Source organism: Strix aluco, chromosome 2, assembly GCF_031877795.1.
Source record: "Strix aluco isolate bStrAlu1 chromosome 2, bStrAlu1.hap1, whole genome shotgun sequence".
Taxonomy (NCBI): Eukaryota; Metazoa; Chordata; class Aves; order Strigiformes; family Strigidae; genus Strix; species Strix aluco.
In genome coordinates this window covers 106,395,735-106,684,092 of record NC_133932.1, presented here as the reverse complement: position 1 = coordinate 106,684,092, position 288,358 = coordinate 106,395,735, and the positions used below count along the sequence as shown (strand labels likewise).

The window sequence follows — 288,358 nt, the reverse complement described above, 5'->3', positions numbered from 1 at the left end:
ACAGAGCAGAAAGGTGTGACAAGACACAGCTTCTTATAAGCAAATAGCTGATCCTGTTGGATGAGATGAAACCTCTGCAATCTGGTCTCATTATTTTGGGTTTTCTCATGCAAAATTAAAATCTATTCTAAATTGTACACATTTGGTATCAAGAAAAAAATCTAGAAATTTGGCTTTCCTACTCCTTCCCTGAACTGCTGAGTGATTAGCTTTTCCTGTGGTGGTGAAAATAATGTGTGAAAACCTGCTAAACTTTCTCAGGGAAATCCCTGAGCTGTTGAAAGAATCAGAGGGTTGGACCCTCCACAATCAAAACAGCAAGCCATGAGCTCTCCAACCAGGGAGAGCTCTTTCCAAAGGTAAAAAGAAAGCACCACAATGCTTACCAGAGAGGGGAAAGTGCTGTGAGGGTGCTTACGGTAACTTTGATCAATTTAAATTGTAGTCAGTGAATAAATCACACTGAAACCTTCTGCTGTGGCTGACAGCAAAAACAAGGACTGAGGAATGATTATCTAGGATCAATCCTGTCAAACAGCACAGCTGTCCCAGAGGGTCTCCATCCCATCTCTCATCTGAGAAAATGAAATGCATTATCTCTGGGCACCCTTAGCAGGTAGAGTCCCTCCACTCACAATCATGTGAAGCTTTCTGCAAAACAAGTGAAAGATAACACAGCTGGAAACTAAGGAAAATGCAACAGAACATGCTGTAAAAACATCAGTTATATCCTGATCCTTTGAGAAGGCTTAGCAGAAGTCCATCTCATGCCTTTTTCCTCTAGCCTAAGGATGTCTATGAGATAGTTGCCCATGAGCCATTTTGTGTTATCCCTTCACTCGTGGCTTGGATCAATAGTAGCAGCTGCCCACATCCCTCTGAAGAGCGGAGATAGGCTTTAAGGATCCTTTTCGCTTGTCCAGCATGGAAACACCACCTTTAAAACACTTCAGTGATTCACATTTTTTAATGTAAAGTTTTTCTAGCTCTTCTCCAGTGAGCTGCATCCTCCTCAACACCTCTCAGAGAACAGAGAAGGTCTGAAACTGCTAATCTTTGTCACAGAATAAAAAAATCTTCTCTCAGTCCTTCTGGACATCTGTTATGCCTCTGAAATATAATGGTGACCACACAGATTGTGAGTACAGAGCCTGAGCTGAAAAAACTCTGTATAATAGTTCTCCTCCCTTTTGATCATGTGGGAATGTACCACAGTGCTTGTAAAGCAAACATTCAATTTGCATTGTCATCCACAATGTCAGTAATTAACTCACTGGCTAATTTGTTATAAGCTTATCTGCAACTAATGGATGCATGATGAAACTTGTCCCTGTTAAATAATCAGCTAGTTTTTGATATACGTCCTTCTTGCACAGAATCTGAATCATTTTACACAAATGCCTATGTATATAAACACCTTAAAGGACAGAAATGAAATGTTGCACACACAGATATTCCCATTTTTCATAAGCTCTGACATACTTCTACTGCAGCCCAATTTTCAACTTATATTTAATATTGAATGTTATGGATCCTCTTTTCCTTTTGAAGTGGAAAATTCTGAATGGCTTTGAAACACAGAAAACACAGAAAAGCAATTCAATTGCCATGGACATCCCAGAGTTTGGCTCCTCTTATTAAACAGCACAATGATAGCAATATGATTTTTAGAGGTGAAAGTAGGTTGGTAATATTCAGGGACAGGAAGGGGCAAGAATTTCTAAACTTACTGAAAGAGGCTCTTGATCCCACTTTTCACAGTATGACATTTCTTGGAGTATTTACTTTCTCCTTTTTTCCATCCCATGTCCCATCCCGTGTCCCGTCCCGTGTGTCCTGTCCCATCCCCCCCACCCCTCCCCGATATATTTTACAATCAACTAAATAATTTGAGTCATAGCAGCAATCTCTCTTCCGCCCGAGGCTAGTGGGGATCTAAGGGAGGGCTGAGTGGGTTCTACCAGCATTATTCCTGACAGTGGTTCTTTCAGATATGCTCAGGAAACTCAAAGAACAATTACACTAGTTGTCAAAATCTTGCATCCCATTGCAACAGACAGCCATAAGAAGTTTTCCCTTTAAATGCCACTTTGCGTGCCTTACAAATTAATTAACAGAGGAGCTTGCTTGCACTTCAGTTGTTCACTTCTTTATGTAAGTGACCTTAGAGAATTGCATAACCCAATACAACACTGTGATTCACTGTAATGCTCTACCATATTTAGTCTTATTAGCAGCTATTTGAGAAATGCTGCTGCTCACTCTGGAGAGACATCATTTATAGTGCTATATAAAGGTCTCTATATTTTTCCCTCATGAAAAAGATTACTGCAGCATTCTTATCTGTAATGCAATCCAGAATAGGAAACACTCATTGATTTTTGAGGAGGCGTTTTCAATATGGTGACCTGTTCTATGCTTTCATTTGAAGTGTAATTATAGCACAAAATACTAGGATGGGAGTTGTGTGTTGTAGGAGAAAAGTCAAATACATGCTTTTTCTTGGCATTTGCTGAGAAAAAGACTTGCCCATTTTCTAAATGTTAACGAACAGCATACACAAAAAGAACCAGTGTATTTCTTCACAGACTTTAAATACCCACCATGCTTACACTAATTGCAATGACAGTATTCTGAAAAACAGAGTGAGGGCTGAATTTTCACTCCTAACATTAGCTCTTTTAGTAGAGATGAACAAGAAGACAGATCTGCACTGCATGAGCATTTTTAAATTAAAATCAAGGAATAGATCCCTTGTGTCCTGTCCTCCTGCACTGTGGTATGACTGTCATTTCCTGGATTTTGACAGAGCTATCCCCAGTCTTGTCAGTGCAAGTGGCAGAGAAAAAGTAAGCTTGGTGCTAGTGTTAGACTATTTGCCAGAAAAGCCATAATTTTTGCTGATTTAATCTGTGTATTTTATAATTCCTTCTGCCTCCTAAAACATGAGAGAATTAAATTTACTGGTCTTGGAACATTAGCAGTTTTAATAGGAAATTATTTTTGTTGGAAAAAGTAAACTTTTTATTCTAGTCAGTCAGGATTTTTTTACCCCTACCTTCTCCCTGGGGCTGGGGAATGCCCATTTTCTAGTTCTGCAAAGCAAGCCTCTACCAGGCTCTACAGACTTCACCAGAAACAATATCTTTTTCAATCTGGTAAATATTAGGAAAGTCCTAAGAAGTGAAAAGTAAATTTCACATCAGGTAGAAAGCTCCCATGAATACCTACTGCCAAAATTCATATTTGAGGGCAATACACACTTCCCAAGAAGAAGTCAGCACCTTTGAATATTTGGGTCTATTTTCTTTATAACATTTTCTTTCTCTTGGAGAAAATGAAAAGAGGTATGTATATTTCATACGTATCTATATTGGATGCTTTAAAAATGGATTTTTTTTTTTTATTCTGTATGATCAAGTTATACCTTTCTTTTGCTATACATGAAGTACATAAAACCTAAAAGCCACAGGAATTGCTTGGTAGTTTTATGAAACTATTTATAATTATTTTATATATATATAATTATCATGAAACTATATTTATAAATGCAATATTTATATTTTACAGCTATTATCATACCTTTGGAGTGAATTATTCATATTATTTCCAGTGTCACTGTTGTTTTTCTCAGCCTTGCGGAAGAAAACCAAAGAAGTTAAATGAAAGGGGCTGATTTTTTTTGTTTGTTTTTGGTGATAAAAGAGGCTGATTAATTGCTAACCATTTAATGTCAGGATGAAGTTGCAGTAAAAGGTTATGGGAATTCTAGAGTAAAGACCTCAACAGTATTGTCAATACCATGGAGACCAATAATGCCACTGTATGATATGATAGAGAAATGTCAAATACTGTTGGAGGGCACATGTACAGATATGTCTTGGCTTTTAAGCCCCTCTGTCTTTAAGGAGAATTTTGCTTCTGGAAAACTGATATGCTCAAATCATTAGGGCAACAGGGTTGTCACTGTCCTGAGCACAACATTATGGCCACCTTCATTGCAGCTATCACTCATAAGATGTTGCCATATGTTTCCACCCATTGTACAACTACCAGATCTCATCTTCATAGTGTCATGAGCTTCCTGAAGTCAAAGATAACAGTGTGATATCAGGTCTAGATGAATCAGCTCAGGAGCTACAGAGATGACAGATAGGATCGAGCTGTGCTCAATCACCACCTTTCATCACAGAGTCCTATGAAGCAACTTGCCTTTGTTGTAACAGCTGCTGTTACATCTTTGACCCTGCAAGCTTTTATCATCTGTGAATATTCTGGTTTTGTTCAGAGACACCAACACCCACTTCCATCATGTTTTCCTTATGCTGTCTATCTGAAGTGGAGAGATCAACATCATGGACCAAGCAAATATGACTGGACATTAGGAAGTACCCTATTACTAGGTAGATGTCACAGCACTGGAACAGATCCCTGAAACAATTGTGCAATCTTCACCCTTGGAATTTTTTGGGATTTGGCTGGATGAAGTCAAAAGTGCTAATTCGGCATTGGTGTAGGTTCTGTTTTGAGTGGGATACAGGGCTATATGGCTTCCTGAGGTCCCTTCCAATATTTCTGTGATTCTGTGAAATGTACCTTAAGCATCCTGTAAGTAGCCAACACCTTTTTTCACCCTCTTATTTGTAATGGAATTGTAGCTACTCAAGTACTGATCACACGTTGCTCATCCAAAACTCACAACGCTGGGCTAATGCTTTCAAGCAATGAACAGTGCTCTCATCGGACAGCTGTGTCCTTTTAGATTTCTGTGATGATCTTTTCTTTGCCCAGTGTTGTGATGACTTTACTTCAGTGAGGATGTACAACTGCTTTCTTGCTTCAGATCTGCTTGTTTAGCAAAAACATCTGTTGAACTGTTAATTCAGTACCATTCCCGTTGTTCCTTAGACCTGCATATGAGACAGAGCAATCTATAAAGAGAATGGAAAATAAAACGACTGTGAGGGTTGTAAAAAGAAGGTAGCTGCAAGAGCAAGCTGGAAGAATAGACATTTAAACTGAGTTGAAAGAGTAGTTATCAGTGTCTTTTTGTCACACTGAAAAGGATACAGTGCTGCAGAAACGTGCCTTGACCCCACTGATTATGTATTTTTTATGGACTGTTAATGAACTGAAAGTACATATAAATTTGCAGGTGACATGAAGCAGAAAAGTGTGTAAGCACTCTGGAGGACAGGTTCAAAATTAAAATTAATCTTGATAAACTGAAAATATAGTATGAAATCTGAAAGGTAGAATTTTGTGAAGAGGAGAGCAAAGTGGCCCATTAAGGGAGACATTAAAGGAATGAGTCCAAAATGTGAAATGATGTTGCAGGTAGCAGTACTACAGGGTATAATGGATCAGTAAGAAAATAAAAGTCAGCTATGTGAACCTTCAGGGTAAAAAAGACAATTCTAGATCCTTATTAACAGGGGAGTTACACATAAGACACAGGAAGTAATTATTCTGCTCTATTTGGTATGGAGGGAGCCACAGCTGGAATAGTGGGTCCAGTTGTGATCCTTATACACTGAAGAAATGTAAAATTATTGGAGCTTACAAGAGGGATAAGAGATTTAGAAAACATGATTTAGGAAGAAAGAACTGCATTTGTTATAGGAATCTTTGATTATGCTAAAGATTACTGTAGGGATGATGATGATTCACTGTACTGTTTGCTATGTCTCCACCAAACAGCTTCTGAAGATTTAAGAAGATCTGTTTCCTTTCCAATGCAGATGGATGGACTGCATGATATCTTTAGAGATCCCTCCTCTACCCTTCCATAGTACTATGAGTCGTACACAAACACAATATGTTCTAAGGAGTTATCTTGCTAATCCTCTCTGAAATCCCTTAGCCAGTTTTGTGGATAATTGTGTGAGAGCAGTGTGAATGAAGCAATTAAAAATGGGCCAGAGGGCAAAGAAATATTGCCAGAAAGCCCTGCTCAGATCAGTTCTACGGGCTCTATTTAAATCCTTCTTCATTTGACACCTCGCACCAACATCCTGCATCAGCCCCAGGACACATGATGTATTTCTGGGAATTGCTTAATTCAGACTGTTTAACCTCCTTCCCCTCACACAAGCAACACTTGACATGCACTCTCTAATATCCCTCCTGCAGAATTCTTCTGCAGATCCTAAAGTGGCCTCAGAAAAATGGCATGTTCTCATCAAAAGGTTTCCACTCTGTTGAATAAGACTTTATTGATGGTAGCCTTGGGAACATGGCTTCCATCAACTCTGAGACTGTATAAATGTACATCTCGTTGTTCTAGTTCATCAGCAATGAGTTATAATTTTGAAGGTAGCACAGAAAGTGAGGAACCTCTGGGAAAAAAAAGCTTTTTACCTCAAGGATGTAATCTAAATACTTTCACAGACCTCATTGCTGTGGTATTTCAGCAACTCAGAGCTTTTACTATATTCTATACTTTAGTACCTGTCTTTAAATTGCCCCACCCCATAAGGGAGAAAAGCATTATATCTTTTTGCAGATGGCAATTTGGGCTGGAAAACTGAGCAATGTACATAACTCAGAAAATGACTGCCAGTCTCCCCAGCTGCAATGTTCTGCTAGCGTGCACTACTCTGCCAGTGCCTACTGGTGGTGAATATTCCTTCCATTGTGTTGTGCAGTTCTGACTCCATGTAAAATTTCTTTCTTGACCTATTCTATACTTACAGGGGGCGTTCTCTGGGGGTGCTGACGGCTGCACATAGTATCTGAATGATGTTAATATGTACCAGATAATGAAGCCAAAAATGTTCTCAAGCTTTTTTTTTTTTTTTGATTGATATGACTACATTTTAAGTACCAAAAGGCAACTGTCCAATTTCAGAACCCTTCTGCTCACTGTTTATATGTTCATTTTCTCACTGAAAAGCCAGTATTCCTGAATGCAAGCTGAAGATTCCAAGAGACATACTCTCAGCAGAAAAAGACAAATCCAAATGCATTTCTTCCTTCTTCAGGTGAATTTTAGGGATCACAGTTTTAGTGATTCCCTGGCAAGTTTGCACCCTGCTGATCAGTAATGTTCTTTATTTTGGCTACTTCCTCTGGATTGTCCATCAGTTCACAGATATTCCAAAAGCACCAGTGACTAGGGTCCTCAGCAGTTACTTTTGCTTGTCATAAGGGCTGATCTTGTCTGGCATATGAAGGGAGATAAACTTTAGGACATCTTTTCTACCTCTTCTTCTTCAGGTGATCATTAACGCACCCCAGAAGACTACTGAGTGGTGTTGCCTTTCTAGATCAGAGAGCTTGGGTTGCTGATGGGAACACCCATAAAGGCATCCTGGTTATATGGGGGAAAATATTGACAGAGAAAATGCTTGCCAGCCTGGAAACTGCTAGGCTGCAAACTAGGCCTGTGCAAGCATCCTTGAGAAGCACACCTGGCATCTTTGAAGTGCAGCTGGGTACCTAAAAACCAGAGATATCCTGAGATACTACTGAAAAGTGCAAAATCAAGAAACTATAACTGCAGTTTATCATCTGGAAAGGTGAAAAATAGTCTGGAAAAGAGGGAAATATCATGAAAGTAGGAATCAGCAACTGCTATTGGCTGTTCTAGCTGAAATAACATACAGTCTGCAAAAATAAAAATTGGTCTGTGAGAATAGAAAACATCATTGTCTATTGGCTGTCCCAGGTGAAAAATAGAAATTAACATCTATTGACCGCTTCAGGTGGTGGTGTCCTACACTCCCTTACATCCCTGCGATATAAATTTGAATTGTTTTCTACCCAAAATGGGTAGAAACTGAGAACTCCACCTGCATGAACTTTTCTACAAGATCTCCTGGACAACTTGGACCATTGCTGGGGACACCTGACTGACTCCAGACTCTGTGACGTGGATTATTTTTGAAATGAGACATTGTCTGTCATCAATTTTGAGGTTCACTCCTGGGAGCAGTTTGGTGAGTGCCGTACTTGTACTATTTTGAATAATATATATAGGTGTGCATATAAATAATGTATCATAACTGTAGTTGCTGCTTTATTAGCTATAATTTCCTAGTAACTTGCAATATTTAAATATATACTAGCTGCTACTATTGATTACTGTTGCTAGTGATATATATATACACTTGTTTTTCTGATACTACTTTTGTAATAACTTAATATATATCTATTTGCCTTATTAATCATATACTTGCTTTACTAATAATAATTTGCAGTAATCTGTAATAAAGATATTTAGAAAATAAAGCTTCCTTATCCTTGGATATTACAAAATCATGCAAACTCAGTGTCATAGTAACCCTTTAAGTAGAGATAGTTGCCTGAATGCAGGTCTACAGCATTTACTACCTGTACCAGCAGGCTTATAATTTTGACTTTTCTTACTTTATTGTCTAATGTGCATCCAAAAACTATGACTGCCAGCAGTGGAAAACGAAAACCACCATGAGATTACAGAGCATGGCTTGGGTACTGTACCTCCCAGTGGCTACAACTCTCATGAGTGTGATCATTTGATGTGCTGTAGCTGTTACAGAACTGGATACCAAGGTGGGATTTGAGGTGAAAAAAGTAGAAGAAATGTAAGTTGAGGGAAGGAAGGTCTTTGTGTGAAAAGGCAATCAGCTCTGGGAAAAAGCAGACAAATACTGTAGCTAAATACCAATATCTTCAAAACAGGCATTGGCAACAGAGGAGAGGAAACTGAGGTAAACATGAGAGACGGGAGAAGGCAGGTATGAAGTGACAGCCATTCAAAGACATGTCAGTGGGCAGAAGAAGATGCTTCAGACTGAAGTACCAGAAAGTAGTGTGGGCTGTTGCAGCCAAAGGCAGGAAGAGCATCGTTGGGAGGGGGACTGGGAAAATGGCCTCCTTCAGTCCTCCCCTTATTCCATCCTTATTCTAGCCTGGGAACACAGTGGAAAAGCCTGATCCACTAGACCAGTGACTCATTTCATTGCACACAGCAATGCTGTTCATTTATTGGAAAGACCTGTCCACCTGGATCTCCACATCTAGCTCAAGCGGAGACTTGTATCAGCATTACGGGTCATGACACACTGAAAGCTTGTACATCTCTAGACCTGATGTCAACTAGCTGATTTCGTTACTGTTAAGTACCCACTGAAACTAGCTGTTCCATCAATAGAGAGCAGATTTTCTTTCTCCCCACTTCGGCTTCTTTCCCTGGCTGTAGTGACATACCTGCAGATGCTGTAGTTCATTATATTGCATGGGGGGTTTAATATAGTTGGGCAAATAGACTATTAGAGTTGAGTATTTGTGCCTGTTTGTTCAGAATTGCTGTCTCACCAACAATGCAAATAAGGGCTTGTAAAAATAGAGGAAATTGTCAAAACAGTCTTTGATTCCTAAGGTCTTCTGTCTGGATGAGAGGAGTCTAAGTATACATGACTCTTTAATATGGGCACAGTTTTTGATTTACTCATTCATGCATTCTGGTCCCAACAGCACTATAACCCTGTCTGTCAGGACATTATCCTGGGCTTTCCTCTTTTCCAGTGTAGTGTGGCTAGTCCTAGTGCACCATCAAGGTGAATCAGAAACATCATGATCTCAGCATGCAGAAGCCCACTCTTCTTGCCATCAGACAGGTAGTGATACACTTCTCAATCAAACAAATCTTCTTTCACCGGTAAGTGCTCATCTTCCTTCCTACTGGTCTCATGCATAAGCTAATCACTTTCTACAGTCCAGGCTAGTCCAGACAGAATGATATTTCCCCATGCTTTAAATGAGTTCACCTGGCAGGGCTTATAATAAGGAAGAATACACTGAGTTGCATTCACTGAAAGTCTTCAGCTGTTCTTTCTTCAAATTATATCACCAAAACTAATGAAAAGTTGACCTGATTTCCCCTAGCTTCAGCTGACTTCACTTCATCCCCAAATAGTGCTAAATCATGGGCAGAAATTGGTTTAACTATTAGTATCTCTGGAGGGAAAAACTGTTTTGAAGTGTTGTCACATGGCATTTGGGGGAGGGGGGGGTGTATGTCTATCACAGGACAGCACTCATGGCTCCTGATCTAGGTCTGTAAGTTCCTGTCCCCTCATCCTCTTTCATGTGGCACAGAACTTTACAGACACCTCATACTCCAGCATGTTAATCCAGGAAAAAAGCTTCAGAGCTCTTTCCAGAATCTGGTCTCCTCACACAGTTGGTGAGAGATGTCTATTGGGGCACCAAAGCAAGGCACACAAAACAAAGATCTCAGCATAACACCACTAGGTTCTCTCCAGTCCTGTGTTGTCAGAGGCCACAGTTCTGCAGCCCTGGGAAAAAATGGCTTAATAGGTCTCTTAGGTTTAGATTTGGAAGTAGGCAGCTATGTCCAGTATTGTCACTACAGCCATGGTTCTCAATGCAGACACAAAATGGTTGTTTCTAAAAGATGAATAAAATTGTTCTTAGGTAAACCTTTTAATATGAAATTGTCTGGTCAAGGTTTTTTCTATGCACAGGGGAAGCTGATGAGGGAGACCAGCAGAAAATTGTTTTAAGGAGCCCATATTGAAATGATAGCAGCACATAGATTTGCAAAAACCTCAGGTGCGTAACTTGATTTTGTGGACAAATTATGTAACTGTCTGCATTCTTACTTTAAAGTATTTGTATTTAGAGGTAGCCATACCACTGTGATAGGGAATATAAACGATGTTTTCAATTCTTATGAATTCCAGTTTCATTCAAATTGGACTTAGCTGCCTGCTCACATCTCAAAGGATATAAATTTTGCTGGCAGGAATACACACAGCTTAAAATTGTGTGATCTGAATTTGGCTTTTGTTTTTGTTTACTCCTTGACTTTTAAAAAACAACTCACAGAGTGATCATTAGACATGTATCTACACTGATTATTGGGGTCAGCTTTGAAGTTATCTGCAAGGAGTCTCAGGTATATCTCAAACCTTTTACCCACATTACAGCTATCTACTCAGTACTCCTTATCAAAATAGAGCTGTAATATAGCTTTATCACAGATGCATTTTCGCTCCTTCTGGACAGGAGAGAAACCATGAGGGGATTGGAAACATGGTGCTGGCAGTCTCCCTGTGCTAAATCTTACCACAGGGAGGTAAGTTCAACACACCTGCCAGAGGATGGCATGGAAGTCAAGGAAGGCCTACGGTCTGGTCCTCAGTACATGGAGTATCTGAGACCAGTCTGGATGGCTGACAATTACTATGAGCCCACCTATAGGTTTCTGAGCCTGATACTATTCTCACCCCAGGAAGAAAGAGGGAGTCTCCTTCCCTGGTCAGAATAGGATTGCTGGTAAGGAGAGGTCATCTAAATTGACTTTGTGGGCACACAAGAGACAGAGGCTTCTGTCCAAGCAAGGAGTTCCCCTTTCAACCCTTGTGAAGGCTGAATGCCCAATAATAGGGGAAAAAAATGATGGGAGGAGAGTAGGGAGAAGATCCAATCCTTAATGTGACTCTTGTTTTTCCTTCCCTGGATGGCTCAGGCAGCTCTTACAACTGGGACATTGGGCATATACTGCACTACTGTTTACAATGTAGTGACTTTTCTAAGGATGCTTTGCATTACTACTGTTCTGTAGCAGAACCTTAATCTCTGTGTTAAACCCAAGCATTTCTAGTTTATAAGTAAGATTTCTACAAGCCGAAGAACTGACAATTACTAAGATGACTAGACCCTAAAATAGGGTTTTGAAAATAGGTTTACCCCTCAGCTCTGGCTATATTAGCTCAAGGAACTATTAAGATTTATTTATTCCTGCTGTATCTTCCTGAGAAAATTAGGTTATCACTTCATACAGATTAATTGATTACTTTACTTCAACCTACACACGTCAGATTGTATTACATTCTCATATAATTCACATCAGTGAATATTTGAAGGAGGAAAGTACCAAAGATAACACAGAAAGAAGTTTATGTTCAACACAGCATATGTCAGTAGTGCCGTGCCCCATAAATAGCCTGTTCATCACAACTGAGCACTCAGACAAGCTGAGCAGCACTTGGGCTGCAGTCTAGTGCACAAACAGAAAACCAAATAAGAAACCTATTCTCTGCCAGTGTGATAATTGCTCACCTTAATATTAGACCCAAATTCCTTGTACTTGCCTCATTAGGTAAAAAAAAAATTAAAAACTGTTTGTAATATGACAGCAAGAATAATGAATCAAATTCTATATTATTTTAATTCAAATGACTGTTCTTGTGTTTTGAAAAAATAGGAAGTAAAGATTTAAAGAAAGTACCACAATGCTGAATCACACCAGTCTGGGACATGATCATAGAAATTAAACTGCAATTTGGTAAAAGATCTTCCCATATTTGTCTTCATAGAATTTTAATTGCAAACAAGTGTTTTACATGGCCAGTAGTGTCGTTCTCAAGGTGGAGAAACCAAGTCACAGACAAGCGAGATCTGAGTTTTCAGTGGGTAATTACTGGAGATGCCAAGGGAACCAGGGCCTAACTTTCTAAAGGTACAGATAGGACACCAGCTTGTGGAGCCAGCACAGACACAGAGGTGGACCAGTGGTACTGTTTGGAGCTCAGACCCACTTGCTGTCTCTGGGACAGTTAGCAAATGTGTCTGGCCCTTGAACAGGATGTGCAAGTTCATGTATGAGCAATCTTCTGAGGTTCCCTAGAGCCTCCTAGAAATTTTACACAGACATCAGAAAGGATCAGCTGCAAACCCTTAACTATCAAGTTGTGTGTGCCTTTTTGGTATCTCTGCAACTACACATCAACATACAGAGTGAAAGCCTCAACCATGCACACAGAATACTGAGTGTGACTAGGTTTACCAAAGATTATCACAGCTCTGAAATGGAGATTACTTGGAAAATGCTCTCCCAGATTCTCTACAAATAATTAGACAAAGGAATTGACAATTTTCAGAGAGCTTGTTCTGTTAATTTCTTTCCAAGGGTGATAAACAATATTAGTATGATTAGATAAAATCTAAGAAAAAGAAAAATTCAAGTATCGCAGAATCACAGAACAGCTCAGGTTAGAAGGCATCTCTGGAGATTGTTGAGTGCAACCCTCTGGTCAAAGCAGGGTGCACTAGAGCAGGTTGTTCATGACTGTGTCCAGTTCTGTTTTGAATATCTCCAAGGATGGAGACTTCACAGCCTCTCTGGGCAGCTGTGCCAGTGTTCAACCACTCTCATGATTGAAAAGTTTTTCATATGTTTAAATTGAATTTTCTGTATTTCAGTTTGTGCCCATTGCCTCATGCTCAGTGGTTACTACTGAGAAGAGCCTGACTCTGTCTTCTTCACTCCCTCCCATCAGGTATTTATCCACATGGATAAGATTCCCTTAATCAAATCTGTGGCCCTCCACTGAACTCAAACTGTTATGTTCAAGCCTTTCTTGCACTGGGGAGCCCAGGACCAGACCCAGCACTCCAGACATGTCTCACCAGTGCTGAGTAGAGGGGATCACCTACGCAGTAAAGTAGCAGAACCATCTTAAAAGTCAGGTTCATCAAAACATCTCTGCAGTTCACAAAAATAGGAGACATTTTAATAAACATCTAAACTCCATATTTGTAATTATACATGATTAAATTTATTTTTGCAACACTATATGTTCAGAATAAATACTTTGAAGTTATTTATGTCAGAAAGAAATCTTATACCGAATACCATGATATTATTATCATGAAACTGAAAGGTCAATATTGCATTGCCTTCCCTTTTGCGTAAAAAGGAATATAAATATAAATTCACTTAAAATTTAGGACAGAAGGTGACCACTGGGGAAGGAAAGCAGAGAAAAAAGAAAGCAAAACTTTTACATGATTTCCTAAATGTTGCTAAAGCTCTAAGTGATATTTGTCTGAATCATGGTCAATCAATTTCACAGCAGATGGTCCCTGACAATTTACATCTTGTTACCGCAGTATTTCCAAAAACATTCAATGTTCTGTATTCTACAATCTAGCACACAGAGATAGTTGGTCCCAAATCCTTAGATATTGTTTCTCTTTTGGTGTGTGTGCTGGTTTTAGCCAGGATAGAATTAATTTTCTTCATAGTAGCTGGTATGTGGTTATGTTTTGGATTTGTGCTGGAAACAGTGTTGGTGATTCAGGGATGGTTTAGTTATTGCCAGGCAGTGCTTACACAGCGTCAAAGTCTTTTCTGCTTCTCACACCACCCCACAAGCGAGTAGGTTGGGGGCACCCAAGAAGTTAGGAGAGGACACAGCTGGGACAGCTGACCCCAAGTGACCAAAGGGATATTCCATACCATATGGTGTCATGCTCCACATGTAAATCTGGGGAAGAAGGAGGAAGGGGGTGAAGTTTGGAGTGATGGCACTTGTCTTCCCAAGTCTCCGTTATGCATGATGGAGCCCTGCTTTCCTGGAGATGGTGAACACCTGCCTGCTGGTGGGAAGTGGTGAATGAACTCCTTACTTTGCTTTGCTTGAGTGCATGGCTTTTTCTTTACCTATTAAACTGTCTTTATCTCAACCCACGAGTTTTCTCACTTTTACCCTTCCAATTCCTTCCCCCATCCCACCACCAGGAGAGTGAGCAAGCAACAGTTGCCGGCTGGGGTTAAACCACAACAGCATGTATAATATTTTTGAGACCACAGGGCATGATTTTACAATGAAAGTTCATGATCTTTCTGTACTATGGAAAAAAATGTGTTTGTCTACAGTAAAGGACCATGATGTACTGAAAGCAACACCATAAATATCAGAAATCTGGGAAACTACTGTCAAGAGGGTTTCATTTTAGCCAGGAGTAGATCAATGCATTTAGCACTTTAATCTTGATCAAAAGACAAGAGACATCAGATTTCAATGGTTTTCACCAGGTCAGAAGAGTAAAGGGTTCAGATTATTGGCCAGATAAAGGAGGTACACTTTGTAACACTGTAAACCACAGGAAGATAGATACTAATCACATTAGCACTGAATGCAGTTTTCCTGAGCCACTATATAGTAGCAGGCAGCTCACATCTTCAAGCAATGCAGTCTACTGGTGTAGCTGAGGAAGACTCAGTCATATTCCTAGTTAGCTTCCTGCTAATGAGAGGTTATGAAGATCCCTCCAACATTATATGCCACTGTGGAGCTTAAAACAGAAGGTAGATAGGTAGGAACTGATAACTTAATTGAGAGATTCCTGACCAGTGTCTGGATTTCTCTAGGAGGGAGCCTCGGCTTACAAGTATAAAATCCTGTCACTCATTTTTGTCCTAAGATAAAAGAGCAGCCAGATGAAATGACTGTGTAGAATGGACATAATTATGCTGAATTAAGTAACTACAGTGTCCCACAAAGAAGCTACTAACCGTATCTTTGAAATATCATGAGACATGAGACATTATAATACATTCTTAATACTGCAAATCCTTTCATACACACTTGTTCAGAAAAGGGCATTCAAAGGTAAATGAAGGTTATCATCTTAGAAAAGCCTATTCATTGTTGGAGATCTAATGTCATGAATATCCTCTAAGTAAACAAAATGAGAAATTATTAAACCTTCAATTAAGCACTGTCAGATACATTATAATTATGTGAAAGAAATACCATGCAAGATGAATTGTTAAACTGCTACTAGAAACAGTAGCTAAAGAAAAATTATTTAATAGAGAGTATTATGAAATTACAGATGGTAATAATATGTAATGTATGACAAAGCAGAGATGGTCACATGCTTCATAAAAGGACAAGCTGCTCTTGTCTTCCCCAAGGAAAGAGATCAGGCATAGGTCATAAATGTCTACATGCACTTTGAATTGTTATCTTCCAACTCCTGTCTATGTGTGGCATGTTTAATTCACTGTACAAGAATTTTAGTTCTATAAAAATAAGATACTAATATAAATCCCCAACTGTATACTCTGAAATCAAACTGCTCTGGCTTGGAGTAATAGTGATATGATTTTGCCAATATTTTATTGTCAGTGAGACACAGACAGATGTGCATTCAGCAAACAGCTGTGTCAGTGGCGTGTAAGACTGCTCAGGATCTTTTCTCCAGCTGTTCACAATTCTCCTTCTGCTGCATCACATCTGCCAGCAGAGCTGCTCCAACTCATTCTACTGGATTTAACAGAGGTTTATAATTCTGTTATTTGCATATCAGACTCTTTTGATTTATCCATGCCAGCAATGCTGCTACCATGTATAAGATAGCAACAGGACAGGGAAAAGGTGAGAGGCAGATGAGGCACATGCTTCAGACTTTTGTAGACACAACTGCAACATAAGGAGATATCTATCCTGCATGCCTTACTTGCCCTTTCTTGGCAAGTCCTGAGCTTCGTCCTTGTACAAGTGTGACAGCCCTTTGCCTGAGAGCAAGGAAAGACAATTAAATGTGTCACTTTATTGACAACTGAGCCCAACAATCAGGGTAGTTATCAAGCCTTCTCTTCTCCATAAAAATAATATACTTAACAGAGACAGCCACCAGCTAGGATTTCTGTTCTGCAGAATACCCTGGGACTTTAGATGAGTCTCTTGAAGAAAAATCACATAACTGAATTTTTTAAATATCCCCAAAAAACACACACCCTGAAATGTTTAAGTTTTGTCAGGGTTTCTGTCTTTACAAAATATTTCCCAGGCCCCCAGTCAGCCTTGCAGCAGGTAGCAGATGGGCAGTCCAAAGAAGCCCTGAAGAAGTTTCAACAGGGAGGGGAGGAAGATGGGTCACAGGCCTTCACGTTGCCAAGGATCTGGGGAAACTGGAAACCCTCAGGTTTCCCATCTTCATGGGAGTCAGACAGATTTCCTGCCTCCAGGCCTTGGGCTTCATAAGCCATATTGACTAAAGCAGAGGGTCATCCCCAGCAACCTCACCTTAATTGATGGAGGTTCACACACTGGGGGAAATTCTATGACCTAATGTTGATGTTTAATTTGTACATTACCACCTCAAAACAGCTTTCTTCTTCATAATTAAAGAGAGAAACATCATTCTTGTGGTGTGATTCATCTCATTGTAGTGTATGCAGATGCATTGTAAGAGATACTGTCTCTAAAAGTGCCTACTTCTCTCCATTGACTGGAAGGAGAACCTGGAGTGTTCAGACATATTAATCATGTGAGATGACTCACCTTACACACCTAGTAGAACCTAAAATCTAGACAGGACAAATCTATTGTGGCATTAACACTTGATGAAGTGAAGATGATTTTTTTTTTCCTAAAATGAGGCAAAAATCCCACCTCACCTCTCTCCCCAACCACCAGGCTCCAGAAAAACATCTCTTTTCTTTCTCTGTGGCCCAAAAAGCTGATATCCTTTTCTGGTGTGGCACACAACTTCTGGGAGGTGAATACAGAGGCTGGGAACACAGGTTTTCCTGTCACTGGTAAGTGCTCTTTTTACTTTGGTAATCTATATATGAGGTTGCATAGGGCCATAGACCACAGAAGATCCTTAAAATTACCACAGGTCCCTTTGCGAGGGAGTTGGTAGTGACTCCCATAAGAGATCCATCCCATTCTAGCTATACTCTTGTTGCTTTTTAAAGCTGCTCTAATTCACCCCTGCAGTTTGCAGAAAAACCTGCAAAATTCAGCAGGGAGAAAGCTTTCAGGCTAAAGAAATACTTTGTCCCATCAAATTCCATTTAACTTTGGCTGAGTTATAAACTGTTAAAAACCACAAGCTCCCCACTAAAGCTTGAAATCCTCAAGAAAAAAATATTTCTGGCAAAGTGCCAAAGCAAGTTAAAAAAAGAGGGAAGAGAATTTATGCATTGGTTTATTGTACTGCCAAGCAGCACCAGGGAGTTCTGGAAGATCCTAGAGAATGGGAGACTGAGACAGGTCTGGTTGAACTGGCCATACTTTTCCTTACACCTATACATAGTCCCATCAGATCCTGGCACACAAAGCAAAATCTGCTTAGTCCAACAGGATCAGGCACCTTTAACCAGCCTCTAAAGATATAGCATCAGACACCAGCCATCCATCTCCTGTCCGGGATGACAGTCTTTGGCCAACAGCTAATACAACAACTGGAGCACTGGACCACTGGGCCAGCAAGGCTGTAAATCCCACATTATAACCTGCTCCTAAGGAGGAGATTATTAAAGTTATAGAGACAAAGATTTCTTTCAAGCTTTTTCTTTAAAAGAAAAAAGTTAAATTTATAACTGCCTGAATAATCCTGGTTCTCTGATTAATTCTCCATATCCATCATGATACAGTCTACTTCTATTCCTCTGTGCTATTTTTTCCCCCGTTGTGATCCGATTCATCCCACACAGTGTAATGATATTCCTTGCAGAGGGGAGAGAATAGTGATTGCACATGCAACAATGATATGATTTTGCCTTCATTTTTGTGGCCTTGTAATGCTGAACAGGTTTTTTCCCACATACAACATATATGAAATATTGGTAACTGATGTGGATTTGAACATTCTTTTTTACTTTCTGACCTTTTTTTCTAACTTCCTGTTTGTGATGGTGCCACAGAGTTATTTAATTTTTTCTACAAACTTCATTACAGTCAGAAAACCTATTGTGTCATTTAATCAATGCCCCCATCACCATAAAAATGTTATTTTTGCTACATTTTTCTCTCTACTAGCAGATGTAGAATTGTTGCAGCTATCTTAAGTGATGACCTAACAGAATTTATGTTGTGAGATTACTCCCCTCTCTCAGATTTTACTGATAGAAATTTTTGCCTCACAAAAATAGTTTCTTTTAAAAAAAATATTCACCCATCACATTTCTAGCTTATAATTTCATGCCTTTGTTACTAGGTATGTCTTTTTTAAACGCCTTCACCAGTTTTACTGCTTATAATAGTCAAATATTTGCAGGCAGTAAAGTTTGCAGTGAGTCAGCACATAGACAAGTTAAAAATGTTTAGCTCCCCTACTATTTTGTCCCAAGTATCAGGCATTCTGACAGTGATGTTGCAGGGTCTCAGACACTGCTGAGTTCGAATTAACAATTAATCTGTGTATAATTTAGCTTCAGAGAATGCAAAAATCTGAATTCATCTGCAGCTGAGTACTACTACAACCTGCTACAACTGTTAAAAATGTAAATGCAGGTAGAAGATTATTACAGGCAATTGTAAAACGACTAGTGAGCCCTCATTTTGTGAGATTTTTTTCCCCTTTCATTTCTTGTGTGAGTGAAAGGAAGATTGAATGAATCATCAATGAAACCTGGCCAGACCAACACAGAGTCATGTAACTATTGATTAAATACTGGATTCAGTGTCATAAAATGTGGCTTTTTAATGAAAATAGCCACAGAGCCTCCAAAATGGAAATCTGTGTTTTTCTAATACTGCTCTGAAATGTCCACTTGCAATGAAAAAATCATAGACGAGACTTCATGTTTGAGAATCTTTAGAACATTGTATGGCATTTACATATATAACATCCCTTCACCTACAGCTCAGATACATAGCATGCAAGTTAGAAACTTCTAGAAAGGTCAATGAATGCTTATATAAAGAGCAACACTTCCTCTATGTAGATTCTAGCATATTTTATTGCAATAGATTTAGTATGTAGTGTGTGCAAGGTAGAGCTTTGAACCTGGGAATAAGCCCTCTTACTTGTAGAAGCTAGAGGTACTTGGCAGAAGTCTTACCAGAAATCTCCGAATATTTTCATCCAATTTGTTCAGCTTATGAGGAGAGAAGGACTCCAGCCCTCTTGGGTTCTGTATGCTGAGTGTCAGCCTGTACTTGCCTGATGAGGATCTTGGAGCTAGGAAAAGAAATGGGCTCCCTTCATATTCAACCTCAGGTCAAAGCCTTTCAGAGACAACCGGGGTGGAAGGTGCCATGAAGAAGAAGAAAGTTGGAAATTGTCTCAGAATCTTGCTGGCAAATCAAGAAACCCATCAAAGAGTTGTGAATAGCTGAGGGAAGTATTGCACCACAGGGACTTTGTATAACCTGCGTGGAACTATTATTTGCTGAAGACAGCTCTTATTCCCCCAAGCCACACTGTAGTGTCTGAGGTGAGGGCCTATGGACAGGATTTCAGGCACGAGTTTATATCTACAGAGCACACTTAAAGGATGTAAAATTTCCTTAGGAATTGTTTACAAAAATTATTCTTCCTGCAATAGCAATGCAAAACGGAAAGAACTGCAGCTGGGATTATACTACACATGGCACATTTTCATATCTGAAGAGGACTTTATCCAAAATGTTTATCAAAAGCAGAGCTAACTACTGGCTGTTATCACGAAAAGTGTTTATCAGCCCAACACTTTGTGGGCTGGAGTGACTGATTATATCCAAGTGGGAATCTGTGCATTATTGATTTAGAAGTAGCTGATGACAATATTTCTTCATGTGGCTGATGATATAGTAGACATCGTGATAATAGCATTTTATCAACAAATCAAGACACAGTCCTTAAGATGAAAGAGAGGAATGAGCATTCCTAGAATGAGTACAGAAATGACTTTTCATGGTTCAGCAGAGAAAGCAATAGTTCCCATAAGACTTACTGTATTTTACAGAGACATATTTTCTCAATTGCTTGTAAGCAATGATCATCATAATTTCTAACATGAGACAAAAGAAAGCCTTTGAAACGTTTCTTTCTAAGAAAATAAAATGGCTACTACAACACTCTACCTTATATTACACACAATTTTTTAATGCAGATCACTCTAATTTGACAGCAAAATGAATAGTGTTGTTCCGAGATTTCCAATAGCTAAAATGTTTTCTTAAGACAACAGCTTCAGGCATCATTCACAACATATTAACTTGCCTTTCAATTGAGAAAGACTTTAAAGCCAATGTAGAAAACTACAAACTTTTTTCTGTGGCCACTGATGATTCAATCCATGGAAATACAAAACCATTATTGATAAACAGTTTGTTACTGCATGGTCAAAAGGGGAATAATCCATTATTTTGAAGACTAATAAAACTGTAAGAAATGGCAAATGTAAAGTATGTACTGCAGTCAACTAGCTTGAATTTGGCAATGCATCATTTGTGACAATATATCACTGTAATGCTAATGATGACTTTGGGATACACCTTTCTGCCCACAGAAAAATGGAGAAGGATAATGAATAGCTGCTTCTTGCTAACTGTCTTTGTCTATACAATACAGCAAATTATTCAAAAGAGAAATCAAGAGATAAACCTGGGGCCTGTATAGCAATAATCTGGACAATTTTTCTGTATATTCCAGGTTTCAAAACTCCTGAAGATCCTAAATTCTGTCAATCTGAAGCAGTGGGGTTGGGTAGCCTGCACCATGGCTTTTTTCGTTTCTTGTGATTGAAAGAGTCTTAAAATGGTTTTCTGTTATGAGAAGTTCCTACAGAATAGTTGAGAATTTCTACATAAGGGTTGAGAATTCCCCAGAGAACTGAAACTTTAAAGTTATTTAAAAATGATACATTTTGGGAAGATGGAGACATACTTCTGGTGACTTTTATTTCTCTTAAAAGCTGGAGACATTTTACAACCCTCTCAAAGTAGAATACTCATGATGTGCTGAAGTTTATGATCTCACTGAAAAGTAAAATACAATAGAAGCGACAATAGTTTTTTTGGTCAAGAATGTCATTCTTACTTAAAAGCATGACATGACAAAACAGGTAAAAGTGGAAGTGGGACATTATTCAGAGACATAAAATTCATATGATTTTCTGTTTGAATCGAGAAACAAAAATATTTTAACTTGAACTAGCTCCCTTTAAAAAAAAAAAAAAAGTTTATGAAATCGTAAGCATTACTGAAAGGTTGAAACCTGACAAAAGGCTAGATGACAAAAAAATACATATGTATAAAAATTTTGTGTAGTAAGCAATTCAATAAGCTATACATACTTCAGGAGTTTTATATTAAGAAATAGGTAATATTCTACCGGAAAATCTTGGTTATTGCAGTTTATTAAACCATATGGATTAAGAATAACTTTATTATGTCCTGTCTTGACTCACATGCAAGCCTGGAAATAGTATTCTCTTTATGAAAAAAGGCTGGGTAGATTGCAGAATCCTGCTAAATATTGATAATCTTCTGACAGAGCTTCAAATTAAAGTTAATTTCTATTGTTCATATGAAGACCTTAATAAGCTTATCTCAGAAAGCAAAGAAATATTGAAACATATTAAACCTGCTAATAAGCACTATTTTAATAATAAATTAAATCTTTAACAATTTATTCAGATATTTCAGAATGGTAGAAATGTGCACTTGAGTGAAAAATACATAACTTGTTAAAGAAAAATGGTATTTCCATAAAGTTACTTTAAATGATAAATTGCCCTTGTTTTTCATGCCATTTCTCCTTACTTCCCTGAAAGATGGTAGCTGGCATATACTGGTGCCCTGCATAATTGTTACTGAAAGGACAGAGAGTAGAGAAATGGTGTTTATCTATCGCACCTGCCCTCAAACCCCCAGGGCTAAGTAGATAATACTCAAGAGCAGTCTGGTTGACTTGAAGCTTTCTACAAGAGCACCAAAGATGGTAACCAAATAAAAGTGTTCTACTCTGTCCCCATCTGTGCCATCCTGTATAATTTCTTAACCTCCAAACCCCATTATTCAGGTTTGTTTGTATCTGATTATATCTGTTTGTATCTGTTTACTGAGAGCCTCAAATTCTATTTCATTTGTTTAACCTTCTGATAAAATTTCTATATTCATAATATCAAACAGAACTTGACACTGTTGCTTATTTTTTTCCTTAAAGGTTCATGAACCACCCATTGTCTTATCATCCAGGTTTCTCTGTATCCCTGCCAGTTCTACTTATTCTTTTCTCTCTTTTCCAAAGCTGAAGTGTTAATCTAAGTTTTGCAAGCAAGAGCAATTTCCTTGCTTGATTTAAGGATTTAAGTGTCTGCAGTCAAATTGAATAAAGATATCTACCAAAGATATATTCCTGCTAAGTACAAGAGATAGTGATGTATGTGCAGGGTCCTAAACATGTAGAATTTAAGTAGACAGGGACTGTATATATGATATGGAGTGTGGAGATTAAGGAGCAGGATCATCAAGGTCATCAAACGGTGGAGATGCTGGCTTTTTGTACTGAAACATCTCAGCCACTGCCTCCATGAGACCAAACTATCAGTTTGAACTTCTCAATGTGCCTCTTCCTGTATGGCTTTCACAGCCCTGATCAGATGAATCATATACAAATAAATTAAACAAGGGTGAAAGACAGAAAAAAAGAGCAAAAACAATGGTTTAGTAGAGCAGAATAGCAAACTGGTAACAGGACACCAAAGTGATGGATAGCAATGTGGCAGATCTGTGTTGCTGTATATACAACCAGCTTTATTTGTTATAGAGAGAATATTTTTGTTGTGCAAGACTACTCATGTACATAACATTCCCTTTCTCTCCAGTATGTTCTAAGGGAACATTTGTTTGCAGACAATTACTGCTGCTTTTTTATTAGATGTACTAAAAAGGAGGACTGAGGGTGATGTGGTAGTAGTGGTACCCTGCCAAGATGGTATTACTTGGTATCATCAGGCCTTGATAAATATGCAGTGGAGGACCTGCCACCCTAGTGCTTGACAGTCCTGTTCCTGAGGCAGAAAAGAAGGAACTGCTGGTGTAACCATGTGTGAGCTGCATTTGCTGTCTAGCTCAGTGCTTTGCACTTGTTCACAGGGCTGAAGATTCATACACTTCCAGAACCAATTCAAAAGAAGAGTAGGTTTTTCCACCTTAGTTGTGGAAACATCCACTAGGTGGGATGGAAGTAGGAACAGATGCAGTCCTTAAATATGAATCTGATAGCACAGACCTGTCAAAGGCTTTAGCACTCACCATAAGTCTCTCTCATCTGGCAAGCGCTCTGACCACTAGGTATGTACATCTGCTCCCTTTGAGAAAGAATGTCATCTGTGGGTGCATGTCCAAAGCAACACCTGCTGGGCCACGCATTTTCCAAATTAGGCACAGTTTGAGGGAATCTAAAGTTTAAACATAACTGTCTTCAGACCCATTTCTCTTTTTGGTGATGTTTGTTGTTTCCTTGCTCCCATTCCCAAGTTCCTGGCTCAATGTAAAGGAAACAGGCCCAGTCAGCATGGGTTTATGAAAGGCAGGTCCTGCTTGACAAACCTGATCTCCTTCTACGACAGGGCGACCCACTTATTGGATGAGGGAAAGGCTGTGGATGTAGTTTACCTTGACTTCAGTAAGGCCTTTGACACCATTTCCCACAGCATTCTCCTGGCAAAACTGGCTGCTCGAGGCTTGGATGATCACACGCTTTGCTGGGTAAAAAACTGGCTGGATGGCCGGGCCCAAAGAGTTGTGGTGAACGGAGTTAAATCTGGTTGGCGGCCGGTCACGAGTGGTGTCCCCCAGGGCTCGGTTTTGGGGCCACTCCTGTTTAACATCTTTATTGATGACCTAGACGAGGGGATCGAGTGCACCCTCAGTAAGTTTGCAGATGACACCAAGTTGGGTGGGAGTGTTGATCTGCTCGAGGGTAGGGAGGCTCTGCAGAGAGACCTGGACAGGCTGGAGCGATGGGCTAAGGCCGACTGTAGGAGTTTCAATAAGGCCAAATGCCGGGTGCTGCACTTGGGCCACAACAACCCCCAGCAGCGCTACAGGCTTGGGGAAGAGTGGCTGGAGAGCTGCCAGTCAGAGAGGGACCTGGGGGTGTTGATTGACAGCCGGCTGAACATGAGCGAGCAGTGTGCCCAGATGGCCAAGAAGGCCAATGGCATCCTGGCTTGTATCAGAAATAGCGTGGCCAGCAGGGACAGGGAAGTGATCTTACCCCTGTACTCGGCACTGGTGAGGCCGCACCTCGATTACTGTGTTCAGTTTTGGGCCCCTCACTACAAAAAGGACATTGAATTACTCGAGCGTGTCCAGAGAAGGGCAACGAAGCTGGTGAAGGATCTGGAGCACATGTCGTACGAGGAGCGGCTGAGGGAACTGGGGTTGTTTAGTCTGGAGAAGAGGAGGCTGAGGGGAGACCTTATTGCCCTCTACAACTCCCTGAAAGGAGGTTGCAGAGAGCTGGGGATGAGTCTCTTTAACCAAGTAATGAGTGATAAGACAAGAGGGAATGGCCTCAAGTTGCACCAGGGAAGGTTTAGACTGGATATTAGGAAGTATTTCTTTACAGAACTGGTTGTTAGGCGTTGGAATGGGCTGCCCAGGGAGGTGGTGGAGTCCCCATCCCTGGAGGTGTTTAAGAGTCGGGTTGACATAGCACTTAGGGATATGGTGTAGTTGGGAACTGTCAGTGCTAGGTTAACGGTTGGACTAGATGATCTTCAAGGTCCTTTCTAACCTAGATGATTCTGTGATTTTGTGATTCTGTGACCTAGGTGCAATTCATCTAAGTGAGTCGTCATGCTGTACCAGTATACTCCAACAGGGAAGTTCCAAATGCAGCTCTCAAGAGCTGGTGAACTGAGCAGAGAAAACTTTCCCTGCCTCAAAAGGATCCAAAAATATTTATGCTAAAGTTCATGAGGCACTAAAAAAAATGAGGACAACATGAAAATCTTGTATGGGCAGAAGTAAATGACACAGAACTGCTGTTGTTGCCACTAGGACTTCAATTAATTGCCTCAATGCAACCATTTATTGTCACTTAAAATAATCTAGTATATCCAGGGTATCCACATCGGACTGGCAGATATGACACTAGATCTTCAGTTGGAGATAAGCCAAGATATCCTAGGGCATCCTTACTGGCAGTTGACCTATGTGTCAACTATTTCAAGTCCCTGGTCGCTATAGTCAATGGAGTCTACAGGGAAATTCAGCCGACCAAATATTGGTGTCTCTTAGGGAGACATGACTAGCTTTTCAGATCATATCAACTACAAGGATGGAACACAAAAGTAGCTTAGGACCAGGCTCACATTATGCATCCAAACATAGGTACCTATGTTCTCGAGCTGCATGCAACACCAGCAGGTCCTGCCAAGCATCTCATCGCTAGCACAGCTGCTGTCATTTTTGTTGTGCTCTGACAGATCCTGTTCTTGAGAAACCATGAGTTTTGCACCTTCTGACCACCTACCGCTTGCTCATGATCACACCCAGCTTAAGCTGTACCTAGACTAGCTCTTCCAATTTTGAGGGGGTTGTTTCAGTGAGCTAGTTTCTTTCTTAGAAACTCATTTCATAAAACTGTCTATCATGCTCTGTTTTTCATTATTACCATCAGTAACTTTTTCACTAAGATGCCAGTTTCTCAATTAGAATTTTTTTAAGTCAACATTTTTTTTAAGAAAACCTATTTATTTATTTCTCTCTGTAACGCATCCTCATTAGCTTTGCATTGCATACAGGGAAAAAGGGGAGCTTTAACGTTGACAGATTCCATACAAGGTACTGACAGTTAATGGAGTGTGAAATGCGCAGGCATAAAATCACACTAATGTTAATTGAAAATGGCTCCTAAACATGAGTGCTTATTTTGCTAGCACATGGTCGGGAAAAATGTACATTCATTTCAACTAGCTGTGCACAAAATCACCTGTTTCTGTGCAACAATATTTTAATCGCTGTTTACAGCACTTGAGCTTTACATTTGCCAGTAACCCTATCATATTATTACTGTAGACACTGTAATGGTCACACAGCTCCAGCAAGGAGACAAGAAAGGAGCAGCTTCTGTTGTAGGAAATAGAATAAAAACAACAAATAGGATAATTTTCACTGTCTCCCCTTCCCCTCCTTCCTCTCATACATGTTAGCACACTCCTTCTATATATACATAAAGACACATATATGTATTTCTCAGCAATAAAAATGAATAAAAGAAAGGACATGACCTTGGGCTTCAAATTTTAGTTCCTCTGCAGGTGTTCGCAAACTCCTTTCATCTAACAGCAATACTCCAGCTCTGACTGCTCAAGACAGTGCTGTGTGTCAGGGCCCGGGCAGCATGCTCAAAATGGTGTGGGGAAGCTTTTCTGCCTACTTTTCTGCAGATGTCACAGGTTTCTAGCAAAAGTGGCAAGAAAAGAATGTAGCACCCAGTAATCATCCTTTATGAGAGGCTTAACTTGATGACAGCCTCACGGCAATAGATTTTCCATCATGCTTACCAGAACAGCTCCAATACCACCCCTCTTCTTTTAGCTGGGCTTTACTTTGTGAGACCTCTGACATTCAGCAACATTGTCCTCCAACTCCTTGACAGAGCAAGTTGCCCAAGGAGCACTCAGGTACATGCATAGAGGAAAGTCATTAAGAACTGAGATTTCAAAGCTCTCTTATTTCATATAAGGAGTGAGGGATTTTCTATTTGCAGTTGTGTGGTTTTTTTCCACAGAAAAACAAGAAAGGAAATGAGAAATACATTTCCCAAATCTGTCCGTAAACATAGCTTGGACTTACTCAGGTACCCAGAGAGGCAGATAGCAGGTCTGTGACTTCACTTCAAACTAAGGCCAGGTTCTGTGTAACACACATTTTCTTGTGCAGCGATGGTTTGGAAAAACATTATCTCCCAGGCCTTGGGATGTATGTCATTCTCTGCGTATGCTTACCGAGATAAATTTGAACTGAAATAGATGTTTCCTTTAAAAGATTCTAGCTAGTTGTACCTGACTTACTTTATGATAACCTAGGAAATGCTGCTTATCTGAATAGCAATTAAGAGGTAAGATGAAGGACACCAAACGGTCAAGAGTGATGGTTTAGGCTAACACCTTGTAGCTGGTGTGAGAAACCCAGTTATTATCCAACAACAGATATATAACTATTCTTGACCTTGTCCTCAAAAGGAAAACAAAGAGTACCTGCCACAGTGTGATTTACCATTCCCTAAACAAGACAGAAGAAGAGAAAAAAAGGAGTATAAAAGTTGGCACATGAAAAGCAGCTGCTGAGGTAAGCATGACCAGCCTCAGAGGAAGAACTGGAAAAATTATAAGAGTGATGAGAATGAAGAACCTGTGACACCTGAACAGACAATTGAATGTACGCACAGCGTGCAGCTCAGTACCAGTGTACCCCTTGACACCCCATGTACCCCAAGTACCCACTGCTCCCTGGACAAAAGAGTGGTCAGGGAATATTAAAAAGGACTACATATCACTTCTTAGTTTTGTTTGTTCCCAGTAAGTTTCTCCATTAGACTTGTACCATCTTTACCTTCACTGTCAACTGTTTGATTGCTTGCTGTGTGGGTCTATCCCTTCAGCTACAGTGGTGGCAGTGAAGCAGAGAAAAAATGGTGAGGGGACGAACAGCTTAGGTGAGGGCAGAGTTTCTTTCTAAAAGGAAAAGTAGGTGAGAAGATAGTAAGACAGTGTTCAGTCAGTGGAGTGTAGTTTTAAGTGCAAATTAAGGCTCAGAGGAAAGTGTAACTCTGAAAGTGGGCTTGATGCTAGGTTTGATGTCAATTAAATAGAAATGCAGCCTGAAACTCTCTGCAGAAGAAACAACAGTTCCACAGCACTGTCACAAAAGTCTGTTTCCTTCATTGGAAGATGCCTTTCTCATTAGAAAAGCCACATTGTCTTGTTCTCGTCTCAAAATAACTCAAAATTTTCTTCCTTTGGTTATGACTGTTCAGTTCCTTGTCATGGCAGGAAACCAAGTTAAACTGATGAGTTGCAGTTGCAATTTTCTGGAGTCAATTTGAGGTTCATGCAAGATCATTAGGAAGAAATATATAGAGTTCCATATAGGAGATGGTGTATTAGTGTTGACTCTGTGTGTGATCTTGACTCTTCTCCACACCTATCCCAAAATCGTGCAGAAACGAACCAAGAATACTGCTGGTACCTACTACTATTGAACGGATGACTTTGATTTCTCAAGTAATTTACAGATGATTGAAATGTTATTAACAGCTCCAAAATCCTGTCTCCAAAATCATCACTGCCACTTTTGACCATATGTGTCTTACATATAACTTGTTTTTTTCTATGAGAAGTATGATTAGGAGACTTGGTGAGCCTTATATTTTTAAAATTGACTCCAGAATTATTTCCCCCTGTTTGCTACTTTGCAGCCTTTAGAGTTTCCTGTGGCATGAATTCCCATTACCAGACTAGGGACTTTGTTAAAGATTTGCCTTTTAAGATCCTGACTTGAGATTACACCAGGATATACAGCCATGTAGACTAGGAAGGAACTTGTAAACAGACCACTTCCACTTGTTGGTACCTCTAGTCTGTATCTCTGCTAGCTGTCACTGTCTCTGCTAACAAAGGAAGGACATTACAGAAGAAGCAAAAAAATATCTGGAGGTTATAGTAGATTAGAAGCTGCATGTAAGTCAAGAACTTGTTGCTACAGCAAGAAATTTAAATGCAGTTGTGGGGTGTACAAACTGAGGTTTCATAAGTGGCAAAGAATATAATTTTTCTGCCCTGCACAGCACTGTTGAGAACATGTCTGGAGTACAAAACCATAAAAATAATGGGAAAATCCCAGAAGAGAGAAACACTATTTCTGAGAGCTTTAGAAAACAGACTAATGAGAAACAGTTGTCAAGAATTTTGTTTCTTCCATCTAGAATAGAGGGACTTGAAGAAGGACATGATAATGCACCTCTCATTAATGAAAATACTATTAAAAGAGAAACAGAGGTCAAATGTTTTCCATGTCCACCAGATGTCTTCCAATATAAACAGAGTTTTCATAGAGGACTGTAATCAGTGGTTTCATTTTGCACCAGGTGTGGAACAGAAAGTTCTTTGCCACAAGAGAGAAATAATCCAAGCATAAGAAAAAACGCTTCTAAAGGTAGTGATATGTGGAAACATGGATCTTAGGAATATTTGGCACTTTTAACAAGGCTCCAAGCAGTGCCAAGGACATACACTTATTCTTCCCCAGAGAAGGAAGGTGGCTAAAAGGACTTCTTCAAGTCCCTTCCAGGATTAATAATTTCTGTAATTCAAAAACTCATAAGTGTGCACAACAGAAATCCTGCACAGTCAACTTTCAGAGTCTCCCACCAAGCTGCCCCAACACAGAAACAGCATGCCAAATGCAAAATAATGTTACTGTCATCACCAGAGGCTCCTAGAGAGATTTCATTCATCAAATATCTGTTGGTATCAGCTGCCAAATAGACAGCTGTCCTAGTAGTGAAGTCCTCCCTTTCATGGTTCCTCTCCTTTTACTGATAATGTTTCCTGCTAGTCTAGTACAGATTGTATATAATCACTGTTCTTTCTCCATTTCTGCTTACAGCAATTTGCTGTCTTCATAGAATTCAAGCACCTTTTGTTTTATTTTATACCGTATATAATATAAAAATATGATCACTATAAACCATATGTTAAGCTGAATTTACAACGGAACAGCTGTCTTGGATTTAGTGGGGTGGTTCAAAGAGCCCTCAAGAGCACTTACTCTAAAATCACTGGAGTTGGTTTGTATTCCTCTGACAGAGTCCCCAGTGAACGCTTAGCAAGCACATGCCTACTCATGATGTGATATGATCCAGGTGTTAAGAGGAAAGCAGGATGGACATTTGAATGGGGAGGTAATGTTTCAGCAGCTGAGACTTTACTGAAAAGGAATGCTTTTTAAGCAGGATTTGTTGATTCAGTCCCAGCCTAGATTTTAACAAAAGGTGGGCCACAAAATTGTGTCATATGCACAATATTATTCCCTGCCTTAGCCTTCTGACTGAAAATAAGATGAAATGGAAGAATAAAGTGTAATGTACTCCTAATGATTTATTCTGTCAAACTGTGGTACCTGAACTCAGCTGAGATCTATAGTCATCATCTGAAACTCCTTATCACCTATAGTGTTCACATACAAATTATTTCCCCTCCAAAGTCTCATAAATCCTAATTAGCTTTAACTCTGATGCCTTAAAGTCTCTGATTAAGGAGATCATAATATCTCACTTTGCTGCAGGATCCCTCAAGAAGAAAAGTACAGCATTTGAAGAACAGTCTGATATAAAGTTAATAACCTACAAGCATCATGTTCAGACCTGATACCTTTAATTAAGAAATGCCAGTTGTCCCATTCGGAAGTTCATAAGAAAGAATAGGTCAGATAAAAGCAAAACATGTACAAGAGGAGAGTGGCCATTTAGCAATGCAGTTCTTGTGACTGTCTTTAAGAAATATTCATATCACAAATGTATTTTATACTAGTGTCATTTACCATAGAGCAATCTGGGAGCTTGCGTCTGAACTATACCCTTACTGATTTGTAACTGAAGAGTGCTGAAGGGCTTACTTCATTGCTGGTATGAAATGTTGCCTGCAACCTGGGGAGACCACTTTCCCTTGGTTTATTGTTTTGTCTTCCTATATCACTTCCTTGGAAGACACAAAAGCCAGTTGCTTCTCACACTCTGCAACTCTTGTCTTTAAAGATAATGGTCTGTCATACTCTGTGCTTTCTTCCCTTCTGTTCTAGGCTTGTCCTTTATACCACCAGCCTTTATGGCATGGCTATCAATTTGCTTCTTATTTCCTGCCTGCAAACCCACACATTTTATTCCTTTTTTCACGTATGCAGACTTACTATGTTGTTCAGACATGGTTTTTGAGCACTACCTTGGAAATGGAATTTGAGCTTCCCTGAGTTAACTTCAGTTTCACTTCACTCATTGACTGTATATTCCCAAATATTTTTTGCGGCATTACAGTGCTCTGCCTATCTGCTTACCTCAAAGAGAGACCTATCTGGTGTCAACAAGAACAGCATCCATTTCCACTAACGTATCTTAAAGCTAGACTTCTTGCCACATCTGCCCGCACTGAGGCAAACACTTCAGAAAGATTTTGTCTTCTTGCAGACGTGTAGAGTGCCATATACACAAATAACGATGTGTAACAAGCAGAGCTGGTTTTAAAAGTATTCTTCCCTTAGGAAATGTTGACCAAAAAATTTAAGAGCAAATGGAGTTGCTTTATTAAAAGCAAAATCTGTAATGTTTGGATTACTTGCCATCACCTTCCTCACTTAGTTGTTTTCCTTCCCTCCCTTTCTCTTTTCTTCTGCTGAAGTAGGGATACAGAGTGAATAGGAAGAATGGGAGAATTCCCCAAATTTTCCTCCTTTTAAAGAGTCTCATTGTCTGTTTTCTTCACCTCCCTTCCTCTCTCTTTCACGAGCACACTTTTTAAATAGAGAGCAAGAAATTAAAAGAAACTCTGAAAACTCATGAATATTTTCTTTTTAATCTTCCCTCTCCCTTCCCACTAGGAAGGAAAATAAACCACCAAGATGCATGTATGAAATTAAGGGGGTTTCCATGTTTTCAAGGCAATCTACTCCAAAGTCTTCCCAAAATAAAGGAGTTTATTAAATTCTGATCATGGATGTCTGTAAGGTGACAAGGTAAAATAAAATAATTTTCCCTTAGGTCACAGTGAGCAACTCAAGATCTTAGGTTATACCTTAAGTTTTCCTTTGACTTTGCTGCTGGTTAAAGCATCTTCCACTTCCAAAGGTGACAGAGAAACAGCAGCTGTGGACATTTTAATTACAGCTGAGTCTGCAGTAATGTCTTCTGCATAAATCCCCCTGCCTTACATATTCATGCAGGTTTTACCCTCTGCCTGTCTCTCTTCTCAAATCCAATTTGCCCTCAGCTCTTTGCAGCATGACACATCTCCCCAAGGAGTTTGCCTCTGTATTTCAGAGAGATATTTGTCTTCCCTACATGCACAGAAATTGCACCTGCTCTGCTGAATCAGAAGATACTCACATCTGTGTGTGAGTCTGGATTTGCTGTGCATTCAGCGGTTGCACTATGAAAACTTCCAAAGCCATGGAAGAGCAAGAGTCAAAAAAGAGTCCATCTTCAGGAGAGCAGGGCAGAAATTTAACCCCACTGATCTCAGGATGGGTGGCTAACACAGCTGCCTGCTTGTGGCCACACCACAAAGCAGGCAATGGCCTGTCAACAGGGCCACATATAGTCCCTGCTGTCCTTTTACCTGTGAAACCTGCACCTCCATCGGCCACTCACAATACCAGACAAGCATACAATGAGGACTGGGAACACAAAACCACTGAACAATGAACTCTTGCTATTTACATTCCCCATTGACTCTAGCATCTCTAGCATTGGGCGATGCAGGTGTTAGGCACAACACATAGCAGGGTGGGTGACAGAGGAAGGTTTGCTCTGACAGGTTGAAGGCAGAAGTACAGTTTGAGGTCACGTCTTCACTTTTCCCCTGGGCTTCCCACAGGATGACATCTGCCATCTCCCTGCCAAAACACAGGCATATGTTCTGTTAGCCAGTGTCAGCAAACTGCATGGTGATGGTTACATTTCTCCTTACACAAGCAGAGGACTTTGTCACAGTAAATGACTACAGTGCTCAACCTAAAGAGTGTCATGAATTGGTTCAAGCTCTCTAAAGAGTTAGATCTTAGTTTCTATTTGTCTTCTTACTTCAGGAAAGAAAATAGAAAACTAATGTTATTTCTTTAACTGTGACAGAAAAGAGAACTGAGAGAAATATTTCGGAAGCTGAGAGGTTTTCCTTTTTTATAATATTGCACCAAGCCTTCTCAAACTAAAAATTTTACAGTGAAAATGTAAGGTAGGTGCTTCTGCTTACCATGTAATAAAGAACAGTAATTCCTCCCAGGAGAAGACAATAACACTCCAAGAACTTTTGCTATCCTAGATACAACAGGATTTCAGCTATCTATCTCCTGGCACCAGAGATATATTCAGAAATATATTCCTTCCTATATTCTGAAATCTTTGCTGTCAGGGAAGGAGAAGAGCAAACACCTACACTTCCCATGAGCTGCTGTTAGCACTTTTTGCGATGAGCTAATAAGAAGCAATTTGGTCCCACAGCTTCTGTGCTCCAGTCGAGTTGGCTGTGGTTTCCAAGAACTGGTGGGACTGAATGTCTGGAGGGTCAGTTTTTGATTTACATTTATTTTCAACTCTATTAGTCTCTTGAGCATTTTTCTAACAACCTACCTTAGACCACTGCCAACAGGAGTATCTTCTGACCAATAAATACTGTCTGTTTCCAGATGTTAGGGTACAAGACTATAGCCAGTATTAGGGATTTGGGGTCTAAGGCTGAGCAGGTCAGAGAGGAACAGCCACCCACTGGACCAGGCACTAGTGTTGCATTTCTTGGGAATGGAGCAGCAGCAGCAGTAGGGAGGCCTGAGGTCCTCTTGGACCTGGTGACAGTCAGTCTGAGAACTGGCTGCAATTAACAGCCAGTTCTTCAAACTGCCTCTAGCACAGCTTTGATTCTCACCTGGACCTGTGACCTGGTGATTCAGTGAGTGGCTTTTCTTTATGAGTCAGAACTGATCAACTGCCTTACAGAAGCAGGTAACAGATGCTGGTATAGTCATCTTTTAGTTGAGCTCTAAAATAAAGACTTCAATCATAGAAATAGAGATTTCATAGCATCTTCCAGAGTGTCCTGGTATTGACCAGTGTCTGCATATTGCATCTCTGGTAATTTTCTTTTGTCTGCATGAATTCTTAAATTAAGTTTCTCATAGAATGTACATTGTGGTCTTATATTTTTAGGGTAATATCTCAAGCCAGAAGACTACCTCAATTCCATAGAAGAAAGAAGAAATCCTTTACAAAGATAAGGTAAAAACTCCCCAGAGCCACTAATTCTAAAGTTAACCACTGAGGAATATTTTGCATATATGTATGGAGTATGCATAAATATGCTATATGTAGTAGATATATAGTACTATACATAGGATGTAGTAATAGTATAAATTGCATACTAATTTGATATGCAACTAGGAAATGTCAAATTAAATTTGCAATACTTCATAAAATTCAATGTTTAAAGATACTTGATTTATGAATTAACTTCTAGTCTAGCCTTTCTGTTGGACTTTAGTTATCTTTAAGCAAAATGTAGATAGTGATTAGATAAGAAAGCATTTATCTTGTTATCACTGTAATTTCCCAGCTTTATCAAAACCCTCTGCTCTCAGATAATATTCTCAGTCATATTCTACATACCTATGCAGGTTATTTTGTAAAACTTACTCAACAAAGAGAGTTTTTGGGGAAAAAAAAATTAAAAAATTAAAAAACCAAACCCAAGTCAACCCAAACTCCCCTCTATTCTTTGAGTTCACTAATAAAACGTCAATACCTTGGTTATGACCTTTTTTCCCACTCTATGATTCAGAAACAGCCCAACTGGTGTGGAAACAACTTTTAAAAGTTAATGCTGCAAACAGTATGGAAAGATTAGATGCGCAGTAAGTGTGCTCTCAACTTTAAGGGGCATTGCGATTGTCCAGCACTACGGAAAGTGTGAATCAGCATAAAGTAGGTAAGAATTATTTTTGTTTTCACCAACACTTGAAGTTCTAAATTGTGGTGGTTGTGGCTGGGGTAGAGTTAATTTTCTTCATAGTAGCTAGTATGGGGCTATGTTTTCAACTTGTGCTGGAAACAGCATTGATAATTCAGGGATGGTTTAATTATTGCTGTGTAGTGTTCATACAGGTTCAAGGACTTTTCTCCTTATCACACCACCCCGCCAGCGAGCAGGCTGGGGGTGTACAAGGAGTTGGGAAGGGACACAGCTGGGACAGCTGACCCCAACAGACTAAAGGGATATCCCATACCATATGGCATCATGCTGGAAGGAGAAGAAGGAAGGGGGGAATGTTCGGAATGGTGGCATTTGTCTTCCCAAGTTACTGTTGCGTGTGATGGAGCCCAGCTTTCCTGGAGATGGCTGAACACCTGCCTGCTGGTGAGAAGTGGTGAAAGAATTCCCTGTTTTGCTTTGTTTGTGCACGCGGCTTTTTCTTTACCTGTTAAACTGTCTTTATCTCAACCTATGAGTTTTTCTCACTTTTACCCTTCCAATTCTCCCCCATCCTGACGTGGGGGCAGTGAGTGAGCAGCTTAGTTGCTGGCTGGGGTTAAACAACAACAATTGTCTTGAGTGCAGCTAATTATAGTATAGTTCTTTGAACAGGGAACAACCTATCAGTGCACAGGAGTGCCTCTATTAATTATCAACTCTTGACAGAGGTTTCAACAGTCTGCTTATAAAATGATTCCTAGTTTCTAGTAGAAGAATATTAAAACTGTAAGAAAGTATCTGTTTTATCCCAGTATGAAATTCTTAAAGTACCTTCCTGTTGATAGACTTCAAAGGACACCTCATGCCTGGGAGCAGGCACCACCATCAGCAAACCCAGAACTCTTCATAATCTCTGAAGAGAAACAGTATACCTTAGTGAAGAGAGATCCAAAAATGGGGTGTCCCCAAGTTTCATAAGAGTGTGCATGGGGAAGAAGATATGTTCTGTGAGTGAGGAAAACATGACACCAACCTAACATTGGCTTTGGCCATCAAGCTGGGAAAGAGCCTAAAGAATTTTACCCTAGGAATATTGCTAGAATAACTGCTGGAATTGCAGGTTTTCACTGAGCATTTGTACAGTGTCAGTGCCCAGATATGGGCAGAGGAGCTGCAGGGCGGCCTCTGTGAGCAGAGGCTGCAGCTGCCCCGAGCTAGACAACAGCCAGTTCCAGCCAGCTCCAACTGCCCCACTGCAGGACACAGCTGAGCCCGCAGTCAAGGTGGTGGTGCCTCAGGAAAAGTGTTTTTAAAAAGGGCAGAAGTGCTGGACACAGATAGGTGGAAAGGGGGAAAAAAAAAAAAAAAGAAAAAAAAAAAGAGAAACAGCAGCTCAAACACCAAGGTCAGAAGAAGGAGGGGAGGAGGCACTCCAGGCGCTGAAGCAGGTATTTCCTTGCAGCCCATGGAGAGAACCATACTGGAGCAGATATCCACAGTGCAGCACATGGAGGACCCCACACCAGAGGAGATATTCACACTGTAGCTCGTGGAGGACCCCATGCTGGAGCAGGTTTACCCTGAAAGACTGCAGCCCCTGGGAAGGACCGATGCTGGAGCAGGGGAAAAGTGTGAGGAAGAAGGAGTGGCAGAGAGGAGCTGTTACAGCCTGACTGTAACCCCCCTGTTCCCCATTTCCCCTGTGCCATCAGGAGCAGGTGGGTAGAGGAGTTGGGAATGGAGGAGTGAAGTTGAGCCTGGGAAGAAGGAGAGGATGCAGGGAAGGTGTTTTCATTCTTCTCTTTGTGTCTTACCATCCTATTCCATTTTTAATTGGCAACAAATTAAATTGATTTTCCCCAAGTTGTGTTTGTTTTGCCTGTGACGGTAACAGGTAAGCAATTCCCCTGTCTTTATCCTGACCCATGAGCTTTTTCACACAATTTTCTCTCCCTATCCTGTTCAGAAGGGAGAGTGAGTGAGCACTTGAGTGGGTATTTGGCCCATAATCACAGTGAACCCACCACAGCACTGCACAGCTGGACTTGGGGGATTTGACATTTGAAAGTCTGCTGGAAAAAGACTGTCTCCTCTCAGAAGTGTGCAAGGTGGTTATCAATGTACATCTGCTCAGAAGCAGTTCATCCCTGTAGGTGATGACTAAGGTAATCATGCAAGTACTTGCAAGTACAGATGAACCTATCAAGGAACTACATGGAAATAGTCAAGTTTACTATTTAATCTGAGCTGAGCACTCAGTTCCCAGTTTACCTCAAAGACAGAAACTCCGTTTCAGTTCATCATTTATTCAATAAAATTTATTTCACTTTTCTGTCAAATGCAGTAAGCTATTTAAGTGTCAACTTTAGTGGAAGTGCAATTTAATTAATTCACAGAGTTATTCTTTTAATTGGATTTGAGTGAATCAACTTTTCTGAAACTCAAGAAAGGGGGAAGGGGGGGTTATTGGCTTGGCTTTGCAGATGCTATTCCTGCTTGCATTTCAGCGAGCACCAGAAACAAGATTATTTCTCTCTGAGGGTGTCAATCTGAGACAGTGGCATCCACTGCAGTTTTATTATTTTAGCAACATAAAAATGTAAGAAAATGGAATGTTAAAATCAAACTGTCCCCTTTTTAACACAGTATTAAATGATGGAAATGTTCATTAGGCTGATGCCAACTTGATCATCAGGCTGTATCTTCAACTGTCAAGAAAAAAAAAAATCAACGAAAGGGGAGATGATTCACATTTTGGTGAGGAAATATTTTTGTCAGCTTTATCATGCAACTGTGGCACTTGATCCACCTGAGCACAGGCTGGTAGATGAGACAGAAGTGATGTCCACAGAAGTGTTGTCAGTTCCCTTTGCTATGTTAAGTAAAACAAATTTAGTAAAACAGTGAAGAACAACCAGACTAGTCTACACTAAAATAACAGGAGGCTCATCCTGTATTTCTGGCAGGACTAGCTGAGGAGACATTATAAAACCACAAATGAAACAAATCAAAAACTTTCAATAAAAACCTTTCACCCTAAAACCACCATGTCTTGAGATGGAATCAGCAATCTATCAACAAGATATGTCAAGGAAAGGACTTTTCTTTACCTTTTTTAGTTGCAGTGAATTCTTGGGTCATTAGGAAGCGCATAGCTGTCATGATCTCAGCTCCAAACTGTAGGAGCTTCTCGATAGTGCCTTAATGCAAAAAATGCTCCCCCTTCCTCTCCCCTTTCCTTCCCAATGCATGGGCAGACAGGAGTGGGCAGTGTGTATTATTAGTGTTTGTGTTTATGTACCATGTATAAGCTCCAGCTGAGTCTGGGGCTAAGCACATGCTCCTCTGGTGGCACCAGGGATGGTATAAAAGCAGAATAGGACACAGTTCTTGCCTCCAGAAGTTTCTAAGTCAAATGAGACAAGACATACTGTAAAAGGAAACAGAACACAAAGAGGTGAAATGATGTGGCCCAAGCTACCCACTGTCAGAGCTGGGAACTGCCATCAACTCTCACATGCTGCCTTTGACACTGTGCTTCTCTTAAAACCATGCAAGTTGTTTTTGCACCTGCTTCTACAGCATCAGCAATAAACAGTGTCAGAGGAAGTCCCTCACAAGTGGGACATTCAGTGCTACCAAAGAGATTATGTATCTGAATTCACTGAAAAAATGGAAAAAAAAAAAGTCCCTCTAACAGCAATATATATAAAATTGGAATTCAGGTAGGGCGATGAATTCGCATTCTATAGCTGCACTTGTAAACACCAAGGTAGATGTTGACATTTAATTTTCTCACATTTATATTCCTAAGAGGAATTATACATTCAGTTTACGTAGATTTATTGCCTTAATTGCTTAGCAGCATTTGGTATAATATTAAAAAGGTCAAAAAAATGTTTTTAATACCTATTGTGAGGTCCTGAGCCCCTGTGAATTATAATTACAAAGCCTTCCCTCTAAAACAAAAAGCAGTCTAGATGTGAATGTGCACAAATGAAAGGGCTTCAGAGGCTGGAAAAAGAAAAAAAGAGGTAAATGCTGGTTTAAGCCACATGCACAAAAGCACATTTATGGAGGTAAATACTGTCTTCTCTGGTGAGTGGAAATATGTGTGCACTGTTGCATCTGAAGTCCTCAGCTGTGATCTTCTCATTGTCTCTTCCGGAGCAAAGACCCTGGAGGGAAGGGAGCTCCTGGTTCTGCTTGTACAGAATTCTGGTAGGACCATCCACTCCCAAGCACTGGGACTTACCTAGAGTTTTCCAGTCACACTGCAGTAATGGCAAAATTAGGGGGTTTATTAACAAAACCTTCCTGCAGAAAGCTTTGCTCTTTCAAACACCTTCAGATTCTGAGGAAAACCTTTTATTTTTCCTAACAAATATATTTTTTTCCAACAAATTTTCAATATTTTTCTAAAGATGTTTTCTTTTCCAAACAGCTCTAGTAGACATGTTGATGACTAATTATGTAACTGATTATCATTTAAGGTCAAGATGTGATCTTACGTAATTCAAGTTAGTTCTGCTGATGTCCGAAGAGTTATGGCCAGGCAGCGAATTTTCCAACATACTGTAAAGGCTGTACCACTGCACCACAACGTCCATGCCAGCAAGTGAACCTGCAATGATTAAGGCATTGAGTCTTATATATCTCCTTCCCCATTCACAGGGCTGCATGCTCCACTGGCAATGTCATTATATGCTGGATGAGGGTATGGTCATCAGAGTATTCCTTTTTCAGTCCTAAATTCTTTTGCATGTTTCTCACGTGCACAGTCCTGAACAGCTTATGAGCTGCCCACTGTGGCTAAATAGGAAATTGTTTCAATCAAACAATTTCCCACTCTGTGATGATAACTCCTACTGCTAATTTAGCTTAATATGAACGTGTAACATCACAAAATCATTTGGCAACAGCAGTGTTAGGATGCCAACCAGAGCTGTTGCTATGAAATGAAGATTAGTTTAATCTTCTAAACCAGGGGATGATATTTCAGCTGGAAATGCTACAAACTGTGAAGAACTTAATCTGAAAATAAGGATATGGAGTTGTACAAAATACAGCTGATTTAGGCATGTACATTATCATACCAGTATGACATTACAATGACCGTACTGTAGTTTTTATATATCATACCTTAATACTGTAATAGGTTCATTTATTTGGAATTCAGCATTTCATCTGATTTTGATAGAAGAAATGTCAGAAATTTATATTCTCTGTGCTTCTTCAGGCCAATATTACTCTGAACAAGTTTCACTGTGACTGTACAAGTAAAAATTACAGCAGGATTTAGGGTTTTGTTACCGTCATCTAGACTGTCACTGTTAGAGCTGGATGCTAGAAATGAGAAAAAAACCTCTTCAGACATTGAGTCTAATTCAATGCAAAACATTTGCTGTCATCTATATATTTTCTAAAATTCTCATTCACAAGGTTCCCTGTGGTGGATTTCTCCAGAAAGGGAAGGAGGTAAGACAGTGAAAGAAAAAATGTCTCTTGACTTCAACCTGTTTCTGTTCCACCCTTTCCCTTGATTAGATTTTGCTACTTACATTTCTTCTGTGTAGAATTCTTCAAATACTTCCTGTCTCTATCATCCCTTCTTGTATACCTACACTAATAATCAACTAAATTGAATTGTTCCTGTTGAGTTAAGCCCCTACACTTGCTTGTTGCTTGTTGCTATTTTGGAGTCCCGATATGTTCTGTTTTCATTGTACAGTGACATCAAAGTAGTAAATGTCTGCAGAGGGATACCCCATCTTCACTCTACACCGCTTCACCAGGTAGGAATGGAAACCAAACACAGAACCCCCAACTATTTCAACCAAACCACGGTGAAAAACTCTACCAGCCCTCAAATCTATATGATTCCTACCCTGCTTTCACTTTCAGTAAGAAAAGGCTTTGGAGGACCAGCCTGTTACACAGATGAAAATTAAAGCAGTCCTGTCTAGGCCCTTCATTCCCAACCTCTCTGTGCTGGATTTGCTTAACAAACATAATGCCTCACTGTGCCTTTGCATCAAATATCCAGCAAGGATAAGCTAGTCAGCACCTCTCTTCTCACGGTAAGTCCTCCTCAGATTGCATCCACTCAACCTGTCCTCTCTCAGGGCATGTTTGGTGCTTTATCACTGTTGTTTGTCTTGTGTCCTCCTCAATGCTTCTCCAACAGTAGCACTGTCATACCTTTATGGCTTCCAGGGTGGGCCACTGCCACCACTATGGGGAGAGGATGAGGTGGTACCTCTCTTTCCAACAGTGCTGCAGCCAAAGCAGGTCACAGCTGAAGGTCTTGCCTCTTCCTAGCCTGGCTTCTGTCTGCTGATCTGCTGTCCTTCAGATCAGGCTATGCTAGAATGAAAAGATGGAATTTTAAAACCTTAAGCAGCCACCACTTAAAGTGATTGCCTCCCAAACCAAATTTAGGCAAAAAAGTGTTTGCTGTTACTATCAGAGCTCTGTAGCTTGATCAGTTGCTGCTGCACACACAAGTTTTACTCCTCATCTTAAGTGAGAAAAGAGATTTTTTTTCAAACCAAGAGGGGATTTTTTAATCTTATTTAAGACAAAACTTAAACTATTAAGCTGTTCCAGTGTGCCCTGTAAAAGTGCCTATATAGTACCAGATCCAATACAGTATTTTGTAAAGAAATCTGGGAAGCAGAGACATGGGACTCCTTGCAATTTCAGATCAGTTTTCAGAAGCAATTTCTCAAGACCCTTCTGTGGCAGGGCGTACATGCAGTCAGAAAAACAGCATGGCGAGTGAATGAACAAAGGAGTCCAAGTTAGGGTGGCCAAATGCATAGATGTCTGCAAGAAAAACACATTCAGTAACTTATAAAACATAGTGATAGGGCTGTGATCAGCAGGTGCATCAAATATAGATAAGAACATGCCACTGGCCAGGCACCCTTTGGGCAAAATCTGCCCTGTAAGTCTGCCCTGCAGACTTCCCACAAGGCAAGAACAATTCAATATTTCTTGAGGCTCTGGGGTATAAACAAGCTGTCAGAATTACACTCAGGAGCAGTCCTGATTTGTTTTGCTCATTTATTTGTATGTACATGACAGAGTAAGTACCTACAAATATTTTCCTGCCCAGAACAGGAAGGGGGATATTTGCTTGTTCACAGCAATCACTCAAAGACCCTCAACTTTGACTGCTGAATTACTTCACATGCAGGAACTGCCCAACCCCTCACTCCTGTGTTCATGCAGGCATGCAGTTAATCCATATGAAAATACCCATCCATATACCGTAGAACCTTCAGCTGGACTGTGAACACAAAGCATCTTGCAAAATGAGACTGCTTGCACTGTCTAAAACCCTGCCCAAGCACATGTAGCTGGAACAAGGGATGGTGACACCACTATGACTAAAGAATGTGAGCCATTAAGTAATCAAAAAAGGAACCTCCTACCTCAAACTCACTTACTGCTTGGGAAATTCTATCATTATGCTTTGGGAAATTATAGTCACTTTTTGCTCTGGACACTTATGGGTGTGGCAGTGCCAAAGGCTTAAAATAGGAAGCGTAAAGCTTGCTTAACACTTAAATATTTGTTTGCTGGAGACTACTTCCAGCAGGAAAATCTGGATTTTACCTTTAAAGAAGAAAAAAGCAGAAATGTGGCTAAAATCTATGAATAAGACCAGCTGAAGAAATGTGTAAAAATTACTCAGAAACAAAACAAAACAAAACAACCATTATTTTTACATGCTAATCTGTTCCAGGGGGTTGCCTGTAAATCCCAGTAGGTTGCTTGATGCTTCTCTGGCTGTCACCCCCTGAGAAATTCCTGTGATCATTAAGCATTGTAGAGCTAAAACCAAAACCAACTGATATACAAGGCTTCCTTATGCTAACCGCAACAGTGACTATTTCTCAGAATACCTGTCATCCTGGAGGAACAGCAGGATCCCTGAAGATGAGGTTGTTTTCACAGCTTTATCCAAATATTGTAGCTGCTATGCATTAGATGCACACCCCTGGGCTTCACATCTGGAGGGATGTTTCTGTAATGGCAGAATGTTCTCCTTCTAGTGCTATAAACTAAAAGAAGAATCCTTGAATAGAGGTTCCCCTTAGAGTTTGGGGTCCTCTTGCTCCCCTGCGGGGAGTTTTATCATTAAAGCTCTTACCTCTGGCAATCTTCTTTGTTACAGTGCTCTATGTCAAGCACATGGTGGTGGAAGACTTTTCCATCTTAATGCCTATTCACTCTGCTCCATCTTACCATGCCACCATCATCCTGTAGCAAGACATACTCTTAGTACAGGAAGTTTTTGCAGAGCATTATCTCTTTTTCAAGGTTACAAATCCAGCTTTCCCATGTTCTCTGCTGCACCATGAAGTCTGCTTTTCTCATCCTAGACATCCAGCAGGCAATAAATTTAGTTGACAGTAGTACTGCACCGCTTCCCTCTCCCCCATTATTCCTCTTTCCCATCAGCCACCACTGACATATCTCTTCCTCCTGCCACCTCCTGCCTGCTTGGCCTCCCCAGCCCAACCTCCCAGTGTAAACCTTGCTATACCCTCTGCATCTATCCTCCTCAAAAGTCCCTTTTTCCCACTGATGCTCACCAGTCCTCCAAATCATTTGCCTTGCTTTATCCCCTTCGCCTGTCACCAGCCTCCCCCCATGCCTGACTTTTCACAAACCTTTTTAGCACTAACAGGATTGATGATAGAAAGAAACAGCTGTGAAATGGGAAGAGCAAAAGCTCCTAATTCACTTTCTCTTACCCTGCGCCCCCTCCCTGTTTTGAAGGGAAAAAGCTGAAAACACAATTTTAAGGACTGAATGGGGCTGAAATTGCACTGGAGGGGACAATCTGTTCCAGCCCAGTGGTGGGAAGAGAGTCTAAGAAAAAGCAAATTGTCTATCTCTGATTGTAAAATGGAAGAACAATAGGATTAATTACCTTCCATTTTGGGTGCAAGGGTTTGGCAAACCTGTCCTGACTGCTGTATTACCATCAAAGCTGAAATGTTAAGACATATGTCCAGTGAGAAATCATAAAAACAAAGCAGCAAAAAGGATGCAGGAGCTGCAGAAAGAAAGATTTAAAAGGCTAAATATGCTTAGAACTGGAATTAAACATATCTGCAAAACGAAAAGGACACTGATTTTCTTATCAATATTTGAAGGGTCTGAACATGAAGGGGAGTTACCTCCTTCAGAAGAAAGGATGCAATTAGGAATGGTGAATGAAATCACAAGGTGAATTTAAACTGCCCATTGTGGAGGGGAAAAAACAAAAAGTCTTTACATAGGAAGATGTTCTAAGAAGTGGGTGTCCCATCGCTTGGGGTGTGGAGAACTAGATTGTTTCAACAGAAACACACTGCTTGCAGCAGTTCTGCACTACCAGGGACATGCAATAGATAACCTAATGTTTTTTTCCATCTGCTGACTCCCTGTTCTGGATTAAGTGACCACAAACTCAAGATATGTATGTGTTTGTTAAAACAGTTTAAGATTGCTTCTTTGCGTTGTGTCCCACAGGCTGGCATCACTTTGTTTTCCTCTGTTGCCAGAACAAGCACCACTTCAATTATTAATGAAGGAGTGTTTTTTTTAAAGCTTTTCTTATCCCAATATGTTAAATCTGTCTTGGACTTGTACTACTGTGTAATTAAGTTTAATGCATTTGAGTTGGAGGCACAGATAAGGTGGATGCTGTAGTAGTAATGTAGTGATGGGATTTTTGTCCAGCTGATGATACACCCCGGAGCATTTCCAATTTTCAAATTTTGAATTTAATGGCTCATTCCTGTTCTTTGCCAGGGAGCATGCGTGAAACAGAGACACAGGGTGCAAGCACTGAGCTGTTTATCTAGTACAAGTCAGTGGCTACACAGTGTACGCGAACCCAGAGTAGTAGCTCATCCCAGAGGCTGGGGGGACACACCGAAAGCAGACTTCAGGTAGTGATTTGCTAGTTGGTTTGGACATTACAGAACTAACTGCTCTCACTTTCAAGCACACATGGATGCCAGGGACATTACAGGAACTCGGAACAACATATCTAAACATCTAAACAGCAGCAGCAGGATGGGGTAATGGGGAGCCCCATCCCAGACAGCTGCAGACAGGAGGGATGCACCATTCTCCAGCTCCATGTTTGCATTTTCCTGGAGCTCAGGGTCTCCTGGAATGGCCTTCCTAAAGCACCAGGCTGATTTCTAGTTTCTATGACTCTATAATAATTGATTTTCCATAGTTTGGACAGTGAGGTGGGTAGCACTGATTTGTCTGTTTTGGAGAACCACCTACAAGTCCTAGTAAGTAATGTGTCCCCATGCCAGAAAGCACTTTGCAGAGTGCAGCCCATAAAATGGGCCTGGATCACTTCTTCTTGTTACTTAGAGTCACTGAGATATTTCATGCATTTTGATGCAGGAACTTCTGCCCCACATTCTCCAGCTTATATTTTGTGGGAGCTTGATTCTCCATTAACTTCACATTAGTGGGAACACTATTGGTTTCAGAGAATTCACTGTTAGGAAAAAGAACTTCTTGCTTTTACAAAATCTTCCTTTATTTGTCTTGGATCATGCTATTTTCTTTGTTTACCTGTCACCAGCACAGGATAATTCAAGCCGGATGCACCAGTTCAGTGGCCTGATATTTAAGCACATATTTACAGGAAAAAGGCATTCACTGAGCAGCCTTTGACTCGGGACACAGACTCTGCCAGGCTGGCAGGGCCCAGGGGTTTCGGCCATTAGAAAACAATACAAGGCTCATCTCCTGTCAGGCGTTTGGGTGGATGCCTGATGTACTTTCAGAGGCAAACTTCTGGCTTGAATCTTGCATTTTAATGCCACGTGTTACATTAAACACTACACAGAGAGTATCAAATCAGTAATTCGGTTCAATGCTTGCAGCTCTCCTGTGTGATGTATTGATTCCATCTAGCATGTGCCAGGTATGTCTTGTAGCCTTGAAATTTTCCAGCACCACAGAACAGTTTGATTTCTGTTCCCCTCCTGGTGTGTTTCTTGGGGTCAAAGTATAAGGCACAAATGGCAGAAGTGACTTCCTTATAGCAGAAGTGTCTCTCCAAAGTCAACACGCTGTAGGCACTTCTGTCCTTTTCACTTCCAAACTGCCCTACGCACAACTCCTGACTGTTATAAACAATATGTTGCTGATAAATGAGTTGTGTTCATAATAGCTTTTCCTACAAGGCAACCAGGAAAGGAGATGCACTTTTCCCACTGCCTTTTCTCCTGTGGATTGTGCAATCCAAAAGCTCCCTATAAATAAAACCAGACACATATAAACACGCAGCCTCTAACCTCTGCCAAGGAGTCCATGGTGGGACTTCCAGTGGCACCAGGAGCCTGTCTCTGCAAACAAAAGATCATGAATCCCTATTCTGAATTTGCTCCCTATTATAACCTGTGCAACTAATTATGACTTCTTGCCTACACAGTTTCTACTGAAAGCTCACCTGTCCGTTCCAAGTCTTCCTTTACAAAGGCAGGTTCTCCACTGTTTCTCTCAGACTCTCACTGGATTTCCAGTGAAAGAGGTATTAAAAGTCAGTCTCAGACAGGAAAGCATATTGGCACAGCACCTTGGGAAATGGCAGTAAGAAGATCCCTATGGACCAGATTCTGCCTCACTGCAGAACCTGGCTCAGATAAGCTGTTTCCCTCCCACACCTGGAAACATGCTGGAGTGAAAACAGGAGATTTTCCATTTACAGTGGTTTGAAAGATACTGTAGTCTCCTGCCAAGCTCTCCTTTTCTTAGTCCAAACAGGGACATGGGTCTAAGTTACTTGGAGTTTTTCTTTCTACAAACACATGACAAACACATGGAGATAAAGTAGTCTAAGAAATGCTGAAGGATAAAAAGGGCATTTAAATAAGGAGTTGACAGTGCATGAAAGCCAAGAAAAGATTAAAACTTTAAAGAGAGCCCTCCAGGACCCTAAAGACTCTTTTGGAAAGAGATATAATCTTTTTTTTTTTTTTTTTTACTTTGTGAGTTTTTCCATTTGAAGCAACAAACTTCAAACCATGGATGTGGGAAAGGGTCATTCCTTGGGCTTACAAAGGAATCTAGCTGGCCATGGGAGATGGAAGGGAGTTTTTGAGAAAGACTCATCTGACTGCATAACTGATACCTGACATTATGAATCTGCATACCATAACATAGATAGATCCTCCTTCCCTCCCATTTCTTCCCTTCACCCATCAAACATCAAATCCTTCTCCATCCTCCTGTACACCCCTCACCTTCTGTTCTGCAGGTCCTGCCGCTTTGCAGCAGCCCTTGCTCCTGATACCGCTCCTTATCACCCTGAACATTTACTTTCACATTTGTATTAAAAGTGCCTTCCTTTTTGCTCATGCCTGTGCTCACCATGTGAGAGCTGTGGTACAGGTCCCAGTTAGTCACTGGGCTGTCAGCCCAGACAGCTCTCCTGGGTGCCTCCCATCCATCCCATGGGCAGCCCAAGGGTGCTCATGTGTCCTCCCTGCCCCCACTGCAGTAGCACTGTCAATCTTCATAAAGTCTTTCCTTGAGGGTATCTCACAAGGACATGTATGGGATAGCTACCAAGGCTATATAATATGCTAGCAGTCATCCTCATAAGGGATATGTATGCTACAGGAGGTACTCTGCTCTGCCCTAGTCCTAGCCCTACACCTAGACACATCTGCCTTGCAGGGGGTCATGCTAGCATGTCTCTCAGGACTTTCTCACAGATGACCAGAGCAGACCAGCAGCTAACTGGGATTTATCGGTATGCAAGAGGATGATCTATGCATTAGTTCAGTGACTCTGCGTGTACCACAGAAAGCTGCAGTGCCCTATATTGTCTTAATAGAAACATTATAAAAGAGAAATATTATAAAACTTGTGGTTGGAAGAAAGGCAATAACTTTCACCATTCAACACTTTAATAGTCTTAATGGTAATGACCGTTCCCTCATTCCTGCCTCTCATCAACAGCTTTTAAGGAAACATCATTACGAAGGCATATACCAGTACAAGAGAGACATCAGGCTCAGTTCATTTAAAAGAGATATTTCAATAAAGTTAATTTAACATTCAGATCAGAGATGCCCTCAGGGATTCCTGTGCCTGCCTTGCATGGCTCTGATGCTCAGCTGTAACCCATGTTCGTACAATACTGATGTGTAAGATATGGAGATGCCCAATGAATGTAGATTTTCCTAAGAGACTATAACATAAGTCAGTCTTTTATTGGACTCCACAATTCAGTGGTGTTCAGCCATATATTAGAGTGTGGGAAGGTATAAATTGTACTACATAAAGTGATCAGGTTCTCCACTTGGACTCCAAGCTACAGTACTTGCATCCCTGGTGGAAATTGATAGAAAACTTGATATTTGGATCCTTGGTGGACTCAAAAATGAGTAGGAAGAAAATGAAAGCCAAATGTTTACAGACATATCAAACCCCGCTGGAAAAGTATTTTAGCTTTCGGTAGTATTCCACTTGTTTCCTTAAGTGATTCAGTGCTCTAAATAAATAGTTTTGATTGCCTTAAGTGTTCTAAAGAAAAACATTTGGATTCCAGTGATATTCAGAAACTAGAGCACAGAAAAAGCAGTGTCCATTAAGCTACGTAAGTATTAACAGCTTCTTTTACAAATCAAGTGGTAAGATTTTGTGATCTCCCCAGGACCTTCACAACATACCGGCTCTGTAGAGAGTACCTGTTCACAAACTGCATCTAAAACAGAAGGTGGGAATTAGTTGCACCACTAAGCTAAAAGGATGCTACATTTCCTCTGGAACTCCTTAAATCATAGTAAAATTATTCTGCAAGAAATACAGCATTTAAAACATTGGAAGTAACAGCAAAGTCTCAGCGCAGTCAGTTGAGCTGAGTCAACTAGTTCAGACAGTGCTGCATCTAGATGTTAAAAACTACTTATGTACCTGGAGATAACACAATTCTTTTAATATATTTTGCAGATCTGTCTCAGCTTTCACTGTTTTAAGAACCAGATGCTACGAAGATAAAATTTGTAGCTTGATATGTGAATCATCTTACATGAAATGATTAGAGGGTGAGATCCAGTCCAGTGAATGAGTGCCCCTAAATTTACTGCCACAGAATCAATGGAAGCTTTTCCGTTGACTCTTAATGGAGACACTCAATTGCCTTTCCATTAAGGCAACTGTTTTTCTATGCACCTACAATTTAGGTGGATATCTATCTTAAACAGGCAGACTGGATCCCAGCCTATAATGCTAACTAACACTGTTGACAAGCCACAGTCACAATACCATGACTAATATTTAAGGACTCAATCAGCCAGTGTGTCTGTGTTACAAGTTTGCACCTTCTTGCCAGTCCACACTGCGCAAGCAACCTTGAGTTAATGCTGGACTATGTTTGCCTAAAGACAACAACTTCACCTAATTTCACACAAAATTAGACCTATTGGGGATTGTCCTTTACAGAACTCTTGCATGCATCTATTAAAGCTGTTCTAATCAGTTAAATATAATTAAACAAAACCTGATAGCAAAAATCTTAGGTTTGCCAAGGAGGAATAACCGCGTATTTCTAGAAGTACAGCACACATTCAATAACAGATATTCATACTGATGCTAATTCATGCACTGCATAATGTTTTCCACTTTGATGGTTATAAATTACATACTGTAACTTAACAAGTTGGAAAATGTGCTATCCCAAGAATGAGAGAGGGAAAACATAACAGCAGTCACCTGCCAGTTTTAATAGAGAGCTGTAACAAATAGCAGCTATATTAATTTTTTTTTAAGATCATCACTTCAGGGCTGCAGCTGTTTGGTTCTGCCATATTTAAAGAGCAAGAAAGGTAGGCAGATAAAAAATATTTGTAGTCTTAACTCCTGCTGGTCTGGCAGGTCCCCACCTATTTCCCAGATCTCTGGTACTGTCTGCCATATGCTGGTGAACCCATGAGCTTCTGGGGAGATGGGAAGTACAAACATATTTGGGTTACTTCTTGCCACTGCATAATGCTGCTAAAGCAGCAGAGGTGACCCACCTCTTTGGATTCAATATTGATTTTTTTTTCTTTTAAATGTTTCTCCATCCATCAACGTCCACATAGAAATGTAGCAAGTCCTCGTGGATTCAGCTTACTCTTGCTTTTCTGCTTATGTGCTACTAGAGAAACAAGAGGGAAAAAAGCCCAGAGAAATACAGGCAAATCAGTGCCTGGAACACAAAAAATTGAAACAGCTTTTGTTTTCCTTTTGTAGTATCATACTGACCTTGAGAGGGAAAAAAGTCTAATTTGAATACTGCAGGATCTAAGTAAGTATCAGCAGTGAATACAGGAAAAAACAAAAAACTTTGTCACATTTTACAAAGCAATGGAAGTTATTGGAGGAGAGGAAAGAAAGGAAGGATGAAGTGCACCCACCTTCTTCTGCAGTGTCTATCACCTGATGAAAGGATAAAACAGCTTTTAACAGGCATGTAAGACTCCCCACAGATGATGCTGTCTTGGCAGAAAGTTCCCACAATGCCACCTTTGCAATATGGTGTATGGTTTTGATCACCCCATTAAAAAGACATTATTTCACTGGATAACAGCTGAGGTGATACAGGCTTTGGATGATGACTAGTGTTAATTGTGGGCAGCAAGTGCATCTTTAGGCAGTAAATTGAAGCAAATCAAGTGGAAAATGCTCACTACTCCTTGGCAGTTTAAATTGAGGAAAAAATTAGTGGAAGAGGTTCTGGTACTAATGCTGGAATATAGAGCTTTATGTCATGAGATTTGCACTGATGTGTGTCTGGATGAAATAAAATTTTACCTACAGAGGAACTGGCCAGTTTGTAACTCAGATGATCAGAACACAGCATAATATTGTCTTAGAACAAGTCAACCTGCCAGCTTCTTCCTAGCGGAGATGAAATGAAGGTATCTAAATCTTAACGTGTTTTAGTAAATTAAATGTCTGCAGAGGCCTCTGGTGATATAAAAGCTATTGTCAGGTATATAAATAGTTAATATTTACAGCTGAGAGAAAGACATGAAGAAGAATCCGTCCCTTCAAGTTTCACTAAAATAAAGCATAGATTTTTAGAGAGGTTTTTTTAAATAAGGCTGCAGAGTTCCTCCTTAAAGCATCAGAGGCCATTCATTGCTTCAGCACAAAAGCTTAACGGGCACTCCTCAGCAGTTTTGCCTCTAGTGGGAAATTAAGTTTCCACAGAATCAACTTTTTATGCAAGAAAAAACTAATTTTGCCCAAAGCATTCAGGTTTCCTTTGGGAAAATCAAAACAAAATATTTCCTTCACTACATGGGCTTGACCCAAATCAAACATTTCAGTTTATGTTTTAACTGAACAAGAATATTTTATTTCAGCTCAGACCAGCTTGAAACTGCCTCCAGGCTTGCTGTTATGGTGGATACAAATTGTCCAGGAGAATAAGGGAATAAGACAATTTGCATCTCAGCCAGTTAGCTGGCTGAAAATATTTTTAATTCAACAATATTAAAATGTTGCATTTAGATCAACAGACTGAAGCAAAATGTTTGGATACTTCCAAATGGAAGTCTTCAGAACTTTTCCTCCCATGAAAAAATTTTGATACAGGAAAAGAAATGTTTAAATAGTCAAAATTGCACATCAGAAAAAAAAAATACAGCTCAAATTTCCAGCTAACTAATCCTTACATCAGTTTTATGCCACAGCAATTCCATTGAGCCCCACTGGAATTACATTCAAATCGCTGGAATCATATCAACCTAAAAGGGGGCACAGATGCAGTGTTACTGATCTCAATGCACAGGTTGAGGTAGATAAAAGATGTGCCTTAAGGTGCTCCAGGTTCTCTCTCACATTTACCTCCTTGTTGGGACCATAAGCATGTAAAGAAACTTCCAGATCCTGAAAGAATAATGTGATTAGAAGGGAGGACACCCTACAAATCACCAGGAATACTGCACATCTTTCCAAAACTCATAGATGAATGAGACAATCAGGCTTTTAAAAGTAAGAGATAAACCACAGCTTCACCTGGGATTGAACAGAGACTGAAGCAAGCATTTGCATGTGGGATAGACATGAAAGTTTAGAGAGTTTCAGGGTTTTTTTATATATATATGAGATAGATATTTGCTTATTACAGATTGCTTAGTATATATTACACTTAGAAGTTATAGTTAAACTGAGTTATTCCAGTTTCCCTTTCAGCCTCAACTTCTAATAGTCATTTCTTATTCAAAAGCAGTCCAGACCAAATCAATACAGCCAGCCAGTTTCAGAGCAGAGACCACACAAAAACACACCAGTTACTTACCACAGGTTTTCAGTCAGCACGTGTGGCCCGTGGGAGGACACAGAGTGCTGGTGCTGCAACATCCAGCTTGCTTGGGATCATCACCTGTGAACAGCAAGGTTGAGGGATGCTGCTCCTGCGTGGATTTCAGAAAGGTCATGTCAACCTGTTCTCACCTCACTGCAATGGCATGGGTCAAGAAGGTCAAGAGATCCAGAATGAGCTCGACTTGCATTGAAAAGAGAGCAGCACTGTTTAGTTATTTGTTCTGGTTTGTAATAACTAGGCTTTGATTCACGTCTTGAGGCGCCACAGTATTAACTGCTCCAACAGCCCCTGATAAATGTAAACAGAGATACCAAATAGTAGTACTCTCGACCACAACACAAATTATTCACATTCCACTTGCCTCACTTCTAGATGTCAGAGTGAGCAATTAACCTCTGCAGTTTATACATTTACTGATTACACAATCCACTCAAAACATCAAGGAGGGCAATGGCAAACTCAGAAATTGGGGATTTTTATACTTGAAATAATCCTGAGAACACCAAATTTGAGTTACGTAAACTATGTTTTTTACTTCTCCTCTTTCAGATTAAATTGTTGAAAAGCAACATTTCTAGGAAGCAGTTATGTGCACCATGCCAAACAAAAGAACCGTGCCCAAGAGGACAGATTAGTGTCCTACAACATTTCCAAGCAGAGCTAGGGAACAGAGGAGGGGCTTTCATGCACATGATATGTTGGTGCCTTCCAGAGATTAAAAAGCAATATGTAGACTGTTCCCATGTCAGCTGTGTTTCTAAAGAATGCTTTATGTCTAATGCAGACCACATTATTGCCATTTTAAGCTAAGATTTCACTTAACTTACATAGACTGGGACATACTGCAGCTGTCTGGTTTTAGTGCAGACACACTGCCTGGGATTGCAGGTCACAGCATGTGAGGCTCTGCTGCTTTTGGAGTGCAAGCTTGTTTGTTTAAAAATGGAAGATCATGGGACCTACGGTTTTCCAGAGCTATTCACCTTTAGGAAAAGCAATGGTCATGGCTGGTTTTAGCATGACTAATCATCTAGGAGTTGTACCTCACTGTTCTCTCAAGTCAGAGTGCATGCTCAGTTCTGCAAGGAGATGAGAGCACCTGTGGAAGCTCTGGTACCCTCCTTTCACTGGGTTCAGCACAGGAAGGTTGGATACTTTTTTGTTGCTTGACCCCTGTAATGATACTGTATGGAAGGGAAGTAATTTTCAGGTTCTTGCGGGGAGGTAGGAGGGGTGGGTTTTACAGTCAAAACGAAATCTTGAGATAAATAATACAATATATTTATGCTCAGTAGCACATCCAACACACTTTGCTGGAAGACATCATAAGATCATGGATTTGTTTCTGACATGCTGGGCTACACAAAAGTGGTTTTTGACTCATTCATGTTTCATGTGCAAACCTAAAAAAGACATTTCATCCACCTGTGCCTCAGTTTCACATATGTCAAATAGTTTTCGGGGGGGACAGAGTAGTGTTCAGAAGGCACTCAGACCTTGCGGTGATGTGGGTGATGTGTCTACAGCTAGACCAAAGGATATGGTGCAGTGCCTATCTGTAGAGCTTATGACTGTACTTGCAAAGATCTTAGACAAAGGCAACATTCAGCCTGTTTGCACTTGCCTTTTATGTTCCTTATGTCCAGAATAGAGCTGCAGTCTTAAATAAGTCACTGGAGCAGAGGAAGGATGAATCTGAGTGAAAGTCACACCACTGCAGTGAAGGGGAGATGAAACTATTCTGTAAGGAATGGTAAAGTCCTTTAGGCATCTGCTTCAGGTCTACAGGGAGCTGCAGATGTGAAATGAGGATTCACAAGCCTTTTACAAGGAGAGAGGGAAAGGCCCTCTTCTGGCTCCTGGACAGGAGTGCCAGGGCTGAAAGACTTCTTGTTAAACTCAGCATTACCAGCCTTTTTTACCAGCTTGTGTTGCCTGAGCCTCACCTATGGGATTGGGAAACTTAATTACTGGGATGACTCATTTCCAGCTCCCACGTGGGTATCAGTAGGAGCTACTGCCTGGCTACTCTGTCCTGCTGTGACGGCTGTTGGTCTGGGCTCAGCTGGGAGCAAAACTGTCTCCAAAGGACCTTTATTGTGAAAGGCTTTCTGTAACAGTGCCTCAATCATCTGGATGGACTTTGGCGGGTGTTCTGAGACTCACTTTGATAAGGTTTTGACGCCTGAAGAGATTAGCACATGTCAACCGGGCTGTAGTAACTCTCCACGTGTTTGCAGCCCCACCCGGGATCTACAGCGGGGCTAGCAGTGCTGCACATAGAGCTGAGCTATGGGAGCACACTGCAGCTCCCACGGGCCTGCTGGATGCACTGGTGACCAGTGACACTTGCACCCCTCTGAGCTGCCTGTATAAAGCTGTTGTCCTCTACATGAGGGAAATCTGCAGTATATTTCAGGATGGGCAGGGGAGCAATGGACCCACTCAGCTGAAATTTTGACAATCGTAACTCTCAGAAAATCTGGGAGTAGGCTTTGTGTTAGGTGGCAAATTGGAGAGTTGGCTACTTCTTCATCCCTGTTCTGGCAGCAGAGGTACAAGTCAGAAACGATGGAAGGCTGTTTTGTTTCCCCCTCTGCTGTATACCATTTTGCTCTACTGAACAGCTTCATTTGGGCCACTTTGCTTGGGACAGGCTGCTGGGGTTAACTGTTACATCCGCCTCCTGACAAATGAGTGTGACATCAGAGTGACTTCAGTTTCTTATAAATATCTTTTGCCAATTTGATTAATATGTCAGCACAGACTTGGAGTTAAAACTGAAGGGGACTGAATATTACTCCTTCCTTTTAAGGCTGGCATAATTTCCCCTCTACATGGAAAGCTTCACACTTACATTTTTCACTAGTATCTACCATCACGAGTCTTAGATTTTGTCTCTTTTAAGCCTGCATCCTTTAAAACACTGTAATTGCATGCAGCTGTTTGCAAGCCATCCTCTGCAAACAGAAAGCGTGCATTGAAAAAGCACCCAAGCAGAGGACCTCTGAAATACACACTGCAAAAGCTGCTAGTTTACCAAAAAGACCCTCCTTGGTCTGCACTCCCCTGCCCTCCTCTGCTGTTGCTACCTTGCAGTTTATGACATCCAGATAGTGGGAGGTCTGACAAACCGAACAAGGCAGTGAGCAAGAAATTCCATTCCTGTTGAAATCAGTAATTCCTCCGTGCAGGCTGCTTTTTCGTGTGTGTGTGTGCTTTCTTTTGTGTGACTTCGAGAAGGGCTCTGATATTATTATTACTTTAAATATAGCTTGCCCTGGGGCGGGGAAATGAACAAGGAAAGAGTCGACAAGCAGCCTATCTCTCAGAAGAAAAGAGCAAGCCTCGCAGCACAGGAACTGGCTTCACTCAAGTGTGCAGTTTAGAAGTCAAAAAACTATTCCAAATACCACCATTTTGGAGGAGGCGGAAGAAAAAGGACACAAAACTGGCTAAACACAGTGAAGAATATGGTAAATCAGGGTACAAAGTGCACCTAATTGCAGTTTGGGAGTGGGCTCTGAAGTACCATGTAAGTCTTCCTTAAATTGTATTTTTTTATCATAGTATCTAGTTGTTTAATTTCCATTCTGAAGCCAGGCTGGGCCAAAAGGTACAATTACCTACAAAATCAGCATGGAGCAGAATGTGTAATCTCTGGTATGAGGCTGAAAATGATATTGAAATACAACAGAAGTCAGAGACTATCAGCCATATTATGGAAGATGAACTATAAATAAGAGCGTATCTAATTATTTCAAGAGAAAAATGCTGGATGGAATCTTCAATCAACTTTCTTAATAGGGAAGCGAGAGCTCTGCTGTTTTGTATGGCAAGCTATTTTAATACTGCTGTGTTTAAAATTGTGTGATTACAGTTACCAATAGCAATAAGATGTAGCTCCAGAGGGGAGTCCTAGTGGTTGCAAAAGTTTTTCTCTTATTTCTCCAACATTTTTGCTCTCTGAAGCCTCAAGTCCACATTCTCTATCCTACAGCTTGGTTTTGCTTTTCAGCTGGATTTTCAATGTATGCCAACACTGGACTTCCTATGGAACGTTTCACCTTTTGGAGTAAATCTGTTATGTTTTCCTACATCACGCTAGTGGCAAAAATACAGTCGACAAAAGATTGTGCTCCTTCAACTTCTGGCATGGACAGCTGAGGAATACAAAGCCTGATGGTGACAAAGGGTGATAATTTCCTATTTTTCACTATTTATCTCACCGGTTTTGGACTTAGCAATGGATATTCTTTGTGATGAGGAGAGCTCTGTGAACCCAACTGCAAACTCCTTAATACAAATAAATCATGAGAGAAGACTCTACAGAAATGTTTATGGAGCTGGAGAGATTAATATATCACATCTCTTTAACTTGACTGTGGACTCTGAAAACCTAACCAATCTTTCATGTGAAAGTAACATGAGTCCACCGTGCTACTCTTCCCTGTTGCAGCTTTCACAGAAAAACTGGCCAGCTTTGCTGACAGTGATAGTGATTGTTTTAACCATTGCTGGAAATATTCTTGTCATCATGGCTGTGTCACTGGAGAAGAAACTACAGAATGCCACTAACTATTTTCTAATGTCACTTGCAATAGCTGATATGCTGCTGGGTTTCCTTGTCATGCCTGTGTCCATGTTAACCATACTGTATGGTGAGTATTAGCTCTGTAACCTACTGCATGTGTTGAGAAGCTTTAAACATTGCATGCACATGGTTTTGTTATTATTATTTCATTCTCTTACCACAAAAAATTGTAATCACTCCATACAAGTTGAAATATATGTAATTGGTTAATGGATGTAAGAATAGGTGAAGTACTTGAACCTTTTCCTACTTTATATTTCTAGTTACAGGCATTTTAAATACAGTGCAGAACATTATTACTCATTTGCTGGATGAATTGTCTCAAAGTGTACATGAAAATGCTTTGTTCTCTCTATTCTTTTAGTTTTTTCCCCTGGCTCATAATTTTCAATAGTCCTAATGAGAATGTAGGCTCCTGCCAGTTACTTTGCTCTGCAAATATGCACAGAAGCACTAATGACTACCTTTAGATTCAAAGTAGGCAACCCCTTTGATTTTTTTTAATGAAGTAATACAATTGTAAATAATTTTCTTAATACCAATAGCCTGCTTAGACATCTACTTAATAGCAAATGCTGGAATAAATATTATGAGAGTTAAAAAATGGATGGGAATTAATTCTGCCTAATTTTTAGTAACATTTACAAATGCAAAGCTATGATTTCTTAAGAGAAGTTATTTAAGATTTAAGTGAATAATGACTCAGTTCATACCCTTGTAGGTGATTAATAGCAGACCTTTCTTCTCATTTTCACCAAAATCACTTGCAGCACAGCTCACGTAGAAAAAAGCAGCAGCCTATGTGTTCAGTACCAATATTGTCAGGCTGTTATAATCCCTAAACTTTGAGAAATTAGTTTTCCAGTGCCACAACTGAATTGCTACAGTTCAAGGAGAAGCCAGACAATGTCAGGAGGAAAGTGAGGTTGCTTGCAAAGATTTCTATTGCTTTGCTATTTTCAGACTAAAGGTCCAAGCATGAGCCTGTGACTTAAGAGAGATTTCATCCAGAAAACTGGAAGTTTATTTCCCACTTTCAGTATTTCTACACAGATCGCCCCTCAGCAGCATTTGCAAACTGTATTTGGAATTAGTGATGGTGTAACGTTGTGATTTATTGTATTAGTAGTGCAACTACCTTTAGTGGGAGAGACAGCATAAAAGAGAGCCGCGGGAGCAAAAACTGTCCAATGCGTGAGACTAGCAAAACATTTTAAATCCTGCGTGATTCCCTGAGACATGCAACAGGGACTCCTGCTGGCCAGGCTCCGCTGCCGAGGAAAGAGGAGTCCGAAATATGCAGCTTGGAAGTAATTTAGAGGTTGGGACGAAGGATTTCCTGCACGCAGTGAAGCCGAAACCCTCGCTGCGGGGGAAAAGGCTGCACTGCCCTTCTTTGCAATCGCTGGCATGGAGGAGCAGCAGGGCACAAAAGCCACAGGGGAGGGAGTGTGCAGGCTTTGCCTCCTTTCTCCCTGCTTTTTCCCTTGCAAGGTCAAGAAAGGGAGGCCTTTACAGGGTAACTTGGGGTGAAAAATCATCTGGTGGTGCACACAGGTACCAGAATAGCTGTCTTGGCATGGTGCACTGTCAACCTCCAGGATGACAAGTGATGGTGAAGAGGGAAACCTCCCTTTACGCAGGAGCATTTGTTCAGCCTCAGCTGCCCAGAAAAAGGGCCAGGATGCAGCCAGCATCAGCCACATCATCTATATTGACAGTCCTGAGCCCAAACTGGGGGCCTTTGTATCCACCTCGCTCTGCCAGCATACCTCCAAAGCTGTGCAACAAGGCTGCTCCACCACCCGCCCCACAAACCCTTGAGGGGGGATTGTGACTGTTTTGCTCAAAAGAGAGATTTCCTTCTCAAGAGCTTTACAGCCACCATGGACAATTGCCATTTGAGTGCTCTGGCCACACCAGCCACATGTCTGGCCAGCCTGCACCCTTTGGGCCAGGCAGGCTCCTCCATCTGCCCAACAGCACAAGTCCCCACTGGAAAAAAAGACACCCACCAAGGTGGACATGCCCACGCAGCTGAGTTCTGACCTTAGACATGGCCTTGACTGATGTGCTTCTGACAAGGCAGGATGGTGTACAGGGCCTCCTCAGCAACCACTTGTGCCTATGGACTCCCCTCTCCCCTCTTCCTGTCTGTCTCCTCTCCCTCTCTTCTCTCTTTCGCTTACAGCATTTCCTTAGCCTTTCACTCAAAACAGTCCTCCTGTTACCAAAAAGCAGCAGCCCAGCCATGCTGGCCCGCTCCACTTGTTTGCCTCCTTGCCTGGAAGGTCTTGTGAGAAAGCATTTCTCATCTCCTGGATACCACAAACTGGCTACATTAGGAAGAAGATCTTATCATCTCATCTACCTGACTTCCCTCTCAGCCTCTCAACCTGAAACTGCACAGATGCACAAGCATCACTTGCCTGTTGCTTGGATGGGGCTCCCTGATACAAGCTCCTGGACGTCATGAACTCTCATGGACCACATGAAGTCCTGGACCTTGTAAAACTTTCTCTGCCTACCCAATCTTTAAATTGAAGCCATGTTTTGTTTTGTTTTATTTCCCCTTGGATATGTGGAGGGGTGAGTTGGACAGTGGCCAGAGCACAGTACAGGGCAAAGCTGCCCTGCGCCATGTGCCACATAAAATGTCCCAAGCCCTGCCTGGAGGTTGTTACCTACACCCTTCCTAACTCTTATTGCCTATACAGTTGGCTCCTCTCATGTACTTTTCCCTTTCTTGGCCCTGTAGCCTCCAAGGTAGCTTATCTGATGGATGCTGTTTTATCCCTGCCCATTCGGGTTTAGAGCAAGGACAAGAAGTCTAGAAGGATATGACAAATGTGTTCCCAAAGGCCACTGAAGCAAGAGAACAGGTGCATGTTGTCAAGTGTAAAAATATTTATCACTTTTCCCTGTGTAAACTGGCCTGGCCTGACAGAGAGATGCTGCTGGGAGGACATGCCCCTGAAAGCCAGTCCTCGTGTAACACACTACAGAGACCAGATTCCCCATGGGAAAAACAGAAAACAAGATAAAACATACCCATAAACACTGTATAGCTTGTCAGGGTCAGCTCATATAACAGCAGCCCAAGAGCAACAAGAAATAGTCTCCTCAGTGCTTACTGAGACTAAATTTAATTAGGCACAGACCTAGCTCCTCTGCCACTCCCTCTGTTCCAGCTGTTGCAAATCTTGTACCTGTGCCTCTAAAGGAGACAGGCACCCCCCCAAATACTGATATGTTCTTACAGTATTAGCTTTGCCATTGCCCCATGCCACACTGTCATGGGCAGCTTTGGTAATATGCTCTAAATTAAATCACCACAAGATAAGGACATGGATAACTGCAAAACTTGCTCCAAGGACAGTTATTAGTGGTTCCCTGCAGTACTAGAAGGGCCTTTGAATGAGGGTCCTGCAGGGCTCTACTTAGCCTGAGCCTGATCAGTACTGCTCCTGACAACTTGGACAGTGTATAGAACGTGAGCTTACACATCTTTCCAGGAGCACCAAGCTGGGAGAGGTTACAAACACTCAGAGGGACAGGATCAGAATGCTCAACAATCACCTGGACCCCTGAAGAGAAAGTCTGAAATGAACAAATAACAGTCAGTGAGGATAAATGCAAAGATATCAACTTAGGAAAAATATAGCAAACCAGCTACTGCTGAAGAAATTTGTCCAGACCAAGAACGCTGAAAAAGATCTGGCTGTCAAAATGGATCATAAGCTAAGCATGCATCAGTAGTATGATATTTTTATACAAAAGGCACTCATTTTTCCAGGTTGCGTAAGTAAGGACATTCCCCGCAAGACCTGTGAAGCAATCTTGTATTTCACTTAGCAGTCAGGAGGCCTTTGCAAGAGTACCATGTCCTGTTCTGGTCACTGAATGATAAGCAAGATGTGGATAAATTAAATAGCTTCCAGGGCAGAGAATCAAGAAGCACAAAAGTTTTAAGAGCTTCATCTGTAAGGAAAAGATAAAGGAATTGGTTTTGCTTAGTCTGGAAGAGAAATAAAAAAAAACCAAACTAGGCAAGACACGATAGCCATCTTTCACTAGTTTCCAGAAAGGAGAGCAATCAATTATTCTTCATGGCTAGTGGAAAGAACAAGGTAAAAGGAAAGGCTTAGTTTGCAGCAAAGAAGATGTAGGTTAGGTATTGGTAAACACTAATGCATTTGCTTTGGATTGCTCTCTCTGAAGGAGCCTATCAATATTAATTGATACAGGGAATATCCTTATTTAAGTATATGGTAGGTACCTAAAGACAGGTGAGATAAATATCACTGGTATGCAACAAAATACATTTCTTTCTCCAGTTGCCACTAAATCTAAAGTTTCAGTTTCAGAATTTAGGCAGCTTTGCATATCAGCAGGTGTTAATAACACAGTAATTATGTGGATAAAAAGTCCTAAAACAAAATTGAGAACTTGCAGGTTTACAATGACAAAATTGTTTCTCTTTCCATAGATCCGTTGCCAGAAATGTTTAATTATAACATCAAGCATTAGTATTATGCAAGTAGAATTAAAAAGAAAAAAACATGCGCTGCTTGTATGTAGCAGCTGTGTAGCCTGGGAAAGGAGCAGTGTTAATCCCTAAAGCTACAGAGTTAGAAGGCTGCAAGAATATAGAAAAGGTTTCTTAAAACAGTGTCAGACAGCTTCTATTGAAGGCATCACTCGCTACCACTTCTATTAGAAGGATGTATACACTAAGACATATGTCAGTAGGAAAGATATGTCACATTCTTAGCTGATGTCAACTTTCTCTTGTGCAGGCTACACATGGCCTCTACCTACAAAGCTATGTGCCATTTGGATCTACTTGGACGTGCTTTTCTCCACTGCCTCTATCATGCACCTCTGTGCCATCTCACTGGATCGCTATATTGCCATTCGAAACCCCATCCATCACAGCCGGTTTAACTCAAGAACTAAGGCTTTTGCAAAAATAATTGCTGTTTGGACCATATCAGTTGGTAAGTGAGGCAATATTTCAGCATGTAATTGCAGATTTCTAGCCTTTGAGAGGATTTGATATATATATTGCAGTCTAAAACTGTATTTTCTGCCTGCAATATTTTGCTTGCCACAGTCTAAGTGCTGTAATGTAGTAATTATGCAGTGGAAATCAACAATGACAATGGGAAATGGAGGAGAACTGAGCAGCACTGTCACTGAAAGAATATACAACAGTGATAGGACTACTGGGTTCAAGTCTGTTTTAAAGATGGGTTTATTTCCTGTATTGATTATCCATCATTACCCTAACATCTGAAAAGAAAAAATTACCTCAACTAAAAAAAAATATTTTCCTATTTCATGTAAGCCAGTTGTTCCCAACTTCTTATTAGGGTAATTTGCTTAGAGATGTTTCTTATGGGCAGATCTTTTCTGCCTTTCTTGTGCATAGGATAGGGTATTTATGCATCCTGTTTAGGAGGCATTAGGTACTCTGTGTACACCATAAATGAGAGAAGTTTCCCCAGAGGACAGTTCAGAGTTGCAGCCAAAACCAGGTGTCCTGAATGACTCCCTAGATGAATCTCGCTTTGCACTGGCAAAATCCAGAGGCTTGAAACCAGGCATGGGAGCACCACTCTTCCATTCCCGTGGTGGCAGCACCCTTAGTCCAAAGCAGTTTCATGGCGAGGAAGGTGGAAAGAGCTTGGTGTCTGAGGCCATCAGGGATTTCCTCACACACCTGGGACGGTGGTTCTCAGACATGTTGAAAGCACAGTTCCCTTTCAGGTCATCTCGTTTTGTAGACCCCCTGAGCATTGGCAGCTCACTCATTCAGAAGCAGAAAAAATTCACTTTCTTGCCCTGGAAGAGATGAGTGTTGCCAGCAATCAAAGGTAATTATCTGCTTCCCTGACTAGTACAAATTATTGCAAGTGGTAACTGTAATCCATTAACATTCTTCCGAGGGGAAGGAAAGGAGATGATGCCTAACACTGCTGCCTGCCTGACACTCTGAATCGTCTCCTGGCCTCCCTCTTGTTCCTGGCCTGAGAAAAAGCAGTCTAGGATTTTTATGACTTAAAATAGCTGTATCTTCTGCTGTGGAGCAAGAAATAGTAGGAGCCCTCTCTCAACAGGAGGACAGTTCTGTATCCTCTGAGACCTGTTGAGGTTCAACAGCATCACGTATGGCTTTGGGGTACATTCAGCTGATGAGATGTAGATGTCTCACACAGGCCAGGTGAACTCCACCCTAAAAATATCTAGCTCTCAACTATAAAAGAAGCCTAGAGCAACTCAGATGTAGATGTCTTCATTTAGATTAGATGAATCATACCTTATATCTCTACAGTCACTTTTTTAATAAATCCACTAGAAAACATATTAGTCTGTCCAGTTGTGCAAGCATTTTCAGTGCATTTTCCATATAACATAAAAAAAGTCAAGCATTCCTTAAATTTGTACATGCTGTGTTTGTCTGCATTTGTGTATGGTGCCTGTGCTTAGTGTGCATGAAATTACCATCCTCTTTAAACACAAATAAATTCACAAAATGATCACAGTGAACATTCGAGGGGCAAACTTAGTGGTCCACGCTGCTCAGCACCTTTCCTTAGACAGTGTCTCACTGTCAGAGCATCTGAATTAGCTCACTATTAAAATGAATCCAGAAAAAAATGTTATTTAAACCCTATTAATTAGTACATGGTTTATGTCCTGTAGCAGGAGGGTTTAGTTCTTTGATATCTCAATATTTAATTTCAAAAGTTAGGACTATTCTTTGCAGTAATACCTGATAACAACTTACCCACTCTAAAAACACCTCTTCTGCTCTCTAGAGAATTTTCTTTTAACTGTGATCAGATGAGCCACAGATGTTATTTGTTATTGCTCTGGCAAGTGATGGCAAGTGATATGGCCCTTATTCATATAACTCTGAAAAATACAACTCCTTATTTTATTGGAAAGCACTCAAGTGTGACATGAGGACATGTGAAGAGGACAGAGTTCTGTTTTACTGCAGCTGGGTAAGGACACATGTAAGGGAATGGTGGGTATTAGGAAAATAAGTGGTTTGATAAGTAAGCTCCATCTCATTCACACATCACATGTCATCAAGACAGCAAGTAGGTTAAATAGATATTAGTGAATTCAGGCAAGGACACTGAGGTGTGCAGGAATGAAGCAATACTGAGCTAGTTTGCTAGTCCTGTGGAAGCAAGGGCCATGGGGAGATGAGCTAAAGGAAAACGGGTCTGTTCCCAGCCTGGCAACTGTGTCATGAATGAGCTCTGACAAATGTGATATGCTCCAGAGGACAGACAGGGAAGGAAACAGACAGCAAGCTATAAAGAAGCTGCTGAGCTAGTCACTGCCAGGCTGGACCGAGTTTGCACCGTGGCATATTACTATACTAATAGAATAAAGAAAAATGCCAGTATTATAAGGAACCTTGACAGATCCCAGATCACCCATGGAACTCGCTGTCAGTCGGTCATTGACCCTGTCCTCCTGATCTGCCATGATCCAACTCAGAATAGATAGGAAATAGTTTCTGACGAACGAGGTGCTTTCTATAGCATTTACTAATAGGAAATGGTTTCTGAACAAAGAAGTGCTTTGTGTATCATTTACCAGTCTCCAGGATCTCAGTGCTACTTAGAGTGGCAGGGCTATAAATTATTTAACTCTTTGCATTTTCACATAGCTACAGCTAGGACTGTGCCAGTGTCAGTCAGAGTGCACTCTGCATAGTGCACAGTGTGGCTGCCATCTCACTGACAAATTTGGAGAGGCAAGAGTTTCTCAAGGTTTTGTCCTCCAGCCTCAGTTGAATATTCTTTGGCTTCCCCTTGCTCCTGCAGTTCGCAGCTGAGCTGGTACCCTGTGAACTTTCATGATGTACCCAACGGAGGGTTAAAAGCAAGAGAAAGAAATGAAAGATGTCATGTTCCCCTGTGTAGAGGCTCGTTTTACCAGGGGAAGAGGGGGGAACCTGCCGATCAGAGACCCTCAACAGCTCCCTCACTGTCAAAATCCCTAGTCCATCCTCTCATATAGCCCCCTTTCAGTGATTGCTTTATCAGGCTGAGTCCCAATCTATGTAGACTCTGTTTGTGTGGCAGTATCCCATGCCCAGGTCATCTTTGTACCCTTCTCTGAATCTTTTCTAGTGCTTCTACATCCTCTTGGAGACATAGGTGGCCAGACCACAATATTCAATACAAGGACACACAATGAGTTCCTGTGGTGCAGTAATGTTTTCTGTCTTGTTCTCAGTTTCCACCTTAATAAGCCCTACCTTTCCTTTAGTCTTTAGGACCATCCCTGCACACTGAACTCAGTGGTTCCAAAATCATGGAATCATAGAATGGTTGGGTTGGAAGGGACCTTTAAAGATCATCTAGTCCAACCCCCCTGCCATGGGCAGGAATATTGATCACTAGATCAGGCTGCTTAAATCCCCATCCAACCTGACCTTGAACACTTCTAGGGATGGGGTATCCGCAACTTCTCTGGGCAACCTGTGCCAGTGTCTCACCACCGTCATCATAAAAAAATTTCTTCCTTATGTCCAACCTAAATCTACCCTCTTTCAGTTTAAAACTGTTGCCCCTTGTCCTGTCACTACTGGCCCTGGGAAAGTCTTTCTCCATCTTTCTTATAAGCCCCCATTATACATTGAAAGGCTGCAATAAGGTCTCCCTGGAGCCTTCTCTCCTTCAGGCTAAATCCCAACTCTTTCTGTCTTTCTTCATAGGAGAGATGTTCCAGCCCTCTGACCATTTTCATGGCCCTCCTCAGTTTCCTGAGTAATAACAAATGGTTTTGCATATTTAGATAGGGTTCCCCCTCAATTAATGTACAACTCCTTGCTTCTTAGCACTGAATTTTGTCTGCTACTTTGCTGTCCATTAGCTGAGATTTACAGGACCTTCTGCAGTTCTCTACAGCCAACAGCTGCATGTCGCCAGCACATTTACTCCGTTCCAGTGTCCATGCAGACAGGTCACACAGATGAGCTGAAGCACTGATGAACACGGAGAGGTGTTGGATGCTACCTTCTACTGCCCTGACTGTGGAAACAAACCATTTAATCCTACCCTTGCTTTCTGTCTTTCAACCCATCCTTCTTCTACAAGAGAATCTTTCTTCTTCTGCCATTAGAGTTTAATTTCTTTAACAGCCTTTGATGAAACAGTGTTGTCAGAGCTCTCTGGAAATCCAGGAACATTTTCTCAGCTGGATCACCTTTATCCACCTGCTCACTGACTCCTGGAAATATATCTAGCTGATTTGTGGGGCATGGCTTCTAGCTGATTTGTGGGTTATGCAGAAGTTCTCCTAGCACTTCCCAGTCTACCCATGTCTCTTTCACTATGACGTGTAATTAACCTAAGTAAAAACACTTTCATTCATTAAATTTGTAATTTTACCTTTATTCTCTAAATTCATAAATTTATAAATTCACTCAGTGAATTTGATCCAAAGACCACTCAATCAGTGGTCTTCCTTCCATTGGCTTCAGTGATATATAAAGTATTTAAAAACAGCATTAAAAAGCTGTTTGAATTACTTGACTTCTGAAATCTCGACTTTCTTAGTTAAAAAAAAAAATTGTACTAACATTTGGGTTTGCATTTAGTGGAAGAAGAGGATTTAGCCAGCAGCCTTTCTTTCACTAGACCATGTAATGCCACAGGCAAGTGGTTTAAAATGGATTCTAATTACTGTAACAGATTCTAATCATGTCTTTAATTCTTAAATCATCCAGTACCTGGAGTGGCTAGATAATTAGATTATTTGTAGCTGTTGAAGGGAAAAGCCCATTAAACCCTGAAAATTATTCCATTTGTTTTAAAGCACAGAGGTCATTACTGAGAACAGGTGTAAAAAGCCCAAGCATTTCCCCTTCCTAGAAAAATTAGTTGAATTTTGAATAGTATTTAACTGGAATCTATAGAACTGTAAACAGAGCCTATTCTGAAAAATACAGGTAAAGCACCTTTGAGTCCTAAGTGGGCCTAAAAAACATATTGCTCTGCAAGAGGCCAACAAGGCATCATTCTCTCCTTTAAAAATCCTTGAAAGGGCCACATAAAAGAATTAGAGTCATAAATATTAAGCCCTTATATATATCATTCCTTGGCCCTTATTTCTCTCTATTCCTCTGTTAATGGTCTAAGTAATGTGAAGTTTGATGAAGCCCAAATCCTCTTAGCCGAGTTTTCTCTTCTTTTATCATTTCTCACTCAGCCTACACATCTGTTCGCTGCCTTCAGGCAGTCTCTGCTCTCCCCAGTCACTAACAACTTAGATTTATTCAATACTTTTCATGCAGAAAAAAAGTCCAAAGTGGAGCTGGATAAAGCTGGTGAAATATCTCCCATCACATAACTTTCTTAAAATCTTGCCACTGCTTTCGAGGCTTCAAAAATACAGAAATACTGTAGCATGTGAAGCAACATTCTCCAAAGTGCAGAGTGCAGAAAGTTACCTCCAGGTGTATGAAACAAGCCCAGTGCAACTGAACTCTGATAATTTGGCAGTGTGAAGCTTTATGCTGACACAGAGGCCTACACCTCCTTCCCAGGCAACCAGCAGTTTCTCTGTGTGACTTCTTGCTGTCCTACAGAGTACAAAGGGCCAGGGAAGCAGCTGGGATTAGGAGAGTGAAATTACCAGTGTCTCTGGATTGTGATTTGTTGACGGTTTTGGCCTCCTCCAGCTCACTCCTCCTTCTGCCAAGGACAGCTTTCGTTTCAAAGTCCCTTTACTGTTTTCAAAAGGCATAAATAGCCAAGGGGCTGCAGGTTGGGAATCCTTGTTCCAGATCCACCACATCCTCCATTTCTTCCAGATGACATAATTTGCTAGTTCATTTAAGTCTAATTTAGGGATGGCTTGGCACAGGAAAGGACCACTTGTTATAACATGGAATATATTGCCAAAATACATAAAATTGCAAGTAATTACATACAGCACTGTACTCCAACAATATAGATTTAAAGTTGAGCACCTAAATTTGGAAGTGCTGGAGCTAAAATTGAAATATGCTACACTACTCTCTTTACCATGTAGTCATTCACTTCACTTCCATTTCTTCTTTTGAAAACTTGGCTTTGCATTCTTAGCAGTATTTATAATCATTACCTTAGTTAACTTTTTTTTATCATGCTCATGAAATCATCTCCCAGAGAGTGAACATACTGTTTGCTCTTTCCAGTTGGAGAATCTCAAGGGCAAACATTGTAGGGTTTGTGTTTTGGCAGTCCCCTGGGACCTTTTCCATTTGTGGACATAGATGGCACCACAAAAATAAAATGCCATAAAGATGTTGTCAAAAATTGTGACACAACATATAGAGAAATTTGCATTAACTGTAATGAAGGGCCATGGCACATAATTTCATAAACAAAGTATTAGACCTTCATCACCATGTCTCAGAAATAGGATCTTCATTGTATTATTTTATAGAGACACAGTGTATGAGGCTTAGTAGCAGCAGCAATTTTGCCAGTTGAAAGTTCATTGCCATACTAATGACTCCACAAGCAGTGACAACTAATGAGTAAACAAGCACTTCATGCGTAGGTTGTCCCAGGGATGTTAACTTTCCATGCTGTGATGCACATTTCTGAGTTGGCAAGCATATGTATTCCAGTTATGAGACATTACTTAAGATGGTTCTGAGAAAGAGACATAAATATCATGTTTACTTCCCTCATTGATGTAAATTATTCCCGTATTTCTCATGTAACAGAATCCTTCTCTTGATTTGTTCTTCCCAGAAGAGTGAACACATCTCACCCACTAGACCAAGAGCTTAGCACACATATCTCCCTCTCATAACTGTGAAGATTAAAGAAACTTGCATTTTGAACTTGTATATGTTTTTTCATTATCTGACAAGGAGGTGTTATTAACCTTATAATTTTCTTTATGAAAAAATGCTCAACAAAATGGTAATGATTGAACTGCTTTCTAAATTCTCCTAATTTGGAAACACAGAGGTAAAAAACCAGCATAAAAATCCATAGGGCTGTATTTCCAAACCAGAGACATTAAGCAATCTGGCATACATCTGGATGGGGAAAAATACATTATACCAGTACATATGTATTGTCAAATGAAGAATAATTATTATGTATACATCTACCATTTTCTGTCTAATTACCTGATAAGCAGGAGGAGAGGAAGGTGTTTGCCTATGAAAAAGACACACACTCATTTTGTGAGCACCTCCTTTGCAAGAAACATTCTGCTTTACGGGTAAGAAAGGAATGAGCAGTGGTCACAACGTTAATGTGTGGCTTTTCTTTCTGCTTTGGTTTTATTTTTAAGGGCAAGTTTTAAATGATAGAGCTGTATTTTTAATAACAGAGCTATATGGAAAGAACCTGGTTAGTCAAGATACTGATGAGACAATTTGTTCATTGTCTTTTTTCTTTTTAAACTTGTCTTTTGCTTTGAAGACCATAAGGACCACGTTGTTCTTCCCCTTGAAGCTACCAGCAAAAAAAGCAATAAATTTAATTGGACCAGGCTGGTCCTATTGTGAGGTTTCTTTGAATGAATAAGTTAACTGTTGGTGGTTGGCAATATGACCTATAATCAGCCAGTCTCTCTTTGTAGGATATGTCAGAGTAAATGGAATGTTTTAAGAAAAAAGGCAGTAACAGTTCAGTGCCTCTTATCAGTTCTTCCTCCTTCTCTGCAAGGTTATATTTTTTAGCCAGTCATGTACCCTGCACAGCATGTAATACATACAAGAATCTGGAATGGATTCCCCATCCAGAGGGGAAGGGATGAGCCTAGGTCCTACCACAGGATATCCTTTTCTCCAGAAAGTGTTATGTGAGGTGTTGCAAAATGCAGAAAGGACGTGTTCACAGGCCTGCTCTGATCTTTTTCCAGTAGGTCTCTACAACAGTACATGCTCAAAAGGGGATCTTATATTGACCAAGAAATTACTTCAGCATCTCTAATCAGAGGAACTGCGATTTCTGCATAGCAGAAGCTACATGCAATATAAATGAGCAGAAAAGAAGTGCACAAGAAATCATGTTGGGATTTATAAACTCTGTCATCTGTACACTGTAATTGCATTTAATCACCTTCTAAATTAAAAATAGTGTTGTTAAAGTAACACTATATTGCATAAAAGAAAATGTCAACAACAAAGAAATTTTCATTAATTTTAAAATTATACAGAGCAATTTCACAGCTTATTTTATGTACTTTAAAGAACTAAATTTTATTTAAGACAGATTTTGCATTTTACAATGTTAAGAAAGATAAACGTATCACAGAATTCTGCTTTAACATGAAATCCTTACATTTACCCCAATTAGCAGGAATAATGCAAACTATCACACACTCAGGCTGCAATTACCTTTCCCCATGTATTTCCTGGCCCATGCCATTTGCATCATTTCTAAGCAGAAGCCCACCTAATAAAAGTCAGGGGTTTTGTCAGAGCTGAGACAACATATTCCTAATTACCTACAACAAATTTAAAAATACCTGTCAGCTGATTTTTCCTATGATGTCCTCCAGAGTCATTGATGGAAAATAGCCTGTCAAACTCCTATGATGTCCTGAAAGCAGGCCGAGGCATCGCGATAAAGGCTCTCTTTTCTGGCTGATAAAAATTGGAGCTGTGTATTTCACAGTATTCAGTCCTGCATTTATGCTGCAAGTACATCACACCTACAGGGAAGACCTGTTTCCTTTTGGTAGAACATAACCCTTGTTATGATTTTGTATTTTGATCTGAGTTCTGAAATGTCAAATTGACCACTATTTCTAGGATTATAGCATGAGCTGAACTGTGAGTATCCTGAGATAAATACTGTGTGGGTTTAGGTCTCAGGTGCACTGAGTGAGCAGGGTAACTTCCTCCTTAAAAGCATAAAAGTGCCCAAAAGTTTTAGGTTGAGTGTTCCCAGGGTAAAACCAGCCCTGCCTTGTATACTACTACAGGACATGAGGATATCCCTCCCACCATGCTTGTTGCAAGGGCAGTTCATGTATTTATTTTTCATTTTCAAGGTGGTTTGTGACATTTAGCAGAAAGGTAAGCCTAGGAATTATGCTATAGCACCTACATGGACACCTGTAGATGGTAAACATGGGCAGATATTATCTATCACTTTTTCACCTCTTCTTCAACCCTGCCATCTTCTAAATGTGACCAGGGCACTGACTGATTTAACAAATGAGCAGTTCAGTCTGGGTGAAGGGTATTATCCACTGGGTGGGCAGTGAAGCATAGAGCACAGGATCTTGTGAATCATGATGTTAAGACCAGTGATGGTTAAGCTGCTTCTCATCCTGTTTTTCCTTCCAAATTACCCATTGCATCAGGACATCTGATATGGACACCAATAATTGTCCAGCCATTGGCGTAGTCTCCTTGTATAACTACTAAGAAGCTGAACATTTGCTTAATCAGCAGCCTCTGCAAGCAACCACAAAAGGAGGCATGGAGAGACAAGACAAAGATCTGGATTAAAGTGGGACCTGGTCTGAGGTCTAGAAAATGTAGAAGAATTATAGTTTTAGTCATCTATGCCTTTCAGACTCAGTGCAAAATTGTTACTAATAAAATAATTAAAAAGCTTATCTTGATAGCTACATCAAATCTCCTTTTAAACTACAAAACGAGGTCAAGCAGCGCTGCTGGAGAAATCTCAGAGACATGCCAACAGAAACCTCTGTTCAGTTCAGTGGAGAATTAAGGCAGAGTTAAGTAAATTATCAGCATTCAACAAATCATACCAAGTAATAATTAAAAGCCCAGAAGTATAAAACCTGGGATAGTAGAGGGTCTTGTCACTTAGACTGCTCCAGGAGCCGTCACATTAATTGCTTATGATAGTGAAATATCTAAGATCTTTCCATTATTTCTAGCTTATTGCTACTATATATTGTTTTTTTAAGCATTACTGTGTATGTAGCATGTATAGCATATAATAATTTAGCCCTGAGGAGCCTTCAGGAGCTTCATAGCTAAAAAGGCAGACTGATAACGTGTGATCTGGGAAGATCCTGTTACAAACATATGGTATTTCTTTCTTTCTCAAAGCACAATTATCCCCAAATCTATTCTCCTAGGGGCCTGAACAGTGAACATCGTGAAGCCATCTGACATGAAATACAAAAAGGTCCTGTGCTAAACCGGAGGGATATCACAAGTGGCTGGAATTGATCCTACTTAGAGGCTTTTTTAATTTTCAGATTAACATATTTACCTAAGCCAGTGACAACCATAAATTTGTAACTTCTTTTGAGCAGAAATTAAACCATTGTCACAGGGAATTTAAAAACACCAATGCAACTTAAACAGCATTAACTGAGTACACAGAAAAGAAAAAAGGTGCTTGACTTGCTCTGCTCCATTTTGAGACCCACAGAAGTAGCAGGTTTGTCCATCCAGAGCTTTAAATAAGAATGAGTAGCACCTCGTCCCTTTGCACTGAGCTAGGCTGGAGACCTGTGGCACCTCTTGCAATTTTTCACACTAAATATTCAGCTCTTTATCATAAAGTCACTTCTAATCACTTCTAATCACCATGGATGAAGTGGGTACACAGCCGTCATCAGCCTACGGCCCCTGGAGGAGAACATTAAGCCCAGCTCCCTCATGACTCCCAGCTGACAGCAGGACTGTAGCTGCTATGTAGCTGCCTCAGACTTTGTCTCTGCTCAGCCAGTATCCCCCAGGCAAGCGGCTTCCCTGCCTCCTGACCATGCCTAGCCTGTTAATGAGAAAGAGGAGCTTCTTGCCAGATGCACATCTAACCTAGCCCAGCTCCCGGCAGAAGAAAGTTATGACATCCATACAGATGGCCTGTATGGAGTGGCATTTGCCCTTCTCTCAGTGCTCCTTCAGCATTGCCACTCTGACACTAGTTGTCCATGTGCTCTCAGCATCATCTGGGAACCATGGGATCGAGCAGGGCAAAGGAGGAGCAATTTCATCTTGGCTGTGATGTGGCAATGTGGTGTCAAAACACTGCTGAAACAGTCCCATAAACATTTTGTTGTCCCATCTCCAAGGATGGGCTAAGTTTTCATATGGCAAACACAGGGATGGTTCTTTCTCAGGTAAACAAGGTTGCTCTACATGGCATGATGGCATGCTCCTTACTGGAGATCAGGTTGAGTGGGTTCCTCTGGAGCAGTAAAGAGGAAAAGGATTTTTAGCTTGTGTCTATTATTGACTTTTAACCTCCTGGACATCCTGGAGCTAAGCAGCTCTGTCTGGCCTTCTGCTGCAAAAGGAGGCCCAGATGCCTTCTTGCCTCCCTCCTTTGTAGATGCATTTATAATGACTTGTATTTGCACAGTAATCTACACAAGGCAAAGAGATTTTCTTTTTATCTAAATGTTGACACACTTACCGAGTCTAGGGCTGGGGTCTTTTGACATCTTTCTTCAGACTTAACATCACTGAAATATTCAGAATCAAACAGATCTAGCCAAGCACAGGAAAAGGGAAATTCATCGAATCCACTGGAGACCTGTGGAAGAATCTGGAATGTGGTACACATTATTTTGTCCTTTAGCCATATTGTGCAAAAATGTATTTACTGGGCAGTTTGGATTTCTTACTTATTTAGGAAAAATTCTGTGTCTCAGTAGATATACATGTTATAGAAAACAACCCAGCTGGAAATATGTGTCATTGTGGTGGTTTAAGCCCAAAGGACAAGAAAGCACCACGCAGCCTCTCGCTCACTCCTTCCCCTTCAGGGATGGGGAGGAGAAAATAAAACAAAAGGCTCGGGAATCAAGATAAGGGTAGGGAGGGATGATTCACCCATTATGGTCACAGGCAAAAGACAGACTCGTTAGGGGAAGAAAAAGAACATCAACTTAATTTGAACACCACCACCACTAATTTACCATTCAAGCAGTAGGACAGTGAGAAATACAACCACATCCTAAAAACACCTTCCCCCCATCTCTCCCATCTTCCCAGGCTCAGCTTTGCTCCCGATTTTTCTACCTCCTCCACCGCAGCAGCACAGGCGGGAAGGGAATGGGGATTGCGGTCAGTTCATCACACATCATCCCTGCTTATGAAAGACCAGACCAGGTAGCACAGCTTTCTCCAACAATTTCTTAGCCCTTGGAGGCCTCCCTTCTGCACACAGTAGGTGTGGGAGGTTCCACTGAAAATTGCTGTGCAAAAGGTTGTGCCTTCCTCAGATACTCAGAAGGACTGGAAAATCCAAGAAGAAAAGAAGACATGGACATAGAACTGCTGTAAACAAGTCCTGCAACACAGCTAAGAAAGGGAATTTGAGGTGTGTATAGGCAGGAATAGCACTTAAAGCTGAGAGCAAAGAAACTGCTTCCTGCTGTGGGATTCTTGCTGCCTCTAGGAAATGGGATTGCATGCACGTTTTGTAAGGGAACGAGATTATACCAAAGCAGTAAGTGACTCCATCAGCACTTTCCTTTCATAACTCAGCCCACCCTGGAGCCTTGGGTTTCTAATCAGTTGGGTCAAAAAGGTGCAACTGTCCTTCATTTCTTGCTCTGTCCTCCCTCTAATGCTCCTTTAATTCTGTTTCTATTTAATTTATTTTCACAGTCTTACAAATTAATTTGCACAGACACATCTCTGTACTTGTAAGAAATTGACTTCAGGACTGAGAACATAAATGAGAAATCTATCAGGAAGACACTGAGACTTCCTTGATTTTGTTTTTCTAAAGTGAAAGAGAACATTTATGGCATTATATTATTATAAATGATCATTTACAATAATTTTCTCACATAAAAAGAATTGAATATATCTCCTGCTAGGCTAAATAATATGTTTCCTTAGAGATTTTCTGAGCTGCCAAGAACAAAGCCATTTCAAAATTTATAGAATAATCCAAGTATTACCTGCCACCCCCTGTGTGAAGTTAAATATAAAGTAGTTTTCCTTTTAGTTGTATTAAATAGAACATGTGTGACCAAATAAAATGTTCCAAGGGAAAGCTACAGAAAACCAGCTCTGTGTGTGCCCTCAAGTAAAAAACTAGATTTTGCCTATAGACAGCAATAAGGAAAATTCCTGGACCCACTCTGACTCCAGTCCTGTGAGGATAGCACCTTGGAATGCAAAAAGGAGACGATTCTCCACTGGCACTGTGACTCATTTAACTCTTGAGGAAATCCATCAAAAAGAAAATATTATGTGGGGATTTGTGAGAGAAAGCTCCTTACCCACTCCTGCTCCCACCAACATGCGCACCTGCTGATAGGGAAGAGAAGAAATTCTATCCCAGACTTTGGGGACACTGCCATGCTGACTAGGAAAGGCAGAAGATTTTTAACATTCATGGTAACTAGATGCAGCCTCAGATGGTGGGTCCCAAACCACCCAGAGCTTTCGACACCCCCTGTCCCCAGGTGGACATTTCTGCTTCTGCACTGCTACCCATCAGCAAACTGCACAACCTTGCTATTGGCAATGTGGCTGGCTCTATTTGAGTAGCAACAAAATTATAACACAAAAGGTTTATCATGACTGGAAATGAGTCAGCTGGGAAATAACATTTTCAGGTGCATGCCGAAATCAGTTAAGTGTTTGCAGGTCTGGGGAAACAATGACTCCTGTAACGGTGAGTGCCACACGCCAAGCAGAGACATGGCACCAGACTGAGCAGCTCTTCTGTGGATGTTTAAGTGAAAGCACACAAGTTGCTGTTGCTAAACTCCGGCTCCTGATATAAACTCCAGACATATTTGCATCCTTGACACCCAGAGGAGGATATGGTCCATGGTCCCCTGACAAGTGGCTCACTGTAGTTTGTGTTCCTAGAGCATGCAGACATCCACACAGGGCACCATGGTAGCCCAAAGGAATAAATATTATTTTGTGTGATTAGTTCATTCCAAAATATTGAAAATAATGTAATGGCTGTGTTGCACCAAGGCAATTTTTATACAAAATGGAACTGAGGGTCTGTGTTGTATGCCTTGGGATGTACCATGTGAGTGTTCAAGGATGGTTGCTTTTTGTTCACTTGTACCAAAGGAGGACATTCTCCAAGAAAAGAAAAGCACCAGATACCAGGCATGGGCTTTTCTAAAGAAATTAGACAATATTGCCACTCTGAGCTGCTTGAAGGACAGACTGGCCTTCTCCAAGGCAGCAATCCTTTCAGAGGTCTCCAGTGTCACAGCACATCTCTGTGCAGTGGCCCATGATCTGGCCCATAATCTGAATATGTCTGAATCAATGTGACTGTTAAAAATTGAGCTGGGGAGGCTTTTTTCTTTTTCTTGCGAAGGTGAACAAAGGTGCTGAATTTCGTTGAGAAACTGTAACGACATCTCTAAAAGGTATTTCCTATCCCTTGGACATTTATTAAGGCACATAGTAATGCTCATTTATATTCAAATTGATTGAAATAGATATATGTGAGGTGAAAGCATATGACTGACATTTTTTGCTTGAAGGAGACTTCATGGAAGGAACTTTGACTTTATCAGTTCACTCCACCCATCTTCTCTTCATTCTAAGTAGCCCAAGTGTGCCACCCTGCAGGGCATATTGTAGATTCTGGCTTTGATTCATTTGATAGTCTCCACAGCTCAAGGCAGCTGCAAACCCAGTTTACCTGTTCAGTTGAAGTGGTTTTATGGCTGCTGTATATCTCTCAATTGCAAGCCAGCAATGTGTACCACTAAATCAAGCTTTGTCAGTTTTACCAGGCTTTTCAAGAGAACAACAAGAAGAATGCTATTGCTTTACTTCTTAACCTTTGGTGTTTTCAAGAGCCTTTTGTCATTCTGAAGTTGTGCCCAAATGGTTGAGGTTTAATGCAGGATTTATTACTCAACTTTATTTTTCGGGTTCTGTTTTGTGGTTTATTAAAGTCCATAGAGTTTGAAGCAGCCACCTGTGTATAAATCAAGCTATATAAATAAACCAGCTTCTACTAGTGGAACATAATATTTAGGGTTTGCCCATAAGGGAAAATGTTCTGATATAAGTAAGTGGGAATGTCAGCTGGAAACGCAGTGGCTCATGTACCTCCAGTGCTTGAATGGATGTTCCCACTCTGTGCGGAGTGCTTCCTTTGTCTCATCTTAATTTGATTTGCAAGTGGAGTAAGATAAACCATAAAAAAGCACTCAGGGGATATCCAGACTTTTTCCAAACTGACCTTGAGCTAGCGGGAGCCAGGGACATGGAATGGGCAGGGTGTGGAATAGCTGTTCTGTTACAGCCCTGCCAGGTCGTTTCCTCCAGTTCTACTCTTTGCACATGGTCCATTTCCCAAATGCCTGCTCATCCCTACCTGGTAGCTCTGCATGATTCTTTCTTCTGAAGCTGATTTTCTTCTCCTGACATTTGAATAAACAGACATAGCCTGTGTCTTCTTAAACATCCAGTCATCACGAGCAGGGAGCTGGAAATCAAGGACCCCCAATAAAACCTGCAAGAAATTATACATCTGAATCCTCAAAGAGAAATAGATTGATTAGCTTCGATCTTTAAAGAATTAATTCAGTCATCTGCAGTAATGCTCATACAGCTTGGATGGGGACTTTTTGTTATGTGACTACAGGACAAACTTGATCTTGAAAAAACCCGAGTGATGTGTGGGTGACATTCCTGGCCATGTGTGATGCTTCCTAAAAATCCCATCAAAATAGTGTACATGGGTTGCACATGGAACTCCTTTATTTACAGTTTAAACATGACTGCCTTTGAATTTGTTCCCTGTGTCCTCACTGGGATTTGCTATCCTCATGCTACAGAAGCTGGAAGCTCTCTGTTGAAGAGGGAAAAACTCTGTTCCTTTGGGCCGGAGAGTAGTAAGCTTAGTCGCTGTAGAGATATGAAAAGAGAGAAATGGGCTGTAGTTAATTTAATCCATGCAGGAATGCCACAATATCATTTGTGGGATCCCCTGCATCAGCTGAACCGGGGTATACACAGAAAGCAGGTTACAGCTGTCAATGTTCTATGCTACCAAACTGTGGTACCTCTGGTATTTTCAAACCATATATAGGCCAGCTGCCCGTGGCTGTAGGGGAAAGATGCCTTGAACGGTCATTCAGAAAAACTTATATGTCTAGCAGGACCTGCTACAGCTCCGCTGTGAACAGCACTTTTTCACTTGTTAAAGGAATGACAAGGAAATGTGGAAACTCCAGATACAAGCTGAAGCTCATTTCCATTTTTTAAAGCCAGAAATCTGGATTTAGATGCCTCTCTCCAGAAGCTGCTAACAGCAAAAGAAAGCAGGTGGGAATTGCTGCCCTTGTATTTTGGCTGAGGAGTTGAAACTGACTTCGGCCTTTTACTTGAAAAAGCTTGCAATTATGCTAGTATTTTCCTCTTTCTAGTGCTGCTGCCTCTCCTCCCATGCCTCCTCATGCAGCTGAACCATAAGGTCTGTAGTAATGAAAGGCATCTTTTTACTCTGTCAATATCATTGTTTATTTTATCTCTGTGGCTCACACTAGGTCTTTGAATGAAATGAAAAAACAGCCTGCTGTTATCAGTACAGGGCAGAACTGGATGGGAAGCTTGTGGTATTGCTCTGACTAGTGCTGTGTCTTCATGCAGCTGAAGCATAATGCTGGGAGGCGCTGGGTGCCTTCAGTATCCCTTCAACTTTCCAAAAAAAGAAGAGGAACTTCAAAGCATTCCCCATTTCCCTGGAGGTGTTTGGCACACCCCAGATTACTCAGCCATGGCTGGGCAATGTGGGTCCTGCAGGTGACCCCTCCCTCCATGCCGTCAGTCGGACTGACTTGGACCTTTTTAGGCAGCAGCTTTCCTGGAGTCACTGGAGGTTTCCATCAGCTTGACCCAGGAGCTGCCACACACTGCATGAGTTTGCACCTCGCCCACTGGCTTCTTACAGCCCAAGTTCAAGCATTTAGGGCTTTTGCAGAGAAACAGAAAGGACAATACCGCAGGCTCTCCACCAGCTTCTGCCCTGGACAGATAAGAACAGCACTTTTGTAAACTGTCCCAAGGCATTGCCATGACTCAGTTCAAAACAATGAAGATAGAATAAGCTACAGTGTTGTTAGAAAAATAAAAAGCAGTGGTAGAAAAAAAAAAGAGCTTCGTAGAAGCACCAAAAGAATGGAACATTTGAAGAGAACAATGGTCTAATATTATTATTACTGTTATTATTATTGTTTTGTACTGTGCCTGGACTCTACAGCCTCCCTCTAGGACTGGAGCTTTTATGCTGGGCACTGGCAATGTGTGAAAAGAAGAGACAGCCTGTTTTAAAGGGCTTCAAGTCTAAGCACCAGAGTGGGAAGAAGGGAAAGGAAGGGAGGTAGAGGGAGGTACCATTGAAACGCTGGTGTTGAGAGGATGAGTTTCAGGACTCATCTGTGAATCAGTAAGGACATTCTTGGGCACACAGGGGACAAGGTAGGGCATGGCATCATAAGAAATTATTCTCTAATTAATTTTTTCTTCCACAGAAGCCAAATACAGCATCTGGGATTTCTCTTCAAAGATGCAAAGGGGACTGGAGCTCCCAGATTATGCTAACTTTCCACATGAGTCAGACTCCTTAGCTGCTTTTATCCAAACAGGGCTGCATTATCACTCCCTTCTTCACAACTCCACTTTTGCTGTCTTCACAGCACATCATCCCTTTCGCTGTCTGAACATTGTTTCTCTTGGACAGACAGCATCCATCTGGGGGGAGGGGAGGAGACAAATATTGAAAAAAAAAACCAAAACCAACCAAAGAAACAGCAGCTGTTTGATTTTGCTTAGACACTAGCAGCATTTGCAGAAGTCCCTGAGGAAATGGCTGAGTGGGCTTGAATCAGACAGAGCAGTCCAAGGAGAATGGACTTCATCACCTGGCCTTGCCATTCATGACAGGGCAAGGACGTAGCACATGCTCCAGGGGAAGACAAAGTTTGCAGGGCTGCTGTTGCCTTCGGGGCTGTGCATTGAGAGCGCAGCCAGTAAAGGTTGGGAATATCATGAAGGAACCTTTGCAGTCCTCCAGGGTGAACCACATCTCAGGCTGCCTCATATCAGTGTCTCTCAGTGCTTAATTTATCCCCATCTTTCCTCTGACTGTTCCCATGGAATTTTTTTTACCATTTAGACTGTGCTGACTGTATGGAGATGACAGGGAAAAAAGAAAAAGACCCAATGAATGATTACTCTCAGACTTATGAGAAAAATTTATCTTTCCTCCTAAACTCAGTATTTCACAGCCTAGTCAGAAACCGGTACCCAGAACACTTTTAATCCTCTTATGAAAAACAGCCCAAGACCACTCTTAAGCCAACACAGAAAAGAAAGACACGGTATCATCTTGATCATAGTTGGTAAAAGCCTTTGCCAAGGTGGCAGAGATCAAGGAGCAAGTCTGGAGATCATTACATTGCTTTTGTTGCTACCAGATGTCATGGGATGTGTTCTACCTGTGGCTGAGGTTTCTTTGAAGGAGAGAGGGAATTCAGATTAGAGCAACTGCAAAATCCTGTGTAACACCAGTGCTGCTTTTCCCCTACCCTTCTTTGCTGGGACCCTGTAAAGGTGGTGGCAGCACAAATGCCAGAGCCTGGCAGACCACAGCTTAGTTCCTGAAATTCAACATCTGCAACGCCAATGTTTCACACAGCATCTTTTCTTAGGGGAGCCCCAGAAGTCACAAGAACAGGACTAGCATTGTGCTGCTGCTGAAACATGAGAGGCAATGTTTTTCCTTCCCCTGTGTAAATTCAGTTTGCTTTGGGGTGTCTATCAATTGTGGCTCTATCTGTTAGTGTTCATTTGTGTCCTATAACCATTTATTCTTTGAAAAATGACCTGTGTATAGATAAGAGTGTTTTGTTTATTTTGTCTTGGAGATGGGAAATGGTGTTTTTATTATTGTGTTTAACCTCTTTTTTCCCTAATCCACCTTCAGGTATTTCCATGCCTATACCTGTCTTTGGACTACAAGACGACTCCAAAGTGTTTAAGAAAGGCAGCTGCTTACTCGTGGATGACAATTTTGTCCTAGTAGGCTCTTTTGTGGCATTCTTCATCCCTCTAACCATCATGGTGGTCACCTACTTTTTAACTATCAAGTCGCTGCAGAAGGAAGCTATGCTATGCGTGAATGACATTGGCCCAAAGACCAAGTTTGCTTCATTTAGCTTCCTCCCTCAGAGTTCCCTGTCCTCAGAGAAACTCTTTCAGCGCTCTTTGAACAGAGATGTGGGGACTTCTGGGAGGAGAACCATGCAATCCATCAGCAATGAGCAGAAGGCTTCCAAGGTTCTTGGCATTGTCTTCTTTCTGTTTGTTGTGATGTGGTGCCCATTTTTCATCACCAATGTGATGGCTGTAATTTGCAAGGAGTCATGCAATCAAGAAGTCATTGGAGGACTACTTAATGTATTTGTTTGGATTGGCTACCTTTCTTCAGCTGTCAACCCACTTGTATATACGTTGTTCAATAAAACCTACCGCTCAGCTTTCTCTCGTTACATTCAGTGTCGCTACAAGGAGGAGAAGAAACCTTTCCAGCTGATTTTAGTGAACACTATCCCAGCACTTGCGTATAATTCCAGCCAGCTCCAGCTAGCGCAAATGAAGAGTCTGAAAAAAGAGGCAAAAATGATGGCTAAGGATTATTCGATGGTCACAATAGGAATACATCATTTGGATGGTACCTCCAAGGGAAGTATCAGCCCAACAAACGAAAACGTTAGCGGTGTGTGATGGTTGGCAGCTGCCATGACAACCGCCGTGCATATGCTGAAAATTTCATGTGGCTGTGAGAAGCTCTGACAGCTTAGGATAATCAGCCCTGTTCAAGAGACCCTCCAATAACATCACATACTCCTCATATTATCCTGTGGATGAAAACCAGGGTTGAAATGGTATCAAATGTGCAATTTTTTTTCATACAGTACTTTGGCTGTTTTAAGCACAGGCTTTATTAAACTTATTTTTTTAATATTCTAAAGGATATATTTCTTAAAGAAAAAAAATGCAATTTCTGGTATTATAACATGGGCTGTGAAGAAACCTACGCATTTCTTTTCTCTTTGCAAATGAAAGCTAAGCTGTCCTTTGATGTTCTTGCAGAGTAGGCTCCAGCTAGTTTGTCTTGCTACAATGGAATTTTATTATCATTAACTGAATGAGCACTTTATGGAATTTTAAATAAAATGATGTTTAATTTGCTAATATATATTTAAAATAAATTTTAAAGTATTAAAGAGAAATCTATTAAAATCTGTATAGATTAATTATACGGACATTTTGGTAAGTGTTTTTATGGCTATTTTTTTCTTCTGAGTGACCATTCTGAACTGTTACTGGGCTTTTCTGCCATTTGTTCTATAGTTCAAATTAGCAGTCTTCAAAGGTAAATTATACTTGAATGATCCTTCAGTTCTACTACCATTTGTAATCTTTATTTCATGTCTTGTACTTCATTTCCATTCAAAAAGTTTCATCTGTTCAGCTTAAAACTTGAAAGTAATTTTTTCAGAAGTAATTATTGGGCTTGACTCCCTGCTCCTTCCCACTGGTGTTGACAGGGAAGCGAAGTCAGAAAAGAGCGGAAAATCAGGCACAACACTGCTAAATGATTCCACGTCCATGCCTCTGATACCAACAGTCTGATCTAAGTAATGTCAGTGGAAGCTTTTCATGAGTGAAGCCTTCAGTAAAAGGTCACAGCAGATCCTCTCTCGTCATTTCTCTTTGGTTAAAAAGGTCATTATAAAGAATGTCCTTCTGGTTTTGTTTTAGGGCTTGTAGAGCCAGAATTATTAGAAAACTGTTGGTTGCTCAACATTGTTTTCCCTGGTTTCGCTGTTTTGCTGTTATGGTAGGTTGCTCAGGAATGGTAGGTAGCTTGCACTATTAGGACTTAGCCTTAATGAAATATGTATGGGCAAATGGGGCCCGACTGAAAAATAACAGGACTTATAAGCAGCACTGTATTTCACCTGCATAGCTCCAAGGGCAGAATGCATTACATGAAGAACATCAAATACATTGCTTGACAGAAATGCCTAGTCATGCTTTCTTTCAAGCATCACAGACAATTTCACTGAAGCCAGTGGGACTCTGCTGGAGAGCAGAAATATAAATGTTGTATCCACCCACAAAACCTAAATCCAAGGATTTGATTCGTTCCATGAGTTTGGCAGTCATAATCATTAGAAGCAGGATGTATTCCAGTTTCAGATCCTGTCCACTCTGAAAAAAACACTACCTACCCAGAAGCCAAACTCCAATGCTTTCATTAGTTCTTCTCTTGAAGTTGTTCAGTTTTCCCAGACCAATTAAATTTCCACTACGAAAGAGAGAGAGAGAGAAGCTGAATCTGATTCTAGCCTACCAGCTGGGGGTCTTTGGAAGAGGAAGACCTTTAGTTTAAAATACTGATCTGTGGTAGAAGAGGACTTAAAACTTGGCTGGGTATCTGGCTGATCTCCAAGAAACTGCTTTTATTGTTTTCTTGGCAGTATGATAACTAAATCTTCCAGTTTTATGAGCCGTATCCTCCAACATGGGATAGGTCAGACCCACTGTGCACAGGTCACATGGGGGCTCTGTGTGCATATGGTGACACTGACTCATTCCACAGCCCTCAGCCTCCACGCCTGGGTCAAAGCATTGTGTTGTAGCCCTGTTGCAGTGATGCCATGCATGTCATCCATGGGCTAATGGCTCTTAATGGTTTTCCCCCAAAAAGTGAGAATTTAGGATCACCTGATAAATCAAGTAGTGTAACTGCTGTGCTCACCAAGGTGGTTTATATGGACTCTCTGGCTCTGGGTACCCTTGATCACCACAATCAAATTGAACATCTTTAGCAGAAGGAAAAATAAACTTGCTGCTCCTGCCTCCCTGTGCACACCCTGCTCCCACATAGCACCATGTGAAGGTTGCCACACAGGCACAGAAGAGATTTCAGGGGGAATCTGCTAAATGCAGCTGAGCATGAGGACCACCATAGTAGTAGGTGGGAGCAGTGACTTTCCACTGTTCCCTGACAAGTTTGACATAGAACCTAAATCAGGGGGTTTGAGCTAAGGACAACATCCAGCTTGTACCACCCAGGCCAGCCAGGCAAGGGATGGAGCACTGATGGAGCAGAAGTGGTCCAGGGCATCCCACAAAACAGGGTATTCAGGTACCTCCTGGTGTCCAGATCACTCCACAACTGGAGTGATGGTTTTGAGAATTCACCCCTAGGAATGGGCACCCCAGAGAAGAAGTAGGCAGTAATAAAACCAAAGGTCTTTCTTGAGTAGATGTCTGAGGCTCAGGATCTGCCACCAAACCAGACTGCCTTCATATGATGAATACTGACACAGGATTGAAGGTCTCTAACTCTGTGTGAGCAGAAAGGAAACACAGATGCTTCTACCAGTGGAGGGAATTGCCAGGTTTTGTGCAATTTGTGCCCATCTTGATGCAAGTGTCTCTGGCCTTGCAAGAGGGAGAAGCAGATGGGATGGACAGCTCGGGTCCTGTTGCCCATTTGTGCCAGGGAGCAGAGCCTGCCTGCATACTGTACGATGTATCTGGCACCCTGCACTTCTCCGAAGCTCAATTCCTCCGAAAACTCCTGAGGGTCTGGTTGCTGGTCTGTGCAGTCTCCTCCACCAGTTGTGCTTGATAAACTGTTACTGAGCATCTAACATTCACTGCTTATGCTCTCCGCTTACTGTCTGCATTTTGCCCACGTGGCAGAGCAAATCAGTCCCCCCTCTTTCTCTTTCATGTCACCTTCTGTTCCGCTTTCACAATGTCAAATTGCTCAGGTTGCAAATACTGACGGTGAATGTCTCACTACAAACAGAGAGGGTTTCAATTACTTGCTTGATGTTCCATTAGAAGATGACTGAACAATATTTTCCAGCTTATTAAAATAAAATCTATGTTTTGGACTTAAGAGACTTGACAGCATTTCTTTAATTGACAGCTGGAGGTAACATAACACATTTTTTGCTTAGAAGCAGGGATATCTGATGCCTGACATTTTAATTCTGCGAGCACTCAGATAGGTGGTTTTATTGAGTGATCAGCAGCTTTTGCCTAAGAAGCCTCTCAAAGCCAGGAATGCACAGCAGATAAAGACCAATATTTCCACTATTCATGGACACCTTTGACAGTTTAGCGAGGCCTGATTCTGCCACCTTGCACCAAAATGTTAACAGATTTTTGTGTGGTTTGCCTTAGTGAGGATGACAGAGTCAGGGTCTGAATTTGTTCTTCCCACCATGCCAGATCTGCGGGAGGTTGTTCATCAGCAGATAGCAATTAACAGAATCATTATACTGCAGACAGATGACAAAGTTCAGCTGTTTTAAACCAGAATTTATAGCACTGGTCCCATGCTTGGGATGAACACTATAGTTTAGTATGACCAGCTTCAGACCAACACTTCCATCTTGCAAAAAAATGTGTTTTCATTACGCATCAGACTGGCATGGAAACTTTTGTAATTTTCCAGGCAAAAAAAGAGAAGACATTCACACAGACTTGCTCAGAGGTTAGGGCCTTCCCCTACCTTACAGGAAAAGCATGCTGAGTCAGTCTGTCATATCTGCATTCAAAAAACCCGCTTTGTCTGAAAAAATGTTTTAATCAAAAATTTTTCAAGTAGATTGACATTTTACTACTGTTAAGGCTGCAGCTGAAAAATGTCCAAAGACATGAAGCTCACCATGTATCTCCTCAGCTGGTGTGCATCCTTTATACACTTCAGGGTAAAAAATCCTATGTATCTATCCCATCCAGCCAACCATGCACTGTACTTATGTAATTATTGCCAGATGGTGAGATGCATTCTATTTTGAATACCTGTATGTTTGCTTATGTAAATACATAGAGAAAAACGTTTGCTGTATTTTGTAATGTTACTGTAAAATGGTGTTCCAATGCTTTATTGTTTTGTCAGATCCCACTGCTAGTAAAGCAGATTAAAATATATAAATGCCATCAGTTGTTTTATAAACTGGAGGTTTGTCTTAAGTAGTTATTTTGGTTTGGTTTAATTTCTCCCATATATATTCACAGTACAATGTCTGCTGAAGGCTAAAGTAATTTTAAATATCTTGCTGGACAAAGAGAAAGAGCATGTTGCAGAATTTAACTATCTCAGTAAACTGGTCCAAAATGAGCCATTGCAATCATTTTCATTTTCTAAGGACAGCTGTTCTTCTGCTGAAAATGTATACTCTTTGGATGAGTACATATAGCTTAAAACATTTCAGCCTCAGAAACAACGTACTTGAAGTAGTAATAAGCCAATTAAATTAATTTTACTAAGAAGTAGCACTATAAGACTAAAATTAATAAGCAGCGTAAATAAATAGCATTACACAGCTGCAGACATCAGTAACACCTGAATCACAGAACCACAGTGCCACCTATTGTTAGTATTTCCTCTCACAGAGTATTAAAATAAGAAACCAAAATGGATTTTGTTACCTTTTTGTTTTCTCCATCTTAAAACCAAAATAAATTTATTCCTCCAACGGATCTTACAGCATACACGCACTTGTTTACAATTGCAATGCATATCCAAATAGTATGGCTGTTAATAAGAAGTCCCCTCAAAATCTTGCTGTAATCTTAAGGTTTCATTAAGCTTTGTAATGTCTAGAGAAAAGCATACAAAGGCATATTTTTCAAAAGTTATCAAATGAAGGGAAATAGATTGTTTTAGCTACAAACCTGTGAGGCACCATAGGGTGAAATGTGTCTGATGAGATCCCTGAATTGAACATCCACTCAGTTTTACCTCTGTAGTACTAGACTACTGTACGTAGGCTGAGGGTATCAGAATTTCTTATGTTCTTTGGAAAATGCCAGGCGAGATTTACCTGTTTTGACATACTTTGCACTAACCGTTGACAAAGGATACGCTTAGCTTATCCACCTGGCACTCCAAGTCATAAAGGCAAAGATATCTGGAAAAAAAGATATTTAGTCTTCAGATTTATAGTATAATCTTCTGAGGACTCTCCTTGAAATATGGCAAAAGGGTCTTTGGAAATTTTACATAACACAGTGAAGTTCTTTGATATACCTGCAGCTTTGACATGTGAGACCTGGCAAATAGGCACAGCAATTCAAAAGCCTCCTTGATTGAATCTTATTATGTTTGATGTAATTTAATCACAGACATACCATGCTATCTGACCCTGAAAATAGTTCTAACATTAGTTCTGCAAACCATAATTAATTATGTCCAAAGTTATTTGACTACACAAAAGATTAACTTTTTTCAGTCTGACTGAAATCTTCATTTTAGGATAAAGAAAAGCTGACAAACTCAATAGTTTTGATTACATTCAATGTGTCAGTTTACAAGTGTAAAGTTACTCATTCTTAGTGTTCGCAGGACATCAGTTGGGTGTAACTGCATCTAAATTGCTTGGGTTATATCACAGTGTAACCAGTACAAAGCCATGCAAAATAGGCAATAGTTACAGTTGTGTTAAAAGATTAACTGCCAAATTTCTATCAGAATGGAAAATTAAAAACTAATGCAGACAAAAAATTTTAGGTAGTTGTGGAGAAAAAGTAGAGTTCATCATGCCCAGGCACTGTAATTTTTCAAGTGCTGGACTTGTTTGGGTTTTGTCTAAAATGTGCAAGGCAATATATTTTAAATATGACTACTTTGCCACCCTGGGTGTGAACAGAGTGTGCAGAGAATCAGATCTGGGATCTTTCCTTAGGAGATCTTAATATATAAGCAGAAAAACTTTCTTTTTTTTTCCTTTATTTTTTTTTTTAAATCTGTGTTCACACTGGGTACGCTTAGGAATGGTTGTATGTCAGCAGACTTCCTTGCAGTCACCTGTCAGAAGATTTGCCTCAAATGAAATTGTCAATAAAAGATAATGAAACAAAAGAGAGAACCATACAGAGATTATGTAAAGGACATAAACCAACCTATGGATGCATTCTCTGAAAGGAGTCAGCATGTGTGTACATCAACATGGTCCCTCATCAAAGGCTGAAGAAAAACTAACCACAAGTGAAGACAGAAGGTTCTTGCATAGTGAAAGAACAGGAAACAGGCAAGAAAGAATAATCAGTCTTCACCATGGAGGCAGAACACCAGTGTGTCCTACGGGGGCCTCTAGAAAAAATACATCAAAAGTGACAGCATGCATAGTGGAGAACTGATTGCGAAGACCACATGATACCCTGTGATGTTTCTTGAAATGGCAGGTGAAATTCAAAGTAGAAAAAGTAAGGTGATGCATTTTTTTGAGAAAAAAAATCAACTTTACCTTTACATACAGAATAATATGCTCTAAACTGACTGTTACTACATGGGAATTCTATATTTGTACTATTGTACTGTGAAAAAAATGATCAGCAGTAGTTAAAAAGGTATTTGAGGATAACTGTAAAGGGTACAGAGAAGGGCAACAAGGTCAATCAAAATTATAGGTTAGCTTCCATACATGTAAACATCTAAATAGATTAGGACTCTTAAAAGATTGGGCAAATTCATGAAGCCAAAGAGAGCTCTTTACCATAGAGATTATAGACATTTCTAGCCCGAGAACTAGAGGGACCTCAGATTGCTAGATGTTAGCGAGTGCTCTCTGGAGCTGCTTGCCAAATGCTTGTGCTTTTCTTTCTACCAGTTTGTGCTACAGCTCATCTTCAAAATGGGCTGAATGGACCTTTGGTCTGCACAACTACGGCTGCTCTTCTGTTAGATTTCAAACACAAAAGTGATCTGTATATGAATTTAATTAAGCAATTCCCCGTTCTTCTGTTCCTGCTCTTCCATAAATATTTCTGTAAGTGCATTTGCAACTGACCTAAAAAATCTCAAGGAGTTAATTTGTAAATTCTTAGGTCACAATTCACTGACAATACAAATATTAGTATTTTGTGAGTTCACTGTTATTCTTCCTGTTATATCATAAGTGTTCTGTAGCAATAGAAAAGATTGCTAGTCTGAAAATCCTTAAACACTTCACTGCTCTCAGGAACCCAGTAATAAAAATTATGTTCATGCAACCACACAACTGTGGCAGGAAATGGAAGCAAAGAAAACAGCAGTTAAAATTATTGTTGCTGTTTCCAAGCAAATTTACAACACACTTGCTCTTAAAGTCTCTGCCGCTGAATAATTTGAAATGACAAAGATGTTTGGGTGATCTCTCTTTGCAGAAAAAGAAAAAGGGGTGTGAGTTGAAAAACCCATTTTTCATTGAGACATTTAGGCTGGGAACTGCTAGGGGTCTGCTAGTTAAGTGTCCATGTCTAAGCCAGTTGACCCAGCTTCTAAAGGTAATAGAGAAAGAGAAGCAGCCTAAAATGAGTATTTAAGGCAAGTGGAATCACCCCTTGGAATTGCCTACCAGAGAAAATCCCAGCCTTCAAATCTCACAAGTATAAAATAGTTTCATTCACAAGTAACAGCAGCTATAATGTAGCCACATAACATTGCTTTTCAAAACTAAATACTTGGGGCTCATGGGGCTACGGCTAAGTCTAGAGATGTGGTATAGGGGATAAATTTCCCACTGTAAGAGGACTACTAACAGTCACATTTGGGGTCCTTGAGGGAGAACACAGACTATTTGCTGAATGGGTCTTTCAACCAACAATCACCTGGCAGAAGGTGAAAAGATTGAACTGTGCCATCTTCTGATCTGACCAAGAAACAGGTGGCTGATGAAAGAGGAGCACACTGTGCCATTTTAAGTGAGTTTTCACCTTACAGACTTACATCTAAGAAAAAAATGGAGAAACATGTTAAACAGATCACTGCAGTCACTGTCAGACTACATTCATAGTTATTTATCCTTACAATTCTTTTGAGGAAAAGGGAACTACTGCTGGGACCTATTTGCTGATGGGTAACTGAGGTACAGTGAAATAAAATCGGCAAAAGAAGCCACTCAGGGAGCCAGGAGCAGAGCCCAGAACTTAAAAGGCATGGGTCAGGGTCTCCTCCCTGTAAGCCTCTACTTCCCAATGCTGAGGGAACAGAGATTTCCAGAGGACATCTGGGAATCTGCAGTTCTTCTTGACACATGAAAAAAAAAAAAAAAATCCCTAGCAATGAAGTTGAGATTTGCATGTTTGAAATGAGTCAGGTCTACTTACTTTAAGTTTGAGGAACCAGCAAAAGTAGGAAGCAAAGCAGTTTAGAAAGGCACTTTGAGCTGAATTACAGCACTCGTGAGACCCTGAATGACCTAAAGAAAGACAGATTATCCCAAAGTTCCTTTTTGATACCTCCCATGAGAAAGAAATGGTAATTATTTAGGAAGCAGCACACAGGGGCCTGAAAATTAATCCAAGGCAGGATATCTTCTTTAGAAATCGTCTTGTGAAAGAGATGCAACTATTCAGGGTCAAATGAAGGTAGAAAATCTCAGGATTTAGAAACAGACTAGTCCAAGAGATACTCCACCAAAGTATTTTGAATTGCTGCATATAACTATGCGTAAAGTCATGGATGAAGTTTCCACATGACCAATACTCATCGTGGCTGGACTAGGGAAATCTGTATCTCTGTTCTCCACATGTGAAGTGTAGAAAATACTTTTTTTCTCCTTTTTGTTTTGTAGACAGTGAACTCTTCAAGTCAGAAGATTAGCTTCAATAGGTTTTCATACAGTGCTTTGCACTGTGGACTTGATCACTGTCAGTGCCAATAAGTTCCTTCCTTTTTTTCCAATGACATATAGTATCAATAGTGCAGAACAGCATCACCCTCCCTTACTGCAACTTAAGATTTTTTTTTAAATTCCAAAAAATATTTTTGGACTGAAGCTTCTTCTTTTCACAAAGATCTATTATCATTCTCTCTTTATCTCTGTTACTGCAGGGAATACAATGATCTGGTTTTTTTCCTTAGCTATGTATCTCAGGTTGCACTCCATCTCATCATCCAGGTCATTAATAGAGACACTAAACAGTCTTGTCCCTCATATCGATCCCTGAGGGGTGCCACTCTGCCAGCTGGACTCTGTACTGCTGATCAACACTCTTTGAGCCCAGCAATCCAGCCAATTTTCTACCCACTTTATTGAGCCCACATTTTGCCCATCCCACTAAAAGGAGACAAGGAGACTAAGAGAAGTTGTTGCAAAGCCCTTGCTAAAGCCAAGGTACACAACTTCCACTGCTCCTGCTTTGCCCATTGAGGCAGACTTCTCATCAGAAGAACATTAGACTGGTCAGGTGTGTTGTGCTCTTGGTAAATCCATCTTGGCTGTTCTCGAACACCTTCTTGTTCTTTGTGTACCTGGAAATGGCTTGCAGGAGGATTTGCTGCATTACTTTCCCAGAAAGAAACCTTTCCTGTTGCCCTTCACATCACTTCCAGTTTCAGTCCCCGCTGATTTTGGCTTTTCTGACTCTATCCTTGCATGCTTTAGAGATGTTTCTTTATTCTCCCCAGGTAGCCCATCCCTGCTTCCACTTTCCATAGGCTTTCTTTTTGCATGTGGCATGCGCAGGAGTCTTTTCTTCATCCATGCTGGCCCATGTTCCATTTTCTGCAAAGTGAATGGACTCTTCTTGTGCTTTAAGGAGGTTGTCCTTGAAGATCTACAAGCTCTCCTGGGCTCTCCTTCACCTGCCAGGGCAGTCTCCCATTGGATCCTGCCAATAACCACTACTTGCTCTCCTGAAGTTCAGGGTTGTGACTGCATTTGTTTTGCTCACTTTTAGACACTAATTATAACTAAATAACCCCACATATTAGTGAGTGAAACTTGTTCCCTTCAAGGTTTATTCTCTTCTGTGAGTTCAGTTACTCAGACTGAATCAAATTAAACAAGGATATTCAGAAGACCACTATCTTTTGTTAAAATTCAGATCAATCAAGTTTTTTGCTATTTCTCTTGGGACAATGTGAGCACCTACTTTTACTTTTTCATCTTAAATGATGTTTGGAATTTTCTGACTCTTTCATTGCCTGTACTTCCCCTAGGAACTACACATATTATTGAAATAAATGTTCTTCCCACTGAGGATCTCATCAGTTGTTCCAGAAGTCATTTAGGCATGTTACCATACTCACACTTTGACAGCAATAAAATACTGCCTTTGCTTCAGCATTTTTAAAAGCCGTGCTCTTTAAAATAATCTTTTAAGTAAAGAACAGAAGCAACCTCATGTATTGTAATTTTGCGTGACTCTTCATCATACATAAGTATAGATAACAGATTTAAATAGTCCTCACAAGAAGAGTTTATGATAGACAACTTAAAGCTTCTGCTGTTTTGATCCTTAATTTGACAAATGACTTCAAGTCTGTGGCCCAATTGCACCCCAAGACTAAGAAAGAAAGTCCACTATACTTGTATTACTTCAATGATCACATAGGAATCAAGAAATCCTAGGAATGCCAGCTGGTGTTGCTGATCTTCACTTATTCCCTCAGACCTAAAGAAACGCCTATCTCCTGGGGAAAGACAACCATAAGCATAAACAAATAGCATTTATGTCTCCACCTCTCCTTGGGGGGCCTCATTAATAAGGCAAGCCCTAATGTTCTACTAAATTATTTATTGGCTGAAATGGAATTCAAACAATTGCAGATACCATGAAAAATGAGATGTGCGTAATGACAGCTGCATATATATATACACCAGAGAAAACAGACTGGCTAAAGTTTAGATCAAATAACTAACTGGGCAGTATCTTGCTAGTGAGAGTAGGACATTAAGAGAGCTACAAAATGCCACAGAGATGGAAGGAACACCTGAAGAGTTCTTGAGAAATACTAGTGAAGAAACACATTTTAATTTGATTAATGGCGAATTAAACCTGGTTTGAAAAGAGAAACTGAGAGAAGAAAGTTTAAACGACTCAGAAACAGACTACTTGTACCAGCTACATCCAAGTAGAAAGACGGGATCGGAATGCTGCTCTGGAAGGCAGGATGGGTGGCCCAGGTCCAGGGTCCAGCAGCTGCAGTCCAAATGGATCTGCTGGGGAAGAGTAGAAAGCAACAAGGGGACAAAGTTGCCAGTACTGCGCCTTGCTAGAATTAGGAATTAAAAATAGAAATGAAATATTGTCACATCGGCAGAGTAACAGATGATCAGACTGCAAAATGTTATGGGCAAAAATAGTTGCTGCTAATGCAGTACATGGTATGAGACTAAAAAGAGGGAGAGTGCTTTGCTGAGGACACTTTTCTGGCAACCGATGGGCATGTTTAACTGTATTTTTTTTTTTTTTTAAAAAAAAGAGACCCTCCCACAGCAGGAAGTGGGAAAAATTTGGGTTATGAGTAAGATGAAAGCACTGACAACTACCTTTCCTTTGTGATCTTCCAAGTGAGCTGTCGTGACAAAAACTACCGGAACTAGAAATTGGTCTTATTAAAAAATCAGGAGTCTGTCAGATGGCAGCTGCTATGAAGAACGCTAAAATAGTGAGGAGAGGTAAAACAGTTAAAATGTGATGATGTGGTAGTCCAAGTTCAGGCTGTTTCAGCAGCTTTTTTTCCCCTTGAGGTCTTGATGGTCGAGGGAGAATAATGTTACAGAAACACTTGCTGTTTGAATAGTTCACTATTATCAGATTCTCCGGATTATCTTTTTGTTTTTATCTTCATTTCAGAGCTCAAGACTTTCTTCTTTAGAGTTGGGAATGCGACCTCTGCAGCAGCGGGGCAGGAAGGCGCCAAGGCCGCACGCAGCCGCTCCCCTCCGAGCCCGGGCGAAGAGCTGGAGAAGCGCCTGAGGCGGAGGAGGAGGAGGAAGAGGAAGAGCGCAGCCCCCGCAGCACTCACAGACACGGCGGACCCCCCCAGCTCTCCCAGGGGACGTGCATTTTTGCTCGGGGAAGCCGCAGCCCAGCAGGCCCCATGGCGGGCGGGAAGCAGCCGGCGGCGGACCGGGGGCGGGCCGGGGCCAGGGCCACGGCCGCGGGCGGGGCGGCGAGAGGCCGCGCCCGCACAGCGACCGCCCGCTCGCCCGCGCCGTCTGCCGCTCGGCCCCGCCGCTCCTCCGCGGTAAGGGAGCGGGGGAACGGGACGCCGAGCCGGCGCCGGGGCGGGCAGCTCCGGGCGGGGAGCCCGCGGGCGGGCCGGGGCCTCCCTGCAGGGAGAGCGGGGCGGCGGCGGCAGGCCCGGGCGGGCCCTCGGGCCCAGCCAGCGGACGGGCGGCCGAGGCCCGGCGATCGCTGCCTGTGGGTGTGCCCGAGGGCGGGAGGGCCCGCGGGAGGGACGGGGGAGCGCTGGAGTGCGGCGGGCACGACTGGTGGGGTGGGAACGGACATGGGGGTGCCCAGCCCAGGCGCGGCCCGGCCCTTCGTGCTGCTCCCGCGGCCTCTGGGTTGGTGCTGCCGTCGGGATGGGTGTAACACGGTAGAGGGCGATGAACAGGCCCCGAGGGCTGGCCGTGGTGCGTGGATTTTCTTGCCCTATGCTGCACCAGAGCAGTGCACAGGTATAAGGGGCATTTTGGCATTTCGTGTTGACATTTGTTACCTGGTCTGATGTTACCTGGTTTCTCCTCACGATTTTCTTGTGTGCTGACCCTTCAGGCCTCTTCCCCTTTCAGCTGCTTGTTTGGCCTTGCCATCCATGCAAACCGACAGCATCTCCCTTTGCGTCAGCCTTCCCGAGTTTCCTTAGCCAGTTTGCTACTAGTGCACTCCCAGCTGTTTTAAAACTCCCATGACTGTGACAGACAAAGAGCGAGCTGCAGTTACTGCAGAGGAAAAGGTGACTGGAGATGTGGGTCTCTAGGAAAGCAGGAAGGCTTTTTCAGTTCAGCTGGCAAGAGTTCAGCTCCCCCTCCTCTCCATTTCTATGGGGAAATAGTTAACAAAAGATCAGAATGTTTGCAGGAGGTTCATTCTTCAGAAAAACTGTGATATTAAACAAAGATGTTTTAAGTTGTATTCAACTTTTCTGTTCTCGTAACTCACTATGAGTCCAGGAATGTTCTATTTTCAAATTTAACTTGCTCCTTTTTTTACAGTTAAAGCCATGGCACTGAAGCAGGTTTCCAGCAACAAATGCTTTGAGGGTTTCCAGAAGGTGTTTGAACATGACAGGTAAATGCTACAAAAGCAACACAAATGTTTAGCATGGGGCAGTGAATCCATACTATCATTGCTATCAGTGTTCTCAGTCTGCAGAAAAAATAGCGTGTTCTCGCTAATACCCTTATTTCACTAACGAATGCTGTCTACTGCGGCTTTGGCTGTGTTCTTATATTTCTGTGTTAATGTTTAACATGTCTAGTACACTTAATGCTGCAGATCTGGGATGGGAAGTCAGTATTTTTAGCTTTGAAAATGGAGCTCCGTTAGTTTGGGTTGCCCTCTTTGCAGCACAAAGAACCGCCGCGTGTACAAAGTTCCATTCACTCTACTGAACATTTCACTTCCATGCACTCTTAAAAAATGCTGTGAGCAGACAGATGCAGTAGATAGATTCTTGTTTGATGAAGGTGAACAGAAAAACATTTGGGTTTTATTTCATTTCTGGTCCAAAGAAAAAGAAATCATCAGTTATGCTTAGATAAGCTTTTATTGACAATTTTAGGCTTTAGTATTAACTGGTCAATTGGTTACTCTGTAGGCTTAGCATGAAAACCTCTCTTGCTGGGGCATGCTGTGCAGGGTGTGTTCTGCAAGTGATGTGGATGTGTTCTTCAGTAAAAATTACTTTCCAGTTTAATAGAGCTCAAGTTAAATATTGCTGGGGTTCAAAATTCAATTTTCAGACTGTTCTCAGATAGCAGCACTGCAAGAATGTGTCTGATTGTAAGTCTCTGTTTTAAATATATCCAGAACAAGGTAGGAAGGTTAGCTGTTGTCAATTCAGGAGGCTAAGGCTGAGTTTTAGAATTGCTTTTCACTTTATTTCTTAACTTAGTTGTTATAATTCACTGACCAAATCTCCCTTTGAACGAAATGCTTTGATTCAGCTTTCTTTTTTTAATGTTAGTGACCTTCTTAATTTAGTAGTGGTGATAACAAGGAGTATTTTATTAATACAGTGCAGAGCTAAAATGCAAAATGAAATTTGGAATCTACTTGCCTCCAAAAGCAGAAACCGGAAAGTGTCCTGTGCTGTATTGGCTCTCAGGTAAGTAACATGAATTTTAGTAATGTAAAAAATATAATGTTAAGCATGTTTAAGCTACTGCACTACAGTTACTGAAAACCTGATGTAGAGGTACTACAGTGGCAGCTCTTGCAATCTGCAAAATACTGTCTTCTGGAACATGCATTTACTCTTGAGTGTATTGTGATAAAAAGTTGGATGCAGATGGCCTCAGGGGTTAGCCTACCAGATTGTGTTATAAAATGCTCAGTGTTCAATATGGTCTACCCTTTTTTTCTAAAATGTACTTACTTTTTGTTCTAAAACATATATATTTAAAGGTTCTCCCGAAAGGCCTTCCCATTGGGACACCTCCTGCTTCCCCTTGTCCATGACAGACTGCTTCAGCTGACAGGATAGGGGGCAAAATCTAGCCCATGAGAGCCAGCAAATTTGTCCTCTGGACTTCACCTTATTTTGAGTGCAGGGAGCAACTGGTGAACTTGGAAGGGGAGGTGCTGTTAGCTGTGCTGCACAAGCACATCTAGAGTGAGGTAACCCTGTGGGATCAGAAAGGGCCAGGACTGAGGAGGGTTGTGTGGCAGAAGTGAAGTTGTCTCATCCACAGCATCGTTTCTTCATCTCTCCAGCTCCTGCGGTGTCCCGTCCAGCTGCTCTCTAGCTGGATGTAAGGCAAGCTGGGATGAGACTGTGCTCCCAGTTATCCTGGCTTTGTTCCTCCACCCTATTTCTGTCATCTCCCAACAGAGCTGGGTCTTGCACCAAAAGTGCATAAATAATGTTAAGGCATTGCTTTCAGAATGGTCAGATTTATGTTGGTGGTGGCTCCAGGATTAATTAATTACATCTTTTTTTCTTTTCTATTATTCAAAATGAGAAGCAGAAGCTCTGTCTGTTCTGTAATTTTAGGAGTTGCTATACTGAGACTTGTGTTTAGAAAGTTGGAGAACTGACTGGTAGTGTGGAGACTATATTCCTTGTATGTATTCATTTCACAAAATAGCTTGTAGGTCTGATTTGGCCAGTGACAGTGGACCCGGTAAAAATGTTTGCCCTTGAAGTTGGAAGCATCAAAATTGTCTGAAGAGCTCCAAGTCATGGATCGCATTTATTTTTTGAATCTAAACCATGCTGTCTTGGCTCATATGTCAGTCAAATTAGGTTATTTGCAACTTGTCCTCAGAGAAAACTAGAATCATTAACCCCTCTCACACAGTGAAGAAAAGTTGAAATACTGGTGTGCAGTATTATTTGCTTGCAATTGGTCTTCAACTGGGCCTGCTGCAGTACAGAAGACACGGATTGCTGTGGGTTTTGGAACCAGAGTGCTTATGGGCCTTTATCCTGTCTGAAGGGTGTAGGATTTGTCAGATCACATGTATAATTCTGTGATGCGAACAGCTGAAATGGTGGTAGAGAGAAAAATACAGTTGCAGGGTTAGATGTCAGAAGTTAACAATGTTAACCATAGCAACAGTGTCTGTAGTCAATGGATTTAAATATACAGTACTTGAGGAAACTGTATATGCCACATGAGTGGGTATATGCTCAAGGGGGTACAGAGCACACATTGACCTGTTTCTCATCAAATGTTAGCGTGACTAGATGTGAAAGTGCAACTGTGTCTGTTTCTGTGGATTATTAAGTATTGCTGAACCTAGTGAAAAGACTTTTCCATGTTTATGGAGATAGGAATCCCCCTGTTTATTCAAAACCTTTTCTGTCAAGAAGGTTTTTGAAACTGGTGTGCTGTGAGCAATGTGTAACCCATGATATTTTTATTTCTCCAGGGTTAACTTGCACAGAACAGAATTTTATAACGAAAGCTGGTTTTCATCAAGCTGCAGCTGAACATGGCCTTATTGTAGTCGCTCCAGACACAAGCCCACGTAAGTTTTAACAAGAGACATGATAACAGTTGTTACTCTGAAGTACACTGTCTTTATCCTCAAAGAATGGAGTGCTGCAGTTTGCTACAAAGTGTGTTACCCACCTGAGTCAGAATATGACCTCACCTCTATATCTTGCATTGTTTGCTAGATTATATTGTCTATATTCTTAATAACATGGTAGTGAAGGCTTGACGTTTGAAACTCTTATTTTGATGGCACTAAAACTAGAACAAAGGGAGGCCATTGAGTTCAGCACGAAGGAGGAGAGGGAAGAAAAGGAAAACGAGGCATGTGTTATCAGAGACACTTGCCTGTACTTTGTGGCTTGCTGAAACTTTAAAAAAATCTGTAGAACTGTGTTGTCAAACAGCGATGTAATGTTTACTCTTTATTGTGTTCTGTCTTCTAAAGCCAATTATATACATGTCTCCAGACGATTCCAGTACTTAGAAAAGCAGAGGAAACCCTTCCCCCCTGCAGCTGCAATAGACTACTGATGAATGACTTTTTTAAACGATGTGCTGTTATTTGTATAAGGATGAGCTTGTGTGTGGTACAGGAAACCTGAAAATGGTGGGTCTGCAGTTACGGGAAATACAGTCTTTTGGTGATTCAGTGTATTATGTTTAGCATTTGCTGGATTCTGCTAAAGTCTCGTGACGGCTGTGTACAAGGGTGGCAGTCTTCTAATATTTCGCAAGCTTTACTGAGTCAGATCTGAACACAGGTAATATGGGAATGAAGTGACGTTCTTTCCAGAAAATATTGCACACATCTAGGTTTTGCAGTCATGTCAGGTCAAAGAACAGAAATGCATGTTTCTAATGAAGAGGGACAGAAGAGCAAAACTTGTGTATTAATGAACTTTATACTTCATTGTTGCTGTTTGCTGCAGACTAGAGATGGGCAACCGGCCTTTGCATTATTCACATGGGGTAATTATACTGGGTCTTGTTTTTAGTGCTAAGTTGTCTCTCTCGATGTGTGACTGCATTTGCATAGTTCATGGCTTTGTCCATTTTCTTTTAAAACCCTCTGCAACTTCTCTCTTGCCTTTTAGTCTAATTGATCAGGATTGCTCTGCTGTTTAGATGAATTTCAGTACGTATTTCATATTATACTCTTAGATTTTAGCTCAGAGACCCCAAATGTTCTTAAATATCTTTGAGCTGTCTGGAGAAACAAGTGAAGAGCAGTTCAAATGTAAACACAAATTAAGAGATCTGAGCATATGTAGTGAGAATGCTTTTATGTGCTTTTTAACTGTGTAGTTATGACTACATGAGAATTACCTTTCAGGAGCTAGGAGATGTATCTGTATGGGGAAAAATACTGCATGAAAACATGAAATACCTGTCATTACAGACCCTCTGTCAGGCCCTGATAGACTTTACTTTTCCTTCTTCATAGGGCTTTGCTTTTCCAGACAGGTGTGCTGAGCAATATTTTGCAGGTTCCTTTTCAAATTTCTTTTTTCAAGGCTTCTGTTAAATTTCTTTTAGCAGAATCAGCACTGCCTTCATTGCCTGGCAGAACTTTCTGAGTTTTTGTCTTATCTCCGAGGGACTGAAGTTAGACTTTTTGTATCCAGCTTGTTGTGTAAGCAACTCCAGTCCTTGTGACTGCTGGACTGTTAAGTTACAAAATCACTCAGTGTTCAAGGGCATGTCAGTGGAGCAAACTCAACTTTGATCCTTGTAAAAATCTGATTTCACACTGTGACAGGGTGGCAGGTATCTCTGCACAAATTGTCAGGGACTGTCAAATTACACATGGGTTTGCAGTGTAATCTGACAGTGGTGAAAGGCCATGTAATTTCAGATTGCAGAAACTAGGAAATTTTGGAGAAAGGGAGGCCATTATTTCCTGTCACATATACCTTGAAATATTACATTCTGTTCTGCAAACCAGGCTGGTAAATCACAGGCTAATCAAAGGGAGAGTAAGAGAGGACTGGATGTGATGTATTGACTTTCAAGGAAACATCTGCAAATTTAGTTTGAAAGTGTAGCCTTGGAAAAGAGGATGCAAGCCTGCAGTTACTCAAAGAAGAAATTACTGAAGTTTTATGGGGAGTTATAGGTGGGAGCAATGAAATGAATTGCAGAAAAGGTAGAGTTATAAACTTAAAAATGATGGGAACAGTATGTGTTATTATGCTGTTGAATCTGAAAGAGGGAGGTGTAGCAGACATTATTTGAAGCACATAAATTAGTCTGGACATTTGGTGATATATGTTTCTGTCCTTCTGGGGGAAAGAAAATTTTGTACAGTTTCTGTTTCTCACATAGTTTCTTGTGCTTGATAAGATGAGGTCTAATAACTGAATTAAGCAGATAGCATCAATTAACAAGTGCCAACTTTTGAATAAGTCCCTGGGTGAATTGGATGAAGCTTTACAGAATTAGTTTAGGAGACATCTGTATGTTATGTTTATTTATGAAGCCTTACTGAAACAAGTTAGAAGTTGGATACATCTGTAGATAATATGTAAGTGGCATTTTGAGACTGTTGTTGAAATAACACTTGAAAACACTACTAATGAATGAAAATCTGAATTGTCTTATAGCTGGAGGGGTAGAGACATGTTGATTGGGAAACTCGTGTCCAGAGTCTCTGATTTGTATGGCAGGTTGTCCAATTCTGAACATCTAGTAAAGGGAAGACAGTAACTATAGAAAGATTTTTCATGGTAGGTGGCTGCAATATCGAAGGGGAAGATGAAAGCTGGGATTTTGGCACTGGTGCTGGTTTTTATGTGGATGCCACTGAAGATCCTTGGAAAACAAACTATAGGATGTATTCCTACATAAAGGATGAGGTAACTTTGCTGCTGGGTTGTCCTGGTGGTGTTGGGTAAGAGAAGGGGTGTGGTTCAGTCATGCTCTTTGTTCCTAGCACCAAAGCTTGCTTAAAGTGATCTTGATAGCCTGTGGATGGTTTGTCGTTTTCTTGCTTTCCTCTTTTATTAAAAGAATTTGTTACTTCTTTTTTAATCTTTATTATTTCAGTGATTGGATTTATCCAGTTGTTAGGCCTTTCCTTACCAAACAGATACCATCATAGAACTGAGGAGGGAGTGAATTGCAGCACAGAGGTGATAAGACCTGACAAGGCTTGAGCAGGAGCTCCTTGAGTCTGCTTTTCTGGCAGAGATGCCACAGGGCTGGCCTACACTTCTAATCTTGATTCGTTAGTTGTGCAATCTCCACTGTTGTAAAACCTCTGCTCTGCTGCTTCTGAAACAACCCACTGTGTTTCACTGCACCAGTACTTTGACTGTATTGCTCATTTAGACTGTTTTCACTGTCTGTCTGGGGAGGGTGGGGTGATGGGTTTGTTTTTATTTCCCTTAACTGAATGTAATAGTAGATCCTTGAGATATATATTAGAAAGGTGAGTGTCCAGTTTACTCCGCATGTGGTTTTTGTGGTCTGGATTAAAACTAAAGTTGATAGGAATATGGGGAGCAAGTAATCTCCCAAGGATGATTTGCCGTTCTGGTCACTTATAGGAGCACATACATACTTAAGTATCTATTAAAATAAGGCTATATTTATTACAAAATTCCCACATCTTTTGTTACAGGTTTATGAGAGATTTCTGTAGAGATAGTCTGAGTTACTTATTATCAGATGAATTGTTTCCTTTTGATTTTACAGTCCCATTCAAATTGCTTTCAGGCCATTATCACAAAAGTCAGGCTAGAACCAAAGATGTGCCTTTGGTTTTAGTGGCTTTCTGGCATTAAAACACATTAGTTATTTGCGTGCTTTTTTCCATAAACATACTGAAGTTGCTTTAACATTTTTATTACACTGTTGTTCCTTTACAGCTGCCTAAACTAATAAATGCCAATTTTCCAACTGACCCTGAACGGATGTCTATTTTTGGGCATTCCATGGGAGGTCATGGAGCTCTTATTCTTGCTCTGAAGAATCCTGGAAAGTACAAAGTAAGATATAATACAGCTTACGAGATATACTAAGGCTTATACAGATTTCTATAGAAGTGAAGAAAGAAAACACAGTACCAAGTTCTGTTATAGCGTTAAATGTATAAATAGTTGTAGTTGTAGCAGTACGTACTCTGGAATGTGAGTATCAGTGAAATTTAAAAAAATCTTCAAATTTTAAAAGTTATGAAAAGTCCAGTTTCTTGTAGATGATGCTACAGCTCTTCCAAACCAATTGTTACATTTAAATGTAAACAGGCTCCTTCTAGCTCTGGAGTTAATTCATACTGCCAGTATTGTCTAGAAATCTGATTGTATGATTCGCTGTATCTTTTCAAATCCTGTCTTGTTCATTTTGGAGCTTTTATTACCAGCAAACCTTTTCGCCACCATTATATGTGTGCTTGCTGAGAATTTACTACAGAGTCTATTAACTCCAACTGATAGCAAGTGTAACTGTAAGCACCTGAACTGCACACAGAATAGTATCTGGAGGACGTTCCCCCGCTTTCTTTTTCCCCCCTGAGGTTTGTATGTCAGCTTTCCTAAAGATTGATTTTTGGAGTAGTTGAGGCATCTGAAGTTGTGTTCATTTGTATTCTACTTGAATCTAAATCAAACATGCTGGAACTGATTTGCCTTTCCTTTATACTCATGAGGGCTGAGAGGAATTTTGTTGTCCTCTTTGGAGATACGCTTGTGTAAAATGCATTTCTGAGGGAGAACTGGGCATTGGTGTTTGAGAGGTGAAGGGCTCTGCCTTTGTGGGTCAGTCCTTTCATGGGCTGTCCTGGGCCTGCACTTTGTAGTCAGCTTCTGCAAAAAGGGAACAGCATTTTTGAAAATAGCATAACATTTGCTCAGTGTCCTTAGCTTGGCATTATAAGAGAGCTGAATGTAAGATAAAGCTTTATTTTTATCTCTCCTTTTTATCTTTTGGACCCAGCAGTTCAAAAATTTCCATTTTCACTGTTGGCACTTAACTGTGAATTGTGTCATCGAAAAGAATTAAACAATAAATTGAAAATACTAAAATCCAGAAGAACAGGCAGTGTCTTAGGTGGTTTGTTGCCATTTCTTGCAAGACGTGAGAGTGGAAATATTGATGTCCCAGGGCCGAATCCAAAAGAAGAATGTAAGAATAGGGCTAGGACTTCAGACACCAGTACCTGGAGCTGTGATCTAAAATGCGCTTTTCTTGACCCCGTAACCCTGGAGGTACCTAAATTTGTGAGACAGTGTTGCATGTTTAGGCTGACTGAGCAGCCCCACGCCTCAGGCTTTTGTTGTGCTCTGCCAAAATCCAGTTGGAGGTGAAGTGGTCCCACGTTCTGACCGTGCTGACCCCGCAGTAGACTTGAGACTCTGCTGCTTAAGGGAATTCAAGCCAACATCTCCCAACAAGGAAGGGAACTGGCCCTCTAGTCCTGCGTTTTGAAGCTTGGCTGATGTGCAAAAAGGAAAACAAAACTGTGGGGCTAGAAAGAACACATAAGAGGGAAGTAGGGTAATGGTTGGGGCACCTCAGAGGGTTGGGGGGGGTCCTGGGTTTTGACAGTAACTTCAAAACAATTTTTGAAAATGCTTTTCATTTGCTTGTTAGTTAGCAGAAATCACTTTTCTTAATAAATACCTTTTTTTCATGCTTTCTTGCTGAACAGTCTGTATCAGCGTTTGCTCCTATCTGCAACCCTATGCAGTGTCAGTGGGGGAAGAAAGCCCTCGGTGGATATCTGGGATCAGATGTAAACAAATGGGAGGTATGTGTTCCGACTCGCAGTCCATTAATGCCGCAGGAATGAGTGATCTGTAGAGATATCGCAGCAGAAGTCTGGAACAAAACTCTGGGGTGCTTCTGAGCTGGTACTGCTCTTTGACTGCACCCCTAAGCATGGGTAAGCCTTGTGTGTTTCTGGTGGATATGAATTGCTGTTGCCTGATGGTGCTTGTAACACGTGTAATGAGATAGAAGGATCTCGTCAAATTGACTAAATTCCTCCCTGTTTCATGAAGATCTTAAAATCTGCGCTAAGAAGAATTATGAGCAGTCTGAGACTTTCTGAACTGCATGGAAGCAGTGAGCAGTTTAACAGAGTTAGGCTATGGCCTGTTTCTCAAAAACTCTGTTTCTCAATACACAAAACAGCTGTTTTTTGTAGTAGCCTGAAACGAGAGACTGCTACAAACTGCTCAGGGACTGATGAGCCTCATGGCATCTGCAGGGGCAGCCTGTTGGAGGCAGATAGCAGAGGAGCCCATTGGATACTGGGAAATTGGTATCTTGTAGAACAGGCTTAAACCAGGCAAAGTTAGATTTTAGCTCCAGGGCCCTAATTTTGAAATATAAGTAGCTGTATATGCATGGCTTAAGATACAAAAATGTTTGTATGCCTGTTGCTGCATTACTTGGGCAGCCCTTCAGTATTTTTAATCTCAGCATGAATGTTGCACTGTATCCCTAGAAGTAAGTTAGAAGGGATCATTGTGACCAGGTACTCTGATTTCCTTGTAAATAAACACAAGCTGCAGTTAAATCCCTCATAAATTGAATTAAAGTATCTCTTAGGAAGAGATCCAGGTCTGATTAAAACATTACAGGAATGGAGAGCACTAGCTGCTTCCACAGTTATTAATAGTTTGTATAGTTAAAAATCACCAGTTAAACCTGCTTACACTTCACATAATTAATTTATTTCGAAAAAAAAAATGTTTTCTGGCCCCTTAACTTGCTTTGAAACTCTTCTGGAAACCCAGTCCAGTAGATCAACTTAGACCTGCCTTTGCACAGATACACAACCTCTGATTTCCGTTATTTCTGCTTAAAATTGCCATCTGTTACACCAGTGTTTTAACCTTTAGCTGCCCAAATAGTTATACCAAGATACCAAGTTATTTTGGCAGGATCTAGTTTCTGTACAAGCATGTGAATTGGTACTAGACTATATTGCTGTTTGATTCTGTATGAATTTAGCCTTGGGCTGGACAGTTTGTTTGGTCCAGAAATGATCTCAAGCTGCCAGTTTGGAAATTACTTAGATCATCCCCTTTGCCCTTTTCAAAACATGGGTATTACTTTTCAGTTGTCTGGAATTCCCCCAGTTTTTTGCTTTTCCAAAGTGCAGTTTGGTGACCTGATCAGTATCACCCAGTACTCCATCCATGCCATTCTTTTCTTGCACTCAGCAAATCTGACCCAGGCTAATGCATGTAACTGAACGTTGTTTCTCTTTTATTCCTGCAGGCGTACGATGCTACACAACTTGTGAAGTCCTATCCAGACTCTCACCTGGATATCTTGATCGATCAAGGCAAAGATGACCAGTTTCTCTCAGCAGGCCAGTTACTGCCTGATAACTTCATTGCTGCCTGCACAGAGCAGAAAATCCCAGTCGTCTTTAGACTGCAGCAGGCAAGTTGCTTCTGCAGTCCATGGTTGTTGGGTGGTTGTTTTGTGATTTTTGGGTCTGTGTGGCAGGTAGTGAAGAGGGTTTCTCTTCTTCATGGGATGTGCTCTCCCTTACTTATCTGTGAGTCTGTCCCTGGCCAAGTGAGGAAGAGGGTGAGAAGGACATTTTCCTTCATAGCAGCCATCAAGGAGTGCAATATCCATCAGATTCAGCTGCATTTCACCACTAGGTGGGGTCATGATTTTAGTTTCAACAAACTGATCTGTTGATGGTAACTCAAGCTGCCAGTGGTCCGCCGAAGCAGCAGCATTAATGATTTTTAACAGTATCACAGTCACCGTCCAAGCAAAGTGACAGGTGTACTTTTGCTGGATTCCTTATCTGTGCTGTGGGTATTGTGTTTAGCATAAAACTTTGTGATTTAGTTTGCATGTGTTTGTGTAAATCAGGAAAGGTGTGTAACTGCCTCAAGTCTTAGATCCATTTAAAGGCCCGGGTGGAAGGGTTGCCCTTTCCTATAGTGCAGAGACCCAGAGCAGCACTGTCCTGAAAGCACTGGAGTCTTTGCAAGCAACTGACAACTTCCAGTCAGACTCCAGTGAGGGGCCTGGCTGTGGAGAATGAGGGATCGTCCTCTGATTTATCATAAACCCTGCACAAAAAGATACAGTTAGTGCTGACGAAGTGGGGTAGTTCTGAGGTTTACATGTCGTTTTAGCATAGTGATGGAGCAGTAATTCAGACCTGGGCTGTGTTCTCCTTATACCCTGTGTTCTACCAGTAGGGCAGTGCCAGTGAGGGGAACCATTCTCTCACATCACATTGCGCTCTGCAGCTGACACGCGCTGTTACCCATCTCTAACTTACACGCCCAGATTAGGGCAGGTTAAGGTACTTCTGTTTGGTTAGCTTCTTAGGGTTCATATATACTTAACCTGTTAGTTAGGTATCCTTCACAGTTTTTATATATAATACAGGTATTTTTGATTTCTTAAAACAGGTCAAACCAGAAGATTCATTAACTTTCCTAGAGGAGACCTGAGCATGATTGCTTTGTCATGAACTATGTGTATTTGCTGATTTGTTGTCATTCTTTTCTAGGGCTACGATCACAGCTATTTTTTCATTGCTACATTTATTAATGACCACATCAAACACCATGCAAAATACCTCAATGCTTGAACCATTTAGATGTGAGCATCGTCTGTCCAATATGAATCAAGGGATAGAGGTGAACTAAACAAAAATAATTTGCTGAAGTAGTGTCTGTAAAATGGAGATCTTCTGACTGTACTGTTAAGAAAATAAAAATCCCACTTAATTTGATGTGTGTGCTTTAGAGTAAGTATTTTGAATGTTCTTGCATGCTTTGAAAACACTTTCAGCACCAGGAAGGTGCATGCTGTGCTCTAGATCAACATGAAAATTAGCAGATGAGTTCATTTCAGACTGTGAATGTGGGTATGTACTTGGGACCTCAAGATGGTTTGTAGTGCAACTATGCAGAGACTATGAATAACAACAGTGTGCCTGTTCACCTAATTAAATACCAGGGTTCATTTCATCACCTAATGTTGAAGGAAGTCATTAGTGGCACAACCAATCAAGCTACTTAATTAATCTGAGGTGGTCAGTGTTTTTTTTCCTTGGCCTGGCTAAATACATTCCAAGGACAAAGTCTGGTGGAGAATACAGACAGAAGCTTGCTGTGCAGAGTAGTTTACTGTCTGGTGCGTTATTAACAACAAACAAGTAATCTGGAGAGTATTTTGTGGGTGATACTTAAAGACCTCTTAAAAACCATGTGAAGGAAGCCGTCTGTAGTAAAGGGTTTTTTTCCCTCCACTTGCCTTTGTTGCTGAGTGTGAAAGGCTTGTGCAGTGTTTCTGGGTTTCTTAAGACTTAAGAGGACTGAGAGGAAACTGATAAATAGATCTGAAAAAAGCAATCCCTTTCTATAGATAATCTGATACCTCATTGTTGAAAACGAGAGTGCTTATTTTACAGAAGACGGCAGTATTTAGGCCTGACAGTTGTAGATCTAAAATAGTTCCCAGTGGTATAATTCTGCCAGTTACCTTGTGTGGGACAAGAACACAGATTGTTCCAGTGAGTTGTTTGTCTTGGGTTCAAGTGATCACTTGTAAAAATCTGCTTTCCCATGGTTCAGCTGAACCTGCATCATCGCTCAAACCTTGACTCACTCTTGCCAGAGGAAATATTAGGGTAGATGTAGGATTGGTTTGCTTTCCTAAGCAGTGCTGAACGCTCTCCTGTTTCTCTGGCCCCTGCTAGATTCCAGACTGCAGGGAGACTGATGCTGGGAATTTACATTTCTGTTGCTGGTGACAGGCTTAAATTATGTACTGATTTCTATCAATCTTGCATCTGCCTGTTTGGAAGTAAGCTTAGAAGGCTGGGAAGATATGACCCTGCACGGTGCAAGAGTGAGTTCTCTGAAATGCTGAATGCAAGTTTTCCACACTGTGTGGATTTACAATAGACACTGACTCCTCCTTTCTTATAAAGCAGGGTGCTGACATAAAAATTTTAAGCCACAATTGCTAAACATTTAATTTTTCCACTCCCACAACAGCAAAATTGGCTCAGAGGCTTATTTAATATGTGACAGCTTCTTCAGGTTGTTCTTCCCCCCCAGTAAGCAGGGGGAAAATGAATTACTGGGCTGGAGCAGAAGTGCACTGTGCTTGCACTGCAGCCTTGTGCCCCCTACTACAGACAGAGTAGCAGTGGAGTCAGGGTGTTCAGCTTGGTGCAGGTACTTCTAATGATAAACATTTCCATTTGTTGTCTTGTCAAAGTTAGGATTTTTTGCCCAATGCATTCTTAAGATTGTGTTTAAGGGAAAGGGGCATCCCATTTCTTTCATTCCCTAACAGGAGTGTATGCACCTACACATTAGATTAGAGCAGATTAAAAAGCAGGCTTAACCTTGTAATTTACTGTAAGTAAGGGCTTTTAAACCACCAGGAAACAGGTAGGAAACAGCTTTCCCTGTGTGTAGGGGGGAAACACCCTCTTTCATACTTAATACATTTATATGGCATAATTCTAAGTTTCCCATTATACTGTGGATGATTGTGGGGAGCTTTATTTCCTGTATCTTTAATTTACAGTCCAGCAGGAGATCAATTACCGTATCAGATACAACTGCCCAGGTACAATTTTGGAGCTGAAAATATCGTCCACTTGGTGCCTCTAAGAACTGACTGCCCTCCCACACTGTTTGCGTTCCTGATAAAACTGAGCACTTACACGCACTGCTGCCTTCCTCCTTGGGAAGGACTTCCAGTTGCCTCACTTGTGAGCGGGAGCAGGTTCAGGTAAGCGTCTGATGGGCCCTTGTGAGTCCATGAACTTGCTTTGGAAGCCAATAACCTCAAGGCTTTATAGAAACTGCCCTGAGTTCTTCTCAAACTGGTGCTAGAGGGTTGAGAAGGCCCTCAAACTGCCCTTGTCCACAGGCTGCAAGTGCAGGACAGCGCAGACCCCTGAGCAGACCTGGGCGCTGGAATCGGTTGTGCAGACGGCTACAGCCCCTGAGTGTCTCTGCACCGTCTCGATGAGAATTGCGTGAGGCTGTCAGATCTCTACTGTTGGCAACGCTCAAACCTCAGCTGGAGGTGGCCCTCGGTGCTGGCTGCTGTTAAGCGGGCTCTGCGCTCGCGGAGGAGCAGCACCGCAGGACTGCTGCAGGACTCCTGATTAAATGACACCGATTCTAACGCAGCAATGAGTCCATCCCGGCTTTGTGTCGCAACAGCTGCAAAGGCGCTCACGCTCCCTCGGCAATCCAAAGCAGGATCTCCTCAGGAGATTATTGCAGCAAGGTCCTCTCCTTCCAAAATCCCCTACCAGAAGTGAACAAATACAGCCATAAAATCAGCCAGTTAAGGTAAAGACGCTTCATTAGAGAAACGAGCAGAATCTGTACTTAGATGACTTTAGAAACCCCCATGGGAAAGAGAAGGCTGTATACTATGACCTACAAGCAGTGGTCCCTACTACCTGTTTCTGCAGGGACGGGAGAAGGGCAAAGCAGCTCAGCACAGCCCCGTCACACCGGGTTATCCCCAGGTCACAAAGTGTTACTGCATTATTGCTTGGATTCACTAGAATAAAGAAATCATCAGGTTTTGTTTGTTAAAGCAAAAGCCTGCAGAATAATCTTTGGGAATCTGGAGGGGAAAGGTTGCACTGTACGGAGAAGTGGGAAGCGGGAAAACGACCGACTCTCCCAGGGGGCTGTGAGCAGGAGCAAACTGAAGGTGGAGCCTCCCTTCTCCCCAAGCTGAGCCCACCGGGTCATCCAGCCCTGGGAGCAGAGCGCAGTTAATTCCACCGCTGCTGCTGTTCACTACGTGACGGGCAGCAGATCTAAAGCAACAGAGGCAGCAAATGAGCTTCCTGCAGCTTTGCAGGAACTGACACCGAACCAACAACCCAACAGTTACCAGCTGCATCCTATTGCTAGTTTAGCTGCAAAATTCCTTTATTTGTGTCACATCATCATCTTCCCCCTCCCCAAACCCTCATCCATCATTCCCAGGGTTAAGCTCTCCAAACACCATCTCTTTGACAAGAAACTGTCAGTCACAGGGGTAGTCATTAAAGGGTTTCTACAAATAATATAGTTTAATTGTAACTACAGTAAAGATTTTCTATATACATTCTGTTCACTGCTGAGGGTATTATAGATTTGCCATGCATGTTTTATTGCACATATAAATAGTGTACAAAGATTTGTGAAGATTCTCGTTTTAGACATACAGGTTAAGACTGCATAAAAAAGCTGTATTACAAAATATTTAGAGCTATTTATTTACAGCCAACTTCAAGCAAATACAGAAAGACACTATCAGGAGAAAACCAAGATTTTAATTATGAAAAAACAAGATTTGTCAAAATAATAATTACAAAGCTTCATGTTGCCATATATACATTGTAAAAAAATACTCAGGAAACCTGCATTTTATCCCTCAAGATGCAGAAATCAATATTCCTATTTTTATACTCGATCTTTGAATGCTTTTAAAATTTGATAAACTCTGACTTGAAAACTTATTTTCTTTACATTGTTCGTGCTTTTTGACAAAACAGATATTTGTGCAGCTCTGTAAAATATTAAAATACATTTTAATTTAGTGTTAAAGTGCACAGTACATGTTACAGGAAACAATATGCTAGCTGCCAATCAAAATTACAATTTAAGTCAATGTTCCCTCTATAAAATAAATGCTTTTGCTTTGGTTGAAGTAACTGGATATTCCATGCATACTGTACGTCTCATTGTCTGCGAGTCCACTGTCCTCCTCCTAACACATTGCTGTCAATACACGCCAGCACATTGGCAATTTGTGGTATTAAAAAGCATAGCCTGAATTCAAATACTGTATTAACCATTAAAAATCTGCTATTGGATTACTGGTGGTTTTAAATGCAGTGTCTGTGTGAACATGCATGTAGCTTTGCCCAGATACATAGTAGTTGCAAGTATGCATCATTCTTCCAAAAAGTCTTTACGCAATAGTTCTCTCTGCATTCTCTTGCTTAAATACCTAGTCCTCCCACCACATTGCCTCTTTTCTGTCATTACGCATTTCAGAGTACCTGCTTGTGTGACCACGGACCCCTAGCAGCTAGCCTCTTCACCACCTCCAGCTTTCCTCTCCTGCTTGCTGAAGTTACATCACTAGCTTCTCCTTTGAAAGAAAAATGGACGTTCCAGATACTGTGAGAATCGCTGTGCTGGAGCTTTTTGACCTAAAACGTGTGATGGTTTAATAATAAATCACACTTTCAAAAAAAATCTTGTCAAAAAATTTAAAGTAGTGATAAGAAAAAGAACTTTATTTCCTATTGCTGATGTGGGATTAGAGGTCTGATCCTGCAAATTCACTACAGAACATTGTGCTTAATTCTGTGGGAAAATGATGGAGACTAGAAGGAGAAGCACTGTACCCAGCAGGTTGGATCTGGAAGATCAGGTCTTTGAGACTGCCTTTGGCAATTTTAATAATTTTGTCTCCTCTCGAAGGAATCATTGAAGAAAACAATTAAAATTTTTTGGCTACCTGGTAAATCTTCTCATTAATGTTCTTGTGCTATTTTTTATTATTTGTTCTGTAGTGCTGTAGTCTTTAAAAGAAATCAAGTTACAGTGCAAAATTATATTTCAAGACACATGATCCTAATGCACATCACTCATTTTGTTGTGGCAAAAGTTAAATGTCTTGTGCATAGTAAAATAAGCAATCAAAAATATTTGTTCACATTTGTTTTTCAAGTTTACATCTTTCCTTTTTTTTTTTTTAAAACATCTATATACAAATAAAATGGGTGTGCTCTCAGTTTCAGCCAATTTAGTCTAGTGGGGGGAAAAGTGCTACTGGAATGTAGGAAAGTCAATGGAATGCAGACAAATTTTTACCAATGTTCCACAAATTCAAGAAATAGAGAATGCCATTCCAGCTAGCTGTTCTTTTAATAAAAGCACCTATGTTGTTTGCTTTTTATCTTACATATTAGAAAATACAATTTACGGAGATCTAGAGCTACTGCACACCAAGTAGAATAAAAAATAACTAAATATTTATATTAAAATAAAGTGTTTAACCACAAAAAAGCAGTAATAAAATACAGTTTCCTAATTTACAGTTTGCATCCAAAGGATGAATAACAACTCACTAATAAATAATATTTATATAAATATTTTATGTCTGGATATTTTTAAAAGGCAATAGCCTGAAGCAACTGCAGAAAAACCTAAGGTGGTAGAAGTCTGATTTACTCTCCCGGCTCCCCCCCGAAATGATTACACTGATTCTTAGTTTAATAATACGAAGGTATCTTGCTGCAAGACAGCTGTGTACTCCACACATTTTTAAGTGGCAGAGAGGTGGCTGTTTTAGTAAGTACTGTACAAAGTGAGCTATAAAAGCAGTGAAGTGCCATTTTGCTCTAGAAAATGTTTCTGTTAGTTTCTGGTTTGTAGTTCGACGTACGTGTTCAGTCTGAAAGATGATTTTAAAATCAGAAGTATAAGAATACTCTTGGAGCAGTGTTTGTTTTTTGTTTTTTTTCAATGCAGTTTGAAAAGATGGGCAGTACTTTTTTTCTTTGATGGCACAGTGGAGCTGGTATCAGCAGAGATAGTAGTTTCATGTGAATAAAGCTTGTTTCACTGTGGTTACATCTAGCAATGCTTGAACTGTTATGCTCACTTTTACCAAGCCCTTTTCTTCTAGGATGTGATGTGGTAGGCAGAGCTTCTCCTAGAAAGAGACAAACAAAGGAGTAAAGATTAGGATATTCAATACTTGCTGCAAAACCTCGCTTTACATAATCCCAGTTGGAAAGCAAAGCCCAACAAGCAGGAACCGTTCCCTATTTTTAATTAAAAAGCACTTCCTGTGATTTTGAGAGTAAGCCTCTGATTTTGCTGTCATTATACCTATGGAGTAGTGAGAGATCTGTTAATATTCTGGGCCTCAGAAACCAGCCTGTTCTGTGGTCATTACAGTATGTAAACATCTCAACTAAGAGTGAGGGCCCAAAGTACACACTGAACTTTCACCTACAAAGTGAGATAACATGCCATTTGCCTGTTACTACATCTACATATGAGTGAGTATAGGGGCAGAAGGCTGGTTTTATCAGTCAAAAAAAGTTCTACCACTGAGCTCTAGACAGGTGGCTCTTGGGTCCCAGGATACGCACCTTGAAAGCCACCCATTAGCATTTACAGAAAAGCGTGTGCCATGTTGTGCCTTCAACGGGCAAAGCATTTTGTTTTGGGTAATTAGCAGCTTATTTTGAAATATCCAGGAATCAATTTTGTTCACCATAAGGACACAGCAACTGTGGCCAAGATGAAATCTACTACCTGTCCAGAGAAGCTGTTACACCAGAAGACAGTTAAACAGTAAATACTGTATCTCCTACAGGTAACAAGAAACCCCCCAGTGAATAACTACAGAAAGCCTTGCTTAGCAAGGTGGCCTTCTGTCATGATTGGCTCTCTTTTTAACAAGAAGTTTTTATTAATGTAACTGGGTATTCCTGATAATGAAATCCATGAAATTATGAACTCAGGCAGCAGGTTTATAAAAAAATAAATGGGAAGGCTAGACTACATCACATAAACCATAATTACAACTGTGAGACTTATTGCCACAACACGGAAGCCAAAAGTGTAAGTGCAATGACAAAAATATACAGATAGAAAAAAACCCAAACAACACTATTAAACACAAACACATGAATACAGTGGCTGGCTCATGAAGTCCTTAAACTGTGCATGTCAGATTGCTTTAAGTTTGAAAAGGCACCATCTATGTGATCTAACCTTCTGTTCTCTCCCTAGGCATCCATACATGACCTTCAGCAGACACAGGATACTGATTTTTTAGAAAGAAAGGGTTGTTATTATCAGTATTGGATCTCTCAGCTGTTCAATAACCTTTTAGCTTCTGAAACTACTGATGCATATGAGATTGTTTTAATTGTCTGTCTTCTACTGAATATTCTTCTTACTTCTGTAATGTCAACTAAGCATCTCATTTTATCTTTATGCAATTCACAGTCCTTTGTCACACTTCCTCATATTCACATTGATTATAACTCTAATTTAAACACCAGTAATCTCTTCAACCTCTCTTCTCATGACTCACTTGTTCAGCTCTAGTCCCTTCCCTGACCCCTATGAACCCTTAAAACTAAAGAGAACATTCAGGATGATGAAACTGGAACTGGTACATACAAGAACAATTAATACAGTTTTTATGTTATGCACCTATGTTTAATTGATTTTATATGCTTCCACTGTTGCTCAGTCTTTGCTCAGGAAATCTCCTTCAGTGGGCCACAGCTCCATCAGAATAGCACCAGCATTAAACAGCTGCTCTGCTGCTTCTGATGTTTATGACTTACTTTTGTTAATGCGTATTTACTTTATGCACAACGAACACTTAGCTTGCTTAAATTTTTGTTAAGTTCCTCACACCCCCCCGCTCCAGCCTTAATGTGAGAAAACCTGCAAAACTTACTGAACCTAAACTTAACTACTGAACCTAAAAAATGAGAGCCAAACTAATTCACAATCATGGCATCTGATACTGATAACTGTAATTTGTCTATATTTTATGTTTACATTTTGCATTTAATACTGAAGATGTTTTTATATTTATTATGTTTAAAATATTTTTTTAAACTTAATTTGTAATTATGTTTTTAAAGGTTTGCGGTTATAGCCCAGAACACCAAACAAATACTGTGGATTCCTTCTGCACGCACAGACCCAAGAAACAATTTCAAACAGATAATTTTCAAGGAGCTTGGCTGAGTAGGTCTGCAAGAGGTGGACAACATACATTTCTCCACATGGAAGATGCTCCAACATCCTGGCAATCTGCTAACACTGGGTTTCCTCTTCCATTGAGTTTGTGGACTCTGGTTCACGTTGACCAAACAGCTGTGACAACTGCTTCCCATTCCTGCCTGCTACCATACCCCTCTCTGCTGCAGCTATTTGCCCAGTCAGCACAAAGGAATATCCACATCTTGCAGCCATTCAATTCATCACCCAGATTTCCATTCCAAACCTACCCTAAATTGGTTATTTAAGACAAGACTCTGGGTTCTGCAGTTCATTCTTTGTTCTTCTGACTGAGATACTGACCTGCAAGCTGTCAGAGACGGTTCTCCCCAACTTTTATTCCTCTGGAAGAAAGTGTCTTTTCCAGAGAAATATATAAACATATTTTAGCATGCAAACTCCTAAACTGATACCTGATGAGCACTGGAGTGCTACAAAGGAAGGTAGAGATAATGATATAAAATAAAGGGAAAAAATATTTCTACTTCAAATGTATGATTTTTTTACTAACAATATTTTGCCAATTTAATGTCTTGGGGCCACAGTTCATATAAAAATCTACAATATTCTGATTCTGATAATTTTCAAAAAAAATTATATTCATCTTATATATTGAGAATGCAAATCAGACCTATGAAGTGAAATGTTATTCTCTCCACTCTCTTCTACTTCTTTCCAGTGCCCTTGCACAGTAGGGTCGTTTCACAGATTTGGTGGCCCACAACATGCCAATATACCATTAGTCTTCCATGCTAGACAAAAGGCATTAAATAATAATAATGCCTACCGAATCCAGTATGTGAAAATTAAGTGATTAGTGTTACAAGGCTGAAAGATAGGGATTGAATCCAAAAGCCCAGCCCCAAAACAACCTGCCTTGCTAGATATTTATGTTTGAGAACATTCTAAATTTTTCTGTTGAAGCCAAATTTGCTGAAAAAGCCACAGTTAAGGTTGTTTCCTTGAGAAAAACTTGGAATTCTAAACTTACAATTTTTGTGGCACATTATAGCACTCATAACTATTCTGTCATGCTTTCTTGTTAGGAATTTTGCAATTGTTTATAAGCACACTTTCACTAAAAGCATAAAGGAGTGCACGCCCCATTTCATAAGAAAACCTCATACAATATAATTTTTCTCCTTTTAAAAACAATGCATTGTCTAATTCTTTTAAATACGGTATAGTAGTCCAGTTTGTATAAAGCAACCTCTCTCCTCCTGCTGTATTTACAAGATGCATACAAGGAAATCTATTTGAGGAGGTCTATAAAAAAATAGGACAGTACAACTGTGTTCTAGGAGAGAGAAGTTTCACAGCATGTTACTTTTTTATATTATACATCATTCTTCATTAGTGCTTGAAACATATATAATTGACATCCTTCTCTTATTAAACAGGTTAGTATTTTATAATTCTGCAGTCAAGCATGTGGCTGTGATGAACCTTCCCAAACTGACAATGGGACCTATGCTATCTTCTAAAAATTACAAACTTCATCTTAATGTGTCATGAATCAATTCTCCTATTTAAGCCCTAATCATTATCGTCAAAGCTTTGTAAATGGCTTTCATCAACCCTGCCTCACATACTTTCCAAATCACAGCTTTATAGTAATATATTTAATTCTTCTTACAACAAGAAAAATCAAATCCTGCCAAGGATGGAAGCCAGAGCACACTGATAATCAACTCAACTTTCTGCATAACAGCAGTTACCTTGGGCCAAGATCCCAGGTGTCTCAGTCCTTATGTTCAGCTGCTGTCCCTGCAGCACAGTCCATTTTCTGTGCTCTGCCTCACTCTCTAACCCACTACAGCTGCTATCTGGAAACCACTGACAGCAGAACTGTGAAGCTGCAAGCCATGAAAATTTCAAAACTTTTCTTAAATTCTGGCATTTTGAGACAATATGCCTGACCAACCAAGAGAACAACTCACCCATGACTCTGAGAAGACTCAACCTCACCCGCTTCTCCCCACCTTGGGTAAGATTTCTGTCCCTTTTACATTAGCATCAAACCCATAACACTTCAATATAATAGTATGAACCACCTCTAAAGATACCCCGTTGAAATCATCACTGAACAAAACCCAGAAAGACAGACAGGAGAATTGGCTACTAGTTCTCAAGACCAGTCTCAAAACCTTTACAAAAAATTGTGGAGGGAAGGGCTGCCACTCCACTCATAGCAGCATGAATCTCTATCTACTACAAAAATGAAGATCTAAATTTTTAATGTATTTTTTCTCCCTAAGAAATCTTTTCTTTCTAAGAACACAGAGGAACTTAACTGCTTGTTGCAAGCAAACTGCTTTCTGCAGACACATAGCCATTGGATATGGATAAAGACGTTTTCAAACTTCTCATGAAGCAAAAGAATAAACTACTTTTGATGGGAAAAATAAAAACAAAGAGCACAAAAAGGAGGCAAGAGCCAGGAGGCTGAGTCAAAAGCAACACAAAAAAGACAGTACAACAGGTGTACCCACAAACATATACGCATACATGTGCTTGCCAGAGCAAGTTTCTAATCCTGCAACAAAATATCTGAGTTAGACGGTGTAGAAGAAAATCAGGAATACACAAGGACACTAATCCCACAAGGATACATGACACACTACACATACATATCTATTTTCTTTGACATCAGATGACTTCAAAGTCATGACAACTATTTGAATCGGTTTATGCTAGGGCAAGCAGCCTGACAATTCAGATACAGTAAGTATTTCTCAGAAAAATAATTGACGCCATTATACCATAATGGCACACAGTGAAATGACCGCATCATAACAACAGCAGGGCCCAACTGTATTTGTTAGCAAAAATACAGAGAAATGGAATTCTACAATTTGGCAAGAGTCTTTCTCTTTCTTCTTTGGATCTGTAGAATATGAGACTTCAGATCTACAGGGAAAAAATAAAATAAAATATTCATAAAACAAGGAAATACTGGAATTTGTTGTTTCTCCAAGGACAAATTAAAAGAGTAAGTCCATGTAATGCCCATCATTTAATGTTTGGAGCCAACTAGTCTGAAATGGCAAGTCACTAAAAGAAACATCAGGGCCTCACATTTAAGCAAACTTATGTCAAATATACAAAACCTTGAAATTTTGTTAGGTCAAGGCCAAGTTTTCTTTCTAAAGAGTTAAAAAAACCTATAGCACATGTTTACTTTTCCACATTTCGAAGGCAATTTGAAATTATGTCTTTTTATATATATTTTCCTTATTCACTATTATTGTTAACGTCTGTACATGTCCAAATGCCCTGAAGTTACCATTTGAAGTGCAAAAGAGTAGTTAAGATAAAAAAGCACAGTAATTCAGACTATAGGTATATTTCATCATTTTTGCTTTTAATTTCCAATGGAAAAATTAGTATGTTTTGTAAAGTATACACTTATGACCAGATTTGACAAAGCAAAATAAAACCCCAGAGTTTCAATACTGCAGCTGCAATTCTGTATTTGGGAGTCATAGCCAGTTAGATATTTAAATATGTGCATCTTCGGAACATGTAATAAATTGCAAATACTTACAAAACTGTATTTGCAGATGGTGGGCTTTGGATGCTTCTACAAATTTTGGCCTCGAGCCATAAAATTTTAAAATTAGACCATGTATTATGCCAAAATGCCTCACAGTTTCATTCTAACATGCTAAGAAAACAGTGACATGAAACTGCAAGGAACAAAAAACTTAGACAGACACACATGAAACAGTAAGAGAAAATGTATACTTACAGGGGAAATACCAATTATACCATAACCTTATACATTAAATTCTGAGAGATCAAGTGAAGGAATAAGTGTGTTTCGTATCATCAAAGTAGAATGGGTCATTACCTTAAAGTATTTTTATACTGCTCTTTCTGCATAATGCAGCTTATGTGCTAGAAATGAAGGAAAAGACAAAGGCTCACAAATCCTGCTCTACCGTTTTTATTAAACCTGCATATATGACTGCTTTAATTTTGTAACAGAAGTAAAATGCTAAGAATATTTCTTTTTGCAAAAACAATTACGTGTCAGTAATTTGGAAATTTATTCATGTATATGGAGTAAAAACTGGACTGAATGTTTGCTCGGGTCTAATTCAATCCCCATTCACATTAAGCGTATCTTTCAGAAAACTTATTAGGAACACAACGGGATCCATATACAGCTTTCAGCTGTAAAAGCTTGTTAATATAGAAGAAAGAGGCATTTGAAGGACTACTACATTGCATTACACTGCATTTGAAAATATTTATCTGTTTTCTGGCTTAAGGAAAAAGAAAGCCAAATCCTCACATCAAAATGCCACTTGTAATCCAGATATAAAACACATTTTACCTGCATGTATATCACTACAATTTGTATTTATTACTTTATTGCAGTATGGATGAGATGACCTCCACAGGATAAAAGAGAAATCAATATAATGGGCACAGTACAGACTGAAGTAGGGCAATTTATGAAGAAATCACAGTTTGGAAATCTCTGATGACAATTGCAATGGAAAAAATCTGAATGGGGAAAGAAATGGGGGAGCAAATATAATTCATGTTATGAATATGTGGGTGAACTAAAATGTACATTGTTTTTACACCCAGGTCATCAACTTAATTATGTGACTGGCTGCGAGCAGTAAGTACCAATTTTATGAAACTGAATGTCTCAATATTGGTATTTCCTCAAAGGTGAAGAACCACCAGTCAGCTGAACTGTTTGTTTCCCAAGTACTAAAGCCACAGGAACAGCAACATAGAAACAAGACTCTGAATTTAGCAAAGAACCCATTAGAGTAGATTAATGACCTACATATATGTTTTAGTTTCTCCCTCCCCATTTAGTGGGAGAATTACTGGCTTCTGTGATGGGCAGACAGGTATTTTTCACATTTGCATGATGGTTGAAATATATTTTGAGAAACATTACTATAGTCACACTTAGGGAAATGTAAGGATACATTTTACTATTCCTTTCCCTGTAAGATTTATGTATATTTGGAAGTGTTATCAATAACATCCAAAAAAAAATACAAAACTGGATAAGCTTCATGTATGGTGGTAAGGCTGTGCTTGTCATGAAGCAAGTATGTTCATTTTTCACAGTCTGGTTCAAGATGGCTTCAACTCTGTAACTACAAGGAAGTACTTGTAATGTTACACTTTAAATACTGAACATTGTCATAGTTGGGAATAGTGAGAAAATGTACTCTTAAGTAACTAAAAGACAACTCTGCATGGTAAGCATATGTAAAGTTAAACCTTTGGACAAGTTTGGACAAGTTTGAGAGTTATGACTGGGGTATGTTCAGTTAGTCTACACTGGCACAGCAGTAGTTCAGTTTTTCACCCAGTGTCTAGTCTGATAAAACACTCAAAAACACTGAAGATTTGAACTTCCATTTCTGAAACACACTGATCTACTACTGCTTTTACCTCCCTTCCAAAGCTACTGGATACAGTGGATAATCAGACATAATATTAGACAATGAGACAGATGTGTACCATAGGATGGTAGCAACAACTTTCACTACCTGATTTTCTGATTTCAAAAAAATGTTAAAATATACTCATACATGTGGATTGGTACTATGTAAGGAGTGCACAACACAAAGCATTGACAGGAGACCTGTTTACCACTTATGGGAGCAGAAGTAACATCCCAGTCCTAGAGAAGATACCACTTTTATCTTAAATACCAACACTGGATTATAAAGAAACATACAATGAATAGATTCTGAACTAATTCAAGCTTTATGTCTTGACTTTCTCAGATTCACTAGAAAAGCAACATTATTAAAACAAGACAACTAAAACCAAGACAAAGATCTGCTGAAAGCGGAAGCTTAAATGTCAAGCTGACTGAGTAAGCAAGTGTCTGGTGTTGGAATCACTGCAACCAGGCACAGAGTTAAAAGACAGGCCTGTGCAGGATGAGGGCACAAGTCTATACCTACACACCCAAATAACTAGTGCCTTTTCCTCAAGTATAAAGAACCTAGAAGCACTCACTGAACTCATGCCTGGTCACAGAAGACACTCTTTACAACAGAGCTATTACATGCATGCACTGGAAGCTGCTAGACACTAAACCCTTTAAAAAATTAGATGTATCCATCATCTGAAATTAATTTTTCCATCTTAAAATACCTATCTGATTATACATTTCATCATTTTTATATATGAATGTAAATATCTGAGCCATGGAAACCAGGAATAGAACTGCATTTAGAAGTTTTTAAACAAAATTTTACAAGTATCTATGGAAGGGGAACATTTATAGGGTAGCACTAAATCAATAACCATATGGCCAGAATAATCAGTAACATACAAGTTCTTATGCTAGTTATCCTCTAAAAGTCTATAGGTAATTTCTTTATATACTAGGCAATGAGAAATTAATGTATTTATTTCACAGACATGAAGCTGAGGTCATTTGGTTAGCTAGCCTGAGACTGAATTACAAATTTAGTCAACAGCATCTAAGCCAATATTGCAATATCAATATAGGTTTAATATTCGAGGTTTTATATTTTTCAATCCATTTTCATTTATATATTTCATGTTGATAAAGAGTAAAACATTTGTCTTATTCAAGTTTTACAACAGATGAGCAGAACACAGCACTGGAAGGGAAATGGAGGTCATCAGCCCAGCACTCTAACCATAGGCAGAGTTCAAACATACTGAAACACCTCCTGGCTAGTATTTGTCTAACCTGTTCTTTAAAACCTCCTAGGACGGAAAATCTAAGAGTCTTCCCAGATGATCTATTTTCCTAACTACATTGTCTTTGTTACATTCATTACACAAACAAACATTACCTGCATTTTCACAGGTGATAAAACAGAGACAAGATAGTGACATGACTTGCTTGATGTCATACGTAAGAATGGCAGATACAGAAATCTAACAGCTTACTCTCGAACTATCTTACTGTATCACACTAAACTCCACGATCTTCATCCTGAAACATTCTAAAGTCCCTTGCATATTATGAGTTGCTCATACCCACTACTAATTTACAGTCATCTTTGGGGTGTAACATAGCAGGTCTTTAAAAGGAGTTCAGCGTTGTTTTGTGCGACAGAAGAAAAAGATTATTCTATGGAATCTGGAGGAAAACAAAATATAAGTAGGAAAACAACTACTCCAGTAGGGAATTTAATCGGAATAGTAGAGACGACCAACAATCTTTAAAGTTACAGTACTCTTGTTAATCAAAAGGATTAAAAAATAACAGTAATTTGAAAGATAATTCTCTAAGTGCTCTTAACACAATGAATGTTGAGATACTTGGCACCAACACAGAAAGTACTATCACCTGTTGAAGTGCCACCTCAGTTGCTTCAATATCTGCAGCATTCTTGGATTTTCACAAAAAGAAAGATGCTCAGTTCTGTTTAGCTTGTGATATACTAGCCTACACCCAAAAGCGGGAAAAGAGTAGCTTCACTGCTTTAACACGTTTAGTGTGTAGTCTAGGCAACATAAAAGAAAACAAACTATAAATAAAGAGGTACATAAGTTCTTAAACTAGAGCTGGAGGGGAGAGAAGAGATGGGACTTGCCTTCAAGATGCTATTCCCTCTCTCCTCTATTTCAAGAGATTAATAAAGATATTACAAGGAAGGGAAGCGAGGAAAAGGGAGAAGTTTGTAAGACAAAGGAAGGAAATTAAGTACCTGTAATTTGTCAGAGACAAAGCAGAAAGTTTGTGTGCACATGCGAACAGGTTATGCTGTTAGCACATTCCAGTGATAAGTTATATACATCAAGACTATAAAAAGTATGTGGAAAAGACAAAAGCCTATTAGATCCCAGGAGCGAAAGGTAGAAGTTGATTGTGGGGTTTTCTCCCCGAGGGCGAGCAGAGTATCAACAGTCTTTCGAATGTGACGAATATCCGACTGCAGGATGTCATACGGAGAGCAGAGGTCAGCCTATCCCGAAGGGCAGCCATTAGAACAGAAAAAAACAGTGCATAAAATTAAAAATACAAAAATAGAAAGATATTGATAAATAAATTATCACAATATTCTAGCATAAACATGTAGGAATAGTTTCTTCCTAGTATTGCCTTAGTCACTAGATATCCCAGCATTCTTCTATTTCCTCTAAATACTGAAGCTATCATATAATATCAGACTGTTAAGACAGAAGAGCTCAGGCCTTCCAAAATTACTCCCAGATTCACACGGGTGAGGATGTGCATGTGAACCACTTATTCCAATGAGATCTGCATACCTTTGTCCATCTGGGCCTTATTGAAATGCTTAAATGGAACCAGTTGTAAAATCTAACTTATATAATAGCAGTGGGTTAGAAAGCTGTTAAAAAGGACAAGCAGCAGCAATATGTCTCAAGAAAAAGTACGTAAAGAAATTGTTAGAAGTATGCAAAATTCTCTAACATAATAATCTAAAACGTGGCATTCAAATATCATCTTAAATGACACCCTGAGATGGAAATTGAAAAAGTCAATGTACCACTAACTATACTTCATTTTAATAAAATCTCTGAACTGAAGAATTTGACACTTAATTCCTTAGGCAACATTTTTAATTATAGCAAGTTAGACTCCCATACTTTTTTTGGGAAGTATCAATGACTTCATGTAGCAATTTACTCTAGACTAGCTATACAAAATGAAGTGTAATATGTAATAATAATATTGATACACACACAACAATATTTAATATTAAAATCAAACCAAACAACAACTAGTATTTTCCAAGCACAATCTAATATATACTGTTTTACACTGCAAATGAGGCCTTACTACCAACAAAGATGGTGAATACTTACTGAGTAATACTATATGAAGAGATCCCCTGTTTCAGAGGAACACTATGTTTCTTTAGTAGCTTTTTAGTCTCACTTGCTTAATGAAATGACAGTACACCCAATAAATGAAGATATGGAAGCTCAGATATGTTTTCTGTTAGTGCAAAGTTTCAAGGTATAGTTGGCAATAAATTAAACTTTAAAATATTTAAAAGGCCCTTCTATCCTGAAAAGTGACTAGTGAAACTGGAAGTCAGAATTGCCATTCATACACAAAGAAAAAAGTGACAGGTGGTGATTTTTTTTTTTGTTTTCTTTTTTGCTTACCATCACTGGTTTTATCTTTAACAGGAGTTAAAAGCTTCAAAATTTTAATTTTGTTACTTAGATCAGCAGATACACAGAGGGGGAAAACCACCCTGCCTAGCAACAACACTACTATTTTTACAGTCATTTTTCAGAATTTTTTCAACTCAAAATTCTAGTGCGATAATATACTTCAATGCAATCGTATTTGGCTTTTTCTAAAGGATGAAAACTCACAGACAGAACAAAACATGCTGATCTTGTTTAAAAATGGGATAGGACTAGTACTGTATTTGAGAACATCTACATCCACAAGGCTCTTACCAGAGAAACTAGGTTTCGGGCAAACGAACCAGCCACAACTATCAACTATGTAACATATTGCACTTTTACCAAAGACACCAATAAACCCAGCCAATGCTGGATTAGTTTTAAAATAGCATACAAGACTACCGGTTGCAAACATATCCCAAAAATAAATATCTAAGATATGTTGAACTTAAATTTATATAAAAAATTTGACAGAACTTTAAAACAAGGACTTTTTTTAAAATTTTTGTCCAACAAACCCCTCCAACAGTACATACTGCAGTCAAATGGAGAAGGAAGTAATTCACAGTTAAAGAATCAGAGCCGGTAATAGGTTGAATTTTTACAGAGAAACTAAAGAACTTGCTAACCAGAGATTAACATACCAAGCAGCATACAGGAGAAGCCAAAGTGTACAAAACCAGCCAACACATGCAGAAGAAACTTCCTATGGGAACCACCATGCTGTGCTTCAGTGAAATTCAGTGAAGCCTGAGAAATATCTGATCATTTTTGCTTATTTTTGTGTTCTGTGACAATTGATAATTTGGTGTTACGTTCACAACTTAAGTAAAATGTTTATATTCTATATATTTTAAAGTTCTGTAATGTAACTCTAGATAAAATAATATAGTTTTTCACTAGTAATGAATGTATTTCCACTTAAGTTACCAGAATTTTATAGATGCTGTGAAATTAAAATACCAAGCTAAAACATGACATCATGAAATAGTGAAAAAGTACACAACCCCACCACAAGTCTCAAAGACAACCAACCAACCACCCATTCATTGCAAGCACTACCCTTCTCATTTAGGAGACTGAAATTATTACTAAAAAGAACTAAAAGGATACGTATATTTGATCATTACATTTATGGACTGGCTTTCTATGTCTACGAAGTTACATGATTAAATCATACAGCTGCCAAAATCATGCACGCAGAATAAACACATTAAGACAGAATTGGAACAGCAAAAGAATAACCAGCTGTTTGTGTGCACAAACCACCCTCATTCTACATGCTCCTGCAGTGACTGTGAAAGCAGACAGCATTCCAAAACCAACCTCCTCAAATTTTGACTCTGGTAAAAAGAGTCAAGAGTAAGTTTGCAGAAGTACATTAAAGCATGAAGTCTGCAGTGCCTATTACTCAAAACACATATGAAAGGAACCTCAGAATTACCCTTTCAGTACTCTAATTGACAGCATACCGAACCACTTAATTCCATCCTGTAGGCCAAATAGTGTACGTTACTGAGCCCAGAACAAAAAGGTGGAGGAAAGGAGTCATACCTGATAAAACTTACTGCAACTTCATGGATGTCTCATGATGAAACTATGGAGAAGTAACTGATTACACAAACTGATCAGAAAACAGCATAAGTGGTAATGAAAATATACCTTGCATTAAACTGAGAAACATGATTACCGGTTGAACAACTAATAAGTGGATAGAAGATAAAACACTCAACACACTCTGCTTGGTTGCTTCTTTAACTTTGTTCTGCCAGTTTTAGCATACAAAGGTCTCTGTTTTGTTTTGGGGTTTTTTCTTCTGTTTTACTTAATTTACAATTCCTAACCTAACACAAAACATATTGGCTTTTAGAATAATTCTGGCTCACTGCAACATAGTGGACCTAGTTTTCAGCGGAGGAGGTGAGACACAGTAAGAGCTCCCTGTGACTTTTGATTCCTGCAAATGGAAGGGGCACAGCTAAGCCTTTTGTAATCTGAATCTTCATAGGATGACTTGAGATCCAAAAAGCCTTTCCTTACCATCACACTCCTTTCTGTTCAGTATGTGTACACCAAGTAGCTGACTAAAAATTTGAGAGACATGGCAGACATGTCTCATTCTCACCCGAGAAGTAACTTGTCCCACTAAGTCATGCTGCACACCACTACTGACATGCTGGAACACAGAAACTCAGCAAACCTGCTGTAACAACTGGCTGTGAAAGATTTCGTTTTACCACTACTTTTTATCTACAGAAATTACCACTCTAGTATTAATCATGATAACTATCTTTTTTTCAAGCTATATGAAGATTGACAAGGTGTGTCTAGTGTATGTGGGGAAAGTCTTCCTTTCCTTTTTTTTAAAAAATAACTACCTAATTTCTCTGACCTGAAGAGGTCCCATAAAGGGCCAAAAGATGCTCAAGTGACTAAACTGTTAAAATATTACATTAGTGTAAGTTGTAGATTATAAAAATTAATTTGTCTTTTTACGAAGATAACTTCTGCATTTTAGCTCATAAATATTGAAAGTACTTCATTTGATTTCTTTTTTGACAAAATGTTTAGAAGGTCCCACTTCTGATATGCCATATTTGTTCATAATTGAGAACTAGAAGAAATTCAGACCAAACTTGTAACTTGGCCTTTCAAGCAACATATTGCACTTACAGCTTTGTTTTGGTCTAAATCTCAGTTGTAATAAAGTATCATTCAGCCCACCACAAATGAGTTATTTTTTCCTTTTGACAAGAATATTTGTTAACATTACTGAAAGTGCATAAGAAAAAATGCTCTGTAATATGGATTACCAAGAAAAACAGCTACCAAGAATGAAAGCTAAAGCTGAATTAAGTTACTGATTTGCAGTTTAAAATGGGAAAGTCTACTTCTTTGCTACTACGATGAATACTGATTCTAATGTGGCAAGTGACATGTTGAAGAAACGTATATGAGTATTTTTGTCTTTATTAACCTATATTGTTATTGGCTTTAGAAAAGAGCAGTTGAAACCAAAATACTTCCGTAACTTTACATACATGCTCGTGTGAAGATAATTCAGACTCTCCTGATCATTTTTAATACCCCTGGGATGAGATGTCACTAAGAAGCATAAAACTGCATCAGAACTGGTATATTTGACGCTTTGGAGGCCACACTTACACACACACAAAAACACCCCCCAGAAAATAGATTTATCTTTTAAACCCAGAAAGTGTGAGGGGGTGGGTGCAATATAGGTGGACTGGGTAAGCATTAAAGGTAGTGTCAGGAGTGGGTTCATATGACGTTAACAATCTACTCGAGTGAATGGCACCATCTGAGTACTGCATGTCATTCCGAAAAAATGCAGTGGGACAGGCACCCCCTACTTATCACACATCTACCACCACTCGCTTATTCAATCTGTTATCAGCAAAAAAGTAGGAGTGTTTGCCATTCTATCGCTATTAGACAGGAGATTAGGCAATTTGACAGTTTTTAGTTAATAGCATAAAATAAAGTCTTTTGTACTTTTCTAAGTGACAAAGATTGTACCTTTTCTGTCACCTCCCGAGGGGCATGACAGACATTTTTTGAATCTTCAGGCTTTCAGATGCTTACCTGCCATCACCCCTTTCTCACATCAAACAAAAATTTTGTTTTTTCTCAAAAAATGATCATTTATAAAGATCTCTGATAAGGTGCTATAGGAAAAGTTAGTGGCAAAACTGGACACAGGTTGACTGTCCTACAATTCTCACACTGTTGATAGCCTACCAGTGCAGTAAGTGCTTTGCTATTTAGTTTCTTATCAAAGGGTCAGAACCCTTACGACATATGCTTACGACATCCATCTTGCATATGATCCAGCATGTCCCTTCTGCATGTGATAAGAAGCATCATATGGCCATTAACAAAGTGATTTCAACATGCCGCCCATTGTACTGAAATTCTCATCTGGCAGGTAATGGCTTTCAGAATCATCTGCATACCAGGTCATTATAAAGAGACGCTTGTGTTCCTGAATTTTGTATTTGTGATTCTTTGGTCAAGATGCCAACTTCTGATACATACTATGACACGTTTGGATACAGATGCCAATTGCATTTTTCTGCACTTGGATGAAGTCTCCCAGCATCATTCTGGGGAAAGCAATTTTGACCCAGGAATTGAATGCTGAAAGCCACAGAAGTAAGAGACCATGCACATGAGCACAACACAGTCATTACTTAGCTATTTTCTTGCTTTCATTTTACATGATTTCACAGGATATTATTCTAAACCTGTGGAGTTCAGGAAATAGCATGTACTCTATTCCATTCCATAAGTAACTGAAAACAAAACAACAGGAACTATGATAATTTTAAATCCTTAAAAAAACCCTATGTAGCAGAATTTCAAGTTAATTCTCAGGAACTAAACATGAACATAGGTATCACAGAAAAGCCTAATACCTGTGGGTATAAGTGGAACCTATCACTTTCCCATTAGATGCTTGTTTCTAAAAAAGGAAATAATTCATTGCATTCGTTTTACTGGTTTGTCCAGACAGTTAGGCAACGTACAACTCATCAACCTGAAGCAGCATTAAACACACCATCTGTAGTTCTTTAAAAGCTTTGACAGTTGACTGTCATACTTGCTATCATACAGCTTTGTATTCCTAATACACATCCCTCCAACACACAGCAAAGTTCTATCAACTACCAGATAGTTCTGCAACACGATGGATTTTCACAATATATAGCAAACATATACATTTGCAAATTACCAACAGGTAATCAAAAAGGATATCTTCAGAGTACTTAAAACTCATCATAAATTTGCAATTGCAAGATGTTCATTTAAAGTTTAAGTGAATTGTTTCTCCCTTCAAGAGAATGCTTATTTAGATTCATAAGGACAGTTAGTTTATAAATCAGATTGGTAAAATCTGGCCTTGTGCCTAAGGCTCTATACAACTGCAACAAATGTACCTTAATAATTTTAAAAATTCTACACTAATTTAAATGGAAGCATTGAAAAGGAGGGATAATAAATATATAAAAATGTCTATTCGCAGAAAACATAAAGGTATTTTTCCAGAAAGCTTACTTATAGAAATCCAAAATAAAAAAACCTCTGAGTAAAGGCTTAGCTTACCCATCTGTAATATGGCACTACAAGGATCTTTGTAAATATTTCTGTTCTATTTCCATTTCTGAAAGTTCTCTTGATGACAATGAAAATGGGTCTTGGCCTTTTCTTTCCCAACAGGCTATATTCAGAAAAACCTTACTTGCATTCTAATTCACCAAATAATTTATGATGCATCAGAAGACAATGAATTTTGGGGCAGCTTAACACATACTCCATGTCTACAAGCCCACAGCACTGAGGTTTAGATCATCTTTGAAGTGAAATTTTACCTCTACTATGAAATCATTCTAACATAATAAATTACATAATTACAACAATTAAATCAACCATTACAACTTAGAGACCCATCCCGTTACACTGAATTCTCAAATTAAATTTATGATGAACCATTCATTAGAGTTGTAAGATAAAGTCTCCCCCTCAAAATTCCTACAAAGAGCAAAAACGATCTGTTATTTTGCTGTCCTCTAAATCAAGTGCTAAAATATAGATAAAATATAAAGCATTCAAACTGGAATTCTTTCCCAATGTGAAATCTTTGCATTACCATCTGCTCCCCAAGGGGGTGGTGGGGGAGACACACACAAAATATCCTTTTGTTTCATCATTCTTGAAACACAGACTAAAAAGAACTCAGTCTTCATTATACTGCCATATGTAGGCAACAGTGAAAATACATCATGCAATTTTCACGTATTCAGATTAAAAAGACCTTGTATAACCACTTTTACCTTTTTTTGAGGGTCATGTAATTGAAATTAACTTTTTCTTAATAGGCACTTTTAGACCATAAGGGAGTATTTGAAATATTCCCAGTGCAACTCCAGAATTCATTACATTAGTTATAAAGATATTTTTCCTTATTGATATGTGAATAAATTACATGATGAATGCTGCCGTTGTTAAATGAAAAGTAAAACATCAAGCACTGCAATCTCCCTATCTCCACCTTCTGAAACACTTATATGTACATTATAGAACCTTACTCATACACACTTTCCATACTAACACACAGACAACGGTTTTCTTCACATCACTGCAGAGGTGTTTCAGTACAAGAGACGAGTGTGTTTATTAGTCACTTTTACAATGCATACAAAAGAGTATTTAATATTGTAAAAAAAGGAAAATCAGTAATTAAAAATAATTAAGTCCATATTCTGAAAGCACTAGGTAAAAATGCAGTTATGTTGTACAATGAAAAAAATTAGCAAACTTTTGCCTAATTACATATTGCATATTACCTAATTACCATAGTCCTTATCTATTTTCCATGGCAAATATAAGAAGGTATTTGGGATAATACTGAATTATTAATTTAAGACAAAAGTTGCAATTTTTAAGTGCTATGACATAAGCCATTTAAATCTACTAAAGTAGTATTAAATAACATAATTTAGATCAATTTTTTAAATTATATGTCTTTATTGCTGAAAAAGTTATCCTTCAGTTTTAAAGTAATTAATGTGTTTTGCATTTTTGATCATCTAGAAATTACAGACTTAATTAAATTACCTCTGGTATCCCTAGTTTTCTACATGCATCCAGAAAGTTTTCCACGTTTCTCCTGCATTTGGCCATGCTAAGTTTAGGCTGTAAAAACAAGAAAAAATAGTTCATGGCAAAAGAAGTCAAAAACATTAATTCAGTCGATTCACCTATTGCACTGATATTGCTAAAGTAATTTTGATGGCTGTTTCAAGCAAAAGAACATCATCAATATGAAGTTGAAACAAAATGAAAACAGATTTAAAATACTTACTTTTTGTTATAGAGAACACTACAAGATTTTTATCTTAATTAAAAAAAAAAAATCTGCATCAAAACTTAAGATTTTGCTCCAGAAATTCAAGTTTACGTATTTTGGCAATGTCATATTTTTACCAAAGACAGAAATAATTTAAAATCAAGCAACAGCAAAAGAAACTCCACTACACTATCTGAGAAAATGTCTTTTTCTTAATATCTGTCTTCTTGGAATTTCTTATAAACTGCCTCTGAAATCCACATGCTGTTCTCAGAATCAAGTATCAGGCTTCACATGCCAAACTTTTACCAACGAGTATATTCAAAAAAAGCCAGATAGTCTAAAAACATACAAAACCTCTTCAGAACCAGACTGGTATCAGAAATGTGGACATCAATAAACGGAGGAAACACTAAGAAAATTAAGTTTCAGGAAATGCACACACACAGATTACATCATGTCCTGAAATCTTCAGGTCCTTAGGTTTGGCAAGCCAATATTAAGTCACTACAGCACATGTTTCTGTTGTTCCATTCTGTCTGCAGGTAAAAGGAATAATTTCTATATTTAACCCAATAGGAAAAATATGTTAAGAAGTGCTGTAAGTGCTTTAGTGACATGACATCTGCTAAGCCAGACATTGCTAAAGTTAACCTCATATTTTTTCAATCAACAAACAAGGGGCTAATTTTCTTTTAAAAAGGGTGTCCTAGAATAAAATCTTGTAATCAGAGAATTTCATACTGTGCTGAACAAAAAGGCCATTATGAAAAAAATCTGATCTGTTGCTAGATCAGAGGCAGCATAATTTTATTCACTTATAGATGTTTGTTTATATATACACACACACTATATATATATATGTTAGATATACCAAAATTAACGAACATTTGAATTTGTAATAATGTAAATGCTGCCACTAATTGCAAAGAACATTCACTGAACAGCAATATATTGCCAGATATCATTTGGCAATAAAAGTCATTTTTTTAATATTCCTCCCTCCCCACCGCAACAAGAAACATCCAACTTACTACGGCTGGTGAAGGTACATGAATACTTCCTACAGACCGAGGACGAACGTGATTTACTAAATGGCAGAGAACTACACCATCCATCAGAGCAGACCCCAAGTCTTCAGGTAAACAAATCTTTAGTCTTGTTTCAATGTTCTGCAAATGAAGAACACATGCACACTTTAATACAGAAATGGATGAAAGGGAAAAAAAGGAATATATATATCCTCATCTTCTATGCTATAGACATGTAGCCAATTTTGATTTACCAAGAAACACATTTCCTTTATACAACTAATGCTTTAAAAACGAAAAACCAACCTCCTCTACCCTACGTTAGTCACTGAATTATGTAAACTACTTTAAAAGAACTCAACACTTCAAGTGTTGCTCTCATAATATGCATTTATTTATATACATATAAAAACACATATGGATGCAATTAGCCACGTGATTGCAGTACATGTGGCTCCTTCCTTTCACCATTCCCCCAAGTCTTCTACTTATCCATCTCAAATTTTCTTTATCATCAGCACTTTGAATAAGAACTACATTGTGTTAATCACAGTACAAGCAGAGAATAAAAGGCACTCTTTCCCTAGTAATCTAAAAAATTACTTCAGAAGCAGAGTGATCAGCAAGACAGGTAAGGCAAGGAAAAACATTCAGGCTTAAAAAGAGAATTTTTGGATACTCGTTAAGTAAAACTGAAGTCTCACTGAAAAGAATTTGATATTGTGAAATAAAATACGTTGAAAACATTTTAGAATTTTCCAGAAAAAAAACCCTACAATAAGACTGTTATATATGATGAGTTTCCTAAATTGTGCTCTGATCCTGAAAACATTCTAACACTATACTTAGAGATAACTCTTAGATTAATTCTCAGAGATGATTACTTCCATCTTAAAATAGGTACTATTTATTCCTAGGTGAACCTCCTTAATGTCATTACTGTCTATTAATATATTACCTCAATCTATGCTGGGTATTTTAGATGAAAACAGATTATTCTCTTTAGAATCAAAGGAGAGTGTAAATTGGAAGGAATTTCTGAAGGTCACTTGGACTAACAAAATTGAAGTGAGATCAGAGCCTTGGTTAGTTAAGTTCAGGATATCTGCAAGGAAGGAGATCCCACAACATCTTCAGGCAATCTTGTTTAGTGTTTCACCACCCTTATTGCAAAGAATCTTCTCCCTATAGCTACCTGAAATTTCTTTCTCTGCAATTTGTGCCAACACCTCTCATTCTTTCCCTGGGCATCTTTGAAAAGCCTGGCTTTACCTTCTCTGTTACTACCCTTCAGGCAGCTGAGGACAGCCGTATGGTATTTTCAGTGCCCTCTTCTCCAAGCTGAAGAAATCCAGCTCTTAGCTTCTTTCTCACACATCCTTTGTTTGGGCACCCTCACCATGAAGTGGTCTCCACTGAAGTCTCTGAGGTTTCATTACATTTTCCCAGTTTTTCTTTTGTTAGACACACTACTCAAGCACTCACAACTGCATAACATGCACTAATATAATGTTTTGATTTCATCTGGGATTAATTCATAAATTAGAAAACATTTTTGGTATATGAGATATGTACAGAAAGAATACATTTTGAGACTTTTTTGCAAATCTGTTACAAACAGGTTATATAAATTAATGAATTAAAAATCCTTCTCTTAAAATGCTGATTTGCCTGTTGGGAGGCAAATTCAGTATAGATCAGGGTGCATTTTTTTTTATGAGCATAGCTCACCTACAACACTAGTTCAATGCTATTTCCTGTTGGAGTTCACAGTTTGAGACTAGATTTAATTAAAATTGAAGGTTTCAAGAAGTGGATCTTAGTCACCACTGAAGAACTGCTCTCTTTTTCAAAAATCATCCACACTGCAGAAGTAGACAGTTTGTTCCACTTAGCCTGTCAAAACTATTGAATGTTTACCCTTTTGAGTGACAAAAATCAACCAGTATTTCTTGCTAGACTCTGTTGCTCAAGTGTAAGTGGCAAATCACTCTTGAGATGACACCTGTCTGAAGTGACCACGGACATATACAAAATCAAAGCAGAGAAATAAGTATGTCTCTTAAGCAAAAAGTTTTATGAAATGGAACAATTTCTGTAAAAGCACACCATTTTAAAGAAAAGGGAAGAACGTATGGAAGAAACACCAGTGTTCTCACAATATGCAGCTCAGGTGAAGCGGTTGAGCTAAAGGTAACTGTGCATTTAGATTTCTAAATAAGGAATCTGAGTAATGTAATAGTTGTTCTTTCTTGTTTAGTGCCCAACTTGGTTTAGGCTGCAGGTTCTGTGGAATCTCACTAAATTCTAACATACCATGAAACAATTCAAAAGCAAAATATACTATTAGATATGTTTATTCAATAAGTATAAACTTAATGACTTAGATGCTCTGGGTTATTTTCTTGTACAGTACATAATGAGATGGTCTGGAGGTTACTTCTCTCACTAAAGGACCCAGTATACCAGAATAAACTTTATTAATTTGAAAAATCTCACTATGTGCTTCCAAACAGGGCCAACCTTCTAGTTTCTGTCACCACTCCTTGACTTGTAATCAAACTTCTCACAAGAGACAACAGAACTTTTGTTTTGGGACACAATGCTTCAGGGTAAGTGCAAAGAACAATAGTGCATACTGCTGAAGGTTAACAACACATTAAACCAGTATTACCAGTAATATCTAATACTAATACAGCATAGAGAGATCCTTATTAAGTCTCCATGATCATGACTGATATGATGAATATCCTTGTTCTGCTTTTCACTGTGAGGATTACCTGAACCAATGCACAAAGCAGGAACCTTGATATTATTTTTAGGAACAATTACTTGAGGACTTGCTGCATACTTGTGGTAACTCTTAAAAGAAATGTAAAAAGCTGCACTGATGCTGCTGTCTAGACTATGTTCACAAGAACTACATCCTAGTCCAGTTTATTACTGCTACTTCCATTTCCTTCTCCATTACCAGTAAGTCTGTCTCATCTAATTCCTGCATCTCATCCTTTTGGCATCATCCAAGTTTAGAACTGGCAATATACTACATTCAATCAACTATGCTGAATCTTCAACAAGATCTGTTCTGTTCAAAAATTCAGCAAGACAAAGGAAGATGAATCCAGACTTAAAACAGGTGAGGGCCTGAGGTAAGAGAACGAAGATCTAAAAGTCCTCATAGTTCTACATTAAACAACCCGCCTTTTAAAGACTATTTGATAAGGAGTAAAAAGTGAACTCTCTTGCTTTAAAATTAAATAATGCAAGACATGTTATTTAAAATAAATGCTTTTGGAATTAGTCATTCCATTAAGCTAATGACATAAAAACAAATGATCTTGTAATACGGCTGCGATATCAAAGTCACCTATCACAGTTTCAGGATTCGCACTGCGTTTAGGAGTGAAATGATACCATTTCTTCTGTCTGTAACATGACAACTGGAAACCTTGACAGGTTCAAGCTCACAACATACCTTGCACCAAAGGTTGCCTTTTTTTTTTTTGGCTACAAATAGGTGCCACACAAACAGTGCTACCTAGGTATTAGCTGTGTAATACAGACCCTATGCAACTACACACAGCAATTTTTGCATCAGGCTCTAGCTTCTGTATTCAAGACAATACATCAGGAAACCATCTTGTATATTCAGATCTTCAAGTGATGAAATATTCATTTTATTTCTAAGAAAGCTGTGTCAAGCATTAGCTATCTGCTTTAAAAAACAGTTTATAACTTCAGCTTTAACATTATGCCTTTTACTTGCTAGACAGAAGAGTTCTCCAGCTGTTAGGAAATAGTTTCTAGACTATCTCTTAAGTGATCACTTCATCCTTCTTGATGAAATTAAATAAATTGTTAATTCCACTAGTGCAAGGCATGCTGTTTTACTGCATGTCATTCAGGCAACCCCCATTATTATTTCAATTTTTACAAAACCTTTCCTGAAGTACAGACATCTGACCGTGATAAAGCACTTCAGGAATAGCCTCATCAACGTGATTTGCAGAAGTAATATTGCCTCGTTTAACCTTTTTAATATTATCCTACTTAGACAACTTTCCCAAAGAAAAATGACAAAATACAATCCATTAGCACAAATTAATTCTACGAACACTCACATACCTCACGTAGCTGTTCCACAAGCTCTCTCTCTTCTCTCATCTGCTCCATTTTCCTCCGAATTGTAAATTGTGGGTCTATTGATTCCAAATTTCTTTGTGGTCTTAAGAATACTATGATTTTAAAAAAAGACAGATTTCAGATTAAAAAGACACACCTTGATTTATTAATTTCTAAATGAAGCAAAATCCTTAGGCACTGCCTTCAGCAAAATCTGTAGGAAAATTTCTCTGTCCTCAGAAGGACAGAAAAATCTGGATTGGATTACAATCATCAATGTATATTTTTTGTATATGACCCTGAACAGCATCCTGCGCCATCACTGGAGTGGCTAATTTTTCAACCAAATCCTAATCTCAACAGGCAAGTTTTGTCAAATGATTAAACACCAGCACTGTCCCTTAGAGATTCTGATCTCTACAAAACTGTTATCTAATATGGCAGGAAACACCTCTTATTCTTCTAGGAGAGGGTTCTACTTGAAAGATGCTGAATTGTGTAACAAGCTGTGACAAGCATCTTCCTACACAGGACAAACTGCTTACTAGATAAGGTTATACTAAAAAAAAAAAATCCACCCACCAAAGACTGATGCAGGCAGACTTAGCCATTCAGTAAGTCTGCCTACATTAAGAAGTTGTATTGCAAACGTAGCACTGCACAAACTCTCCGCAGTACTCCCTCCCACCAATCCTGTCAACTGTATCAGTCTGCCCACATATGATTCACTGAAATAATTACATGAAATCTCTGCACATATGCAACTCTACACTTCTTTTTTTTTTTTTTTTTGTGCGATCAATGACTGTTTTAAATGGTTAGGAAGAACAGTATGCTTAAAATGCAACTGTCACCTGTTTGCTACTTTGTTTGCCACTTTGTTTCACTAAATGCAACCGTCACCTGTTTGCACTCAAATTATAGGCCAACTTGATTTTTGTGGAAAATGATACTTTTTGTATTATTGGTATTATTACTTTCCCACCTCTCTCCTGAACGCAACATGAAACCCTAAGCACAAATTAATGCGGTGGAATGTACAAAGCCTAGAAACCGATGTTTTCACATACAGCTACTGCTCAAGTCTCAGTTTTGTTAATTTAAAGCCATTAAAGAAAGAGAGGATAATTTCTGGGTCAATAAGTAACAGGATAGAAGAGAGAAGCCTTTTGTTTCCTAAAAGGCACATGAGAAAATTGGAAGTGTATGACTTGCCAATAGCACCTACTCACCTACTAGAGGAGTAAAAAAATATGAATTACTCTTGTGTGTAAGAAAGGTACATATGGGTGTAACCACAGTAATTCTGACATGGCATTAAAAATTGTGTCATGACAGTCACTTGATCTAGGCTACAATTTGGGTAATAGGCTGAATTTTACAGATCAGTCCTCAAAATATCTAAAAAAACAAAACATTGAACCCTTGGTAGAAGGAAATTTCATCTACATTCTGACCAAAAGTAAACTGTTAATGAAACCCCCAAATCAGTTCAGGGTCAACACAGAAAATTGTACCCTCTGACATCTAGGACTTAGATAAACAAGACAAAATTTCTGCATGAGAAATACTTCAAAATCACAGACAAGTCTAGTAAGCAGGAATCTCATCTAACTGTACACAGGTTGGTTATGTAACAAAATTAATAATCTAAGCTACTTCTCTAGCCAAAGGGGCAGGCAGACACCACCTATCGCAGTTCAGCAACAGGCAATAGTTCTTTCCCTTATTTACTAAGAAAGGAGCTTAAGGCAACAAACTCCTTACATATGCTTAGGCTACTTATCTGAGGCAACAAGATATAAAAAACTATGGCCAGTTACCAGACTTGCTTCCTTCCACTACTTGACTCACACAGTCATAGTTTTAACTTTTCACAGGCAACTGAAATTTGCTACACTGCTGTTAATCAGTAATTTCAGGAAATGCCACATTAAAGCCTATTTGTTAAACAAAACTCCTTTTTAACAGAACACCTAAATATTACAGTTTTATGTTAGTAAATTCTAGCCTTTTTAATGTCAGCAGAAATCCCACTGGCAGAGTGGGAGAGTGTCCTGTAGAGAATGTGCAGAACTGAGAACTACAGATACAGACTGCAGCTTAATTCCCTTCTCCAGGTGGACTACATAGCTCTACCAGTGTCACCATTCAGAAGGATCTACACACAGCTGCACACATCATAAAAACATTCATTATGCCGACCTCCCACACATAACAGGAGAGTAGCAGAGCCATGCCTTCAGATACAATAGGTCCAGAGTTGCACTGACTTTAATTTTTGCCTTTGTAGAAGGCAAGCTGGGAATAGAACCGTATTTCCAAAGCACAGCGTATCAGCAGATATGTGCTTCTTAACATAGTGTAGAGAGGCATACGTATAACTGTGACTTCTATATATGCACATATTCAAACATACAAAGGCTGTTAACAGCTGTAACTACTGTTGTTATGAAGTATAACAATCCATATACCTGATTTAACTAAGCCATTTCAGAAGCATTACCTATCAATTTAAATAATTTTAGACTGTACTAATTAATACATTGGTAAATTTCTGATGAAAGCACTTATATATGGTAAAAATTAAACAATTAGAAATTTCTAAAATGTTATTTAAGAAAGCATATGGTTTAGGATGGCTACAACACAACTCCCAAGTTTTCAAAGTGTAGAAATTCTTACCCAAGACTTCTATTAAACTCCAGAATTTTACTGAATCAAAATTTCTGCATTAGTAACTCTGGAACAATTTATTGGAGACTGCTCCTAAATTTTTAAGAGGTGAAATAAAAACCTCTTATCACATTTATTAAAAACTGTAGTTGCAATTTTTAAGATTTTCATTTTAGAAATAGTCCATTGTAAAACTCTAATAACTGAATTTGCTGCCTCTCACAGATGAAATACCCAGATAAAACTATGCCTGAAGAGTAATACCATATTTAAGTGGTGTTAGATGCCACTGCAACTTTATTAGCAGCAGCAACTTCTCAAAATATTCTCTACAAAAGCATTAGTTCGTATTTATGTTCAATTCTGCAAGTGGCAGAGTATGATCATGGACTTGATTCCATTTGGCCACAGCTATCTTTGTTTAGGCCTTTGCTAGGTCAATATGAACATCCCAAGATCTACTTCCTTCCGATTTCAAACTACAAATATCTGTTAAAGAAAAGTAAATATCAACATTACTCATTCAATTCTATTCAGGAATAAGACATACATTCCATCACAAGGAAAATGGCAGGCTAATCTCAAGGCAGTGGGAAACTACAAATAAAAGTTTCTAAATAAAATAAAATAGGTTTAATTGATTAAAAACCAAACAAAACCAATCACCCACACACACTCAGAAGCATTAGTTATAGAAGTTTCAGTTATATACTGAATTTAAAGAAAAATGCTCTAATACAGGAAGTTTTGGCAGTCCTGAGTATCGCTTGCTTCCCTGCATTACGCATGTTTTCCAGCAAGAGGAGCCCGTATCTCACACACACCTGAAGGTCTATTTTTAACTCTTTCCAAGAGCAAGTTTCTGCTTTCTGAATCCACGGTCAACCAAGGTTATTATGTAATGCCCGTGGCAATAATTTTTTAGAAAATTATTTTGTACAAGTCTCAGCAAGTTAAATGGGTAATAGTTAATAACACGCTATGTATTTGACATACCACAGTCAAGGACAAACTTGCTTATGAAATTTTTTATTTTTGTACTGAGTTACAATGCACATAGGTGCACTATTTATAACACATCAAGGAATTTAGTGTCCTGAGTACTTATTATCCTTCAACTAAACAACAAAATGATTTAACCTGACTCTAAAAATAACAGACAAAAAGAAGGTTGGACTAATGACAGGCAGAGATTAAGTCAGGCTAGACGTTTAAAGTTAGATTTCTCTTTGATCAATTTATTCAGTCCAAATTTAAGTAACAGTGAAGTTATACAGAGACGTTGCTAAACCAAAGTCTCCACAATGGTATGGACATAGGTCTTGGGAGACATGTCTGTTCCCACCTCTATAACCTCCAGGAAACTCTGGACTTAGCCTCCTCTATTACAGAGCTGTTGACAGATAGTTACATTAAAGATGACATGAAGCATTAAGATGCCACACTGAGGCACATTATTTCTATACCAAAGGCTACACCTATACTAGCAAGATACACAGGGCTGTGTGCATGGATCCTTGGCACTGGCCTGCACACATCAATACTGTTAAGGTTGTGCTTCCTGCTACAGTTTTGGCTGGTGCAAACCCACCTCTCTTCTACACAATGTCTGGGTATAGCTCAAGGAATAGCACAGGCAACAGACATTCCCCAAAGGCAGCTTAAATGCAGCCATCCTGTTTTGGAAAATAAGAGTGCTTAGGTATGGATTTGAAACATGCTGTGCCAACTAACTTCAATGCCAGAGAATGGTCTCTGGTCCATTTTACCTCCTACCATAGGAAGATACACTTAGATAACAAACTTAGCCTCAGATAAACTCTAAACAGAAAGGCAACAGTCCTGATTAAAAAAAACCCCAAAACCCAGGTGTAAAAGCAGTTTGCTGTTGTAAGAGCCTAAGGTAATAAACACTAACATTTGCATTTGACTTAAGGTTTGAATGGCTTAAGTCTGTACTACTCATTTCATTTAGAAGAGTAAGACAGTAACAAATCTACATTAACATAGATCAAATTTTGCACTGACAGAAGTACTTCTAGCTATCTCTGTTAGAACATTCATCAGCGAAATGTCAAGTTAGCTTCATACCATCATGAACTAAATTCAGTTTTTCAACTTACCATTATCACAATTCTTATATTCCATATTCATTTCCTTACATATGCTGTCTTTTAGCTTTATAATCAAGAACACAGTGGCAATATTATCAAGTAATGAACTGAATGAAGAATGTAGGCATTCTAAACTAAATGTTGGCATTTATCATTCAATATTTGTGATCCTGATTTCAATCTGATGCTTTTCACAGTTTCATTGCCTTATAATACCTAACCATCCTTATAATTTAGGACAACTGGAAGAACAACAGTCCTACTTTTAAAAAATACAACTGCTTATCAAATATTTGCAAACATTTTAATTGTCCAGGTTCTGTTTCTTCCATCTGACATTTAACTATTAATGCAGTATAAGACCCTGATAGCCCAAACGTGGCCAACTTTGCATATTAGTGCCATAACTCAATGTACTATGACAATAACACCCTGTCAAAAGCAGCAGTAACAAAGTCAACTAAGGTACCTGGCCTTCATTATGCACAATAAAGTTTGACAGCTTACTAACAGTTTCTGTTGGACAGAAATCACTGTTTTTGCTTAGCTGATTGTTTCAGCTTTGCTTCTTCATGGGTTCCTCTTCTAATTAAGCTAGTTATGCACCTGCATCAATAACTGTAGATGGAAGCAGGATATTTTCATTAACAGTCAGTATCTATCCAAAATAAATAAAGAAAGAAATGCAGAAAAGACAGTAGCAAAATTAATTGCTGTTTGAGTGCAACTTCTGTAAACCCTTGAAAGTAAAGTAAGTAAATAAATCTATATTGGAAATAGTTCTTGGAGTGGATATCATGGGAGAAGTTATTTTGCCAGACTTGAAAACAGTGACACTCATTTACTATTGATATTACATATTCTACAGTAAATTGATGTGCATGATCTGAGGTGTTTAGTCTTATAAACACCCCCCAAGAGTAATGTCTTTCATCTTTAGCCACATGGGGCATTTGCCATATATTCAGGTTTCTGAAAACACAAAATTAAGTAAATTGTATACACCTACCATTGTCACTGTCTCCTTCAGATGGGATACTGTAGCTAAAGTTGTCCCATGTTTGTGCCTGTGTAAGTGTGTTGAAGGAGATAGGAGGAAGACTGAGGGATGGGTCTGCTGGAGGGGAGTGATAGCCAGTCCAACAGTGGTGGTATAAGGACCGGAGGGGGAATAAAAGGGGGCACAGCATTTCATATATGGCATTAGGATCGTATGGCAATGACGAAGATGTAATTCAAAGGTGATTAATATAAAATGCGTAATTTTTGAGAAAAGAATGAAAGATGGTGCAGAATAAAAAGAACGAAAAGTTATATGTTAGTACTTCAAATCATACATTATATGTGCAGTTAAGGCTGTCAAGCTTAGCAAGATCATTGTTAACCGTAGCACTTCACACAACTTATTTAAAACCAAGTTTTAAGAAAAAGTACCCATAGATTTTACATTATAGCCTGATAAAAACCTTCAACCTGTGAATCAGAGGGTAAATATACCAGCTGTGAAGTTTGAGCAATGAAAAGTTCAGAGAATATGAATTTTGGTAATTTTCTGTAACTATGTAATAAGAACACTTCCTCCCCCAAAGACAAAGAAAATTTACACATCTGTATGAAAATATTACTACATTACAACTTCCTAGCTGATTTTGACAAGTAGCAACTATATTATCCTTTGGATTCTCATTCTGTTGAAATATGTTCTGTAAATACATGTACTACAGGTGTTTTCCCTTTGTTTTAATACACTTAATAGTACATGCAGTACTACTTCTATTTCTTGCTGACTCCCCCAGCAATAAGTGCAAACCTACAGTGGGCCCACCACCCTAGGAAAGTTCTGGTCCTCTGCACCTTCTATAGACTTTCCAGGGACAAGAACAGACATGCAGTACCTCCAAGTGGTGATCCTGAGTTTGCACCACAAGCCTTGGCAAACCCACACTGTTGACAGTCTTGTAACAAACAAATTTGGTAATGATCCAATTGGACACCATAAAGTATGCAAAATTGCACATTTCCACAGAAGCTGCAACAGAGTCTTAAGACTATTCACCAGATGACTGTAAGAAGCACGTCATGCCCACAGTTCACGACAACCCATCAACTCATTATGGAGCTAAACTTGCACAGCAATACAGTCCCTATTCTCCATCCATTCTGCCTTCTCTCCTTCATCTAGTCCTGACAACACCTCTTATTTGTTCCTCAAATCCTTCAGCGGGCATTTTTATTCCTTCTCCACCACATCTACTCTGCACTTCTGTCTCCTGTCTTGATTGTGGCAAGGATTTCTGCTCAAGCTTCCTTCAAACTTCCATTTTACAGTGTTTCAGAGCTGGACACTGACATCCTTAAAATACCTCATCCCTGCTTATCTTCAGCACATCATCCACCCTTTCAAAGCTTACCACTGTTTTCCTATTTTCTGAGAATTTAAATCTCTCATTCTCTGTCCTTCACAACAATATCACTCTTTAATGAGCTTTTCCTGTATCTGATCACAATGTTCCTTAGCACTTCTGCCACAATATTATGAACTCACTCATTTCTTGGTTTCCTACATATATTTCCATGTTTTATCTACTGAATCCCACACACAAGCAATATTCATGCTCCTCAAACTAAACCGGAGATTATAAACTATCTCTACTCTAAATGCTAAACCATACCCCTAAATCGATTTAAGATTACTGTGTAGATCAAAAAGCAGCTAAAACCATTTAATATTAGAAGAAAGTCCAAAGTAAAGTTTCAGTAAGCACAGAAAGTCCCTATTTTATACCATTCCAAATTAATAATCATAAGGAACTTAATCACATACTTTCTCCTTCCCACAATTCTAGAATCTGTATTAACATGATGATAATTCAGACAGCATTGTATAAAACTTCACCTTAAACAACTGCTTCACACTCAACTGTTCAAGAGCTCTCTCTCTCTTTAGCCATGCCTTTTTCCAAAGCCAGTTCACTGCTTTTTGGCTATTGGGACACCAGATCAGCTGAATCTGAGAGTCAGCACAACTTAAACTCCTGAGCAGAGTCAGCACAACTTAAACTCCTGAGCAGAGTCAACACTGGGTAACAGAATACAGACTTATGGCAAATAGTAAACAGTCTTTAATTGTGCTGGGAATTAAGATTCTCATTATTGTCCAAAGTACACAGATAATGCTATTAGGGAACAAAACAAATGGAAGGAACAAATATCCAGAGATTAGAAAAACAGTAACATACACTCAAAAGAGGGAAAAATACTGCCAAGTTCTAATGATCATTATGTGTTCCAACAAACTTGAAAGACAGTGACACAAGCATGCCCACAAATACTAATGTTGTGCTACAAATCTTCTACAGGTTATCAAAAATAAAGACACTAGATTCACAAGTATCTAAGTAAACAGTTGCAAGGGAACAACTTTTCACTTTGCGATACAAACTAATCTGTGATTTTGTCAGTGCTTCTTTTAGCCTCTGAAGTTACAAATTTTTTGTTTGTTTGTGTTGCTGTCACCTTGTTCAGCAGAAACTATGAAACACAGTGACCTCAAAATGGCACATAGCAAAAGCAAAAAAAATTCTTGAGTACTGCAAGATGTATTAGTAGATGTTCAGGCTTCAAGGTGTTGCATAGTAAAGATACCGTGGCAAGAACTTTGCAACACTCAGTTTCGGCAATTAGCACACCTCTTAATGTTTTAATCAACTCATGAATCAAACACAAAGAGTTTAAATTTATTAAGTATTTTGAGTGATTCCTTTTCAGAGAGCAAAAGCACTTCCCAAGAGCAAAACTATGGTACTAAGAAAACTTGTTATTACTGGTTCTTTTCAATAGTAATTTTTCAAGGTTTTCAAAATCAATGTGAATTTGAGAAGCCCGTACTCTATAAGTATTTAAAATACAGGAGGAAATATTCTGAAAAATTAAAAAATCCCCTCTCTTTTTACTTTCTATGTAAACACCTGACCCTTGCAAAGAATCTGTCAAGAAGTCAAAATGCATTAATTACATTTCAAAACATTAAAACATTTTCTTTGGGTACGATGTCAGCCATCAGATATAAATTTTCCCAGTGTTTTGCCTAGTTTTAAAATGAAAGAATAAAAGGACCTTCAGTCCTGAACACATATCAGTATGTACTAACACAGAAGTTTAAGTCACTGTGGTTTATCCTCTGGAAGCACTTCCATTTGTGTGTGTACTTCACAAAACTGGAATCCTTACCAGAAGTCTAGAACAGTTTACTTTCACCTTTCCAAGAGACATAAATCACCATGAAACGATGGGCGGTGGGTGGGGGGGGTGTGAGTCAAATAGAAAGCAACATTCCTTTGAAGTAGATGAAAATAAACACATTGCAAATAAACTCTCAAATTTCAGAAAAGTATGGTTGCATATATTTTCATTGTAAGTTTGCCACCATTTTTTCCACAGAGCATGACATACACATTTTAGTTAGAATACTTTAATGTTCTTTTAATATTGCACTTAGATTTAAAAGATTTACAGAAGCAAGCAATTCAAATGGAAGCTCTAATGGTCTTAAATAGCTAAATAGCTAAAATAATTTCCACTGAGTTTTAAGGTTTCCCCCAAGGGCCATGAACAACTTAAATGAAAAAAGCTATTAAAAGAAACTACAAACAGAACTGAAAAACTTTCCTGGATCACAGAATTGCTGGACCCCTAGACTACCTGAGCTCTAGGGCAATAAAGTAGTCTATAATTAACAGGTACAAATTCAAACAGTGACAGGATGGTTCAAACTCACACAGAAATTGCACAAATTTTTGAAGGAAATACAGTGAAGAAACTAGAGACATGGCAACCTAACCAGCTTTAATGGGAAAAACATGCAGGACTCACAAACATGCCAGTGTTTTCGGTCACTACTACTATCTGTAAATTATTCTTGTGTTAGCAAAACAAACTTTAATACTACTTTTAGAGTAATTCTAGAGTGGGAGCAGGAGAGGAAACAATATGCAGCTTCACTACTCCTTTGCAAGGTTTCATTTTGTTACATTGTGCTACATAGCTAATATGCTGCCTTTTTATCTGAAGTTGGACCTGAAGTTTTCCTATTGCCAAATTCCCCTGTCTTACCATGGTAAAAATTTAAGGTAATACGACTGAAACTGAATGTGATGAGGTGAAAGATTGTGCAGTAATGGCTCTAGCTTGGTAACTCTGTAGTGTACAATATGGGAAGGAAAATAAATTCAGATTATCAAGTTTTCTGCAACCCACAGCTGTGACCAAAGAACACTATAGTATTAGCATACACAAAGCGATTCAAATACGTGAATTTGAATTGGTACAGTGCAGAAAATCAACAGATTATAACCAACTGAATTTGGTATTTAATGAGGTTATACACAGGTGCAATATAGTCAGGGAAGAACTGCCCAGTCTTCCTAGAAATCCTCTAAAAAAAAGATTCACTGGTCTATTTAGCCCCGACCTATTACAGTCATTAAGTACAGGACATCTTGGTGCACTGATATACCAAGATTCGGAAGGGCACGTTAAGCTAACATTTGAACAAGGAGTCACTGTCTGGCATTCCTTCCCATAACTACTTCCAGTCCCCGGCTGCGGATTTCACCAGCAGCTCACCAGAACACAGGCTACATCCCTTGAAAGCAGCAACACAGCACAGGCCCATTTGCCTTCACACATCTTTCTCCTAACAGTGTTATCGTAATGTTGCCACTGAACTGTGGCATTATTCAATGATTTATATTTTCCAAATCTTGAAAGGACCCATTTGTTCATCATTTAAGCCATACTTTAAATATATAGAGTGATAACAGTCTCTAGAGCATCAGGAATAGAGCCAGAGTTTCATAGTCCAACAAACCAAGAAATGCAGCTGAACAGATCTGTCAAACTGTATATCATAACTACATGAGAAATTTAAAATATCCTCTTCATGAAACAAGAGTGGTTCAACACCATTTTCTCTGGTTTTTAAAACTTTTTTAAAAAACACCCCCCACAAATCTATGGGTACAATTTCTTAAACATTCAAATGTGAAATTGCTGCCATTATTGCCAAGATACTTTGTTATGGAAAGTACGAGCTTGTAGTGGTTTACCAGCATTTGATTAAAAGCATTTGTGGTGAATGCAAGAAACCAGAATTAGTCTTAGGACTCTGAAACATACTGAAAAACCTACGGTTATTCTTTAGAGGTGATGTGATATGACTTAACAATACTGACTACCTCAGCATGGAGAATATAAAAACTGAGTTTAATCCTGTAGCTAATCCTATTTTTAAGGGAAGCCCTCAAATACATCAATAGGGTTTTTTTGGCAGGGGTTGTGATTTTTTAATAAACAAACTGCTACTTGTCAAAAGATTGATGGTTATGCAGATTTAGTGCATTGCAAATACATTAAACTCAGCTGCTGGCTGAAGTAAACATCTAATCTTCCTATAATGCTTGATCCTTACACAAGCATAATTACTGAAAGATGCATTGCAATGAGCAATTTTCAGAGCAATGCATAAGCATTTTCCAAACAAGCCTAGTTATTCACATATATTATTCAACTAAATCTAAACTATATTACTACGTACCAATTAAGCAAAAATCGTATTTCCATTAGTGTATCAGCACAGATGACATCTATGTATACATGTATAAAATATGTATATTTATATACATACACACATATTTTTTGAACATACATACATATGATTTTATGAAGCATTTAATTTATTAGTAAGGGATGAAAATTGATCCATATATAATGTGCCAAATACATACTTGTTACAAATTCAATCTTGATTCAAACCTATAACCTAAAAATGTTCTAATTTTCAACTGTTGAACAGAAAATGTTTCATCACGGCTTTCTTAAGCGAAAAAAATGGATATTTATTAATAACACAGATTAAAAAAAAAGAGAAAGTACACACAAATTGGTTAAGTTTCTTTCCCACATTACCTGATCGTGGCTTCAGGCCAAAAGGAATTGTGGTGTTTGTAGTAGGAGACATTGTTGGACTTTTATCCTTGTTCTGTGTAATTCAAGAACATGAATCTAAGTAAGAGTGACATCCAAAATATCTCAGCACAACTGGCTATATAAACTGCAAAAGTTAACAGTACTGTATACTACAACTATTCCACTACAACATAGCCTCAAACCTATGATCTCCCTTTTTTATTGCATCCTATTCCTTTGCTGGAAAAGATGAGTTTCTAACCAAAGACTGCAAGATACTCCCCCTAGTTATAAAGTAACCTCAATTATTTCTCAGTTTTCTCCCACAGAAAATATGAAGGGAAAAATCTCCGTAAGGTTCTCCCTACAGTTTCCCTTTTGATCTGCTGCTGAGATTCACACTGTGAAAGCGATAGGATCAATAAAATCAGATTCCTCTCTGAAAACTTGTCAAGGACATGACACAACTGTGCAAAAAGAAATTGCACTGAAATCAACAGAAGCTCTTGTGGAACAAGGAAGAGTCAAAAAAAGAACATGTGGCAGAACAAACAAAATGTAAAAAATTAAATGTTTTATACTAAACTACATAACTCAGAAACAAGCTTATCAGAAAGTATACTTTTATACCCTAGTAAATCCTTAACATGACAAGAATAAACCATAGGCCAAATAAACCACATGGCCACTACTGATGAGCTCAGTCATATTTTCTGTGATATTCAATTACATGTTTCATTTATTATATGAACCACTCATATAAAACATATAAGAGACAAACAAATGGCACTACCATCTTACCTCACCGTGAGAGGTCTGCCCGCTTGTATTCCAAACAATTAGATCATTCTGTGTGTTTGGAAAAGAAAAAAAAACAAACAAAACTATTTCAGCAACTGTATTAGTGATACACCACAACAGGATATTGTACTCGTGATACTCAGATACACATTAATACATAATTTTTTTTTCAGCAATTTTTTTGGAAGCAATTAATTTTCATGAATAATAAATACTTTTATTGCTAGTTGAACAGCATTTTTAAAAACCTTGTGGAAATTATTCAAATAGATTTGTCATTCATTTTTTAGTTACAATCCTAAGTGATTACAACTGCATAAGATTTTAATGTTTGTTGGTTCAAATGCAGAATCCAGTTTTGTTTCACAGATTTTGTAATTAAACTATCACCAAGAGTTTAATATACAAATACAGATTTTTAACATAGATTTGAAGAGAGAAGTATTCCGCAAGCAATTCATTTCATAATTGCAATATAACATACCTTTTGTTACCAGTTCTGCTAAATTGGAAACATGTAAATCACGTTAATAAATATGAAACACAATCATTAATTCTGCATCAATTATAACTCGGTCAGCAGAAACACAGCTGGCATAAGTAAAAATGAATTATAATTCAATTCAAAATAACTTCCTTAGGGCCAATTTTTTTTTAATCAGTAAAAAATGACAACAAAAATAAAAGACAGCACTTGGAACACTTGGTCACAGAGCTTTCCAAAAGTTAGCAAGATGGGAAGGAAGATTACACACCCATTTTGCTTCATGACCTTTCTTGGCTACTTTTCAAGCTTGAAAAAATTCTTCAGCTTTAGACATCTTTCATAACATTACCTCAACTACTATATTACCTAGAATAAACAGAAAGAAATCTTACTCATCTGATCCTGCCACCTCTACCTGGGGACTCACACGCTTGAGCACTCCTGTGCTCAGGGACTATGTTCTTGTGACAGACCTCCTAGTTATGCCTACATTGCAGGTCTAATCTCTCTCACAGCATGCAGGTCACAAGTCAGAATTTTGAATTTATGCTAAATTGAATTAATTTAGTAACACAAGTAGTAACACAAGTGTTTACTGTACCTACAGTGAATGTAGGATGATTAAAAACTTGCTCCTGCAAGATGTGTTTCCATTTCATGGAATGTGCCTAGTGCTTTCACCTGCATAACCCTGTCCAGATCAGGCCTTCCACAAGTGTTTAGGAAGATTTATTTCTTCTTTTTAAAAGGTTCTTAAAAGTGAATCAGCAGTGTTCTTGTTAAACAGTTCATCAAAACACAAAGAACACACGTTTTGACACTGAATTAGCCTTATCTGTTAATCTCAGCAATATAGTAGGAACTGTTCCAAATAAAGTGTGGTAACCCCAACATACAACAATGTAACAAAAGAGATGAAGCAACTCAATTTTTTTGAATTTGATATTTTAAAGAAAAAACAAAGACAAAATTAAGACTAACAAAGTCACAAGGATATCATAGGAATATTTGAAGGTAAGGATGGTTATACATAAGAATACTTGAAAAGCATCAAGATAAACCAGATTCAATCTATGTCTGGATAAGATAGACCATATTAAGGTACTACCAGACAGAACATTATATAATTTTGTTCTCAATCTTCTTGCAAGAGCAGTCACAAAAATCCCTATACAAACAAGTTCTGAAGTAATAACATAGGCATCAAATATTTAAATTAGATTTTTTACATAGTTCTTTCTGGATCACTGCAATCTACACAAAACTTAAAATATATTTTAAACTTTAAAACTAGCATCTCAACCTATATACACTCTGTTTGCAATATTAATCATATTAAAAATACTGCTGTTAAAAACTTAGCAGCTTATATAACTACAGGAGTATTTGGGGTGAGAGGAAAGAGGAATCAGGTGTTTCATTTTATTGAAGATCGAACTTTGAGGTGACTTATTTTTTGCAAGGGAATGCAACCACTGAAACTACTATAGTTTTTACTGGGCAAAAAGAATACTTTTATTAAACTTTATTCCATCAGTTTTTTCCTGAGACATAGGTCTTACTCAACTTCCCATTTACAGCCAAACCTTGAGATTCATGCTAAGGCAAAAAAAAACCCCAATGGGGCCTAAACCCACTATAATCTCCACACACAAATTGACAGAATGAAACGATCCATCCCAAGTATTTCCACATTTATTGTATCTAGACATCTCCATACCTGACTCAATGACCATTTTTCACCCTGTTCACAAGTTCTTATTTCAGGCTTTGATTTCTCCATAATCAACTCCCTCCTCCTCTGAAATTCCAGTTCCTCTTCAGCATTTTCCCTCTGTAAGATAAATAACTCTTTAGACTGTGTATCACTGGAAATAATGAATAGAAATCATCTTTTTTTGCATAACATTACATCAAAAGTATTTCTTACAAATACTGTGATGAAAAGTGAACGAAGAAGTAAGCAGATACTATATACTTGCAGTTCCAGTGCTAACAGATAGATAATGTAAACCTAAACAAAGTACTTCATAAAGAATACCAGTTCACCAGTCAGGATACAGATCGAATAATAAGCAGCATGTATCATACTATAAAACTCCAAGTCATACTTTATATACTCTCTGTAACTATAGTGACAGTGCTCTAGGAAAACACTGATTTTAGTTTACAAACAATTTTTGGGTTATCCTTAATGAAGGTACGTACTGTTTTCCTACACCAGAACAAGGACATAGTGGGGTGGGATGGTAGACAAGTATGCATAGCTGAGATATGAAGTGGCATACATGAAAGGTGCACACAGGGGGAAAAAAAACCTAAGATGAAAAAGTAACTGATAAACCCAGAATTTTGTATATACACATATAAAATGTTCCATAAAAATGTTAAAGAAGAATTAGTTTTGTCCTCCAGTCTACTAAATTTTTCCCTGCCCTACTTGGTAGATTAATAATTGATGAAATTGTTGTCTCATTTCCTGTCTTCCCCCCCAAAATATTTTTGTAATAATACACTTATTAACATACCTGACCAAGGGAAGACATCTCCATCTGCATTTGACCGCTATGTATAAAGATAAACAAATGCAAATATGTGATACATTGTGTGGAAACGTGAATATGATGAATCTAACAAATGCATTATTTTTTTCTAAAAAAGGTAGATAAACACACTTTACTGTAGACTCCTGAAATTCTAAAGCTCTTGCTGGTTCCATGGGATACAGATTCACACCACTGCTGTCTGAAATATCCATGCTTAATCTGCAAGGTTTGAAATAAAAACATTGCACTGGGGTATAGCTTTGGTAACCATTCTGTATTTAATTTCAAACAGATGGATATATGAAATACTTTTATAGTCATGGTTTTAACCTGCTCAGTGTTATCTCTTAACTTTTTGAAATGCCTCCTGTTGTTTCACTGTCATCAGTTCAGTAGAAGCAATGTTAATGCTTTTATCTGCAAAATGTCACCCTGAGCAATACGTTGTATCAAAGCGGAAGGACCTGTTTACTACCAACAACCATGACATTATCTAGAAGACTGTAGATTTCTATATCCAACCTCTGGCACCCTATGTTTAAATAGAAGCCACAGCCCTGGTTAGATATTCAATTTAATTTACAGTAGATGAAAATAAAGCTGTGCAATGATAAATTCACAACAGACAATGATCTGAAAGAAAGCAGTGAATATAGGAAAGGGAATAAGGGAATCTGAAGCCAACATCTGAAAATACTGAGAAAGGTTGAATCTGAAATCTTTTTCCTTTTCAGAACTGAAACGCTTCTTATGTGCACATAGGACATGTAGATTTGAAACGCCGCAGAACACTAGGACAACAGTAACTGAACAAGCATTTTACAAGTTTAACAGTCATATCTGTTAGCAAAAATAGCTCCAATTGATATGCTCTACACTAAACTCTAGTCAGTGCATGTTAGGTGTCTCAGCATCACCTACTGTTTCAGCCCCCACAATGGTTTCTAACTCCTAAATGGCCCTCAGTGTTTGATAAGGATAATTCTGGGTAAAGTTAAGTTATTTCAACTAGGTTATCATGACTAAGTGATTAGAGTTATACTGATGCATAAAGGAAACCTCTTTGGGGAAAGTTATAATTTTTGACATGCTCTAAGTTAAATGTACATGAAAGCTTTTGTGCATCTTAAACTAAGGAGCAATGGAAGCATTTAAATTACTTTGTGGATCTGGATAAAGACTCAAAGACTATTCAGTATGAAAACCAAAATTTTCCTCACACTGCTTTATGTAATGCAAGTATATAACAAACTGCCATGTAATCCAACAATTACAAAAGAAATTATGAAGAACCCATGGCCCGTAGGACTGAAAGTCTACAGCATCATCTAGCAAGTGTTAAACACCCAGGTATATCTTCCTGGATAAGTCTGGATGTTAACATACAGGAGACATACATTGAAAAGCCTATATAGTGCTCAGTAAATTAAAAATAAATATTCATATTTTAATGTTAGAAAAAGGAAGCGCAGACACAACAAAACCAACACTATGCAAAAAGCAAGTAGAAAAACAGACATGCATGACATGATTAGCCATTTTTAAGACACATTTCATTAGTAACTAGTACATTAGTAACACCAGTGTTACTAATGAAAGCACATCTGAATATGCATGTAGAAACAGATTAATTTTCTGTATTTTATTGCCCTTTTTAATTTAATAAGAAAAACTAAATATGTTGGAAATATTGGGACAATATTTGACAAAAAACAAAATGACAACATTTATAAGGCTAACAACTAAACTTTTTTTAATGTCGCTTTTTTCAAACCAGACTGTCTCCTTTTTTAATTACAACACTTCTCCTCCCACAAAGTAACAGACCTCATATGAGGTGGAGAAGCAATGGTGTACTATCTCACAGAAACCACAGAAGCTAAAAGGTTTCCTAATTTATATGACTTTTTATTAAGCAAAAATACTTGCAATTCAAGTATTTAGTATATGATTCAAGAATTCAAGTATTCTTTACATGATTCTAAATAAAGCCAGATAATTGTCTCTAGAAGTGAATTTCTGTCCAGTACAAAGGTCTGCTAGGTGAAAAAGCAGTGTCAAAATGCACATCTAAACTAAAAGAACAGCACAGTTGCAAGAACAAATGGCTACAGTAAACTGGCCAAGGGAGGAAGCAGAAACAAGGATACTTAAAGCTGGAAGTGACAAGAAGGTTTCTAGTCTTCAGAGAAATGAAGCTGTAAACTAGCTACCTCACAGAAGTAATGAAGAAAAATGAGTTACCTAGTTTTGAAATTAATTTTATCAATTTCTGAAGGTGATTACACAATGAAAAGCAATAGCAAGCATACGGACAGAACGACCTACACCACTTATCAGTCCTTTTTAGTAGGATAAGCATTTATTTTCTTTTAAATACTTATTCCTTTGTTTATTCACAGATCCAGAGTCATTCCACCTGACTTTCGCCACTTAAAATAAGCAGCTAAATTGGAAAATCTTGCCTTCTGTAGTCAGGGTAAATCCAAGCAACTTTCTCCTTTTGATTTCAGAGGGAGACTACAGAAACTCCATGACTAATTCAGGCACCTCCTTTATGAGCTCCACTGAGTTGGGATGAAGCCGGGCCAGAAGAACTTCTCCTTTCTTACAAAATACACCAAGCATGAATAAGTGGAGGAGAGTTCATAGTCCCTAGAAGAAATGTGACGATCCTAGACAAAACTTCAGAAAATCACAGTAGTGTACACAAGATGAATGGTTAAGGGGTGTGTTCACCTCTAACTTTAGGTTTCTTTTATACCTGAAATCCTTCTTAATTTACTGGGAATCTCGTCTAGATACTCAGAGAGAGAATGCAAGTTTCCTTCTTAACTACCTAAGTGTCTCCTGAAAAACATCAGTATGGTAACAAAGAACTTCATAACTCCAAAGAACATTCAATTATCAGTTAAAAAAACCTTCTAAAGTCATTCACAAAAATTTTAAATACATTATCGCATCAGCTATTGTAAGCATACCTGTTGGGATCCTGTAATAAATCTACTGCTTCTCTTAGTTGTTCTATCATTGCTATATCAATAGCTTGTTCTTCCGATAAATTTATTCTATAACAGAAAACAAAAACATTCAAAAAAATAGGTACAACAGCAGTCAACAAGGGTAGTCTGAATTTCCATTTGAGCTGTGTTTTTCAACTGGCATGCAAACAATATAGAGAGGAAAAAACAGCCTCTGTGCACACTAGTATATGCTGAATCCATAGAAACAGTTTATTCTGAAAAAATTCTCCAGCACTTTGTCCTTAAAGCCCCACAACCTAATACATGCATACCATAAACAAATGTGATGAACTAAAACTTTTAGCATTCAATTAAACAGACTGACTTCTAAACTTGAAGATTTATTTACCAATATTTGGTTATTAACCGCAGTCATCACAAGTATTTTAACATAAGTACTAAATACAACAATTCTTTTAATGGACCACCATGCTTTCTTTTCAACATTTGTAATTGTTTTCAGGGTTCAGAAACACGATCTCCTGCCAATAAGGCTCTTTTAGAAAGTACTTATTCAGCCCTTCCTTCAATTTTTGTTTTTAAATCATATAGGACTCCACTGTTCTGATGAGTGACAACTTTACAGCACACTGTCATGTTAAATCTCCTTTTCTTATGCACTTGCCTCAACAACTGATGGTCACTTGCTCTGCTCTTGAATTAATGTCTATGAATTAATGATTGCTTTAGGGTTAAAATTATGACAAAATAAGAAAAAGACTGCGGGATTTTTTCCAATTGAATTAAATACTTTAAACATACATTAAATCTAGATCTTACAAGTTTTGACAAAATCCTTTTTTACCAATGTCACTAACAGAGTAAATATCAAAACACCTAATTAAAAAGCTTGTATTCTACACAGGTAAAAAATATTTAAATGTTATTGGTGCATACATATTAATTAGTTGTAATATACCATCCACTCTATTTGGCAATAATGTGTAAAACATTGAGCACACACAAAGTGCAAGTCTGTGCTTCTGTCGTGCCTTCAAGTCTACAAAATTAACTGATAAGAAAATGCCAGTTCTGGTCAATCTAATTAAATGACACAGCTAATTGCTTATAGTTACATAAAAAATACTTACATTTCGTCTGTTTGCCATTGTGTGTCCTCTTCTATTCTCAGTAATTCATCACACTCTGCTGCTCTGCTCTGTAAGCAAAGTGATATTGAGAACTGAACTTTGCAATTAAGTAGGCAGATAAATTTTGCTTTCAGACTCAGCACTGACCTAATTTATGTAACAGTTTAGGGTGGCTACTTGGAGCAAACTAACACTTCTGTGCCACTCCTCACTCTACCCCTTTTTAAGATACTGATTACAAGATCTTCTAGTCACCGTTCAGATTTTATTGAGGTCAACAGCCCTTACCTTCCTTTAATGGTAAAAAGAAAGTCAAGCAGCATGAGAATTCTTTATTCTATGTCCCAGATTTCATTTGTGCCTTGCTGGTGTATGCAAAGAATGCTTCAGTTAAGCACGACCCTAATTCTCCTCTTACTTGCTCTCCTACCACAGCCAGATTTGTTTACAGAGCAAGGAAATTCCAAATCTGAAAACAGTAGCAATTATGTACTTCATAATTATTAACATGATCCCTACTTGACAATTTTAACAGCCATGAATACATTTTAAAAGAAATCAGAGCAAAAACTGGGTGCAAGAATTCATATCAGTCAGCCAGTTATTTTGGGTTCAATCTAGGCATAAATTAGAGCTCCCACTCTCCTACCTCTAACAATGAAGTGCTAGTTGTTAGAAAACTTGACCCTTTCTTGTACGTTTCCATTTAGTGCTTTGCAATTTTCTTTTCTCTCTCATCTCAGATAGGCAGGAGCACTGAAGTAGTTCAGCAACCAGCTAAGACAGAAGCTCTCTGAATGGATGTACATTTGTACTAGTAGATAATGAACAGCAGAAAACAGAGAGGCTTATCCTCTTGTGTCATGTGTTTGGCACATCAGTCGCATCACCCTGTACCAATAAATGCTATCCAACTCTGCCAGATGTGTCACTGGGGAGTGTACCAGCTTCTCCAACATTCTCCAGATGGCCCATTTCCCAATAACAATCCCCAGTAGAATGATTAAATCCATTCTTTTTTCTTTTTCTTCTCCTTACAGGAATGAAGTACATGATTTTTTCCGTAAGAAGGGCACATATCATTAAATAACAAAAATGAAGCACTTATTCTAGAAGGTGATCCTCAATCTCCGGACATAACTATATAGGTAAGATAAATAAAGCCATAGAAATTAGGGCTAACATTTGAAAAATTACAGAATCCTCCAAGCCTAAACTCCTCTTTTGCACTGCAAGCTATACCGATTTTATGTATGGTTTGGTTAACCAGAATTTCAATTTTAGAATACCCCTGCTGTCCCAAAAGGCATTTTAATACATGACTAAATATAAACCAAAGAACACAATACTCAGAAATCCATACAAGGAGGAAAATGCCCTGAGTTGAAAATCTTCTGAATAAAACGGATGTACTACCTGTTCAAGTCACCAACTGCTGATCTGAACTGCCATAATGTTAAGATGATATCAAAATTAAAAGAAGTTAAACTGATCACTCTGGCAATATTCTTATACTGAAATTCAATACAGTAACCTAGTATTTCACTGAATCACTGTCTGCAACACATTATTTTAGATATTATCTTATTGTGATAGAGGACATTCCCCAGGGAACAGTCTTCAAATGGCACATTACTGAAAATCAAGAGGATGGAGTGAGAAGAGCAAGGAAAGGAAATACAAAGTATATACATAATATAATGTACAGTCAGCTTCAGATGTGTGTACCCCTTTGTCAGGGGAGGATGAAAGTACCTAGTTCATTCACCTCAAATGTGCACACTTGCTGAAAATTTGTATGCAGGAAACTCACAATGATTCATTAACATTTTAACTATCAAAAATACTACTAATAATAACATTTTAACTATCTAAAAAAAAAAATCCCCTCAAACTTTTTCTAGTATAAAAGTCACAAAAGAACAAGCCACTATAAGATAACCTGTAGTGTCCTAAACATCCAGCAACTATAAATAACTCTTCCTAATAATCAACACTATTGAATTCACATTTGTATCTGTAAATAATAAAAAGTAATAAGCAACATGTATTTACTATGTAAATAAAGTTTTCTGATAACTACATGTATTCAGTAACTATGAAAGGGAAAAAAAGTTGTTTGTTTTTCCCCTTTGTTTTTAAATGCTAGTCCTCTGTGGATGCCACCTCAAAGACTCTGCAACTAACTGAAGATCTGCAAGAGTTTTGTTGCTAGAAAATACAAAAGACTGCTCAAATAAAAAGATCTTTTGCAGAACCATAAATCTGTTTCCAAGGAGCTGAAAGGCCACATCCTTTCTCTTCCCACTGTTACTTCCTAGCATGTTTTTTCCTATAAGGAATCAAAGATGGAAGTGATACAATGCCTCTTTGCACCCCTTAAAAATCTCTACAGAAGGAGAAAATAAGTTTTAAAATATCCATACTAGATAATCCCTTCTGGCCTATATATAAATCAAGAGGAGACATCACATCCACAGGAATGCTACAAAATACTACTACTTCTCAAATATCTCTGCATTATAAAGGATCTTCCAAAAGTATCCAGCAAATAAATTTTCACAGAAAAAAAAACACTTTCTCAAAATTTCTCTAGAATCTTTCAAAAGCTCCTCAGTCTACCTAACTACATTTAATTCATACATTCATCAGGCAGTTCTTGCTATATAATAATGCAAATGAATTTCATGAGTTACCACACAACAGCTATCAATAATGATTCGTAGTACATTTCTATGGATTCTATTACAGCCTTGTCAGACATGTATTCTAGACATATTCCACTAAACCTAATGTCACAAATAGAAAAAAATGAGTAAATGACAATATGAATGGGGAAAATATAATTTAAAATAGGCAAAAAGGCACAACAGAACACTTTCTAAAGAGTCATTCATTTTGAAAAACAGTTCAAAACCAAAGCACATCTGATAGTTCCCCGACAAGAAGCCATATGCCAGGGAGATGCCACATGACTGATAAGTAAGTACTCATTAACCATGACAGAAAGACAAGAGTTAATACTTTCAAACGGTTAAGCAACTATCTATGACTTGTAAACAAGCAATCCAGAGCACCAGTGTTCAGTTATGAACATCTTAAAGAAACTAAAGTGGCACCCAGACCTTTACATACAAAAAAGACTGACAGGTATAAACTCAACATTTCTTATTGTGGATAACCTGTGTTTTCTTACAGATGTCATTAAATACACATGCACATATATGTTTTGTTATACACACAAACATACACGTGATTATTCGAAGGCACTTTCCTATCACCTATAGCATCTACAAGGTTCATAACAGAATCAGTGTATGCTCCCTAAACCCATCAAGAAAGGAAGTTGTCAAATCTTGTAAGAGGTAGGTTCCTAGAATAATAATTTTATTTTAGATTTGATATAATTTGTCTTTATAGGTCTCTCAATTTCTACAATTTTAAGACATTTAACAAAATGTATTTTAATACCATAACATTATTTCATAACTTTAGCCACCACAGCTAACTCTGAAAGTCTTCTTGCATTTTATTAATGCAAGTAAATGTTAAGGTTGATGTATTCAAAATATAAAGCAAATAGTACAGAACGTACCTGCCACTTTTTCTTAAAGCCTTAAACATAGTTAAAGTATAACTCTCACATATACTAGAAAGAGAGTTATGGGTAAATTGACCTCCTAGATTAATAATCACTTTAAACCTACTTGCTTATTTTTGCCTTCTGTATCTTTTATGACAATGAATATCAATTGTGGTTTTTTATTCATTAAAATGTCTGCAGTTTATCATTCCTGTTTGCTCTGAAGATATTTCCCCCCACTTAAAATTGTCACAAACTTGCCTTAATGTAACTCATAAATTCAGTAGTAAGAGTATCCGATTCATCAAACTGGTTTCCTGTTTCTCTTGACTTATCATTGACAATCAAGTGAGAAGATCCTTGATGGAATTCCACTAATAACAACAATAAAAAAACCATAAAATAATTATTTCTGGTTCAGCTCAACATTTGTTACTCAACATAATTTAAGTGTACTAAATTATAGAGCTCAAAATGAAACAAAGTTTAAATTTGAAGCATATTAAAAACTTCAAGCAGTTTAAGACCTTTGCATTTTAACGAGTGATGCCAATTAATTTTAAAGTTGTAATAAATCAATACCATGAGCTCATAAAGTTGTATATCAGAAGCACCACAACAGGCATTGATGGAGTCAGTTTTCAACTACATCAAGTACATCTTGCCAGTACCAGTACAAGAACACAGCTGGACAGCTGCAGAGTATTTTAAGGTATTCGGATGCCTCAGCCAGTGACTTGCAGTTTAATGCAACTTCAGATTTATTATGCTGTAATGAACACTCAAACTCTTAACAGAACTCAAACAAAATGATTCAGAGCCTACGCTAATCTCTTGCTTACATATACTATTTCCAGGGGTATGAGGCAGTAATAATTTTCTCCTCTGTTTGAAGTGGTCTGATCCTGTAACTTACCCTCTCCAGTTTGCTAATAAACACTGTAGGATGCAATGCTCTTACTATCTCACTGTAGGATGTAATGCTCTTACTAATATTTATTATTCTACTGAACTCTGATGAGTACCCCAGCTGAAGCTCATTTAATCTGGTATGTAACACTATTTATGTGGTTTCCATATGCAACTCACTGACTTCATCCTGTATGTGCAGACCTTGAAGAAACATTGTTTATCAGTATGTAGATGTAATTTAGAAAAATATATTACTTCAGTAATATTTAGATAAAGTGATACGTTCTCACAAAATCTGAAGAGATTTACTTGTTTCCAGAGGTAATGCTGACTTTATAAAGCTTTATATACACATTAAGTCCAACTACCGAAATGGACTCTGTTTTTGTAGAGTTTTGATAAGTTATTACACATTGATATTACTGGTTGGGAAGCATGGTTTAAACCAACTCTCACTTTTCTTCCCCCAGTCAGAACCAGAACTTATTAACTCTTGAGACAAGGTGTAACAAGTTCATTGGAATTGCTACTGAAAATGACTATAAGGACCCCAATTCAGCACAGTTAAAAGCATTCTAAGTAGCTTACTTTTTTTTTTTTTTACATGACTTCATATGCATGCCCAAAGCCTTCTGGGTAGGTAGACATTTATTACAAAAAAACCAAAACGCATAGGGTAGTGAAAATACCTGTTGTTCAACTAGAATATCAACAAGAAAAAGTCAGTTTAATAAGGCATTGATCCAGTGCAAAATTAAACACTGAAAATTCCAAGACAAAATAGCAGTTAATAAAACAGATCTCATTTAAAGATGGTATTCGTAGACTCCTGAAAGACTGATGCTTGTTGAGCTGTTATTTATTTACAGTCTTATACATGGAATTATTGACAGAATTTCCCTGTATTTAACGTCCACTTTTTTTAGATTCCAACCTTTTCTTGAGTTACCATGGTGACCTGAATCTTCCTTTACAACCTGATCTTCTTCCACAATGTCTGACATTGGAACATTAAAACTGATAGTATCTTCATCAGATGGCTAAGGAGAAATAAGAGAAACACTTGTTTCAGATCAAACCAAGAGTGATAAAACTGTACATATTAAGAAGAGTGCTCACTAAAGAGTGGCAAACTAATAAAAGAGAGGATACCAGAGCATCTAACATAACCAAATCCTGTTGTAGGAAGCTGTAGTCATGCTGAATACATCCTCACAGAACATTTGCCAAGCAGAACAATTCATATGTCCTCTTTTCTTATCTTCCTCACTGCACTAGTCCTCTCCTTGCAGTGACACCACTGCACTGTGCTGCTCTCTGTGCACTTTCCTGGGATAGCTGAAAATAGAGGCTACTTGTAGCCACTGAAGTCTAAGCCTTGTACCACAGTCCTTTTTTCTTTCCCTCCAAGACTTTTCTCCCCTGCTTTACCATGCAGCTTGTTAATTGAATACCTAAAGCAAGCAAGATGAACTTTGTAGGCTGAGACAGTGTCTTTTATTAGATTAACTGGTAGACCTGAATAAAAGCATAAACACTCAAGTACACTGGCTTCTCTTCAATAACTTAAAACCTCATTCATGTTTTTCAGCTGTATTAGCTGGTACACTAAAACACATTACTTTTATCTACAGGCTTATCCTGTCTATGACTTTATAGACAGTGGCTACACAAAGAAGCACTGACACACTAGCCTTCGCTTCTGTCCCATGCCACCAGGGCTCTGCTGTTCCGCAGGACCAGCACTGACCTGCTCACAGTGGGACCTATCCACATTCTCTCCTGAGGTGAACTACGGCAAAAACACAGTTTGCAGAAGAGGTCAAGTTTTTATTCTTGCTCTCCTGAGAGCTTACCACTGCAACAGTCTTTCGGAATTTTGCAAATGTATTTCCCAACAAAACTACTGGTATTGCTCATTCTTTGGATGCTCTGTTTCTGTAACTTGCTACGTATTCTAGACATGTGCTTTGTAATTGTAACTGCTATAACACATATATAGCAGTTTGTTCCATAACCTTTAAGAATATATATTTTTAAGGAAATGGTATTTCCCTGTTTATCAGTTCAGCCCATTGTAACACAAGATCTGCAATGGAATGGGACGTTGTCACATACAATCAGTTACCCAGTTTCACAGTCGCTAGCTTCTAGTAGAGTTATGCCATTCTTGCAACCTTTATATGTTCATATTCTACACAGAAAATATTTTTTTAAATCCTGAAGCTAAGGTTTGTGATGAGGGATGAAGCAAATCTACTTTGCTCCTAAAAAAGTGTTATCAAAGTTACATGTGGTTATTCCTATTTGCCAAGAATACCCTGGACTTAATGCATTTTGTAAACGTGGATCACCACAAATGTTCTTTATGAATAAACTGCATATTAACAACTCTATCAGTTCACTGGTTGTATTCTTCTGCCTAAAGAGAAAAAATTCAAAAGGATGTTCAGGGACTTGATAAAGCCTTATCAAAATGATTACAGTATATATTCTTATATGCTTATTACAAGTTCTGAATACTAAAACAGGCACGATTTTTTTCTCAGCAGAGTCATACATACAGCTTTTAAGAAAATATTTTGGAGTGTTGGTGTCAGAAAAGCCACGGGCCATTCAATCTAGAAACAGAAAATCATTCCTTTAACAGGCTATGTCTCACTTTCAGGGCCTACAGAATTCTGCAATTGATTTTCCAGGTGTTTCCTGCCAGTATAGCATGAAATAGAAACTATCCTGCAGCCTGCAATAATACAAAAGCATTGCTCCTTCACAGGTGAAATACTGTATCTCACTTCCTTCATCCAGAGTTTTATTTTTATTCAGCTAGCAACAGAAAACAATAGACATAGAACAATTAAAAATACCCAATGTTATTCCAACACCGAGTTCAGATGATGCATTTTGAAAGAATCTTCATATACATTCTTGCTGGTACTAACGCGTCACTCTTATGGGTAATAAAGCAGGGACAACATCTGGATCTTAACAAGTACCCTCTTGTTCTAATGAAGTTTAACTAAGGAAAAAATAAGGCTGGAGGGAGGTGGAAAATGAATCAAAATGCTGCACTGTTCCTAAAAGATGAGGTACATGAGTGCACTACCTTAAAGCAGAATTTTCCTTCAAGCTGCTGTGATCAATTTTACAGCAACGCTACAAGATATCTTTCACTTGAAATGCCCAAGATGACTATACCTCTGAAGAATTGACCCTGAAATGACCCTACCAACAAATCAGACTAAAATATGTAAATCATTCATTTCAACAAGTAATCTCTCCTGTGTGTATGGATCCAAAACTAATTAGCAAGCTTCCTAAAAATACATTCAAACAAGTGATTAATTTAAGGTACCATTAAGGTACCATTTTCAAGTTACACAAATGACATTGTAGTATTTTCTGTAAGAGATGAAACCCAAAAGCTACTAGACTTCAGACTAAACTGTAGTTTGTTTTTATGGCTGATGTATTTATAAAACCCTCCAAAAATGTGTTTTAATGATCACTTTATGACTGATCATTTAATGTTTATCTAATATTTGATATGTACATTTCTGATTGTAATTAACATATGAAACTGTATTCGCAACATGCTAAGATTTCTTGCACAATTCTCATGTGTAATACAGGTATTAAAGGTTGCATCAGAAGGACAAGCGAGTGGTGAATTTACTACCAAATACATTTGGGACTACTGATCTCAGCATCTATTTTCTCCTTAATAGTAGAGGAGTAGTCAGGTGGGGATGGAACAAGTAATCAGTTCTCATATAAGAAGCCTCTGTGCTAATAAAAATACATTGGTTCACTGTTGATGGTCTTTAAAATATTTTTTGCAGCATTTCGATGGCTACGTTTTGATTACAGGAAAGATGATCTATTTTCTAAAGGTGTTACTTACAGCTGAAGAGGAAATTCTGGAATAATAGTTTCATTAACATGCTAACTCAGCTTCAGGAAGTGTAAGAATGGCAAAACAGTTCATAAGTGTCTCTGTATGGACTGCATGCTCTTACAACTAGAGGGAAACCATTAGAAGTCTGGCTAGAAATCTCGATAACTCTGCTTCATTTCTATCTAGCAAGAAACTTGCCCAAATACTTAAAAAAAGCCCCACAGGGATTTCCAAGTGCTTTTGTATTTAAAAGACCAACCAGTGTGTAAGTGGATTGATTTTCAATTTGCTCTTTAGTAACTACAAATTCAGTACCTAAGCTTGATTCTTTATACATTTTTTTCAAAAGCAACAGAATCTCTTTTCCTCAGAGGAGGAGAGAAACACTAAAGAATCAGTGTAAAATTATTTCAAGTAGCAAGAAGCTCATTCTTCTATTGTGACCTGAATATTTCCTATTAGATCAGACTACAAATCCCATTATTTGTATATTTCAGAAAGATCATCACTGAATTACATTGCAAATTATTTACTTATTTATCATTATTTATTCAGTTCAACTCCAAATAGATTTAGTGCCCTATTCAGCTGAGCAATGCCTCAGAAAAAAGGTCTAGGGAAGTGAGTTCTAACTGCTTAGGACAACACTAGTCTCAGAAAACCATCCTTTCTCTTTGCTCAGTCAGACAACATAGTTCATAAAAAATTCTAAAGGCTTATTTCCAGCACTGTGTAACTGCCAGAACATGTAAACGCATTAAGATGTGCAAAGTTTCTGAAGTTCCTACACTACACTGCCATAACAAGAAGGTCACAGCACATACCGGGACTCAGCACACTGAACTCCTGTTAATTCCCAACAGGAGAGTCATCAGTCAGAGAAAACAGGTGAGAAGTAGCCAGGCATGTAACCTGTTAGGACATTTACTTTGTTGAAAACAGCAGACATGGATTCTGATTTGGTCTTCATTTACGTAAACTGCCTGAAAACTGCAGTGAATTTTCACTATTCATAGGTCATTGACCACTTGTAAGCAAGTATCTCACTGCCCTCTCCAGAAAGTGTACAGACCAAAAAAAAAAAAAAAAAAAAAACCACACCACCAAAAAAACCCCAGTCTCCTTTTATCTTTGTTTTACCATTTCTTAGCAAGAAATTCAGGCCAAGGATGTGGTTGCACACTTGATGGCTAAAAATGTATTCACATTGTTAACCAACTTAAAACATAGTAAAAATACGGGTGCTGGAAGGGGAGCTGGACACAAAATTCAGGCAACTTACCTCTGTTGCTGACAAACGTTTATCACCATTATCACTACCAACACCGGAATCTGAGTCCTTTTTACTGGGGTAGATGTCATCAATGCTAGATGTGAATTTAAAAAAAAAAAAAAAAAAAAAAAAAAATCAATAAAAAGCTATCATAGCATTTGCCATTAGAATTCTTAGTTTTGCTTAAATTAAAGCAAAATTCCAACCAGTCTTAATGGTAGAGGGTGAAATAGCCTAGTATGGTTAAGAACTACAAATCTGCAGTCTGGTGATAGTAAAATAGATCAGATGGAATGGCTGGTTAGCCTAAGGATTAATGAAAGGAACAGAAATAATCTTCTATAATGCTTACTTTTGTGTATACACTAGGTAAAAATATTTATTTACTAGCTAAGAAGAGCACAAGAGTCTGACTGAAGTCATTTAGCCACGGGATAAGCAACTAAACTAGTTGAACTCAAACTAGAGTCAACGGATTTAATTGTAAACATTGATGCATGAAAAGTGAGCTGGTATCTCCCTGTGGCTTGAAGTAATTATTAACACAGAAACCTCCTTTTAGTGCTTTAAAATAGACTTTGAAATGTAGGTTTTTAAGAAAATTACTATAATAATGGCCACTGCTCTCTCTTCTGGTTTCATTACCTAATACGACTTCTGCTCATTTTAAAGTACATGGTTAGATGCAATACTCTCATCACCTAACTTTTTTTTTTTTAAATATGCTTTATTATCCCCTCATATGCAATCCTGAAAGCTGTAATCTTGAGTTCAGATTGACACAGCAATTTAAGAAAGAATTTAATCAGTCTTCACATGAATAAAGTACCTGATTAACCCTAATCTTAAATTATCTGTTATCAGTAAACACTAAGGATTTTGTGTAGGAACTGCCTGTGGAAATCCTAACCAGGTTATGTTTTTTCTTTAGAAGTGTGAAATTATTCTCTAAAATAAAAATTTGGTAATTATTACGTGATAGAGCATTAGGCTGTTAGTTACCAACTTGCACCAACTCTGTACTATTCCCTTACCCTAACCTGTATGCTCCTATATGACCAAAATGTCATACAGGACATGACATTCCTATCAATTTTCTTATATGCTAAAAGAAAAAAAATGGAAAATCTGTAGGTATTTCCCAAATGGAAAACTTACTCTTCATCCTGAATTCTTCCCACCTTTGGCATTTATCTGATAGAAATTCACAAAGGTGTCTCCAAACATACATGGAGGAAAACAATTTGTTTGAAACCTTATCTAGATGACTGAAAGAGAGATTCCATAACAGTATTTTTTTTTTTCCAGGGTGTTATCAGCAACATCTTTATTTTTATTTACATCAACCCTTTGTTTTTAATGGGTACTTCTCTCCAAAAATAAGGTATTATCATACTTTCTCTGATTGGTTATGTCATACTTCCCGTATTAGCAAAGAAAGAGCTGGCTAAAAGCTGTTTTCCAATTAGCTATGGAGATTCTTAGAGAAAGGAGTTGCTTTGTGTCTAGTTCCTGTCCTTAAACCACAATACAAGATGACATTACCTAGATGTTTGATGCAAGACATTAAAGATTTTGTCTTTCATTTTGCTAATAAATTAGCACATTTCACTTTAAAAGGGTCTCAGCATTCATGCAGTTTGCTTTGCTGGATGGATAAACCTCTGGATGAATAAAAAAACTTGAAACAACTATGTGACAAATGTATAACAATATATAAATCACAAAACAATACAAGAAATAAGAACTATTTAATAGCTTTACAAGAAAGTTCCAACACTTAATGACACTACCACCTGAAATATTTTCAATATATTTCAGTAGTCTACTAGTAAGAGATTAGATTTAAACTAAGACTCACTTCTACATTATTTCCTAATGTGCTGCTAACTTTAATCAGAACTGATTGTTAAAAATATTTTTTCTAAACTCTTACAGGGATTTCACTACAATAAAATATATTAAAGCAAATCAAATCTCTGTTCAAAAAAAGTACACTCTAAATAGCATCTGAACAGATGAAACTGTTAGCTAAAGATATAAATACATTTATTTGACTTTGTTTGTAAGGGTTACATGAAAAAAGTAAGTGAGATTTTCATACATACCTCTCTTCTACGGGTTGCGGCAAATGCTGTTGTTCTATGGCATTAAGATACAGTGAGTCTGCTGTTTTAATCTGACAGGCCTGTACAGTCAGATATTTGAATATATGCACCTTACCCTTTGTACAAATCTGTTAAGACAAGAAAGCAAGGTAGGTTTATAAATAGAATGAAAGAAACAATTTATTCCAAAACTCCCTGAAAAACAACTCTCATCATCACAATATATAATAAAGGAAAATTGATTTTATTTTTTTTTTAAATTAGTAAGAACTACTTCAATTACCCAATCAATTATTTCTGTGTACCAGTATAAATACCCTCAGAGAGTAAGACAGAAAACAATAACAGAGTGTATTCTACTTCTAAAAAAATGTAAATGGGCTTTTCAGTCAAAAAGAATTACGATAAAATATATGGTACGGCCTAATACTAACCGTAAATCGAAAAACTGTTTTCCAAAATTAGTTAATAATGACATTTAATTAACCAGCATGTCCTTTATACTCTTAGCCATATTTTTTTTACTAATGTCCAAGCATCTTTATGATGCATTTCACCTGCATTTTAGAATTATTTTTCTTTAACTGCACACTTCTAGCTCAAGTGCTTGCTGAAACTTGCTCTGTATTTTTGGAGTTTAGGAACAGCATCACCACTGGTTATGAAAAGCATTTCTCCAATGCAATAAAAACTATCAAGTATTTCAACAGCTGTTGCTCTAGAACAATTGTAGCTCTCAGAGATGTAGTTTGAATCTACTGCCCAGTAAGTCAACAACAATGATGTCCTTAAGCAGCGAGCACAGGTTGCATTCATTTATCGTCATTTCTCAGCATGGCCTACAGTTCAGAACAGGAGTCTGATTTCTTTGTGTATCACAATCTATAAACTTACACTATAAAGTAAAATAAATTTTACATCGATTACATTCTAGACCATTTGCATATTTTTTAAGTTAATAGTAAAACACTGTAGAACCTTCTAGAACTGGGTTCTTATTAACAGAGAGAAGATTTATCCTGGAGGTTTCTCGCTTCTCTTTTTCAAAACTATATACATATTCCAACATTACTTTTCATATGCAGATAGGAATGACAAAAAAACAGGCAGCTAATGGAATGGAAATCATCTATACTCATGTAGCTTCAAGTGGTACACAGACTCATACACAGAACATAGGATATTTTCTATGTCTTATTTACATACCAACAACTAATGTCTGTGATGGCTGAAGTTCAGAAGCCTGCAATTGCAGAAGGCAACATTTATAGGCTATAATTTGTTATCGTCCACCCAATATTACGGCACAATTTGAATTGCAGATGTTACTTACTTGTGCTGGTGGAGACTGCAAAGGATTATTCTCAAGTAGTAATACTTGTAACTGCACCATCTTTCTAAAACAAATTGGAATCACAAGCACTTTATTGCAGGAAAAGTCGAACTTTACCAAGGGAAGCTGTACTAGTTCTAAAAGTAACAAAAAAGAGAGGTGATGTTATATCTGTATTTATTTTTGCCATAAAATCATAAAATATTTCTGAATAAACCTTTTGCATTCAGGAAAATACAAACTCGGACAGGGATATGGTCAACATTTACTCAATTCTATACTGGGAAATGAAAAGACTGTTATTGTTATACAAGTGACAATAAATTTTAAAATAAATACTTTGAAATTTTTTTTTTCCTGAAGCTCAGCTGACAGTTCCCATACTGCATTCACAACTAAGTACTTGTGCAACTTAAAAGATGCCTAGAATCATAAAGAGAATTCAATAAAAAAAACCTCACACAGTTATTCAGTGAGTACCACTGAATGTTATATTCTGCAAACTCAAATGCAATAAATTTGAAGACAAAGTAATTACTACTTTTTAATCATATTTACTTACATGACTGAAAAATACTTTCAAAATGCTACTAAAAAGAGCTACCATAAAGGTATTAGGATTTTTTGTTTGTCTGTTTTTACCTTGGGGTAAAACTTCGAGGTAATTTCTTCTGACATTCAGTTCTTTTAAAGATTTCAGCTGTCCTATCTGCTGTGGCAAAGCTGTGATTTCATTACAGCTGACATCCTACAGCAAAATAGTAATAATAGAAACAATGAACTTTTGGCTCCTAAGTGTTAAATAACACTGATGTGAAATTGTAGCTAATTGGTTATTACTGTTGTAACATTTTATTAACCTGAAAACATGCAACCGTCTATGTCGTCTTCACAATGCAAAAGTAGATACATGAGAAAATGTTTACACATTACTTAAAACCCATAGTGAATTCTTATTTGGGGAACAAGTTAATTTAATTTCTATAGAAACATTCAAAACCATTTGCTTAAGAAGATCCACCTTTGTTTTCTCAAGCTTTATTTATATGAAGAACTTAGTACCATGATTATATAACCAAATACGTTTGGATGAAATGTAAAACTGCCAGTGCGTGCATCTGATTTTTTAAAAAGGTTCTTGTTCTTCTGGAGGGAATATTTAAGCACAACTTAAAAAAAAAAAAAAAGAGCGAAAACAGCAATAGCACTCTGTAATGATGCTCAGGAAAGGCATATATTTGATTATCACATCACACAGGCCATAATAAAATAGGACAGGTTTTGTTCAGCATTATACAGATATTCAACATATTATTGTAAAAGGTGCTTAACTGCCTAGACAAGTTCTAAGTAGGTCTGATTTTGATGACTAGAATACAACTGGTTTAATGACCTGGATGAAATTGGAACCCATCCTCATTTCAGCATTCCTAAAGGAGTAACTGCTGTGAAGTTGAAAGTATAGGGTCTGGTTATACTGAGCATAATTGCTCTGAGCAACCTGGCCTAGTGGAAGGTGCCCCTGCCCTTGACAGGGAGATTGGAACTGGGTGATCTTTAGGGTCCCTTCCAACCCAAACCATTCTAGGATTCTATGAATTTCAAGCAACAAGTTTGTATACAGTAGTATTACTGTAATAAATACTATACTTTAACACTATTGCTAACAAGAAACCACAACGAATGTGTACTAAAGATCAACTTCCTGGATTAAATCAGTCTAAAACAAGACAGTTTTCAGATACTAGCTATCATTTTTGCTGCCAAACAGTCTATACTCAATGTGAAATCAAAAGGACATTGAAACCTCTGCTTACATCCCAGGCAACCTGTAAATTTGAGAAATGTCCCGATTATGCTTCCATTCCTGCATTAAAAAAAGGAAACAGTATCTCACAGTATGAGAGCAAAGTGAGGTAATGCCAAGTTTTCCTGAATAGCCAATGGAATACTTTTAGATCACTCCTACTCTCTTGATTGTTTCAAATGTATTTATACAGTATCTGGGAGCTCCTAGACTACAAAATTTCTAGAAGTCAGTCAGATTTCCAAGTCATGTCTTTGAAGACAGTTGCTTTAATACTAGTCAAAAGTGTTATATTAACTTGTTACCCTCAAGCCTAAAAACTAGTTAACAAAAAATGATAGTAAAACCAAAATGTGATCTGGCAGTGCTGCTTGCTACATCAGACAAGTTTCCTCTTGTAACAGAATCTCACTGCTGCCAAAGCTTCCTTCCCTTGTCAAAACACAGTCAGGAAATTATTTTAGCTTTTAGACAAGGAAATTAAAAATCCCAGTTAATGAGTGAATCTTTTGCCCCAGTTGCCACAAAGTATGGTTAATTGCACTGTTCCAAGATCATTTATTTTTAAAGCTCTACTGTCCTATTTTCACTTTACAGACTTTAAACAACTTCATAATTAGATACTCAATTTTTAGGGCACAGAATTAAAATTTAAAGTCACCTTGTAGCAGAGAAACTCTAGACCAAGTGCACTTATGCACATGCACATCAGAACAAGTCAGGGAAAGAGACAGAGAATTTTAAAGGAAGTGGAAAAAAAACAAACCACCCCAAAAAAGCCTAGCAGTGTGTAGCCTCAAAACCAAAGTCCACTTACAACCTTTCAAAACATCCTCAGTAAGACTGATTTGTTATGACAGCAGATTCACAAGATCTCTAGAGACAGAGTATCCTTTATGCTACTAAACACTGCTGTCCAACTTTTTTTTTTTTATTACTTTGTTTGAATAGCTGTGGAATACAAAGACCTAGAACATTACTTCTTGTTATGCTCTTGACTATTATCAGACTTCATGAGTGTGTATGTGACAGAGACAGTGCTTATCTTTCCCATTACTTTGGCAGTAATGGAAGCAACACTATCAAAGTCAAATGCCTATGGTTTTCAAGCTAATCATTTTTTAAAGGAACTATGCAACCAGCAGTTTGGAACTTTACTTCATGGACATCTGCAACCAACAGAAGCGCAAACACCTATGCAAGTTCCAAGGGGCTACTGTTAGCTGAAGATCAGACTTCTTGCATTAATTCTATTTTGTTCTCATCAGTTATGCCATGTCCTGCCATGACAACACAATTTCTCAGTATTAGAGAAATGTAAGGAATATTTAAATTTAACATTTATTTCTGTTGCATGAAGCTCAATGGCATGAAAACAAAATCATCAACATTTTTCTCTTTCTTATGGTAAAGTTTAAATGGTCTTAAACCAATAAAATTCAGCATAATACAAACTGAAAACCAAATATGGTACTCTGGCTCCATATTAACGTGTTTATTCACACACACAGAGAAATTTATCCAAAACACTGAAATTGAGGTAAACCTCCTCCTTACATCCATCTTAAAACTTGGGACTCCTGACTGAGCTGTTATTCCTAAAAAGCATGTGGATTCTTCAGAGCTTGTGATATAATAGCCATACAGAATGGTAAAAGGAAGTTACACTGTGTGTGAGCACATGGATCCTTTCAGGCAACAGAAGGCAGCAGGTTCCACTTGGTCAGGCTGCTGGCCCAGATTACATGAATGAGGTGAAGGACCTAAATCTCAGTTGAGAGATTTAAAGGCTTCCAAAGTGAAACCGGAGCATCCCAGCGATGAAGAAGTCTGTTACCTGAAGAAGGTAGAAGTGCAATACTGCCTGATAGGATGGAGAACAGAATTTTACTGTACATCTGATAGTTTTGGGTACAATTACTGAGCCATCTCTACCCAAATATTTTTCTCTGATGGAAAGTAAATTTCAGATTATCTTCACATCAGCTTTGCACTCATCCTCCTGGTTGATGGTAGAGGATGATTGAGTTACACAGCTACAAATAAAAGTAAGTTTCCCAACCAAATTTTGCAAATAATTGTAATATATCCTGCAGGGAGAATAATTTATATGTTATTTTTATGTTCGTAAGATAGCTGTTAGATCTATATAACCCAGAACCCTAAAATTTAACAGAATACCTGAAAATTTATTGCACACAATATATAAGTCATGCTATGCCACAAGTATGAAATTTATATGAATATATACATGTAAAAGAACTGCCTGGCCCATTTTGGAAGAGAGGAGAAAAAAGCAGAGTTAGTTGGAAAGATCTGATCTAATTTGCAGCAAACTATACTTATATCATGCTAGAGTGACTACAGAGGTAAAATTTGTTTCAAGAAGTTAAATAACAAAAAAAAAAATCCATTTGCTATGTACACACAGATTTTACTGCATGCAGCTTGTGGAACATTTTGGGAACCTGAGGGTGCTTGGCAAAGTCCTAGTAATACAAAAACTGCATGCAGCCAGGAGGTGTCCATCACCTCTCAGGATTGATCCCCTGGGCCAGCTCAGCACCGCGTGTGTACCAAAACAACCGCACACCCTGCCAGGGGCCTGGCTGATGGCATTGCTTGAAGGCCACAAGCTATTCAGGCTGGCATTGCTCTCACACAGCTGAATGTTTTGTGCAACAACTGCAGTATGACTTAATCTTTTTTTTTTTTTTTCTTTTTACTCATTTCACAACAATGATCACTTATTATCTAAACTGCATTATATTATATATGCCAACACAGATGCTGGCTTTCAATTCTACCACTATTTGCTTCTCTCAGTACTTCGCAGTTCAGTAATTTCCAGCTAAATAATGCAACTCATTTCACTGGAAATGTACCAAACTCTCATGGTGGTATCAAACTAAGTCAGCTCATCTGAACAGAACCATACCCAATTTAACAAAAACTTGTTCCTCACTTCCCTCCCACCACCCCCTTCTAATCACAAAGAACTAGCATCAGACCTTCAGCTTTTATAATTCTTCTAGGCTACCAAAGGGACATGTTGCTATAGCCTTTCATTTGAAGTATTTTTAGAGCAGGAATTGTTGTGTTCTTCATGACAGAGTAACACTGAAATTATACTGTAACTGGAAAGCAATATGAAAATCCAGTATGCCAAAGTTAATTTAAACACATGATTTGTTTAAAAAAACCCCAAACAAACCCTATAATCTACATTGATTTTCAAGCTTTTAGTTTTTAACTTTTCAAAATTCTAAAATAAGGATAAGGGCTACTCTTAAGCTATATACAAACTCTTACCAACAAAAGAAACGCTTCCAGCATCAGCAATGCTGGTTCACCTCACTGAGAGGGTTAGACATGAAAGAACTTCAGCAGGTCTTTACTGAAAATATTGTCACAGACCTCGGTTAATACAAATAAAACAGATGATTTTGACTAGGCAGAATCAGGCCAAGTCTTTCAATTATTTCACATGAGCCCGCTACCACTAGGCTAGGCTACATTTAAACTAGAAGCAATCAAGACCTAACAGGGTTCCAATTGTTGTTCATTATCTATTCAGTCATCCTATCCCTGAAATTAGGATGTGTTTAATACTGTTCAACTTTAATTATATATAAAACTGGAACCATAATCTTTTACTGAATCTTATTTTAAGCACAACAGAAACAACGCTATAGGCTAATGTGGTTTTTTGAAGGTTAATTAAATCAAAACCATTTCAGTAATCTCATTAAACCCATCATACACACAAAATACACACACAAAAAAAATATTTGATAAGATAAATTAATAATGCTCACCAAACAGAACAAAACAAACTTGGTAGTCTTTAGCTCAGGCATAAACCAGAAAGGAAAAGGTAACTACCCCCCCATCCTCGTCAACAACCAGATCAGTTGTAATAAATAATAGAAGCCTGACAGCACAGGGTACTGTACAAAAAGAATACTAGAAGGAAAAAAGCCCCACAGTTGCCACTTCATTCCACATATGAAGAATCAGTAGCAGGACTGGGGCGTAAAGCAAGGTCCGCTCAATTCCTGTAACATAATTTAACAGAGAAACTACTGCCATAAAAATGATAAGCAGATGATAAGCAGGCACTTTCAGATACTGAAAAGATGTGCAAGATAACTGCTGTCAATGCAGTTGGAAGAAAGTTCAAATATCATTGTTTTACTATGAATAAATCAGCAGTGTCAAAATGTAGTTTGTCAATTTGTATCTTAAGAGGTCAAGGTGAAGAGAAATAACCAGAAGACATAATGCATACACCACAGAGAATTCAGAGTCTCAACCTACAATATACAAAAGAGGAAGATAAAAGGATAAAAGGGAAGCATCCTCTTACATACATTTTCCACATACAAACTTTAAAAACACATGTACAATTAAATTAATTTTAAGGTACCAAGTAATTTTTGCCTTTTCAAATTCTTGTTTACTAGACAATTTGTTATAGACTATCTACTGCTTGCAGAAACAGTAGTCGCGTGGACAGCTTTAAAGACAAGAGGAATATAATAATTTTGTAAATCAGATGGGTGTTCAGGAAAGGAAGGTTGCATGACAGAAACAGTGAAATAAAATGAAAATAAACATCATGATAAGACCAGTATCACTAGTGGAATGCCATGTGGTAAGCAGATAGTAATAACAGAGAGAAAGGAAGCAGAAGGGGAGGGAGCTACAGAGGGGAATACACCTTTGCAGAGCCTGATGCCAGAACTATGAATCCGATACAGCAAAACAGGGAGCCAGTGCAGGTGGTGAGTAAAACTGGTAAAGATGATGAACTTCAAAGCTGAGTTCTGAATGAACCAAGGGCAGTGATGTTGTTTAGAAGGGTCTTGAAGAACACAAAGGAAACTATTATTGTGTTACTACCCAACACAGCTGAGATGTTCAAAAGTTAATTTTTTAACCTGCATTATAGCATTACAAATATATTTGCAAAGTGAATTTTACTGTTTCTAATTAAACACAAATAAAGTCAAAATTAAAAAAAGATCAGTAACATACCAGTTCCATTAACTGTTTAAGCTGACCTATCTCTTCTGGAAGGGAACCTAGTTTATTGTTACTTGCAATTAAGACTTTTAGAGGAAGACCACACAGGCAAGCTGGCAAAGAAGAAAGCTGATTTCGACTGCAACAAAACAAAAAAGGACAACCATTAAAACCACCAGTGACGTTCTACTGCATACTCACATAAAGACTGAGAGTTGTAAAATTCCTTTGTTTCCATGGGTCAGATTTTATGCAGACAAATTTTAAATTTTCAAATGGCAATCATTAAGAAAACACTTGCATATCAAAAATATCTGCATTACTGACTAAACAGTATTGTGGAATTTACCCATCTGGAAAAAATACATTATATCAGTTTAATAATATTGTAACAAGCCTGGCTGTCATCTAGAACAACTGTTTCCCTTTCTAATGAATACAGGAAAGTCAACTGAGACAGTATTTTGCAAGTATTTAAACACTCCCATAGTTTTATGTGGTAGTATAGTGGATGTCTTTTGCTCCAACTGAAAGACAAATAAATAAATAGAGATAAAATTATTATTTTCTCAATTCCTTTAAAGCACACTTATAGTTGAAGATTACTTGGTGCTTGTAAATACAGCAAAAAATTCTGGAACCATCAAAAATTCATGTCTTTAAGACCCATATTGAACCATTTTATCTCTCTATATATTGCTTTTTCCTAAAATTGCTAAAAAAATTTTTTTAAGTGACTGACGTGCCATTTTATTCTTCATACCACATTTCTGGAAAAAAAAAAGTGAGAAGATCTTCATGAAGAGGAGTTGCAAGGAAAGGCAAAATTTGGTAGAAAACTTTCAAGAGATTTAGGCTCTCATTCTAGTAACAATCAGTCAACAAGCTAGAACTTGAAGATGACAAATGCCATGACCCTTTTTGATCTCCAGATGATTAAAAAGATTAATTTCTTGTTATTTGTGGATCAGTTCCCAGAAGACAATTTAAGCTCAACAGAATAACATACTAACTACTATCTTTAACAGAATATTTGAAGGTTTTCTTAAAATAAAACTTTGTCTTTTTTATGGGTATTAACCTGTAGGAAAACAATGAACAGTAACTTAAAGTGGCACCCCAGTAGGAATAATTTTAGTGAGCTTCTGCATGGCTCTTAAGGCTCCAAAGAACAAATATGCATGACTGAACTCTGAAAACAGATGGCAAAAATTGTTCTGTGTAATTTCAGTAAGAGTTGCAACATTGAATTGAAATAAAAGGAAACAAAAATCAAAATTCCACAAGTCTCAAAACATTTCTTCAACTGTCAGTCCAAAGCTCCATATAAAGATGTGTATTCATGTTTGACACAACAGTCTCAAAACGTTTTACAAAGCAAACTATCATCATATCTCTTACACAGGCTCAGAGACAGACAGGTATCATATAACAAACCCAAGGATATTTAAAATGAGAAATCCAACTACTAACCAGCAGTAGCTGAAAAAAAGAGTCAATGTTTATTGTGGAGTCAGGATTCTCAATTCTAGTGTCTTTACAGAAAACCAAGACACAACTTATTCTAAAAAATAAGTAGAAATATTTTCTTAAGTTCCAAAGAACTTAAACTGAGGAAGTCTAGAATCTAAAAGTTACCCTATACAGCAGATCAAACACACACACACAAAAAAAAAAAAAAAACACCACCAGGTAAAATTTTTAAGTTCTACAGAACACAGAAGCAACCCACTAAGAGATAAGGAAAAGCCCATAACCCAGGCAAGCGAGTAATAAATCATTATTAGTTTAAAAGGCATTTCTTTAAAGAAAACATGAACAGTATCCACCAAGGCCCAAAGACTATGTATATCTCTTGGCATCACGTTCTAAGGCTATTTAACATACGGGCTCTGCTGGTAACAGGCAGAAAAATATGCATTTTAAATCTATGGTATTTTTCTTGCCAGGGATGTACTTTCTTCTTCTGCAGACTTACTGTGTTTAACTAACGTGGGAGAACTGAGGGAAATGACCTTACTTAGTAAAACTTGAAACGTTGCCTTTCATTTTGTCTAATATACTGTGATATGTGGTTACTAACTCTGTAACAATTCTGGTTTTGTGATGAGTCACACAAATTCCATCACTGCATTGAGTACTAATTCACTAGTTCACTACACTGAGTTCTAATTGAGTTCATTTTAATTCCTAAATTTACTAAGATGTTTTTTGTAAACATCAAATAATTTAATCCAGTCTTAATTACTTTATGTATTTCTAACAAACACTATTTCAAAATTTTAAGTCCTATTCCTTACATGTGTGCAGATATTCAGGACACACTTGCTCTGTTTCAATTTTTGGAAGCAAAATTAGTGTTCCACAGTGGACAAAACTGCAGTACAGTAACAACACAGGAAGGCTTGAGAAACATCCTCAGCGTTTACAAAACTGATGATCAAGCCTTCATATCTTGAATTTAAAAGCCCAAGAGCCACTTTGCCTTGGCTCAAACCTCATTCTCGCAAAGACCAGATTATTGTATCTTCACTATTACACTTTTTACATGCACAACTGCAAAGAAACATCCACAACTTGTCCCAACTGAAAAGGTGCTGACATGCCCTCTCTCAAAAGCAAGTACGCATTTACCTGCACTTTAACCAGCAGCAATTCTCTATACTGCTAAGTATTCACATACACTGTTCACTAAAAAGAGACAAAGGTGCCTAATTCTTTGCCCCTTCCTCCTAAAAAAGGCTGTAACTATACTTCTTGCATAATAAGAGGATACAAGTGATAAAGTATCATGCTTTTTCCTCTCCATTCCCCATGGAAAAAAAAAATTAATCATCTGTCTCTGTCCCTCCATCTTTTTAACTACAAAAAGTGTGTCAAGTTTCACAAAATTTATCATCAGAAGGGAATTAAAAGAATCCAGCTGTGCTGATGTGATTAGCATTTTGAATTTGCTAGAAGAATAAGGGAAAGAAAGGGATAAATATTACTTGGTCTTTCTTTAAATAATTAGTTTTACATTTTGGCTTTTACAATGCCTTCATACAGAGCTGCATCTATAGCCAATGAGATTTTGCATTACCGCTTCCAATAAAATGAAAAATGTAGTCACTTGTTCCAGAAACACAGTGCAGACAAAAAAAGCTTTACACATTTGCAAATAAACAAAAAATGTGGCAGAGTTAAACTTACCTCAAATTTAAGTAAGTTAGCATTTGCAAGTTTACTATGGCATCTGGTATAATTTTAATACAATTGTGGTATAGATTTAGTGTTTCCAGTGACACAAAATGGCACAACTCCGTAGGAATCTCAGTTAATCTATTCTTGGATAAATCTGAGAAGAGAAAAAGAGAAGTACATTTTTTTTTCAACCATCAGAAAGATATACTTTGAAAAGCTACACTTCTTTATTAAAATAAGCGAATAAATGTAATCCTACAGTGAGACAACAAATTAAGCCAATGTTTTTAGTATGCAAAATAAAACTAGTGCTAACCTTTACAATCTTGAAATGGAACAGACTGCATATAAAAGAGCAAACATTCAAGTAATATTTATTTGGTCTAATAAAAAGTAATTATTTGCAGGACTCAATATGCTGAGGAAATACTTGCAAACAGAACCAAGTATAGATTCCAAAGCTCATTCAATATACCCAGAGATCTAGCCAATACACAGCTAGACATCTGCAAATAATGATAGCGTTTAGAGAAAACAAACAACAAGGATTATATCTTTGATTTCTTTAAATAATAAAAAAAGTTCTTTGGGTAACTCTTCAAACTCACCTGTATTTTCTAGATCTCAATCACTCATAAAAGAATGTTACCTATAAAAATGGTAAAGACCTTCAGGATGGGATTTGATATAAGTACATACAACGTTGGATATGTATGTACAATTCTGGTACATCTATTGTTGACAACAACGATGGATTCTAATTCCCCGAGTGAGTGCTTGTACGCACAGAACAAAAGCTTTTGAATTCTGACCAGTTTCATTCTTATTTTCTCATTTTAAGCACACAGCACAAAGGAAAATCAGTAGGAAGAAGTGTTACTGAGCTTTGTTCCTTAACTATCACAGTATGAAAAATGAGGTATCGTAATACTGATGTGAGCTCAAGTCATAAAATAATAATGCCTGCCAGTGTTCAACTGAATTAATTGGATTCAAAGAAATGTTTAAACAGTGTTGCAAAACAGACATCTCATTGGAAACCGCACAAATGCCACCTACCCATACCACCAGATGGATAACCTGACCTGAAGAATGGTCACCTGTTTTAAGTGGAAGGAAGAGGAATGTACCTGGGCAAAAAGTGAGATGCCTAATGGGAAGGATACAAGGAAGAAATGGAAGTTAATGATCTTCTCACTTCTTCACTGCTGCTATTTTAAGTCTACTCCATGATCCTTCAAAGCTTATTTCAAAGCATACTTTCTTAAACTACATAAAGGGAAAAGCAGCCAAAGTATAGCAGATAACATTTCCAGAGTGCCAATGATCTGACTCCTCTCTTTAGGGCCATAAAGCAATTTTTTGCTTTTGTGAACAAACAGGCAGAAGCCTGAAAATCTTTTTAAGTTCCTTTGCAGTTCCAGACTTGTCAGTTTGCTGTGCACAGGCACAGCTTGTGTTCAAACCTATCGTCAGGAGGAAGGTTTTACCATTTTTATTTTTCTTCCTGTCTCCTCCAATGCAAGCTGAAATTCAGTGCACTCTATTTCCCTTGTCAGCTTCCACTTTGCTTCACCTCATTGCTTCCAACAAAAAGTTGGTTTCATTATTGCATCCTCTACCAAGAGAACAGCAATGGCCTATGAGTGCAGTAACAGAGCAGTCGTGCTGACCCAAACAGCAGTATGGTTGAATTGAGCACCTCAACCAAAATTATTCACTTTTAAGTTACTATATGACAGCGATGCTTGACTGCTCTGCTTTCTCTTACCAGGCTTTGATGGCAGTTAGATGCAGCATTAAGCTTCTCTTTTCCTTCACTTCTGCCATCAAATTAAAGCATTGCCTGTTTGAGTGAATGTTATTAGTGTTTCAAAGGGGGAGAAAGGTCTTCAATGTTCCCCTGTTTTAGTGCTTTAACCCTCTACTGTGTTCTATTTATTATGAGAGCACTTGTTTACTAACGCGGCATTCCAAAAAAATTACCACTGGTTCCCCCGCCTGCTGCCTTCCTAGCTATGTTTATTATCAGATATTAACAGAGGACTGCCATGCTGTCACTTTTTGAACCATGCATCTTCATATTTTACAATTCGATTGCAAAGAAAACCTTCCCTTTTTTTAAACTGCACTTTTCTGCAGTGACATTGCCACGCACATACTGCTCGTTTCCTCCTTTAAAGGGGAAGGAGCAGCAAGATCCAGAAAAGCAAACTGAATTTTAGGCCTAGGCTGAAGACGACCTCCATGGCACTGGATGGTACATGGAGAGTGATGCCTCATCCTTCATCTGAGCTTTCTCAAGTGATACACAGATCAAAAACTGCAAACACAAAAATGTTACTACTTCTCAAGCTACTAGAACTGCAGCCTGCCACCTTAACTCCATCTTCATGACTGTTTCATTTACCTTCACATTGAATAAAAGGGACTGTTGCCACAAAATTTGACTTGACCTTGAAAAATTCTAGTGCCTCAAAAAAGTGGAACAGCAACTAGATAGACCCTGCTCCTATAACAGACATTACTATGACAGTAAAATTCTTTTTTTTATTTTATTTTATTACTCTCCTTTGTTCTCAAGGGCTCTAACTCTGTTAATCTGAAGGAGAAAGCAAAAACCTCCAGATGATAACAGAGAAATTCCCTCCTGTCATGCTCAGGACCATGGATTATAGGACACGCTACGTACACAACATAGGAATTCAAGAATTAATTTACAACAAAGGAAGTAAATTGTTATTGTCTAGTTATCACAGTTTAAGATCATTTCCACACCTGAATCTATTGTTGCTTCCTAAATAATAAAAAAGTTTCACAACATAAGGCAGAGGAATAAAAACTATACAGTTAATACCATTGTAACATAACTTAAGAGAAAAAGCAGAAGTTTGGTACTATAACTTACTGGTAAGGGGTATCATTAATACCAAATCTGAATGTCTTTGAGAAACAGTACTGGAATGGAATCTGACATACAGAATGCTCACCACAGTTTTTAACTAATGGCAATAATTTTTGCCAAAAAACAGACTTCTCTGTTGAAATGGGAGCAAAAGAAGAGAAGCGTGTCCTGGTCTACAACAAGAGATTGTTTTTATTCAATCCTAGAATGAATGTGAGCTTCTGAACATGATGCAGCTGTGAAGAAAGCCTAGCAGCTTTCAGATGTCTCTGAAAATTCCATACAGAAAAGCACGTCTTCAGAAATGAAAACAGCCTGCATAACAATTTTATACTGTACCTTAAAAGCATATATAAACATGTACAGAACCTCTAAAGTTTACATAAGTGTTTTGATATTACTTTATATGAAGGTACTTCTGCCTCAAATTACTGCATCTTACAATTTGTATGTATTTCAGGTTTACTCTGATAGTTCTAGAATAAAATACAAGGGTTAAGCCTTAACAAAACTGCAGAACCTTTTGAACTTACTGAAAAAAACAGCAGGCACGTATCTTGTTTCTGTCACAAGTCATAAACTTTCTGAAAAATATTTTGTAAAGGCTTTCTTGGGTTCATTATTTAGGGAAAAAGAATAATACAGAAACTAAAATTTTAAACTAATTCTGAAAATATTTTTTAAATACAGATATAATTAGTTGTCAAACCTTTACTTCCTTACTGTAATTTTTTAACTATCAACTTCCCAAATCACTAAGTTACACATCTCCCCTTGCTTCATTAATTTGAAGAATAACACTTCAGGGTAATTAATACTAATAAAGTTACTGTACAGACTAGCTTTTACTATAGAAATAGAAATCAGAGGGATGGAATTTGCTGGTGTTTAAAGGAATTTTGATTAATTTGCTAATATACTATCTAACACAAAGGAGATCTAACAAATTAATGGATCTATGATGGCTGAAGTACATTTCAAGGTTGCCAAGACAGTGTAGGCAGGTTTCACCTCAGGTGACTATTTCCTGTAACTTCTGTTATAAAATAGGTGACACAAATATCAACAAATATGGGGTGGAAGGGGGTAGGCCATGCACTGGGAGTGAGCTTTTTGTTTTCAATGAAATACACTATTCATTCAGTATTTGTGACATCAAGACACTTTCAAACCACATCTGGCTTCACTTCACCTTTTCCTGCCAAGAACAAGTTTGTTAAAACTCCAAAATAAAGTAACAGAACACAAAAAAATAAGCAAGACAGTTTAGAAAAATAATAGTCGGAATCTTGATCTTTAAAAGAATCAGCACAGTTCTGGCGCAAAGACATGGTTTCTGTATGAGAAAAGTTACTATGTTGGAAGCTAGACGGGAACTACATAAAATAAGCACTTCCTTAGCTGGGAGCAAACAATAAAAAGCAGAAAGTTCAGACTGGTAAATAAGCATTTAACAGAAGACTCCGAGCCTTGTTTGGTGACTGGCTGGTCAGGGTCCACACTGCCATCACACCAGTGGTAACTGACCCCATCCTAAGGGCAAAACCTTTCAATTCCTACAGCTCTGAATATGTCTACCACAATGAAGTACCACTGCTGACTAGGATCTTTCTAACATGCTTTACAGGCAGACTACTAACTACCACTACACATATATATATAGTATAAAACACTGCCACTGCAGAAACCAAAATGGTATTGTCAAAATTATCAGAATAACACTAGAAGTCATATAGTTACATTTCTTACAGTAATGTTACCAAAGTGCTCCAACTTTCCTACCTCACAGTTATTCATACATTATTAAATACCAGTTATTAATACATTAAAAATTGCAGACTATTCACAGAAGAGCTCAACAATTTAAGCCTTTAAATCAGAAAGTAATTCATTAAATAAATATGCATATGCACTACTACATCACAAATCTTTTAATAAAAGCAGTTTATTAAAAAGCAGTGATTTACAATTTTCACGTTATAGAAAAATTCACTATAAATTTATACTTCTAACACACAAACCTACAACAGACAAAAGCTGGAATTATGCAAGTAAGCATCTATCCACCATTAAGCAGGGAATTTTTTTTTATATATATATATAAAAGAAATACCCGTATTTGATATGGAGTTCTGAAATCAAGAAATTGCAAGGTAAAAAAGTCACCCAAACAACCTTAACTCCAGTCCACCAAGTTCCTATTTTTGTAGTCTTCAGCACTTACTGAATAAAAGACAGGAATTATTTTGAAGAAGCTATTTGCATTTGTACTAAGATACCATTCAATGTATTCAAATGAGATGTCTGAATTGGATTAGACAAAGAATTCAAGCAATTCACTGTAAAAGCCCCAAAAAATAGCAAGTTCAACACTAGTTATGCAAATAAGAATGGTAGGAAATACATAAAGAAGTCTATATATGACATGACACAACTGTATGGAGCTTTATCTTTTATACTATAAGTTACCCATATTTTTATTAGGCTTTTAGGAAGCCTGTATTTCCATATTAGCTAGGTACATTGTCAGGGTCACCATTAGCCGGGGTCCTTATTTCTCCGTGCGGGAACAGAAACGACACAACACCAATGTGATGATCAGGTTGTCCATGTTTTTTTATCCCAATCCTGGTTACATTTATATTCTACTAAGTTCCGTACACGCACTCATCTATCTTCTAATAGGCTACAGGTCATCTACACGCGCTGTTCACGTGCCTCTACAAGCATTTGCATTGGTTAATTGCAATTAGCACGTAAAGCCCAAAACTTGCCAAAACTCCCTTATCTCATACCCTGTTTTGCTCAGACTTGTGTGCTTTTGCTGACCACAGGTGTTTCTCACTTATCTGCTATCTTGTGTGTTTTTGCCAGCCTTATTTTGCTGGCCTTGTCTTCGTCCTTGCATTCTTCTGTCTGCAGTAACTTTCTCCCAGCGCGGCCCAGACTCCTACAGTACATCTTAATAACTGAAACACAAATTGATGGCACTATCTCAGACTTTTGAAATATCTACTTAAGTGCACTTCAGACCCTTGGCAACACTGTATCCCACCCATACTTGCCTTGGCAAAGAGGGCAAGTGATCTATTATCAATGTAATCCCACCTATCAGAATCAAATAGACAGTGCTCTCTAATGAAGCAATTACTTCATTCTAGTCTTTACCCAATTTTTCCCCCCAAACGGTAGGAAAATGCATCATTCTGTAGACTATATATTAGTCATTAAAACACCGTAATGCAATTATAAAGTGCTATATACTTTTAAGACATGCCCTACCACTTGTCAGTATCTCGTACAGCAGCATACTTGGTCTCAACTACCTGCCCTCTCTATCTGCCAGTATCAACGAATAATGTCATGGATGTACAGCCAGCTTTTACTGTAGTCAGCAACTTCTACTGATAGTGATACTACACGAACAAAAACGAGGCAGCAAAGACCTCCACTAACTCTGGCATCAAATGCATTCTGGTTTGTTCATGACAATTATGCCACAGGAATGCATGGCATTTCTTCACTAAGAGACATTTCTATTTAAGTTATTTAGCAGACAGAAGAACAAGTAACAGAAGTCAAAGAACACCAATAAAGTAAAACCAATTCTGCTTCCGTATAAGAAAACATGTAACATAGTAGTGCATGGACTCAAGATTTTTCATTTTGAAACTACAACTTGTAACAGATTGAGAAAAAGTAGCTGCAATGCCGAATCCCAAGAAAGTCATCATTACTGATGCAATAACATAACAACATTTAGACACTGATCAACACTACCCAGTCTAGATGTACGACTGCTGACTCAAAACCTGTAGAAAGTGCATCTATCCCAGGCAGTTGGACATAAAAATGTACAGACGTTGCAAGAAAAATATTTTGAACAGATTATGAAGTAACTCTGCTGTTTCACACTTGCTAAGCACTACTTTTTGAAGCAGTCAGCATATCTGCCTTTTCCATCTGTCTTCCATTGTTAATTTAAGAATTAACATTAAAAATCTTCACCTCAAAGTCACAAACTAAGATTACACTACAGGTGTAGCAAATTTCAAAGTGATCATACATGTACTTTTGTATCCACTTTTCTTATAATTACTATGATTTAACATATTAAAAGTTTCTCCTTTACCACTGTGTATGCGAATTCTCTGATTCTTCCCTATTCCATGCCTTGACATAGCATTATAACACATGGGCAAGTTAAAGAGCTAACATTAGTGATATACAACACAACACTGTCTTCTCTGGATCACTGATGGTCAGAATGAACCCAATTCATTACTTGTCAAAGTAACAACTATAATAGTTATCATACATATTCACCACAGTTATCAGAGGGGACCTAAATGTGGAGTTTAGAGGGAGAAAACAAAAACACAGGACTGAAGGAAGCCAACAGGCTGAGAACAGCATCTTGTAGAGTCTGGCAGAGGTGTTACCACTAGAGGGGGGCCTGATCTCACAGACTTGGCCAACACCCTGTAATGGTGTTTCTGTAACGGTTTCCTTCTTTCAGAGACCATCCATAGCATACGGAAAGGACAGAAATAGGACAGAAATAGGAAGGTACACTTTATAACCCTCCCTGGCACTCTTATGAACCTATTGCCCACCACAGTTTTCAAATATGACAAGTGAGGCTACTCACTTGCAACCATTACTGCAGGAAGCAAATATATACACTGATTTCTAATGGGGTCAAGCCCTTACAATAAAAAAAAAAAGTCTATTCTAAAATAGTTACATTGAAGTATTTTCCCCCAATCTTCCTTCAGATGATGTAAGAATGTGAGGTATCCTTGAGCTGTCTGTAGTACAGCAAAAGTGGAATTAAAAGTTAGATCCTGCACTGCATCAAGAGAAGTGTGGCCAGCAGGTCGAGGGAGGTGATTCTCCCCCTCTACTCCATAAGACCCCACCTGGAGTACTGTGTCCAGCTCTGGGGCCCCCAACACAGTAACCTCTCAATAAAGCACAGCCAGGTGTAAGAAATGTGCGTCCTACGTTTCTTCTCAGGTAGTACACCAACTAGTCTGAAGCAATCCAACAGCGTAAGCTAGCTCTCCCAGACACCAAAACTTTGAGCAAACGTCACTTCAGGGTCTTCTGCTTCCTCTGTGTGAAATACGGGTGGGGGAAGGAGGGAGCAAAAGCATAACATATTCTCATGATTAGCTCCATGGCACACTCCAATACCAAGAACACAAAGGAAATTTCTCTGCAAGAAACATGCTGGAGACAGTATGACAACCCTGGAAGAATAAAGAGAAGGTTAATACAGCAGTCTGCCTCGTTATTGCACCTGCCTTTAGGTGGCAACATTTAAATTTCTCCCTTATCTTCTATTTCTTCCTCTTTAGGACAATTCAGGGTTAAGATGGGTAGAAAAAATGGTTCCTGAGGGGGGTCTGTTTACATGAAGATGAACCTGGTGTGGAATTGCATGAGACTGCCTGAAAACATACTATAAAACAACTGGATTCTTCCTGCCCATCTCCATGTAGGTACAAACAGATTTGGAACTGTGGTGGGTTGATCTTGGCTGGCCACCCAGCTGCTCTATCACTCCCCCTCCTCAGCAGGACAGGGGGAGAAAACACAATGTAAAAGCTCATGGGTCAAGGTAAGGGCAGGGAGATCACTCACCAATTACTGTCACAAGCAACACAGACTTGGGGAAACTGATTTAATGCCAATTAACAACAGAGTAGGATAGTGAGAAATAATAACAAAACTAAAACCACCTTTCCCCCATATCCCTTCTCCCAGACTCATCTTCACTTACTACTCTCCTACTTCCTCCCCTGATCCACACCTCCCCCAGTGGCTCAGGGGAACAGTGAATGGAAGTTGTGGTCAGTCCATAAACACTTTGTCTCTACTACTTCTTCCTCTTCCCCGACTACAATATGGGTCCTTCCCATGGGCTGCAGTTTGCTCCAGCATGGGTCCTTTCCACTGGGTACAGTCCTTCAGGAGCAGACTGCTCCAGTGTGGGCTTTTCTCCACAGGTCACAGTTCCTGCTGGGAGGCTGGTCTGTAGTGTGGGCTCTCCAGGGGCTGCAGCCTCCTTCTGTGTGGGGTCCTCCATGGGCTGCAGAGGGACAGCCTGCTTCACCATGGTCTTCTCCACGGGTTGCAGGGAATCTCTGTTTCAGCACCTGGAGCACCTCCTCCCTCTCTCGTCCTTCACCAACCCTCACGTCTAGAGGACTGTTTCTCTCACATTTTTCACACTCCTTTCTCACACAACTGCCATGTGAGAAAGCATTTTTTACCTTTGCTTAATTAACAGTTATCACAGAGGCATGACCAGCATTGCTGATGGGCTCAGCTTTGGCCAGTGGCAGGTCCATCTCAGAGCCAGCTGTAACTGTCCGACATGGAGGCAGCTTCTGGTGTCTTCTCACAGAAGCCACACCCACAGCCCCCCTGCTACCAAAATCCTGCCACATAAACCCAATACAGGCACCTAAACACTTGTATCATGAGATGGAAAAGAATATCAGACAGCAAGTCAACAGCATGACCTTTAATAACATGTGGTATGAAACCCACTTCACGGGCCATGAAGCATTCCTCCTTCTCCCACGCCTTCCGCACAAAAGGAAGGATACAAGTCATTAATTTTCACTCCTTAATAAACAACCAACCCTAAGAAGGATCAATGGATTGTATCATTCCAGTATTGTACTCGTCAGCCTCAGCAGGATTTAAGTATTTCAGGTGTTTTCTCAGACACAGTAGCAGTAAGAAGAAATGTTCACCCAAATAAAAACTTTAAAAACTGTTCTTCATCATTTTCTGCCTTTATAATAGGTTGATAGAGGAACAAAACCTGCAGTGTTCATATCATACACTATCCAGCTGAACACCTTTACTGTATCAAACTGTATTTCAGTTTGTCTGCTTAAGCTGTTCATACTGGCATATGAAAGAAAACAAGTGAACACCCACTCATATGAAAGCAGGACCTTCCCTGGCTCCTCTGTGGAAACAAAACCTAAAAGTATACCTTGATACTGAAAAGTCCTCAAGATTAGCTTCAGCCATCATAGATACACTTTAATTATTAGCATGGAATGCTGTGAGATCAGATAAACTGTGGGCTATATAAGGGGACTTCCAGGTGTATTAGAGACTTCTCACAGGACTAAGACTTGGATTATGAAATTCTTTTCTGAAAGAATAGTGACCACATCTTTCACCAAATTCAAAACAAAAGTTCAAAAAGGTGTAAATTGCATATGTGTGTATATAAACACACAGGCACACAACCTTATTTCAATCAAACAACTTAGTTCCACCTATTGGAGAACCGGGAAAGATGTGAAACAAAAACATGAATTACATTCTATCCCAAAGATGGTGGTGGATCCCTACACGGATGTACTCTAGAGTCTTCTATTACAAATCTCTTGCTTCAGCCACAGAGATCTCATTTCTTAAAGCTGTCTACTTTGGAAACAATAGCTTCCACTTCCACAGAGGAATTCCACATGATGCACTCCACACCAGCAGGATGTAATCTAGTGGTCTACAACCTTTTCCAGCTCACAGACATCACTACTAGAAGGAACAAGCTGAATGCAATCTCAAAGTTTGTTTTACACTTCCTTCTCTATTTTAATGGCTATTATTATTAATATTCCTCAGGCTGTAAAGAGAGGACACTATTTATGCTATATATTATTTGCCTCAGTGACTTGCTCAAAGAGGAGTTACCTCACATTTACCATCTGGTAGAAGTAGCACATAAAACAGTTTCTGTGAAGTAGCTCACTTGCCTGCACTCTGAAGATGAGTATTTTTCACACCTGACAGACTAAAATACTAGATCTGTTTATCTTTAATTCATTTTTATACATGAACTGTCTCACATTCTGTAGAAAAATTTGCTATGAACAGGAAAATGAACAGAAGTTATTTGATCTTTGGGTATAGCAAAGGCATGTGGGCAAAGACATGAAAAAGCTACCTGATGCTAATTTACAGTGACATGGAAAGCAGAGTATTACTCATCTAATGACTTCCCTTTCTGTCTGCCCATCTCCCACAGATGCCAGGGTTAATCTACCTTACCTACATTATTCATGTACTTATCCAGTAATAGTTCTTGAAGTCAGCACAACATAATTGTGACAGTTTATCAACACAAATCTGTTTTGCACCATAAAAGCTGACATATACTATTGAGCACATCCTTAAACAATGAACTAATTATATGGCTATTACACAGGAGGTACAACATTTGAAAGAAATGACTAAGAAATACTTCAAACTTCTAAACAAAACAGGAGTCTCTGAAAACATTACCAGAGACTGAGGTGCCAAGAAAGAAATTCCTGGAATAAGCAAATGAATTAAATTGTAGTAAATAACCAAAAATTGGATGGCTATTCCTAAGGGGGGGGGGGGGGGGGAGGGGAGGTGGTGTATGTGAATAAATAAATAGAACTTCCTCAAACTGAAAGTAAAATAAGCACAGTACATAGTGTCTCTAACATTAAAAAACCCAAACAAACTAAAAACCACCTAGCTGGAACTATAGACCTGTAAAGCCCTCTCCTATGTAACTGTTCCCGTGGCTTTTTTCTTAAGTTTGAAATAATGTTTCTCAACCTTCACATTTTTCTTTCCCTCAGAATCAAAGAAACTTGCCGACTTTGGGGAAAACAAAACCAAAACAGATATCTCATCCAGTATGATGCTTGTCGGTCAGGGGAGGGGCTGGGTTTGATGGATAACACATGCAACTTTAGGTTTTTTACTTGTTGTAACAAGTCATGGTTTACATCAGGATTTTAATCTAACATCTGAGAGATATCAGATACATAGATTGCAAAAAAGAATGTGGGGGGAAGTAAAACACACACACCCCCTCTACTTATAAACAATCCAGTGCCTGTGACTGGGCAGGCAGAAACCACCTTATGCTGGCCATAATACTTGCTGGGGGACACAGGTGGGAATAAGCCAGGAGGCATCAATGGCACTTGTGGGTCAATCTGCAGCCACAGGTAAACATCAGTGCTGTTGGTATGCAACAACTGCGTAGCAATGTGCATTTTGAAGGGAAAAAAGAATGCTTCCTTCTGGTTTAATTTCCTTCATTTTGTTCTACTGGGGGGGTGGGGGGGGACAGATGACACACATGACGTGGGACAGACGGGGCACGACGACAACACGACACACGCTTCACTGTCTTCTGAAATGCACAAAATGACTAATGGTCATCTATACAGCCTACAGAGCCCAGCCTACAATTCCTGGTTCTGGTGCAGATTCATTTCTACTTCCTTACTAATTTTCTTTTCAAACTACCTTTCAGGAGGTTTAATTTCCATCTTACATGCTAAGTATTACAGTGATACTTTTCTGTAAGAATCACTTTGGACTGAATTTTCATTCTGAAGGAATTCTGTTCTGCTTTTATGTGTATCTTACCTTGCATCTTCCTTTTTGCTTGATGGCTAATGTGTTCTCAATGTGGCAACAATGGGTTAGCACAGACTCAGGTTGCATATAAAGTGGGAAAGGGACAGGGAAGTGTTAATTCACTATGCCCTCCCCATCAATAATTAAAACAAAATGTAAAGAACTACCTACTCTGAGGTCTAATCCTGAAGAGGCTTCAATGGCTAGTTTACTCAGGCCCAAATGAGACCCTTACAGGCAGTAATAAGGAGTCCTGTGAAGAGCAGACAGACAGCATTATTTCCCTTTAGTTATTGTAACCTGATGAGTAGAAGGAAAGTGTAAACCAGATCTATTAGATCTTAGATTTAAGAAGTCCAGTAACTGCAGTGTATGCTATTGTTAGTTTTTAAAAAATTTTTTACTCAATCGGCTTTCTTCATGCTGATAAAATTCAACAATGCCTTAATGAGTTAGTTGGGATTAAATTACCCTTGTCAGAAGAAAAAAAGTCTTTGCTATACAAGCTATGAACCTGCTCAAATCAGTGACAAATAACAGTTCGATACACATGCTGCTGCAATCCAGGTCAGGTTTTGTGGAAAGAGGAATCAAACTAAAAGCCTCAGGACTAGAACTTGGAGATTAGGGAAGTACACCTTCAACTGCAGCAGTAGACAGTGCATAAGATTTTTATGAAGTACTTCTTGGCTTGGTTTGTTTATCTAGCGTAAGCATTTAAAAATCTTTACTATGAAATGAACTTCATTTTCAACAGTTTTCCACCAGTGGGGGTGCTGAACTTGGTTGTTCATGATGCTGAACCTGCTAACCTTATACTACCACTGCTACTACTCAGTGGCTAAACTTCCACTGGTACCATGAACTCTAAGTCAGCAATTTTGAGTTAATACAATTTTGAAGTCATTAATGCGCTGCAAAACTGATTCAATAATGGATACTTTTAACTATACTCCCAAAACATCCTGACTGATATTTTTTAATTGTACCCTCAACAAGTTCATTAATATACAGGTAGTTAAAGTGATCCACTGGTGATTTAGCCAATTTTGTCACCTTTCAGACAATATTAAAACTAATCCTATCAGGACTTTGACTCTTACCAAGTTCATTCTCATGACTCAGTATCTGACTGTCGAGTACTTTAGTTGTGCCCAGTAAGAAGAGGTTATACCTAATGAGAGAACTGTGGTTTTAATCAGAAAACTGCATGGTATTCTGCTCAGGTTACATGGTGGGTTTTTTCTCTGCATAAGAAAAGCAACAGTCTTGCATTTTTATATGACTCACTCCCAATTCAGCCTCTCTACTCAAAAACCAAAAAAAAAAAAAAAAAAATGCACAGGAGTTCACAAGAACCTCTAAAATTTTCATTTGGACTTCTTCCAAAACTCTTTGTGACTAATGCATATACTTCTCAGCTCTCATCCCTTTTCTCTCTCCCCCGTCTCTTCAGAAATTTGGATAGGCAACTCATTCTTTCGGGAAGAACTCTAAAGAGATTCACTAGCAAATATACAATTATAAATATATTCTACTTCTAGGGGAAGAATAAAAAAAAAGGCTCTGATTATCCAGAAATTATGAATCATTTCAGCGAGCAATTCCTTCTCTGGAGATAGCATTACCACATACCCCCATGTGTTTCCTATGCTTACTTAATGAAAGTCTCATCTCTGAAGTTTGTTTATTCAAGATTGACACAGATAGCAGAAAATCAACTCTAAGAAAAAAAGCTTCTAATGTGGCTCTTGCTGAGCCCTCTGCCAGCACACCTGCAGGTATACTGAAGGTGTTACTCAAAAGACTACATTATCACAAAGTTATATACACTGTGCAAGATACTAAACAACTGCTGTGCTATAAAGTATCAGTTGATCTGTTTTCTATATACAACAGTATTTGATTTCACAGAAAGCTATTTTTAACAGTTGACCGAGAACAGAAGTATCTATTATATACTATGCTCTTCTAGCAAATGGAAAATGTTAAAAGGTTATTTGTTAAACCTTTGTTAAAAGGTTAGTTTATGCTTTTAAATCAAGCATCTCAAGATTTTTAAATGCCAGCAAGCTTAAGATATATTCTGTCAAGGTCTGCTTTATTACCTGAAGTCTTTTGCCAGAAACATTTGTAGGTAACAAATTCTCCCATAGATCTCTCCAATAACTTACATGCAGGAGGCTTTTTTCTTATTCTACAGCCCACTTGTATAACCATCCATATGAATATGTAAGGCTAAGGACAAAGATTGTCCTCCCCCATTTTTTTCCTGTGATATATTCGTGAGAACAATATCTTCTCACAGTCATTCTTCTGCAAGACTAATAAACAAGCCAGATTCTTCTAGTTTCCTTCTGTCACAGTTTTTCTGACCATCCAAGTAGACCTTTTCTGCACCTGTTTCAGTCTCAAGTCGTCTCCCTTGAACATGAATGGGACATAACCCTCATAGCAGGATTATGTTACACCACTGCCACGCATAGCATCATTAAGAATTTCTAGTCCCTGTTTAAATACATCTTCTGATACAGCCTCAGGACAAAATCAGATGTTTAAGATTTGTCATACTGGCAGCTTGTGACCATCTTTACAAGCGTCACAGGCAGGTTTTCTCCCTTTACTAATTACAAGTGATGAACTCATAACTTAGAGCAGACACTTCACTTACTGACTCTGTAAACTTTCATCTGCCTTCTTTTGGACCATTCTTCACAGATCAATGAATGTTTCCAACACTCAATACACCCTGAGCGCTGTCATAAGTCTGCGTTCTCACCACAAAGAAATAAAGAGTGCTTAAGAAACATGACACTGGGAAAAAAAAAAAAACAAAACAACCCTGACACTAGAAAGTATTTTGTTTCTATAACAAAGTTTCCTGCCTCAGAAATAAGTTACTTCAGTTGAAATTAAAGAAGAAATCAGAGAAACAACAACCACCAAAAAAAACCCCAAACAAGTTTTTGCTCACAAGAAAACTGTAAGCAACAGCAATTTCTATTACAGGTTTGTAACAGAAAAATGTTACGCAAGCTTAAGCATATCTGTCATTACAACTCTCAATTGTAATTCCAAAGATAATTTACTAAAGTGTCATAGCTTTTAAGCCAATAACCAGGCCACCTTTACCAATGGATTATTTGGAAACATACGCTTATTGCCATCTGTTACCAAGTTTTCCTAGGTCTGCTTTTGTCAAGCATCGGAAGACAATCTTGGCCACATCCTTCCTTCCCACTAATACATCAGCCATATCTTAATCATGAACACAAAACACAGTTCTTTACATTTTCCACTAGCAAAGCTCTTTTTAGAGGTTAAATAAATCTCTTTAAAAAAGAGGTTATTTAGGCTTATTTTAAGGTTTAAACCTCTAAAAAGAGGTTTATTTTAAACAAACTTTTACACTGTAAAAATTCTTGAACCAAGTATGGACTGATTAAATTTACTTTATTAAAGAATGTGGGCACTACACTTGTGGGATAATCTTCTGATGTGAAATTATATCAGTCATTTGTCAACAACTCCCAGTCAACATCAGTGACTCACAGAGGTACGCACTAGCCTTCCCATTTCATGTTGCATCTTTCCCAATGCAACAGAACCCACGCAAACAACCTCAACAACTTCCGTCAGACTCATTTGTTATCTCACTACTCATTTCTTACTGAAAAACAAGAAAAAACACTGCAAGGAGGCAAAGTAAGTTATGAGTCTAAACATTGTAGTCAAGTTCCAAGAACATTATTTATTAATAACCTATATAGACTGGATTTTATGTAAATATTTTTCAAAAAGGAGAACAAATTCTAGCATGCACAGAGGAAAGAGGGAACTTAGCCTTTCCTTCAGACATGATGAGCGTGGCCTCTTTAGAGACTGCAGCATAGAAACTAGGTAATGTGGGCACGCTAGCAATTCACTGAACATACTGGCTATCAAAGAGGACATTGGTAAGAGGAGAAAGAGGTTGACACAGACCTGGACCAGCATTCCCTTCATCACGCAACTGCAGGACTTGTTGCAGAACACTGCACATTATAGCAAAAAATACAGTGAAGTCCTGCTGTAATCCATGTTTGCGTATGTTAAAGACACAAAGTAGGAAGATGGAATAACAGCACTCAGAGGTGTAAAACCTCTATTTGCTTAGCTTCAGTGAAAAAGTGGTCTTCAGCTGCATGTAGGACACAACACTTAAAAAGATTTCAGGGCCATGGATCAAGAAATTACTCAACTGGAGTTGTTATAAGATCTGTGAGATCACTGCCTTTGACAGGAAGGGAAGGCAGAGTCAGAGTTCTGCTGCTTTTCCTTCAGAAGGAGAATGTTCAATGCAGCCAGTAACTAATGAACTCACAAATCTTTATTTTTCCAAGGCATAAAAACAGTTTAACTTTTTCATTTGAAAAAGTTGGAAAAAAGCCTCAGAGACAGTAACAGAGCAGGAGCGTTTTGTCCACTGAATTCAGTTCTACTTCAGATGTCCAATGCATACAGACTACTTTTTTCCATTTCAGTAGGTTTTTTTAAGAGTTTATCCTCCTATATTATTCCATGCTACTGATAGTGAAGGGAAAAAACGCAGTCACCACCATTCATTTTTCAGGTTTTGAATGCTAGAAGACAATGTCTTAAAGCTGAAAGTAGTAGCCTCTTCTCCTGGATTAGTAATATGGTGGCCTAGGATCTCAGTGTAAACTGCATCTGTTTTAGGGGAAACCTGAGCAAATTAAGATTACAACATACAGGTATGTTGTAGAAGAAACAGAACTCCTTCTACAAATAAGACTGCATTATTTTAAATAGCTATTAAAAGGCTGGTTGAAGGTGGGGCTTTTTTTAGTCATTTTAATTATTATACTTTTTCTACAGTAAATATTACCATAGTGTAAATGCACCCAAACTGCTTTGGTTTTCTTTAAAAGAAAGTAAATTTCAATTCAGATTAAATGACTGTTACAACAGTTCTTCACTGACTGGAACAAGAAAATAGTGGGGAGGAAATCTCCATCCTTGCATTGCTACACTTGAAAACAAACATGAGTAAAAAAACCCTCTCAAAAGCACCAGTGTCACTAACATAGTAACTCTTTAGACTATAATATTCTAAGTATCATTATTACAGATGTAATATTATACGTAAGTGAATGCAGAAAAAAAGATCTCCTCAAGCACAGAAATACTTTCTTGAAATCTCTGTTAATATATACTTCATTTCTTTTCCTTTGGCATAGGAACATAAAGCAACTGATAAAAAGCATATCATTGAGTTGCTGCAAGCTGCTTCTAGTTGTAGACAAGGGAATTTATTACCATCAGGAGCAGTCTACATTTTTTAAATCGTTTCTGCATTCTTTGTATACAGATTGTCAAATTACTTGCATGTGGTAGACTCTTGTCATTTCCAGCTGCTCTTTAGTCCTTACTGTTCTGCACCAGCATACAATAACTTCCAGTACAGCTTATTGAAACTTGGCCACTAAGCAACAGTATCTTCCAAACCCACAACACCTCTCTCCTGGTCATTGAAAGGTATAACAGATAAGAAACATAGCCTTTCTTTGACAGCCAACAAAGCAAACAATTCAGTAGCTTTCATTCATTGTTCTTCAGCAGCTTTCACAGCCTAATTTTGACAGACTAGAAATCTCTTTTAAGCCTTTAAATTCACTTTAAAATAATTAAGCAGTACTTTAAAGTGCCTTTCAAGATTTCTTCAAGTCCTTCAAATATTTTAAGCAAGTCACATATTAATTTTAAAAAGTATTATAATCAAAAACTTGTAAAAGATAAATGAACTCCAATGAACTCCTACAGTTTCTACAATTAAGACTCTGCACTACAAAGGCAGCTGGCCAAAGTTCATCAGATCACTTCAAAATTTATTTCCAGACTTTAATATAAACTTTTTAGGTGTTTTAGAAGCTTTCTGGTCTTAAGTACTTCCAAGAAAATCCAGCTGAACAAGGAACTATACCCTTTGTTTTCACATGGGTTTCCAATATTGACTTTACAACATGACTAACCTTGCACTGAATTGTGAAAATAGTGTTCAAGTAACTGATATACTGATTATAAATCATAAAAACAATTTTTCATTGTCCTAAGTTTAGTGAACTATAAAGCTCCCTAACTCCACTGCAATGCCCAGTGAACTGTAAAGTTCACTAAAAAGTTAACCAAATCACTATCTGGGTAATATGAACATGAAAAGGATCACACAGATTGACAGGTAATCCATACTATACTCAGATTAAGAGTTCAATAAAAAAACTCATGAAACAAGGGAAAAATACTCCTGATTTTAGACTGGGATCTAAATTATTACCCTGTTTGCATGATATGGATAAAGTGGTGGTTATCCTCTTTCCAGGACATGGATGAGGTAAAAAACATTCTAATTAAGAATCTAGAACATTTTTCACAAGTCAGAAAGAAAGTGCTGTGACTTCACACTTTCAGAATTAAAAATGTTTCTTCTCAAATTCACTTATACTGTCCACAGCATCTGCTTACCCAAATTTCTACACAAATCCTCTCCAGTTTGCTTTGCCTAGGTTCCTTGGCTGCACCCTCTTGACCAAGGTTATGCGACACCTATACTATCCACAGCATAGCAACTTCCCAAATATGCCAAGCCAGAGACTTTGGTTCCCTAGGTTTTCCTACCAGCCACCTGAACTGTTATTAATACAATTAATTAATTCAATGTGAATTCCCGTACAACTTTTGGCTTATTTTCTACCAAGAGAGAATTATCCATCTTACCAGTAATGAATATAATATTTTTAAGTTTTGCTTTATTGAAGAGTTAGAAGAATTATCCATTTTTTAATTTCTTAACAGGAGTTTTACACATGTACATTAACTAAAAACCCAAAAAACTCAAATAACTGAAGTAGTTTGGAAAGGCCAAGGAATTGTAAAGATGAACATAACCTCTTCAAGCCCAATATGTGGCGCTTATAGAATCTGCTTTTCATACTAATTTGTAATTTGGTCTGGAACTCTGATATACCATACAGGGACATACATACCAGGGCAAGAGGTCAAGAGATTTTCATTCCACTCTTGGTCTAAGCAAAATCTGCATTTTGATATACACATGACTACATATTACAGCACACTTTTATACTTCACACCAGCACTGTAATGACTGATTCCTCTTCAAGACAGTTTGTAACTCACCAGCGATTACACAAACATTTTCAATAGAGCAGCATAGTCCGTTAATATTTTCCTAGAACACTGCAAACTAACCTAAGTCTGAAAACCAGGCAAGTTGCCTAAAATTAAAAAATAAAATTAAAAAATTATTTCAGCCTCTTTTAAATGCCTTCACTTTAGATCACAATCAGTAGCTGATATACAAGAATGAAAACAAGACTGTTACAGTTTTCAACTCTAAAACTTTCGAACATCTTGTGCAAGTCTATTCAAAGACTGAGTTTATAAGGGAAAAATGTTAACTGTGCTATTATTAGTAATACTGTAAATACATTTATTCACAGACAATTGAACTGTCTCAGCTGTTGCTTTGAATGCTTAAGCATATAATCTATGGCAAACACTTATGGCAAATCAACAATGCAAGTAAAGAAGATAGAAGTTCCTGATACTGCTTAAATTCAGTACAAGCAAAGTAATTACAACAACAAAAACAAAAGACATCTGGAACTTAATAATATGCAACAGAAGTTTAGCTGTATTTCCACAGTACTAAAAGTTCATTTAGTGAAGTGTACTATGTATATCCAAAACATACTGCTTTTTACTCTACACCAAACAAGGAACTTCATAAATGAAACCTGTAATATACTATTTAGTCCCTATAGAAAACAAACTTTAGTGTCCCTACCCTTGATGCAGGAGGTGTGAAGTTGTTTAGACATAGTACCTATTACAACTGAACCCAGCAGAATGAATTCAAACTATACTGGCATCAAATGTGCCCAAACATCTAAGATGCTTTAACTTGGGAGTCCCAAAAAGAATGTTTGAGTTACTCTATTGTCTATGTAAAACTGAAACTTTACTTATACAGTACTGAAATTAAAAATACTATCACAGAAATCCAATACAAATTGTTCAGCAGAAGTTTAAAAACATTATGAGAAGAAACTGCACATAATAGTGATTTTTCTTGTCATTCCAACTCAGTCTAATCTTACAATTGAAAAGTTCCCACCTACATCGTTTTCAGCAACATCTTTTACCACTATATGAAAAAGAATTTGTTTGTCCTCCATGAATTTAGTTCCAGAACAGAGAAAAGTTAGGACTGCCTCAACATTCCCCTTATTTGAAATCATTCAAATCAGTAAGAGGATTTTGTGTGTGCACGCAAGTCAATAAAAGAGGAGATCCCTAGGCCTTCAATTTTATTCCTCCAGAACTACAAGATGAAAAAAGGGCATTAGTTGAATAAGAAGGTGGTATGATAAAGTTATCGGGGTCAGATCTAAGAGGTTTTAGAAGCTTTTATCTTTCTAAATGAGTTCAGCTATTAATGTTTGCTTTGCAAGCTGTAAAGTAATTCTGTCCTGATCAAAGGGAGAACTGAAGAGCAGCTGTTCAACAGTACATATATATATGCATATTCTTGGTAAGTCAATAATTCTGTTTGCATTCTTTAAGTCAAATAGTGGCCTGCTAGCTCATGACCTAGTTAAGCATTACAACTACACAGTTGATGATACTATAGTTCTCATAACTTGGCCTTTGTCTTTATAGCTAAGTGTTGTCAAATGATATTGTGACACTGCACAGCCAGTGCTACACAGGAAGATGAATGAAGTATTAAAATAATGCATATGGTGGGTATCTAATTTAACATATCAAATAATGGGTTTTAAGGCATGGGAATATAAAATCTTCATACAACAATGAATGGAATATAAAGGTCCAAGAAAAATGGAAAGTATTGTTACAACATTTGCACTGTTTGCAGTATGCTTAATGCTTTTCCATACGCTAAAGAGGCATTCATTAAAAAAAAGTTGGATGACACTTTTTCCCTCTTTATGCTCTGAAGTAACATACAATTCGGAAAGAGTTTTTGAGCTATAATAAATTTATGAAGGAGCAGCACACAGCACAGTGCTCAGTATCAATTGTAAAAGTAATTGAAACATTCAGAAAAGCAAGCAAGGAAGGAAGCATGAACAGATTAAATAGCAAACAACTATGCCACCATGTAAATCCATAGAACATTCCATTTTGAAGACAGCATGTGGATCTGTCAGCCCCTTTACCAAAAGAATATGGCCAGAACTAAAAAGACCAAAGAAAAGTAAAAAATAATAATAAAAGCTTTGGAACAATTTTCATAAAGAGCAAGATTGAATTGTTTAAGATTCTTCAGGCTGGAGATAACCTGGTGGAAGGGATATGAGAGCCAAAATCAGGACTGGAACCAGTATCGTCAGTTGAGAATGATAATTCAACTGTCTCTAATACAAAGAAAAAACAAAACAAACCAAAATATGGATCTCTTCACTGGGATTCAAAAAGGAACTGCACAAGCTTTCTGAAAGAAATATCCATTGAGGACTTAAAAACAAAGGCAATACTTCTGCCTCACAAAGTCCCTCAGTTGCAAAATTTTGAAAATTGGCCATGTGTTCTGGGGAAGTAAGAACACACATTAGACTAGGTGGTTACTCTTCCCTAGGCACATACTGTGGGCTACTGATACAGGTTACTGGGCTAAGCAACAGCTACTGCTACAAGCTCTTCTCCTTCATCACGACATAAAAAGCTCGTATGAAGTTCATTCAGGGCAATGGCTTTGTTAAAACTGTCAATTGACAGTAGTACATTATGATTACTGACTAAAGTTCACTGATCTACCATAGTCCCTTAGCTACACAATAGAAAGCAAAGCTACTACCTGCCATTTCATTGCACAAATTATATTTTTGCCATTTCACCATGCCATCTGCACAGCAAACCTGGTATAAAGAATTTTTAAATTCAATGTCAAAATTATTTTAAGGCTAAAGTAGACATTTAATATGTTTTAATATACTTCAAGACTTTTAACACAGTAAGTTTTACATGTGTGACAGCTTGATATTTTAAGATGACAGATAAATGGAAAGAGATAGGACTTCTAATGGAAAATGGTTGCAGTCACTCTGTCAACATAATGATAGCTTTTGGTTTGAATGTTACATAGATGCAGTCTCCTAAAATAGACTGGAAAACCAGTTTCTTCATATTCCAGCAATATACTCATTAAATAAGATAATAAACAGTATTGTTTTAGGGGAACATCAGTATAAAAAAACCCTACATCCACATATAGAAGAATTGTTAACTTTATATGAATAACTAACGTGTTACACAGAACAAAATCATCTCTTCTCTGGAAAGTTCTTAAATCTAGAGGTAGACAACTACACATCGCAGATGTGTAACATACAGAAGTTCACAGGCACAGTTCTCTAGTACACCTTACTAAATTCTACATGAACGATGCTCTCCAGTAATAAATCATCATCACCACCATCATCATCCAGTGTTTCACTCAGAATGTCACAAAGTTACACAGTACTGGATTTACAAGCAGACAACTAAAACCATACCAAAAGAACAAAATGTGACCCACCTGCCTTTCTTCACAAAGCTGGCAGATCCCAGTTAGAATTATTTTTTCCACTAGATAATGAAGGGCAGGCAACAGAAAGTGCTAAATAAGACACCTTTCTGACAGGATGTCTGTTCAAAACATCTGACAACATATGCTAAAATTCCCAGATTTGTGGGATTCCAGCACAGGACTGCAGTTGAGACAAAAAGAGCACTTACATTGCTTGAATCTCTAGTTGAGCTGTTGAGGTGCTTTCTCCAAAATTCTCCTTAAATTACATGTAATAAAGCAAAATACATTTGATTCAATTAATCCAGCAATTGCACCTATGAAGATGATGAACCTGGATCTAACACTTAAGGGGCCAATGGTTTTCAAGCACAATGCTGGTAGAGAATTTAACAGATGAAGTCTGAGCTCCTATGACGAAGGAAAGGTGCACTGATTTCATTATGTCTGAGCTTTGACTCTCACTGACTGTATTTCACTGCGACCACATTAGTACATATATTCACCATCCTGCAAACATGAAAGCACTCAAGTGTAACTATTGCCATTTTCTTCCTCCTTTGGCTCAAACATTATGACAATTTAGTCATACGATGCTCTTCTGTCTGAGGGAATTGTAACCTAGATAGAGGAAATTGGTTTGACAGAAGACTACTTGCCTGGTAATTCTGGGCAAAGTCAATCAATCCTCTGCAGAAATTTTTTCAGCAACAAGTGACAAAAATGTAAACCTCACAATAGCCCTATGAAGGCTGATGAATTTTTGTAAAGCTTTTCAAGAGAAAACGGTTGGTAAAAATTTAAAGCATTAAAATAAGGAACAATTTTCAAAAGGTCATATGCTAACAAGGTCTGAAATAATTTAAATTCAATTGTCAAATCTATTTTCAGGTGAAATGTTGTCTAGCATGTATCTAAAATACTTATTTTTATACATAACGACTTTATTGCAGATCAACAGAAGAAAATGCTTAACAGAGTAAAACTAAGCCTATCTGGCATGCAACTTGATCAATCTGGAAAAAATAACTCCAAACCAGATGTCAATTGACTTTTTACTCACAAAACACATGGTGTTGCCTAAGAGATGTAAAAAGAAAGTATACCACATATAAAGACAGTATGAATAAAATGTTTTATAGAAGTAAATTATGCATTTAGGTGAAATGTGACTGTTTCGAACCCACTTACAAACATTTCATAACATTAAACAAAGACAGGATTTCATATCTATCACATCCATGTGTTGCATAAAATCAGTGACTAATTTAGATTGGAAAGAACCTCTGGAGTCACCTGGTCCAACCTCCAGCTTAAAGCAAGGCCAACTACATCATATTGTACAGGGTCCTGAGCTAAAGCATTTTGAGCATCTCCGAGGAGAGAGGTATCGTAGCATTGCTGGGCTACCTGCTCCAATGACTGTCTGCCCTCACAGCCACTGGAATTTCTCCTTACAACTTGTGTTCATGCGCCTCTTGACCCCTCACTGTAAACCTCTGTGAGAAGAGGGTGCCTGCCTCTTTGTATCCCAACATTAAGTAGATGTGGACAGCAGTAAGATCCCACACCACAGCCTTCCCTTGTGAAGCCTGTAGAAACCACACTCTCCCACCTTCTCCTCATACATAATGGACTTAAGCTCACCAGCCATCCTCATGGATGGACTTAAGCTCACCATCCCTCAAGACTCACTCCAGCAGTATTTCTCTTACACTAATCAAAATCAACACAGTAGTCAAGAAGCAAACTAAGTGTCAAATACAAACACTTTCCTCAACTAACCCAAAATACCCTTGTCTCTGGGCACAGAGACAAAGCCTTAAAATATTGGAACAACAGCATGAAACAATATATACAGTGGTCAAACCCAAGTAAACTTACAGGCTACAAACACGTTGCCTCTGAAGGATGGGAAAAAAAAATCTATTAAAGATAGATTTTTTTTTTACTTTTTTGAAGTTTTATTTATTCAATTATCATGACAACGTAACAGATTCAAAAGTTTGTGAAAATTTTTTAAGTCCTGAAAATTTGTTAAACAGATGGGCACTGAGGTTACTGATTTTAATCAATGACAAAAGAGTTGAAGATCTGGGCCTAGGTGCTTTAGCAGACCAAGTTCTACTTTCAGTGATTTCAAAGCTTAAGATTACTAAAAAAGGATATATGGTGCTTTGATAAAAAAGTCTGCCTACAGGTATAAGCAATTACAATATAAATTGCTGTCCAAGAGGCTTTCAAATCACAGTAATCTGTCTTTAACTTGGCATGTATGAACACTTTGCATATTAAGGCACAGGGGAAGAGAAACCCCAGTGGATTACTTCAGTAATTCATTCCCAAACTACAACATCAAAAGAAGGACACAAACGCTGCGTGGTTAATTAAAAGGTTCTCAAATCCGTTTGCTATAAAAGCATTTATGGAGGAGCAAAGTGGACTAAACCATTTTAAAAGAGCCAGAGCCATGTCCCGGATTTTACATTCTTGAAAAACTTGGGTATAAAATAACCACAGGAAGAGAGACCTTCACTATCCACTAACAACTTGAAATAGAGTACCTGAGAGGACAACACACTTAACATGCTAACAAATAAGGTCTCACAACAGAACTGCAAATGAAGATGTTACTCCTAACTGCAGCTAGAAAACTATCGAGTGTGGTTCAATTACCACAGCTATAACTGGCTTCAGACAGGTAAAATTATAAAATAACCTTCTTCCCCTGTACATAATGCTTTAGACAGAGTTAAATTGTTAGATATACACAAGTAACTATTAAGCATGCACCAAAAATGTACAATCTGGTATATTTAAAACAAAATAATCACTTAAGCACAGAAGGCTAAACAAGACACAATATTAATAGTCTTATAAATTGATAATATAATAACTTAATGTTCCACGCAGACAAAATTATACTAAGGTTAGTATCAACGAGAGGGTACCCATATGGCCCTTAGCAAATGGCCTGGATGATCACACTTGAAAAACCAGAAACATAAGGGTAAAACAGCGTGCGACTGGAACACCCAAAACTGAGAGAGTGTTCTGTCAAAAAAACTGGTAACGCTAAAAAGACAACTCTGAAAAGGATTGAACAGTAACTGGGAAATCACAAAGAGACTTTTGAAACAAAGGAAGAGTCAGCTTGAAAAGAAAGACAAACATTCATGCTTCATTTATAATGGAGGAAGGAACCTCATAATGGCAACAGAGCAATCACCAAAGCCTGACCGAACAATGGAGAAACCACCCAACCAGTGTCGCGACCTCCTCCATGCCTTGGGAAGCAGCCTCCTCAGCGGGTGCCAGGCGCAGCCCCACTCCAACCAGCACAGTGGCAGTTGGGGGGGATCCATGGCTCGGGTGGGCTATGCGACTTGCTGGGGGGGAACTTTACCCCTGGCCTGCAGATTAGCAGATTGTAGGGAGCGGCCCTGGTATAAAAACTGGAACACCCATATCTCCAGGAAGAGGTGTGTGCAATTAGGTGAACTCACAGTCCTGGAAGAGCAAGCATTGCTTGTAACCCACACTGTCTATGGAGCTTGTGTGCCAATAACTGTGTGAGGGAAGAGGAGGATTAGAACTTTTCATGATTAGTTATGAAAAGTGTTTAGCTATTTGTAGATGTTTCATACACTTCTTAATGGTCCAACGTTCTGGTTTATCAGTTCTATTCCTGATATCAGTCCTAAGCATCCTAAGCATCAGTTCCCTGATTGCCAATTACTTCATATTAATACATCAATAAATTGCTTCTTGTGGATTAAACGACATGATCTGAGTAGTTCTTCCCCGATACTCAACAATATGAGTCTTTGAATATATCAATCTTTACATTCATTTCTAATGTTCCTTAGCAGCTATGCACAGATATTACAGAACAAACATGCTTTTTTGTAGGAAAAAAAACAAACAAAAACATTTCCTTGGAGAAGATTCATTATTCAGCTGCGTCCATTTAACTCAAAAAAAATACATCTTTTAACAAGACTTAGACTGAGGAATACGAAAGAGGCATTCAGTACCTTTATGAACTTGCCAAATTCCTTCACCTCTGATCAAATTCAAATTCAAAGTCGGCCTCTCCATCAGTTAAGTCTTTTAAAATCTTATGCTAGCCTGCTTTCAGAGTTGACATTATATCCAGCAGAATCAGAAATCCCACACATATGCACATTAATTAAAAACAGATCTAAAAGAAAGGCAAAAATATATTAAAAATTACTAGACAACAGCCATGTAACTTTGCTTCACACTGCAGAATAACAGCTCAGAGACAGAAATGAAGACACAGGCAAGGTTAACAATATTGTATTTTAAATTAGTTCCAAGCTGGTTTTACAGCCTCAAGTTTCCAGGTTTGTTTGTCACTGCTGAGTAAGGTAGAAAAATTTTTACCTCTAGGGAAACTAAACACAAGGTCAGCCACAGAGATCCAGGTCTTGCCTCAGCAAGTTTACCTCAGCAAAACAAAAATACCTTGTCCTCACTGTTTTGCCAGCACTACCCACGCGCAGTTACCATGGTTAAAAAAATCCAAACCCATGCCACTCCCACTACTATTTTTCTCTTTTAATTGTGAAAACAAAGCCTCAGTCTGGCCAGATGCCTTCAGGTCTCCTGAATCAAAATGTCTCTCCTCTGAAGAATTACTTCATTACACACATAATATCAGAAGAGAATTAAGCATGAAAAAATTTCAATTATGTAGAAAAATGATATATGATCCTTAACATCACCTTTACCCAACTATCACCTTCATAAATGGAAACTTCACAACGCAAGCAAGGCAGACTGTTGCACAACCCACACCTCCTAGATCACACAAGGCTTTGTTTCTCAGTCACCTGCCTCAGAAGTGTCTGGCAGGAACACAGAGTTCAAATTAATAACAAAAGTATATGCAAAAAACCCATCGTGACTCACACACAGGAACAAATCCTCATCTAAAGGAGTTGGTAGGTGACCATGCTACTACAAGAAGTCATCAATATTCTCTGCACTTTGTACTGTGTGGTCCATCTTGAAAACAAAACTAAAGCAGCAGAAGAATAAATAAGCCCAGGTTCACTACTGGCTTTGTTTCTTTTGGTTCAAGTACAATGCCCAACCTCACCTCATATCCCATCAAGGCAGTTTCTTTGATACATACAATTTTTTCTAATCTCAGAGTCAAAAGCCATACTCCATTAACAAGAAGCTCTCTAATAATTTCTCTGATGCAAAAATTTTAAATGCATGAGACCTTAGTAACAGTCGAACTCCCTTCTGAATTCCCTCTTAGTACTTCTAACATTACAATCCTACAAGCTCAGCTGTTTCAAAATCCTTTCAGAAAAGGCTATACCTGAATTTCTAACGTGAAGACTGAAGGGCAGGTGGATGAAATCATTCAAGGCAAAAGTAAGGAGGTACTTCCAAGTTTTACATTAGATTGGTTAAACTAAAGAAACAAAAAGAAAGTGAGCAGCCACTGTAAGCTACTAACAGTTTACGAATGTGGATTTTGAAATAATTACTAGAGTGAGCAATTAGTTGAGAGAAAACACAGAAAGTAGTTGACAACATATAACCACTTTGCAAAACTGCAAGAACCACATAAAATCTAGATGTATAATCCATTAAAATATATATGCAGTATTTTATGTTTTACAGTTGGGGTATGACTTGCACACCTAACAATCTTGACTTTTTCCTTCAACTCCTTCCAACTAGTGTAACCGGCTCCCTACAAACTTTGTCTGAACTTAAACCAAACAGCCTCTGCCAGTGCTAGTTAAAAAAACCCCATTCCTTCATGCTCAAACGTAGTTGTACAACAAACTTACTTAAGGCTTTGGAATTCTAGGATTTGTGCGAGGTAAAAGAAGTTGTTGATGAAAGTCATGATTTAGTTCTTTTGTGTTTGACCTCATTGCAAGTATAAGATTCTCATTTCCTGAGGAATGTAATTAAGTGGTGGAATTCTTATACCACAACAGAATGACTAGAGTTAACAGAACTATAAACAAAACTAAATAAATTATTTTTTAAAAAATTTATAGTACTGCAAAGATTCACAAGCATTTTTGGAACTATGTTAAAAATAGCTGCATACCAAATACTAAATAGGAATCAAATTCAGTAGTGACTTCCCTTTTCAGTCCCCGAAGTTAAGAGACAAATTGCTCTTGCCAGTTGCAGAAGATACAGTATCCTGGAGTTTCCATAGGGAAAAAGTAAACACTGAAAGGCAGAAACAAAAACCCTAAGATTTACTGTACAAGGAGCTCTTAACAATCATTATACATTGCAAAAGTCCCGCAGACTGAGACTTTTAGACTTTTATTACTGTTATGAACAAACTTCTTTAAAATTAGTTTCTTAAAAATCTGAGATGATCTGTAGCTATTCTGAAAACTATTTTTTGCAATTCCTTAGAAATTCTGTGTTTAATCTCCCCATTAGAGAGAAAAATCACAAAGAAGCTGGCATGCCATAGAAACGTACTATTTACATAGCACAAAATGATGAAGCCAGTAGTTTCTAAGTGCCCTATGGGCTGTGGATGGTGGGTTTTTTTCTTTATTTCTAATGAAAAAGTGGTTACGCCTTTGTTTTGATCAAATTAAGGTATACTTCTAAAATTCTGGGGCATACAAAAATAAAACAAACTATATTCTAGCAAAATAAAATTTAGATTTTTGTGCCAGTAAATTCTGACTCTGAGATTTTGCTAAGTAAAAAAGATAACAATATGACTCTTCCAAAAACATGGGGAATATTACACAGAGGATCATTGTGGCAGCAAAACCAGCGTCACTCATTCATCAGAATTTTAAGTATTTTCAGAGTACAACTGAACAAGCTACAATACTTGCACAAAATTGATTTTTAAGATGTCAGTAGGGTCACTTCTTTTATTACTGATAGTCTTTGATAACAATTCAGTAACGAAAATATGTTTAAGACCTTAAATGTATAATGTAGGCAATAAAATGCAATATATGCAACATACCCATGGGAACACCAATGGGAAAAGAATTCCCTAATTCTTGATATTTTGCAAGTATCTCTGCAAACATAATATTAAGTCACTTAGGTAAAGTAAAACCATCAATCACACTCCCCTAGTTACACTAACAGGCTTGCTTCTCTATACTAGTTCATACTCACTACATCCATAATTGAGTTGCATTAAGCTGTTCAGTAATCTTATAATACAAGCAACATACTTAACTCAGAGGATACACAAATTTTACATCCCATGTTCACTTTCTATGGACTCCTAAATTTTCTTCCATCTGATAAAACTTCAGACTTTACACTTCAGAAACAGGTGCTTTTTTTTTTCTTCTGTTTTACAATTATGAAAAATTTTGGAAGATTTGACAGGGCTTTAAGGCAATGCTGGTATTGCAATAATGTGGATTTCCAAAAAATTCAAATAAAAACTGACAGCACATTAAAAAAATAACCTATTATTTTCAAACATGTTTGCTCATGAACACACAAGCATAATTTGAGTTTCCCTATTTACCCATAGTACATGATGGTAGCATTCCTTTCTCCATCTCAAAATGGGGCATTGATGGTAGAAAACTTAAGTTTTGGAAAACTTCCAGCCTTTAAGTTTCAAGTGGCATAACATAATGAATAAAAACAGTGTCTTCCTTTGAAGCAACAGCACATGTCATGCTTCTGATGTGCCTACATTATTTTATTTTTGTTAGCTGCAATTCCAACAAATGACTGAAAATCAAGATTACTCAATATCTGGAAAAGGATGACCAAAGGAACACCTTAGTCTTAACATCTACTGTTCTGAAATCACCAAAGAACATGCAGAACATGTAAAAGTATTATGAAAAAGTAATTTTATTATGAACTACTATAATTAATTTCCTTTAAGCAAATTCATGAGTTGGAGTCTCAACTCATTTTTAAGCTAAGGGGTGGAATATTTTGTATATTTCCTTGTTTACACTAAATCTACAAATGCCCCACAACTGCAGCTCAGAAAAACTGGGATGCCATAGGGAGAAGCTAAGAACACAAACACATGCAGCACAACAACATGCACAATGGAACTAATAGTGGTCTTTGAACTGGATTCAGAAAAGACCCTTCCAGTGCTCTTGCAGGAGATTATGGTATTAAGAGAGACAATCTGTTGATCAGACTGGAAAGTAAAACCCTTCCCTCTAAAAAGTCCAGGATCAAAAAAAATTAATATAGAATTAGAACAGCTAGTTACCACACAGTTTCTCACAGGCTGCAGATTTAGTGATCTGTCTTGCCCTTTAAATACTATCTACTCAAAGCATCCATCCAAAAGCTATATTTAGGTTTCTTTGATAAGAAATATTATTATTAGATATGTAACAGCCCTGTAGTAAATAATGGTTTAAAGCAAATGATCAAATACAAGTTTGTGTAACATGCTTAACATTGCTTTTTTACAGTTGCTTATTAATAATATTTCTGTTGTTAATAAAATAGTTTAATACTTTAACAACAGCCGCTTCATTCAAAGCATACCATATTCAAGACAGTTCAGGTAGGTGCAATTATCACAAACTAAGGGTTGGATTTATGTTCCCATATGATTTCCCTTCTATGAATCTGCTTAGATTCATAGCTTAGATACAGTTACAATAGCACAGTCATTATTTCAACCCTTCTAAAAGCTTGTCCTTTGACATTATCAAGAAAGTCAGTAACTACTATAGATTGAATACTACATGACCTTTACTGTTCTTTTCTAGACAGAAGATCCATCAATCCATAAAATGTTTACACACTTGTCCAAGCAGCACACATATGTGCAGTAAAAACTAGAAGAGGATCTGCTCATCTTTTTCTAATTTTCCTAAACAAAATTTGTATTTTAAACTTATCAAGAAGAGGAAAAGAGTCCCAGAAATATGTTCCTTCATCTGATATGGATTCATCTCACCTGGCTGAGCTGAAAACTTAACACTGTCTTTGGAATAAACCAGTTGCAGTTTACTGTTATGGAATGAAGACTAAGAACTACTTTATACCCAGGAAATGCTTCAAAAAGGGTGGCCAGTACTAGTCAGAAATGAGATCAAACTTTGGGCTTATGTACCTGCTAGAAGATGAGAAATTCCAGAGGGAAAAACCTAAGGCAAGGCTGAAATTCATGAACTACACGCTCATGAAGTGAAGCTCATGAAGTGCAGTGTAACTGCATGAACTACAGGAAGGCTAAACTGTAGTTTCAGGTAAAAGCATGCTCAGATGAGTGCATCCTTCAGGAAGAGAAAAGGATCAGCTAGAATCAGTCCTTTGCTGTCAGTGCCATCAACTAACACAGCTGTGTGAGAACCCTGTCAAAAGTCAAGTTCATTTTTGTTACGAGGTTTTAACTAAATACAGCAACAAGTGTCAGCTTGACTTAAATTTTCTTTTTTCCTCATTGTATTTTGGGCCCTCTTTTTTTTCAGCCAGCTGCCTGGATAGCAGTCACTTCCAGGGTAACTGAACCACCACAGTTTGTCGTCCATCATCTGTTTCCTAACATAAGGATTATGTTTCAGGTCCCTATAAAAACTGCTGCATCAACTGCTTTATTGCTGATCCTATGGCTTATATAGTGGTCTTTTTAAGACCAAAGATTTTGTATCTTTTAGTAGTAGTAAATTTTCACACTCTTTATAAAGCAAGTTAAAAGAAAGTGATTGAACTTCTCAACTTCAAGTGGTGCAGCTGCCACATAACAGAAATATTTTAACAACTGTAGAAATGGTAGGCTCATGATCCCCACAGCTTTTTTTTTTTTTTAATCTGCAGTCACACACACAGTCTTTCAAATCATTACTAGCACTGAGTAACACATCCTTTCCTTCATCATGCAGGAATCAGGACAGTATGCAATACAAGCCTAGGTAAATGATCATGGTTATTGTTGGTAAAATGTACCCAAATAATGAAGTTACATCTCATACAGAACTGTAGGAACACTGATACTTTCAAACAACTTGATTCTAACACCAAGACTTTTATTGCCTTTTTTTTTCTTTTTTCTTTTCACAAATCTCTTAAAATTGCTTCAAGACTACAGAAGGATCCTTCCATAGATATGAAATAGAACACAACCATCCATCAAGAGCAGTTCAAACAAGTCCTTTGAAAATCTTTGTTTCGAGCTGCAAGTGGCGAATTACTGTAAAATATGTCATCCCTGTTAGAAGGGCTTGTCTTATATCAGCAAGGTGCAAGGAAGAGATGATGTATCTTAGCAATCAGATACGTCTACAATGTTTATAGATCACATTTACTCTCTCTGTCAAATCCATAACAAACGATGTTTTCTGTCTTAACTAGAGCTGGTAAAACTCATGTTTTGCAATAGTATTTGGCAAAGTTGTATCACTTTGTTAAAGAGCATCTAAAACCAGAGGAAGCAACCTTGTGCCATGCATACTATCCAGTCACAGTATACAACAAAAATACTACTTAATGAATCTGGAGATGACAACTCTTCATTAGTGCATGATAATCCAACACTCAGTCAACAAAGAGAAAGTAAACAGTAAAATGGAGCAGAAGAGCACTTCATTTTCAGTTAGAGAAGGAGAGGGTGACTAAGAACTAAGTATTCTAAGAATTCAGAACCAGCTTTCTAAGAATACTGGTTTGCATAAAGCTGGTAGAAAACAAACTGTCCAAACATCTGAGATAAAAATCATGTTATAGAAGCTCTCTACTTCAGCCACTGTGTTTATTAACAAAACTAATCATGACCATAGATCTACCAGGTAAGTTTTGTTAAAATAAAACCAGGACATAACAAGCAGCAATGCCTCATGAAATTCATACTACACTACTTATAATCACATCCAGTAGTTTGAAGGCAGGCTTTTCTCACACGAAGAATTTCTCCTGTTTTCAGAACTGTTCACAATGGAATAAATATAAGAATATGAAGTGATCACTGTTATTTCCTCTTCAGACAAAACTGATTTTCAGAGTTGCCCCTGAAGAATCCAACTATAAAACCATGAAAACCATAAAAAAACCTCATATTCAATTACATCTTGCAGATTTTCTTTCCCCGACATACATGGTCTCTGCATAGCAGGTTAGTCCCTTTGGATGGCTGAGTTCATCAGTTGGCCTCCTTATGGTAAAGGGACAACTGAACTGGGATTGCAAGGATACACATACGTGACAGAAAACTTGTTTTCTGCGGTTTTCATCTGAAAACAAGTTTTATATTAACAGCACTGCTGGAAACAGTTTGGAAATAAGGGCTAGAAAGGGGAGTAACCCTAAAAAACACTTACCTACTTACGCTTTCACATTTACCAGTGTTTGTTTTAAAGCAGTTTTGCAGTAGTTTCTCATATGCTCTTGCCTAAAAAACACTCAACCTCTCTCTCCGTCATTAGCACTTTCTATTTGTTTCTATTAAGTAATTTTATGGCAGTAACAGAGGAGTAATAAAAAAAACCAACTTGGAATACTTAGCTGTTGTGCTAAAAGATACAGTGTACACTTAAATCAGTAACATGTTTATTCATGCTTATGGAGAGAAAGTTGTCAGGACTCTGCAGCATTAAAATCTGAAAGTGAAAGCACCTTAACATTCAGAAGTGATAATCACCCAAAGGGCATATCAAATTCCAACAGAGTTCAGGGTGTTAACCATTTTTTGAAATCCAGGCCTCCAACACGGAAAATTTTGTTCTGTGCTGTTGGGTACAATCCTGATACAGAAAACTAGTCTTGAGTGCAGCATCAAACACTGCAAAGTATCCCTCACAGATAACTAACAACCGCAGAAGCAAAAAGCTCACTTCTTAGAGGTGGCCAAATATGGTACACTGAGGGACTCATGGATTCCCTCCTCTTCTAGCCTGGTCAATAAGAGCTGCTGCTCCCTAACACCTTTCCAAGTAGCAAGGTGGAGCAGTAATTCCAAAGGGACAGAAACACTCATTTATGGCTAATCACAAACACAGAGATGAATAAAAGGGGACAGTAGTGCATTGAACACCCACAGACAGCATGGATAGGTCCATCGTGTTCCTAAGGATCAATGCTCAGATAAAGAAGCCTTCACTACTGTCTCTAACAGCTACCTCCCAGAACTTCAGTCCCTCTACTGCCTATCTCTCAGACCTCATCCTGCTTGCTGGCTCGCCCAGCTTGAAGTCTGCTAGCAGATATCACACACATCCTACAAAGACATTCACAGGAGATTAAAAAAAAAAAAGTGTTCACTAGGATAGGATAAGCTGTGGTGATCAAACAGGGCTTTGCCAGGCAAATGTACTAACCAGCTACCTGCTTGAATGCAACTGGACCCTTTTATCCCTTCCTTCTCTCCTTTTTCCCCATACTTGTTCCTCCCCATTTCACTTCGATCCTTCTCGTCTCCACCTCTAGTCCTTGCCTTAAACATCCCATAACAGATCTGTACAACCCCAAAATTCTTTTGTTCAGCCCCCAATTCCACCCCTTCAGCACTCCTATAGTCTTTATTCAACAGCTCCCCCTCCTCAATTTGCCTGGCATTCCAGAGAGTTTCTTCCAGTGAATCACCTCAGCAGGTTTTGCGACAGAGATAATGGCTTCATCAGTCACCTTTGCTGGTTTTAGGAGCAGCCAAGTCAGATTAAGTTGGCTCAATTCTCCACGTTGTCATTATTCCTCTGGTCATTATCTGCCTATCTAAATAGTCATTAGCCAGATATCCTTACACATATGATCTCAAAAAGCAACAAGCTTTTGAGACAGCTTAGTTATTAGTACACCAACATTTTAGCATTTTTATTGCATTATTTAGTTCTGGTTTTTATTTAAAAGCATTTAAGCATGATTAAATAAATACATTCTCAGTATACTGTAGTCATTAAAAAATAAAAATTAAGAGGTGCAAAGAAAAACTTTAATGGCAGCTTAATGTAGCTGCAAATTATACCAAACTGTTAAAACAGCTGGTGGTGAGGGGCAATGCTCACCTCCATGCTCACAAATGCTTTCCTACTATAATACAACCCATCTTTCCCCCACTCCTAGTTCCAACCTTTCTTCCATCTCCCCTATTCATTCCAGCACTTGTTCTTGCATCTTGCTGACACATTTTCATGAGTCCTGAGATACCAGTGTATTCTCCTTTATCACACTTGCTCTTACCATGCTTCTACCACGTAGAAATTACTGTTACATCTACTTTACAAGACAGAGATTGGAGACACAGCAAACTGTCTTGAAATTAGTTTTTCAAAGATGCCACACATTATTTGCTTCAAGTGCAAGGGGAATTGTATTATTCATATTTAATAAGTAACACAAGCCAGCAAAGCCAGACTAATGGGGAAAGCTAGATCTGCCTGTCTTACCCCAGATATATGTTCTAAGATGACATTTTCCTAAGGGAAAATTATCAGGCAGAGAGGCTGTAAAAGGATTCAGAGGAGGAAAGAAATGCACAGTAATACTGCTGAAAGTGGCAGGGAAGGGGTGAAAAAGACAAGAGAATCTCCCTGTCTTTACCACACACAAACACTTTTTCAAACACCAGGCTAGGAAGCCAGCTTTTGCCTGAAGAATCCAAGACATTTTAAGTTTATTTTTGTTTTTGCAGCAGACTGAAGAATTATGTTGCCCAGCATTTACTAAATGTAAACATTAAGATTCAGAAAATATGCCTACATCGGCAAAATTCAGATTCCTAGTTTGTACTAGGGCAGGTGGATTAACAACAATAACAGTGTAGACCATAAACTAGTGCCAATATAGATACTTTTGCTATGTCTAATGATATACAAAGTTAGGGAATAAACAGCAATATCCTTGCTTAGCTTTCACTATTAGTTCCAACAGAGAATTTTCACCCAATTTTTAAATAAAGCCAAAAAGTTAAGGCAATTATATTTTATTAGCTATTCCTTTCAGAATTAAAAAGCGATTTGCATTGCTTTATATATATAAGCAAATGCTAGACAATAATTTAGTCAAAATGCTTTTTTCTCTGCTTTTCTGGTATGCTCTTAAATAGCAAGTACATTCAATAATAAAAAAGGCTCAGTTCTCCTAAGAATTTAGATATCACAGAGAATAATCACATATCCAAAAAATGGGTTTATTTTAGCCTTGGCTATCAACATCATCCAGAAACAGTTTCTATACTGTGGTTAGTCTATTCATTATGGCCAGCCACAGGATACTAATTTGCTATGTTATTTGAAGGTTTCGTTGTCTTTTTTAATGTACATCTTTTATTTACTTTTTTCTTTCCCCAGTGGTCCCATCTTCATTCACATTCATTTCAGAAAATTCCACAAGGAAACCACAAGCACTGCCAGCCAGGGACCTCAGCATAACCCTTAAGAACCTTCCTTCTTTCCTACCTTTCTTTTATTGAAAACCTTGCAAACTAAGCATCTCAACTATCAAGGCACAGAAGAAGTCCTGATAACTCACAATCAAAAAAAAAGCAAGAAAGAAAAGAATTTTAAACTTGTTTCCAGTTCTCAAATACAAATTCCATCTGAAATATTTCCAAACGTACTGTAAAAACATACTCTATTTCTAAATTAACAGTAATTCTGAACTTTAATATAGAGCAAATATTTTAATCAAGTATCTTTTTTGAGAGTCTAGAATATTTGTATAAAGAGTAGAAAAATTACCCAGACAGATAAAGCTGTTACATTAACAATCCAGTGGTCCAAGACACTCCTTTCTTTCTACAGTCAAATTAAATAATTTTCACTATAAATAAAATATCTCTAGTACAGAAACGAATTAACCTTTTAGGTGAGTATCTACTCTGTTCAATATGCTTCAGTTATTATCACCAGCCATAAAATGTCTTGTACAGTTTTGAAATCAAGCATATTCATCTAAGCTTTGCCACCTCAAAAATAAAGGTATTTTAAAAAATACCACTGTTCACTACTAAATTTATGGAACATTAATGACAAATTCCCTGGTGACAACAGGATGAATGGATTTTTAAAACCACTTCAAAACTTAAATTAACTGAGGACATGCCAGGGATATTTTAATATGCTTAGATTACCGAAAGTCAAACTAATAGTAAAATGGCTTACCATTTTGTTTAACCATGAGAGGATCCTGTAGGATATTACTCCAGACAAACACCCTAACACATATTCTGAGTTTTGTCCGAAGTGATAAAATAAAATGAAATTAATGATCTGAAGACACATTTAAACAGTGTAAGATTTATAATAACTGGTTGCTTTTACACATGTGCAGATAATTTGAGTGGACAAGACTCCATGACAGAAAAAAACCCCAAACGTATAACATTTAATCACACTAATAAAAATGCTTATGAGCTGTGGAAAAAAAATATTCAGAATTACCAAAGAAAAATATGTTGCTCTTTTCTTAAAAACAATAGGGCCTCACCGTGTAAGAGGAAACTGCTTCCAATGCTAGCCACAACTCAGTAATCCTTCTCACAGTCCTGGATAGCAAGTTTCTTAAGTTTCTTCTAACACAGAAAAGTCAGACCAATCTGTTTCATTCACTTATCTCCACTTTGAAAACATAATGTATTTACCCCTATTAAAAAACATCCTTGGTTAAATTAATCTGGTTACATTATGCCTCTCAAGTTCCTCCTGCTCTTCTCACAAAAGCCATGTGCCTCCCTCAAGCTTGCTTACTGCTATATAAACAATTCTGAGAAAATTACTGCTGAAATTATCATCTCCCATTATTAGGAATAATAATAATAATAAACAGGTGACATGAGTTCTGAGGTTAATGAAAAGTTCTCTCAACTCTCAAGTCCAGCTAAGATACAACTGTAATCTCTGAATTCTCAACATACACAGAAGTCAGCTATATTTAATGATTCTTAGCTATTAATTAGGAACTTAAAGAAAGCAGTAACATTCTAGCAGGGGCGAACACTAACACTGGTATTCCAGATAAAATTCATATAACTTCATCATTTATCCATGAATTACATTCAGTTATTGGTAGGGTAACAGACTGTAAAAAGAGTCACTGCAGCAAGAGATGTTCCAGATTTTTTAAAGCTGACACTACCAGGGGCTTGAGGCAACCACCACTGCAGAGACAATCATTCTCAGAACCGATCTTTCAGAGGAATGCTCTTTTTGTGAGAGAGACTTCTTTCATCAGTTACAAAAAATAGGTAGCTTTGTGTTGTGTTCCTCATCCGTGGACCACAGTGAGCCCAAATCACCACCTCTCACCTGTAAATTGACAGATGTCTCACTTCTAGAAATTATTTGCTTGCTTACTACCTTTCTCTTGCACATGCTTTCCACAAGCTTATCTCATTGCAAGTTCAGCTGCAATTCTGCAAGAAGCAAGCTTTGCAAAACCCTACAACAATAATTGCCCTTGTACAGTAAGAAGGGAAAACAACAATTCTAGATGAGTACAGAGAAGCACTCCTACTCAGCTGCTTTAAACCAAATGTAAGAAATAAAGGTGTATACAGTCAAGGTGCTCAAAGTTTTTCAGCCTCTCTAAAGAGAGCACAAATTTTCTGAACAAAGTTTACATTTTAAGTAGCAGTCTGCAGAGCTCCTATCAAGTCTAACTCATCTTTAAAAACCAAAAGTTGACATCTACCATTTGCTCATGTAACTTTCATAAAAACTTCATTCTTCTACAACTCTGCAAGACTGAGAAACATGAAAAAATCTTTTCTTAAACAAAAAATGTCATTCTAGAATCTCTGGATTAGGCAGTCTAGCTCTCCTTTGGAAAACTGCTTAGCACTCAGAGTTTGGTTTTGTTTCTGGCTATTGCTTGTATTTTTAGTAGTCATAAAGGAAAGGATGTTCTTTCAGGAAATCCTCAGGTTTCATGTCAAGGATCTGTAAACAGTTTGATTGGAATAACGTTTATGTAATTAGTATTTTTCACTTTGGAAACTGCTGTTACAGAGAAACTGTCCAAAGCAAAAAAATCATGCAAGATCTCTTCCACCTCCAATTTAAACAGATTCAAAACACACAAAAAGTCTCTCTGACACAGAAGGTTCAGCCACACAAGTTCAGAGGGAAAGGTTTTCCATGCCTTTGTTTCAGTAAGAATTTATAAGGAATACCCGAGTGAACTTTTCCACACCCTTGAATGCTACATATCCAGTAAGATTGTTTCATGTTTTGCCTACTTTAATCTACACCAAAGGCTTTCATTTCAAGTTGCATAGCCCACATACATCTTGATTTTATACAAAGCCACGGGGATACCCTGGCTATTGCAGTGGTCCCCATTCCTGCAGCTCCAAAACATCAGGACTGTCTAAAAAGACTTTAAGCATATACAGCCACCATAGTGAGGGACACACCTGTATCAGCTTTTATTACCCTGATTTTCAGTAACCGTTGTTATACTTTGTTAAAAGATATTTAAAAAACAGAGATTGAAAGTTACACAGCTAAGGGACAGCCCCAGAAAGGCAGAATTTTTCTCTGATATATCCTGTCACAAATATATGATCCAGTTTTAAAACACTGTAGTGATGGTGAAAAGGATGTCACATACTTAAGTGACATTTTCTCCTGCTTTAAAACACAACAGTGAATTCAGGCTCATGCTTCTTGCTTACTGAAATGAAAACAGCGCTGTACTACTGAAGACTGAATGTCACTTTTTTTAAATAAAATTAATCACTTCAAAGTGAACGGGTAACAGACTGAGCAAAATCAAAGTCTCTTCACAGTGGGTAATTTCCCACGTCAAGACATTCACCTATACCTGAACTTCTATATTACAAGTGTTGGGTATCTATGCAAGACACTGTTTACACTCAATTCCTGCAGAAGACTCGCTTTTTTAAATAAATGTTAATATAGAAGTGGATCCATCAAATACTTTATATCTGTAATTACAAATATTTTCCATTTTCCATATTCAGATACCTTAAAAAACATGGATACTGAAACATCAAAACCAGTATGCCATATTAGGGGAAACTATCAGGTCAGATCAGACAACCTGAGGAAAAAGAAGCTATTGCAGCCCCATGCCCCCAGGTCCAACCATCAGCCAGGTGGAAAATGTACTCCCAGTAGGCAGATGCACATATATGCATCACATATGCATATATACACAACTGGCCACGCAGATAATGATGACATACACACAGAACACGCACACAACCACAGGCAGAACTAACAGCCTCGTCCTGCTCCCATTCTGACTAAACAGGATGGAAATCTGCTAGTGAGAATATTTATACACACACACACAGATATGCATGATGTGGATCCCTCCAGCAGCAGAGTTCAGACACGCAGTCTCCCCAGTTGCTGCTATCTGGACATAAGAGGCCCTGAGGCTGCATGCATGCACACACACACAGCTGGCCAGGACTCCCCTGGTCCCCCAACAGCCAACCCCACTGTGGTCTCATCCTCAGACACCCTCAGAGAGGTGCACACACACACAGAGGTCTCATCCCTAAAGACACCCACACCCTACAGTCTCTTCAGCAGCTGGCCAGGACTTTCTTGATCCTTCAACAGCCAGCTGCTCCCGTGGACTTGCCCTTAAGAGACACACACACACCTGCTTCCCCGGCTCCCTCACCACTTCACCTACTCACTAGCTAGTCTGGGTTGATCTTTGCCAGCACTCATACACCTGCACACCCCACACTCGCTCCAGGCACTGGCACCACAGACTCATAGGCCTCTGAACCCTGGTCCCACTCCAGTGACCAGCACCTTGTTTCAATCGCTCCAGTCTCTCCAGTCACTGGCACTGTAGACCCTGTAACCTGCAATCCCACTCTGCTTGCTGGCAGTCCATTCTCTCCCTTTGCTGGCACCACAGACAGACAGGCCCTCCAACTCAAGGTCCAACTCCAGTTGCTGGCACTCAGATCCACACACACACCCCCATGTGCACAGAATAAGGAGTCTCTCCCCCAGGAAATGAGTTAAGAAGGAATTTAATAAGATAAAACAGACTGGACTGTTCAGGGGCAAGGCATGATCGACAAGCATACTGACCAGCAAATTATTTACAAGTGACTGGCCTTTCTTATCCCCTAAATACCCCTATCTTCCCATACATGTTCATCCCTAAACCACTTAAATCACTCCCTTTCCCGATCTTTGGTTCATCTCCAAAGCATGCCATAATAAGGAGGTTGCAGAGAGCTGGGGATGAGTTTCTTTAATGAAGTAACAAGCGATAGGACAAGAGGGAATGGCCTCAAGTTGCACCAGGGAAGGTTTAGACTGGATATTAAGAAGTATTTCTTTACAGAACAGGTAGTTAGGTGTTGGAATGGGCTGCCCAGGGCAGTGGTGGAGTCCCCATCCCTGGAGGCATTTAAGAATTGGGTTGACATAGCACTGAGGGAGATGGTGTAGTTGAGAACGGTCAGTGTTAGGTTAATAGTTGGACTAGATGATCTTCAAGGTCTTTTCCAACCTAGATGATTCTGTGAAATCCTGTGCAATCCCAAAATGCTCTTCTCCTGCAGCCCCCAGTGCACCCCATACCCCAAGGCAGGACCCCTCTCAGTCTAAAAGGTGTTCCAGCCTTCACTCATCCTGATGGGTCTCACACCTGGGCTGAGGCTTACTTGGAGAGCATCTCTTCCACCAAATACTTCATCTGTGTTCCTTGCCTGCCTTTGTGCCTCTGTGCTCCTCTGGGCTTGTGGAGATGAGCCTCTGATGGGCTGATGGCTCCTGTGATAGCCCTGTAGTAGCTGGAGCAGGAGGCACAGCTATGCTAAAAGGAGATGTCAATTAAAATGTTCTTGCAACATATCAATTAACTTGTAACACAGATTACTACATAGCATCAAACCAAAAATTCAGCCCTCCAAAATTACAGGAATTATGTTTTTAAAAGCAACAGCTGTGCTCCAAATATTACCCTTGAAAAGGTGATTATTAGAGTTTAATTTTGCATTATAATTTTGCTAGTGTAAATTAACTTCTTGCCTATGCCCAATTTACTAACAAAAATTTTTAAAAAATCTAAGTCACTGATGTATCTAATATAGTATTTTGGGAATCATATTAAATAATCAAATGTTAATTTATCTTACCCTGTCAACTTAACTTTCAAAACAAGGTCAGCCTTATTTAAAGTCTTTCGAACTGGAAAAACCTGATTTTATTACCTCTTTATGAAATCACATACAAGGAGAGAAAGTCATGCCAAACAGTACTAGTCATTAAAACAAAATTTGGACAATGGCCAAATGTAAGCCACTTAAGTGCAACTCTGAAAGCATTAGATCCAGTCATCTTTCAAATTGCAATATATGATCAGAATTATTCTAGGCATTCAAAGCAATGACAGAGATAATTTCTTGTTTCAGCAGAATAGGAAGTGATTTTTTTTTGTATGCTTATCATGATACTTTGAACATAGCATCTTTCATAGATATCTCCTTGCCATCACCACTTACCATTCTATAATGCACAGCAGAGAACACATCAACTTTTAGAGGCAACAAAACTTGAAAATACACTCCAAAAAGGACAGTCAGTCTATGAGATCAGAACAAGTCAAAAATAAAATCCCTTTAAATTTGTAACAGTAAGGTGACTGGGGCCCCAGTAACAACTATTTTGCTTTCAAGATCCACTCTTGCAAATTGTGCTGATTGCCAATGTATACGTAGACAAATCTCTTTTGACTGATACAGTTCTATTCAAATGAAAAGTCAGTAACTGCATAACTAACTCAACTTTCACTGGTAATTTCATCCATTACACCTGCCTCAGGGTTTAATGCTTAAAAAACCAAAAAAATCCACCAAAAAAAAGCCCACAGTAAAAACTGCCTGTTAGACCTGAAATTTAACGGATGACAAAACTGCTTCAGCTTCTAAGCAGTTTTTCTATAGGATTCATAGATCTAACCCTTGAATAAGGGTTTAACACATCTTGCTTCAAGTAACATAGTGACACTAATCCGCTGACATCTAAGAGCAAGAATTAGTGGCTGCAGACTGATTTTTAAGGAATGCAATTATGATACAAAAATGGCCCAGAGGAGGCACAAAATTTTTTTCATTAGTGTTTATATGTATTAAAAACACTCGTCTGTATTAAATCCACTTAAAATACTGTCTTTTAAGTATTCCTCATCACACAGAGGAACAGAATGCAATCAAGTATCTGAAATACAAAGACATTTCCTTTGCCTAAGGAAGGCAAAATATTATGATAATATCAAAAAGGAATCAGAAAGCAGATAACAAGACAGTCATAAATATCTCAGCCCTTACGTTTAAGATGGCTCACTCCTCTCAGACCCTAAGCAAGCTTGGAAGTAATGATACAGACAGCATTAAAACTTACATGGAAATATCTACAGAAATCAAAGTCATGAGTGAAAAGCAAAACATTTTTTCTTGCTAGACTGTAGCCAGACATACTTAGAAAAACAATTGCACAAGGATGCAAACAAAATAAAAAAAAATTAGGTTCGAATTTTCAGGTGCTCATACTCTGCTGGTATTTACTTTTTCTGTAACAGAATAGGGATTTTAAATCAGTAGTCAGCTGCATACTTTACATAACATTACTATATGACATACATAACTAGATAACAAAATAGCTAATGCTACATTTCTACCTAAGCAAATAAAAGTGTGACCATGCAGAAACTACTGTAAAAATAACATAATTTCATAAGTATGTATTCTGAGTAGCAACCAAGTTCAAAATGAAATATATACACAACTTCTTTAAATAAATTCTGTGTAAATCACAAACTTAGTTCTTAAAACTGATCCTGAAAAGCTCCCATGACAACACTAGAACAACCTCTAATTTTCAAATCATGGACATAAAAACGTGCCTTTTTTCTCCCAGCTACAAGAAAATCCAAATTTTAAGTCCATATACCTGAAGTGTGTGTATGTGCACATATAGTTCTCTCACATGTCTATGCACACGTGCTTGCACACCCCTGCAAATGAAAGAATACAATGAACAATGACTGAAGCAGTTCTTTGTTCAAGTACATCCTTGTTTGAGAAACTGCTTTATACAAAACTCTGGTAAGCAGTAATTTCAATAGTCAGTATAATCTGAAATATTTTGCCTGCATATAATTATGAACCTAAAAACAAATGTGTTTTTATGTGAATAGTTACCCCAGGGAATAGTCTTAAGGAAATACATTCTCATGGCTTAACTGTGGCTTTATCTGGCAAATAAGTACCCTACCACCCCTACAAAGGCTTAGAGAGACCTAATTTTGAGATACAGAGAGAGAGATATATACACACACACACAAATCAAACAAGGATAAAAAGTAACAGTGATCTATAAATAAAATTTTCCTCAAAGTCTTACAAGCAAATATGAAGCATATATATTGGGTGGATAATCTCACCAAAACAAGGAATACTGATCTGGCAACCTTCAGAAATTTTGACTCAACTAGCCCTTGCAAAGTAAACTTTCACTATAAAAAAAAAAAACAAGCACAAACAGGACAATTAGTTTATTCTGAAATGAAAATCAGCATTCTGGGAAATACAATTACACAATTACTTTTGCCATTTGCTAAAAGTAAGTAATATTGTAAATCATTGGTCAGAGAGATATTGGGGCTATGGTATTCCGTGTAAGCCTATTTGTATTTATTTTGTTAACTTGAATTAGTTCATTTTCAATTTTCAGATTTATCTCATTCACTTGAAGCAAGATACCAGGTAGGCAATTAGAGATCATTTGGCTCTCTCCATACAAAAAAGGTACATAAAAATAGCAAAAGATTTTTCCATAAATTAATAGATTCAGTCACAAGTAAGAAGGTATTTAAGTGTGCAGGTCAATGTCTTTCTGTTAGGAGCTGAAAGTTACTGTTTGGTATTAAAAACTGTTTTTTCAAGTTTCACTTCAAAGAAACATAGGCCATCAAAAACAAAATTGATGAAAACAAGGTAATCATACACTCATTTTCATAAACTTTCCTTTATTAAATAACCATTCTGAATTACAGATCCACTTTCTTGCACAACTAAAGAAAGCAAAGTTCTCAGAGAACCCCCTTTTCAAGGGATTATACCTCAGAACTTGTTTTTCTGAAAAAAAAGAAGGTGGGCTCAATCTCTGTTCCCTTCTTTTTTCCTCAGTGTCAGAGGGAGGCCAGTATCTGCCCCAAGACTCAACTCTTCTGTGAATTAACTAGTTTTTTTACTGTAAAATGGAGGTTGTCAAAGCAAGAGAGGGGAGGAACAAACAGGTATCCTAAAATGTAGCCTTGCCATCTTACTCTCACATACCATACAGATGTATTCATTGTGCAATTCCAAGCTAACTACTAAAACACTGCAAAACAATAGATTCATACTATGTAACTTACAAATTTTGCTCCAAATTAGTAAACTGCAGTAAAAATGCCTAAAGTTGTATCTGCAGTTCAGCGTTTACATAGTAGTTTTATGAGAGACCAAGAGCCAAAGCTCCTTTTTAAAAAAAAAGCTGTCTAAAAAACTACCTCTTACCACAGTGGAAATCCAATGGAAAGTCCCTGAAAACACTACAGATGATGCAGTCAAATGATATTATTTAAACACTGACTTCCTCCCGTTAATTTACTGCCAGGTACACCGACAAACATTTTAAATGAAAATTAAGGAAGATAGAGCAATACCCCAAGGAAAATACTTACATGCTACCAAACTATATAAAAATGCAGTATAGTAGGATATAAACTGAATGACTATCCTCACTATACTTCCTTTTTCTTTAAAACTTACAACTTACTATATTTATGAGGACACTACAAGACACAGTTAAAGGAGATTTAGTCATACCCATGTTCAAAACTACTTAATAAAGCTAAGATAGTAAAACCATAACTCTATTTGCTACTATTTTGCCAGTGGCCTAACATACCACATTCCTTCTTTCTAATCCCTTAGCCATAAAGGCTAACAGAATGCACAAAAAATTTGCATTTGGAGGGCTAATATTATTTAAACATTATTTAGAAATTCATCACCTCCCAACATACCTGCTGCCTGTTCCATTCCTCATCAACTTCTTCAGTTTTAACATGAAGGTTCTCACTAGTTGAAATTTACCATTCAGAAAGTTTATAGCCCTTGATAGGTGTAATGGGAATAAATTAAAAAAATAGAAATATCATTAAATGTTGCATTAATATTTTATGAGGTAGAAAACATATTGGTAATCACATATGAGAATGGAAAATTCAATTAATGGAAGAGTTTTGTGAGAATTACATTCTATTCTAAGACATCACTTGATTAAATATGTTACTGCTCTTTGAGCTAATAATATCATAAAAAAAAAGAAACAAAATCCCACATAACAATAGCGATGCTGAATAGAACAGCCTCCAGTGCATTTCATTACCTAAACTATTTTATACTAATATATGGTTGAATCATAAAAGTAGTCTGGTATCATCTTGCCACAGATGAGTTCTCCTGCATATTTTAATCTGATTAAGTTCAGAAAACAGGTTTTAACTGTCTTGCTTTTAACAGTTGCAGTTTTTGGTGTTTTGCTAAAGAATCTAAAGAGAAGAAACCAAAGAGAAGAAACGTAAGGAAAACAAGTATTTGTCCTCTATCATATACTCTGTTCCTCTTACTGGGGGGGAAGGGAGGAGAACTTTCACATTTTAAAACCATATTTAATGAAGTTATATAGTAATGACACTGTATACAATGAAAATATATTGCAGTTAATATAAATATCAGAAGATAATTTTCTAACATTGATACTGGAATATAAGAACAAATTCTCCTAATATTTTCTTATTTACATTACTGCTGATACAGTGCTACAGTTTCCCCAAGACAGTCTGAAAGTAAGAATTAAAACCAAGGCATAACATGCCAGACCATACATACTAGCTAGTGAGCAAGAGTAACTGTCTTTCAACAGCTATAACTGCAAAGTCACAAATACTACTATAGTCAGTAACACAGACATACTGAAACTCCTTTGGAACTAACTAAACTCAGATGCTGACAGCAGGGTACATATAGCAGCATGACAGAAGATCTTGCCAAGAAAATAGGTTGAATAAACCTGTGCTGAAGTTTAGGCAGATAAAAGACAGTAAGCTACTTTATGCTGCTATAACCTAGTCCTATAAAGTATAATTTATTTTAGAAATTCAGAACAGGGAAAATCCCACATACATCAGTCAGAAGGGATTTTGACAATAACTTCAGTTATGCCTACCTTTCACCCTACCTGCACACCAAATTGTCAAAAAAAACCCCCACCACAACTACTTTTGCTTTGCTTGTGCATGCACCTTTTTCTTTATCTATTAAACTGTCTTTATCTCAATCCACAAGTTTTCTCACTTTTACCCTTCCAATTCTCATCTCCGTCCCACTGGGGAGGAGTGAGTGGTTGTGTTGGGCTTAGCTGCCTACTGGGGTTAACCCAGAACAAATAAGTAAAATTTACCACCATACCACTTAAACAGTTCAGTAATTTTAAACACAGGCATTCCACATTTGCCATCAGAACTTTTAAAAAAAAAAAAAAAACACACAACAAAAACAACCCCAAAACCAACCCCAAGCCACTATCTCAACCTAAACAAATCCATGTCTCCTTAAGCATTTCAGTCTCGAGTGCTACAAGTTCCTCATGAATATCTTCCAAATGAAGAAATACCAATGTACCCAGAATAGGGTTTAAAATTATACAAAGACCACCCTATTCTCTTTTAAAGTGTTGTAAAAGCAATTCCAAAACGTGTTAACCTAAGTCCTGTCTTCAGTATTCCCTAGACAGACTAACAATGAGAGTCTGCATTCAGTAACAGATGCAAAGCATGTCAGAGTTTATGTCAATACACAACTGGAGCAAAACTCTACAAGTAGGTTTATGGGTAAACGTGTCAGCAGACAAAAGGTGTCTGAGTAGTTATTTTGCACAGATGCAAAGCAAAGTTGTACACAAATTTAATCACCTTGGGTCTTCTTTCACCAAGATGATGTTGGGAATTCACAACAGGGGGGATATCTGGGAATTCAAGATACTTGGAAATGCCTCAGCTAAATGAAATATGCCTCAGCTAAATGAAATATGCCTCAGCTAAATGAAATATGCCTCAGCTAAATGAAATATGCCTCAGCTAAATGAAATATGCCTCAGCTGGCAAGCACAGACTGAACAGGTTCATACTTGACCCAACTTTGCACAGATGGTTGGAGTAGATGACCTTCAGGGGTCCCTTCCACTCTGAATTATCCTACGATCCCATAAAATTTAGATGCAAAGTTAGAATAAAGCTTTTATTAAGTTAACTGCATATTTTAACTGATACTTGCCCTTTTATTTACAAACAAATATTCTGTTTAAAGAAGCGGTTTTTGTGAAGTTGTAATTAGATCTTAACCAAAAGTTTCCAAAGGGAAAAGCTACCACTAAAATCAAATGCCAGTTGAACCAAAATCAGCACAACTGAGAGAAAACCACAGATAAGAGATCCAAAGGAAGTGAACAACACAGCTTTGCCATCCAAGAAAGACAATTGAAGGGGTATGCTTTAGAAAGATCACAAAATGATTTAAAGTGGAACCTATACGGCAATCATTTAGAATATTTAAAATGGTATAGATAAAATGCCAAACCACCTACTACTCTATTTTTATTGCCTTAGATATGATCACCTGGACATCAATACCACCAATTCCAAAGACTGCTTAGCATGTAACTCCTTTTATGTCACTGACACTTCTAAAGCTGGCCTTTATGTACTGGCTGAAGCACCAGTACATAAAAAAACCTGATGTCATCTGCATTCCACCCAGGGTGGAGGCACACAAACACTTTCTCAAAATGAGTTCCAAAGAAATCCACATTTCATAAAACCAAAACATCCTGTTTCTATAAACAGAATCGTCAAGCAATTCACTCTAGAATGGATGCTCAAGGAGGCATTCTTAATTAAAAAGCAAGTTTTCCTGTATTTAAAACTTTCTTCAACATTAGAAATAACCTTCATTTTTATGTCCCTAATTCATATAGCAAAACACCAAAGGAGAAACAAGTGTAAAATTATTGCAAGGAAAAAAAATTACTTTGATAGCTTAAAAAAACATCATCAGAAGCTAGAACTTGTACACTACTGAAACAAATCATATTCTATAATCTCATATGAACATACTGTCTACTAGAAGAGCCTCTTTGATTTGTTCATACCAGAACATCAGTCATTTTGATTTGGTTGTAGAGTGTTAATCCAACATTTACTCAGAGAAACTGAACAATATCCTCAAGGAAGTCATTAAGCATCTCATATGAAAAAATTTTTATATGTATTTCTCCAAAACCCAACATTAGTCAAGATTTTTGAGACTTTCCCCCTTAGAATACAAAGCCATTGCTGATAAAATCTGCAAGTGATTGATGTTAATGGTGCTATAAATAACAGCAAGGCCAAGTTACAGATACATGACGGCCTGGAGCACACGGTAGGTTAGACACAATCAAGCTCATACTTAACCCTGTCATATGAAAACTTAAAAATACAACATGGAAGAATGCAACCATAGTCTTGGGGAATGACAGCGTAAGCTTGGAGCGATGACAATTACAAGCTCCCGCCAACTCTAAGGTGCAAATGACTATCATGAAAGTTGGGTGCATTAACAGCAACTACTGATAAGTAAGCTGAACACACATTACTCCACTGACAGTCTTTGCAAAGCACCTCACAAATTGCTGTGTCCAGTTGTTCAGTTAATAACTAAGTGAAAGGCAATAAAAAGGTTAAAGCACCCAAAAACCTACAAGGTTTCATGAAATCACAAGATTTGGGATCTGAAATCATTTCACGGCAGAACACCAAAGGTTTGTCTGTTTAGGGCTGACTCACAAGCCCTTGCAACATTCACTAAAGCAATGTAAGGTATTAGCAGCCTCAACTCTGCCCTTTACTCCTCTGTTGGCAGTTACTTTCCCTAGAACAGGGGCAGCAAGTGGAATCATGTGCCAGCTCCTCAGTACCACAATTCAGAGCCTGTCCCGTTAGTTTAAATCCACCTTCACCATTTAAGTCTTGTCACCCTAGTTCGATGGGCAGTACCTTTCAGTAGGAAGCTAGATGGACAACCAGAGTAGCATCTTAAATTAGATTAATAGGAATTACCCCTCATTAATCAAAGCTCCTAGTTTATTAAAGACAAAAGTAAAAATTAATTTATAAACAACTGCAGAAGAGTGAATGTCTGATATAGTGGATCAGCTGATCTACTAGTTAAAGAAAAAAGAACAAATGCCGGAAGTTAAAGCTAAAATATAAAATAATGTGTGTAATTTCTTTTATTTATTTCCAAAGGAAATATATAATTAATCATACTATTATCACTGGCATACTTTAAAATCGAGTCAGTACATATGAGCCATAAATTTCTGGTCTAGATACAAAGGGAAATTTATGGCCAGTATTAGGCAGAGGGTCAAACTGTATCAACTTAGAAGTCTCTCTTAGTATTAAGAGATATCAATTATTCCACGCTTCGGCAAGTATAGTCCACTAGCCACAGAATGAAAACAGCAGCATGAAATAAGAGATACGTCTGGTAAAGAACGACAGAAGTGATTAAATGTTCTTGAAGTAAATTAGAGAAAATAGTCGAAAAGCAAGCAGCTTCACTTAATAAAGCAAGAAAACTTAACAGCTTATTGCTCTCTACTATCTTTTTTGTAACACTGCTTCCCATGGATTTAATTATACTATTCCACAGGAAAGACATATAGTAGTTATGCTCACATAACCTTAATAACTTAATCATAGTAATTATCAATAAAGTAATATATTTCTCACTACATCCTGACTTCTTTCACACATCTTGATTGGCCTATCCTCAGGCTACACCTATTTCACACATCAGGGAAGGATTTAGAAACATATGAAAAAGTAGAACTGTAACATGCATAAAGTAGAGCAGGTGAAACTTTTTTTTAAATTATATAACACATCTAATATATTTAATACACACACAAAGACATAATGTAAATGCACTACGACTGAGAACAAAAAAGATACTTGGATTTTTCAAGCTGAATCCATTACAAGCAGAAGAATACCTTCTAACTGCAAATATTTTTATTTTTCTGTGACAAGAACATTGAAAAATAAGATGATTTTGTTAAGAGACAAGGAAGGAAAAATTTTAGACAGTCTAATTCCTTCAAATACTGTTAACTGAGAAGGTGATTTATCTTCAATAAGTACCATATCAAAACTAATTTTTAAAAATAGCAAACATTCTATAAAACTATTGGTCTAGAGGTTGTAAGCAAGAAATGCAAACAGCTTAGACTACTTAGCCATCAAAACATGAAACAAAAGATTCTGTTTTAGAGGAACAGCTGTATTCAGGACAACTGACAAGGTTTCTGATTAGTCCAGGAAAGCAAAATTCAACCTTTCTGCAAGCTGAGCACAGGTATCTTACAGAAGCTGATCTGGAATGATTCTTTTTCATGAATGGTTTAGAACAAAAGTATTTGTATTTTAGATACAGTAATTTTGGATGTAGGTAACTCTCAAACATTAGCACTGACACAATTAATAGTCTTTGCAGAGTCATTCACTAGTGTGGCCATCTCAAATTTGTGTGATCACAAAGCTGATCAGAACTCATTTTGGCCATATTTCCAGACCGCTGTGTTAACAAAGCCTTACACTGCAAATTTACAACACAAAAAACCAATACTGATTTCTCAGGAGATTTTAGAATGTGGGTTTTATGGATGTTTATGAGCTATGTCTAGAGCAACACAAGCAGAATTTGTCCATGCTGACTTCACCCACAAAAAAATGAATATAATTGTATTTTTATACAAATTCTAGTCAGGAAAGCTTTACTTTTCCTGCAGCACCGTGCATTATTCCCACTTGTTCCAACAAAAAATTTTGGGAAAAAGCTAACAGATTTGGGAGGGATGTAGAGGGAAGAAATATCCAGCCTTTTCACATCTTCTCCTTTTCAGACCTTTTACTGGTGTAAAATTTTTCAGATTTATATAGTTAGCCTCTCATTATTCTCCTGACTACTCCAAACTATTCAGAAATTATTCCGAAGCCTACATTTATTATAAGCACACATTCATATATAGTAATGTGTACTTGGTGGGGGGGTAGTGTTATGGTTTTGGTTTTTTTTTTTTTTCCACTTTTAAAGGTAAATCCTATTATACTGGATAGAAACACAAGGAGACTTCACAGACCTGTTCCATTCCCCATTCTTAACTGCAATGCTCGTGCTTCACTATTCTCATGGCAATACCATGATTTAGTTATTCATTTTAGAGCCTTTCCCTGTAGAGTCTAAATCTACACTCATTCTTACTCCCTTTTAACAAGTACTTGTAGAAAAGCCTCTTAGTTTTTTTCAGGCTATGATTGCTTCATAGATAAACATGGCTTAAATTTTTCTGATAAACTAGATGTTGGAAGGATCACATGGCCCCATCTCCCACAGCTTAACATTTAAGTGCATAAGTAAAATGCTTCAGTGAGACTACCAATTACTGCAGTTATGCTACTACCACACAGAACTGTTCAACACCAAACTGAGCTATAAGATTCCAGAAGCCATTTTTAGCTTTGGGCACTAGACCAAAAATAACCTTTTCAGTCCTTCAGGAAGCCAAATGTACAAAGATATGAAAACTGACAGAAAGAGTATAGCACTTCTTGCCAAAACACTGATTTTTTTTTTTTTTTTTTTTGGTAAGGTTAATACTCTTTCATATTACCTGATTCTTAACCGACTGCAAATCTACAATGATATTCTTTTAGAGACTGAATACTTCTGAATCATACTATCATGCTTCTGTGCCAGATGCTACTATAAAGGGAGCTCTTCATTTCTGCATTGTGTTAATATATTTAAAATCACTCCCAGGACTTAAAAACATAAAGAAAACATCAAGTTTTACATCTTTACTACTATCCCAACATCTTCCAGAACAAAGCTTCAATTCAAATGCTTCAACATTCATTCTTCAAGATATCTTACACTGTCCTGATTGTGATGTAAAAATAAAAGCCAGAGAACCAAAGGTGGATTCCTTTCATAGTTTTGTCCTTGATCTGTTCTGAGATCTGGATTAAACCATTCAAAATTTTTGTTCCTCAGTTTTCCCAATCTGCAAAACCAGGGATAACCTGCATCATTATAGAACAATGAAATAACTCACTGAGAAGAGCAAAGTTTGCAAGGTAATTTTTATCAGAAACATAGAACAACATCTACGATAGGACCAACTACAACTAAAACTAGAAATCAGCTCTTCAAGTCATTATATAACACTCAACATAATTACATAAAAGGCTTTTAAAATTAATCAAAAAACAAGGAATTCAAAAGACTACTTTCTCTATCCTTAGAAGTTCCTGATTGGTTGGCTGAATGTCAGTTACACACAGCACAATTTAACATAGCAGTAATAGCTGCAATACCATGATACAGAGATTCCATGATTCCAGAGAGTGGCTGTCTTATCTCTAAATTTCCTGAAAAAAATATTAGCGAATTGAAGTTATTGAATATTTTATATTGGCTCATCTTTTCATTCAAATCATAAGATCCATACCACTTCCATCAAAGATTTTCACTGAAGAATGTGCCATAGATCATCTTCACTTTTATGCTGAATTCGAGTAAGCACATGGAAAAAAAAGAGGGCAGTTCCAAAGACAGGGAAGAAATGTGGGGGTTTTTTTAAAGAAAACCAAGCCTCTTTCATCCCCCCAAAATACCTCTGAAAAATAATGGATGAAACTACATATTGTCAAACTAACAGGATAGTTTTCCATCAAATTTGGAAGTTCAGATAATTAATGGAAACATCCATTATAATACAGCTATAATTTGGTAAAGCACTCTATTAGTTTCTGCACACTTTGACTAAGCAACATCTGCTCATGAGAGATTAAAAATAAAAAAACTACACACAATGACAAAGTACATTGATGTTGTATACAAACTAGGTACCTGTACTGATAGGTCTTAAAATAAGACAAAGTATGGAAACATAAAATATTTTAGATGGACCCCACAAACAAATTCTTGGTCATCCATCTTCCTTCAAAAACACTACTAAGCAGGGGAAAATACCATGTCTGGTAAAACTTGCAAGTTTTACCAGGACATGTATGAGTGAGGAGAAAAACCAAGTCACTAACACAAAGCAATCTGAACTGGCTGGTAAATGAAACACAGGCAAAGAACAGGCATTCAGCCAGACTGAAATTCAACTCTTGGAACAGGAATCACAGGCAAAACTTACCGAGTAGGGAAATGACATTGTACATAGTGGAAGACAGCTTTCTTGAACCAAGATGAACTCCAAAAAAAATAAAAAATAAACCCTAGTAACACAACATACAACAAGCATGGGAAACTTGGGTTTAAATTTCTCCCCTTAACTGATCACAGCTGCTGTTTAATAAGCAGGGCATCTTTCCTCCGCCCCTGACTGCTGAGAAGGCTCCTTTCATCTTTGACCAGAAATCTTCATCACTGTCTGTGTTTTTTAATTATATAACATATGAATGACACTACGTTCTTCTTCTTTCCTTACCGAATAAACAGACAGCTTCGTTGTTACTACACTTGCCATGCCTTAAAAAGACTGAATTGAATAAATTCCACTAGGCCTCACTATTCTCAAAATATAGTAATATAACAACAGCAATGGTACAACCTATCAAGTATTCAATACTTTTACCACCTATTTCTCCTGTCACTAAATTTATAAACAGTTAAAAGCTCAAACAGTAAAAAAAAAAAAGTCATTTTAATAATAAATTCACTTACCATGATAGCTATTTCACTATCTTTAATTTCTGACACGAGGTTCTTACTATACATGAACTGTTTTATTTATATTTTTGGTATCTTGTCTTACTTCCTGTAAGCCTCATCCAAGGGTGTATTCTGTTCCACATCTTTCCTCTGATTAACCTCTGATTCAATTTTCTTTTCCCACCCTATTTCTTGCCCATTTTCCAAAACTTCTGCATCAGTTTCAGTGATGACCTATTTATCTTTCTGCACCCATTTTATGAACCTGTTTCTTTCTGTTCACCAAACAATAGATCCAACTTGTCATTCATGCTTTTCTCTTCACATTTAAGTGTGGAGGCTTTTTTATTTTTCATTTGATTTTTTCATTTTTACTTTTTGACTGTCTAATGTAGTGCTACAAAGGAATGATGCCTCTGCAAATAATGCAACCAAAGATGCAGACTTTAGATGTTAAGAAACCCTGACATCTGTATACACACAATAATTCAAAGTGAAATTGTCATTTGTAGTTACTTTGCTACTTTTGAAACATACTACTTTATAATATAATCTACAGTATAAAGGCATATGCCATATTTAAATATATTTCCAAGATTTTTTTTGCTGAATTTAGTTTCTTTAATTCAAAAAATAATTTACCTTAAATCCTCCACCTACATGTTAATCAGCTGTCCCAGCAATGTCTCCTTCTACCAGAAAGAAGTATCTATAGGGCTGCATCAGTAAAAAACACCTAACTAGTCTATATAGTTAATTCCAACAATTAGAAATTCAATCTGTTACCAATCTGGCATTTTACAGCACTGCAGTTTTAGAAAGAAATAAAGTTGGTTTTAAAGCAGGTGTTTCAAGTCTACCCTGGTATTGGCAACATCCACTTCAAAAAGGAAGGATTATCAAGAAGAGTGCAGAAACAATTGAAGAGACACAAAACACATAATCTTTACAACATCTGCAATTTTTACGTGAAAGCATCTGGTGTATTTCAATAAATTAATCTATTGAAAAACTGAAAAGGTAACAGACCAACAAATATCTTCTGACAAATTTTCCTATTTTTTCAGTACAAGTAATTCCCTCTATTCCACAAACAGTATTTCCAAACCAAGAAAAAGAAAGAAAACCACCTGTACAAATTTGCATCCTCCAGACTCAGTATTACAATTACTGCAACTCACACCAAGGAATAAAATCACACAGCTACAGAAAACCAACATAAAAGCTTTATCCATTCAGCAGCACAGGTCATTGTTAACATGGTGCTCAGCTGTTTTGCTCTTGTTCTGCTTCTCACAAAGATCAATTCAAGAACTCTATTCTGATATGCAAAACTTCCAGCTACTCCAGTAACTTCTCTAACCATACCTAGAAGAGCTACCTCACATTGGCATCATAAAATTATCAGCTAGCTTTTAACTAAAGAAGTCAGAATTCCCACAAGCTCAGCTGAACATGAAACATTTCATGCAGCTTCAAAAGTAAGTGCAAACCTCAGGCTCCAAATTAAATTCAAAACTAACTCTCATTTGGCTTTGCCAAGATCATCGTCTCACAAGTTTTGACTTATTTTTTTCTTCAAAAATATTTCTCCTACGGACTGGGATAGAAGGATGTAAGACTGTTATTGTTATTTCTATTTTTAAATGGTTAGGAGGTTTACAGATATTATGGTGTTCTGCACCATACAAGGAAAGAAATGGATAAAAAGGCAAGCTGGCCAGCAAGACACCCTTAGGGAAAAAAGCCTGGGGAGAAGCGTTAGAATTTTAGAGCTGAACTCCTCCTAGAATTTTAGAGCTGAACTCCTCCCATAAGGATGCATCTACCCACAAATTTAGCAGAAAGTAATTATTCCTCCAGAGGCTTAACTCCTCAGTACCTTTCCAAAGAACTACTCTGATGTGTATATCATGCCTTGCAAAATATGGTCAGCAGAGAGCAGTCAGAAGCCAGGAGACATAACACCCATTTCCACTTTTGACAGAGATCTGCACACAGAATATGGTGATAACATTTCTGGATCTTTCAGTGTTACACACCGGAGAACAATAAATGGGTATGCTATTTTCATAATTCTGGTCCCGACAGAACACATTAAGGATACCTCTCTGGTTTCAGAAGTGCCATTTAAATTATTTAAATCATATTGATTTTAATTGTGAGTTAGGGATCTAACCAGCTTGGGAATGCTCACAAATCTAGTAGATGTTTACTAACAGAGCCAGCAAGAACAGGGCAGGCAGAATGAACAGATGGTGGCCTGGGAAAGTTACTCATCCTTCCTTGAATGCTCATTCTGATATGCAAAACATCAGTCCCTCTGTCTTGGTTGCTCTTGCAACTCTGTAAGCAGCAAAAATGTCACTGGTTTTTCCCTCTGCAGGCAAATGGTTGCTAAGCTTCCCAAACTTACATTCAATAGTTGATCTTTTAAAGTAGGAATTTTAAACTACTATTTGTAGCATAAAGCCTGTCAATGTCATATTAGAGTCAAAAAATTTTCTCCATGTTTATCTAATTCTCTGTTCACAAAAATTCGAGTCATCATCATTAATGTAACTGCTCGAAAAAAACATTTTTTCTCGGTTTTACAAATATCGGAAAAGTATCCCAAGCTGTTACACTCAACCAAGAACATACAACTCACCCCCCTGCTTATAATCCTTTCCCTTCTTTCACTCCCACCACTTCACATATTTTCACTCAGTACTTCATAAATTTTCACTCACTTTGTATGACACTTCTGCCTTTAAATACTATCTTCTTTCTATACATTTTCTTGTTCAAACCTGTATTACACTGGCATTTGCCCCTTCCCTCTTCCAAGTCATGGTTCTACTGGGCAAATAGTCATTCTACTTTGTCATAGCAGATTCTACCCTGGTCTCTTCCCCTTGCACAACTCTACGTATAGTAACTGTATTAAGATTCACACTGTCTCTCTTGATTTACAGATGTCTAAGCCAAGATGTCTTTTGTGACGAAGACACAAAAGAAACAGACCAGAGGAAGGAAGAAAAGGAGGCTCACAAACCACGTAGGGATATTTGGCTTCTACCTCCCCATGAGTCCTGTCATCACATGTGAGTGGATCTTCAAAAACAAAGTTGTTCAGCTAGAAGCATTTGAAAAGGAACCTGTAGCACCTCTACTACCATAAAAGAACTTTTTGAGCTCTGAGTCAGTCTTTTCCAACTGTGGTGGGTTGACCCTGGCTGGACACCAGGTGCCCACTCTATCACTCTCCTCCTCAGCTGGACAAGGGAGTGAAAATATAACAAAAGGCTCATGCGTTGAGATAAGGACAGGGAGAGATCAGGGACATGACAATCATTCACTAATTACTGGCATGGACAAAACAGACTTGACCTGGGGAAATTAATTTAATCTACTGCCAATCAAATCAGAGAAGAGTAATGAGAAATAAAACCAAATCTTAAAAACACCTTCCCTCCACCCTTCCCTTCTTCCCAGGCTCAACTTTATTCCCGATTTCCTCTACCTCGTCCTCCTGAGCAGTGCAGGGGGACAGGGAATGGGGGCTCTGGTCAGTTCATCACAGGTTGTCTCTTCCACTCCTTCCTCCTCAGGGGGAGGACTCCTCACACTCTTCCCCTGCTCCAGCATGGGGTCCTTCTCACAGGAGACAGTTCTCCATGAACTTCTCCAACATGAGTCCTTCCCATGGGCTGCAGCTCTTCACGAACTGCTCCAGCATGGGTCCCTCCCACAGGGTTCAGTCCTTCAGGAACAGGCTGCTCCAGTGTGGGCTCCTCTCTCCACAGGTCCACAGCTCCTGCCAGGAGCCTGCTCCAGCGTGGGCTTCCCACAGGCTCACAGCCTCCTTCGGGTGCATCCACCTGCTCCGGTGTGGGCTCCTCCCCGGGCTGCAGGTGGAGATCTGCTCCCCCGTTAACCTCCGTGGGCTGCAGGGGCACAGCCTGCCTCACCATGGGCTGCACCAGGGGCTGCAGGGGAATCTCTGCTCTGGTGCCTGGAGCACCTCCTGCCCCTCCTTCTTCACTGACCTTGGTGTCTGTAGAGTCGTTGCTCTCACATATTCTCACTCCTCTCTCTCAGCTGCAGTTTCTGTTGCACATGTGGCTTTTTTCCCCCCTTCTTAAATACGTTATCCCAGAGGCACTACCACCATCGCTGACAGGCTCAGCCTTGGCCAGCAGCGGGTCTGTCTTGTAGCCATCTGGCATTGGCTCTATTGGACAGGGGGGAAGCCTCCAGTAGATTCTCATAGAAGTCACCTCTGTAGAGCCCCCACTATCAAAACCTTGCCACACAAACCCAATACACCAAGGCAGATGGGCCAAGGGCAAACAAAGTGACAACATTTGTACAAAAGCAATCAGTTTTCAACCATTTACGTGTACAGCATGGCCAAACATGGCTTTGGCAATTCTAAAAAGAGCTGGTTTTTAAACAGCCACCCTAAATTAGAAGTTAACTTTAAGGGTAAAGGTTCAATAAACAGCTGCACTTACTCCTGCTGAAACCGAAAGGTTTCACCCTCCCTCCTATCATGTGATTTCTAGGCTGTCATCTCTCCTACCTCTTAGCCCTTGCACTAGTTTTGAAGTTTCTCTACAAACAAAGCAAGCCAGCCAAAAAAGAAACAAACTAAACCCACACTGGGGAAGGAGATGGGCACACATGCATACTCACACACATGGAGTCCATGGTAGAAAGTCATTAATCTGCTCAAGCCACATTTTGAGGCAGTAGCCAGGCAATTGAGTACTCCTAATTTGTTTCATGCAACAAAAGGCACTCTGAGCCAATTCACTTTATTTGTGCTGAGAAGAGCCTAACAGCACCTGCAAAGTCACTGACTGCATTTCAGCTATGGAGGCATAAATCTCCAGACAAAAGAGGTAACTTTCAAAAGCACAACTGACTAGACTCTTATGTAGCAAAGCAACTAATAGACTCTTTTCAACAGGAGTCAATAGCCTTGATGTTTATATGATGTACAAGCAAGGACATACTCAGACTCAGGGAAGAAAAAGAAAAAAAGGACCAAAGGGCTTTAAAGGGTATTCGGCAGTTATAAGTTGCTAAGCATGTCTATGCTTCTAAAAAATTCATTTAGCTTGATAAAGCTCTTTCATGAAGCATTGCTTATCAGAAAAAAAAGAAACCAGAATAAGTCAACACAGAGATGTTCAAACAGAACACATTATGAAGTGGTGTTGGATACTCTTGGATACATAACAATGTTACTTATACTGCTGGGTAAATAATAATGATGGATTTATCTTATTTTTTTAGCCTTGATATAAAGACACCTTATGTAGTAATCTCAAAAAATAATTACATCCCAAAACAAAAGTGTTTTGGCTGCAGGGTAATATTCAATTCATTTGTGAGAATAAACAAACAAATTTCCTCCTCTCTCCCTGTCCTGATACACTTAGAATATTACTTGTGTAAGAGACAGAATAAGTAAGGTTAGAAATCTTCAAATCAACACCAGAAGGTTGTAGGAAGGGACTGACTATTGAACATAAAGAAGAAACAGAGTTTTATTCTTTTTTTTAAGCTTTATAATTAAAGATGTTATTTTTATTGATTTGAGTTTGGATAAAATGAGCAAAATGAAAGGTTCTCAAGAAGCCTCATCCAAAAAACCCACAATGTAATCAAAATGTGAACTCAAGATGATGAATGATTCAAAGCAGCAATTATCAGAGAAAATTCTCAAAAGGAGAGGGGCATATCAAATCTCTTTTTTCCCTAGTGACCAAATAATAACCAAATTCTAAACAAGAGTCTGTTTGACAGTCATTTTTGGTTCATGAAAGTGTGCAGTAGCACAAAGTAGTCTGTATCTGTGATGTCCTTCCCAGTACAATCTGCATTTATAGTAAGTGGAACCAAATGCACATCTACTGCTATAATTAGGAGAATTCTCAGAAGTGAATTACATTAATAAAGGTGTTGGAGAAAATCAGTGAGAATAAATTATGGCAATCTAATATACATAGAATCATAGAATCCTTGGGTTGGAAGGGACCTTTTAAAGGTCATCTAGACCAATCCCCCTGCAATAAGCAGGGACATCTTCAACTAGTGATCAGGTTGCTCAGAGCCCCATCCACATAGTTGTTTATTTTTTAAAAAAAGTGGAAATTAGATTTTTTTATTATTGTTATAATTATGATTAGCAAAGAGGACTGATATTTTACCTGAACCAGTACCAGTCCCCAAAACAAGAAATTATTTTTGCAGAAAGATAAGCAGAAAGACCTTCCAACTGTTGGGTACAAACAAATGCATTTCTGGACTTAACTGTGATGGAAAACAACTTGTAACTTCATCAATTTTTTGTTCCTTTACATGATCCCATAGGAAGCACTTAGATGTCAAAACTCAAACTAAGGTGCCCCAAAAGCTAAAAATAAAACTCTACAGGTTCTCAGCTAGTTGTTCAGGTGACAGTGTGACTTTTGGACCATCTTGAAAACAAATCTGTAATTTTACAGTCCAAACAACTATTTCAAAGATGCTGCCAGGCTAAGGTATCTTCAACACAGCATTGTCTGGCAAGCACAGTCCATTTATAAACATTTAAAAAACAGCAGGTAGGAGTTCTTTTGTCTAGTGAGCATTCTAAAAAATAAATACATATTCCTTCCAAAATTTCATACTGTCCAAACTAGCAATCAAATACTTCAATTTTTATTTCTCTTCAAACAATCTAATACCTGATTAAAAACAAAAATACTTGCTTCTCTCCCATGTCATCACAAGTAGCAGCAAGTAATCCTTCCTTGTGTGCCTAGCTCACACAACAGAAATGGATGAAACAGGTATTCACCAGAAAAGGATCTGTCTTCAGAAATACAGCCAAAGCCTACAGAAAGCGGTTGAAGTGATACAGGCAGTCATGGTTACACATTTAAGTAACAGCTTTGGGGCTTTTTATTCCTCTTTTATAAACTAACATGCTTGCAGCATTCCCAGTGGTTTTGAGGAATATAATTGCATACTATTACTTAAGAACTATGTGATTACTGTGCGACTGTCTTCTGTATAACCCAGCCTGTAATAAAAGTGATAAGAATAGCATTTATTATTTTTGAAACGTTTTTTGCAATGCATCCACACTGATGTGGTTTAAAACATCTGACTAAACTCAAGATACATCGAGGTTTTATTTTCTTCTAACAGTACTACACACCATGCAAACTCCCTTCTGTGTGCAAAGAAACTGCCTGAAAGTTCATCTGACCAGGTCACTCAGCTCTTGAGCAAAACTTTCAAAGACTGAGGAAGAAATGTCCTATCATCTCTCTATAAGCAAGATGTATTCAGTACAGTCAAAAGTCACAGAAGAAAAGGCGTACCAAGAAGCTGCACAAATAGAAAGCTACAAGTATAGTTAAGCCTCTACAGTTACTATGGAATGTAACTGCAGTAGGAACTAGAAAAGTCAAACCATTCAGTCCCAGCTATTAAAAGCAATCAAGCTACATCCCTTTCACAAGTGTATGAATTGCTATATAAAATCTGACTTCTAACTACAGGAAAAAAATAAATGTGTGAACAGAGAATTTAAAGTTTAACACTTCTGTCTTCCTCAGACCTACCTAAAGCATTAAGAACTTTTCTAGAAAACAGGCTTGACAATATTTTATTTGAAAGTAGCTGCAGACCATCATTTTCTGAATCCAAAAATACTGTCAGTATCTAATGCTAAAATGCTGTCAAGATGCAGACACAGTTCAGTTTTCTGGAAAGCCCCTGCTCCTCAGATCTCAACTCAAACCCCCAGACTAGTCTTCTCTAAACCAAGGACTGTCTTTGTTTTTTAGTGAGATTAGCCCTCGTTAGCAAAAAAGCTTTAACAGTGAAAGGCTACCCCTACCCCAAACACCAAAGTTTCAGGCCTTCAGAGACATGTCTGCACATCAAATCCAAAAGCAAAAGTCACTCATTGCAAGGACATATTCCAAGTTGTACAACAAAGTACTGTTTTTATACTATGCACATTTATGGAGAGGAAGCGAGAGAGAAAATTCCCATCAAGAGTTTGCCCCAAGAGCTTCAGAAATCTGGGCTTAAGCCAAGTGTCTCTTCTGTTTATATATTCTACTTATGTAACGTAACAAGTGAAAAGGAACACAGATTTTTCTGAAATACATCAACATAGGACTTAACTCATAAGGCAAACAATTCCCATTAAACAGTTAAACACACTGTTACAAACAAAAAATATAAAGTAACTATAGATTAACACATGGTTCTCCTAAAAGGGGACAAGAAAAAAAGGGCTGCTGTTGTTGCAAGATTGAGACATGGGCTGCTCTGCACTGCTGTTTACACCAAACAAAACGAGAATGAAAATCCCATTCTACATTTAATTTCATATTGAACGTCTTCTATGTAAACTCTGACAAAAAAACATTAACGCTTGAAGGCAAAGACTACTTTTTTCCTGAGGTATCCTCTGAATAGAAAACTTAGTAGAACAAGTAAGCATGTAACAAGCATGTACTATCTATACATACAACACACAACTCATGCTTGTACAGAACATATTTACATAATATACAAATACTAACATGTAATCACAGCCAATCAAACAATTTTTTTTCCAGTACAAAATTCTGTTTTCCGACAGTTTGGATCAATATTATGTCAAACCAAACAAGTTAACTTTCTGGACTTCCAGACTACTTCTATCACAGCATGTCTTCATTAGACTACAACTTTAGAAAAGAAAAAGAGAAAATATTTTGCTTGTGGAGATGAGCTCAAAGTCATTCTTCTCACTGCATACAGTTCCACTATCATGCCTTAGCCCTTTCACTATCACATCTGTCACCAAGTCAGTTAATGGTTAGCATGACAATTCATGCTACCAATTCATGGCAGCTTCATTCATCAAGTTTCCTTCATATTTCTCTTTTATTGATATGATGATACAGGTGTTCATACAGACTGCTGTGAAATGCATTCAGCAACAGCAAACAAGTGACAGAGCTAAATAACAATTACATATGATGTCTACCATGCATCTGAGACATTACTCTGTTCCTTACAGCTGGGATAAATAAAAGTATGCAGTCAGCATGTATGTTTCCACATACAGGAAGGCATAAATACCCTCATGTGCAAGAGTAGTAGAGGATTTAGGTTCATGTTATCACATGTTTGCATGAAGGTATAGCACCTGCTGTTTTGTGGGACAAGAACAAGTGTCTACTTGTCTGTTCCTTTGCTGTTACAACACAACTATCTTCAGCAGGCAAATGGGGACACAAAAGTGCCTGTGGAGGTAGTACACTAAAGATCATCTTCAGAATACACTAATATATTCTTCTAGTGAGGGTTTGCACTGTTCTACCTAGTGATGCTATGTAAAGAACTCCTGGCACAAACAGGAGCAGGTAAACGGACATGACCCTTGTGGGGGTCAGCCTCCTTAGGCAAGAAACAAGTGTGCCTTTCTTCATGTCGGAAGGAGGGTGTGAGGGCAAAGTAAATGCAGACTAGACACACCTCCCCTCACCCCTCCTGCCTGCAGGGTTGTCAGGCCTGCCCCTCTGCAGATTTATGTAATGATGTAAAATATGGACAGTGCCTGTGAAGACAGGGATTTCTCTCTACATGGCATGGAAGACAGCATTGCATACAGAGCTGGAACCATGGCTACATGACTGTAAGGATACAAGGGTGGATGTCAACCCCAGCGTCAGATAAGAGGCATTTGTGAAAGGTTGCATGCTCTCTGGGGTAGCCACAGACCAAGAGTGTTCATACCGACATGTCTCCATCTGTGGCGTGCAGATAAGTGAGATGTTTAGAGGCACATGAGTGTCCTAATGTGGACATGCATCCCATCCATGCCAGGTGGGTCCACCTATATGCAGCAGGATGGAAGAAGCAGACATCCAACCTGACAAGCGTATGCATTCCTCACGAAACCGATTCAAGGGTGGGCTGGTTGCCACCTCAAACCTCAGCGGTCAGGTGGCAAAGTCCCCAGAGGGGGACACAGTCCCCAGAGGGGGAAGAAGACAGGTGCGCGCAAGAATCCCCCCACTCACACTCCCCCAGTGTGCCACGGAAGAGGCAGCTCTGCCTCACCAAATTCGGGCGGGGCGGGGCGGGGCGGGGCGGGGGGGAGGCGGGTGTGCAGCGATCCAGCCATATGGGAGCGAACACCTACCTCCTACACCAAGGTGGGGGACAATAAAGAAAGCACAGGGTCCACAGAGCGGGCTTGGTTTCCGTGTGGGGACGGGCCCAGGGGAGGGTGAATGCCTCATGCCACGGAGGTTGAGTGAAAGGGTGGGGAGTGGGTGTCCTCCTCGCAAGGAGGTTGGGGGGCACTAGGATGCGGAGAGAGAGGTGGAAGGGAGGTCCCCCGTCGATTAAATCGCAATTAAATCGCCGGGGGACCCATCTTCCTCCCCCCTCCTCGCCCCCTCAGGCGGATACCGGCGCCGGCCGCCCCCTCCCTCCACGCCCCCGGCTCCTCGCTTAGCCTCACCTGCCCGGACCGTATCGGAGAGGTCGTGGCTGAGGGCGGCGGCGCTGCGCGGGAACTCCTTCAGCTTTCTGCCGCTCAGGTTGAGCCCCCCGGAGTGCGCCGCCTCCTCCAGCGCCCGCTCCAGACCGCGGTTCAGCGGCGCCTGCAAACCCAGCGACCCGCTGCCGCCGCCGCCGCCGCCCACCCCGGCCGTTGCCGCCGCCAGAGCCGCGGCGGGGAAGGGCTGCGACTCGCCTCCCAGCGTCGCCATCTTTCCCCTCGCCCGCCTCGCCGCTGGGGGTACCCGAGAGGGCCGCCGGACTTGCCTCCCTCTCACCCTTCTCCTCCTCCTCCTCCCGCTCGCTGTGGTGGCGGCGCCGCCGCCGCCGTGAAGGGGAGGGGGAGCGGCAGCGCAGGCAGGAGGCGGAGGCGAACGGCCCGGGCGAGGCGCGCCCCACTGCGCATGCCCGGCCCCACCACCGCCCCCTTCCCCCCCCCTCCTCCCCGCCCCGACACCGCGCCCTCGGGCGGTGCGCGGGGTGGGGCACTGCGGCGCCCCCTAGCGGCGGCGCGTCCCGGCCTCGCGGCTCCTGCTGCTGGAAGCGCTGCCCCGGCGGTGCGGGAGGGAGGGGAGAGCAGCCACGGAGCCACGGGGTTGTCGAGGTTGGAAAAGACCTCGAAGACCATCCAGTCCAACCGTCAACCCAACAGTAACAGTTCCCAACTGCACCATATCCCTCAGCGCTACGTCGACCCGACTCTTAAACATCTCCAGGGATGGGGACTCCACCACCTCCCTGGGCAGCCCATTCCAACACCCAACAACCCGTTCTGTAAAGAAACACTTCCTATTATCCAGTCTAAACCTTCCCTGGCACAACTTGAGGCCATTCCCTCTTGTCCTAACACTTGTTACTTGGTTAAAGAGACTCACCCCCATCTCTCTGCAACCTCCTTTCAGGTAGTTGTAGAGGGCAATGAGGTCTCCCCTCAGCCTCCTGTGCCTTTGTCGCAACATTCCCCACCACCTTCCCTTGCAAAGGCTAGCCTGCAAGGTCTGCCCAGCACCTACTTTGACCCCTTCTCCTGGCATCCACCGAAGCTGCTCACCACGCTAACCGTGCCACCAGGCTCGGGGGCTGGATGCGCAGCAATTTGTGGCTGGGTGGCGTGAAACCACCGTGCACGCATGCAGGCAAGCATGCATGTGCTCAGGCAGCAGGCCTCATTTGAAAATTAAAAGCTGCAGTGGCTGTTGCCACTGAATTTGGCCCTGGGGAGCATCTGCCCTGCAGAAGGCTTTTCTGTGACTTGCTTCTTCCGCGGGGGCTGGTTCATACATGTGCATGGCCCTCAGGGACAGTCTGACAAAGAGAGACCCTCGAAGGTGTGATGTGGAGTGACAAACCATGCACAGGAACCATGATCAGTTTGATTTTCGGTGGAATAACCTTTCTGAGAGGGTGAGGGTGTTGGTTTTGGTTTATTTCCCCCTCCCCTTCTGCAGCCTTGCAAAGCTGAGCCCGGGAGTGGGAGAGGAGTGAGGCCTCATGTTTCCACAGGGTTTACAGAGTTCAAAGCTAAAAAAGGACTTGTACATCATCACCCATGACCTGTATTTTACAGGCCATTCCGTTTCACTCCCTTACTGTGTTGTGATCAATGGCTGACATTAAAGCAAAGCTTTCCTGGCTCCAGAAAGTTCAACCACTGAGTGCTACAGGGACAAAGAAGACTGAATTGCCACAAGGAAATAACTCTCAGTTTCTGAAAAACAGGAGAGATTGTAGCGAGTTTAGCAGTCACAACAGGAAACAGCACCCGTCAAAAGGGAGAAAGGGTGTTAGATCTTTTACATAACAAAATCATAATATTCATTAAAAACTTGTTCTTTATAATGAAGGTACACTCTCAGTATCAGCATTTTTCATGGTAGTTTTATATACATCACGTCACTGCAGAGGTGTTGCAGGCAGCACAACAGCATTTTTAAAGAGGCTGTTTTACATTAAGGAAAGAGTTGTAATGGTAGATGGGTAGGAGGGGGATTATTTTGCTGTAAGTACATTTATACTGCACCTAAAATATAGGTCCTGATCTTAAACTCCAGTCCAAACTCCCCTCACACCTACAATTTCTAGTTCTTTGTGTCTGATGAGGAGATCTTGGGTTTCAGCATGACAAATTCAGTGTCATACCAGCTTGAGAAAATTTTGGGTGCACCAGAGAGCGATTCTTGACACCATTCCTTGGAACAGCCCCTAGCTGAAGAGGAAATCAGCAGTTACCACATCAACAATTGTGCCCAGATACCACATTACTTTTGACAAAGCTTGTTGGTGAGTTTTTAAGATAGTTTTTCCCACAAATTTCCACTAGTCACAGCATGTTTTAAATTTGTTAAAAGGCTTAATTCCAGTTTGCATGCAATCTTTGCATTGCTGCTGGAAAACATAAAGAAACAGATGAATAGCTACATCTTCTCAGTGATTTAAAGAAAAGTGTTGATGAACAGTAGTTCAAGATGAGTAAACTGTGATTAAGAGCAACTGCTAGGCTTCCCCTATAATGGAAATTTTTTAAATGCAAGTTTAGTGAACTAGATACTATATTCTTTTACACTTAAAGAAGTCTGAAATACCATAGGTTTTATAACTCAGTGAATGACTTTGCACAGGAGATTATCTGTGTATTAAATTACCCAACATCATGGAACTTTATTTTGAAACTAGTAACATAGAACTAAACATTCAGACAGCATATCTGCAGAATTCATCTTCCAGCATCAGCTCTTTAAGTCAGGTATCAGGCCTGTCTTTTGGTGAGGTTTGGTAAGTTTTCTCACCAATGGGACAGCATGTTCCTTCGTCCCCCACTTCCCATAAGACAAAATGATTTCTAGTGCTGATTTTGATAAAAACAAGAAGGTTCTTTTGCTCTTCATTGTCTTCACACTGTACTGATAATTCTCAGATTGGATTCACAGCATTTCACATAAGGAGGGCTAGCAGCAATAGCTTTCTCAGCTTCATTTGAAGGACAACTCATCCTCCTTTGCAGGAGGCACCCAAGGTGCCAAGTAGCCATCAGGTTCCCCTGCTCACAAGCAGGCACAGTATGTCTACCTTGGCTGCCCCATTGGGCTTGCATGAAGGGCCCGTGGCTAGCAGAGGCAGACAAGTCAGCACAGTGTTCCTCCTTAAGACACCCAACATCAGGACAGCTACAATATAGAGAGGCTAGGACTACCCTGGTACATGGTCTAGCAGGGGTTAAAGATGTAGGTCCCCCCTTATAGCAACGCAAGGGCACACACCAATAATCAGCGAGCAAGTCTGTTTTAAACTGCTTTTTGATTTGAGCAGCTGAAGTGCAATGCGGGCATGACCTCTGCTGATCAGATACTGTGTAGAAACTCCTGGAAGTAGTACTTTGAAGGTTGCTAACATTATCAAGATTGCGGAGGAAAAAAATATATACCACTGAAGCTGTGTTGCCTTGACTTTCTCTCTTCTCTGCCTGAGTGCTGTGCCAGATCTAACTCCGTTCCTATAGATACAAAGAATTAGAAGTTGGAAACACTACAGAAAAAGAAAAGATCAATCACAGCAGCATCAGTTTCCTATCCATGCATATGTATATAAATTGTCATGCTCAATATATTGACTTTGGTCAGATCACAGAGGGGGTACAGCCTAACACAGCAGCTAAACTGAGCTAGTGGCAAACTGTCACTGCAAACAGCCCTTCCATTCCTTGCCCCCAGCTATGCGATCTCCCCATTTCCTATGTGATGGTATTTGCATTTGTCTGACTCTTCAGTGAGACCTAGAGCAGCTTAAAAATTAACTCTAGAAGGAAAACAGTGGATGCTCTTCAGTGTAGCAGAGGAGAGAAGGAATTCAGAAGGAAGACTTATGGGTGTAGCAGAAGGAAAAGATTGCAAAGGTGACTGTTCTGCAAAATGGGTCACGCATAATGGCTGTGACAAGAAAAATCCTATCAGACATGTATAGAAAGTACCGTAGCTGAGGGAGACCATGAGCCTTCCAGTCTCAGAGTGAATTTCTATGACTCTAAATTGGCAAAAAAAGAGGCAAATAACAAGGCCCACATGGCTTGTGAAGATCAGAGTTGGGTGAGGGATTAGGTGCAAGGAACTGGTGCCTCACAAGGTAGCACATGACCTCAGTGTGGAGTACCTGTCCTGTATTAAACATGGGACTTTCACAGCATGGAGTGGGAGAGCCTCACTTTACTTCAACATACAGACATTTACCTCATGTTCCATGTGCTTTAAGATGATCCTGAAGAAGCAATAGCATGGCGTCGCTCATACACAGTTAGGGTACACCAAGGCCTTCTTCACATGAATATCCCAGGTGGACTAGCTGTCTGGTATGGACCAGAAACAACACACAAACACTTAGTCAAATGCCAAACAGAACATGGGCATCAACTTGCAAGGCTACCTCTGTTCAGTGCTACACGAAACAGCAGTCAACTCAGAAAGGCCACATTATGCATCCTATACATGGTAGCATGACTGTAACAGCACCAGGATAAGGAAAATTATTAGATGAATTCTGAGAGAAAAAGAATGCAGACTGAAGCTTCAGGTGGCACAGATCAAAAGATGCTCCTTTCAGTTAAACCATGGACTCCTGAACCTGCTCACAGCATGCCTAAGACAAGAGGTTCATACCAGACGCATCAGTAGAATGAGTAGCCTGTGTGGAGCAGGCAACGCACTGCAGCTGCCTTTGCAGCAAAGCTGGTGAGGAGAGTTTGAAGGGCGGGGAAGCTATATCAGGAAATAGCTCAGAAAAATTCATCTACAGCACCTGCCTCACAGAATACTCAGGAATAAAAAAGGGGAAAAAGAAAAGAGCAATTAATTGATAGGAGGCAGGAGATGAGGGGAAGCTTATGTATAAAGCAGGAGCTCAGAAGGTAGGTAAGCAGCATGGTCATTGCTCAGAAGACAGACAAGGTTCATCCTCACATAGATCCAAGCAGGTTCACTACATAAGGGAGCAGAATTATTTAGTTGCTACAGACAAAGAAGCACTTCTTGGTCCCAGTCACTGATCATGGCAAGCACTGGGAGCTCAGGAAAACATCTCCCTTGCTGTGTCCTGAGACCCAGTGGGTAGGCAGGTTCAAAACACACACAGAGTGATAGTTGGTGGGAGTCAATTGCTGCAAGATCAATCCCAAATGGCACCACGTACACTAGACATGTTGGCAAGGTTCACTGTCATGGTAGCGATGCTGCTGTATAGACACAGATGCAACAGGACAGAAGCTGTGAGAGATCGTGACCAAAAACTCAGCTCTCAGCTTAGAGGTCATGAAAATAGGCCTAAGGGTAAACTAAAACCAAAATGAATCTTAGTATCCCTGAAACACTTGACCTGACTAAGCATTTAAAGGCAACATAGTAACATGTCCATGCCTGAAATACTAATTTAGGTCAAAGTCTGTTAGCAGTTGTAAGCTGGCAGAGTTTCTTTGAAACATTCGATGTGATAGACTGGTAACTACACCCACGCTTACCTTGAGTCTACTGTTGAAATACAACAGAGATTCGGTGGACATTCAGGGGACTGTAACTGGGGTGAGAGCCTTGTGCTTGAAACATGAAGAGTGGTAGGTTTTTGCAGCACAGGTCAGTAGAACAAAGACATACCTAAGTTAGGGAAGGAATGTCTTTCAGGAGTTTGCCTTTGTGAAAATTTGAAACAGCATCTGGTAGGGGAAGAAGCCATCAGAGTAAGAAATAACCCGTCTTCTAATAAAAATAGAGAAGACAATTGGTTATTGTCATTAGCAATGAGACAACATTTACAGAGAGACACTGTTGGCAGTCCCACAATGCCTCCAGTATATGCACTTGAAATACTACAGTTTATATGCCTGTTGCACAAAAACTACGCAAACCTGATTTCCTACCTGTAGCAGACTATTAGCACGGAGACATGGAATTGAAACAAAAACACTGAGTCCTCAGTCTATTGCAAAATCCAGAAAAGGCAAGAAGATAGAAGACGTCAGCCAAGCAGTTGAACTCTGGTTTCTAGGTGGAGCACACAAGGCAAAGGTTTTGTAAGACCCGTGTTCATGATTATGGGAAAGACAGAAGGTAAAATGCTTCATATTCCTGTTATGAACAGCAAAAACACTGGGACCAAAAAGAATACTGCCTGGTAAGCATTTGTGATATATACAGAGAAAGTGAAGGCCTAAAAGCCAAAAGCTGCAGTGGAAATGGAAGAACAGCTTTACCTGTATACAAGCCCAAATATTTTCCCTGCAAACCACAGAAACCAACTCTCTGGTATAAACAAGTTCTTGAGACACCTGGGAACTCAGGAAGAGCCATGAACCAGCACCAGCCTGGTGGCTGCAAACCACTCACCTGACTTGAGTCAGGTAACTAATTTTAGTTGACCAGTGCTGTGTTTATGTCTCTTCCCCACTCAGTCCAACCGTGTTGCTGATACCAATTGACTGGCAGCAATAAGTGTGAAGGTAAAATTGCAAAGAGGATGTTCGGATGCCTGCCACTGGAAGAAAAAGCACGCATGAGATTCCTGAATGGGGAGTTGTATCCAAGAACATGAAAACAGCCAGATATAACACACACAAATATGGATCCCTGTAACCACCAGCACTTCTTCGCCGAGAAGGTATTTCACCCCTAAGGGATATCTTTGCTTTTCAACAGGCATCCAGGCCCACTGAAGCAAGGGTTATTTGCAATAACAGCACCAGCAGAATAAGGCTTTTACTGGCAAAGAGTAACCTCCTCCTTGGATGTCCTAACAGCCCCCCAAAATCAGCAAGGATGCCAATATACAACATTTTGTTGAAGAGAAAGTCACATGGACCCTCAGTTTTAATCACTTCGTTTCAAACACTTTTCATGGTAGTCAGACTGTATGTGTTACAGAGACACAAGTTTTGGCCCATGGGGGAATGTCGCCTTAATACACAGCCCAGGGAAGTGCTGGACTAGGAAGGGGATGCCCAGTATACTCTGTATTTCAAGAAATATGGGCTGCATCACTTACAGAGAAAATGCATGTCTAAGAGGAGCCTTCAATTCTTTTCTAGTTCGTACATGATGCTAGACCAGCTGATAGAGACTTGCAGGTCCTGGGGTGCTCAAAAGTAACTTAAATCCACATTTGTCCTTTGTCTGCTATGCTGCAAGTACTATGGGACAGCTCTTGAAAAGAGCAGCAAGAAGTCAAGATCAAAGTTTACGATTTAAGTGTCCTCACCCTTTTCATAAAGATCAAGGCATTCAGCAATTCATATTAAACATTCCAACAACAATAATTTTGACATAACTACCAAGAAACATAACACTTGCTGGTTTATTTGAGAGAAAAACAAAGACTCAGCATGTTTCATCATAAGCCACTAACACATCTACATTAACTATAATAACTCTATACTAATTAAGCTTATAAGCAATATTTTAGAGTCATTTTACTCCCAGTTAGCTACAGAATACATCACTTGTTTTAGAGCTGTCATCTTCCTCCAGTACCTAATAAAGCCTCCATCCTGTGAACAGTCACTTAACATTAGTTCCCAGCTTGTGAACTGGATCACCGGAGACCAGCACAGGGTGGGCTGGGGTGCAGAGGGTATGCTGAGAGAGGGACCTGAGAAGAGGAGATGAGAACTGGTCTTCCAGGTATGGCTTTGCTACTCCACCTGCATAGAAAGCACTTCCCAGCAGTGCATCACAGGCTTGCAGCATCTGGGAGGTGAGCAGGATTCTCACACAGCAGCCTCTCCCCAAACACCATCATGCAACCTGTCCCTTGTCCCTGTCCCTTTCCAAACCACACCATTATATAAGAGCATCTCAGTCTGATTGTTGTTTAGGGTAAGTTCCTCTTATTTTTGTTAAAGCAAAAAATGATGGAAATCCCCATCAAATGAAGACCTCATTGCACTACACTGTGCAAGAAGACAGCTACTGGCCAGAATCCCTTGCATTATACGTATCAAATCATATTTCATACACACAGGTTTATGCTTGGCAACTGAGTGCATACGGTGAAGTAAGATGCATAACATCAAGGAGCACACTGGAAAGAATAGATTCCTTTTGAAAAGAAATAGTATGCAGTGTTCCTAGTAAGACTGACTGCAAAAGACAGCTCAAAAATTGTTGACATGGGGTAAGTCCAGGTTCTTGCAGTGCTGGGCTGGCAGCACTCCTCTCTTTATCTCCTCCTTTTCCTCCAGATAAACACTGTGGGACTGGGCAACGCACCACCAGCAGGCTAGCTTTCCTTCCTGCTGGCAGGTGGAGTTACAGCCTGGTCTTAGGCATGGCAAACTAAAGGCGATCCAGTTAACTGCAGGGTTTCATAACCTGTATCTAGTGGAGACCAGGAAGGTGCCCAGGGATGGGTGGTGCTCTGACCAATTTGTCACAACAGTTTGGCTCCTGGGAGATGCCCAGAGGTCCTCCCTTGCTGCAGAAGCTGATGGGAGTGGAGGGTGCTCACCTTTACACAGAATCCATGAGTGAGGGCACACCCCCTTATATTCTCAATGTGCATCCATTCAAGGACACCTACCTGAATGTCCTTTTCTGTTCCCCCACCAGTCTTGTTTGTGCCATCTCCCTCACCTCATTCCTTCAAGTGCTTTCTTAGAATTAATGCCTCATACTCTATTTTTAACAATAGGAGCAGAACACTGAAATGGCAGAGCTGAGTGAAGCATACGTGGAGAGAAGGGGAAGGAAAAGAAATTTTCCACCCATCCCCCCATCTGTGATCTGTACATCTCTGTTAATATGTAAAACACGGAGCAGCCTGTACAGCCTACATTACATGTAGCAGTTGGAATAGGGATGTTTTTTCCATGTGTTGCCTATAGCACTGAAAACACTATTACTAAAACACCCAAGCAGTGATGCAGATTACTAGCCCTCAGTGGTTCTAATAAATGAAAGAAAAACAGCAGAAGCCACTGAGAAAAACCTTCCAGGGATGTTGCTACCTTTCCCTGAATTCATTTGGGCATATAGATGGCAAGGGTACATCTTTTATCTGTTTCATGGGAGCCTAGAGAGATGCTTAGAAAGGATACAAAAAGCTATCAAACAAAGTGAAAAATATGTTCTTAGTACTCTTAAGAAAAAAAAAAAAAAAGTAAGAAGGAAAGTGCTGTCAGGGAAAGCATTCAAACCCTTGCATGACAGATAGGCAGTGAATAGGAGATTATTTCTACAGAAAAAAATGGAAATAGAAATTAGAGATTGTGACCAGGACCTTACTGATATTTTTTTCCCAAAAACATTCTGCATTCTCTGTGCTTGCAAAGAAGCAATTGATTTTTCCAACATATTAAGCTGGGAAATTGTTAGGATGATTGCAACGGTAATGCAAATACCTTCTGCTCTGATGAGATTCCCCTTCTTTGTAATTACAGTCCACATCAGTGCGGCATGTTTCATAAACCATTTCAGAAGTTTTGTTCTGAAGTCATAAATCACCTTTCTCTGTCTATATACAGCACAGCTCAAGCTTACACAAACCAGCAACAAGCTCCTCACACCTTTCATCTATGGCCACTTAGTTGTGCTTCAGGCCAGTAAGTCCTACTGCAGCAGCATCTTTTACGTCACAAGCCACATAGCTCCACATCTCTCTCAGCAAGCACTGCCCATCAACGCTGGAGCATGGGGAGCTTTTGGTCTAGCCCTCACCTGGGTTTGGCTTGTATGGGGCAAATTTCTACATGCCTGTAGGACCTCCTCAGACTGTCTTTGTGTGGATGGCTATGCCAAGTGTGCCTGATTTCAGTCACCACATTTTGTTAAAATTGGGTTTCAGGGAGGGGAAAAAATATACAAAAAATTTATAAAATGCCTTTCCCAAGCTGTGTTGGAGGTACTTATCTACATATGCTAAGCACTTATTCACCGCAACACTGCATCTTTCATTCACACCATCTCCAAATTACCCAGCCCCTCACATACATACTGACTTTGGACAGGCCATGGATATTTAACCAGGTAAGTGAAGAAGATTGACTTCAAGACAAACATATATTTAAAGGCTAATTACCAGGTGCGTCTCACATTTGCAACATATCTGCAATAAAAACTCTGAAAATTGGCTAGCACTCATGTTTTTAACAGAACACCATCCAGCACTAAGTCAAAAGTCTTAATAAATCTAAATATATTATAGTACTCATATCAGCCAACTATATAAATTCCTCAAGCGTGGAATCAGACTTGCTTTACAATAAATAATTTTCATTAATCTATGTTGTTGGGTAATAATTAAATTTGTAGATATCAGTTCCTTTGAAACTCCATGTCATTTTTCTGTCATTTTGCCTACAACTGGTGTCAGGCTAACAAGCCTATAATTAATGGCTCATCACACCCTCTGAATTCTGGCGCGGACTTGGTATTTTCCCAGTCGTCTGAAATTTATTTCTGATTCCTAGGTGTTTTCTGAACATCTTTAATTGCTGATGTGTTGCTGATGTGTATGACTCTGCTAGGATGCAAGAACAAATCCTGCTCTATTCTGAATATTTTTTTTAATATTTCTGCCTGTTCTGCATCACTGATAGCAATTTTGTCTGCTACTTCTAGTGATGGGCCTAAAAATTTGTCATTGTTCCTAATAATTGAATGCTTTCATATTATCCTTGGCTGCCATTTGCAGATATTTTTCTGAAATCTTTACTTACTAGTTTTCAACACTTGAAAATTTCTTACTTATATGGATTGTTCTTTTTTGTTCACTATAGAAATTAAGTTTTTTCAACAGATGATTTCCTTCTACTACTGAATCATGACTGATGATTAGTCCCTCCTTGACAAAGGGGGAAATCTGACATTTTTCCATCTAAATAAACTTCTCTGAAATAAATTCCTATATTTGTTTTCATTTTCTACCTATATTTTGCCTTCCATACACTTTTCTCATAATTTACCCCCGCTTCAGAAATTTGATTTTCAGGATAACCAATACACATACACTATTGCTAGTCAGTGTGCAGTGCTTGCCTATATTGAATGTAATCAGATCATGATCATTGGCTCTGAGGCAACTGAAGCTTTCCAGTGTAGCCATTAATGCTTTTTTATGAACAGAGACTGTAACATTAAGCCAGAGCCAACAGCTAAATTAAAGTCACAGAGATTATATTAACTCCAGAAGTTCCTACTTTTTGAATATATGATTTTGCAACAAAAACCCATGTTCTTCTAAAATAATGCTTAGGGGAAGAGGTAGGAGAGCAGAGAAATTGTTTTTTCCTTTTCTAAAAAACTCTGAAAATACAGATTCCCTGCCCCCTGATTATGCCTTCACCAGGAAGCTGGAGCTGACTGGAGCTGGAGCTGACTGGCTCACCAAGTGGCAGAGGTCTGTAGGACATTGCAGAGTGTTTGACAGGTGGTTGTTTTCTCAGTGGCCCTGTCCTAGAGAGGACAGGTGAGAGTCAGAACTACCCATGGACTATACGAAGTCTGTGGCCCCTCTCATGGATTTCCCCTGGGCTTTGCAGCCGACTGCATGTGAGCAGCCACACATTTTCCTCCCACAGCCCTTCTCAAATTTGACCTCTTCTGCTCCTAGCCCTCCCAGCCTCATCTCTTCCCATTCTTGGCTCCTTGTCCAGTCCCAGCCTCCTAATTTTCTTGCCCAACCCAAATATCCCCTCATTTCCCCATTCTTCCCCTTCTCTAGCCTGCTAAAATTGCTCACACATCTTCAAACTTTAGCTCTGATCTTTCCTAAATTTAAACCAAACAACTTCTTTCTGCTCACTACCACCCACCAGAAAAAGAGGGACATTGTGAGGCCAGCAAAAACAGAACCCAAGGCCATGGTAGCCCAGAATTGCAATTACACAGTCCAGTAGGAATGGTGTCCAGCTCAGACAGACTCTCCAAGGTATTTAGCTCACAGCTGCAGCAGAGATTTACAAAGTATGTGCTAACTGCATTTTTTTTCCCTAAAAGGTCTATAACTTGGCCATATTTGAGTCCATTTTTCTGGAGATACAAAATATACAAAAGTCATCTACAGTTAGTTTCATGTCCCTCCTATAAAGCATGGGGGCCAGCTACAGTTCCCAAATGAAAGACAGAAATTAACATCTTCAAAACAATACATATTTCCTAGCCACATTCTTGGAAATGACTGAACTGTTTTATTTATGCACTTAAATTTCAGTTAAATGAGCAGATGCCCAGCAGGGAAATTTTTATTCCCAATTGTTACCATTTGGCAAAGTTATAAGCAACAGAGAACAGGAGCTCATCATGCAAAGCATTGGACAAACAACAATAGACAGTGCCACTATTAATACAAATCCTTTTATTTTTAGATTTCCTATAAAATCGTTATTAAGTATGCAAAGGATTTGTTTACTTCTATTTTCCACTGCATTTACATGGACATTTGACTGAAAGCTCTGGGGAATCGATGAGAGCTAATAGTACCAATAAAGTGCAAACCAACTACCGAGATGAATATAAGCAGAGGAGCTTTTGGAGGCAGCTTTATAATAACAGATAGGATGCTATGAAATGAGACTTACTGATTAAAAAATACTTAAAGATAAAATGCACCAGAAAGCTGAGGGAAGTGAAACCTCAATACCTCTTAGTTGAGTTTATATATCACACCCCACTATGGTAACCAAGAATCTATTTTTAATGCATATAAGAAAATTATTAACAATGAGAATACTATAAAGTTATGAACAAAAAGAGTAAACAGGGAATAGAAATAAGAGAAAGTTGTAGAAACGATCAACCTGGGACAAAGCATTGTACCCTAAAGTAATTACACAGATGGACAGAAATCCAGCAGTGAGAAGAAAAGAAGGATGGGAAGTTCACTTTCTATGTTCCAGTAATCACTAAATAATAAGAGCATTAAGTCGGAGCAGATGTGCACCAATACGGTTCTCTTATGTGCTCAAGTGCATCAGAACTGGGCTTCTTCAGCCAACTGAGAATTACACCAGTCATGGCCAAGTGCAGCCCTGGCGCCATTTTGTCCAAGCTGAGCACAAGTGGCTTTTTTTTTTTTCTTTCAGTTGCAGATCTCCTCTTCCCCAAATCCTAAACAGCAGCAGAAAAAAAACCTTACACAATGTCACTGTCTCTTTGGAAACACTTTTTACTTCTTTTTAAACTTTTTTCCTCTTAGAAGCTCAGTTACTCTTCCAGAAGAGCAGAGGTACTTTTAGAAGGTTCTTCCAGTATGAAAATCTGAAAGTGGGCTATTGATCAAGCTCTTTGTTGTATTTTTGTTTGAAAATGGCTGGATAAACTTGTGGAATAGAAATCCACCAATAGTTAGGATATACATATTTATTTTTAAAAGGTAAATATGCATGTAGTGTATTAAACCTTTCCTCCCAGGAAGTCTCTGAGTTGGAAATAGCCAGAAGATTACTGACAAAAAATGTTCTTAGATTGTCTCCCAGGCACCTACTGGTAGACATTGGTGGAGATGGGACAGTGACCTAGATGGGCCTGAAGTCTAATCTAGTAAAGCCAGTCTTATGTTCTCATAAGAGCTGAAAATTAAGAATCTATCACTAAACAGCAACCCTGCAGCAAGGGTCTCTCTGCTCATCAGATATCAGCAGCAAACAGTGAGCCTCCTGATTCAGACTTGTTGTTGCATGTCCAAATTACCTTGGTCTCTTAAGCAAGGAATCGTAAAGGTTACAGGGATATCTGCCAGTGTGCACAGTAGTATTTCCACTATGTTTTATGGGGGATCGGTGTAAAGGTTGCTTCCATTGTTTGGGGTTGTTGTTGTTTTCTCACGCCATATCCAACAGGTCTTTCTGTTTCTTCCCATGGTCTGAACATAGACTGGCTATTCAAAAGTATCAGATTCTGTGCATGTTATTGTGCTTCCCTTGTAAAATTACTTCCTAAATGAAATACAAATCCAGGGCTAGTGTTGAAGCATCTTCTCCAGCATCCAGAATCTCAAGAATACTTACCAGGTTACTTCTGTCCTAATTTTACTTACTATATTTACCTACCTTATGAATTCAGCTACCTTTTTTTCTTTTACCCTACACCATAATATTTCAGTTCTTGATAGCAAACCAGTGAGGATGGGAAGTCTCATTTTATAGACAGGAATCTGGAAGAACAAGACCAGTATACTGCAGTAGGAGACCTTAAGCAGAAATTAGGCAATCATTTCTGTGTTTGGTTCCCTCTGTCCTGAAATGACTTGCCCAAAGACACAGACTAAGTGGCAGAACCCAGCTCTGGGATGTCCCACCCTAATGTTGTAGTGACCATCTTCCCTTAAAGCATATGCAGTTGGCAGCATCCTGACACTGCATTTCCATGTGGACTGACAGTGTTTGAGAGTGCTCAGCTTCAGGAATGTTTGGGAAGAAACTTCTTGTGAAAGAGTGTTGATTTGTCAAAACCAAAATCTTTTCCTCAGGAAAGAAAAAAAGGAGTGCAGCAAGAAAGAAATTTGCAATTCAGACTGCTTCAGAATAGCTGGACCAAAGTGGTTGAATAAGTCAGCTTGGAACAACAGTCAGGACTCTACTGTGCTTGAGTCAGAAGCAAAAGATTGATCCCTATCTCTCACATCACCAGTGAGAAGATGCCCTGTGTTGATGAGTATCTTATATTGATGTAGATATATTAGAAAGTAAATTCTCTCCTTCATGGAAGGAGAAAGCTCTTCCCTGCCCAACTCTACTGCCACCACTCAGCAGGATCAGCAAATCCCACTCAAGGATCAAAGTCATTTGGCTTAGGCTGGATGCTGCTGTAGCTGGGTGATTGCAGACACCTAAGCTATTCTTAGCACTTTCAGCACTTCTATTCAAGGTCAGTTCGATGCATCTGCATTGCACTTATGGCTCTGAATGCAGTGTAGGCATATGCTTCAAAAGTGGGTCATAGCAAGATGATGAAAGCTAAATCATACAGCAATTATGCTCAGGATCTAATCTGTTGCACTGAGTCTCAGTGCACTTTGACACTTAAAATGAGAGTCTTTAAGCAGAAATAGGAGGTATTCAAGTATAATAGCAAAGACTGTGCAATAGTAGTTCAAAGAGATTTGTGCTTTATGTAGTTCCAGAGCAATGATTTTTAGGTAAAACTTTAGGAAAACATTCAATCTGCAGCTATTAACAAAGAGCAAGTGTCTAGTTTGAAAAAAACTAATAACTGGGGACAAGTCTGTAGCAATACCCTGTTTTGCCAAATATGTCTATACAAATCAGTCCCCTTGCAGAGCAGCTGCTTACCAGGACTGCAAGACAATCCCTGGTATCAGGTGGTGCTCTTTCACTACTTGGCTATCCCAGCGACACAAGGATGTGATAGTCTGTAGCATCCTTCCCTGCAGTAACAACTCCTTTCTCATTACATTTCTGCCCCTGCAGGTCCCGAGCAGGTGACGTCCTGCCTGTCCCAGCAGTGTGGATGTCTGTGAGCTGAACACCTTCTGCAGAAGAGAGAGGTTGGAGAGCAGGACTTTCAACATAGCAGAACTGCAGGGACAGCACACAAGCAGGGAGACATCTAGAGATAGCAGTTTAGATCTGACTAATTACTGCCAAAACACATGGAAACAATGTTTAACACTTGTATTTCCATAATATTTAATTCCAGTGTCTGGGCCTTTTATCAGTAATGTAGATTATGAATACAGACTGGATTCAGAACAATAGAAATATGAGCCTGGGTACTGATAATCTCTTGTTAATTTTTAACAGAGACAGCAACACAGCATTTAGTTCCTCAATGAAAATGACTCAGAACCCATTTGTTTCCAATGAAACAGTTTAAAAGATGTAATAGAAATAGATGTTCCAATGTGCAGAAGCTTACAAAAGCTGGATTATGCATGTGCTTGGTTATAGCTGAATGCATTAGAATTTGGAAATTATGGCATAAATTTGGCAATTTAAAAGCAGTCATTTCTATCATCCTTTGGATGCTTAGATCAATACATTTTTAATTAGTGTTGTTATTGCAAAGTTATGAGGTGTAGCTAATTAGGCTCTTCTTTACACATTTCCACTGATAAAAATTTCCTTAAAGTACTGGCTGTCAGGTGCTTTGAGAAAAATATCCAATTTTTCTTTGCCTCCAGTGGGAATGTGAGGTAGACGCAAGCAAGAAATAGACAGAAAAAATAACGTTGATGCTTTTGTTGACCAGAACCAACAGCTCTGAGACCTAGAAAATAATTTCCATATTCCTGTCTATACAAAAGATAACAGTGGTTCAATAACCCTCACTAATAAAGAATGTAATTCCTTTATTTTTTTTTGTGCAGCAGCCTGTAGGATGGGAAAAGGCCATTAAAGGGTTATTTTTATTATTGTTCAGCACATTTTTCAAGGTCCAAGACAGCCATAAACTTGCTTTTGGTGATGATCTGTATATTGCACAAAAAGATTAGCTTGAAACTTAACCTAAAGGCATTCCGGAAGAAATAGTTTCAGTAGTTCATGGATCTTCAAAACCTTAAGTGTAGCAAACATGCAAGGCACATAAAATACCTCCCCACTAGGATCAGATGCAAGCAGTAAAGAACTTTAAGGAAGGAAATTATAAATTTAAAGAGAACTAAAGGGCTTAGTCATGAAGTAGAGATTTTGGTGAGATTCCACTACAATACGATGCATCTGTGGAAAATTTGCCACACACCACATGAATCAAGTACTGCCAGAAAGGAGCAGAGCAGCTTCATGTCTTTCTGCCTCCCTTCATCTTGCTGTTGCGTGCAGTTCTCTAACTCTTTATCTTTCTTACACCAGTACCATATGCCAACCTTGCATGACTCCACTGTGTGGCAACACGTTGGTGTTTTATTACCTTTTGCATGTTGTAATGCAAGTCAGCTGTAAGAAAAGCAGGACGCTTTGCCCTCCATGGAGCTGAGCCTGAGCCATGGTGTACCTCAACTTCTGGGAATTATGGTCCTTAGGGCAGCTGTCAAGGCAGGAGCTACAGGACTGAGAAGCAAACAAGATGTTCTTGTGAGGAAGGGTCCTGTCCATCTTCAGCTTTACAGCAACTATTGTAGGGCTCTAGCAATACTAGGGGCGGCTGGAGTTTAAATGGTGTTTTCCCAAATCATTCCCCCAAATATTATACATCCACAGTCTCTCAAGGCTCATCTGATAGCTCATATGAGGAAGAGCAGCAAAGTTCAACCCTCAGGTAGACATACACAAGGCTGCAGCCATGTGATGTGATCTGTATTTAATGTAAGGCACAGAAAGCATCACCAAGGGACAGGAGAATTCCAGTTACTTTCCAGCTTTAAAGCCTGTAATGGTTGCTCTTAGCTGCAGTGCTGAAAAGAACTATTACAGTGACAGAGTGACTTGAAGAGCAGCTCCTTCCAGTGTCAGTGACAGCTTACTCAGTCCCGTTTATTCTGCCTTCCCCCCAGAGTTATCTGTGCAGCCATGCAGTGAGCCACACAAAGAAATGGATTGAAATTTACAGTAATCCATTTTTCTTTTCCTTTCACTTTTGAAGTGAGGAACTCAGGCTGAATGTTTGGACTGGAGAAGATAGAGAAAATGGTTTAGGAAAGGACAAAGAGCTAGCAGGCTGGGTGAGAAAGCTGCTGCTGATTTAGCACCCCCACACGCACCGATGCCATGCAAGAGACCAATATTGCTGTCTGGAATACTTTGTAGCCCACCGTAACAGGTGCATTTTATCAGCAGAATTTGGGATTTTTTAATCTGGGTTTTTATAACACATTAAAATCTCCAAATGAGTACTTAAAACTGCCTTAGCTTTGCATTATATATACAGGACACAAAGAAAGAGAGGAACGGTCTGTTTTGATTAACAACTAGTCTAATGTTTCTTGGACCAAAGGCATTGTTCTGTAGTAAACATTGCTGCATTTATAATTCATAAGCACAGGGAGTGCCAAGTCCCACTATGAGGACGGAGGTAAGATTGATTAGGTGCCTTAGCTGTTAAGTTTCCATACAGTACCATGTTTTGTTTAGATTGTTTTCTGGTAAATTGATTCTTTACTCTGAATTTTCTTGGTTTGCTGTGTACACTTGTGCCATAAGGAACTTATTTCTGTTTCATGTTAACCCTTGGTACCCATTTTTACTCCTGACCATCGTCTCAAATATATCTTAGTTTTCTTCTCGGCTTCAGTTTTCCAAGCAATTTTCAGCTTTTGTGCTAAAATTAAAATGACTCTGCTTAGAATAGCTTCACATGGCTGAATTTTGGCTAAGGACTGCCTCTGGCTTAACACTGCCCTGTAGATATTTGCTAGCGGACAGGAGGAAGCATCACCTCTCCTGCAATAAGGATGCCCAGATCGGCCAAGAAAGGCTTTCTGAGCCTTGTTCACCCTTCGTGTTTTTTTTAAAAAAACATGCAGCAAGTAAAAAAAGAGAACCAGTTGCTTTGTTTTATTGAAACATTTCTGAACTCTAGGAGGTTTACAATGTGGGAGCTACTGCCAGCCGGCAGCTCTAGCTTTACCCCAGGGCCTCATGACACAGTGCTTACTGGGACTGGAGGGGGTGAGCAGTGATGCGTGAAGGCAGGGCTATACTTCAATCTCTGGGATCTTTCACCAGAAGATTTCTTGCCAGGCTCCAGGATGTTTCCAGCTCCAAGCACCAAGACCACTTCCACCAGCAAGTTGTCCCTTGTTGGCAATGAGTTTTCTGGGAAATCAGAGATGGTTCCTTGTGATGTGTTGGCACTGCCAAGGTGAGGATACTTCTTGCACTGTGTGTTTGGCATACATAAATATAAATTTCTATATTATAGTATTATATATATATAATTTATATAGTGCATAGCAATAAAATCTCAGAACTGAGAAACTTGAGCTGTAGGTTGATCAAAACAAAAAGCTTGAGCTTTTCTCAAGCTGCATTTGAACTTGATTTATTCTTTTTTTATTAAGCCTTTTCTGAACCAGAACTGAAACCAGGACTAAAAACTTCCATCTAGATATTGGTTCAAAGCAGTGGTTCAGTGAAGAATGATGTGGTGTAACAGATAATTTTGCCTTTTCCTTGCCCTTTGTCCCGCCTCTCTAAAGCTAACCACAAGTTAATTCAACAAGCTGAGATGTAGTGATCAGCTTATTAAATCATTATATGCCCATGTCGAAACAACTTCAGTCTCAGTTGAAGCTGAATCAAGGGTTCATACCTAAATTTTGCAGGCTGCTATGGGAACGTATTATCATCTGCTCAACAAACACATAAAAAGTGAGAATGTGCCATGATATTATTATGCCTCTGTCAGATAAAAGGACTGTCTAAATGTAGGATACTTAAAGGGCTCAGTTCTTCCTTCATTTCCACTACCAAACTCCACTGAACTCCATGAATTTACATTACTATAGATATAAATTAAGCTGGATCTATAATCAGCAGAGGGGTCTATTGGTTACAACAGGTCATGTCCCAGCTAATCCACTGAAAGCCACCTTTCTGATAGCCTGCATTTCTCATCATTATTTCTTCACCCTCAGAAGCTCCACCATTGAATCATGCAAGTTTAGAGGCCACTGAAAACATACTTCAGTCTATGAGATACAGTGAAAAATGATATAAAGAAACGCTAGATCATAAATGATTATCATAAATGATAAAACGAATTATTTATCATAAATTATAATTACTACATATATATAATTACATATAATTATATCATACATATATAATTACTATTTATCATAAATGATAAAACTAATTATTGTCCAACCCCTTCTTTTAAATCACAGTGCTTTTGGCTGTTTTACTTAGAGACTGGCTTATTTTGTACTAAAATATTCCTGAAGTTGACTCAAGAACTCCCCTTTTATCCTACTGTTAGCTACTTATGGGTTAAAGCTCAAGAATCTGGGTCTTTATTTACATTTCTTAAGTGGTAAACCAGCACAGATCTAATCTTATCTAATCTTAGCTCAGAACAAATTAAGATTTGCTTCTTGAAAACCCCTAAATTTTGCAAGCTACTTCAGAAACATATTCTCAACTACTTGGCAATCACACAGAAAGGGAAAATTGGGCCATTGCTGGAGAATAGGAGCAGAACACAAAGGTTGGGGTCCCTCATTTTGCATCATTATGTATCCACCAAGTGACAGATCCAGAGGAGACACAGATGTCTAAAACTGGCCTTTGTCACCCAAACCCAGAGCAGCAATACTGGAAATAACTGGTCGGTCCCCACTCATCCTGGGAGAATCCCAGCCTATAGAGGCTGTCCACAATTTCAAAACTTCCTTGGCTGACTGAAGTGTTACATCTGTATGTGAGAAGCAACACTGCATTTTGGCCATGCCGAACATGTGCTGGAGAACACCTACCATCCTGGAGCAGGGACTTCCCCCAGGTCTTGTGAGCAGCTAGGGCTGGAAGTCCTCCTTGCACTGTTGCTGGCATGAGCTTGTGGAGTGGCCTTCCATGCTAAACTTAATGGAGATGCTGATTTCTTTAAAACCTGGCCAAGTATTTCAGGTCCTTTATTGAACTGGATGCCAAGTGACCACTCTCCTCATTGCATTTTCTCCCCACTTTCTCTGCCTGGTGCATATGCCAGATGGATAAACTGCCCATGAGATTTTTCGCTAACATAATTCAGCCAAAATTAGCTGCTTTAGCTTAACGAATATCATAAACAGGCTTTTCCTGTTAAAGCCTGACACACTTCACCTGAAAGGTGATTAGGAGTGAATGCACAAGCAACCAAACCATCTGCCCAGCAATAGCAGGGACATGGCAGGGACACAGCAGCAGCCAGAAGTCTCTGTCTATGCCAAAAGCAAGGCAGAGGCTTTTGACGGGTCTTGTTGCAAGAGCAGGGCCACATCTACCTCTGTGTCTGGGAGTGTGTGAGAGACTGGGGACAAATCAATGGCATCTGACTTGACATATTTATGGAGAGATGTCTGTATCTGAAGTGGCATCTCTATAAGCAAAGGAGAAAATAACGCACTTCTAAGACACAGATGATCTAATTTTATATGCTGCCATCTGCTTCATCCCAATTCTCTCTCTATCACCATCGCTTTAGCTCTGCCTAGCAGGGTAGCCAGAGCTTCAAGGTTTACCTGTTTGCATATAGGGCCCAATATTGATCATGGTAAGAACATGAAATACATCCTGAAACAACCTCCTTATACCTGCTGCCCATTAGAAAGGTCCAAGTATTTATTGATAGCTTACAATGTCACCTATCCCACCTGATCATTCTTGTCATCCTACATCCCTTCACCCTTTGAAGGTTTTTTATCTTGTTGGATTTGGCCCTTCTGCAGCTGTCAATGTTTAGTGAGAGCCAGTTGTGGTTTGAGCAGTTGCTGACAACCTGGTTTTCAACTTGTGAGGGTGTCTTTTGTCACTCCCTTCCCAGATTATCCCTCCCCACCTTACATTTATATTGCTGATCTTGAGCAATGTATTGAATGAAATTGCAAGAAAAGCTCTTGCCTTTACCTGTTAAGCCCACCACATCTATTGAGGGTCACTTGTAAATGAGAATTGAGAGATGAGGGGGGTTTGGTGCTCTCTGAAGACCAAGGTACTGCCAGGCTGTTCCTAAAGTGGCCTGGAAAAAATGCATGTGTGCACATGTATGAAGGACTTGGCATGTTGCTGTCCCTACATTGGCTCACTCTCCCACCATGTAATTAAGAGCCGAGTAAGGAATTGACACAAAGCCCAAAAGCAGCCTGTTTTCCCTGTCACCTAATACACTTGCCCCAATATCTGGTCTGCACTCCGAACCCTCCCAAATCCACCCTCCCATCACACTGTGCTGTGCATCCACCTCATCCACCCCAGCCCCTGCAGTGGCTTCCTCACAGCCAGCAGCTCTGTGCAATGTTTTTGCCCCAACATGAACTCTACGTCTTGTCGAGCCTGCATCACCCAGCTCATCTTCATGGCTCCTGGGCCCTGCACACTCCACCCCAGGGTTGGTGAAGGGAGAAGAGGGCAATCACAGTGTCACAGTCAGCAGCTCCCCCTTCCAAGCTGAAGAAAGCATCTAAGAGGTGTTCTCAGCTCCTCTCCTTCTTCCCAAATGAGGTAGTGAATGAGAAGGGGAGTAGTGAGGACCACCTATGACAGGACAGGGAGGAAGATTGTTTTGGGCTTCTGGTGGGTCTCTGCTCTCCCTCCCCATGGCACCACTCGGGGGGCAATGCTCACTCCCCACCACAGAGACCCCAGGAGGAGAGTAGGGTGGTGGAAAGCTGTGGGAAGGGTCTTTCCTCCAACATGGCCAAAAATGTGTTTGACACTAAGTGATCCTCAGAGCTATTTAAAGATTTTATCTTCCCCTCCATTGAGCACTGGCACCATGTGGTCTTGGATCAAGAAGAAAAGGTGCCTTTTACAGAAATGACTGTGAATCAATGGGAAGAGCTGTGGTCTTCACTGGGGCAATGATGTGGGGCTTGTATGTACTTGGACACCACAGATGTCCCATGGCAAGGGGTGGGGGGGTGTGGCACTTCTCAGAGACCTTTCAGAGCCAGCCCTTCAGCCATGCCCCATCCTGTACTGGCAGGGTACTGATTTCAGTGGGGTGATGCCAGGGGCTAGAGCATCCCACCAGTCCTTTGCCACAACAAACAGCTCTACACAGCTGTCCTGAGCTCATGCAGCTCGGAGCTGACATGTTGAGCATCACAGGGGCCAGGTTTGCCCTCAGAGTAGACACTGAATGTGGGCACTTTCCCACTCCCTCTGCCCTTATCCTCCATTGGCGCTACACTTCCTTCCGAGCTGCTTCTCCCTGTGCTGTACGATCCCAGAGACTCATAGCTCCCTGGCGCTGTCAGATTTTGATCTGGATCATCCAGTTTTTTTACATTCCCATCAGAAGTACAATAATCGCAGCAGGCGTTTTAGCATGATCTGTCACATAGGTCAGCAAACTGTGGGTCTTCATGTCCTGCTGGGCAGCTACTGTGTCTGTCACAGGGTAGGAGGAAGCCTCTCTGGGTCTCACGGCTGCTATGCAATTCATTTGCATACAGTTTTCATCTTCTTTGGACCATATCCTGGTGCCTACATTTAAGCAAAAATTCCATCTGAAGCCAGTGAGAGCTTTCCCTGTAGAAAGCGGGATTTTTCCATAGCTTTCCAACCTATTTCAAAGCAAACCTTTATTTAGCCCAGGGTGAACAAGAATGGTCTGGTTAGGGAAATCCTGACTGAATCACAGAGTGTTTTGGGTCAGAAGGGACCTTTATAGGTCATCTAGTCCAACCCCAACATCCTCCTGACTTATTCCATCTAAAGAACATTCCTGCCTACCTTCTTACGCCAGAAAAAAGCTGCTTCCTTCACCCCTGGGGGCATGGGAGCAATCTTATGAAACTAACAGGGGAAAAAAAAAAAAAAAAAAAAAAAAAGTTGTCTTTCTCTCGCGCTTTTTTTTTCCCAAATAAAGAAGGATGGACTCGTTAGCAATCATGGGGATTCCTGGACAAGAACACAAGCACTCCAAGCATGTCCTCACTGACCCATAGTTGCAGAACCTGCTGCTCTGATCAGATTAAGGCTGTGATGGCTGCTGGGATGGAGGGCAGGATTAGGAGATACTGGAAAGATTCCAGGCAATTTTCTTGGAGATAGGCCGCGTGATTGTGGCACTGCTCATTTGTCAGAAAGGATCAGCTCTGCAGGTGTCATCCCACAGCAGTCACGGTGTAGGTCCTTCACCAAAAGGGATGAAGGTAAAATGGGCTACTTAATCAACCAGAGCGAAACATGCATTGAAAATGTCTGTAGTTGCATTACTATGACTCCTCCATTTCAGGAAAGGACATTACCTCTCAAAAATAGCTCCAGTATATCCAGGCTGCATCTGAACCATGGGGTGGTGGTTCTTCATGGTGTAGCCTTCAGACCTGCCATGGTTCAGCCTGTTAGCCCAGCTGGAGCCCACCTTCCCCTGCACACATGCCTGGCAGAAACCACCATGTGGGAGAGATGGGGCGATAGGGACAGAAGATGCCCACCCTCACCGCGGCTCACCACACAGTTGGCAGGCAGGGACTCACCAGGAAGGGCTTCCAGATTTTAAGGGCAAAGTCTGAGTGTTGGTGATGCACAGAGAGAGAAAATGACCCTGTGGCAATCTGCTACAGAAATAAACATAATTCCTCCTCCCCCTACCCAGCACACACACTGCCAAAGGCTCAGGAGTAACAGCCTTGCTCTTTCCAGCTCAGGACAGGAGAGGAGGCCAGGATTGCCATTTAAGGGAGGGTTTTTGGTGCTCCCTGCTAATGCACCTACCAGAACACCTCTTATCATCTTTTGCTAAGACTGACACAGAGCCCATCTGCATTTCCTGCAGAGGAGTTTGCTTCGACATGTCAGAGGTATTCGACAGCTGGCGATTGTAGAGTTGCCTCCAGGAACCCATGGGTGATTTGAAGGCCCTCCTCCAGTGCAGCTCAGGGGTCCCCAAAGCAGTCCCTACATGGCATGCCGGCACGGCCACTTCCCTGCCCCCCTCGCACACAGCTCCTGCTTCACTTGCTCACAAGCAGATTCATGTTTTCCTGCTATTTTTACACACAACAGTCATTCCGGTTGTGTGGCGGGGTGCATGATGCACATTATCATGACCTGATATCTTTCCCCATATATGTGCATACTTGACTAGAGCATGAGTCAATGCAAGCAAAATCACATGGGATACTCTTTTGAGTGTTAGGTGTGCATTCAAAACTCTCATCTATTGAGACCTTCTATTAGGATAAGCTTATGTGTGTATTCACAAGCCATTATATGAAGCTCTATTATATCTGGATGAACCAGACATTCAAATTAATTTAAATTAATTTATCCATATGGTACTGCAAACCCTAGTCACAGAAAGAAAACAATGCATAGAAAGATCGCATTCAAAGTTTTCAGTGGTGACCCCTAATCTTGGGTATCTACCATACAAGTTTTCCCTCTTGTGTTTGGTATTTCTTTGTTTCTCTCTTCTGCTTGCATTGAAGACTCTGCTATTTACTGTATTTTGCATATAAAACTCCAGTTAATGTCAGTAGAAGTTCTGCTTGCAGATAAGGGAGGAATATTAAATAGATCTGCAGTGCAGAGAGAGATGATATTTTAGTTCCTTTCATGCATTTTAGTTAGAAAATAACACTGTAGTTGGTTGGTGCCTTTAACTTCCAGAGATTTCAAACTACTCTGCTCAACAGCCAGACAGAAAACTTCCCACCACTGAAGTGAGGCTCCTCCTGGTGTGGTGATCAGCAGCTAAACAACCACCTGCCTTTCAGGAAAGGACACTGGAAAGAAAACTTAATGCAATACAGCTGAGCTAGAGTCTTACCCAAATGCAGAATATCTTCCATGACTGGATGAGACAGGTGGGATTGCTCAGAGCCAGCACCCCTGAGCAGAGTGAGAGTGGGGGACTAAGCTGAGGGCACAGAAGCAGAGTACAACAGTTCATCTCAGGTAGAGTTCTGTAGAGATAATAAAACGTTTTTTGCCATTATGGTCAATGAGCATGGAAGCATTTATCAAATGTCTTTTTTTAGACCTCCAGTGTCCCACACTGAATATATTAGGGAGTAATTCAGATGTTTTTCAAGTGCTGAAATGGAAAGAGCAGTGGACTTCCATCCTAATAGAAGATGAACATGCATTTCCAACCTCTCTTACTGCTGACTGCTGTGTTAATGCAATTTAATTGAACTCGACTTTGTCTGGAGCAGTGGGGATGTGCTTTTAAACAGTATTGCCTTAAGACTATCTTTCACCTTGGCCTTACAAAGCATACTTTGTATGCTTAGTGGTGGAAATCTTGTGCTAAGAAGCCAGCTCCACCATAAGGAGTAGTCAGATCTGGTTTTGTCCTCAAACCTCATTTCAGGAAGTAATTTGGGGTTTTTCATGCCTGCTCCCACTCACAGCAGGATATTCTTGCCCTCCTTTGAAAAGCAGAAAATCAGAGGAAAGCAGTATTTTGGTGATAAGCATATGCTGGCGGGAAAACTGCTGTAAAACTTGCAACAAAGGCTTTAAGAAGCCAGTGCAGTGCCATAGCAATTAGATTCACAGCGTCTATCAAATTAAAATTCTGGCAGCTCTGAGGGTGAGAGAGCTTGTCACGCAGGGCCAGCACCTCTTCCCACCTCTCTGAACATTTTTTTTGCCAGTGCAGTTTAACTGGTTACAGAAGGGACCTTGATATAGCCAAAGCCACTCCTTTAGAAAGCTAAGACAAATATTTACAGGTGTGTTGCATTAGTTGCCTACATCTGACCTTCTTTCTGTCTGAGCATTTGATTTTAGTACTCCCATCAAACAAGACCAGGACATGAAAGCTTGGGAGCCAAGGAGAGGAGAGATGGCTCTGGCTGTTGTAGGGTGAGGGGCTGGGCAGCGGGAAGGCAACCGTGGCTGTGCAGGAGCAGGCTCTAACCAGTGTCGATGCAGAAATGGCAGCATGAGAAGGATGGCTGCCCCAGCACTGCTTCCCAGGGGGGTCTTCAATGACCTAGCCCTCCTCCCTGACATGCCAACCTCTCCAGCAGCATGATGGGGCCATGAGGGAGCTGCCTGCTTTGTCCCTGAGGCCCAGCGGGGCAAGTAATAGTGCAAAGAGCTGAAGAAAAGGAGGTGGCAGCTGCTGTGACAGGGAAGGGGAAGCTGGTAAGAGCACTGGGGATTGCCTTCAATGCCACAGCAGCTCCACAGGATCTCTGGGCTGGTGACGTCCCTTCCCCTTTCAGGCTGCCTTAGCATAATTGTGCAACCGGTTGTTTTCTTTGCAGCTACATCCTATGGAGAATTCTAATCAAACAACAGTAGAAACAAAAAAGGAAGTGCAAAGCAAATAGGAAGGAGTTAGGAGCAGTGGCAGCACTCAGCATCTCACATTGCTGGGAAAGACAAGGAAGCGAAGAGAGGAATTGAGAAAAGCATAACGCTGTCACAGGGACCTGGGACACTTCTGGAAAAATTATGTTGCCCAGCATGGAGCAGTCAGGGGCTCGATGAAGGAGTACATCAGAAGGTTTTTACTTCTGAGGAGTTTTTTGAGTTCAGCAATATTGTCAGGCTCAGGATTTTAAATCACATATATCAGATCCTTGAGTAGTAGGAAACCGGCTTGAAAACCATGAAAAGTTTTTCTGTGTTTGTTTTTTTGTTTTATTTTTGTTTTTAATAAATTGTAGCTTCTTTCAATTTGCCTTCTGGTTTCTGAGTCTTTAGGGCCTATTTAATTTGCATTTTCATGTCTTTCTGCATAATGGTTCAATCCTTTTAAAACTATCTTTTTAATAAAAGCTCTGATTTTCTCAGAATCAAATCATTCCAAGTGGTGGCAAAATGCCAAATGTTGTGATGGCAGTGATTAATTAGCAAGCTAAATTTAATAAGAATTTTCTGATAAAGAACAAGTAATTAACAGAGTGATTACATCAATCGTTTTGATATGCTGTTGACTAGGATGCTATTGTATGTGCTGTATATGCACTCTAACTGTGGTCTGTTAATGTTGCAGATATGGCAGTATGCTATTGAGAAAACTGACTTTATTAATGTATGCATAGATCCCTAGTATTCTGAAATTTGGGAGTTAACCGTATGCTGAAGAAGAGTTACACTGATTGGTGAACTTCTCATATGGCCTTTTTTAAACATTCATTTATTTCAGCTTGAGACTCCCCATTAGAAGGTATCAGGCAGGGACTGGAGCATTTATATAGGGAATGTTGTGTGAACTCAGCCTGCCTGTCTCACAGACCTCTGGGAAATATTGTCTAATAAACAAGTAACCATTCTTGAATGGTTTGGGGTTTTTTGTCATTTTTCAGATGAAACATTTTCTTTTTTTTCAAAGCAAAGCAAACCCCTTTGTTCAACTACAGGACAAGTCTCTGCCCCAGTGCAGCCATCTCAGGGTGCTGAAGAAGTCAACCAATTCCAGAATTACATGGTGTCTCACAGGTAACCTTGGGCACAGCCCATTGATTTAGGGGGGAATCAGACAGCTAGAAAGGAGTAGGCGACAAATGCCATGTGACATGATATCCCCTGACCCTAATTATTAGCTTCAAAGCAGCTCATCAGTGGTGGAGTTATTGACTCCCAGCAAATGGGTACTTCTACCTTAACTCAGCTCTGGCCACAGGCCCAGATGATGTCGGCATCATTTTTACAGACTGCAAGTGAATAAAAAAATAATACCAATGAGCAGGGAAGGAAAGAGGAAGTGGGCGAAAGACCAGTTGAGCTATCAACATTAGTGGGAGGATGGCAGAGCAGGAGGGCAAACTGGGGAGCACCAAAATCATTTGGGTAAGGGAGGGCAGGCTCCCTCCTACACTGCCCTGGGGATGAGGGAGGGTTGGTAACAGCAAAAAGAAAGGAAGCACCAGGAGACTGGAACTGTGACACATGTTTTCAGAGGGATGCCTGGGGGTTAGCCATGAACAGGACTGAATGTTGCACTGGGAAGTGTGACAGTCTGCCCTTCTTTAAACCTGGGCTGGCATTAAAGGAGATAGTTGAGTTACATGGTCTGTTTGCAAAATGAGTGAGATGAATCATTTGTGGTAGGAAGAAAGTTTTTCCTCCCAGAAGTTCAGGACATAAAGGTGAAACAGGGCCTAGTGCTAAGAGGCATTGTGAAAGGCGCAGTCCATCTGAGCTGCAGCCCAGCAGGGAGTCTTCAACATCAGTGGTAAGAACCTTTCTCTCCTAGGTTTTGTTGTTGTTGTCGTGGTTGGTTGGTTGTTTAAAAATAGGGAAAATTTTATGGACTTTGTTCTTCACTGACATCTTTCAGTATCACACAGGAACATATGCAGAATCTAATCCAGGGATATTGTAGATCAAAGTGCTGCCCCAGCTGCTGCATATCAGATACGTTTTTTGTAGCAGGACTCTGTTTGGTTTTCCTTTTGTAGATAATTCTGCTTCAATAAAAATAGATCAAGAAAAACAAAAAATGGAGAAAAGCACTGTTATTAAAATGAAAACTTCCTCTGTGAGCTCACATGCCAAGAGGTACCCAGCAATCAGCATGGGAAAGTGGAGCATGTCTTTACCTTCAGAGAAATAGAGGTGGTGCCATCTCTCACTGTCACTACTCACATGCCCTCCCTCCAACTTTGAGAGCTACCTGTGTAACCATGTTGCAGTGTCTCTACCAATTAGCATAACATCAAGGGGGATTTTAGGGATGTGAAAACGTGACTGTAAGAAATGGTCTATACCTCATTTGATCATGCCACTGTTAGGATACATCTTTGGGCCACTGAGCTGTTTGAAACTTCACTGAGAGCGGCTGTATTAATCAGATGATGGCAAATCTCCAATATCTTGGACATTCCTGCAGCTTCCCTGTTTCACTGCAGTTAGTTTAATTCTGGTGTTGCTAGGATATATCATCTTAGAGAACATAAACCCCACAAAGCTCTTGCTGACAAGAGGATTAGAAGAGCCTGTCTATCAGTGGATTATCTATATAAATGAAGAATAAAATTAAATATAAAATGTTTCATTTCTGGTTAAAATGATGTAGTTCTGTGGATGCAGAGATGAAATGGTCAGGCTGGCTTTATCTGTTGTGCAACCCCAGATGATAATGCTCTGCTCCAGCGGTTCTCTCAGGACACAGCTCTGCAGAAAGCCGGTGGTTGTTTAGGGAACACCACAGACTTCTCTATCATCTGATTAAATGTAGACAAATCCAAAGTAAATGTAAGTAGTCACCACTTGAGCTAGTCACCCTCACTTCGCATTTATTCAGTGGTGAGAACCACATGCTTTTAGAGAGCGAGCTGTCTCACCCTAAGATAGGTCAGAAATTGTGCCGTTGGAGTGCCCATTGCTCTCCACCGGCTGGAGAGGACACCTGGGGGGCCTAACTCCAATGGAGACATCTGGGGTTTGCCCCATGAGCTTTTTAGAAACAGAGATCACTAGGCCTTTCAGATGCTGCAGCTCAGGGCATGCCTCAGAGGCCGAAACAAACAGACAGGGCTTGACCCGCTGGTGCTTGCAGCTGCCCAGCTGCAGGTTGGAGCCACACCAGAGTGGTCCAGCTTCCTTAGCAGGATACTCGGCCAACCCCTCCCAATCCCATGGGGTGGGGTGCTGCAGCAGCTGTGCTTGCCCACCAGCCCCTACCTAACAGCATCATCAGAACAAATATATAGACACTCCCCCATACATATATACACATATACACATACACATGCACATACACACATATAGACATATACATATGTACATATATATAAACACCCAATAATATAGGACCTGTATGTATATGTGTGTATATATATGTATGTATGTGTATAAACTGGTCCTATATTGTTTTATTCATCAGATTCAGGTATCTCCAATTTTATGATAATTTCCCCTCTAAGCGTTAAATACGTCACTAGAGGAAGACTATCTATATCCATTGGGCCTTTTATCTGTTTCCTAACACCACCTAACTACTCAAACATTAAAATGTTGGATTCCAGCAGCCAGTCTTGGGATCTGTATGTGGATTGATGTGACTCAAGCAACCAGGGTCAAGCAAGAGTTGAAGCCGCTACTCAGTGGAGTGTAAATGCACACACACAGATAGACTCATACCAAAATGAGTAGGATTAAATTAATGGATTGCCACACAGACTGGTCCAACTCATCATATTTAATCCATGAAAGAGTCAAGTAAATTGATTGTAAACCTATCAGGAATACTGTGCATATCCAAGTCATGTGTTTAGCCTGGGCTTAACTCCAAGTTTTCCTTCCCAGTAAAACTCTTCCATCTGTGGCACCCCTAACATGGGGGCAAAGTCAGAAAGTTATGTAAATCTTAGTTACAGAGGTCTGATAATATGCTACAAATATTTGTGCCTAAATGTTGCACATCCTTGTGTCTAAAAAACCATTCACTGAGATTGAGCAAACCTTAGACACAGGGAGCAAAGAAGTAGATACCCATTAGACTTGGTGACTGAGTACTAGCTGAATCTCCAGATGTTTCTCTGATGTGTACTGCAATATCTGTCTCTGCATGAAAATGATGTGGTGTTTGATTTTGACTTTGACTTTGGCCTTTGACCTAGATGTTGACTTCGATCTTTTCTTTTCTTTTCCATTTACTGTCTTGACTGTAATCTGTTTGGGAACTCCGGGAATCATGGAAGCTGCCTGATATTCACTTCTTCATGTGACATATGTGTCCTACTAATTTGCTGCCACACTGATGGCCACATGCCTGTGCATGGGCACTCTTCCATAAGACCATGCATTTGTTCCTTGTGAATGCTCAGGATATTTCAGAGTCTCTAAGATCCCAGGTGGCACTTTTTTTTTAGCCTGTGCACCAAAAAAAACCCCAAATTATAGACACAGAATTTTGTTTTCTTCTGAGTTTCAGTTTTATTTCCTAATTCAGGTTCTCAAACTCATTTATGTTGCAAATTTGGGAATTTACCAGTCATGCAACTCTCCACTCCTTTGCTCTTGCCCTACACAGCTACACCAGAAGTCTGCTTATTACTTACAGCATTAAATAGCATAGGAATCTCACATACTTTAGGTTCTTTCCTTCACCCAGTCATTTCTGTAGAGCAACCCTCATCTCTTTGACAAGTCTCCAGTTCAGTTCTTCATGAGCACCATGTACTCTTCAGGCCATCACAGGGAGATACTGGGGTGGTGACAGATTGCAGCAAAGCCCAGTAGTTTTTGGCAAGCCTAAACCCGAGTTGAGCTGGTCAAGCCAGAAAAACCTGGTGTGCTTCCTCACACCTAGTCATGCACACTCATCGTGTGCATCAGGCTTAGCAGCAAGGACCTACATGCAAAAGCGAGCTCAGATTAAGGTATCTAAAAATCCTAGATATCCCTGGTAGACAATGTCAGGATGCTTCCCAGAAAGACCATGTCTTTCCCACCACCATGTGACAGGCTACCAGGACAGCAATAGGAGTAGCTAAGACAGAGCATTCCCAGACCATCCATACATGCATATGTACGCTGGCCCTTGTTAAAGGTTTGCCAAAGTCCAAGCTTTCTCCATCAGGCCAAACTGAAGATTAGCAGAAATCTGTGCCTGAGTACTGCCAAGGTCTTTCTTGGGAAAAGAGAGTAGTCTGAGGTGAGTCTGGTGCTAATGCAAGATTTGCTGGACAGAGAGCCATTTCCTATCACAGTAACTGGAGTTTTCAGTCAGGCCTGAACTGAAGACAGCTGATGAACTCCTGAGACAAATGGTTTTCTTTTGGATAGGCCAGGTTGGAGACAAGATGTCTTGCAACACCTGAGAGCCCTCGCTGTGGTTAAGGCAAATGAAAAACTGTCCGGCGTGCTACTGCCAAACTGGCTTGAGGGTTGCTTGTTCTCATCCATCTAGCTCTGCTCAGCATAGAGAAGGACAGACTCATTTTGCACTCATTAACAGATGTCCTTGAGGTGTTTGAGGCTAGTGCCTCAAGACAAAGTAAGAGGTTTGCAGATCAAAGTAGAGCTTTAATCATCCAGGACATTATTTTTATGAGCTGGGCTTAAAAACCATGAATTCCGCAGATTCAAGCATAATGAATAGGGCATGGAGCAATAGGTGGCATAACTTGAGCCTCAATTTCTAAATTCAGAGGTGGCTTTCTCAACTCAACTGTGTCTGCTGGGCAGCATGATTTATGGCTTTGCCTGTAGGAGGTAACCCTACTGTTAATAGGAAGTGACCTACTGGTTAAACAGAAGAGCAGGGTGCCTGTGTCCCATGGTCCTGCTTCCCACATCCTGGCTTTTGCTGCCAGCGTTATGTTTCAGATCATGACTTCAAAGGTTTCTAGGAAGCCCTGTGTCTGTCTGAAGAGCTACGAACCCAATACTTGCATGAGAGCAATGCATTATGTTGGGGAGCAATGGGAATCTGGCTTTCCCCTGTATACAAAGCCAATGGCACACACAAGAGAAGGGACTGGTCCTCTGCAGGGGAGTCCATGTGGGCTGCCAGAGTTGGGAAAAGGCCATGGGGGAGGCTGTAAAAAAGGCAATTTTTTTTTGTCTTTCCAAGGCTGTTTCATGTTACAGAAGATATAATATGGGTGCACCATCTTATCTGGGTGATCTTGTTGAATGAGCCAGAACAGAAGGCACATGGGGGAATGATGTATCACTGATGGAAGAATTGATCCAAGTGCTGGTGTGGAACATACATTTTCCCAAACTGCTTTCTTTTTGCCCTAAAATGATACTGGTTTTGTCAGGGGAAATGTTTACAAAGTTCAGCTGTATACCTGCTATTATCCTCCAATGCTGTTAGGAGTTATAGATATCTCTTCATTAGACAGATACATTCATACACACAGACATACACTCTTATTATGACTTGGTTTTGCAACAACACTGTTGCTGAGATGACTTTGTCCTTTAGCAAGAGCTTTTTCTTGTGAACATTGCCCATCTCTCCTAAGTTGTAATGAACCCAAAGAGTTTTAACAGGAATGATCACAACCTCAGCTGGCAACAAGTATGACCAGTATTGGGTAGAAAATCTATTGTGTTCAGAGAAACATTAGCAAAATGTCCCTGAACCACAGTGGAGCGTATTGCTGTAGAAGTCTCAAAATATTTCATCAATGCACTCCAAGGTCATTGAGCGACAAGATCTGTCAGCATAAAGAGATATCAGCATTTTCTTCTGACCATTTGCTGGGTTCTGTGAGTACCCATCGTTTAGCATTCATAGCTTTGACTACATATATTTTTAAATCACCCTGACAGATGCAAAGGCTGGAGGCCAAGCTTCCAGTCATGTCTCAGCAACTGTAGATCAGTAAAAACTATCTGAGTACTCGCCAGGACAGTTGTGTTTGCAGTGTGACTGCTGCTGGAGTGACAGGGCTATACAGGTCTGATTTGCCACAGTTCTTCCACTTGAAGGCAATGAGGGATGTTGAGAAGTTTGGCAGAAATCCAGTAACTGCAAACATGGCTTGGAAAGGGTGGGAACCACTGACCCAGTTTTATGTATGTCCAGATAATTACCCACAGGAAAAATTCATACTGAGAACAAGCACTTTTTTTTTAAAGCTTGAGTTACTCTGGAAAACAATTTTTTAAAAAAAAATCGAGCGGAGCGGGATTTCTTTTCCTGACACTCTCAAAAACAATCATTGTTTTCCCTCTTCCTGCACTGCTAAATCACGTTGAGAGTCTTATCATGCTTTGGCTTGGTTGGACAGGTCATATGTCAACATCAAGACAAAGTCATACTGAAAACAGCACAGCTCTTGCCTGTAGACGGACCTGTGCTTGCAGCAATGCCAACAACCCACAGCCTCTGCTAAAATATTTGCAGTAGTTTCTTCCTGCCCCTGCAGCCCAAAGTATTTTTCCTAAGTCAGGAAAAATGTGTAAATATTCTCCTATGAATCACAGAATTGTCTTTCAAGTGGTAAAATAGAAGTAATCAGTGCTGCAAACCTTCTTGTCTCTAAATAAAGGAAAAAAATAAGGATGTTTTGGTTGTTCTTACGGAGCCAATAAATATGCTTCAGGGGTCATTAACTTCAAATCCATTCTTTTGGAAAAAAGATTAAGTGCAGCACTGTACCTTATCCTGAATTCCCTGCCAAGCTTTGTTTAGAAATAGCAGTTTACTGATATCTTACCTCGCCCCTCCTCCCCTTATGAGAAAAATCTGCTCGCACAGGGTGGAAGCTGACTGCACGCAGTAGAGAACCCGGCTGCATACCAAGTGCCACCCTACACTACATAAGTACCCTAAAAAAGCCTCCCTTCTCTATTTATTTTAGGATCTGCTCTGACAGTGGCAATCCATTGAATTATTGCATCTCAGGGAGCAGCACACCATAGGAAGCGAGGACGCTCCTGCCAGTCACTTCAAGGTCCCACATCAGCATCTGGTGGCTTTGGCCACTGGCATCCTGCCAGAGATGTTCACCCAACCCTTGCTGCAACCCTGCTCCTCCTTTAACCCTTTCTGATGACAAACTACTGTGAAAGTGAGCAGAGAGCAGGGGTTAGGTATTTGCAGGAGGTTTTGGGGGCTGGATCAGCTCGGAAGGAGACAGACAAGGGGAACAGGGCCACAGTGGGGCAAGACATCTTGGGCCCCATTTGGGGCAGGGCTCATGGGAGGGTGAATGAGTGCAGGTCTTTCATGGCAGAAGTGGTCACCTCTTGTGAGAAAACCGTGCCCAATAGGAGATAGTTTAGGGAGATGATATTTTCCCTTCAGTCACGGATGTGTCTCTCAAGCATTCATTTCAAATATCCTCCAATATCCAATTAAATTACCATGAGCTTCAGGGTATCACTTACTTTGTCATAATTGACAACAACCTCTTCTGAGACATTTCAACTTATCCTCTGTGTCTTGACATCAGTTAATGCAATTCTTCCCGGAAAAACTGAAATTACTGTAGTTTGAAGCATTATGCTAATATAGTTTTTAACAGGTTCACAGGAGAAAAATATTCAGTGTGGCTCTGCATCTGAAGTACGAATGGCATCATGAGTTCTGAGAGGTTTAAGATCATGAGAGGAGCAGGATTCAGCCTATTTCCTCATATTTCCTAATGCAAGACTCCTGAAACACATTCAAGGAGCTGTGCTGAGCCTCTCAGTGTACAATAAGCTTTATGCAAATATGCCATATCCAGTTTTCTGTTGAATATAAGACACTCAGAAGAATTTACAGTGTCCTGAAAGTCACTGTTTTTGTCAGAGAAAGCATCTTAGTCAGACTGTGGACGGAAATTCAAATGTGAAGTCAAGTATTTGGATATGTGCAAAATTGGGTTTTTTTTCTTCACTAAGAAGTGTTTTAGATAAAAGCTATACTTATGACTGAGGAGTTACCAATTCTATCTTGTGACTTACCTCTCAATGGATGCAGGATATAATTAACTTCAGCACATGCATCATAAGATCATTTAATTTTAAGATTATAATTTAAAAAAATCTTGTGGCACATTCTGAAAGAAATGTTGAATTTTTGATAATGCCCCTCTATCAACCACATCTAAATGATCCTTCAAGAATTTGGAAGTGCAACTGGGAAATCTTTATCTAACATTCAAAGAGATAAATAAAGAATTTCTTTATTTGTTTAAAGAGCTAGAAAATATTTTAGAAATTCTTTTAATGCAACTGTATGGAGATAACTGTCATCTGGAGATATACCTTGATATGTACATGTGTCTAAAGTTAGCAAAAATTAAATGTCTCCTGCAGTTCTAAAACTCTTGGGAACTAAGAAAGTTCTTTGTAAATGTTGTTAAACTGCTTCTAAAATCAAATTACTTTGCTATATAATATTATATGAGAGGTTGGAACAGTTAGAAGAAAATATTATTTTCTTTTCTGCTAATCTGCAACTAGAGAGGCATCTTCTAAAATTAACATCTGCATTATCAGAAGCTATCGATGGCACATTGTCAAAGTTCAAATAATTTGAATTGTTAACTTTTTGCATTTTCAGATATTCTCTTTGTAGTTTTATCACCATCTTGAAAATAATAAAACCCACAATGGGTTACTTCCCTTTCATTTGCGCAATAATGAATACTATGGGAAACTTATTTGACGTTTTTTAGCTGAAGGCATAGAGAAAAATAAGCTGCATTCAACCACATCTCCACTGCTTTATTGTTCAGTTGAAAAGGAAGTTCAAATTTGTGACCAACACCAAAAACTTTTATCCTGCCGAAATGTATCATATTAGCTCCTGGCCAACCTTGGAACCAATATTATTTAAGTTGCAGCCATGACAGACTGATCTGCCTGGTTAACTATGGCTAATGTTGCTGTATTATCAGCAGCAGTTACTGCGCTGTTAGCAACAAAAAGATTTCAAGAATTTTGCCCATTAGTAATTTCTCTTGTGATCAGCTCTCCTTTCTCTCAGTCTTCTTCCTGTCTGTGGCTGGTTATAACCACTATCTGGTCTATATCCTATCCATATCAGACCAATACTGTGTGCTGTGTCTCATGCAGCCCAGTATCTATCCCCTAAAAATTGCACAGTGTAAATTAACTTTAGATACTAAAAGGCAGGGTATGAAGAGTAATCTTGGCTGTTCTTTCGAGACAGTTAAAGCTTTCCTTGACAGGCATTTCAAACTGATCTTTTTACATTTGTACTGTGCTTGCAATTGTTTCTGTCTAAAGAAAATAGGTTTACCTTCCTGATCTAGTGGAAGGTGTCCCTGCCCATGGAAAGCAGGTTGGAACTACATGATCTTTAAGGTCCCTTCCAATCCATGATTCTATGAAGACTGGAAAGAAACATAGGATCCTTTACTTTTATAGGTACTCCTTAAAACAAACATATGTTTGAGTTGAAATGCACAGAGCTACAACAGGAGAGTCTGGGGGAAATGAGGTGTCCTCCAGCAGATACGTCAGGGTCATTCATTCAGAAGTCCTGCTAAAGGAGTGAGTACACTTTGTTCTTCAGTTTGTTTTTCCCAGGAGGTTACCTATCCAGGCCAGGTTTTTCCATCTGCAAATCATAGGAACTGCAGGCATCCCCAGTTCAATTTTTTGGAAGGGTTTTTCCATCTCAGTTCTCCTGTAAAATCCTTACCCAAGCCTTGTCCTAAACTCAGAGGGAAACACTTGCTTTCCCATGATGGGATCATCTGGGAGCTTCATTCTTCCACCAACCACCTTAGCACTGCAGAGCCCTTGGCGCAGCACACTTAAACCCCTGACTGCTGAAGCTGTATGAGCATTTTAGGACCTCTGCTGAGACCTCATCTTTGACATCTCCAGGCCATGCTAGAAAAAATATCTTGACACCATGGTTTAAAGCCCTACCTTGTGCACTGTGCATGTGCTGCTTACACAGCTCATGGTGACCCATCCAAAGCCTTCACTCTTGCAGGCCATTTCTTTCCTGGGTTACAGATGAAAAAATTGCATCTTACCAGGCAATGTCTCTAGCAGGCAGCCTAATCCATGGTTTCCGTTTCACATGTTCCATCCTGTACTGCCTGAGGATAACCTGACAGAAGGAACCTTTGCGGTTATTTTGGTATGACTAGTTATCATCAAGTGAGATCCCACCCTGTAATATAGCTCCAACGGCTAAGCCACTGAGATATACATATATATTTATATATTTACAAAAGATATGAGTGTTAACTGAGTGTTAAACTCTGTCAAGGCTCAGTGGGTACAGGCAGCAGAGGAATAGTGTGGTCTTTTGGTGTGGTCTCACCTGGGATGTCCACAGCTGCTCAGCCTCCCCAAGAGGTGCCAGGGTGTGCTCTGTTGGCTACAAAAACAGCTGCAAAAAAGTGCCACTGGCCAGATGTGTGGGTTCCAGCCAGATGTGTACCTCCAGTCAGATGTGTGCCCCCTCTGGAGAGGGGGTTTGACAGACGCCCAGTGTGGAGATGTGAGAACTTTTGCAGCCACGGGTGATACAACTGAAAGATGCAGGAGGATTGGGTCCATTCTGTGAACACACTTAACACCGCCTGGGATGGACAAATTAGAGGAAAGCATTCCCAGAGCTGCAACATGGCTTGGTTATCTGCCAACCACATGGATTTCCCCCCAAAAAATCAGCAAGGACATTTTTGGCTTATCAGTAACACAGACTTACATGCAAGTGTTGCTGAACAAGCAGTGTGCTGCCTTCCTGGGACTGTAGCTGAGCAATTAGCTCCATGGAAGCTGCCTGGGACCATGAAGTATCTAGGGCCAGCCCTGGCTTTGGGCTAGATCTGTTGTGTTCAGAGCCAAAGTAGCAGTAGCAAGAAAACGTTGGATTATACATAACCAGACCATAGGAGAGAAGCCACAAACCTGTGATGCAGGAAAAGAAAAGGAAGTGGTAATAAGAATGGAAAGAAATATCTTATTGCAGGGACTCTCTCATTAGAGTGGTGGTCCTCTCTTAAAGACTATGAGAAAGAGGAATCTGTGTCTGCTTTTGGCTGCCCCAAATGGCTCTGCAGACCAGGTGATCTCACCAGGTCATTTTTATGATGTGATGATGATCTGTGGTCTGTCCTCAAGGTACGCTTATGCATTCATGTTTTCTTCAGCAGAGTTGTGACTATATAAACTGAGGGCTGAAATCAGCCCATCTGAAGTGAGTCAAAGCAGAAGAAACTATTTCTCCCTTTGGGCATGATATTAAATAGATCTGTCATCCTGATGTTTATGCTGGTGCTGTACAAGAAAAATATTCCTCCACCTCATGGCTAATGACTGCCTATATATTTACAAATGCCCTTTGCCTTGGGCAGGTTAAACGTTCAGAGTCCAAACGTGATAAAAGCCCACATCTCACTGATACAATAAAACAAGCCCCCATGTCTCATTTCCTTTTTAGTCATAATATTTCTTGCTGTAATTCTGTTATATCAGGATGTGGTTTTCCTCATGCTTTTTCTCAGTTTTACTTATATGGCGTGATCTATACATAACCAGGTGCTATGAAAATCAAAGGAGATCTAAATCATTCTAATGCTAGCATGCCTGCTTTAGTATCACAAGCAATCAGTGAAATAACTTAGAAACAATGAGAAACTAAAGTGCATAGGAAATTTAGTTTCTGTGAGAATCTTAAATCAATCAGGATGCTGCTGACACCTTTCACAGCCTTTTCTGTGGTTGTGGATGTTGATGTGGACCTAGAACACCTACCATCTTATTTGCTTGTGACTGCGTATTAATGCTGATGTAATTAGTGATATATATAGCCCTGGCACAAAACATAGAATCATAGAGTGGTTTAGGTTGGAAGACACCTTAAAGATCATCTCGTTCCAACCCCCCTGCCATGAGCAGGGACACCTTCCACTAGACCAGGTTGCCCCATCCAACCTGGCCTTGAACACTTCCAGGGAGGGGGCAGCCACAACTTTTCTGGGCAACCTGTGCCAGTGCCTCACAACCCTCACAGTGAAGAATTTCTTCCTTCTATCTAATCTAAATCTACTCTCTTTCAGTTTAAAACCGTTACCCCTCATCCTATCACTACACTCTCTGATAAAGAGTCCCTCCCCGTCTTTTCTGTAGGCCCCCTTTAAGTACTGGAAGGCTGCTATAAGGTTTCCCCAGAGCCTTCTCTTCTCCAGGCTGAACAACCCCAAATCTCTCAGCCTGTCCTCATAATGGAGGTGCTCCAGCCCCTGATCATCTTCATGGCCTCCTCTGGACCTGCTCCAACAGGTCTAGGTCCTTTTTATTTTGGGGGGCCCTGAGCTGGACACAGTACTCCAGGTGGGGTCTCATGAGAGCGGAGTAGAGGAGAATCACCTCCCTTGACCTGCTGGCCACACTTCTCTTGATGCAGTCCAGGATTCGTTTGGCTTTCTGGGCTGTGAGCGCACATTGCTGGCTCATAGTCAGTTTTCCATCCACTAATACCCCCAAGTTCTTCTCCTCAGGGCTGCTCTCAATCCACTCATCGCCCAGCCTGTATTTGTGCTTGGGATTGCCCCGACCCATGTGCAGGACCTTGCACTTGGCCTTGTTGAACTTCATGAGGTTTGCACAGGCCCACCCCTCCAGCCTGTCAAGGTCCCTCTGGATGGCACATCCCTTCCCTCCAGCGTGTCAACTGCACCACACAGCAAACTTGCTGAGGGTGCACACAAGTTGAGATATGTACCTCTTACAAATTATAAACACCCATAGCTAAAATGATTTTACAGTCAGTCATGTTACTCAGTTTTATATTTCAGTCCAGTGAAAGGGCTGGAGAAGCTTCAATGAAAGCTATTTGAATAGATTGCGATTACACCAACGTAAATACAGAAATACTGGATTTTGTGCACTGAATTGATTGAAGCTCCAGAAGCTGCTGCAATTGTAACATACAATTGAGCAAAATGTGCAGAGCATTTAAGAGGTGTCCTTGTTTAGTTAAGCTAGCCTGGTCTTTGGTTGTACAGTAGGCTAAGATATAAAACATGGATACTGATTTGTTTTCAGGGTTGTCCTGCCTTCAGTGCAGTCCCTTGCAGCAGCCCACGGTGGGTGCATTACTCGGAGTGGTGGGAGATCCTCTGCTCGCTCTGGTGGAGGCACCTGCCCAGGGGAGTCAGCAGCACCAAAAAGGCTGGTCCTACTCTTCCATCCCCATTCACCTCACACACCCACTTGTCTACACATGCCAACATGTGCCTACACACACCACACACACGATGCCTATACAAACCACATGCAACGCACACTCCTGTCCCATCCCTGCATCAGTTCTGCCTCTCACATCACCCAAGTCCAGACAGTTCAGCTCCCAGTGCAGCAGAAAACCCACCCAGAACAAATCAGGAAAATGCAGCAGAAAGCAGAAATGGCTTTGGAATCAGGTTTTCTGTATTTTCCACTGTCCCAGGTATCTAGGACATTTAAGAACATTCATGTGGGAATGAGGCAGCTGTGAAGCCATCTTGTGCAGCACCCTGTCAGGCTCTGGCTCAGGGAAGGCATTTTCAAGAGCATTGCCAGGAATCAGAACAAACTGTTGATGGAGGAGCCAAGTGCTTCATATTCTTCACCTGGTTCCAATCTTCAGCATCATCATCCCATCTGAGAGAAACCCGAAAGAGATTTTTAAGTTCATTAAAGTGCAAATATTTGTTGAATATTCTCAGAAAAAGATTTAACCCAGACTCTCTTCCTTTGGTCAGGAAAACAACAGGACTCTTTTCTTTTAATTGTTTTCAGAATGAAGGAGAGATCTGTGGAGGGGTTGCCTGGGGAGATCTTCCTGATTATAGATAAACTCTATCAACGTACCTGTCAGAAAGGCTGCTCTGCACTGAACAGCCCACCAAACATGATTTATATCTGAGATTTATATCTGTCAAGCCACATATTACATATATGTGTGTTGCCTCCCCTCAGCCAGAGTGCAAATATAATATCCTTCTGACATCATCCTCATGGTGTTTCTCCACTTGCTAAAATTATTTGAAGTGATTTAAGCATAATGGGTATGATTTACAACTTCCTTTTGCCTTTTTTTTTTTTTTAATAGCCCTCATAATTTGTAACCTGTTGTTATGCATCTTAGTACTGTGTGCACAGAAACATGCTTTGGCCTTTTCTTAGCCATGCAGTCTTAGATGGTTCCACCATAGTGCTGAGGGCTGGATCATGCTTTTGGAAGATGCTTGCACAGGGTAGGGTCATGCTGCAGCACCGCCTTTTCCCAAAGAAACACCACAGATGTGCAGGAAGAGGCATTATGGTAACACCCACAGAAAAGACAGGTTACCAACACCCGGCAGTAATGACATTTAAGACCACTGTGACCATTTATTTTGAATGGCATGGTGTTCCCTGGACTGGTTCTTGTTTCATATCCCCAGATCTGTGACTGTGCATCTGGGGCTGCCGTGCTCCAAACACTCTTGAATCAAAATGCACCACACAAGCACTTAAAATACAAACCCGCCTTGTCACCACAATAAGTCAGGATAACCCAAAAGCTGTCTTCAGTTAGACTGACATTTACTAGCTATTAAAATCAGCTAGGGACTTGTTGTCACTCAAAATGAAAACTTTTTTTACTATTTAGTGCCAACTTACTTTCCACCTGCAGGGCCAAACCAAGCACAGTAATAATCATAGCAGGATCAGTTCAAAGCAAAACAACCTCCCTGCTCCCACATAACATTGCCCTAAGTGTATGTACTACATACATATATCAGGCCTTTTGTTCACAGCATCACACTTCAGTTCAGCTGCTCATTCCCCATGGTTCCCAGTGTATTTTTATCTGGACATTTTCATATGGAGTCCTTGCTCAGTGATCACTGGAGCTTGGCCCCTGTGTGACTGCAGAGGTCAGGGGCTGGTGGGAATCCTTTTCTATCTCTGCAGACAAGCTATAGAGCGAGGCTGATCAGTTGCGTCCTGTGGGAAATGGCCTGTCTGCGAAACCACAACAAGCTGATGTATTACTGCAATTTGAGTCATCTCCCAGCTGTACAGCTTCTGTAGCCTTGCCACTGCAGCTGCTGTAAAGCAACTCTCCTCTTGTAGGCATTGCTCAATACCTCTTCCAACAAAAGTTGTCATCTTTCTGCCCCTTAACATCCTCCTTCTGTACTGTCTTTCTGAATAGGGGGAAATTTTTTGTATCTCAGAAGTAATCAAAATATTGCATATTCTTCCTGATTCAAATTCTGCACAAAGGAAAGAGATAAC

At 39.1% G+C, this 288,358-nt stretch overlaps 3 protein-coding genes and 1 long non-coding RNA gene across 13 annotated transcripts; 2 read left to right on the top strand and 2 right to left on the bottom strand.

Moving 5' to 3' along the window:
- The first annotated feature begins 55,923 nt into the window (after positions 1-55,923).
- Positions 55,924-86,138, top strand: HTR2A (5-hydroxytryptamine receptor 2A). Of its 2 annotated transcripts, XM_074815675.1 has the most exons (4): positions 55,924-56,106; positions 56,572-57,232; positions 61,965-62,165; positions 81,078-86,138. In XM_074815675.1, the coding sequence occupies exons 2-4, from the start codon at positions 56,818-56,820 to the stop codon at positions 81,875-81,877; spliced, it is 1,416 nt and encodes a 471-aa protein (XP_074671776.1). In that variant the 5' UTR covers positions 55,924-56,106; positions 56,572-56,817; the 3' UTR covers positions 81,878-86,138. The 2 variants fall into 2 exon arrangements, with proteins under 2 accessions (XP_074671776.1, XP_074671775.1); XM_074815674.1 differs by having other exon boundaries at positions 55,924-57,232.
- On the bottom strand, positions 77,462-93,907 carry LOC141919663 (uncharacterized). Its single transcript, XR_012622061.1, has 4 exons — positions 93,445-93,907; positions 93,014-93,114; positions 81,623-81,754; positions 77,462-77,603 (listed from the first exon to the last, which is right to left on the bottom strand). It is a non-coding gene; the product is annotated as an uncharacterized LOC141919663 (long non-coding RNA).
- A 136-nt stretch (positions 93,908-94,043) lies between these two features.
- ESD (esterase D) lies at positions 94,044-106,792 on the top strand. Of its 2 annotated transcripts, none has more exons than XM_074815677.1 (9): positions 94,044-94,145; positions 95,119-95,194; positions 96,145-96,233; positions 98,003-98,101; positions 100,801-100,925; positions 101,940-102,059; positions 103,721-103,819; positions 105,301-105,468; positions 106,568-106,792. In XM_074815677.1, exons 2-9 carry the CDS (start codon positions 95,127-95,129, stop codon positions 106,646-106,648), a joined length of 849 nt encoding a protein of 282 aa, XP_074671778.1. In that variant the 5' UTR covers positions 94,044-94,145; positions 95,119-95,126; the 3' UTR covers positions 106,649-106,792. The 2 variants fall into 2 exon arrangements, with proteins under 2 accessions (XP_074671778.1, XP_074671777.1); XM_074815676.1 differs by lacking the exon at positions 94,044-94,145 and adding an exon at positions 94,441-94,581.
- A 3,297-nt stretch (positions 106,793-110,089) lies between these two features.
- LRCH1 (leucine rich repeats and calponin homology domain containing 1) lies at positions 110,090-245,562 on the bottom strand. Of its 8 annotated transcripts, none has more exons than XR_012622055.1 (22): positions 245,129-245,562; positions 178,867-179,011; positions 175,687-175,813; positions 169,482-169,587; positions 168,840-168,976; positions 167,507-167,634; positions 165,408-165,492; positions 161,162-161,267; positions 159,577-159,689; positions 155,733-155,800; positions 154,600-154,686; positions 151,748-151,837; positions 151,601-151,637; positions 150,793-150,906; positions 148,586-148,633; positions 147,785-147,857; positions 141,828-141,932; positions 136,032-136,141; positions 131,910-132,047; positions 130,644-130,721; positions 122,546-122,803; positions 110,090-112,761 (listed from the first exon to the last, which is right to left on the bottom strand). XR_012622055.1 is itself a non-coding variant. In XM_074815671.1 (21 exons), the coding sequence occupies exons 1-21, from the start codon at positions 245,376-245,378 to the stop codon at positions 112,648-112,650; spliced, it is 2,259 nt and encodes a 752-aa protein (XP_074671772.1). In that variant the 5' UTR covers positions 245,379-245,562; the 3' UTR covers positions 110,090-112,647. The 8 variants fall into 8 exon arrangements, 3 of the variants coding, with proteins under 3 accessions (XP_074671772.1, XP_074671773.1, XP_074671774.1); XR_012622060.1 differs by lacking the exon at positions 245,129-245,562 and adding an exon at positions 223,685-223,735; XR_012622059.1 differs by lacking the exon at positions 245,129-245,562 and adding an exon at positions 213,119-213,191.
- Positions 245,563-288,358: the final 42,796 nt, after the last annotated feature.

Coding starts and splice junctions, on each gene's coding strand:
- HTR2A (XM_074815675.1), top strand. CDS start 56,818: ATGGATATTCTTTGTGATGAGGAGAGCTCTGTGAACCCAACTGCAAAC. Junction 57,233..61,964: donor CATGTTAACCATACTGTATG/GTGAGTATTAGC, acceptor TCTCTTGTGCAG/GCTACACATGGCCTCTACCT. Junction 62,166..81,077: donor TGTTTGGACCATATCAGTTG/GTAAGTGAGGCA, acceptor ATCCACCTTCAG/GTATTTCCATGCCTATACCT.
- LRCH1 (XM_074815671.1), bottom strand. CDS start 245,378: ATGGCGACGCTGGGAGGCGAGTCGCAGCCCTTCCCCGCCGCGGCTCTG. Junction 168,977..169,481: donor CCTCGAAGTTTTACCCCAAG/GTAAAAACAGAC, acceptor TGTTACTTTTAG/AACTAGTACAGCTTCCCTTG. Junction 151,638..151,747: donor TTTCAGGAGTCTACAGTAAA/GTGTGTTTATCT, acceptor CTTTATACATAG/CGGTCAAATGCAGATGGAGA.
- ESD (XM_074815677.1), top strand. CDS start 95,127: ATGGCACTGAAGCAGGTTTCCAGCAACAAATGCTTTGAGGGTTTCCAG. Junction 102,060..103,720: donor AGAATCCTGGAAAGTACAAA/GTAAGATATAAT, acceptor CTTGCTGAACAG/TCTGTATCAGCGTTTGCTCC. Junction 103,820..105,300: donor CAGATGTAAACAAATGGGAG/GTATGTGTTCCG, acceptor TTATTCCTGCAG/GCGTACGATGCTACACAACT.